Raw genomic sequence first — 281253 nt, forward strand, 5'->3', positions numbered from 1 at the left:
TTTTATTTCAGTTACTGAAAACAATTAGTTTTAGCTTTAGTTAACAGTAACAACACTATCCTGATGGCAACGCTGCCATTTTGAATTCTCCCTCTGTAATTTTCTACCCAGCTTATTTTATTTTATTTTATTTTATTTTATTTTTTATTATTTTATTTTATTTTATATTTTATTTTATTTTTTCTATATTTTATTTTTTTATATATATTTTATATATATATATATATATATATAATATTTTATTTTTTATTATTTTATTTTATTTTATTTTATGTTTTTTATTTTCATTTTATTTCAGTTACTGAAAACAATTAATTTTAGTTTTAGTTAACACTAACAACCCTGTCCTGATGGCAATTCTGCCATTTTGAATTCTCCCTCTGTGATTTTCTACCCAGCTGCTGTTCGGGTTGACGTCATTTTATAGATATTGTGATTCTCACTTCTATAAATGAACCGCTATGATTCCAAGGAAACAATCTGACGGCATGAACGGTATGTTAGGTGAATCCTCAATATTTTTAGGTGTTTTCCTATGATCAGTGTTAAGGGAAGCATCGTTAATGTACCATTTCTCATATTTAGTTTGATTTACTCTAAACCATATCTACAGATATAATTGTGCATTTTAGTGCACATTACTGCTCACTAAATAGTTTCACTATAGGTGTCTGTGTCATTTTAAGTGGTTCCTGGATATTTAGGCATTTTCTAAATGCCTCATCTGTCATTTCTTTCCACAGGAAACAGATGCTTAATTATGATCATCATAATTATTTAAAGTCAGTCAAAAGAGTAAAATTATGATGGTGTCTGCAGCTGCACAGTAAATTGGCATAATATAAAAGCATTTAAAATGCTCACAAATCAGCTGGTTATAACGTTTACAGTAAAAGTGTAAAGTAACAACTGTTTACAACCCACACATAAGCAAAGACTGAAGCTTGAAACTAACATTTTCAGCTTTTCTAACTGTTAGTGTGCAACAAGATCCACCCGTACAGCGACACACCCCTTATAAGCCCTTGAGTAAATAAACCTCAGCTTGCTGCAACAAGCATATTGGAACACTGCTAATTTTAGTGCCCAAAACTTTTAGTGTCATCCACTTTCCCTCTTTCCCCTCCCATATTTAATTTTTGTGCCCAAAACTGTTTGTGTAAAACTAAGGAGGGTTGAGAGAGAAATATTTTGATTTCTCTCAGTGCAAAAACAGACTCTGTGTGTATATTCTTGCTGTCACACACTAACCTGATTAGCTACAGCAACAGCCAATCAGAGAGCAAGTAGCCTTTGAAATGGCTGTTGAGGATATTAGCCCCATCCTATCGTGGAAGACGCTGATGTTATCTGAGCCCCTACGCTGGTTGTGAACAGTTACAGATCCAAACAAGTCCTCTTTGAGAAGTTGGTGGGCAGGACGGGGTGGGATTTGAGGAACAGAGGGAGGAGTGTTTGGGGTGAAAAACACACAAGACCTTTAAGTATGGAAAAGTACTGACTTTTTAGAGGTTTTTTTTTTTTTTTTTTTCCAGAGTAAATGCATGGGGATCATTGCAAAGTCTTGCACAATAGCATCTGTTGCTGCAGACTGCAGCTAAAGTCAATAATTTCATTCCAGCAAGGCTAAAGCCTTTTGGTGTTTTATCTGCAAGAAATTCACAAGATATCATATTAATTGCATGTTTATATAAAACATAATATCTAAAGCAGCTCAACGTATGAGTAAAACCTCTCAGTTTACACTTGCAGGCATGTGTGTCTGTGTGTCATTTGGGGGAAGGGTTGTTATTCTAGTCAGACGCAGGCTAGCCACGTGACTCTGTGTTTTTGAGCTGGCTAGCCCATTAGAAACGGGTAACCGTGGAAGTTATTCGCACTATGAGAGGAATTTACAAAGTAAAGTGTAAATATTTCAAACCATCGCGCATTCTGTTTCCTCCCCACTCAGAAAAAAGCCTCCCTTTGTCATAAAAACATCCTACATTCATTCATATCAGTCAAACAGCTTGCTAATCTTTTCTAACAGAAGTTAACTGGGGAAAAAACAATAGACTTGTGAAAATGAACTTGACTGTGCTGAATTAATGTTTAAATGGAGAATGAACAGGCTAACAGCTGTTGGTTTACCATCCCCCATTCACATATTAGCATTACAGTTGGTGTCCCAAAGTGCCTGGGACTATAAATGTGAGATCAGCTCTTAAAATAAAGACTGTAGGTAGAACCAAAAAGGATTTTTACAGCCTGATGTCATTGGAGAAGGATTTTAATGTACACAAAGGACTGTATTTGCTAACTTTTTAGAAAACCATCTATTACTGTTGCTTTAAAGGACACAGAAACCAAAATAATAATCTGAGGATCCTGTATGTGACATCAAGAACTTGACAGTCTCCACAGAATCATATAGAAACTCAAGAACCTTGTATATTTTTATACACACATGAATTGATTCTTAAAATCATGTATTTTGTTGAGGAGAGGTGTGCTACTTTATTTAACAATCAAACTTGCGATTTTAGCAAAGAGGTTAAAAAAAAAAATCCCACAAACATACTTTGAAGAATGAAATCAAGCGATAGCCTAACTAGAAACCAGAATATCAAAGACTTTTTTTGTGGGCTCTTTTGAAACTCACTGGCGACATGCCAACTACCACAATCAACATCTTAGCATTAGCAACATGCTAAAAAAAAATCACTCAAACATCAGTAACACTTTACAACAAGGTCTCATTCGCTAGCATTAACTAACAATGAGCAACATTTTTACAGCATTTATTAACCTTTGTTAATGTTAGGTATTAAACTCTGGATCTTAAAGTGTATTAGTAAATGTTGAGATTAATAAATGCTATATAAACATTGTTTATTCTTAGTTTATGTTAACTAATGTAGGTAACAAATAATATCAAATGAAACCTTATTGTAAAGTGTTACCAAAACTTCTTAGCATCATGACAGTACCTCTTTTTATGTTCTCTAGAAAGTCCCCAAGTTAATACGTATTATAAAGGTTGATTAGCAAAACAAAATGGCAGTTTTGGGGGGACTTATGTCACTGAAGAACAGCTGCTCCATTCCTTCATGAGCTATAGACACCAGCTGTGATGTCACAGTGAAATCGGAAACCGCAGCGTCCTGTTTATGCACAGAACACAGCGTTCATGACTAAGGTTCAGACCTACGGACGTGCTGCTTTGCCTATAGCGATCAAAACTAGTGTCAAACAAACACAAAGTCAATGGAACAATAATATTCTTGAATACTAGCTGGACAGAGCCAAACGGTTCCTTTAGATTTATTAAGGGTTTCATCAGCAGACGAAAATAACAGTGTGAGATTTTTGCAATTGAGCGTTTCATTCTTGGCCTTTGCACAGACTGACGTTAAACACCTTCCAGTGCCAACTCACCAGAACTTGTGAAACTACTTTGTGCAACTAAAGAAATTCACTAAAATTGCAATTTAAGAGTGTGACATGCTATAATACACGCACTATTCTAATTTAAACGAACTGCTATAAAGCAAAAAAGTGACTATTTACAACACCTAATATATATATATATATATATATATATATTTTATATATATATATATATATATATATATATATATTATACACACACACACACACACACATCTATTTGTGTGTAAAGAGACAAAATTACACAAATATTGTTAAAATAAAATATAGTTTAAAATATCCTTCAATATCCATTATCAAAACCTTCATAATTAACCTGAAATCCTTAATAAGCAGTTTTGGAAGTTTATACAGAAGTAAAGTAATGAGAAATTAGAAATCTTAAAGGCTCCTGTTACCTTTTTGCACTAGTTAGTGGAAACTGCTTGAGTCTGCAGATAAGGGCAAGAATAAACACTAGGGGTCAAATATCACTATCATTAACCAAAATGGTAACTAGGACAAGGCCGAAGAGTTTTCTCAGTCACCTTCACACACAAACATGACTTTTTCACACATGTAAAAAGCAGCTGATGAACTTCCTAATGAAACTAGATTTAGATTAGAGGTTTCTAATGAAACTAAATTTAGATTAGAGGTTCCTGGCATTTAATTAAACATTTGCATGATCTTCTGGGCAGAACGTACTAAATGGTCTTGCGGCACGTGCAAACATGTAAAGCACGAAGTTGGTTCTTGACAAAACAACTCTGTGTGGGTTGATTCTGTGGTTTGGAGAAAGTGAGTGAGGAATGAAAACAAACATTGAGGCCTGCTGTATTAGTCATGAAAGCATTATCACACCACCCTCTAGTGGTACAAACCAACATTTATTCACTCAAAAACATGTTTCAATCATACAAAAGGGAATATGCATTAGATACTGTTGTTTTGAAGAATAAATTACAGCTATTAAACAGAATATGAATGGGTGCAACAATGTTATTTTTTCTGTAAGAAATGTCTTTGTTTACTTTAAATTGTTCAGGTCTTCTTTAGCGACGGCCTCTGACGTCTTTTGGCGTCTTTGTGTTTCTTGCGACACTCCTGTTGGGGGAAAAACAAACAGCTGTAACTTCATGTCAGAAATAAAAACCGCTAAACAAATTTCAGTACTGTCAAATAACCATTTTAAAATATGGTAAACTAGGAGTCCACAATCTATTTTATAAGCCAAGATACTGAGCATTTTAATAATATGCACATATATTAATAATAATAATAATAATATGCATTCATGTCATATACACATGCATTTAAATTTTACTTAATATTTTTTAATGTGGGAGGGACACATTTAGCTTTGGTTGAAGTGAAATTAACAGTTTTTTTTTTTATTATTATCCATTTCTTCATATAAATCTCTTTGAAATCAAGTACATCTCTGAGTGACGTCCTCTTCTCTTCCCAGGCTTCCCTCTGGTCTCCTAGTTTTCCGCTTCTACAGAACATTCTCGGCCCCTCTGATGACAAAAAAAAAGAAAGTGTCATACACAGATCATTTTATAGGCACAAAAGGTACAAAGATAAAAAACAAAACATAACCCATTTTAATGTAACCGCACACACAAGCATGAATAATCAATCAAATATGCTGTTGGTATGGTTTGTTTGTAAAAATTTAATTGTTCACGAACATCTTAAGTTATCAAGATGATAAATGAACCCTTTAATGAAGGAACATGGTTTAAATCTCACCTTTTAACCGTTTGTCATCTTGAAAGAAAAAGAAAAAACTCTTTTTTGATGGTGTTGGTTCCCTGCACAAAATATAAATGAAAGTTCAACACTTCAATCAGAAATATCAATATTTTTATATAGATACACAGTATGTAAAACTTATGTTTGCTTATTTGAGTAGTGACCTTGAAAGAGAGCAAGATTTCTATATTTTTTGTCATTTGATTTTTAATATTTCTTTATTTTACATTTTTTAAATCATAATCCTAAACCTAGACTTTGCATCCCAGATTTTCCATCTGTAGTATTAATATTACAGATGATAATGTTCTATATAGAATCTTAAAAGGTTCCGTCGGGCACTTCATATAGAGAACCTTTTATTATGGGATCCTTTTATGGATTTAGTTTTAAATCATTTTTAGTTACATTTTATGAATTAAACAGTCGGATTACATGTGCTCCACTGACTTAACTCCTATTGGTTGTCATAAACATTGCTATGTCCAAAATCGAATACTTACCTCCTATATAGTATGCGAAAAACAGTACGGCAAAAGAGTAGCGTTTCCGAATACATAGTACTCGAAATACAGTAGGCGAGAAGTCCCCGGACTATACTACTTTCGACAAAATTCTAAAGTGCCATTCAATGGATTTGATGGATTTTACTATCCCATGAGGCCACAGGAGAAGATTTATGAATGGAAGTAAAGCAACGCAACTGACGCTGGTAGGTCACGTGACTAACAACATGGCGGATGTAGTACGTCCGAATTTCATTCATACTACCCATATCCATACTAAATAGAACATACTTTTTTTTTAACGGTCGCAAAGTAAATTCAAATATAGTGCCTACTCAGACAGTACGTGATTTCAGATGTAGCGCAATCTCAACTTTGTCATGTCGCTAAACACGTCTACATCCGGTCGCCAAGGGTCATTGTCACCAGAAATCGCCAGCTCTCAAATCTTGTCACTTTGTTGCTAGTGAAACTTAAGTGCTACAAGGCACAAATTTAAAAAGATTAATGAATAAATTATAATTTAAAATCATATTATAATTACTCTGTGATTTTGCTGGAAGCAGATTGGTCCTCCTCAACCTCGTCCACGCCTTCCTCGTCTGAACTGCTGTCCTGGAAGCGAGGGTCCATTTGCCAAGAGAACTTGGCTCCTTTTAATGTCTCTATTTTGTAGTCGTCTGATTGACCAAAAAATATAGTTGTTTTATACTTGTACATGAAACTGTTACATGTGGTATAATGTAAAAGTGATTTCAGAACTCAATAAAATAAAAAGCTGCTGCATAAATAAACATAAACAACAATCCTGAATGAAAACAACTGATAAACCAATGGCGAAAACCAATCTAGCTACAATGAAACTCGATAAATTTGATGTAAATGATCAATGCACCTGTCTTGGTGGTCGTCTCCGCAGAAGCAACCTCGCCAAAGAAGGAGAACTTGAATCCGCCCGATGTGTCTTCATGGGCTTCTACATTAGAAGTGAAGGAAACTTCCATGGGTGTCATTATATCTTCAGTCTCTTCTGCCTCTTTGTCCCATGAAACCTTCGGCTCCTCCTCGTCCTGGTTTTCTTTGGATGTCCCAAAGACCTCCTTCAAATCTGCCGACACCTCAAAGTAAATGTCCTTAGACACTTCAGGGAGTTTTTCAGCCTCCTCACGTTTCTTTCGTCTCGCCGCCTTACTGAACGACACCAAAAACCCAAATGTTAAATGACATCATGAGGAGCCAAGTTAACTAAAATTAGGAGACGAGTTCATGTAATACCTTTCTTTCTTCGGCATCTCTGTCTTGGACTCAAAAGCGGCATGTTCCTCTTGTGTTGGGTCGTAATGCAGGCCCGAAACATCTCTGGAAAGCCATACAAGGTACATAAACTCCTTTACAAACATATGAAGAGAAAAAGATGTGTGCAGAAAGAACATTTGAATAAGTCATACTTGAACATCTTGCTCTTTTTGGTGTTCTGGGGTTGTATGCTGGTTTTTAAAATGCTCTGGAGGATGTCTAGACTTTTCTTTTTCTCTTCAAGAAGTTGTTCTTCATCTTTTTCTGGAGCTGCTGCATCTGAAATTTAACAGATTGAAACCGGTGAATAATTCTTGCATCAACCACATTTAGGTCCAAGAACAGCCTCAAATAAATGCAAATCATAAATTACCTTGATCTTCAGTCTCATCATCACTTTCCAGAAATCTCGAATCGATCTGAAATCTCGAATCAGTTCCAAATCTAGCCTGCAGCTGCATAAGCTGAAAAAAAATGAAGAAAGATGAATGAGAATTCAAACGAACTAAAGAAAATCTCTCCATCCTGAAAGAGACTCAATCCAAACCTTCTGTCCAGCTTTGCCCTCAAACTGGGGTTTTATCTGGAAACGATCATCCTCAGCGCCATCATCCTCATCTTCACTGTCAAACAGCTTGTTGCCATCTGACTTTTTGTTCTCCTGTAGAATTATAATGGAAATAAACACAAAGAACATGAAGAACAACTGAAGAAGATAACATGAAGAACAACTGAAGAAGAGTTGAAGAAGATAAACTTCTAACTCCAATCTTGGCCCATATTTGCCTTTTCTTTTGATGTGGACGGTTGTTGATCATCGGATTCTGAATCGTCCTCAAAAAGACTTTTTTTCTTGCTTCTTGGTTGCTCTTCTGGTTTGTTTGTGGTTTTGTCCTCTTCTTCTTCATCAGAATCAAACACAATGTGTTTGCCTTTGTTCGCTTTCACCATGTCCTGATAAAGATCAAGTGATTGACACTAAAAACTCAAAACACTAAAAGACAAGTTCGATTTTCAACGAATAATGACTTTAAAATTAGGGATGCAATGATATTATAATTCAGGCCAGTAAAAAAAAAAAAAAAAAAAAAAAATTAATGAAATCAATGAACAAAAAAAGTACACAAGTTAAAGACAAAAAAAAAAAAAAAAAAAAATTATGCTTCCGTCACTTTTCAGTCAAACAATGTTAGTAAGCTGATGTCATGTGATCGTAAATCGTTTTATTTTATTATTAATTTTTCAAGCTTTAAAACTGCGCAGGAATTCTCTTTTTTTCTTCTGTATAATTTATGAATAATGATGTAAAATATTCGGAGAGCTGCCTACGAGGCTATCTGCTAAATTAAAATATTATGGACTAATTCTACTTACCACGCTAGAAAGAGCCCCCTGAATGAGTTTCTTCTGCTGTTCTGTCTCTTTCTGACGTTGCTCCAGCGCCGCAAGACGTTTCTGGTTGTCCTTCTGTTGTTTCTGAGCATCTATGGCAGTTGAGTGAAAAACTGTCGGATGCGAGTCAACTTTCTCCTGAACTTTCTTTGAATCGGCAGGTTTGGAATCTTTTGGCTGAGGTCTGGACTTCTCATCATCACTAGTCTCTGATTCCTCACTAGAAGAGTCACTACTGGAGGATCTGGAGATCTTCGTCTGCTTGGGTTTGATTGGGGTGTTTGCATTGTTAGAGCTAACAGTCTTCAGTTTGGTTTCAGTGTTGGTTCTCGTCAATTGTGTCGCTGAGGAGGTTTTAGAAGTGGAGACTTCGGCACTATCTTCACTATCTTCTTCCTCGCTGCTTTCTGAATCACTACTGGAGGATCTGGAGACCTTCGTCTGCTTGGGTTTGATTGGGGTGTTTGCAATGTTAGAACTAACGGTCTTCAGTTTGGTTTCAGTGTTGGTTCTTATCGATTGTGTTGCTGAGGATGTTTTTGAAGTGGAGACTTCGGCACTATCTTCACTATCTTCTTCCTCGCTGCTTTCTGAGTCACTACTGGAGGATCTGGAGACCTTCGTCTGCTTGTTTTTTTTGATTGGGTTGTTTGAGTTAGAGCTAACAGTCTTCAGTTCGGTTTTAGCGTCGGTTCTTATCGATTGTGTCGCTGAAGATGGTTTAAAAGCAGAGACATCAACACTATCTTCATTATCTTCCTCCTCGCTGCTTTCTGAGTCACTACTGGAGGATCTGGAGATCTTCGTCTGCTTGGGTTTGATTGGGGTGTTTGCATTGTTAGAGCTAACAGTCTTCAGTTTGGTTTCAGTGTTGGTTCTCATCAATTGTGTCGCTGAGGAGGTTTTAGAAGTGGAGACTTCGGCACTATCTTCACTATCTTCTTCCTCGCTGCTTTCTGAATCACTACTGGAGGATCTGGAGACCTTCGTCTGCTTGGGTTTGATTGGGGTGTTTGCAATGTTAGAACTAACGGTCTTCAGTTTGGTTTCAGTGTTGGTTCTTATCGATTGTGTTGCTGAGGATGTTTTTGAAGTGGAGACTTCGGCACTATCTTCACTATCTTCTTCCTCGCTGCTTTCTGAGTCACTACTGGAGGATCTGGAGACCTTCGTCTGCTTGTTTTTTTTGATTGGGGTGTTTGCATTGTTAGAGCTAACAGTCTTCAGTTCGGTTTTAGCGTCGGTTCTTATCGATTGTGTCGCTGAAGATGGTTTAAAAGCAGAGACATCAACACTATCTTCATTATCTTCCTCCTCGCTGCTTTCTGAGTCACTACTGGAGGATCTGGAGACCTTCGTCTGCTTGGGTTTGATTGGGGTGTTTGCAATGTTAGAACTAACGGTCTTCAGTTTGGTTTCAGTGTTGGTTCTTATCGATTGTGTTGCTGAGGATGTTTTTGAAGTGGAGACTTCGGCACTATCTTCACTATCTTCTTCCTCGCTGCTTTCTGAGTCACTACTGGAGGATCTGGAGACCTTCGTCTGCTTGGGTTTGATTGGGTTGTTTGAGTTAGAGCTAACAGTCTTCAGTTCGGTTTTAGCGTCGGTTCTTATCGATTGTGTCGCTGAAGATGGTTTAAAAGCAGAGACATCAACACTATCTTCATTATCTTCCTCCTCGCTGCTTTCTGAGTCACTACTGGAGGATCTGGAGATCTTCGTCTGCTTGGGTTTGATTGAGGTGTTTGCATTGTTAGAGCTAACAGTCTTCAGTTCGGTTTTAGGGTTGGTTCTTACTGGTTGTGTTGCTGAAGATTTTTTAAAGGTGACGACTTGAGCACTTTCGCCTGCTTCGCTGCTTTCTGACTCATCACTAGAAGAATCATTTTCTGATGATTGGTTCTCAAGTTTCTTTGAGGTTGATTGTTCCTTTAAACTGGACAGCTTCTGTTGAGATGGACGGTTTGAAGACTGCGGTTGACTTGTATCTTCTGAGATGCTTCGTTCTTTCACATTCAGGTCTTGTTTGAGTCTTTTAGGAGATTCACTGTCAATACTCTGGGTGACTCTTTTCAGGATGGGCTCTGGACCTTCAAAGAGATCCCTTGTTCCAATGAAAGCTGGAAGGGATACTGTGGTCACCCGATTCTTACGTTCTTTGTCAGGGGTGTCATCTCCAAGAAGCGAAGCTAAAATATCTTCAGGGTTGTTACCTCTTCTTTTGCATGCCGCTCTTGGGGTCTTGAGTTCTATTTTGGGTTCTTCCACACTTTCATCATCTGAAATCACCTCTGCGTTTTTAGCTAGCTGCTCCAAGTCTGCCAGGGAGAGATCTAAGCGGGTGCAGTTCCCCATCATGGCTTCATAATCAGAATCATTGCTACCACTGTCAGATTCAGATGAAGACTCATTTTTACTGGATTTTGTCGGGGAATCTTGGCTAACTTGTGTTTTTTGGGTCTTTCTCTGGGTGAGTATTTCATCCGTGTCTGCAGAATCGTAATCCTCATCCTCTTTTGAAGAAGTTAGTAGCGATTTTACGCCATCTTGTTCCGCTCCACCCCAGAAAGCATTAGATTTAACGACAAAATCATCTCCCACTACCTCCAGGTTGTCGTCCTCGTCCTCTGCAGAGGTTTGTTTTGTGTTCGTCGAAAGTTCTTGAGCAACCAACATCCTGATTTCATCTTCAGAGTCAGCATCATTGTCCAAAACACAAACTGATTTTTTAACAACAGGTATTTGTTTTTCTGTCTTTGTAGCAGGGAGTCCGTTTTGTTGGAACACCATTTTGTTCTTGTTTCCAATGTCAGCTGCATTAATACTATTGCTCTGAGCCAAATTGCTGAGAAATGAACTCAAGTCTACTTTAGATCTTTTGGGACACGGCTTATGCTGTGGAAACTCTCCTCTCCTTTTCTTACTGATTTCATCATCTCCACCTTCCATCTCCCATGTCAGCTTAGATACTGACATGATGTTGTCTGCAGTCTCCAGTCTCTTGATGTTGTGGCAGTGTTTGGATGGATCATATTTGAAGACCTACTCAAGAGTTAAGGATAGATAGATAGATAGATAGATAGATAGATAGATAATAAACTATTCTGAAACTATGACATTTTGTTCTTTATTATGATCTCAGATCTACAACTTTGAAAAAAGATGACACTGCACTACAAAAAAATATGAGCAGATAAGATGACAGATAAAAAAATTAAATGTAAAAATGTTTGGAAAATGCAACTGCTGGTTATAAATTATGGACTCATCTCAATGAGTGTTTTCCACCAAGCAAAAAAACACTTCTTCACATGCAAGAATATCTGCAGTTTTTAAATAAATCTTCCTTAAAACCACAAGAATAGTAGCACATAAAGGATATTTTGTTCTTTCCTTTACATTTGAGATTCAGGACAGGAAGGACCCTGCCAAATTTACTCACAACCCAGTCCTGGAAGAATGGAGAAATGTAAAATCAGCAACAGGTCATTTTAACAACTGGACGAAAATTTTTAGCTAAAGAAAATTACAGACAGACCTTATGTCCAGGAATTTCTGTTCCTGGAACAGCAGCTTTCATGTGAAAATTTTCAACACCAGCTGCTTTAAGTGAGTCCACTAATTTCTCCTGAGGGTCGATCTTTGGGGTGATGGTCTTTTCAGCCAGTTGCTGTCGTTCTTCAGCAAGTCTGACAAAAAACAAATCATAAAAGAATATATAACAATTTATAAATATATAATATAGCAATTCACACACACCTGTATATATGTTTTACGGGGACTCTCCATAGACGTAATGGTTTTTATACTGTACAAACTGTATATTCTATCCCCCTACACTACCCCTACCCCTACCCCTAAACCTACCCATCACAGAAAACTGTGCATTTTTTGAATTTCAAAAAAACACTGTTTATTATGTTTTTTAAGCCATTTGGTTTACGAAGACACAGGAAGTGTCCTCATAAACCATGTTTACATTGTAATACCCATGTCATTATACACATTTGTGTCCTCATAAACCATGTATACAAGAACACACACACAAACAACCACTTTAACCAATCTTTATTAGTTGAAAAAAGTTGTTACCTATGTAGAAAACTTTCCTTTGCCATCTGAATAAGCAAGGTTCCACCTTTCCATGTGGATTTATTTAATATGCCTATACCTGTATAAAAAAACAAAAAACAAATGCACAGATTAAATTACTGCATGACACAGGAACATCTTTTAAGAAAAACTGAATGTTAGATAAATGCATGTACATCTTTTGTATTCAGCATCTGTGATGTTTATGTTGATGTAGCCAAATGTCTTTAGAGGAGATCCTGCAAACAAATCACAAAGATATTGCACAAAACCTGAATAATATTCAATATATTGAACGGGTACCCACCCAGTGAATGTAAATAAATAAATTCAAATCAGTTAAACCATTTTGTTGAATTTAACAGACAAATTTAATTTGGTTTTCATCAGTTCCTACCGTGCTCATCTTTCCTCGTGATAATTTCTACATCTGACACATCCCCAAATTTTCCAAATCTGTCTTTGAGGTCCTTCTCAGACACTGTGTGGCCGAGACCGCCGATGTACAATCGCTTCATGGCCAGATGTCATGCAACCAACCCCTTCTGTGTACCATCAAAACACACATAACTAACCATACAGAAGTCCACATCTAGGCAGACTTTAAAAGATACATGCATACAGTTGTGTACAATCTACAAGACTTGACAGTGGCACAGCTGGATTCAATATCATATAACCACTGTGGGAAATAACTCAAATGTGCAGCTTGCAGAGCATGCTGGGAGGCAAAAGAACTACCTGGAGGAATTTTGTCAAGAACAATGGACAGCTTTACTGCACACAATTACAATTACCACAAAATGTTACAAACAATAACTGTTGCTCAGGGAGGCATTGCACGATATAGTTATTCCTCTTACTTTAAAGACTGTATAATAATTATTAAATATTATGAATAAGTTATTAAATATTATATATTTTTTTATAATAACCACCTATTCCTTTGTAAACTTTGGAATAGGACTATGTATATCAGTATAACAATTACTATTTGCCTTCTACACAAACATAAGTAGAAAAGACAAAAAAGAAAATGTTTAACTGCATTTCAAAAAATACAATTACAACAATTTTCAAATTATGCAAATTATGTTTTAAAACATGAGACACGTGAACATATGATTATTACAGAAGCACATACTGTATGATCTTAATTTCCCCAATGCCATACTTTAACATGTCATAGTTAAATAGTTCCTAAAATATTCCGCGAGGCAGAATATAGTATTAATATAAACTCAAAACACACTTACGATCATGCCAAAAGATTCACATGTACATACTGATGTTACACTATAACTGTTCCGCTGTGACACCATGGACGTGTTTTTGGTTCCGTTTGGGAATGTAACGCTACATTATGGAACGTTCCATTTGCAGATTAGCAATATTAGACAAATTTCCATTTTTTCCTATATAAAATGAATTATACGGAGTAATAAATAGGTTTATGAAACTTAACCTCATAATATTGCTATTTAGATGAACATGAAAATGTTTTAGGCTGTTTTTTGGACATGGTTCACCCCTGCAGTTCTCATTTGGTATGATCCGCGTTGACGCGGGATATAGTTGAATCCGTCAGAATCATAAAGTCGGAGTGTTTACTTTCAGGAATACATTAAAGTAAGTTTATTCCTTTAAACATTCGGTTTTAAGATTGATGTAGAGTTCTACATAAAGTATTAGTTCCATATAGTACATAACAAACAGATTTGTACCAGAAGTTTTGATTTCACTGTTTACTTCAGTGAAATCTCTTCTGGTTGATGGTTATGTTTGATCTGTCAAATCGAGCTCCTGTCATGATTTACAACAAAACATAGGTATGAAACTATATAAAGGTTTATAATTAACATATAGATAGCTGTTAGGATTATCTGTCGGTTTGTAATTAAATAAAAGCGTTTTTGGCACTGCCTCCTACATAGTGTAATGATGTTATATGCAATGAAATTACTTTCCGTATGTTATATTTTGTTGAAATATGTTAGATATATTAAAATTCAACGTGTGAGACTTGAGCTGATTAATTAGAACCTTTGCATCATATTAAAAATACTGACATGCTGTCGTTATTTAGGCTAATTAGTTTACATATGTGATTGGAAGGTTACTTTGGAAATGTAATAGATTACAAGTTACCCTATTTAAAATGTAATAAGTAGTGTAACTAAAGTAATGTAACTGATTACATTTGATTACTTTTCTAAATCTAAACTCTAAACTTTTCTAACGAATGTTTTCAACTGTTAATCATTTTTAAACCAGGCAGAATTAAACTTACAGTAGTACTCAACACTAATTACTGTCAGACTTTCAAAATCCTTCATCACTTGAATTATGATTATAATAATTTTATTTTAAAGCACAGCCACCACAAAATCAGACTTTAGCACCAATTTTTTACTTTGAGATCGTTCTGAGGTTAAAGGGATAGTTCACCTAGAAATGAAAATTTTGTCATCATTTACTCACCCTCAAGTTGTTCCAAACTTGTATGAATTTCTTTCTTCCGCTGAACACAAAAGAAGATATTTTGAAGAATATGGGTAACCAAACAGTTGTTGGACCCCATTTACTTCCATAGTATACTATAAAATATAATACTATGGAAGTCAATGGGGTCCCATCAACTGTTTGGTTACTGACATTCCTCAGAAAGTCTTCTTTTGTGTTCAGCAGAAGAAAGAAATGAATACAGGTTTGGAACAACTTGAGAACATTTTAAGATTCACAGATGCGTGCCGGTACAGATTTTAAGTTCATATTTTTGTGTATTATCGTTTAATAGCCATGAATGATAGTTTGATCATATACTGTAACATATCCTAGATTTTTACAGAAAATATTCAGATGTAACACCCTTTGTAATTGTTAACATTTTCATAAGTAACTGTAATTTAATTACATTTACATTTTTTCTCAGTTACTGTAACAAATTACAGTTACATATATTTTGTAATTAAATGACGTAACGCCGTTACATGTAAATAGTTGCTCCCCAACACTGCATAAAGCATGTTATTATGTAAATTATAGAGTTTAATATGTATATATCATGTAATTATTCTCTTTCTCTCTATGTATTTTCGTAAATTGCTTTTTAGTATATTGAGGAAGATCATGGAGCAGAAATATGAGGACGAGATCCAGATGCTCCATCAGGAAATTGAAATGCTGGAGGCTGAACGGGAGGAGATGTTACGGTCCATTTTCATACAGCACGGAGATCGACTACAAGAAGAACTGTTAGCACCCTTCCTTGGATTTTGTTTAGTGTCATATAGCAGCGTAAACTGTAAAATTGACAAAAAAACAAAAAAAAATCACCCTGTCTGCCTGTAGTGTGAAATCTTTGTAGGATAACCTCAATGAAAATGGTTCACTTGAGAATTGGACAAAATGAATTACAGAAAAGTTTCAACACTTTTTTTTTTTCGTTTTCAGAAAGTTAGTCTGTGAGGAAAAAGGAGGTGGAGGAGCACATAAACACGCTCTTTCAAAACTCAACATGGAAATCAGAGAGCTGGAAAAAGACCTCAGACGACAGACGGAAATCAACGAGATTGCTCTTAAAGAGTGTTTTGTGAAGACGCTACACAAAAGTGAGATTAACTTGTCAGTTGTGCAGGCATATTTGGAAATTTTGCTCAGAAATACAAAACAATTTTATAATTGAAAAAAAAAAAGTATTTAAGTGTTATTAACTTCTGTTGTCTCTTCAGGTGAAAGAAAACTTGTACAGCAGCTCAGACTTGCAGGTCACTGCAGTGTACTGTTGTTCCAGGTTGAATTTGCTGTGACTGAGATTCAGGTACAAAGAAGCCACTAATATTTATTTATGCACCTAATAGTATTAAGTATTATTTAATAAAATTAACCTACCCTTTCAAAATGCATGCAAAATGAATAACTCTTCGCAAAGCAGGGTATTTGAAATATTCCTCCTATCAGATGAGTGTATAAAGATTGCATACTTTAGAACTTGAGACATAAACAGCCCTGCATCCGTTTGAAAATCTTTAGTGATAATTTGTTTTATATTTTTGGGGGGTTTTGCAACCAGGCCCTGGCCTTAACATTTGCAAAGTAAATTTTAAGATGCTGTAGATCAGTTACTATTTGGTTTTATTCTCTAATTATTAGTGGTGCTTGCTAAAGCTCATAAACAAACCACTAATCATAAGTGTTACACTTTTCCTGCACTGTCAATATATGATGCCTCAAATCACATGTGGCTTGTTGAGGAGAAGTGAGGTAAGGGATCACCATCATGACATGATTTGCATTGTCACGCACTAGTTTTTATTCAGAAAATGTGGTTAGGTACTGAGATTCTCACATAACACCTAAAAACATTTAAACTCCATCCACTTCATGGTTAGATTATTACAACCAGTGATGAAGCCTCTAAATTTTTATTTTTATACTCAACACTAGAGGGCAGCTTGTCTCCATTTTGACCATGACATTGTTATTTAAACATCAGAGATTTGTGCAGTTCTTAAAAATATCACTTTAATGGATTAGACTCGGCATGTATAGTTTTACTAGTTCTTCTTGCTTTTCTGAAATCTTCATGACGAGCATAAATACATCTCTTTGAGGCACTTACTTAGCGCAAACATTTACACTGTTGTATTAAATCATTCAGAAGAGAATTGTTGTTTGGTGATTGATTGGGACTCTTAAAAATTTTATTTATTTTAAACTGGCAGCCTGTGGCAAGATCAACATGTGACTCTGAAGAAGGTGGTTTTATTTAGGTGTGAACATCTAAAGATATGTTTAAGAGTTAAAATTTAAGTTTAAATGCATAAATGCAGATCAATTGAAGGCTAAAGAGATTATTTTTGATCATGTTTAACTCTTAGTATCTTTTTACAGGAGGGTGATGCTCTCCTCAGGAGAGTTACAGATCTCAATATTGTTGTGGATGGTGTTGAATTTAAAGATTTCTCTGCATTTGTGTCCAGGTAAAGTGATGATTGGTAACAGCTTAATATCATTGGTGTGTTTGTATTTAATTCAATTTAATTTATTTTTAACTTTATTTTTAAAGGTAAGCGGATTCCATGGATAATTTGTACCCTTCACACAATGTTGGCTTGTTTGCATGATTGAATCAACAGAAATCCCATTTGGATAAAATCCAGGTTGCACAATAGGTTACACAACATAAAACCTACAGTGTAAGTAAACATCAGAAAAGTGAATTCCCAGACACCATAGAAGAACGTTCTGCTTTATGTTGGTCTTGTAAAAAGATACAAATCCAAACAAAATTCCATACAAGGGAAATAAATGGCTCATTAGCAGGATGCTGAGTGAACCCTGACCAGCTGTTGTTAACACAATGTGGGACAGTTACCGCAGAGATCTGATTTTCTCATTTAGACAAGTGTTGCGAGATCAGGTTAGATCCCACCTCTGGCATATTGACTGACGGCGATGTACTCTTGAGAATCTTTAATATGATGCAGCATTCAAGCAAAATTCCACATATCCACGAAAAATATTCCATCTTTAGACAAATAAGGGCATTGTTTATGTGTTTGAGGGGTTTCTGTTATACTTGCAGCTGAAGGATTTGTTTATTCATCATCCAGACCAAATGAACAAATAAACGTCTCTGATCATTAGGCATGTGGTCCGTATCTGTGGTAGCTGCATCTTTCTTCCCTTGTGGAAGATTCAGTCTTATCCTGTTCTGTTGAACTGTTTTCTACATTGTTCTGTTGTATTATATTCTGTTCTGTACTGTTGTATTCTGTTGATTCCTTTGTGTTCTATTTTATGTTCTATTCTGTTGTTTATTTTATTGAATTCTGTTTAACTGTTTTATGTTCTGTTTTGCTCCATTCTGTCCTATTGAATTTTATTCTGTTCTATTGTCATCTATTTTATTTTTTTCTGCTTTGTTCTATTCGGTTCTATTATATGTTTTCTATTCTGCACTCTAAAAAAAAATGCTGGGTTAAAAACAACCCAAGTTGGGTTGAAAATGGACAAACCCAGCAGTTGGGTTAAATGTTTGCTCAACATGCTGGGCTGTGTTTCCCAAAAGCATTGTAAGCCTAAGTCAATCATAGAAACAATTGCCGCCAATGGTCTCTACGATCAACTTAGGCTTACAATGCTTTTGGGAAACGCAGCCCTGGGTCGTTTTATTTAAATGAACTAGTGTTAAAAAATTACTGTATTGCTTGCTTAAAATGAACCCAAAATATGTTGGAAATTAACATTTATTAATATGTTTAATAAATGAACATTCATTTTTAAGTTTAATGAATACTAATTAAACAATAAACATCTATTAAATTACTTAATAAATGTTCACCTTTCAGTAATTATTGTTACCTCTAGTAATTATGTATCTGAGTTTTAATTTCCAACCTATTTTGGGTTCCTATAAAGGGTTAGTTCACCCAAAAATGAAAATTCTGTCATTAATTACTCGCCCTCATGTCGTTCCACGCCCGTAAGACCTCGTTCATCTTCGGAACACAAATTAAGATATTTTTCATAAAATCCGATGGCTCAGTGAGGCCTCTATTGCCAGCAAGATAATTAACACTTTCAGATGTCCAGAAAGGTACTAAAGACATATTTAAAACAGTTCATGTGACTACAGTGGTTCAACCTTAATGTTATGAAATGACGAGAATACTTTTTGTGTGTCAAAAAAACAAAATAACAACTTTATTCAACAATATCTAGTGATGGGTGATTTCAAAACACCGCTTCATGTTTCGAATCAGTGGTCCAGAGTGTGTATCAAACTGCCAAAGTCACGCCCCCCATTGGTGAACCATTGAAATTTTGAAACACGACGTAACAAAGCTTGAAATCACGTGACTTTGGCAGTTTGATGCGCGCTCAGAACCACTGATTCGAAACAAAAGATTCGTAAAGCTTCGAAGCTTCATGAAGCGGTGTTTTGAAATCGCCCATCTCTAGATATTGTTGAATAAAGTTGTTATTTTGTTTGTTTTTTTGGGCGCGCAGAAAGTATTCTCGTCGCTTCATAACATTAAGGTTGAACCACTGTAGTCACATGAACTGTTTTAAATAGGTCTTTAGTAGCTTTCTGGGCATTGAAAGTGTTAATTGTCTTGCTGTCAATGCAGGCCTCTCTAAGCCATCGGATTTTATGAAAAATATCTTAATTTGTGTTCAGAAGATGAATGAAAGTCTTACGGGTTTGGAACGACATGAGGGCGAGTAATTAATGACAGAATTTTCATTTTTGGGTGAACTAACCCTTTAAGCCAGTCACACATTATTTTTAAACAATAGTTGGGTTAAAAAAAACTACCCAGCATGCAAACATTTAACCCAACCACTGGGTTTGTCCATTTTCAACCCAACTTGGGTTGTTTTTAACCCAGTATTTTTTAGAGTGTGATGTGTTCTGGTATTTTCTGCTTTCTATTGCATTCTGTTGTGTTCTATTCTCTTTCTGCTTTGTTATGATCTTTTCTGCTCTTTTCAGTTCAACTGTATTTTATTTTTTCTGTCCTGCTTTTTTCTATTCTATTGTCTTATGTTGCTGTATTCTTTTATGTTCTTTTCTAATGCTCTGTTGAATTCCGTTCTGTATTCTATTTTCCATTCCCTTCTTTTCTGTTCTGTTCCATTCATTTTGTTCTGTTCTATTTTTGTGATAAAGCTCCTACAGAGCAGTATGAAAGCAGGATTAGTTTATGTTTGTGGAGTAATCACTCTTTCTAAACTATAGTCGGTTACTTTGCTGGTGCTGTAATGAGGTACAGTCATTTGAGTTCAGAAGAACGCTGCGCCCAACATAATGATGTGTGGATTTAATGTTTAAAAGTGCTGTGTTGACGGTCCGTAACATGTCCCGCTCATTAAACTGTCAACAAATGGCACCAGCAAGTCAATGACAGCCAACTGCACGTCACTGTGTGCACTGTAAAAAGTAAACATGTGGACCACCTGAAGGCCACTCTGAGCTGTATGAGGCAGGACGGTCTTCACAGGCAGCTCCACCAAAGACCTCAGGGATGAAAGCCATTGTTGTCCTAGGAAAATCTAGTTGGATTATCTGTTGTTAACATTACTGTGGTCTGAAGTACAGTTCTGTCTTCTATTATTACTTGGACGATTACAGTACAACACTTCCCATTAAAATAACACCTTTTGATGTTGATGTATCCAGCCTTTCACAGAGAACACAGCTGGGATAATTAGAACGTTAATTTATTTAGATTTTGTGTTGTACAGCATACTTACAATATACTTGAAAAGAGAGCTGAGGGTTGAACCTGCAGCTTCCAGTAGGGAAGATTCATGTTTGTGGTCAACATTTTATCCTGCTAAGTTTATCCTTTCATGTCTTGTCTGTTGCTTTATGCTACTTGGTGGTTGTTCATTCAACCCCTTTTTTAAACAGCCCTCTGGTTACAACTGTAGATCTCTTAATCTACATTATATTACTTGATAAAAATGCGTTACACTTAAACATTTGAATTACCAATGAATTTGATTCCATTTCAGAGTTTTGTTTTACAAAGACATGACTATAGTATCTCCTACAGTTGTTCCACTTGATCACGGGATTTTTTTTTTTTTTTTTTTTTTTTTTTTGAGATGACAAATTACAGTTTGAAGTAATGCTGCTGTTTTGGCGGCGGTTTGTTTGGGTCCTTTTCTAAAGCGCAGCCAGCATCCTGGTCGCTGAATGTACATCTGGATTATATTGTCTGGTCTAAGAGTCTGTCCTGGCATGAGAAAGTCGGAAAAATACTGGAGATAATGATTCTCGCATAAGTCTGAGTTGTCTCTGCGTCTCAGGAAGACGCATTTTATAACTATTATGGCCCATGTAAACTTAAGAAGAATTTTTTGAGCACTCTTGTGGTCAGGTACATAAGTGGATTCAGGCATGTCTGTGGATACTGTGGATAGTTTTAGAGTGATTAACCCTTAATTTTTTTGTACTATCATTACTGTATCCTCTATAGCTGTGTTTGCTATTGTTGTTTATTCCATTGTTGGATGTTTTGATTTTTAACAACTACATTAAGTGAGAAGTTTGAAATGAAGCATGACCACACCGATATACAACATAAATTTGCTCATTTGGAACCTATGCAACTAACATATTATGTATTCTTGTACTTAGTACAGGATTTCATGCCACAGGTCCTTGGCAGCATAAACAGGAAAATGAGAAAAACTAAAGGGACAACTTCAGTGAAATTATCCAAAGGAGCCAAACATTGATTTGCCGTTAATCGGTCTGTGGAGTGATTCTGGCATTCAATATGTTTAGTCTGTTGAACTTAAAAGGTTAGCATTCTAGGAAATCTTAAAAATTACTTTTTCAGATTCAAGGTCCCCAATCAACAAATCTGAAATCCCATACAGTGGACTGTAAAAAAAATGAGATCCGCTGGCGAGGGTGATTTGTCTGTGGTTTCATTTAAACAGTGTTAGATGTCAATCAAACCAGTTGCCTGATTAATGTTTGTAAACTTTCAGCTCACTCAGATCCAAAAAATGTAAGGCATACATTAATTGTCTGCTGTTTAGATATTCTCAGGGAGCTTTTTCTCCAACTCTTGCCATTAAGCTGCTGTCTTTTACTCTTGGAGTGGATCCATTTAGTTTTGAGAGACTTACCATTTTTCCATCACTCATTACAACGTTGGGTTTTCACAGACAAGACTCAAGAGTCATGGAAAGTTGTGTCCTGTGCCACAGTTTTTGGGCCCCTGGTAAATCTATGGAAAATCTCAAAATGTCTCGTAACGTCAGCCTGTGAAGGGGATTAAACACAAATACACAGTTTATCCTTCTATATTGTGTGCTGAATTTTACATCAAGGAGGACATTTTCCTGTCAAGTTTTTCAACAAATAGTTAAAGACAGTCAAAATCTTTAATTAGAATGTATAATTTAGCAAAGTGACCAATACAGTGTTGGGTGTTCTGGGGTATTAATGTTACAATACTGTCTTGTTTGCAGAGTGGAGGACACAAAAGATCTTCTCTTGTTCTTCAGGACCTTGAGGACATTCTCTGAGAGATGTGAGGAGAGGCGTCAAACGTTTCAGCACTTTCAGGTAACCAGCAATAGAAGCAGTGTATAAGTTGCTCAACCAACTAGGGATAGACACCAAATACTTGATTACTGAGAAATGACAGCAATGATTGATCATGAAAGTAATTGTGTGAGTAGCAGCTACACAATCTTGTCAAAAGGGGACTCAATTTAAATTTGTCTGATTGGTTGTGGCATAGTATTCAGACTTTTGTTGTTATACAGACAATATAATTTGCATTAAAAAAAGTTTGTATTAAATTTAAGCATTTTGACAAATGCTGTTTTGGACTACACTGTAATTGCAATGTGATAGGTAAACATGGTGCCTACACAGTTTGGAAAAGTATGGAATTTGATTTGAGTAATTTCCAGGTCCAATTTGCCATATGGAAAAAAGAATGGAAAAATATTTGTGTTTCCAGACTATTACCTCTAATCAGTTTTCTAAAATATAAAATTAAGAATTTCTAAGAATACATTTTTCCTACAAGCAGAGAGTTTTCATGGCAAAAGTTTGTCAAACACAAATGAATGAATTGAAGGCAAACACTTTCATTGCGCAAAACTGTTTGTCTTTAACAGGTCTCTTTTAAACTTCTCTAAAAGAATGTTTACTCAAATGCCACTCAAACCAACAACAGATAAAGAAGCAAACAATCATCTAAATCAGACTGTACTTTGCTATTTGGTGATTTTGCAACATCAAACCACATTTACAGCACAAAAAAAATTAGGTTTTCTTTTCATCATGTAAGCGCATATTATCACTTCGAGAAAACCAATGGAAAAACAAAAATATTTACAGATGGTTGTATACCAAATATAATGCTGAAAATAATGCTGTATTAATGATTTATGTAAAGTAATCTACAGAGAGGTTTGGAAATTTGAGTCTGGAAAAGTATGGAATTTGGAAATGGAAAATGTGTTGGAACCCTGGGTATAAATTCAAATAATATAATAAGTTATAGAAAGAATATGATTATTTGCATCAATATCTATCCAATACAAAGACACCTGATTTCTTAGATTTATTTACCTCATTTGAGGAAAAGATTATACGTGGAATAACAAAGTTCTATACTTTTATTTTTCTTCTTGTGAGGTTTTCTTTTGTAGTTGGACTTAATCTGCTGTCTCTAAAGAGTACTGGTATATATCATAAGACTTTCATAAGAATGAGAAAGATTGCTGAGATTGCTGAATGTCAGATTGGGAACAAATTCCAAGACTCAATGGCAGCGAAAGTTTGGGAATGAAGCCTCTGAGGCAGTATGAAAAACATTCCATTATTTGCTGGGACCATTGTGCTGTAATGGCTGCCAATTTGGCCAGTAAAATGGAACAATATTACCCCACTTTTTCCAGAACTTTCTTTGTGCACAATCTTTGGGTTTGATTGGTTTGAAATTTGCAGACAGTTGTTTTGGGTTTTTTTTTTCTTTAACTGCAGCCTGCTATAGCTGTTATAAAAGATTAAGGCAAAGTAGTCACACATTTTTAGAAAAAAGTGTATTTGAACAACTAAAGTGAACATATGATGTTTTCATACATTGTTTTACTGTACAGTCTATTCATGTTTAATTCACACATAGGTAGTAATTACAAATTTAGCATATAAATAATATTCAAACAATTATTGAAAAGGTCAGTTGGGAAAGACCAGCGTCTTGGAACTTGGAATGGGTTCCTCGCCCCCTAATTAACTTAGCAGGCATCTTAATTTCAACCAAAGTAAGACATTTTAACAGTACTAGAAAGTGTCAGAAATTCACAGAGTTCTGAGGAATACTAGAAGCTTGACTGCTGCTTTTCATGATCTCACATTTTACTAAGCAGTAGCCTCCAGTGGTTATTTACAAAGGATATAAAGATATTCTTGTGTTTCAGGTTCATCTACAAAGTCAGTATCAAGAGGAAATCTAAGTGTTTGGGCAGCTGTTACATAATTAGATATATAGTACAGATTCTCATGGTATTAACCTTTTGTGCACTCAATTGTGCACAGGCACCAGGAGATTGAATGACTTTTCCTTCTCGGTTTTAGTCATCATCATTGGCTATCCAAGGACTTCTCACTGCGTTGTACTTTTGATTCTGTTTTCATTGATATCGCCCAATTGGAAGAGACTGCAGGCATATGAAACTGTTGGGGTACTGGCCGAGGATGACGGGATTTCCATCCATACGGATCTCGTTCATGTTGGGACGGATGTAGTAAGTGTTGTTAGCTTTGCAGAAGGTGTCCACAGTCACGGACGAAATGTTATTGTTCTGTAAACAAAGCAACAGAAGAGGCTAGAGTTGTTTTAAGACGTTGTGTTTTTTTATATTTACGTTTTGTATTTTTTCTTGTATGATTTGTGCCCAGAAGACTTGTTCTACTTTATTACCTGAAGGTGAAGTGTCCGGACAGTCTCTGGAATGAAAGGAACGGCCTCCAGTTCATTGTGAGCAAGATACAGATGTGTCAGTTTGTTTAATTTCTGTAAGCAAAGAAGATCAAAAGTTTTTGGTCAGTAGTTGAGTGCAAAATGTTAAAACATTAACAAATATGGCTGTTTTTGTCTTGCTCAAAGTAATTTGGTTGGGTATTTTTTTTCTAGAAATGAGTTTAGCCCTTTAAAGGACACTTCAGAATATTTAGAAAAGCAGCAAACACAAAAACAGAAGATTGTATGTCGCTTTGTAGTTTTCAAACAGGTAGTTTACTAGGTAGTTTGGAACAATGTTGGACATGTATTTGAAATAGGCCTATGTAATTCTTGGCTCGTTACCTTGAAAGCATTTGCCTTGATTCCTTTGGTCCTGAGTTTGTTGTGATTAGCATTGAAGGAGATTAATTTTGTTGGTAGCATTGGTAGCTTGACCAGCTGGTTTTCGGCTAGCGAGAGTTCCTCTAACATGGTAAGCTTAGCAAACGCACCATCTTCAATCTCAGAAATGACGTTTCCAGTGAAGTCGATTCTCTTCAGAGTCACTACAGTAAATGAATGGAAATGTACAGAAGAGCATTCAATTGATAACTTGAGTGTTAAGCATCACGTTAGACACCTAGACGGTTTGACTCTGGTATTACACTCCTGCCACCCATGTGGTTAGTTTTTTCGTACTTACTGCAATTTTTTTTTTGTTTTTGTGCTGTCCAAAGTCACCCTATTAATGAGTGTTTCATTAGCATCCACTATGCATATCCTATATATTCAACAAATCATCTTGAAAACTTTAGGATTGCACAATTCTGTTTTTTAGCAAAGGTGGTTTTCTGGTGATTTTGGTTCGTGGGCTGATATTATAGTGTTTTGAAAGCCTTTGATGCGTGAGTCCCCCAAAAGCGCTTTAAACATTGACTGCTCCCTCTAGGTAACTTTTTTTTTTGTACCCATGTTGCACTGCTGCAAACAGAGTAGTTTACCACATGTCCAAATTTTTGTCAACACACATTCTTTGCAGGACATTGTGGTTCAGAAATGTGATCTATGTCTTTTATTCAACGGAAAAGCTTGCAATCTCTTGCGATCACATTGCAGTTCATATATCATATCATGTCCCTTAACATTTGGAAATCTTTTGGATGAAATGGACCTCTGGGTTATTTCTGAAAAGCAGCTGTTTGTCTCCTGCTTTCCTTGAGGGTAATCCTTTATCCTGTCCTGAAGACTTGTATTTGTTCTCCCATTAGTAAAGGGTGGACAACGAGAATGCCAGAGCAAGTCAAGTCAGGAAGAACTCACCAATATCTCCGAAATCTTTGGCTGTTATCTTTTTTATCTTGTTGTACCGAGCGTAGAGGTAGTTTGTCTCCTTGGGCAGAGCAGGCACTGACGTCATATCTGGGTCGACCTCCTCACAGTAGACAGATCCAGTTAGACACACGCAGAGTAGACAAGTTGGAAGGTCTGGAACACGTACAAGATTTTATTCAAAACAGGCAAGTTAATGAAACTTGGTGGATGGGCAAATACACATTGCTTCTTTTCTTTACCACTTCCTACTCACACAGACATGAACAAACAAAACCTACAGTAAGGGCTCTTGTGAGCGACATGTGGTCTTTTAAAAAGAGCCCATTACTCATTCCTTTCATACAGTTGACCAGGCGTCAGACATTCATTACCTGAAGGGTCTCCAACAGGCGGCATTAGACTGGAGTCAACTGGGGTGTCAGCAGGCAGAGGGGCGCTGTTGTCGTAGTCGCCATCTGTCGCTCTCTGTAAAATGGCTTTATTGGTTGGTACATTTGGTTGACAAAGATGCCACATTCTGGTTAAACAACAATAATTACTGTCTTTAGACAGTTAAAGTTTTTAGGAGCTTCCCGGTCTTTGCATTGAGTTAAAGGAAAAGTTCGCTCAAAAATTAGTGTTCTGTTGTCATGTCATTCCAAACCTGTATGACTTTCTTCGGTAAAACACAAAAGGAGAAAATGAAGGATAACTACAGACTTTAAGCTTAAAAAAAAACATAAAAGAATAAAATTGGGTCCATATGACTTCATTCCAAGTCTTCTGAAGCCCTTTCAATAGCTTTTGTAATTCACTGACAATATTCCCCTCAGTGAACAATTGTGTCCAGATTATTGAGTCAGTGAGTACTCGAAAACATGGCTTCTTTTCCATGTGCCAAGGACAGCTAGAACAAATGTCAGGATTTTCAGTGAATTATGACTTGAATTTGGTTCTTTCCATCACAGAAAGCTCTATAGGTTCAGAAAACTTTGTATATAGCACATGAATGGATTACTTTTACGTCCCTTTTAAGGCACATTTGCATCTTTTTTGAATCTTGAAAGCTTCAACCTCTGTTTGTTATAAATGCATGGAAAACGTATTTTTTTTCTTTCATAGGCTAAAGAAAGTTATATTAGTTCGTAATAACATGAGAGTATTCTGCACAATTCTGGATAAATTGAGAATCATGATTTTTTTGTTTGTTTGTTTAAAATAGAGATCACCATTCTCCCACCATTCTGAAAAGACAAATAAACAAAGTAACATGTAATTTGTTAATTGCTGCAGTCTATTTAAAAAAAAGTTATTTATTTTGAATTAATTATTTTAAAAAAAAATTGGTTTGATGAATGATTCAATGACTCAAAGACTTTTTTTTTAAACAAATCTCTTGAATGATTGACTCAATGACAAATTATTTTTTTAACAGTCACTTGTCGTCCCCTACTTATGTAACAATGTAATATTTACGCAATATTTAAAGCGTCAAGTTACTTTTAAAAGGTGATTTACTAAATTTTGATCGCTACCATAGACATCAGTGTTTATATCCAAACTATAAACATTTATCCCAGTACTTCCTGTTATAATTTGAATTATTATAACACAGAAATAATGATACTGTGTGATTGAAAAGGCTGTTTGTAAAGCTGTTTCATACCTAAAAACAGCAGAAACACAGATTTGAATGTTCTGCTGTGATCGTGCTTGTTAAAGGTTTAATAGACATAGCCGAATCATTGTCATTTAGTAATAAGAAAGCGTGGGTGTTTGAATTGAGATTTTTTTTTAACAATTAACTGTGCAGCTCTACATGAGAGTGAGTAAATGATGATAACTTCATTTTTGGGTAAACCTCTCCATTTACATTCTGTTCATGAAAATCTGTTATCTCCTTAAGCTTGTTTGGACAATGCTCATTGATACGAGTGTCTGTCTGGACCTGTTTGCCCTCAGGCATATGTTAAATCACCCTGACAGTGTCTGACCCCATGAGTTAGCGTGAAGCTGTGGGTGGGAGAATGTGAGCCTGAGGGAAATCCTCCAGAACAGATTGCTGACTAATCAGAGAGCTTCCACACAGTGCCGGGCAGCTGTTGAGTCCATCTCTGATTCAGAGCGGACTCTCAATTAGTTTTTTGTTTGTTTGTTTGTTTTTACAAATCTGACTGGTTTCAAAACCATCAGTGTATGGAAGTAATCTGACTTCATGGTGGAAATTTAACAGATGAAACCATGTTAATGTGTGCTGTTATTTTAAATCTTTAGTTACATAGTACAAAATTAATTGAAGCAAAAATTATCGCTAATCATTGATTTAAAAAAAAATCTGTTACAGTGCTGTAAATTCATTAATAATCTTAATCAGTGACCTGTTAATTAGTTGTATAAATATATTGGTTACTTTATATAAATACCATTTAAATAATTGTTTATTCATTTTTTATTTATATAATGTTATATTTATATTATGTTCTAATTTTTATATAGCTCAAGTATGTGTGTATACATACAGTGATCTATTAATCAGTTGTATAAATATTTTAGACAGTGTAATTAAAACTTTATTATATATAAAATTTATTATATGTGAAACATTTATTGTAGGTAATTTTTAATTATATTATTATTTTAAACTAGTTTATATTTAATATATTGTATTACATTTAATGTCTGCTATATGGTTTAAATATATAATGATTCAGTGGGAACAAGCAAACTCAAATAAACTAAACAAATAAAATACATTAAATAAATTGGACAAGCAGTAGACAAAAGCAGACCCATCTCTAAATATTCTGTTCTGTCTATGCGGAAGATAACAATTAATCATGGAATAAAAACAAAAAAGTTTACCTTATTCCTCTGTGCCCTTACATCGATTTCCCCAGTAAGTGCTACATCCTCCAGTCTCTGATGCCTGTGATTGTGGTAGTGTGCACCAGATGCTGAGAGCACCCATGATGCCAATATGACTGCTGAAATAAGCATTCTCAGCCTTGTCCCCATTGTATCTGAAGACTGGGATGTGTTCTGCCACGTTAAAGAGCAGAAGCGCAGTGCAGGCAGTGGTTGGCTATTTTCTTGGTGCCTGTGAGTAAAATGTGATCTGTCAAATCAGGATTTTAAGCCCCACCACAGGCTGCCAGAGGAGATCCTTAAGTGGGAGTTTATGGAACAGACCTTAACCCTTCGCATCCCCATCTGAGCTGATCAGACCACTGTGTCGCCTGCAGGTTTTGGCCATGTTTGTGGTCCTCTGGAAAAAAATACTTCGTAAAAGAGAGCAGAAGGCAATGAAAATGACTGTTAGTTTTGCTTTGGAGATTTGTAGCTCAGAATTTTATGTATGCTGATCTCTAGGAATATTGAGGCATGTTTGGCTCTTAGCTCTGTCCCTAATTAATCTTTACATTTCTCAGAGAAGCAAGACAATGGGAGGACAGTGGTAACCCTTTCTCTGATTATAGTTGTGCATTCTCTATAGCTTTGCTACATTGTCCATTTTACATTTTGCTTCATGTGGGATCCTAAGACTTTTCTAGTTTCGTTAACATTTTTGTCTATTTGTCAAAAAAAAAAAATGATCTTGGTTAGATTTGCAGGAATTTGTAACAAGACAATTGGAGGACAATGGTAATTGGGATATATGGTAGGACATTAGGATGGATAATGTCTGATTTTCCAAATTCGTTGATTATAGTTGTCCATTGCTATGCGTCTCAAACTGTGATTAAACATTTTCAGTCTGTTTTGTGTAATTTACAGGTTTGCCTAGATACATTTCATTAAAAACATAAAATGGATTATAAAGAGAAACAGAACTCCTCTATAAAGCAGACACTTGAAGATCAAGGTGAAGAAAAACATGTTTAATAGGAAACATGTGACTGTTTTACTCTCCTTTTTGTACCTTAAGACAAGACGAAAGGCGCCTCCGCCCTTTGAAATAAACATGGAAATTGAGAGAAAGGTTGGAAATTGAGAAGGAATAACATTACAGGTGTGTTAGCAATTATGCCAACCTGTAAAAATTTACTGTACTAGGAAAGGAACCAAATACTTAGAAATGTTTTTACAGTGCTGATCCTCTGTGGTACATTTCTCCGTCAGGGTGGTTTCTTCACCACATGACTTGATTTGGAGGATTCTAAATATTTAAACGTAACCCATCCACACTAAAGAACTGGAGTGTAAGAATGTGCACAACAACACATTTTCATTATTGATTGGTCGGTGGGTTGTGAACGGTAGTTGGTCACGGAAGCTCTAAATAATTGATTGACCGATAATTGATTTGAACAATTTATTTGACCAATGATTTTGATAAATAATAGTTGATTTTATATCAATAGTTTGATATTTACACTTTAAGTTATTGTTTTTAATATCTATCGTCTACCAATAAATGTTGTCATCTGGTGAGTCTTTAAAGTATAGCGGCCAAAAATGGCATTACAGCCGTGGCCAAAAGTATTGGCAGTGAGATAAATTTTGTTTCGCAAAGTTTGCTGCATCAGTATTTGTAGATTATTTTTTCACGTTTCTATATATTTACATAGACACTTTTTGTTTCGATCGGAATTAAATCATTCTGATTGATGAATCTGAACATAGTGTGAATGATTGCTAAATAAACTGATTGGGTTGATGTGCATGTTTATGGTACAAGCTTCAAATCGGAATTGATGTTTTGACATGCACACACTGCACGAATATACAGAGTTTCCCGCTGTTTCCACATACTAGCATCCTCCTACCATTGCCTCTTTTCTTTGTTTTAAAAAGCAGACTTAATATTTATCTATTTTGGGTCCTGACTAGGAGATGACAAGCACGTGAAGCTTTGTGCCATGCTTCTTATATTTATCAAGCAGTAAAAAGCCTGTTTTCACACCCAAAACAAGGCATCTGTCGATGAGAGTCTGAAGCAAGGACTGTTGGGACGTTGACTTCACAGACGATAAGTAGAAGGAGAATTTAAAATTTATATTGGATTTAGCCAATTTATTCCAATTGATGTGGTTGCATGTGACTATTTGTTCTGACTGTGCTACTAGTCCGATTACAAACTAGGGGTGTGCACGAATAGTCAAATATTCAAAAAATAAAATTACAATTAGAATTTTAATACATGATGCTTTGCTGGCCATAAATGCAGTGAATCAATGATAAATCCCAAGCACGCAAACTAAAACTCACAGTTATAACCAAATGCACTGGATGGCGCTGTGGAGCGTGTTAAAAAGTTGATTGTATTTGATCACCAAATGATCTTACAAAATGGAATTAATATTGATCAAATGAATTAATTAAACTGAGTTATCATAATATTGCAACCACAATGAGAAATCACATGAAATCCAAACACCAGTCAAATGAGGAAAGACAGCTCTCCATCACTGCATTCACGACTGCAGGTAAGCACAGCTGTACCCTCGAGTGAGCCGAGAAGATAACTTATCTGATAGGAAAATGATATCAGATGCTACCTTTAAGTTTTCGTTGAGGGAGACGCTGGTTTAAGAACAGAAAAGTGCTGTAAGAAACTTAGCTCTGTTATCTTTGTGTCCCTGCAACGTCTGTGTCAGTGGAACGCCTTTTCTCTGCAGCCGAACTTACCTGTTTTTATCAGACTGTGGAGCCAACCTTCACCCGAGCATATGGGGTATGGGTTATTGTTTTTCTCAACATGAACATGAGAAACAATATAAACAAGATAACCATGTGCCGACTCTTGAGTGTATCCGACATTCTGTACGATAAATAGGGCAGTCTGCTTTATTAGCCTTTTTTCCGAGCTTAAATGCTTTTGTTCTTTATATTTTTTGTTTAAAGAAAACCTCAATATATATAACGTAAGCTTGTTGTGTATATTGCTTTATGATAAGCTTGTTCAGAAAAGATGAAAAAAACTTGATGATTAAAAAATAATGGACCCTATTTTAACGATCTAAGCGCATAGTCTAAAGTGCACGACGCAAGTGCACTTAGGGCGTGTCCGAATCCACTTTTGCTAGTTCAAGGACGGGAAAAATGGTTGGCGCATGGTCTAAAAGGGTTGTCCCTATTCTCTTAATGAGTAATGGGTTTGTTTTGGGCGTAACGTGCAATAAACCAATCAGAGTCTCATCTCCAATTCCCTTTAAAAGCCAGTTGCGCTCCATGGCGAATTCACTATTTACATGGCGAAGTTTGCAAGCAGAAAAACTGAACGCGTCTATAGTGAGGAAACGGATCTGCTCATGCGTGAGGTTAAAGCTTGTGAGCAGACCATCTACGGGAAAAGCCGGATTCCACCAAAGCATTTTTATCTTTATGCACAAAATAATAATCTTTTACATTGTATTCCTTTTATTTTTAATATTTGGCATGTTTGTGTGCTGCTGCGCATCCCTGTGTGTGTAATAAGCAGAGTGTAGAGCACTTTGTGCACCCGCATAGGCTATAGGTGCATTACTAATGCGCTCTTTAAATAACAAAACAAATATTGCACCATTGACTTTAGACCAGGTTTCATTTGGTCAATTGCACAGTATTTCAGTTGCCTCAAAAATAGTAATGCGCCAACAATGCGCCTGAACACACTTCGCTTTGAGACCAGCACGCCCATGGGCACACAAATGTGCGCAAATGCATTTGCTATTTAAACAACGTGACGCAAGACGTGAAAATGATAACTGCGTCGGGCTGAAACTAGCAAAAAACACTTCACGCCTGGCACCGCATTGTGCCGGGTGTATGATAGGGCCCAAAGTCTTTCTCGTTAAACATCATTTAATTAAACTAATATTTAAATATTCATTTATTATGAGCCCAAATATTCGAATACAATAATTTAAAAAAAAAGCCCATTCCTATTACAAACAGATTATTAGGGTCCATATAGTTGCAGCTTATGGTATACTGAAAGACAGTGATAAGCTTTTCATAAATGTAAAGACTTGTATTGGCAAAAACATTAAATATATGCAAAACCTCTGCAATTCGCTCTGGCATGCTGGATATCAGCTTCAGGGCCAAATCCTGACTGATGGTGATCCAATCAGTCTGCTCTTATAATCCAGTCAGAATGATAGAGTGATTTACCTGACTAGTCCTTGTTCACACTTTCCCATGTGCTGATGATTTGATTTGTGAAATTATGTTAGCTGGTCATTTTGTGCCAGGGCCAAAAACGGTGAAATTTGGGTTTTTGTGATGAAGTTCATAGAAGCGTTTTGCAATTATTTAAAATGCATCTGATCACTCTGCACAATAATCTGGGAACAATGTGAATCAACACCACAAAAACTAAAGCAGCAGACTTTGCAAAACACGAAAATTTATGTCACTGCCAATACTTTTGGCCATGGCTGTACAGTGTTTAACAGAAAACAGCTGGATTTATTTGTGATTATAATGATGTATTGTATTGTGTTTCACTTTTCTTAGTGTGTTTATTCCAGTAAACTAATGGTCTATCATCATATTTGCATGCAATACCAATGCTGTATTGTTTTTTTTGTTTTTTTTTGCTTTATGCTGCATCCTACACTTTTAAGCTTCAGTAGCATTTTACACTCTCGATTTTTCTGATTTAATTTTGCAAAAAAAGAGTAGCTTTGTTATTTATTACATTTACATGCATTGCAGTGCAATGTACTAATGTAGATAAATGCTTTTTACTGTATTAATGGAGAGAAAAATGACATTGTACAAAACAAAGCAAACTGAATCAGAACTTTCCGTAAATAGCAATTAAATTTTGGGCACATCTTATGCTGATTGAGAGCCATCAAAGCATACACAAGCATGCAGAAAATCAAATAGAATGTTCAAGCAGCAAGAAATGGAATGTTCAAAGTTACTAACATATGTATGTTTAATAATATTTAAATCGTAAGTCCTGTTTTATTCCTATACTTTGAATAAAGTATAGTTTGGTTTGTTGACTATGTATGATGCATCTCAAAAATCTATGTTGATAGCCTTGTTGCCCCAGGCCTTTTTGGTCGGTCGGGTTTTTCATATTTTTTGGGTTCAGAGTCATCTTCATCATCCTTCCTTTGGTTGCCGTAAAATATCATTATCAGCCTTGGGAAACATCTGTAAGCGTAGTAGTCCACTGGTCCTCTCAGCTTATTGTTGTCGAGACGAATGTAGGTCAGCATGTTAGGGTTGCCGAAGTCCAGTGATGGACACATTAGAGAGATATTCAGATCTGCAAAGAGACAAGAAGTCATTTTAGCATATGTCGTTATTAGAATGATATTTGATAGAGCAGTTCAATCAGTTTCTAATGTGTTTTTAGAATAGCATTTTTTTTAGTTTGAGTTAAGTGAGGGTATGACTATCCTTTCTTGAATAGATTCTACATTTGTACCTTTAAAGTCATTGTGATTTAGATACAGATGTTCCAAGGTCCTGGGAACAAAAAACGGTTTGGAGAGCTGGTTATGGCCCAAATGGAGCTCCATCAGTTTGGACAAGTTGAAGGCAGTGTATGCAACGGATTTGAGTTTATTGTGTGACATGCGTAGGGACAACAGATTGGGAGTCTTCTTAAAGTAGTCCTCGGGTATGGAAGATATTGAGTTGTTTTCCAGTGATATCTGCTGGATCGATTCTGGAAGGTCTATTGGCATGGACTTGAGCTTATTGTTGCACATGTTGATTTGCATGAGGCTCTTTGTGCCAGATAGGATTTTTCCTTTAATACCGGCATCTGTTAGTCTGTTGTTGCACAAATCCAGCACTGTAAGTTTTGTAAGCTCTCGTGTAGCGTCAGCCGGTATCTTTGAAATTTTATTGAAGCTCAAATTAAGCCTTTTAAGGGTTTTTGGCAAAGGAGAAGGGATGTCTTCCAGATTATTATGCTCAAGGTGTAACTGAATGAGTTCTTTGAGTATATTGAAGACATCTTTATCCACCTTAGATGACTGCAGCTTATTGTAGCTGAAGTTGATTTCCCTCAGGGACGAGGCATTAATGAAAGGCTTTGTAGTTATCTCTTCTATGTCGTTATGCTGAATGTACAAGTGGCGGACGTGTCTTGGGATGTTGGGAACCACCTTGAGTTCTCGGTGGTCGCAATACATGGCAAATGGATAAGATGAGGGGCAGAAGCACTCGCTGGCACATTCGTATGAATACATTATTTGGGCATCGTAATCAGGTTGTTGAGTTACAGTAAGTCGAGGAACTTCAGGCAAAGAGTTGTCATCTATGTCGTAATCGAAGTAGTCCTTTTCAAACTCTTGAGAAAGTACCAGAGCTCCAGAGAGCAAATACAGAGATAGTATAGTCAAGATCTGTGATGGTTTCATGGTTTAGTTTGCTTTTCCCTGATATCTGTTTGGAACAGACACAAAAAAGAATTGTATAACAAGGTTATTAGGACTTTGATTGCCTTAATTGTACTGAAATAATCAATATAATGATGAAAAATACAATAATATTTGAGTGGGCTAGGTTCCACAAAAAAACAATGTGAATAGAAAGTGGTCACAGATAAAATAATGAGATTTTGAGACTGAATTAAACAAGAACTGGGTTTTATTCACTTTTTTTTGGTCTACTTGAAGCAGTTTGGTACTTTTACAAAAGAATAAACACCCCTAATTGCACATACTTTGGGCAGTATGACTTTTTTTTCTGTAAATGTTGATATTTGTTTAGTGTTCTCTTCTGTTGTAATGTCTGGGATGAATTATCTCAGCAGGGTTTTTACAGTGCCTGTTGAAAGAGAAGCGTATGACTCAGTTGTGACCTAGTATTAATAGGTATTTATGTTTTCTTTTTTCACTTCTAAACACAAACAACCATTTTGGTGAGGTGAACACTCCCTTGCAATATAAAAGAACTCTGTCTGGATTGTTTATATTTGATGTAATATTCTCCTACACTTAAAAAATTTAGTCTGGTCATAGTACTAATATGAGCTGGCAAAACAGCTAGATAAAGTGATCCAAAAAATACAGTGAGTTTAATTTTTTTTTAATCTAATTTAACTACTGTAACTGCTCAGTACGACAGTTTCTCTCTCAAGTAATTTTCTTGTCTTCTGCAGAACCTTGACATGTTGGTATGTTGGATATGATTTTAATGTTGCTCAGTAAAATAATGATTTATTTTTTTAAATTTGAAGCTCGTTTTCATTAATCAGTCATAGAAATATTTTTCATAGTTGGAAACCACACCTGGAGGAATGTTTAAATTTTAACTGGCCCTTTGACTTGCACATTTTTTAAAATTCAGAAAATATCTGTTTTTCTGTGTAATTCTTTAACAACTGCTATTAAATTTTAGATATAAAAAGGTTTTAGATGCATTGCCATTAAATCTTGTGACGTGACTTTAGCATGTGGGTTGCCAAAATGTAAGAGGAATATGAATATACCTCTTTTTATTGTCATGCTCAAAGCAGTTCTTTTTGGAAACATCAATGTGAATGATATATTTTTCTTGCAAAAATCTCACACAAATTAGTACAAAAGTGATTTCATTACTAAGCCATATATACTGTACTATCTTTAAAATCATGATATCATACCTGTGGGGTTGTTATTCTCTCTGTGGGAGGCCGAGTGAAATTGTGATGAAACCCAGCAGCAGGGGACCCCTTCAGCTTGAACGATGTTGCCTAAAGCGGGGAAAATGTTTTTTCTCCTGGGACGAGCGTGAAAGATTACATCTGTGGTTTCCCCCACAGCAGCATTAGACGTTTTGGGAGAGATTGTGATCTGCCTCTTTGCTGTGGAAATGATTCTGGAAGCGTTTGGTTGCATGTGTTCGGTGACCTCAGTAAAGCCTCGTGGTCTCATCTGATTCTTCTTTTCCCCTTTTGTTGAGTTGAGGTGAGGTTGAAGTTTCCAGACATAGTTCTGGAAGGAATGGCCTAGTATCCAGTCCACATTATTGCATGTGGACAGTAAAAAATGTAACCCACAAAATTAAGGCCAGACCCATAACAGGTGTTGCACTAGTGCAGCTAATGTTATGCAAGAAGATTTAAAGTTATATACTAATATAATACGAATTATATTTTGTTATAATTAAATGTATACTATTCTATACATGTGCTGTAAATTAAAACAAGAACTTCAGCCAGTGTTCATCCAAAGTTTTGTTTAGCGAGAAGGAAGATGACAGTTGGCAAATTTGGCCTAAAATGCATTGGCAATAATTTAATTGGTTTAGACATTTCTAGCTCATTTTATGGAGGCCTTCTGCAACATGACTACTTTTTCCAGTGCTTGTACTGTATCCGAGTTAAACCACAGACGGTCTCTCATGACCCGTCTACAGAGTGTCGTTTTTTTGTTTTTCAGTTTTTTTCAGAGTTGGCTAGACAGACCCCTCAGCACTCATTCTGTCAGCTGGAAGATTTGTTTTTGCTGTTGCCCACATGGCAGACGTTGAGAGGTCTCTGCAGCATGAACGCTACTGCGGGTTAAAAAAAAAAAACAGTCAAGATTGTGATCCCAAGAGGTTCTTTTGGGGCATTTTTTGTATGGAAGGGGGTGAAAACTAAGTGAAATAAAAGTGTTATTGTGTTGGAAAGCCATATTTTTTGGTTTTGATAAACTTCAGCTTGGCTTATTTGTGGCAGATATATGACTTTACAATAACATTTAGGCTTGGGAAGGATTAGCAATTGCATGCAATCTGCACAAGCACGAGCAACGCTCTTTAATAATGTGCCAATATTAAGCGGACTATCGCTTCTGGGGAATATGCAAATGCACATATGCTTTGCATTTTAATTCTCACACTATGTGCTTTCACAACTGGAAAACGCAAGTGTACGATTGCAGTCACATAGATGAGAATTTTGACTGCGATATGCTCTATACTCATTGATTATAATGACAGTTGTTAGTTTATTGTACAATGCTTCCTAAAGATCAATTAGATGTCTTAGGTTTGACATGTTGAATATGGAATAGTTTTTACTGTTAAATAAAAGTTTAACTGTTGACCAATACAAAGTCTTGGTGTAAGCACTATTGGTCTGAATGCAAGTACCATGAGTTTTATTTCATGAGTCATTTGAATCTTTTTTTTTTTTTTTTTAATAAAACTAATGAATCCACAAACGTGTGTCTGGACAAAACAGTGTTTTAGAGACTTAATGGAAAATGTTCCAGAGGAGGGAAGTGGTCTGGTGGCTCTCTTGAAATGAGCTGATAAAAACAAGCTGGGTGGTTGTTTTCTGTCTTAGTTCAAAGGTATTTACTCTGGAGGGAAATTGGATGGGGGTAAAAACATGAGGTGTGTGCAAGAAAGATTTAAACTAGACCTAGAATTAGTTCTTCATAGGCTCTGTTCTCAAATTTTACACAAGCTTACTTATTTGGATCCGTGAGAGTTAAAATTTATGTTCTGTTTGTGGTCCAAGAGACCCCAAGGCCATTTAATAGCTAAAAAACAACAACAACAACAAAAAAACGAAATTAACCAGAGGCATTAAACTACAATAATATCTGATAATTTCAGATATTTAATAATGATTGATTCGTCATACAAGTGGAAATAATATTGTGCAGGATTGTTCATATCCGAGGGTTTCCACTGATTGTGGGAATGAAACATATTGGTGTATCTTTAAACAATTTAAATTCTGTGTGTCCGAATCCCTCAGGTGTTTTCTGGGGCTCAGAGATCCTAAATGATCCAAACCTGTTGTGAGTTTTTTGGAGACGCCGGTATGCAAGACGTGGCAGCAGCAGATCAGGCCAACCTGAAGATTTGTTCCATATGTTTCCTGAGCAGAGCCTCTCTCTCTCGCCGCCACCCCTCTGTGTTGTTTTTTTTCCCCCCATCTTAACCCGTTCAAACCCAAATTTTATTAGGGACCCAAAAATGAGGTGATTGATCGAAATCTAGCTGTAGTTTTGCTGCACTATACAGTGTTCCTTTTCACAATGAGACCCACTATCCACTAATTTTACAATGCTTATTAAATTATATAAACATTGTAAAATGACTTTATCCTTCCACTTGTCTGTGTTTGTGCATTTGTACATCTGTGCATCAGAGGTGCATTGTTATGCCAGTAGGTGTCAGCAAGTGACTGTCTTTATGAGTGAGTTGTACAGTTATAATTGAGCTACAACAGATTTAGTCAAGTTTAGTCAAGTTACAGCTTTAATCTCTCTGAGTATGAACGACACAATGCGTAATTGAATGACTTATACGGAGTAGAAGGATAATACCGCTTGTGTTGCATTTGCTATGCATCCTCCCTGTCTTTTGGCACAACCCAGAGTCCAATTGTAGATTGATTAAAGTGTATACATGCTGTGCGAAGCCAAGCTGCAATCACATTATCCACTACTGATACGATTTCTGTGGGACTAAAGCATTTACAAGTTGCCATGCTTCAGTCCTAAGGATACCTCCAGTATGCAAGAATATGCTTTAGATTGGCTGGAAACTGTTTTTGACCAAGTTCAAATTTATTAGAATGTCAGTAATACTTATATAATGTATTAACCTGATTTCAACAAAATATCACTATTGCCTTGCTATATTAATCACAATATCCTGTCATGGATAGCTACTATTTTGCAGATTGGGGCTTCAGTTTTATTGAATTATCCAACTGCTAGATTTATGTCCTGAAGAACGGGTCCAATCCTACACTGAAGTCTCCATCTGGTGGTATTTTGTTTTATTGCTGGACAGATGCACACATTCTGAATCCAACAAGATTTACTCTTTCATTTTTCTTTATTTTTCTAAACAAACAACAATATCTGAATTTGAAACAAATAACACAGCACCGCTGGCTAAGAAAACACTGGTTTGCACTTACAATTAACTGTTGTGTCAACTGCAACCAACCAGGTGGTCCATACAGGTCAGTTTTTCACTATTTCTATGACCTGACAAGAATGTCCATGTCCAATATTTCAGAGAAAACACTGGCAGTGAATAAAATGTTATATAATGAAAATTTAGCATGCAGTATAATTTTTTTGTTATCACTAAAACTGTTAATAAGCACCAATGAGTAATGCCCATTCTCTAAAATACAAGAAGTAGAACAATAAACGAACTGGCCTTGCGAATTTTATTTATTTTTCTTTGAGTCTAGACAGCCGTTCCTTTTAAGCTAAAATGTATTTTTTGACCTTCAATACATAAGGGACAAATTTATTTAGCACCTGATCCCAGAAAAACTGTTCTCTGGCTTTTATAAAGTCGAAAAGATTTCAATGTAAACAATAACTATGAAAACCTATGTAACTATTGCACACAGTGTAGCTGATTCTGTCTTTACTGGAAATCGAAATCTTCGAAATCCTCACCAAATTCAAGTAATGAGTCTGTAGTCTCTGCGGATGCTCTTGGATTTTGGATAAATTATGTTCTGTACATCACCATGAGGACATGAAATGATAATTTATAAAATTAGAATGAAGTTCATGACTAGCTATAATTCTGCCCTCCCGTGGCAAGATGGTATGCGTTAGTACCATTTCGCTCACTTTCTGTGGTTACCCAGTTGCACCGAATTGTGGCTGGATACGCACCGAAAAGTCGGTGGCTGAATCTCCCAGTATTTCACTGGGTTTGCATATAAACTGATCCTAGTATAGAGGGATTTTTTAACCCGGGTTCTCGAAGGGCAAAAGTCATTTACTCCAACGTAAGCGATGCTGTTGGCATGTAAGTACATCACCTAAAAGAAGAAACGAAGTGGATTAGATCTCTGTACACATCATGTCTTATTCATGTTTCTGTTGCATGTGTATGTGTTTTACCTGCAAATATTTCAGGTTGTTCAAGCCTGGAGGAACTTTCTTCAGTTTATTGTTGTCCAAATGAATTTCTCTGACTTTGGGAATGCCAGCGAAACTTCCATTCTCCACATACTTGATTTGATTGAAGTCAAGCCACAACCTGTGAAAGGCAAGTTAATCTTGTGTTCTGTTTTTGTCCACAAGAGGGAGTAAGTTTACCTTACCTCTGTAGACTTTTTAATCTCAAAAAATCCTCAGACTCCACTTTGGCGATCTTGTTATAGTCCAAGTGAAGTTCGGTGAGGGAAGATGGGAGATCTGTGGGATTTAGATGAATAAAAATCTCTATTATTACTTAAGGTGCTTATTTGCGCAAATAGATTCTTGTTTGATCTACATTGTATCAACAAATTTGTAAGCACTTTGTCTTTCAAGACCCATGTCATCTTTCTGGGGTAATAGTTTCTTGACTTTCATAAAAAATGATAATTCTTACCTTTAGGAACAGCTGTAAGCTTTGCCTCAGCTATTCTCAAGTAGAGAGTTGCCATGTCGTCAAAAGCTCCTGCTTCAATCCCGCTGTTTGCGATTGGATTTGCACTCAGTTCTAGAGATGTGGGAAAAGGGAACCTCTTGTTTTTTCTAAATTCATTTACAAATATGCTTTAGGCAGAAAAGTGTGACTAATAAACTCTTGGATCACTCCTTGTTGGGTCTGAACCAGTGACCTTTTTTTAACTACACCAGTGACCTATTTTTAACTGCAACACCACAGTATCCCCTATTCCCAGCTGATTCTCAGTTGTTTCTGCCAAATTTTTAAAACTTCTGCCTGTAAATGCCGATCATAATTTAGACACTAGGGGGCAGAGTGTTTTCCAACTGTATATTACCTGAGATCCATGGAGGTCAGTTGATTGAAGTGAGCTTGTTGTGTGTAAGATCATGTATCTGATTATATAACCAGTTTTAATGAGGTCATGATGGAAAGAACAGAGGAATGGGATTGGAAAATGAAGCAAGTCATACAGCTCAATGTATTGAAGCAAGTGTAACTGATGAAACTGATTAAGCACGAATCTGACCATGTTTAAGATCATCACTTAGGAGACCTACCTAAAACATTTAAGTCTTGCATTCCCCTAAATGCTCCTTTTGGAAGTCTGCTGATCTTGTTGTCGTGCAGTCGCAATGCCTGAATATTCTTGGGAAGGTTCTCAGGGACTTGTGTCAGCAAGTTGTATGACAGGTGGAGAATCTTGAGTTTGTCCATGTTGCGAAAGGCCTTTGGGTGAATTTTTGATATCTGGTTGTTGAGCAGAAACAGGGCCTGCAAATACAGAAGGAGAAAAAATAAAGGTACAGTGTCCATGACTGTAGATATTCATAAACATTATTTCTGTATTGATCACAATTCACTTTTAAAAAATTACATTTTATAGCTTGCATACATTTTTATGGCTTGCGAACTTAAACGTTTATTTTGTGTGATGTATTTAATCTTGTTGCTTATTAAAATATATTTCCAAGGTAACTATCTATCTGGTTACAGAGTTCTTCTGGGAATTTCCAGGTGTTATTGCACATAAAATACCATGAATATCATTATGTAAATAATTTATTGTAGATGACATAACCATGCAAATACAAATATATTGTTCAGAGACATTTAAAATATGTTGATAAAAATGAATAAAAAGAATAAAAAGAAGAGCAAAAAAAAATAAATAAATAAATAAAAAATATATATATATTAAAGGGTTAGTTCAAAATTCTGTCATTAATTACTCACCCTCATGTCGTTCCACACCCGTAAGATCTTCGTTCATCTTCGGAACACAAATTAAGATATTTTTGATGAAATCCAATGACTCAGTGAGGCCTCTATTGCCAGCAAGATAATTAACACTTTTAGATACCCAGAAAGCTACTAAAGACGTATTTAAAACAATTTATGTGACTACAGTGGTTCAACCTTAATGTTATGAAACGACGAGAATACTTTTTGTGCACCAAAAAAAACAAAATAATGACTTTTCAACAATATCTAGTGATGGGCGATTTCAAAACACTGCTTCATGAAGTTTCGAAGCTTTACGAATCTTTTGTTTCGAATCAGTGGTTCGGCACGTGTATCAAACTGCCAAAGTCACGCCCCCCAGTGGTGAACCATTGAAATTTCGAAACACTTATCATGTAACGAAGCCTTGTTTACTGAAATCACGTGACTTTGGCAGTTTGATACACGCTCTGAACCACTGATTCGTAACAAAAGATTCGTAAAGCGTTGACGCTTTATGAAGCAGTGTTTTGAAATCGCCCATCACTAGATATTGTTGAATAAAGTCGTTATTTAATTTTTTTGGCGCACAAAAAGTATTCTTGTTGCTTCATAACATTAAGGTTGAACCACTGTAGTCACATGAACTGTTTTAAATACGTCTTTAGTAGCTTTCTGGGCATCTGAAAGTGTTAATTATCTTGCTGGCAATAGAGGCCTCACTGAGCCAACGGATTTTATGAAAAATATCTTAATGTGTGTTCCGAAGATGAATGAAGGTCTTACGGGTTTGGAACGACATAAGGGTGAGTAATTAATAACAGAATTTTCATTTTTAGGTGAACTAATCCTTTAAAACAACTATTGTTCTGACTGGGTCATTTGAGGCCATTATGAAATTTCTGAAAGCTTTGAATATCCTGGAATTTTCTGGAAATCTAAAAAGAACTTTGTGTTGTTTTTGTTTTCGAGATGTGGGCTGTGTGTTTTTTAATACCCTTGGTAGTTTATTCCCTTTCTGGCTTTCTTGCACAGCAAGAACTTTTAACCATTTTACCACTAATCATGAGCAAATATTTACCACAAGTATGAAACAGTCCTCAGTAGATGCAAATATCAATAACACTCAAATATGTGTCCAGAATTCCACATAATTCTGCTAACACTGCATGTCTCCAGATGTCCTTATGTAAACCCAGTACAAGAACACAACTCTTAACATGCCCTAAAAGCATTTAAGGGGAGTGTTTACTACTTACATAGAGATTATCCAAGCCTTTAAAATCATCTTCCTTGATTTCAGTGATGTCATTGTTTTGGAGATCGACGAGCAATGTGTTTGCAGGAATGTTCTTTGGCACCTTGGTCAGACCTGTAAGGACAATAGTCTTGCATTTTGAAAAAATGTGAGATTTTATAGACTAGAGTTTAGAGATGTTTAAAGCTGCACATTTTAGTGGGTTGCCTGAAAGACTAGTTGACAGATTAGAAAGAAACCCTATATAATTAATCATACGCATTCAAAATTCAGCTAGACGGAACACAATGGAACATAACAGAATTTTGCATTTGTAAAAAAAATTTTTTTTATTTTATTTTTTTTCACTTTGGCCACTGTCTTAATGCATCTTAAGACATCTGTCTATATTTGTATTGCTGCGAACAGTCTAACAGCTAAAGGACAATATGCCGTCAGCCCACTGAAAAAAGCATCAAAACTATATTGTAAATCATAGTAAATTTCAAATATTTAAAACTAGTCGACCTCCCAAAATGACTAGTCAGTGAAGTAGTTGTTTAATGTAATATTATGTAGTGCTTACCCTGATCTGAGCACTGGAGAACTTTCTTTGAGCACCGACACCCTTCGGGACAGTCCGAAACAAAGTTATCTTCATAATTGTCATAATCATCATCGTCATCGTCATCGTCGTCATCATAATCACCCGCGTCTTGTTGCATGATGTCATGATGCTTGATGAAATCCATGACGTTGATACGCGTGTATGGTTTTGCGTGACATAACGTCAGTAGGGCGAGTAGTAAAAGTACCTTCATGGTGCAGCTTTTGTTTGGATCTTTAGTCATGAATGGTTAGCCCTGCGAACATGAACACAAGCAGTTGTTTAACCTGCACTTTGTCAAATTGAACATGTTACATTGCTTTGTATTGTAACAGAATTGTTTCACAGAATGGAAAAGAAAACGTGAATTGGATCCCAAGGATTCTGATTGGTTCATTAGTTAGCATCACATCGAAATTGGCCAATGGGAACTGATCACAGCGTAAAGAGACATATTCTTAATGAATGGCTTATATGGCACTTTATGGTAAATACAGATGCTCCTGAAATATCACTACCCTCATAGTTGCGCAATATTTTTGTGGTGATTTGATTTATTTTTTGTTTTTTGCTTTTCTTTAGTTGCACAAATTTTGAACCAGATTCAATTCAGTAGCATTAATGAAATAATTGTGAGGGGAAAATGTTAATGATTGCTGTTTGAAAAAGAAGTTAAAATGAACCAGCTGTACTTAAACAATTGTTTATAGAGCAGTCTTGTTTATGGACGTCTTAGTCATCAGCGTATTGGAACGTGGCTCACAGTTTATAGACCTTTAAGAACTGTTAATGTTGCTCATTTTTTCTGACGCCACCCACATGACATTTAATGGTAAATCTAACTCATCATTTGGTATGATTGTATTTTTTTCCAAAAACTTAATTTAAATCAAAACCTGTTAAGAATTCACCTGCTCTAATAAATATTACAACTTTCATATTTATACTTTAAAACATTTAAATGCAAACTGCAAAGTTTAGAGAAATATGCACTTTTTGGACTGCTTAACATCACAAATGATGAAGAATTTATCTGTAAATGTTTCACCACAGCACTTTTAAATTAATTTATACTCTCCTGATTAATATAATGAAATATTGTCTGGTGTATTCAGCTGTTCCTTGTCTATTTTTCTAAGAAATAGAGCTTCATACAAACTTACTGTGTTGAAAGCAGTTATCTCTAGTCCAGAGTCAGATGAAGACAACATACCTGATGAATCTGTTTAATCCTTGTTCAAGTAAGCCTCCAGGGATGAGATCAGTTTTGCCGTCAGGATTTGTTGAGGCACAGGTCCTTAAATGCAGCATGCACGAAAGCAAGAAAGGTGGAGATCACGCTCGTCAAAGCATGAGATCCTTGAATGAATGGGGATGGAAAAGATGCTGCTGGTTCAAGGAGCAGATTCGGAATAAGGGGTAGGAACTGCACGCAGCTCTGCTGGATGCTTAACTAGCACTGAACACTCATTGTTACCAGCCGTATGTTTCTCATCAGCACTTGACACTTGGCCAATTTTGTGTGCCTAAATTTTCAATGGCCAGTCTGGGATACTCTCATTCTTTACATTGCCAATGGGTGGTCTCTTTTATCTGACTTTTGACGTATTGAAATATTTCAGAGTGCATAATATTGCATAATTTGTGGGGCTATTTCTGGGCTTCTTTTTTTAGATCAAACACTAATTTTTGTGATGTAATAACTGATAGTGATATGATATTTTCACTTTTTAACTTTATATTGGAATTCAAAATCAAACTCATATTGTTGGACATGCAAATCTTTCTGCTTGACCCAAATCAGACCATTTAGAATGGAGTTTAGATCATTTAGCCCTATATCACGCTGCATTTGACATCTGCCAGAAATCAATTTACTAATAAAATCATTGACTTTAGTAAAGTAAATGCATGTTTCGCGTTTTGTGACTAAATCATTCTTCGAATGAATGTTCATGGGACAAAATATGGTAATACCTAATCCATGGGGGACCTTTAATCTAAAACTAAATGTTGGATAATAACTTTTCCAGACTTCACTGTGCTGTTTGCTTACAGCAGCACAAAACGCGACCCCTCTCTATTCACGGGGCAGTACTGGTGGCGCCACATATGCTTGGTTTTGGCTGGGGGTTTTGAGATGATGGAAGTTCCTATGTCTCATGGTTTCTCCGTTCATTCTCCCGAGTCTCACTGGCCGGCATTCTTTCCGAAATGATAACCAACCTCAAACCAATAAATGTTTGTGGTATGTCGAGTTGGTGCCGTAAATTAAAATGATGTAGATACTATTACAGACGCAACATGTGAGGGTGAACCGGTTCGGGAAAGGTAGAAATGTGTGGATGTGCTTACATGTTTCAAAAGTACCAGTAATTTCCCTCAATCCCTCTCTAATACTTTTGTATTTCACACCCACAATCTTATTTGTTGTAATGTTATGACGTGCCGAACCATGTTGGAAATGTCTCGACCTTGCAAACACTTGCGCAGCCTCGAGGTATATTGGCGGTTTTCCACAGCTTTGCTTGTCCTCTAAATATAGAGTAAGATTTAACTCTACCCAGACACTTAGAGGTTATTTACCCCCCCCCCCATAAACAAAAGCCGTGTGACTAGCACTGAATCATGGATAACTTCATGGAAAGCTTCTGAGATGATCCCCTTTCAGGCTTTTTTGTTTATTCTTTCCTCTCATTTTAGTTGTAGTCTAAAATCAGTGAAAACCCCAATTCAACCTCAGAAGCATTTTTCAGTAATCGTCCACATTTCACTGGCTATGATGTAGTGAGAACTCGGAATCTAAGAAGAATCTTAGAAGGAGCGGAAGACTATGATGTCATAGTCAGATCATTTACTGGGGTCATTAATGTGCTTCAGTCTGCAGCGATTCCATTTGCACAGTACTTCTGTTAAACGTTTATAGATCGCAGATGTTACTGAAGTTTTAGGAAGTTTTAGGAAATCTGTTTATGTGATAGCCTAATTAACTCATACTTTTGGATAAAGTTAGTGAAAAATACATGGGAAATTGTGTTTTATTGAAGCTGTATTGATTTTCCGACTGAATTCTAAACTAAGCAAATACATATATAATTTGTGGTCACTTAAATGACTTGAACCATGTAGATATCTTGCAATTATTCATCACAGTTCAATCAGTAGTACACGTCCTTATTGGTCCTGTCTTAGTAGAAAAATCCATTATGTAAGCAGGTTGATTTTGGCTGCCTTCTTTTATAAACACTTAAGAAAAGCTATGCATCCTGTTTTTCTTCACTATGACAGACAAACTTAATACTGTTATGACAAGAATAAGATACATCTCAACATAGAATACAAAGTTATAGTCTGCAACTTTTTTCTTCTTTAAGTATTATACAGTTGATCCATGCATCCTACAAAAACACGTCTAGACAGGTACGAACAATGGCAGCATTCTGCCATGATCCTCAAGGCAGTGATCATGTTTCGTCCTATCTTGACTTTTAAGTGGAAGCTTATAAAATCTAATAAAACAAGACAGAAAGTAAACATGCCAAACAGAGATTCTGGTAGCAATTTTTTGGGACAAAAAAATTTTTCATGATAACTGCTCGTTTCACAGGAATCAAATTAGGTCTATGTTTATGGTCTTTAGTGGTTTGTAATAATAATAGTAGACAAGATTACAGTTACTTAATTCTCTGAGGCTTTAAAACAACACTAGAGTAGGAGCGGACGCAGGAGAAAGCCATGGGTGGGATTTTCCGTGGGTCAAGGAAATTGTTCTCGAGGCGAAGAGCAACTAGATGAGAGTCATCGTCATTCAAGGGGTCGCAAATGGCGTCTTCTGAAACATGCCTGTTGGACAAAAAATTTAACAATCTCAAAGTTCTCCTAATGTTGCAAAAATCACTTCTAAATTTCCTATATTAACTATCTATATTTTCAGGAAAAGTATCTTGGATTAACTTTCTTTTTTTTATTTGTATTAAGAATATACTAAAATTAAAACAGTTCTTTGCCAACTGAGAAGGAAAATGAACTTGTTTTGAGATAAATTGTCTGGAATCAATTTTTAATATTTTACACAAGTGAATTTATCTGGTTTTTGTTCTCTCTCTGTGTGTATATATATCAGGAAATGTATATATCCCAGGAAATTATGACAAACTAGACATGCCACTTTTTGCAGGAGGCTAGCAGTGTACCTTATTTTGTTGTTGTTAAGTCGTAGGAAATGTAATGTTGTCATCTCATTAATTCCCATGGGAATAGACGTAAGCTGGTTATGGTCTAGACAGAGTTCAGTCATAGTGTTGAAGGTGCCAAAAAATGACTCTGGCTCTACAGCGTCACCATCCAGCTTGTTGTAAGAGAGGTAGAGGTACTCAAGCCCAGGCTCCATGTGTGCGAACACGTATCCTGGAATGCGTTCAATCTGATTCCCGGCCAAAACCAAATGAACCAGTGACTTTGGCAGGAAGGATGGAACCAGGTAGAAGTTGTTGTGCGAGAGATCTATAGATTCCAGGTTCCTTTTAGATACAGTGGGATAAGTAGAATAAGAGATCATGTGTTTAAAAACCAGAAGAAAAAAAAATAGAAAAGGTTTTTCACTTCTAGAAACTTTTCTAGAAAGTTCTTCCAAAGGACTATTGTAAAAAAAACTGTTGCACCACTTTAGCATGTAATATTTCAGTGCAAAAATGTATTAACTAGCCACCCACAATCCAGTACAACCAGAGGCTAAAGATGCTAAAATGTCACCAGTCTTAATTTAGTCTTCAAATTAGTTATTAAAGGGTTAGTTCACCCAAAAAATGAAATTTACCCCATGATTTACTCACCCTCAAGCCATCCTCGGTGTATATGACATTCTTCTTTCAGATGAATATAATCAGAGTTATATTAAATAATGTCCAGGGTAATCCATGCTTTATAATGGGAGTGTATGGTGGGACAAATTCTAAAGACAGGAAAAATGCACTTATCCATTATAAAAGAAGTCCACACGGCTCTGGGGGGTTAATAAAGGCCTTCTGAAGCGAAGCGATGCGTTTGTGTAAGAAAAATATCTATATTTCAAACTTTATAAACTGTAATCTCTAACTTCTGCTAGCTGTCGTGCACAGCGTGAGCTCCGGTGAGAATGTGCTAGTCTCGCGAGAACCAAGTTGTGTACAGCAAAGGAAATCCACGTGAAGAAGTGAATTATTTGAGCTATACTCTACATTTTATTAGTGTTAAAATGCTGATTTCTTGTGAATATCCGGGTTGCTTCAACAAAGCTAAAGTCTTGAGACTACGTGCGCCGACATCAAAGGGAGATGCAGAGCACTGTGCGTGACTGGCTGCCGCTTCAAACCTGGATTGTTTGTTTGTATGTTTTGCTGCACTGATTGGATTACTGCTTTATTTGTATTTCTATATCACCATTGGATAACTGTGCTTTTCAGATTACTCCAGTTCTAACTGTTGGTGCTTTGGACTTGATTGTTGACTGCAATTTTTACTGCCTGCAAGTTTTGCCATCGGGCTGCTGCGAGCTCTCTACCCTGTTGCGTCTTCCACCACTTTCGGCTCATCAGATGGATGAGTTACCGCTCTCTCTATCAGTTGCGCGGTTTGTTTACTGCTTGCTATCTGGGTGTGTTGTCTCCCTCTTAGCCTTCTGTTTTTGGTGATGTGACTACGTCATAAGCTGGGACACCACTCTCTTGTGAACACACGTATGACAGTTAGCGGAAGCTAGAGATTACAGTTTATAAAGTTTGAAATATGGATATTTTTCTTGCAGATCTGTCTTTAGAATTTGGGGCACCATCCACTCCCATTATAAAGCATGGATTGGCCTGGACATTATTTAATATAACTCCGATTATATTTGTCTGAAAGAAGAATGTCATATACACCTAGGATGGCTTGAAGGTCAGTAAATCATGGAGTAATTTTCATTTTTGGGTGAACTATCCCTTTAATATGCAAATTGGGCTTATAATAGAACAAAAGTGGACAATATTTGCCCTAATATTGGTTTCATTGACCTTGTTGAGGACACGCACCTGTGATTGATCCAGGCTAAAGGCGCAATACTCGACTCATCTAATTTATTATGTCGTAACACAACGACGTTGATGTTTGTGGTGTGGTTGAATGCTGTTTCAGAGATTTCTTCAATCAGATTGTTTTCAAGGTACAACTCCTAAACGTCAAAGAGAATATGAAGTAAATTATACAGTTTGCTTCATTAAATACAGTTGCTACTTGACAAAGCAATTAAGTTAAGTTAAGTTAAATTACTTTGTGGTAAATTTGTGGTGTTGGTTTGCCGTAATTTTAGTGCCACTGGTTTCCCACAGGTACTGTAAAACCAATGCTGATTTGTAGCGAACAAGATTGTTTGACTAAGTCATGGGTTTCTCTATTTCTTGATGTTCCCTGACTCCAGAATAGTTCTCCATTTTCAAAACTTACCAGTAGAGATGCGGGTAGGCCCTGAGGAATGGTACGGAAATGGTTTCTGCTTAGCCGAAGGTAAGTCAGCCCTTTGAGGGGCTTAAAGGCCTGTGGATGGACGTTACCTTCACTGAGCAAGTTCCCCTCCATTTCCAAAGTAACCAGGCTGCTGAGACCTTCCAGGAATTATGAAGCAATTTGTGAAAATATTGTGTTTTCATAGTACAACATTAGGTAAGGAACATAATGCTAGTATTAGCTGATTAAAGGTCAGCATTTTTATAGATGTTCCACTTATGTAAACCTTTCTACATAGCAATTTTGTGTAACTGTTTTACCTTCAAAGCTGTTTTCCTCAATTTCTTTTAGATTGTTCTCATTTATCTTAAGTTCCTGGAGTGTTGATGGGAGCTCAGAGGGAATTTGTTCCAGAAGGTTTCCATCCATATACAGGCGAGACAGGAATTTAAGACCCTTAAAAGAAAGTTACATAAAAAGCACGTCATTAATCTTTAGGTGCGAAAAAATAAAGGTCATATACAATATGCTTTCGAAATCCTTCACTAAAAGTTTTCCACTTTGGTTTTCTCGCAATACTTTGGATACTTCGTTGTGCTGACGTGTATGTTTTTGTTTGTGACACATATGATTTCATGGTTATCAATCCCTAAGCTGACTAAACGAGCAGTTGTTTGGACTCCATATGCCATATTGCTATCGTATATATCTGATTGTAACTTCAAGCTGTCTGATGAATTGACACACAGTCTGGGTACTGTATATATACTATATATTTTTTCAAAAATTTCACTGTTTGTTTCAGATGATGGGCATATTTCTACTGGTTAAAACCCAGTGAAAATAGGAAAGACTAGCATAGCATACCCTGTTGTTTCTCTTGAACACATGCCATGGAATTTTGTTTTTATTTGAAAGGCTGTGCAAAAAAAGTGTCTAAAAGTGTCAAGTACAAGTGGCTTTAGTGTTTGTATTAGAGCAAGATTTGTGAAGCTTCTGTAAGAGCCATATGGCTATGAGCAGAACAGAGCAAAACACTTGAGAAAGCCGTGTAGTCTGTCAGGTTTGCAGATGGTACTGTTTTTGCACGGCTTCAAACCGTTTTGGAAGAAACATTTGCTTCTCTAATTTAACCTAAAGTTCAGCTGGAAGTCATGACGTAATGTTCATATGAATTTCTGAACAAGAGGCAGCAACGGAAAGGAGCGTTATCTCAATTGCACAACAGTGTCCGTGTCAGTCTAACTTTAGTCTAACAAATTTACACTCATAATGGGTCTGTTTTCATGTCAACAGGCAGATTTTACAGTTTTTATTTTCTGTCTGTCTCTACATTAAGCAGACATTTCCAACAACATTATGTGATATTAGCCATTTCTTTGCAGCCTTGGTCAAATGTCTTGCAGATTGTCAAGATCACATTATTGGCAACATTCAAGGCTTTTTTTTTTTTTGGCACTTTAAGGTCAGTTTGCATCAAGTATGATGCAACTAAATGGCATGAACATGCACAATATTTGCACCATTTTTTGCACCACAGCTGTTCAGTCTACCAAATGTGTGGTGCTAATGTGCGAAACATGAATATTTTGTCATCGAAGCAATTGCAAATTTGACTAGGCAAGAAAATTGCAGTTGGATTATTTCAGAGGTCAAAATGTTTTTCTCTCCAAAAGAAAAAGATTGTGTTTATTACTGATGTAAGTATGCAGTAAACTTGTATTTTCACTTACTTTAAATGCTTGTGGGTCTATGCCAGAGGACAAGATCTTGTTTTTCCCAAAGTCAATCCATTCTAGGTTGGGAATGCCATTGAATGCCCCAGCAGGGATGGTTTTGATTTCATTGCCTGTAATTTCATAATGCATGACAAGTTATCAAAATCAACCTCACTGAGATCTGTATACATGGACATGGACTGTGTATACTCTGGCATTTGTACTGATTTAGGCTTAATTTCTTGCATGTGTCTTAGGTAAGTGATCTAAGTTCTGTTGCAGTGCCTGTATCTCTTTATGACCTGTAAAAGGGTTATCTGGGGATGCGGCCTTCCTCACCCTGTAGGCTGAGTGATTTGAGCTCAGGGATGGACAGTGGAGGAATACCCATCAGTTTAGCATTTTCACAGGTGACAGTGACATCAGAGATCGAACAACCTGGAGGCAGCAATGTGGTTACCATCTCAGACTCCTCCTCAATTACTTCTGGTTCCTCTTCACCTGGTTCAGTGTCCTCCTCGTCTGGTTCAGTTGGCTCTTGGAGAGCTAAGAGAGGAGGACCTGCTGCTCTCGTTGGTGGCACTGGTGGCATTTGAAAAACGTCTCCCCTCAACCAAACCAGGTCCTCATCTTCAGTGGCCTCGTCCTCATGGAGTCCTTCCTGGGCATGTTCGGCTGCTTCCTCTAGAGCTCTCATCATCTCTTTTTGCTCCATCTCTAGCCTACGAGCCCTTTCCTCTTCAGCCTTCCTGTGTTCTTCCATCCTTCTCTTCCTCTCTTCTGCTGCCGCTCTCTCCTCTTCCTCCTCTCGTAGCCTCCTTTGCTCATCCTCTTTTTCTCTAGCATCTTTGGCCTCTTTTAACTTTCTCTGTCTCTTGGCTTCGTCTTTCTTCTGCTTCTTTCTCTGCTTGCGTTCAACGTCTTTTTTGCGAATTCGTTCCTCTTCATCCATTTTTTGTCTGTCTTTCTGGCTTTGTGATATTTTGGTATAGTGCTCGGAGAGATCATTGGGAAGAGGAGAGTCACCAGAGTACTCAGGGACATCGACAACTGAGACTGTGGAAGTGTATTTACAAGACAAGGAGAGAACAAACATAACAATTAATATATAAAAAATGCTGGCGGGCAGTGCTAATGCCATGATTTGTCCAAACCTGGGTCGATGCAAATTGGGCAGCACTCTCCGATTCGTTGAAATTTGAGTTGGCACTGTAGGGCGGGACACAGTATTTGGTCGCACACCACCTCACCGCTGGAACACAGGCAATTCACGCATGGCTTCGGTGACCACACTGTTTTATCATACATGGTGATGCCTCGAAATACACAGTGCTCTGTTTTTCCTGGAATAGTTATACAAACAATAAAGAAACTCAGAAATGTAATTGATTTCTGCTTACTAATGCAAATCAGTACAAAGTTAAATTGAAGTGAAGTTTGCGAAATGTTGCAATGTAGTCTTTGCAAAGAATCGGTTCTAAACCACGAATCTCTTATGAATCAGTCTGATTCATTTTAATTTTGGTTTTCCCAGGATACCTTGAAAATGTTCAAGGCTGTCACTTTTAATGTTGATCATGTTCAACATTAAAAGTGACGAGGGTGAGTAATTAATAACAGAATTTTCATTTTGGGGTGAACTAACCCTTTAATTTGATTAATTATTTATTTAAAATGTGAGTCATAAAAAGAAAAATTAAAAATGCATTGATTGGCAACAGAAGCCACATTATGCATGTACAGGGCTGATTTTGTAAGCTAACATGCCTGTTAAGGCCCATCTGGCCCAATGTTTTCATCCAATGCGTATAATCTGGCTGTAAAATGGCTATATAATGTTAGCCTATCACAACACTGTTTTCCACATGGCAAATATGTATGTGCTTCTATCTACATTCTCAAGTACAGAGATCTTAGCAGTTTAAAATGGTGTACACATGCTAGCAATAGAGTAGTAAAATGTGTCTACTGGGAAGTAGTGTTTTTTTCTGTCGTTTTAATAGGGTCTTACTGACCACATTTGTGCTGTTTTTCTGTTTTTTACAGATCTGTTATTGACATTAATGCTAAAGACACTTACACTGTGTGTTGGTGGTATCATCCACGCTTTTGCTGTGGCACAACTGACTGTTTGTGTTTTGCGAATTGCAGGGTCACACTGTCACATGTTGCCAGTGTATAATCATGTGGTCAGTGTTCAGTCCTGACCATTACCACCCTGGGCAGAATGGTCATGTACTAAACCATGTCAACTAACCACTCTGTTCCAAAACCCTGTAGGGCAATTTGAAGACTCTCAATGTATACTTGATTTTTTTTAATGGCTTTTTTGAGTAACTTTCATTGCGTAATGACAGCGAAACACACACACACACTGGATCTATATATTACAAAAAAATGTGTTTATGAAAACAGTAAAAGTTGGCATCAGCTATTTATTGTCAAATTATGTTATATTCACTTGTATATGAAGAACACAACTGGCTTAATTACCTAATTTAAATTACGAATAGTTCATAGCTTGACAAACTACAGTTTCAAAGTAGCTTTTCCAACACTGACCTGCAGTCACTTCGTAGTTTAGCTTTGGCTCTTTTGTGTTTTTGTAAGATTCAATGAAAATAGATCCATCTTGTCCATTGCTTTCTGGCGATCTTCCCTGCTGCAAGGCGATAATAGACGTCTGTTTTCTTGCTCGTTTTGGTCCAACACCTCGTCTTCTACCTCGTGCCAAGAGACGTCTCTGATCTTTTGCGAGGCTGAAGGTCAGACAGGCGAAGAGTGACAGTGCCAGTATCAGGTTTAGTCTCATGGCTGAAACCTGTGGGATAAAACACAGAGGCATCTCAGCCCTACCTGATCCTCATATAACTCTGTTAATGTATACTGTCTGCGTACACATTTCCATAATGATAAGTTACGGCATCACAGGTGATCCAGCCTCTAACAGCTTGACCCTGGAAAGCCAGACAGCTTTGAAGGAATAGCAGCCTTTAACACCTTTACTGTAAAAGAGTAAAACTGTTATTTAGGTATGTGATGAGTGGTGTTTAGAGGACTGCAGGAGGCTCTAAGTATTATGTTCAAATGTATCAATCATAGCACAGATTTTTGTAAAAACAGACTTGGTCTTGATGACACTCATGCTCTCAGGTTGTTTCATTTACACAAATTGGTTCGAAAAGTTTGTATAAATGATGTCATCACATCAGTGGCTCCAGATATTCCAGTGTGCCATATTAAATGATATAAAACGTTCCAGTAAAGCCATATGTGCGCACATATTGCTATTTATTATGGTTTTATTAATAGTTTTTATGGTCAATTCGATCAGTTCAGTTTGTTGCAGTCACAATTCAGCTTATTAGAACCTAAATATAATTTACATAAGATATGTATATATATATATATATATCATGCAAGAGAGAGAGAGATCTTTTCCAAAAGATCTTTGTGGAAATCATTTTGTGGAATGGTAACGGAAACATTACGCTGTGTTGAAAATTTTAAAAGATTACTTTAAAATGAAAATTAGCCCAAGCTTTACTCACCCTCAAGTCATCCTAGGTGTATATGACTTTCTTCTTTCTGATGAACACAATTGGAGATATATTAATAAATATCCTGACGCATCCGAGCTTTATAATGGCAGTGAGTGTTGCCAAACGAGTATGAGCTGAAGAAAATGTCTCCATCCACATCCATCCATCATAAACGTACTCCACACGACTCCGGGGGGGGTTAATAAAGGCCTTCTGAAGCAAAGCGATGCGTTTGTGTAAAAAAAAAATCCATATTTAACAAGTTATGAAGTAAAATATCTAGCTTCCGCCAGACCACCTTCCGTATTCAAGTTACGAAGAAAGTGTAAAACTCTCGCAGTTCAAAAAGATTACGCTACGCCTTCCCTATCCAACCTACGGAAAAAACTTAACTGATGTGACGCCAGTTTACACTTTCTTCGTAAGCTGAATATGGAAGGCGGCACTGATTGTGGATGGAGACACTTTCTTCAGCTCATACTCGTTGGTATCGCTTACTGCCATTATAAAGCTCGGATGCATCAGGATATTTATTAATATTTCTCTGATTGTATTCATCAGAAAGAAGAAAGTCATATACACCTAGGATGGCTTGAGGGTGAGTAAAGCTTGGGTTGATTTTCATTTGAAAGTGAACTAATTCTTTAAATCTGGTAGCAATTTCCTAATGGTGAACAAATTATTACCTTTAAATTATTAGCAGAATGGAAATTAAATGGTTATTAGATTAAATTTACATTTGATTTATTAGAGGAATGGAAACTCTTTACACTTTGAACTTGGTAGCAATTTCAGAATGGTGAACAAATTAGTTACGAAGAAAAATTAAAATTAAAGTCTAAAATATATTATTTCAGTGAATTGGCTAAAACTGCTGTTTAATTAATAGTGATTATAGTCAATTCAGTCACCTTTTTTTAACTGTTTTTTTTTTGTACAAATCTGCCACTTGCATGTCACAAAATTCGAAATGCTTGCAGACGAAAAGCCAAGCCAGAAGAGGAAAAGATGACAACACAGATTACCCCGACTTACAGTAATGGGAAACAAGAATAAAATCAACAGCTGAGCAATGCTGATATGTGTGCAGAGCGCGTCTACAAACGTCAGTCCGACCCTCAGGCAAAGTCATATGGTTAGCATTAAATCAGAGCTGCGGTGAGATGGAGAAAAAAAAGAAAAGAAATGTACACGAGGGGGTAAAGCGTTTTAATTAATCTCTTTAGGATGACCAGGCTCAGATGGAAAGAATCTATAAAACCTACAGCTTAGACAGAGAACGAGAGGGGTGAAATATATTGCCATGAGTAAAAACATCCCGGAGGGGCGTGCATGATACGGGGTCCCCCTCTCTCAACGCTGTAATGAAAACCAGGTACAGTAGAGCAATAAGTTTTTTTTTACAGTCCTGCAGCTGTGTCTTTGTGCTTCAGCGATGACACAGACCTATTTCAGAAGACGTTTGTCGTCACTCCAGATGCAAACGTCTCAATGTTTAGTGGAGATGTTCCAAACTGCATGCAAAGAAAAGTTTTCATCTATAAACCCGTATAAATGTGACATGCACCCCGCAGACGGAAGAAGAAAACAATTAGTGTTGTACAAAAAGTGTTTTACGACATTACTGAGGGTGAGAGCTGAAAGAGAGGAGAGAGTCGTTTGTACGTTACCACTGGTTTCGGGCGGTTTTGTGAGGCCAAATATTTCCGCTCTTTCCCCAAAAGCTGTGGGATTTGCCAGCAACGCAAGAAGTGTGTGTGTCTGCTCCGCAGCAAGAAGGCTGATAAATGTCAAAAACAGACAGGGGCTGCTCTAGCGTTTAGTCGGGACTCGCTCGGGCAGAACTTCTCCAGTTCTGTCTCTGAAAGATTCAGGCAAATGAGGGTCGTGACAAGATACTGCCTCTCTCAGGCGAAAGAACTTGGTGATTTTGTGTGTCCTAATTACTAGGCTACTATAGGTACTGTACTCAAACAGAGAGGTGGCATCTGGCTTGTCATTACCACCTCTGTAAAAGCATTGTGTGAATGCAGAAAATAGGCTAAACATTTTAGCTTGAATGAGCTGATCAGAGGGTGTCTAAACTGGTTTTCAGGCGTTTCTGAACGGGTTTTCAAGCTGTATTGGTCGACCCCCTACTGCCCAATGAGACGGTCCCATCTCGTGTTTCAGAGGGTGGGTGCATTGAGCTGAAAAAGATTTCAACTATCTTGCCTTACACTTTTGTACACGAATTGGTCGTAGTCAAGCAGTTGTGTGCTATATTTAGATTGGTAAGCTCAAACGTTTCCCTGTAAATCACATCTAATGTCCATTATTTTATTTATATGCCTCAAAAGAAGGATAAATTAAGACAATTAGTGTCTTGGTATGATATATAAGATTAATGTGGCTGTGTAGTATGGCTGTGATTCACACAAGAAGCTGATATCAAACATTTTAGACAAAATTTGGCCAGTTAGTTTGTATATCTTTTGTCTGCCAATGAAAATATTTCCAAGGGAAGCTAATCAAGCTTTGCGTGTCACTAACTAACTGTTGTATAATAAGATTAATGAATATAAAATGTATTTGGCAGACTGTGTTCTGGACTACTTAGTGTAGTTGCACTGTTATAAATATTAAACTCTCACAACAGTTACACCATTGTACTTCATAAATCATTTTAGTCATTTTATCACAACATTTTATATTCAAGATCTTTTGACATTAAACAAATACAAATGTAGGCAGTAAAAACAGTTTGTTTTGACTAGAAGGTTTTTATTCATTCTCTGTAGGCGAATCGATATATATCTAAATACGTCTTAAGAAATTATTTTAGTCATTAGGGGCTTTCGCATCGAATAGTTCTAGGAACTCAGTTATAGGAACTAGCCACTAGGATAGTTCCCCGAGAACTAATTTCTCCCCGGGCCATGTTCCTGGTTGCATTCACACCGGCAATAGGAACTCTGAAGCGGCTGACAACGCCGTCTTTAAGCGCTGCATTTACAAGCGCTAAAAAACGGTGGATGGAGGATGCCGTGATCGGAGCTGTGTTTGTTGTGTGTCGTGGGTTTCGTGATAATGGAGATGGAATGCAAACGCATAATCTACATGACTGAAAGAGCAAAAAGTGGGGCTAAGAGATGATATCTCCTATGACAACTTTTAGTATCGAGGCAGAGAAAAGAACACAACCCTACAGACAACAGATGTTATCGCTGTTTTCCATGTTCGTGAAGTAAATATGTTTACTCGGCTTTGTGCCGGTGTTTGACATGCGTTTCACCACTCAACGTACATTTACCTCACTGATAGTTCCTATAGTGCTGGTTTAGACCCTACTCTGAAGTAGGAGCTAATTTAGTTACCCCAAAAGGATTTCCTAGAACTAAAATCGTTCCTAGTTCCTGTGGTGCGAACACGGCAAAATCCGGGTACTTCAGCCAGTAGCTCAAGGAACTATGAAATGGTGCGAAAGCCCCTATTATTTTACTCATCACAATAACATTTTATGTTTAAGATCTTTCGACATTAAACAAAGATAATGCAATTTTAGGCAGTAAAAACACTTTGTTTTGACTAAAATGTTTTTATTCATTCTTTGTAGGCAAATAGATATATCTAAATATATCTTAAGAAATTATTTCAGTCATTATTTTACTCGTTTATCACAATAACATTTTATATTTAATATCTTTCGACATTAAACAAAGATTATGAAATTTTATATGGTAAAAAATGGTGTTTGTTTGCTGTGACTAAAAGGTTTGGTTCATCTGTAGACTAATAAATAACATCTTTTTCAAGCATGTCTTGTGTAGTTTAATAGCGATTCATTGTGAAGATGATGCCTGAAGATTTGGAAAATCAGACAGCTGATTAAATTTAAATTGATGTTTATGTATTAAAGAGTTGACATGAAAAAGGTAGTGCAAATACTCTTTATGCTCTCAAAGGTTTGACATTTTTGTAAAGAACTTTAAAGAAAATCTATTTAGCCTTTAATGAGTGGAAATTACACTGTACTTTCTTCAGGCAGATGGACTTTAACGGAGAGCAGAGTTTGAGACATTAAGCCAGGGCTTTCAGAATAAAACAATCTCCAGAAATTCATTGCATTTAGTTTTTTTATTTTTTATGTTTCTTTTTGGATCTCATGAGAATCTAAATTGCAAACATATCCAACCATGGATTGAAGCTGATATCACTCTTACACGATCAAAAGCTTTGTCATTCCTTTCAACATCTCATCCAAAAGATTAGTAGTGTAAGGGATCTAAGAGTTGTAATGTGTATGTGGGATCATTTTGAACAATATACAAATGTTTTTAGCAGCAGAACTATACGTACATGAGTTTTACGAGGTGTAGATCAAAAGAGTGTTTAACTGAAGTGTGAAATTAATGGTGTAAGATATTTCAGCACCGTAGGATGTTTTGACTTGCCATCAGGTAATGACCGGTGCTTTGTGACTCAACCAACTGGAATGAACATCTGTGACTGTTCACTGTTCATAACGGCTCTGCGTGTACTTTCTTTATACATGTTCCTGGTCTTAATTGTGAATTATTCATTGGTGTACATGATTCCATAGGAAAACAGAAGGAAAAGGGAAATGAAAGGAGGAAGGAAAAGGTCATCTTCATTGCTTTTTAATCAAAATAAAGTCACTTGCTCCGCCTCTGAAATGACTTTTGTTGTCAGCTGACGTCAACAAGTACTCTTATTTTTCAGTCCCATGCCTTGAAACTACCTGTCCTACAGAAACCACTCTTCAGCATGAAGTCCCTCCCTACATTTTATTTCAATATCCTGTTTCATCATCGAAGCAAAATGTTTTGTGAATACTACTACATGTTGGATTCTTCATGCATTGCCGCACTTACTGTTCACATCCTGTTATGAGGGTTGGACGTTCTTCTAGTTCTGTTTGGATGTTAACTCGACCAACATGGTGCTCTTTTCTTGAAGCAGCTCACTAGAGGATGTTGAATTTAGGATGTCTTTTAAAAAATCCTTCTTTCCACAGGAGAATTCCATTGGTTAGAATGGTCTGTATAATATCACGGACCATTTGAGATGTACTTTGAGACCCAGAAGACTCTTTCACACACATGCCTAGCACCATGATAATGTCTGTCAAAAGGTTGGACTGTATTTTTTGCATTCAGACGTCTTTTTCCACTGCGGTAATGTCGGTTTGCTTCAGCATCTGGTTCAGTATATTTCCTTATGGAACTTTTAACATAATGGAATATTTTATGTTGTGCCAGAGAGCTTAAGTACTCAGCAGTGGCATGTGTGTAGTCAGCGGTTTTATGTTTCTTTCCCTTTAGCTGGGTACCTCAAAATCGCCCTTGAGGCACTCAGATTAACATTTCAGTTTTGGGTCATCCACTCTTAACAAACCAAATGCTTTGTGTTTCTGAAACTAAACCTGCTGAAAATTCACTTGCAAGAATCTCACAATGAAGTTCCCAAAAGTAATCCCAAAATTTCAGATTTTCTGATTTCTCAGCTTCATTTTTTTAAACATTTCATGGGTAGACGATCCCAAATATCCAGACAGTATTGGCTTCCGAACAAGCCCAGAGACTCTGGTTGTTCTGTCTGGTGTTTTAATAACTGTTGACAGGGATCCGTGGGGAGTATAACATGTCGTTCCAGGATCAGACAATAGAGGTATAGAGTTCAAATAATGGTTGGGTTGTTTAAAGGATTCTAAATTAATGGCTTGGTTCAAGGAAGCCTTGAAGCCTTTGGTCAGACCTGTGTCACATTTACCGAAAACAGTGATGTCTTTTTAAATAATTGTTAAATGCAAATGCTACTTTACCAAATAGATTAAAAAACTTTAATGTTAGAAATAAAATTTATAAGCAAAACATTTGCGTATGCGGAGTATGATTTGTAAAAGCATAAGTTTAAAAAAAATGCATAATTTTAATGTTTTCCATAAGTGCTGTTAAATCTTTAACTCATAACATCATATTTTAATGGAATAAATTTGATATATTCTTCCAAGTTTGATTTTTGTACAAATTTGGCACAGTTGATTTTTCTTTTTTGTCGATTTGCAAAGAAAGGGTGAAGTGAATTACATAACTCATTGACTGAACAAATGTGTACCTGTAAAAATAAACATTTGCAAAAATGTAAATGACTCACTCTGAGAATGTAACAGTGTTTAGTCTCTTCACAAGGCCATAAGGAACATCATAATCACGAATTCAGACAGGCTTCAAGATTCTTGTTAGAGAAAGTCTTAGTGTTTACCAGAGGAAACATCAAGTTAATGGTGTAACTGACAGCATTTCCCAGCTGTGTAATGTGGGAATTGAGAAAAAATTCTGGAAAGTTTTGATGTCTAATGGGAAAGTCTGATGGATTTATTTGTGACGCTCATGTTGGTTGGTGCGCTAGGCTGGTTGTGGGAACATGTTGTGAATTATCATGTGTTTTTAATTAGCTAGTTGAAATGCAGACAAATGAGGGGTTAAATTTAAGAGTAGTTTAATTAGATGTCTTAATTACTTACTGGACAGTTTCTCTATGTGTTTTAATACATAATTAAGTGAAAGTAAGGCTATAATTTCTAACTGTATTTAGTGGTTTCTGCAAAAGACAGAGAGATGGAAACATTTTTCTTCCTTTATTTTATTATTTACTGTCAGCATTAAATGGTTCTGTGTATTCGATTTTCTCTTCTGTGGTTCAAAGCCTTGAAGGCATAACTATTAAATGTCTTCAACTCACTCTAATTATTAAAAAACACTTGGAATATTAAAGTAATGGTTCACCTAAAAAAAAAATTGTTACCCTCATTTCATTCCAAACCTCTGTGTGTGTGTGTGTGTGTGTGTGTGTGTATGTGTATATATATATATATATATATATATATATATTCTTTGATATATTCTAGACTCTTTTTCAACATAATTGAGTATGATCTTTTCAATGCATCAGTTGATCCAGTTTGCAAAACTGGTCTGTAGGATTCATTAATGAATTAGACTGATCTGGTTCTCAAGTTACTGTCTCAATGATTCAGTCACAACAGTTAACAGCTCCCTGCAATGATATCACCCTGTAGCCCAAGACTGGTTTCCCACTGAAGCTTAGCAGGGCTGAGCCTGGTTATTACCTGGATGGGAAACCTCCTGGGAAAACTAGGTTGCTGCTAGAAGAGGTGTTTGTGAGGCCAGTAGGGGGTGCCCACCCTGTGGTCTGTGTGGGTCCTAATACCCCAGTATAGTGATGGGGACACTATACTGTTAAAAAAAAAAAGACTCTCTGTGGTCATTTAAAATCCCAGGATTTCTTTCTAACAGAGTAGGGGTGTAACCCCAGCATCCTGGCCAAATTTGCCCATTGGCCTCTGTCCATCATGGCCCTTCTAATCATCCCCATATACTGATTGGCTTCATCAGTCTGGTATGTGGCATTCTGGTGTAATATGGCTGCCGTCGCATCATCCAGGTGGATGCTGCACATTGGTGGTGGTTGAGGAGATTCCCCCTTCCATATGTAAAAACGCTTTGAGTACCCAGAAAAGCGCTATATAAATGTAAGGAATTATTATTATTATTATTATTATTATTAAAAATTATCAATGAATAATGGTTTTTGGGGTCTTTTTCTAATTCACAAGACTTTGAATTTAGCACTCAAATTGTATGGAGCAATTTTGTGGTGCTTTTTGGTCATTGTGGTCACTATATTTGAATTTTTAATTATATAGTTGTCAGGATATTCTTGAAAATTCACAGTTTGTGTTGAAAGTAAGCAAGCAAGAAGGCCAAACTGGTTTGGGGAGTAAATAACGACATTTTTGGCCGATAAGACATCAACATTTTGTCCTTAGTGCAGAAAGTCTCAGACTGTTACTTAGATGTAATCTTGCAGTAATTCCTCTTTCAATTACGTAATCCTCTAATATGTAAATTTCTCCATATTTTGTTTGTATCCTGTTTGTTATCGGCCATTGTTTTGGAACCAGGTTGCTGTGGGTCAGATGGAATCTGTCAGGACTTTTAATTCCTTTAACACACGAGTGGTTTGTTTGGCAGGAGAAGTACCCAGACGTGGTCAGCCTTCCAGAGGGATCCAGATCGGAGCTCATGATTATACGAAGTCCTCAACTTCCTGGGTAAGTTGCATCAGCTGAGAAAATTAAATGGAAACTGCAGTCCATAACTTTTGCTGTTTGCTTTCCGTTAGCGGCACATGTGGCATCAAGCAACTACAAGATTCCTGTACCTTTATATGGTTACCATGACTGATATCTCGATATTACATGCTTGAAATATGGTAAGAGTCAATGGCTATATGTTTTTCAGGATCTCCATGACCATATTCTGGAAGATCGATGTGTCTAAGGAAGGAGTGGTAAAACCATTGCTTGAGCTCTTGCTGAAAATGCCAGATCAGGGTAAGACGAGTGAAATATAGATTATGTAAGAGATAATGATGCAATTGTCTACATTTATATTATCCTGCTTGTTAAACGGATTATAAGTCTTCAAAGGCCATTTTAGTACACTCAAAAACTAGCCATTATGATTATCAAGATTCTAACTTGTATTGGTGGAATAAAAGAGAAACTTGAAAATAGTCATGGACAGTGGTCAAATATACATTTTTGCAGTTGTTATACAAAAACATTTGACTGCTAAAGGGTGCAGTTGGCCTATCAGAGTCAAGTATTTTTTTATTTCATACTTAGAACGTGGTATAATAAACTAAAATGTTTTATTTTGTTTTCATCTGAACAGCTCGAGAGTTAGACACCAAAAAAGTGATGGAAAACGGCTCGGATTACTTTCAGAGCCTGCTGCGGATTCTCGGGGTGGAAGCGTCAGTCGAGGCCTTGATAAGAACCGTGTGTTTGTGAGAAGTCATAAAACACAAGCCAACATTCATGTCATCAGAACTTCATATCTAATCATTTTATTTCATATAAACACCTGTACAATCACTCGTTAGGAACTACATATTGATGCCATCTGTAAGTGTCAATCATTTTTACACATGATATGCCCAAACTGTATGGAAATATACATCATTAGACAAGAGCTAGAAAAATAAATAATTTTAAATACAAAATGTCTGACAGCAAAATCCACTATGTATTTTCAAATAGTTAACATTAGATTCCATCACAGAAACTGCGATCTTACTTTCTGTTCTTGCTTAATAGAATTAATTTCCATTCCTACCTTACATAGGGATTACAGATCTTTATTTCATTAGAATAACACAATGTCACCACCTCAGACTCGTAATATCTCTGGTTCATTGGTTCAAAAAGGGAAGATGATGTTAAACCTAAGGCGAATACAGCAATGTCTGGTGTGGAGAAACTGCACTTAATCAGATACATCATAACACATCGAAACTGAGCAACATGACAGTCAAACAAACGCCATTGGTTGGACAACGAAAGCGCGTTCACTCACAGATAAGGCGTATAATACTTCTGTTGACACCAGTTCACATTAAGACAAAAGGGAGTGTGAACACAGTTTGGCATTGTTGAATGTTCATCCATGTAAAACTCAAACACTATTCACCTGACGAGAACTGCACTGACGGCTTTGAGTTGAGCAAGCCGACGCAGTAAACATCATGGTAAAAGAGGTAAACAGAAGCATGAGTATCACTCACGCCACAGTATTTTGTAACAGTGATATTCCCCATGACGAGAAAATGGCAAACATGAGGTGCCATCTTTAGTGTTGAAGTCGCACAGTAAAATTTGCATCAACAGTCTCACTGTGGTTGGTTTTTCGATAAAAGGCGGCAAACTTGCACACAACGTTAAATCAACACCGCCATTTCTGTGGCACAGCAATATACTGCCTTTCTGAAAAACTGCTGGATCAACTTGTGTATTGTGCTAACAATAACTGCCATGCTGTCCATCTTTGGCCGTCTTATGAAATACGTCTGGCTCTGCAAACAATTACGGCCTTTAAAACTCAGGCCAAACATAGCCGTAGTAGTGTTTAAGCTGCTGGGATTGAATTCTTCTGGTTGTTTTCTAGTCTGCGATTTCAAAACAGATGACAACTAAGCATATTAATGTCAAACTCAAAGACAGAGCAGTTGTAGATGGACAGGCACAGCTGATTTTGCATTTTACAGTTTTTCCGGGAAAAAAAATAGTGGTGTTTGAGATGATAGACTAGCTTTAAAGAAGTAGTTCATCCAAAAATGAAAATTCAATCATTATTTACACACCTTCATGTCAGTAAACTGAGGTTTTTCCACATATTTGAAGTTCCAATGAAAAGCACCATAAATGTAGTCCATACAACTTGTGCACTATATTTCAAGTCTTCTACAAGTCTTCTATAGTGATACAACAGTATTGAGTGAAGAACGCACTTAAAATTTGAAATTTGCGTTCGAAAATGTTCATTCAGTTACTACATGCTCAACACCCAACAGCGTTTTGTCCAATTCAGACAAAATACCTAGTTAGAATGAACTGCCGAGCTGCATAAAGTTTCTTCAGCCATTTTGATTAGATTTGCAGTTACATGAGGGTGAGTAAACAACGGCCAAATGTTTATTTAGTGCAAACTATTCTTTAATAAGACACTTCGATTTGTATATGGTGGTAGACTGTTACGCAAGGCAAGCGTGCGTTATAAAAATACACTTTTATTAGCGAGTAATATCATTAGTTTTGTCTTCTAATTCATAAAATCTAATCTTAAGGGTAGTGACAGTGTTAGCGCAACCGCATTCGCTAGCATGCAACAGGTCTGTGCTTGTCAGTATAACTTCTGCTACTGTAGCTCACCATGGGTCAGTGGTTTGAGGAGCTCTATTGATGTAGTTTTGCTAAAAACTCAAGTACTTGTCTGTGTTTGAACTGCCTGTACAGCGACTGCCGACACGGCCAAGCTGATGCACGGTAAAACGTTCATTAGGGAAAATCGCTGTAAGCCACTTTTGGCACTTGGAAACCAGAGTAGCGCTGCTGCGTGAGAGAACGCTCAACAGCACTGCACAAAAACACGCACACACACCAACCTCCTTGTCCTCCCTTTTTACAGCCAATGACTGACTCATTCAGGTATTCTGTGCTTTAGGAGACCAGCCCCAGTGAGAACATCACCCTCTAAAAAGAAAAACAAAAGGTCGTCCCAGCAACAGCCTGCAAATGCCGCCGTCGCTGCCAACTTCACGTCGCAGTACATAGTGGGAGGGCAAACAGCTAGACAGACTAGCAAACAAAAAGAACAAAACTATTCACTTTTTCAACTTCACTTCTACGCATTTCTCAAGCAGCACTCATGGAGGTGTCTCATACAGCATGGAAGAGCAGCGTGCACTCCTGCCTTTCCTTATATAGGCTGGAGGGGGGCGGGGCTTGCGTGCTCCGCAGGTAGTAGTTGACGATTTTGGTGTCCAGCTTGAACTGGTGAGGGATGCCTTCATATGGTTTGGGGTCCAGATCCAGGATGGAGACGGAATACGTAAAACGAGGCTTCTCCAAATTCAACTGGTGTCTGTAAACACAAAGCAAATAGAAGGTAAAACGACCGCAAACGTCAAGGTGAATCTTTAATTAATGAGTGAAAACAAACTTACTCTTCGTCTTCTTCACATGGTGCAAACGTGATCATGATTGAGCAGTCTTTGGCGGTCATTGCAACTCTATACTGATGAACCTGGAAAGTGAGATGATGTTAGGAGAAATTAAAATGTGTATTGTAGCTCTAAGAGTGAATCTCACTTAGGCTTGTTCAGACTGTCAGTCCAAATCTGATTTTTGTGCATATCCAATTGATTGATATCAGATTTAGAAAGTGTGAACGGCAAAAAAAACAAAAAACAAAAAAAAGACACGTAATGCGATTTCTACATTCGAGCTACATTCATATGTGGTTTGAAATCCTATTCAAATCGCATTCTGGAAATTCAGTTTCCGTCTGACCGCTCGGATTGGATTTTGCGTGGTTTATGTGACTTTCTCACACTGTGTAAAATGGAAACGTCAGACGTTGTTCTAGGAAACATGCTGGAAGTCAAGGCAGAAACAAGGCTGTGTTGTTGCAAAGTGCCGGACAAGCAGAAAATGACAATTTAGCGGAGACATGTTTTGAAACTGGGAAGGAATAAAGCCACTCAAACCAGCCTCCTATGGTCTTGCCGTTGCCTCCGAAGACGCAGTAGCCCAGTGCGGCGGCTACACATTGTCATATTGTAAATAAGGTGACATCTGTATTGCAAACCCCTTCCATGTTGCGGTTGTTGTTGTTTTTGGTGTATACTACCAAGGCAATGTCATTGCCATATAAACCAATGCAGATTATTCTGGAAAACAAAAGAGCGGCATGGACACACAAATCGGATCTGGACAGTTGCGATACCCAGTGTGGACAGTCAATGAATTTAGATCAGATTCGAATCGGATACACAAATAATCAGATTTGGACTGACAGTGTGAACATAGCCTTTGAAACAAGTCTCATTTTGTCCCAAAATATTATTTACTAGGGGTTAAACGGATCGTTGTTGATCCGCGATCCGTACGGACCAGGACCCACGTTTCGGCAGGCATGTGATTTTCGTGGATTAATTTCAATGTGTTTTCACATGTGTTGTCTTGCTAGTTTACACATTCAGTAGATTTCAGATAGCGAGCGAACTCCGAATTGATTCTTCTTTCGCGCCTCCTTGCACTTGGATGGACACATACACAAAAAATTCGTTCAAAATACCAGTCTCGGCACAGTTGGTTATGTCTCAAAAGAAAGAGAACAAGAGAAGGATGTATATCATTATTTTGGGTCCGTGCATTCAGTCTTAAAGTGACAGCGGCCTATAAATACCTGCTGTTGTCTACATGTCATTAATGTTAATCAAACTACAAAATAGCTTTAACAAAGATCTATATTAAATTTATACAGTGAACATAGTGTTATTTTATATTTAATTATTAATGAATACTACAGATAGACCTCATTTTATTTGTAACTTTGTTGGGCTATATTGTACATACCTATGCTTGTAATGTCTGTATTTCTTCTTATTTTTTACTGATTGTTCACTTGCCTTTATTAATGTTTGAACTTTATTAGATAGGCTAGTAGTTTTTGCTGTGGTACTTAATGTGAGCTTTAAGTATTAATGGAAAGCAAAGTTACCCCCACCCCCAAAATATTTTTTTTCTTGCTGATCCGAAAAATGATCCGATCTGTGACTCAAAAACCGTAATACAATCCGAACCACTATTATTTACAATACTATTAGTTTTATATAAAAATAAACTTGTATTTTATCGAATACCAAAAACTATACATTAAAAAAAAATCTATATATTACACTTTTTATAATTAACCAATAACTGGTATGATAATCGATTTTTTTATTTATATATATATATATATATTTTAGGCTTTAATTTATTATTTTTTAAATGCCCAATTTTGGGGTGAAATACAACTTATTTTGAGATTCACACCTAAACTTAGCAGCTTCACATGTTCAGTCTTACCTTCCCAACTGCATATTCTACAGAGCCATCATCCTCAGTAGGACAGTTTTTAACTGTGTCCATGAAACTCTCATTATAAGGCCCATCTATCTGCAGTCGGTTTCTGGGGATACAAACAAGTGTTGATTAGATGTTTAAGTGCTTTTAAGCATGTTTATTCACAAATATGTTGTGGCTTTGCATGGAAATCACCAAATACCATATTGCACAGGACCACCATGTGGCCACAGTGCCTCATTACTAGATCAAGTACCACACGCACAGACAAATGAGTCTTTTGCGCCACCTAGTGTTTGTATCGTACAGTCTTTCAGGGGACTTAAATTCTTTTAAAAAAAACAAAGTATATTATTACTTCTATAGTAAAATTTATATAATATCAAATAAGTTGCGATTCAGCAACTGTACTGCATTTTTACATAAAATTATTCCAATACAGGTGAACACTGCATAGATCTGGTTTGGGCTGAAATATCCGCCCAATATAAAGTTTGCTCAGCAAGAACAAACCGTTCTTACATTAGAATATCGATCTGATAGATCAGTAACGAAGCGCTCAATATCCCAGCTTAAAAATTCACCTTTCTTTCGGGAACTCTTCTAGATACTGCTCCACACGTTTGTACAGAGGGTAGATTCCTTCAATATCCAGGTTATCCAGCATCTGAACTTGGAGGATTTTTGAAAGGACACTATCTTTAGGGAGGCCATGGTTACCTGTGAAGATATGCAAATGAGCTCAACGTGTACTCCTGGTCTTGCATAACAGATTTACGATTACAGATATATAGCACAATAATCTGGCCTTTTACACGCCCTTTAATGCGTCTTTGAAATGCATGACATGTTTCATTCCAACTTACTCCTACGCATATATTGTGACTCAACAGTAAAATGATTTCCATTGGAACTAATATGAGAGTTTGGCTGGTAGGTGCCAAACAAACCATCATCCAAATATTCATTAGTTAGCAGTCGCTGGTAAAGGCCTCACCGTTGCGGAGCAGATCTCTTGGGAAGGGACTGGCTTCACAGTGCGGCCTGCTTTCGGACAGGTGCATCTTCCTGGGCTCTCCCGAGCGATTCGAGTCCCCGCCGCTTAGCAGGGAGGAGCAGATCACCTGAATGAAATCATTGAGGACGGCTTTGCCAGGCTGGTGGCCATTATAGAGGCCATTACTATGGGGGAAATAAGGCCGAAGGTGCTGAATGAGATCATTCAGTTCGGGTTGCTGTTTGGCGTCATCTTTACAGCTAAATATCAACTCTCCGCCCTGAAAAAAGATGGGAGAAACAATTAATGCAACTTTCTAAATAATCAAACCAATATACAAACAGTAGCTAGATTTTAATGATATTCTTTTGTTCAAAGTTGAAAAACAAAAAAAACACCTAAGCTGGTTTTAGGTCATTTAAGCTAGTCACATCCAGACCAATATGGTGATCAGCAAGCTAGTTTTTCAGTTAAAAAGTGTCTAAAATCCCTCTAAAAACAGCCTGATTTGGCTGGGAGACTAGTTCCAGTAAACCAGTTTAAGCTGGTTTTAGTAGTATGACTACCAAGTTCCAGGATAAATATAACTTAAGATTTACTCAGTATTAATCATCATCGCTGTCTGTTACTTTAAATGCTGAACATTCAGTGGAAGTTGAGGGAAAGTTTTAAAACTTTACTCTTGAAGTGTAAAGTTCAGAAAATAGACCTTATTCAGAGCAGCATGGCGCAGGTATGAAAGCGAGGCTGTGAGGGATAGACTTACCGTGTTTTCAGTGGCATCCGCTGAAAAAGCTGTATAAAGCTCCTAGATCACTTATAATTTTCCACTTTTTTCCAAGTTTTTTTGTCTACTGAAATCTCTTGGGAAGACATTTTTGCAGTGTTGCATCAGCAGGACAATCCAAAAACACATTACATAAAAGTACAACCTACTAAGGAGATGTAAGTCTATCCCTCGCATTCATTACCGTTAAAGGGATAGTTCACCCAAAAATGAAAATTTGATGTTTATCTGCTTACCCCCAGGGCATCCAAGATGTAGCTGTTTCTTCAGTAGAACACAAATGATGATTTTTAACTCCAACCGTTGCGGTCTGTCAGTCATATAATGCTTGTCAATGGTAACTTCATCTATAAGAGTCAAAAAAACAAGCACAGACAAATCCAAATTAAACCCTGCGGCTCGTGACGACACATTGATGTCCTAAGACACGAAATGATCGGTTTGTGCGGGAAACCGAACAGTATTTATATAATTTTTCACCTCTAAAACACGCGTTTTGATGACTGAAGTGATCTCTCGCACTTATACTTCAATGAGTGCGAGACATCATTTCCGTTGTCAGAGCGCGTTCAGACCTCACCATCCGGATGCGCAACGCAGTTGGACATGGTGGTGTTTTAGAGGTGAAAAATGATATAAATACTGTTTGGTTTCTCGCACAAACCGATCGTTTCGTGTCTTAGGACATCAATGTGTCATCACGAGCAGCAGGGTTTAATTTGGATTTGTCTGTGCTTGTTTTTTTGACTTTTTATAGATGAAGTTACCATTGACAAGCATTATACGACTGACAGACCGCAACGGTTGGAGTTAAAAATCATCATTTGTGTTCTACTGAAGAAACAAAGTCACCTACATCTTGGATGCCCTGGGGGTAAGCAGATAAACATCAAATTTTCATTTTTGGGTGAACTATCCCTTTAAAAATCAAAGATGGTGCTGCTATGAATAAGGTCTATAGACAGCAGGCTGAAATGAACTACGAAATAAAGTTTGCTTGGAGACCTTAAACAGTTCGGGACTGAATTAATTACAGAAGTTTGTATTTACCTTAAAGATTTTCAAGTTGTTTTGTGGTTCCTCTAACAGATTCTTCAAAGCAACGTACATTCGCTGTTTGCTCCTGGAATACAAGTTATTCAATAATATTCAAGTTTGTAAAATAAGATGCATTTTTGCAAACAATGAAGGAAAGTTTAGGGAGAAAGAATTAACATGTTAAGAGATTATATGGATAATCTGACTCTGAGCTTTCTGTTTCTTTAGTGTTCCTGTGACTCGAGCAGCAGTATAAATGCTTCATGCTGCATTAGAGATTATAGGGCTGGTTTCACAGTGGAAAGGTGAGTCACAGCTTTTGCCAAAATGGTAAATGTGGCCCTTTTTCTCAGTGGAAAATACTTTGTTTTAACAAAGGTCAGTGACGCAACTGGCTTGGTGAATCCCTTTGCCGCAGTGAGTTGGATTTGTTAACAATGCTGGCTAAAGGTCGTACCATCAGCGAAAGATATAAATCCAGCTCTGAATTCCTGCACTGAGTGACTGAAGCAGTGACTCACCCTGAGAAGAGATCCAGGGGGCAATATCTGCTCAATCGCTTCCACTTCCCATTGGCTAACTGTAAGATAATAAAATAATGTTAGGAATTTAACTGTGAAGTTTACTAGTAGTGTTTCGGTCAAGTACACAAACTACAGGGACAGCCACGTAATGATGATACACTCTCCAGTTTCCGTTTCACCTCTACTTTGGGACTGAAACTGATTTTCGTATTTGCGCAACATTTTCTGCAGCCAAATCTCCAAAGGACTGATTGTATGATAGCACACAGTACAAACAGACAGCAGGATGTTTACACTACACTGCACCATCCTCTTTTTCTTTTTTTTATTAAAGCAGAAGCTCACTTTTAGAAATCTGGCTTCGCTTCTATAAACCATGTGTTACTTTGGTGACAACGAGTCTTTTGTTAGATTCTCAGTAGGTACTTGCCTTGTAATGCTGATGCATGCAGAATCTGCAAACTTTGCGTTTGCATTCCTTGGTTATGTGTCTTGAAAAGGGTAGAAATCCACATTTTGGCTAGAGGGGGAAAAAAGGAGAAATATGTAGTTTTATCTCTGCATCTCAAGTTACACAATGAAGTTTTGTGAACAAGCTTAATGCGAAGAAGTTTCGTTGTTTTTTATGAACACACAAACAAGCCTTTCAGATTGGATTCACGCCACCTTCTCCTGTTTGTTTGAATGACCATGTGATTAAATTCCACATAAATAGATTCAATGAGTCATTCAGCTACTGTGGTTTACTTCCCCAAAAATGGACATTTTTAATAAACTGATCCCTAAAAAAAAACTAGTTCTTGTTTTATATGACATTCAAAGCTTCCAATTTAACAACACAGAGTGTGAAGATATAGAAAACCCCATTAACAACTGTCAGCAAGTTCAATGACCGGACGTGATAAGACAAGCGACACTAAAGTCAACACATTCAAGGCGAAGTTTTTGGCACACTTGCATACAGTCTCGATATGTGATTATTTTCAAAATGTGTATAAAATTACAACACTGTCACTTTTTAAAGTGCAATTTTTTCCTTGAAATAAACAACAACTCAGTCATAATGGTAGTGACGTGTTGTGGCTGTATCAAGCTGAAAGTGGAGTTCACCTTTATTTCGACGCATATTGGCGGTCTGTGGTCTCTGAGGTGGTGGAGGGGGAGTTGGGTCAGGTTGGGAAGGCATAAACCACACCCACTGAATGTGTCCATGACCTTGTCACAGCGCAGTTCTGCATGAAGGAAAGGTCACAACACCGTTCCGCAACATCAAATCCAGTCTACAAAAGTGACTGCATCTCACATGCATAAGTTTACATGAAGAACAAACTTAATTTTTTGGTGGGTGAAACTCAGGAAAACATATTCAAGTCAGAATTTACACTAAAAGTCATGCAATAAAAAGATATTTTTGTTTAAAGAAAATTGTGCTTATTTTAGGACATTATCTGCATAGCAATTAAGCATATTTTCCTCTAAATTGTCATTACTGTAACGGACCAGAATGTTTTATTTTGAGTAATTCCCATTAATCTCAAGGATTTTGCTGTTAAAATACAACAAATACTACAATAAAGTATAAATGGGTCAATGACGTGACAGGGTCATTTTTTTTTTGTCCAAAGGCCTTAATAATAATAATAATAATAAAAAACAAAGATATGACATCTAAAGTTTGTAAGGTAGTACAACTAGATCTCTTTTATTGAATCCAAAAGGTTTTAATTATATTTTGCTACATATAAATGTATTTTAAAGATTTTGAAGTGTCAAAAAAGTCATTCGGTTTAACCGTCCAAAGATCAATACAGCCATTTCATTTGTGATTAAAATATCTTAAAATGTAATAAATGTATATATTTTTTATTCTGGCATGATTTTATAACATCATATATCAACATAATGCAAAATGATATTAAAATTATGTGTAGAAGTCATTGCTTTGTTATGAGAAAGAATGTCCAGAAAAATAAATTTCATTGATGTCATTTGGAGTAACCAATATAAAGGGGCCATTTTGGATCAAGTCATGGGGTCAATATCATGTAACAGGATGTGACATCATTCAGACACCTGCAAAGGACCACATGGTCGTGAACCAAAGTAGCTAACTCTCTTTTAACTATTTGAAAAATTCATGTTTTCACTCGCTTATACGCATGTCCCAAAACATCAGGTCATTCGGTACAACCGCTATAAAACATGGAAAATGTTATTTTAAAAACTTGTACTAAATATAAAATGTTTGATTGTCCTTTTACTAGCTAGCTATCTAGATATCAGCCTGTTAGCATTGTTTGAAAATATTGTCATATGGTATAACCAAAATTTTGGTTAAACCAAACGACTTTTTTGGTGACAAATTTTGTCCATCTTGTAAAAAATGACAAAAACAGTGTTAATTGATTATAAAAACCACATAACCTTATTGTTAACACTTAATAAAACTTTTAACAAATTTAATTATATCTTCTTCATTTTTTTTTTTACACTTTTAAAAACCTTATTAGTCAATGACCCAAATACTTCACTTTTATTTAATAATACACTAATACACTTTTTATACACTATTTAATAATACACTTGTTTGGGTTTTTTTGCATTACGGTAATGACAATTGGAGTAAATATGTGTAATTGTTATAAGAATGCAAAAAAAAAATCTTGAATTGTCTTCAGTTTATTTAGCAAAAAAAAATTATTTACTTATTTTTGTGGAAATGTGATATGAACATGTTCTTGACCAATTTTATGAGATTCACCAAATGTTTAAAAGGAACAAAATGAAAGTTTGGTCATTCGTACCAGGTCGTTCTTGTTGGACCTTCAGCGATAGCTGTCTCACAAAGTCCAGCGGTAGTTTGACAACCTCCTGTGAACAATCAAACCATTATTTTCATCTTATTTGCGTGGCTTGTGTTAAATGGCTTGTATTAATGTACACAAACTTCTTAAACTGTAACTTACTCCACTGTGAACATATTCCTCCCCCAACAAAGGCTTCATGACATATTTACTATAATCCACAATGTTGAGGATGTGTCGAAAAGCTTGTTCTGCAGTCTAGTAGGAATGAAGTAGGAAAATGAGCTGATACTAGGGTGTATGACAATGTAAACAGACCAGGACTGAACATTTGATGCATATTTACATTGTTGCAGATGCCCTTTGTACCAAAAGAGACAGTTTACTTACAATACAGTGAAAGAAAAGCACACAAATCTTATGTTTACTTAAAAAACTATTCTAAAATCACTATTTAGGAGTTTTATGAACAATTCACCATCACATTTATATTGTACGAAAAGGCAATACTGCTTTATAGTGCATATTTAGGAAGTTTTGGGAAGTACTATTGTTCAGTAATATCAATTTGGGGAAGTTTTACCTGTCGTGTATGTGCGGAGTCTTCAGAGGGAAACTTTAACAGACGAAGAACTCGACAGTGCTGTAAAGAGAAGTAACGTGTTTGAAAACAGAATTTGCAAAACTTATTTCACACAGACTTTGACCGCTGTAAGTATCCTAGTGATACTTTAGTCAAAAAAGGGAATCCTCTGAAACAGGTTTGCTTGTGACTGTACTTGTGTGGACAATAAATACTCCATCCACTCAACTGTGAACTGAATACACATTACGTGTTTACCACAATGCCCTTGTACATAAAAAGGTTCCTCAAAGGTAAAGGTGAAATCGTCGCATTGACGATAAACTCACTGCCTGGCTGTTTGTTTTATGGACTGATGTAACCGATGGGCACTTAAATGCAAATGCAGTTTCTAAACCACACTTGCTCAACAATTACAAAACGTACTTCTGCCTCACATTACGTCAAACATAAAAGGATGATGCTGATGAAGAAATTATGTATAATTCACCTCAAAATTAACAGAAAAAATAAATGATATTGTACATTTTCATAACAGTCCAGTACAATTTCTTAAATTGTCATTAATGCAATGAAAAACTTAATTCTGACATTACTGTAATACAACAATGAATTTAATAATATCCAGACAATTATTTTTTGCAATAATAATTATTATTAAAATAAGCATGCATTAAAATCAGTATAACAAATACTACCATGATGTAGAAATACAAATGTATTACATATATACAATTTAAAAAAAAAAAAAAAAAATCACATTACAGCAATGAGAATTTCTTCTATTCCAATGAGAATTTGTGAGGGGAAACATGATTAATTGTCACGAAATTAATGTCATAGTAAAAAAAAATTTTTTTTTCTTCTATGTGTGAAATATACCCCGAAAATTTGTTTAAACCACTCATCTCATTTCAATGTGCGACTCAGATGCCTTTAAAAATTGTTTTTAACATAATCTCACTTAATTTTTCATTGATCACGATGTTGTGGTTCAGCTCGTATTCCAAGAATTTAAAACGGGCCAACCAACGTGACAAAAAAAAACACACAAGAGTGTGGGAGCGTGAAAGAATGTCTGTAAACAGCAAATAGAAACGGACAAGCCCTTGCAGGACTCCAGAACTAGTTGGAAAACTGCATATAAAGTGTCACCCGTTTTCTCCACACCCAGTCTGGCATGATTACATAAACATATTGGCCAATGTTGTTTCGGGCAGCTGCCTGTGATTGGATACACACTCGTGTTGTAATCTGTAATACAAATCCAACCAGTTTATGGCTCCAAACACTTGATCCAGTGGTTTATTCAGTTTATTTATTGTATGATGGTACAGACACACAAATGAGCTGGAAAATCAGGCAAAGGTTAAGCTGTTCCCGTTTTACAGGATCATATCCTTGATCTTAACAAAACAGGGCCTTGATATTGCAATCCAAGTGAAAAAAAGGAGTCAACTACATGCTAAATGGAACTGATATATGAATCATTCACATAAAGTTTCCATTACTCACAGTAACTTTTTCATTAATCATATAAATACGAATCTCAAACAGTTGATTTTCAGAACAATTTCTATCCATTGTCCAAAAATAAAGAGGGTTCTGGCGTATGTGTTTTACATGGGATTTTACATGCAATAACCCAAGTAAAATACCCCCCTCCCCTCCAAAATACAAAAACAGCCTTTGGCCAATGCCAAAATACATATAAGTGATCAACATCCACGGTACCACCCATACTAATCAATATTCATACCCATCATCCTGGTTTATATTGGTCTAATACCACCCTCACACTATAAGATCACCACTAACCATTCATTCAACCGATCGCAGCATTATATAGCCAACATTATATGTGCCACTAAAATGTTTTTAAGAAACTTTAGATCTTATAAAGTGGGTGTGGCGTGGATAACACACATGTTGTACATTCACTTTATCAATGAATCCTGGTTTAGCCTGCTAAGTGGCTATTAGCTTTAAAGCCCTGCCAACACCCTTTTAAGACAAAGAAAGAGTTGATTTTCGTCTAATGGTGGTATAAAGTTACCAAACATAAAGTTTAGGTCCTTTCCAAACAGTTTGAATTGATTTTCTATTGGCTGAATCAGATTTGGTTGAGTTTATATGAATCTTGGCTAAGCTAAAAGCTAGTAACTATTGAACACCAACCTGCAAATGAGACACGACCAGGCTCTTGTTCCCCTCCCCGTGATATTTCCAGTCGTTTTCGTCCATTTTATCCAGTTCCATAACCCAGAAGAACCGTAAACTTATCGGGTTTTGGCGCAGATTTGATACTCTGGGCGAGATGATCGGGGTCGGGCGTAAAACTTCTGGTGAATCCGTGTCTGACACACCGACGGGTGTAGCGCTACTACCGCTTTTGCGAGGACACGCCCTCCTCTGCGCTCTCATTGGTCAGACACAGAGGTTGCGGGTTTTTCATTGGCTAAAAGTGTTTGACATTGTTAAATGCATCCGCTAATTGGATGCTAAAAATGTCAATCAAATGTTCGCACTCTTCTGAGCGCAGTTTATAGACTGTATCTATAAAATGATGTCATGAACGCATGACTTTTTTCTGTCCCTTTTCTGTTTGCTTTTACATGATTTGCTCAGAGAAAACGAAAAACGAGGGAAAAAAGCAGTTGGACATTCAGGGGGTTTCTGTATTGTAAAGAATTAGAAAATATCTAATTGATTAAAAAAAACAAAAAAAAAACAAAACTAAAACAACGATATGTGAGGGACACTTTTAAAGGCAGAGGTTTGTTGTATTTGGTCTAATCATACCATTATAACATTTTTAAATAATTAAGCGGCCACACTGTAAAAAAAATTGTTGGTTTAATTTAAAAAAGCAAGTTACCTGGGTGTCTTAAAAGTTTGAGTTAATACAATGAGGGCGATTGGTTTAATCAACAGAAATTCAAAATATTATGTTATCTGAACCACATTAATTATTTAAGTTGATTTGACAAAAGAAAAAGTGTGATAAATTATGAATATATATATATATATAAATTTAGAGAAAAATTGAAAATACTCTGGCCTTATGAATAAAATTTTGGAATTTATCTTTCCTATCTTATTTTAAAATACACACAAAATTAATTAAACATCCTTTAAGATCACCCATAAAAAGCTTTACCACAGAAAAATTTATATCAATAATAATATTAATGCCATTTTTTTTAATTTTGTGACTCACATAGACATTCCTTAATCTGGAACTGTATTTATCCAGAATAATTTTCTTAAGAATTCTTTTCATTAATTGAAGAACATATTTTTTCAACTTTTCTTTTAAGATGTAATGGAATGGCTTTTATTATATTTAAATGTAATGAATATCAGTTGTTTAATTTTATACTTCCTATTAGGCAAATTCCAAATAAACAAATGTAAGTTTAGGAAGAATAAATCATTGTTTTTAAGACAGATGCAAAATTTGTAGCTTTGCATAACTATAAAGTGCTTATTTTATCGAGAAACAAACATTAAGCATTAAATATGATTAGAAGAAATGATTGCTTTATGTATAGTTACATGGAATAAACACAAAAGACATTTTTATAGAAATTCATAGAAAACCTTTTAATAGAAATTTAAAAAAAAAAAAAAAACATATTAAACATGACTGTACAGGGAGCTTAAAACTTACATTTAATCAAAATACATCTGTTTTCACCATGAGGTCAATAGGATGAAGATTTCACCATTGATTTAAAAAAAAAATCTGTCTAAAAAAAACAACAAGATTTAAAAAGAAATCAAATGTGAGCAATGTCTGATTTACTCAAAGCAGCTCATTAGACAGCATCATTCTTCAGCTGGAGCAAGTCATCATGCCGAAGGATTTGGACGGACTCGGCTGTCCGATTCTCAGTTCGTCTTTGCAGCTGTCCGTCTGATTTGTGTCAGACGGAGGTGTGGACTCATAGAGGACGCATATGGACCCATCCTCTCCAATCCGGTAGGACACTTCATATGGGTCGACCCACATGGTGAGTTCACTAGGTAGCAGTGAAAAGAGTCGCTCTTTTGTGAGTCCAATCGTACAGGCTGCTTTGCCTATCAGAGGGTCCATCTTGTGGTTGATCCGGATGCACCTGTAACCCGAACCTCGGCAAGGTGCGTTTGGGAACCAATGGTGCCGATAATGATCTACAATGAAAGAGCAAAGTTAGGCCTTGGCACAATCAAACATGGCCTTGTTAAGCCTTACTTGCCAAAGTTTTTGGCCTTGGTGCTTTGTTAAGGCAGATTGGGGTTAAAATGGTGCAAGTTTCAATGAATGGACTTTGGTGTTGCAATAAACTTATCTTTAGCTGCTTTATTTGCAACAATAAACGATGTTCATTTTCAATACAAGCTATATAATTTGGACTATGATATGTTACTTGAGTTTCCTTTAAACAATGGAAAGATCATGTCTGATCCCGTCTTACCCCCTAAAGCTTCTTCCAAAGAGAATCTGAATTGTTGCAGCTGTTCTTCTGAAAGCAGTCCCGTTCCCCTCAACAGACGTGTGACAAAGTTAGCAGCAGTAGAGACCTCAGTTTTCATCATGAAGTTTTTGCATGAGCTGAAACGGAAAAGGCAGTAAAACTGTGAAACACAATCAAATGTGAGCACGAACGAGTTTTTGAGATCAATTAGCTCAAGTACATCTGAACTCAACAGGCCTGACCAATGTCTATGGCATGTTCCTTTGTTCAAAACAACACGAAAAATCGCGCCTTAAACGCCACTAACCTGCTCCTGGGAATCGGAATAGGGATACAGAGAGTTTCTACAGCTGTTGCGAACGCTTTTATTAACGTAATCGTAAAAACGGGCAAATAAATTTCTGTTTTCTACCGCGAACTTCCTCCTTCGGCTGTGGTTCGAGTACGTGCAGCTCTAGTTCTGAGCTCAGATGGTAAACACTCTGCAGCCACGCGCCTCCGCCAATCAGAGAGCGAGTTCGAGGTGACGTCACAAACGATCCATTTCCATAAACAGACGGTGTATCACGTATCAAACAAGTAAATTGTAGTTGTTAAAATGAGTACTTTTATGTTCTTATTTATAATGTATGGTGCATGTAATTTATTGTGTGAGTAATTTATTTATTTAAATCTTTCCTGTGTCCAGTGAATTGTTTTGTATTAAACAATTTCATGTAGACAACTTGAATGCATGTATTGTGAAAGTGTTATGATAAAAAAAGGTATCACACAGATAAATTGTTTCTTGGTCATTTTTAGTAGCTTCGCTTTTGTTGCAGTCCATAACTTTAAAACAACAAAAACGATTTGTGTCCATGTTAATGTTTTTATATGTTTATTATCTGTAACAGTGTTTTGTTGTGTACCCATAGCATTTTTGCATGTAATATGAACGAGTGCGTGCGTCATAACCTTATAAGATTACTTGTTTAGTATATTTAGTACAACTATTACGTTTATATACAGTAGGCTAAGTAAAACATGCTACATGCTGAAACAACTTTTATGAGAACTTGATTAACGTTTCATGTGTGCAAACATTAAAAAAGCAAACAAAACGTTTTCAAACGCACCGTCAAACACGTTTAGATAACTTTTAATTTACTTTTTGTGTGTTTTCTAAATGAAAACCAACTGGAATCGTCCATAACGCGTTTGGGCATGACATTTGTCTCACGAATGTCTCCGTAGTACGTGCGATGCGCTGGACAATGGACCAATCATAGCGCACCGTAACACACTGGGGCTGCGCTTTAGCCAATCATGTGAGGTTTTACTACCGTATGCGGTTTCGTCTGGCCGCATGAGTCCTCCTCCACACCGAATGAGAGAGCTCAGAAATGCTTCCAGCTTCACAATTTTTCTGTTATTTTGTTTATTTAGTCATTTAGGTTTATGTTAATAGCTTAAAGTAGCACTTTATTATTGTTTTGTCCAGCATGTTGTTTGTTTGACGAGTCGTAGCTGGTTAATGCAGGAGTCTGAGAGGGACACTGAAGCTGGTAACTGATAAACCTGAGCACTTTACTACAGTTTTACTATAATAAACCTAGTATGTGACTCTACAAGACCATTGTATGTAACTTAGGCATTTTTTTCCGCCTTTGGCTGGAAAATAACTGGATTATTTACTCTGACCAGTAGTATTTTCAGATTGTCAGTTACATTCAACGGTTTTTTAGTTTGCACTACTGACATTAATGACATTTTACAGCTTGCACGAACTGTATTATATATCGGAAAAGGCTACTTTGCTGAACACAGTGAATAATTGATATATATATATATATATATATATATGTGTGTGTGTGTGTGTGTGTCCTGTCAAAAGTTTGGACACACCTACAGATTTTTTATTTTCTTCACTAATAGTCCATAAATATTAATAATGTTTTATCGATTTTTCAAAAGCATCTCATTGACATGGACTTCCCGCCAAGCAAGAGACTGAAAGGTCATCAGGTGTCAGCTGGACCCGACCCATTTGACGATGACATCGATTTCACCCAGGATGACCTGGACCAGATCGACATCATCGCATCCCAGGCCATCACAGGGGACGTCCAAAACAGTGGGTCAAAGAGAACATTTGGTTCTGTGTTCGCTTGCACTGATGAGCAAAGCAAAGCACCTGTGAGATCCGGCCGAAAAACATTTGCCATCGGAGACGGCTGCAGCAGTAGCACATATAACAGTAAAGAACCTCAAAGAAAAGATGTGTTTGGTTAGTATAAGATGTTTTGGACACATTCCACAAGTCTTTTGTTTCCCAAACAGTCCCTCAGTCTGCTTTTGAGACAAGCATTTTGTTTTATCCCCCACAGTTCTTTGCATAGCTCATTTTTGCATTATTTGGACTCTGGATAGGTTAAACTAGAAATGGATGTTTTTATATGTTATTTTGTATTTCACAGAGCAGATTTATAGTAATAACAACAACAACAGCTAATTAGAATTTATTATTATTAATTATTTCATATTTAATTTAATTCCAACAATATAATACTATAACATAATAATATTTAGTTTATTAAATTTCATGTGTATTATTAAATCTAATTATCATGAATAATAATAATTATTATTGAAATATATTATGTCTTAACAGTTTTTTGCATAGTTAATTTTTGCCTTGTATAAAATGCAATATAACATAATGATTTAATTTGTTATTAAATTAAATAAGAATTGTTGACATTTATTATTATGAATAATAATAATTATTATTATTATATTATTGAAGTATTTTAAAAGTATTTTTTGTTATTATCATTCTTTTGCATAGTTAATTCTTGCCTTGTATAAAAATCCAATATAACATAACATAATGAGATTTTTTGGTTATTAAATTAAATAAGTATTATTAGATTTTTTTTAATTACATTTATTATTGTTATATTATTATTATTATTATTATTATTGAAATATTTTAAGTCTTATTCCTATAGTATTTTGCATAGTTAATTTTTGCATTATAAAAATCCAGTATAACACAATAATTCAATTTTTTTATTAAATTGAATAAATATTAATATACTAATTCTTATTCAGTTAAATTTATTGTTATTATATTATTATTTTTGTGATTGATTTTGTGAATTTTTATTATATATATATATATATATATATATATATATATATAAGAGAAAAAAGAAATATAGAAAGAGAAAGACCATGCTATTTTTATACATATATATAATTTTTTTAGAAATGTAACCAGTTTGTGTCTCCCACAGCAGATGGTCATTCCAGTAAAGATGGAGACGATCTGTACTACAAGCAATTGGAGGAACAGCAAGCAGACCTGAAGAAAAAGGTGTGTTCTTCTGCACAACATGCGGTTCATTTGTTTGGTTCATTGTAGTTTATAGAAAATCATTTGATTTGCTTTTAAAGAGACCCCTTTTTCCTAAAATTCCACTTTTTAGACAAGGTTTCTTACACCAAAACAGTCATCATTTAGTTTTTCATGATTTAGGATTTAAAAACCAGTTCTCATATGTCTGCATTCCTGTTCACACTCAGCTGAAGGAGGTAGAGGAGGAGATCCTGATGAAGAACGGAGAGATCCGAGTCTTGCGGGACTCCCTGAAACTGGCCAATCAGGAGAAGGAACAGCAGCGGCAGACTCAGCTCGCCCTGGAGAAAGAGAAAGCTCATGCTCAGAGCGAACGGGAGAAGGAGCTGTCCAGGAAGGTACGGCACACGAGTTTGACTGACATCCTCACAGAGCTGGATGTAATTGGGCCGATGAAATGGTTCATGTGAACTCCTCGAAATGCTTGATTTACCGCAGGTGCAGTCGCTGCAGTCAGAGTTGCACTTTAAAGAAGCCGAGATGAATGAAATGAGAGGGAAACTTCAGAGCGCAGAGCGTGGAGGAAAGCAGCCCGGCACACCTGCACGAAACATGTAAATGCAACATTGATTTTTGTGTGTCTTCCAGAGAAATTGGTTTTGAGTAGGGATGCACCGATACCGATACCGCTTTTTCCAAAACAAGTCCGATACCGATACCTTCATTTTTAGTACTTGCTGATACCGAGTACTGATACCTGTATTTTCATAGCCTTTTTAATTTTTTAAAATATTGGGCAGAGAAACCAAAAGAATATGAATCAAATTAGTTGGCTTAGCAAATAGATATTTCCTTCAGTTATTTTCATGCCTAATTATTCCTTTTAAAATGTATTGCAAGAGCTACTGTTGCTTTCACTGTTTATATTATTGCTCTATCATATTTTATCTTTAATTTAATAACAAAGTGAATATTTAGAGCTGCTCAATGATTAGTTGTTTGTTTTTAGATGTTTGTTTTTTTCTACTAGCCCAGCTGGGCCAGTGGTTCAAATTTTTAGATACCAGTGAAACATCACAATTTTCAGTTACAGAAATTGAATGAAGTAATCAAATGTAAAATAACACTGCATAGTCTTCACTGCATAAAACAAATCTAGATTAATCATTATTAAAGTTACAAAAGTCATTCAGTCTTTCTCAATCATTTATGTTCACTTAAAGGTGCAGTGTGTCAATTTTTGGAGGATCTATTGACAGAAATGCAATATAATATACATAACTATGTTTTCAGGGGTGTATTAAGACCTTACATAATGAAGCGTTATGTTTTATTACCTTATAATGAGCCACTTCTATCTACATACACCGCAGGTCCCCTTACATGTTAAGTCGCCATTTTGCGCCGGCATGTTTCTACAGCAGCCCTAAACAGACACTCTACAGAGCGTGTTTCATCACTATGCTGTTCTTGTTCTTCTTCGCTGGTGTTTTTAGAGGCAGCGTGCATCGTCACTACGTTGAATACACACAGAAAAAGAAGTAGTTGTAGTAGTCATCTGGTTTATTAGAAGCAGAGACTGTTCTTTGTTAGAAGTAAGAAGAAAACCTCATTGCTTGACTGGCTACTCTGGCTACTCTGTAGTATCTATGTGCTGCGAAAGGGAGGGGTGAGTGGTGGAGTGAGCCGTTGGTTTCAGTTTGCAACCTCAACGCTAGATGCCACTAAAATTTGCACACTGCACCTTTAATACATAACAGACTATGTTTCACAAGGATACTTGCCTATACGGGCATTTTGACATCATCTTGTGCAAATTTGTTTATTCAAGCGCAAGAAGACATGAAAGAGAATTCGATTTAATAGGCTATTCATGAGCTGTCGGAAAGGCAGCTTTCTGGGCGCTCGCTTCGGATGTTTACACACAAAAAATTCATGTGATTACCGTACCGCCTTCCTGTAACAGTGTAGGGAAACACTTGTTATACATACACCATGTAACAGTTCATGTTTGCACATATGATTTAGTTTTAGTTCAATTTGCTATTGCCATATCCGACTGAATTACAAACTTTCCAGCAATGTCTGTGAAAAATGGATGCGATTGACAAGCTCGTGTGCCAAGTGTTTATCTTGTCTGCTTGTGCACAGCAGCTATAGCATGAATATTTAATTAGTTTATTATTTTGTTAAGTAGATACATTTACTTCATAGACACCCTTCTCTGAAATCTCCATTGTGCTGTATGTTTGCTCTGTTGTCTGTGTTTCTTTGTCACAAGCACTGTACTGTACGCACTGTGTGGTATCGGCTGTTGGTATCTGAGCATTTTAATGAGTACGAGTACACAAGCACAGTATTGGGCCCGATACCGATACTGGTATCTGTGCATCCCTAGTAATGAGAGACAATTGTTCTGTTTTCTGCACTGTTACAGCACTTACATTTACAGCATTTTTTTGCAAGCATGTCTCTTTGCATGCACTCCACTCCAGTGTATCATGTTATTCTGGATTTGTTTATTAAATTAAATTGGTAGCACTTCACAATAAGGTTGTGACTATTGTTACTATTATAATTAATATGAATTATAAATAATAACATTTGTTATTTATTAAAAGGTTAGAATGTTACCTGAAAACTACTGTTGACAAATATGAGTTGATTTGTGTTTTGTTATTTGTCATGTTAACACAGTATTCACTCTCCTGCGAGTCGAGCGTTCATGACTAAGAAAACTTCTCAGCCGAACTCTGCAAAAAAACATCTCCTATCAAAAAAGGCCATTTATTTGAGGGTATGGATTATTTCCTTTTGTTTTTATGCTCATTTCCTGTCCTGAGATCTTTCCTTTGTTGCTCTATCCTCAATATTTACATTTTTACAACTCTTATCAGATGGGAAACCAGCGCAGTCCAAACGTCTCCTAACAGAAGAGCCACAATCAGACCGAACCCTCAGATCTGACCATCAACAGGAAGGTAACGGCTGATCAAATCTCTTGCATTTATCTTCAGTCTGTTCTCTCAGTGTGTTGCTGTGAGTTTGTGTTTGTACTGTAGGCTGTGTGTTATTGAACCTGCTGCTGCAACAGCCCTTGGATCCAAGCACTTTGGGCCTGTGTCACCTGCTGTCCATCAGTCCTGCCGCTCTACCAAACATCCTGTCACAGCACGGCTACGTCAGCCCGTAAGTATCAACAAGCCCTGCCCACTGGGAGGGGCATCCCATTGTGTCCTAAATGTCTGAAACATGAGAAATATACTGTAAACATTGGTTTTCGCTACATACAACTGTTTGTTTTAAGAAATCATGGCATTAATCATAAAGAATGGAAATTTCCATTGCAACATTTGTAAATATTGGTATTTTCCAATGGAGTGTTTGTACAATGTCAACATTGGAATTGCTGATCAAATATACTTTAAGTCCCATGATAAGAGATATTTTTGGTTCATAAACCACACTATACACCTCACATTCATTCCAGAAAAAAAAAATTAAACATTTTTAAAACTTCTAAAATATTATTTGTTGTATTTTGTTGTTGTATTTGTATTATTGTTGTTGATAATAGTATTCATTTTTACATATTGACATGCTTTTTTATTTTAAAACATTATTATTAAAACAGTATTATTTGTTGTATATTATTATTTTTATTATTATTTATTATGAAATAAAATATTATAGATTAATGTATTAATAATTATATATTGAATAAGGAATATTGTGTAATGTTCCTTCTTATCATTAATAATGATAATTTTTACTTTGCACTTTTAAAACATGTAATTATTAAAATTGTATTTTATTATTAAATTAAATATAATAAATTATAATAAGTATCATTGCTAGTAGTAGTAGTATTCAGTTTTGCATCATGACATTTTAAAAACAATTATTATAATGTATTTTATTCATTATTAAACTAAACATTATGGAATATTGTATTAATAACAACAATAACAATTATTGTTGTTGCTAGTAGTAGTATTCCTTTTTACATTGTGACATTTGCCTTTTTATTTTAAAACATTAAAATATTATTTGTTGTAATTTATTATTAAATTTAATATTATGGATTAATGTATTAATACTAATATATAGAATAAAGAATATTGTGTTAATATTTCTTCTCATTATTATTATTATTATTATTATAAATTGATAATTTTTACATCATGACATTTGCTGTTTTCATTTTTAAAACAATTGTTAAAATATTATTTGTTGTATTTTTATTATTTAATATTACAGAATAATGTATTATTAATAATAATGAATTATTCATTTTTTAAAGTAGAAAAAAACAAAAATGGAAAATATGGGGAAAACCTGAATTTTAAAATTGATTTTGAGGAGTGGAAAACTTGTGGAAATTTGATAGTTATTTGTGGAAATATTATATATGTATGATCAAATAACTATTAGCATTATGCCTATTAGTATTAGTATGTTTACTTTTATTGCATCTTTAAATATCCGTGTGAAAAGTTTGGACTGTTGTGAATAGTTTTTCTCCTTTTACTTCAGGGGATCGTTGGCAACTTCCAGCTCGTCCTCCACAGAATTCCGATGGATTCATCGTCCTCAAGCTCGATTCCACCAGCTGCAGAGTCTTGCTATGTCCGCTCTGACCGCATTAACTCTCCAGCCTCCCACGAGTGTCCCCCATAACCCAGATGCTGCTCTCCAAACCTGCCTGGCCTGCGGTGCACTTCCTCCCCCTGCTCGCCTTCCACATCAGCACATACTGTCAGTCGCTGGAGTCCGTCGAGAGCTCTGCGAAAGCCTCGCTCCACGGAAGCTCCCTATCGGGATCTTCCGACTCCAGCCTGGCCTCGAGTCTGGAGGAATCTCTCAGCAGTCAGGAGGAGTTCGCCCTGGCGGCCATGAAAGCTCTCTATCACATAGTGTGCTACAGCAGTGAGGCTTTGCAGATGGTTTTGTGCAATCAGGATGGAGAGATTTGTTCGAAGAATCTCCTCAGCGTCTCTGAGCATCTCACCGGGGAGCCGCAAACCCAGCTGCCTCTTCTCAGGAGGCTCCTACAGCTGGCCGATCCGGCGTTCATTACCGCCGCTGGCCAGAGGGAGGCACTAGTGAGCAGTAGTTTGAAGACTCTCAGCATGCTGGCCGAGAGAGCGCAGGAGAACCAGCTCTTGAGGTTTAGTATATGTGTCTACATGAGTGTCATGTGTATATATATTCCCACTGTATAGTCTGATTCTGGCTCTTAATTTACATTTAAATGACTGAAAGTAGGTAGAAATACTCTGGCAACATCTTGACCCTGTAAAGCCTGACATAAGAAATCAGTCAGAACAAACTGCTTTTTTGAAATGGAACTGTTTATTGAACCTTTAGACGGTCTAAAAAAAGTTTGCATATATGAGCAGTTGCTGATATTTATATGGCCAGAAAGTAAGATGAGATTCTGATAGCTTGTAATGTAAATACATATATTAATATCATCATTGACTTTTATTTACCGATTAAACTGCCATCTGATTTCTCAAATGTAGACTCCAGGTTGTCATGTCGAGTCAAGTGTTGTCCAAATGCCTGACTCTGGAGACGTCCTACAGAATAGTCCATCTGTCTGTGAGATTTCTGTCGTTTATCATCTATAATGAAGAGATCGCCACTAAACTCTGCTCACATGAATGTAAGTGTCTCTTATCATTTCATAAAGTGTATTTTTGTTGGCATGAGTTAAAACAAACCCTCCCTCTTCCCTCAGATCCATGTCCTTTTCTCAAAATATTCCAGTACGTCACTTCTAGACCGGATAAATCTGCCTCAGAGGATATGTGGAATCGTTTTGAGCTTGAGGTGATTTATCTTGCAGTCTTTTGTTTTGAAATGTATTATGTAAAAATGGCGTTAAAGTATCTGGTTCCTGTCAACAGGTCATCCGGTTATTAACCAAACTGTTCACACAGAAGGCCGAAACATGGACAGCATTTTGTGAATCATCATGCCAGTGTATTAATGAGGTTTGATTCAGACATAAATACTAAAACTTTTCACCTTCCATATCTGTTAGTTTGGAAGCAAAACCAACAAAGAATATAATTTATTTTTTTGCAAACAACTGGACAAAATGACCACAGAAGCACAATGGAAATGATAATTGTTCTTGAGTCTTTCATAACATTAGACAAAAAATGTCTGGTACTGACCATACTACATTTTTTTATCTTCAGGTGGTACGGACGATCGTTGTGGTTTTACACAGGCAGTGGCTGAAAACAAAAGGCAGAGGAAGTCAAACACTGACAAATTGGACCGGGACGAGTCCCGGATTACAGGTACTACGAGAAGCTCTGATGTTACTGCACTGGCTGCTGTTGAAGGACTCGTCCTTTTCCGAACACTGTCTGGACGTCCTGCACATGTACGATCAGGTCATTCCCGCCATCAGAGACACGTTCCGTCTGGTCCCAGATCTGTCTGAGAGCGAAGGTGGGTTCGCATCTCTACATTCAGTTAGAATAATTGATGCCAATATCATTTTGATTAGGTAACTGACTTCTGAGTAACATCTGATGTAGAACATTTACCATGCTTAAAGAAATTTGTCTTTAAATGAGTTCATTGTGATGTATTAAATGGTATTATATTGTTGTTTCACTTCAGAACTGGCTCTGGAGGAGATCTGCAGATCTGAAACGGAGTACGTTGAAGACATGGATATGGAAACGGGGTCTTAATGATCAAATGTAAAGTCAAGTTTTGTAATGAAAAATGTTTAGTGTGTATCTCGCAGTTGTCCCCTCAGAAACATTCTGTGTTTGTCTCGTGTCCTCAGATTTTGTCATTATTTTTAAGACTGAGCACTAATGACCCGAATTAAAGAATTAATTCTATATCACCTGAGGTATTTTAATTCTTTATGTATTACAGTTTTTATAAACCGAGGGATGAGTCAAAATAATTTTTTGTGATAATAAACAACAAGCGACAAATACTATGGAGTAATATTTTGGGGTTCAGCTGTTGGGACCGTCACATGAACAAACAGGAAAACGGGTCTCATCGCATCCACTTGTTGGAGAACATGTTAACAGCAGTGTGAACTGAGGTTGATATATGGACTTTTTTTAGGTAATAAGCTAACTTATCTAATTATTTTTTTTCAAAAGCATACGGAGCCGTCTGCTCTCCAATACAGCTCTCGCGGTACTTTGATGTCATACACCCATCGGTTTCACTGGGGTCAAACCAGCCGCCACCGCGAAATGCACGGTCAATCTAGCCGCCACTATATTTTGCGTTTCGCACATACACTGGCTATTATGGTAAGGCCGTCAGAGAAATGATCTGAAAACAAGTAATCTTCTGTCAAAGCGATTTCACATTCATTTATTCAGTCTGTCTGAATAAATGAAAATAACTAAAATACATATTTTACAGCCCAATTTCACCTGAAAATGATAGTACACCTCACAGCCTGTCACTGTATATGATATGCTGAAATCCAAAATAAATGTCTGCCTGAATAATAATAATAATAAAACAGGCCTAAATAAATAAATATAAATGAAAAAATATATATATTTCACAGCCCAATTTCACCTGAAAATGATAGTACACCTTGGACCCTGTCACTGTATGATATGCTGAATTCCAAAACCAAAAGTCTCCCCGAGTAAATGGAAAAAAGGCCTAAATAAATAAATATAAATAAAAATTTAACAGGCCAAAGTCACCTGAAAATGATAGTACACCTCCACAGTCTGACACTGTCTGCTGCTAAATTCCAAAATAAAAGCCCTCCAACACTCATATACAGGTGCTGGTCATATAATTAGAATATCATCAAAAAGTTGATTTATTTCACTAATTCCATTCAAAAAGTGAAACTTGTATATTATATTCATTCATTACACACAGACTGATATATTTCAAATGTTTATTTCTTTTAATTTTGATGATTATAACTGACAACTAAGGAAAATCCCAAATTCAGTATCTCAGAAAATTAGAATATTACTTAAGACCAATACAAAGAAAGGATTTTTAGAAATCTTGGTCAACTGAAAAGTATGAACATGAAAAGTATGAGCATGTACAGCACTCAATACTTAGTTGGGGCTCCTTTTGCCTGAATTACTGCAGCAATGCGGCGTGGCATGGAGTCGATCAGTCTGTGGCACTGCTCAGGTGTTATAAGAGCCCAGGTTGCTCTGATAGTGGCCTTCAGCTCTTCTGCATTGTTGGGTCTGGCATATCGCCTCTTCCTCTTCACAATACCCCATAGATTTTCTATGGGGTTAAGGTCAGGCGGGTTTGCTGGCCAATTAAGAACAGGGATACCATGGTCCTTAAACCAGGTACTGGTAGCTTTGGCACTGTGTGCAGGTGCAAAGTCCTGTTGGAAAATGAAATCTGCATCCCCATAAAGTTGGTCAGCAGCAGGAAGCATGAAGTTCTCTAAAACTTCCTGGTATACGGCTGCGTTGATCTTGGACCTCAGAAAACACAGTGGATCAACACCAGCAGATGACATGGCACCCCAAACCATCACTGACTGTGGAAACTTTACACTGGACCTCAAGCAACGTGGATTGTGTGCCTCTCCTCTCTTCCTCCAGACTCTGGGACCCTGATTTCCAAAGGAAATGCAAAATTTACTTTCATCAGAGAACATAACTTTGGACCACTCAGCAGCAGTCCAGTCCTTTTTGTCTTTAGCCCAGGCGAGACGCTTCTGACGTTGTCTGTTGCTCAAGAGTGGCTTGACACAAGGAATGCGACAGCTGAAACCCATGTCTTGCATACGTCTGTGCGTAGTGGTTCTTGAAGCACTGACTCCAGCTGCAGTCCACTCTTTGTGAATCTCCCCCACATTTTTGAATGGGTTTTGATTCACAATCCTCTCCAGGGTGCGGTTATCCCTATTGCTTGTACACTTTTTTTCTACCACATCTTTTCCTTCCCTTCGCCTCTCTATTAATGTGCTTGGACACAGCTCTGTGAACAGCCAGCCTCTTTTGCAATGACCTTTTGTGTCTTGCCCTCCTTGTGCAAGGTGTCAATGGTCGTCTTTTGGACAACTGTCAAGTCAGCAGTCTTCCCCATGATTGTGTAGCCTACAGAACTAGACTGAGAGACCATTTAAAGGCCTTTGCAGGTGTTTTGAGTTAATTAGCTGATTAGAGTGTGGCACCAGGTGTCTTCAATATTGAACCTTTTCACAATATTCTAATTTTCTGAGATACTGAATTTGGGATTTTCCTTAGTTGTCAGTTATAATCATCAAAATTAAAATAAATAAACATTTGAAATATATCAGTCTGTGTGTAATGAATGAATATAATATACAAGTTTCACTTTTTGAATGGAATTAGTGAAATAAATCAACTTTTTGATGATATTCTAATTATATGACCAGCACCTGTATACGATGTTTTGTCCATATATCCCAAAACTAAGAGTCCTAGTTTCCACAGACCAAATTCACCTCAGATGGACAGTACACCTTCTTACGGTGTCGACTACACTGTTTCAGAACATTGTGATGTTGTATTCCAAAATAAGAGCTCCCCAAAACTCATGTTTCGGCTGTTTTGTCTATACATTCAGAAAATCATAAAAAAAGTCCTAGTTTCCACAGACCAATTTCACCTCAGATGGAGAGTACACCTTCTCATAGTGTCAACTACATCGATTTAGGACATTCTGATGTTGTATTCCAAAAGAGAGCAGTGACGTATGAACTGAATTTGGTGATAATACAGTGTGTTACAGTGAAGTTGAGTATTTTTCATAATAAAATGAGCAAAAGGGTTTTGGGTTTTGCACTTTTCAGACGGTCCATTCAGACTTGTCTCTCTGCCGCCTGCTCATAGAGACCAATTTATATATTATAAAGCACATTTGAGGAAAATTGGGTTGTTGTAGCTCGTTGTCTAGGTTACTATGATTGGAAGTAGCTGCATTTGTGTTTTAACAATGTTTAGCTCACGAGTTATTGATCCGGGAAGCTCGAATCTGTGAATATATTGCCAACTTTACTGAACTGCTTGACATAAGCACTGACTGCATTTCTTTATATTTGAGTAAAACAAGTTCAAACTCTGAGTCATGCATTATTTGTGTGCTTTATTAACGTATGGAGCTGACTGAAACACTACTGCCAGCCAGCGGGACATTAAAGAGGAATGCCTTTAATTGGCATTAGTCAACAACACATGAGTGAACTCACTTTCTGTACACCATTTAACTTCCCCTGTGTAGGTCAATTGTTTTTCCAAAAATGGAAAATCTGACTAAAACGAGAGAAATAATGTTTGTAGGCAGAGAATTTGACTTTAACAAAGTGATTCCAGCACAATTTCTTTTTATTTGCAGTTGCAAACATGGAGATGCTTGAGTAAACATAAAACACTGATTAGTTGAACATTTAATACAGTTACAAACATCCAAAAATATGACCCGACACACCCAACAGGAATCTGTGGAAGATTGTACAGAGAGGAACGATAAAATGTGAGCTTACTTCATAACTCGGAAGAGCGTGTCGACTTTCCACAGAACTAAACATAGCAGTCAAACAACATCTTAGAATTTCACCCTCTTTCTGACCTCGAGTGACTTTTATTGTTTAAATTGATGAAGTCATTTGTCTTCCAGTCAGAACAGATTATGGACATTCTTCCTCACACAGTGACATTCAAATGCTTTTCCAAAAACTCAAGGAAAGTGAGAGGGAAATTTATAAAATGTGTTGACGCCTCCTTCACAAACGCAGAATTTCTGCAACAAACAGATCCCAAATTCCATATAATTATCCAAACACACAGTGATAATGTTGTAGTTATTGTCCACGTGTAATTTGCTGCATAAATAAGGCATATTCTGGATCTGTGCATGAGAACAATGTTACAAACATTCACAGATGCATAAACCTGAATGGTACCATAAATTGTGAAAACATCTAAACAACATGCTGCTGTGGTTCATATTCACCAACCGATAGTGTCAGTATTTTGTGCAAATTCCCAAGATAAAATTAAGCTGACGATCTTTTAGACGTCTTAACGGCATTTCAAGATGAAAAACCAAAGATATTCCCTTTTGCACACGCAAACAAAACGAAAAACTAATATGGCTTAGAGTCACAGAAGATAAAATATATATTTATATAAAATGAAGTGTAAAAGGCAAGTGTAAGCAAAAAGATGCTGGCACGCAAGAAGACTTTACAGCGATCATGACAACAAACACCGATCATTTTATTCCTGACCCAATTAGAATATGCTGTCCACAGTAGCTGTACAATGCACAATTGTAAGAGATCTGATCATGGAGAACTGCATTACCATCAACAACCCAGCTTGTGGTTTAGTAACCGGTCTTTGGTGGCTCCACATAGGCGGGGTTGTATGCTGGTTGAGTCGAGCTGTAGTTTGTTGGTGGGGGAGGGTGAGTGAAACCAGGCTGAGCTGGTGGTTGCATGGGGTAGGCGGCCTGCCCACCGTCATACGCAGCCTGGCTGTAGGGAGCAGGATATCCTGGGCCTCCTGCAAACACACGCAGAATGACAGCTCCACTTTGAGTCAATGAAACCTCTATCCAGCACTTTGTTTTCCCTTTTTTCGATTTCAATGTAGAGCGAAACTTACTAAAACTACAAATGATGCAAATTCCAACAAGCAAATTTAACCCTAACTCACTCGGGCTGAGTAAATACATACCGTTCAAAAGTTTGAAGTCAGTACAACAGCAAATCAGCATATTAGAATGATTTCTGAAGGATCATGTGACACTAAAGACTGGAGTAATGATGCTGAAAATTCAGCTTTGCATCACAGGAATAAATTACATTTTAAAAATATATTAAAATGGAAAATAGTTCCTTTTAAATTGTAAAAAATATTACCGTTTTTACTGTATTATTGATTAAATAAATGAAGCCTTGGTGAGCAAAAGAGACTCCTTTTAAAAACATCTAAAAATCTTACAGACAACAAACTTATAAACGGTAGTGTAGCTTAAAAACTCTCAACATTTTTCTTCCTTTTGGCGATGAGAAATCTCAAATATGTATGTGCTCTGAAATGGTTTAAAAATACATTTTCTTCATTTCAACCAGCCACTGTAGCCAAATAGATTAAAAAAAAATCTTTAATGCAAGAACTTAAACAGTTTTTTAAAGTTATGAATCTAAAACTAATCTGTTTTAACAGCAGTAATTACCAACATATATTTTTCCTAAAACACTTTAATGACATTTTTGAATGAAAATGCAAACAAATCATTTTGAATCGATCCACTGAAACAATCTGAACTGATGCAAAGAAATCATTTTTGCTACTGACGCTTTTAAACACTTCTCTTAATGCTGTCATACTCATGACTCAGACCAGTCATGAGACAAGAAAGGATTGCAAAACTACGTAATGATACATAATTGCATTAAAATTTTGAAATTCACAACATTTACCAGCAAAATCATTATGTTCATACTTATTGCCCAGCCCTGCAATTTAGGCTGACTGGACTTTTTGCTGTGCAAGGTCATTATCTTACCAGCCTCCTGATATGGGGGTGGGGGTCCCGCTACGTATGGCTGTCCCTGATATGGTCCAGTCGGCATGGGCTTCCCTCCATATCCTGGTGCCCCGCCGAACCCAGACTGGGGTGGTATTATGGGCTGGTACGGAGGGTACTGACTTCCGTGGACAACCGGCTGCTGAGGGTATTGTGTGGATATGACTGTAGTTGTAGTTGTTGCCCCCATAACAGCTGTTGAACAAATCAAAGGAAAAAGATGATGAATAATGTTGATGGAGGACTTACCATAAAAGATGTATATACATTGCTGCAAGTAAAATTATATATATATATATATTTTTTTTTAATCACCCTGGCTGTAGGTCAGTTAAAATGCTGTTTAAAACTAGCAATACATATTTGTACATATTAACAAGGATGATTATATTATGTAAAATACATATTTCTCCAATTTGACATGCAAATAATTTAATATCATTCAATTGTGTTGCGTAAATATCAGTAATATATTGGCAACACTGCTCTACTGATATCAGCATCGACCATATTGGCTAACATTGTTAAAAAATGGTAAATCATATCTAGATTATAAACAAATAACTTTACAACAACCCTGAATAATATGCTTACAGACAATAAAACGATCCACCCCGTAAAGAAATGCTGTTCCGCAACCTCACATACACCCAACAACACACTTCCAGCCAGGGATATTATAGCTAACTAAAACCATAAAATCAACTTTAACTGAAATAAAATAACATTTATACAACTTTTTTTACAACGTTTATTTACTTCAACTTGATGTACTAAAATAACTCAATTTAAAAACTAAAAGACATTTAAAAATAAACTAATAATAACAAAAACAAAATTACTAAAACTTTCAAATGAAAACAGAAAATAAAAGAAAGTTTCATTCATTGCCACATTTTGGTTACACCTGTTCTTAGTTCTGTTGATTACTCTCTGTATTTAAGCCCTTAGGGGCTGTTTACACGACACCATTTTCAACTAAAAACGTAAAACTTTTTATGCGTTTTAGCCGTTCATTTACATGACAACTGCGTTTTAGGGGCCTGAACGCAAACTTTTAAAAACAGGTTTCAAAATGCACGTTTTTGAAAATAGCGTCATCATTTGTAGCAGACTGCAAAAATGCCAATTTGTGAAACGATGATGTCATGCGCATCATGTGTATCACGTGTTCAGTCTATAGGCGCGTAGTGTTTCTTTACAAAGAGACATCGCCAACTACTGGCCTGGCATGAATAATACAGTGTTTTTACTTGTTTACGAGGATCCGTGTGAGCGAGATTGTTTTGTAAATGTAAATTTGTCGTGTAAATGTACCCTTAGTATCCTCAGTTCTTTGTTCGGTGTCATCTGTAGTTTATGTGGTTGTGTTATATTATTATTCCTATTTATCTCCTGCATGGCTCTGGTTTATTAAAGACTGTTTGTTATTCCTTGCCTTTGGGCAATCATTACAACCACTCCCTGACAGTCTCTCAATGATACTAAAAAAAACAGCAGAAAACGAATAAACAGGTTGACAATTTCAGTAGGTCAGTAAATTTGATGAACACACTTTTAAGTTCTTCTTAAAGGGATAGTGGTGCACTCAAAACTGAAAACTCTATCAGGAAAGAATGCTATAAAGTTGAGACTCCAGCTGTCTTGTGACGATCATTAATCTCTTTCTGTAGCACATGGGCGCTCACTCTTCCTGTTTGTGGTTGCTGTGGACACAGTGAGTCAGACTGGGTGGGGAATCCCAGAATGCTCCAGTATTCAGTTTTTCCACTTGCAAAAGTCACATTCCAGCATTTGTGGAATCATAGGCTACAAGGTCAGAGAAAGTCTAAACTTGTGGAAAAAGTTTTAAAACATTTCTGCCCTGTTTTACACACAGGTCAGTAAGATGAAAACATCTAGGGCATATTTTGGCCCAAATTTAAATGAAAAACTCTGAGAAATTAATATACTCTGCATAAAACCAAATTCTCATTATTATAATACATCTAGACTTTGACATTTATTTTGTAATTCCCATTATTCTCTATTATATTCATTTTTTTCTATATTATTATATTTATACATTATAACAGACTTACTGTTTTTTATAACAGACTATATTATTATAGTCTAACTAGTACAGCATACTACACTATTATAGTATAACATGCTAGTTTTTTATTTATATTATTTACATTTCTTTATTTAAATTGGCATAAAAAAAACAACAACTGCCATAATGTATAAACTTTCATGGAAATAATTGTCACAATGAATATATCTGTGATGAGTTTTATGAGATTTAGTTTAAGAAACTGCCAAATTTATTTTATTGGCTACACATTTGAATGTGGAATATGACAACCTGGAAACATGAACAAGAATAGATACAATTAAAAAAATATATTCAAGTGTAGACACTTACGTCTGGGTTTTCTGCACATTTTGTAGAGGCAGCAGCAGGGGCAGACGCAGCAGACGATGAACATAATGATGAGGATCACAAGCCCCGATATTGTCACACCAATAGCGACATACTTATTATCGTTGCTTTAGGACAGATTATGAAAAAATAATCACATTAGAAACACACTCAAATATGACCAGTTGAAGTTAGATTTCCCTGAAAAAATTTAAATACTACAAATCTGTGGCAACAATATAGACTCAGTCGATGGCATGACTATCCAACTATCTTTATCTGACCAAACAAAATTAGGGATTGTTTGGGAAGTAATTATTTTCAAAACCTTGTTTGGTGAAGCTAGCGGCACAGAAAGGGTTGTAAATATGCAGCTGGTGATGTCAGTATAAAACTACGAAAGCCATTATTTTTCATGAGACAAATAAAACTGCTCACAAAAAACAGTCGTCTTGTTCATCCTCGGATAACTTCTTCAGTGGATTGGAGCAGCAGTATCGGTCATCACACGTCCCACAGCAGAATGATAAAAAGCTGCAATCAATGGACGGCTTAAGAACACCATTGCTGGTGAAGTAGCTCTTGCAGTCATCATCAGCTAAACAAAGCAAAAAAAGATGAGAGAAATAAGACACATTGGCCAAATAGTTGAAAACCACCCACAAATGAAAACCTTGCTATCTTTTACTCCACCTCAGGTCGCTCAAACCCAAGTAGTTCTGCGCAGATTTGAGAGCTACGGCAGAGGCAACTGAAGCTATTGTATTCCTTCAGAAGACTTGGAATATGACTATTTTATGTCTTTTTAGAGTTTGACTGAGCTTGATGTGATCGATTTCTGAAGGCAGCATAGATGTATCCTTCGCTGCCTTTGATATCCCACAATCCTGTGCTTTCCATTCTGTGACAGTTGAGCTAGAAAAAGAAAGATGGCGTCTCAAAGTTGCGGTTTCTGGTCAGTTTGTGTCTAAATGTACGTTTTTGACCAATGTTTTCCACATCTGATGTCATATCTTGTGAGAAATTACTGTAGTAATTAAATATTTGCTTAGTTTTCACCAAAGCTTTCTCTATTTTTTTGCGGATCATTAAACTGTTATGCTGCCTTAGAAGTCTGTCCGAAATCGGTTTCGTGAGGTGCCTTCGTTCATAAATGCTGCCTGCAGAGTCAACAAGTCAGCTGCCTAAGTTTTCAGATGCAGCCATTTATTAACGGTTTATTTTTATCTGCCATCAGACTGTCTTAGACGTTGTTACCCTAATGCGTTGCTATGGGTTGCGTCTTACTTCGCACTTGACTGACAGATTGGCATTCTGACACCCTGAGCTTCATGCTTTATAACCTTAAAGGGTTAGTTCACCCAAAAATGAAAATTCTGTCATTTATTACTCACACTCATGCCGTTCCACACCCATAAGACCTTCATTCATCTTCGGAACGTAAATTGAGATATTTTTGTTTAAATCAGCGTGTCGAATCCGCAGTTCGGAGCGCCAAAGTCACGTGATTTCAGCAGTTTGGCGGTTTGACACGCGATCCGAATCATGATTCGACACGCTGATTCATTACGCTCCGAATCTTCCTGAAGCAGTGTTTTGAAATCGGCCATCACTAAATAATTCGTTATTTTTTTTTTTTTTTTTTGGCGCACCAAAAATATTCTCGTCGCTTTATAATATTAATATTGAACCACTGTACTCACATGAACTGATTTAAATATGTTTTTAGTACCTTTATGGATCTTGAGAGAGGAAATGTCATTGCTCCCTATGTAGGCCTCACTGAGCCATCGGATTTAAACAAAAATATCTTAATTTGTGTTCCGAAGATCAACGAAGGTCTTACGGGTATAAAACGGCACGAGGGTGAGTAATTAATGACAGAATTTTCATTTTTTGGGTGAACTAACCCTTTAAATCCACATTTTTCTATTTGCTGCAATTGCTTATTGTAAAAAATAAACTGCAAGTTTATATCAGTAGTCCCATATTCATAATTGTGACCACACAGTCGGTTTACAATGTCTTCCATTGTAACAGATGTTTACATCTACCAATTTCCTTGTACAGTGTGTGTGTGTGTATATAATACACACACACACACACACAGTCAAACCAAAAATTATTCAGACACCAGATATAATTTTTGATATATTTGTACTAGTGGGTGCAGGACACTATAGTTCATTTATGTAAGTGAGGATAGCAAAATAAAGTAAACTGTGACATATTATACCCAAAAATTATTCATACAGTGGACTACCAGTAAAACTAATAAAAATTTGGTACCAAAAATTATTCAGACACTTTGACCCGACCATGTTTTGCTTAAGTGTTTTTCTTTATTTGCTAATTCGAACTTTTTACACCATAGACTGAACAAAAATAAACATTGCTTGGTAATTGGTTGACCTAAACTAGAACGAATAAACTATGATAATGTTTGAAATGTTGAAGGTGTCCGAATAAATTTTGGACTGTATATACACATTTGAGCCCCAGCCCCTGAAAAACTATCTGTATATAGGCTACATTTTAATATAGGCTGATTTTAATAACTTTAATGTACTTGAAGTGTGCAGCAAGCACTAGGAAAACAAGTATCGGATCGGGACTCGGTACAACAGAAACTTTCTGCCTAACCTCTCCTTTAGTGTTTCATGGAAGAAAACAATATGCATTGGAACAACATGAGAGTCAATAAATTATGACTTTTTTTTTTTTAGTAACTAATTTACCTGTAAGCTGTGTTGCATCACTTGTTGTGACCAGCTTTTAGACCCAAAGTATAGGGAAATACATCACTGTTTAGATGTTTTCAAATCTCTGGAAACATGTTTAGTTTCATAATGATCAAACATTCAACAAACACAAAACTTAAACAGAATCTGCACTAGATAATTAAACAGATTACAAATAATATCTTTATTTACTAGACGATGGTTGCGAAGACAACAATGGAAAACAACTACCACTAAACTACCCCTTGAAATCATAAAAAATGACGGGGAAAGTAACACGTGACAAATAAAATTATACATGAGTCAGTTGACAGATACATCGCGATAATTTATAGAATTAAACTTCTAAAATCACGAACGTTCATGACATGCAACCGCATACCATGTCGTGTGTTTTTCTGTCAAGGCAGACCAGCTTGACAGACATCGATTTACCCGTACAAACCGTCGAAAAGAATAAGTTTAAACGCTAGGTATTTTCGTTAGGTATTTTATATACTCACCGACTGTCGCCGTGAATATTCCCGCAAACAGGATCAGAAGAACCGGGACAGTGGACGCCATTCCCCTTGAAGAGAGCGTTTAATGCGGATGTTGTAATTTGAGAAGACGACTACAGCCCTGGAATGAAATCCTGCCTTGGGTAAAGGAAGGAAAAAAGCCCAGTTCCGGATAACTTTATGGTTTAAACTCTAAACCACGAGACTGCTAGGCCTGTGACGTCTAGACCATAAACACGGAACAAAAGATGAACGTTTTCATGTGTAAAACCATGAACAACACGCATAGACGATGTTGGACCAACAACAATGGGAATCTCTGGCTAAATAACGGACCGGAATTGTGTCACAAAATCTCATCCATAAAATGCCCCTCCCATGTGCGAGCCTTTTTATGTGAAACGAAAACGAAACAAGTCCACAGGTGTAGGGATAGTAGGTCAACTGGAAACCAGCTACCATTTTTCAAAGCTAGTTGGGGCCGTCTCAATCTCTTAATTTTTATTTTATTTTATTTTACCTCACTATGTTTATGTTCTATATGGTATATTTCAGGACACACAATTATTGTTTGCTGACACTCAGGCCTAAACTTTAAACTTTAAAAGATACAGTAGAAAAGATGTCACTATTTCCTTTGCAGTGTGAGTTTAATTCTCTAAGTCTTTTGCTGTTTATATGCATCTTTTCTTCTCAACCCTGCTGACCCAATGAGCATTTCATTGTCCGATGATCATGCCTTAATTTCAAAATGTCCATAGTGTTGCATCATGGACATTTCATAATTTTGGACTTTCAGGGCCATTTAAATCTTATTTTTGGCCAATTTTACATGTCGAATAAACTACCCAATAATCTGAATATAATGCGTTTTTCCTCTCATCAAAAAATACAATCTTAATAATAACTATTAAGATTGATGTGGTTTGGAATTGGTAAAATGTGCTTGGAAAAACAAATATCAGAATATGAACTATAACAATTGTGCACTCACTGTACAGAATATACATTTTAACAATGTTCTCAAAATGGTGTACCCAAACAGTCAATGTTTATAACGATTTTCTTAATTCATATTTTCTTATACATATAATTCATTTATGATTTTTCCTATCTTTTAAATCATGTAATCATATATCACATTCTGTTTGATTTATATCCACTTGTATCCACATGCATATAGGCCAGTGTTGTTATTTTTCACTATGTACTTACATGTTCACATATGTTAGGGTTATATATCTTAGTTACTTGTGTTTTTGGACGCATTTCAATGATTAATGTTTCTTAGAATTGGTACTATTGAATGACTTAGAATTGGTTTCTTAGAACTGGCATAATTGTACTTTTCCAGAAACAGTTTGCTGTCTTTGTTCAGAAGGTGTCGAAACCACACCTCGTCTATCTATTTTTGTCTATCTTTTCATTTGACCCGTCACACTGACCTAGCTGTGTATATATTTCTTGCTCTTGTTCTGTTATTCTTCTTGCTCTCTGCTACAAAAGCCCTTTTGTTCTCTTCACAAACATTATTATACTCAGATCCCAGATTATAAATTTCAGATTTAGACTCTGAATTTTATACTTAAATTTTCTTTGTTTAATTTCAACATTTTACTTAATTATTAATGTTTGATTATTATTTACTTACTCAGCTTTTCTTCATTTGTTATTCATTTATTCTTCATTAAGAAAATAAAAACATCAACTATTCATCTACGTACCTGGATCTCACTGCATCAAGCTATAAGTCAGAATACACTAAGAGTATAAGTTTGTGTTAATCTGACCACAGCCACAGTTTTTGATTAATCAGTCACAGTTCGCGAAGGCGTGCACAGGGACAGGTTCATGAGCGAATCATTCTTTCGACCTAAATCTTTTTAATGAACCTATCCACAAATAGTATTGAATAGGCTCGTTTAAAATGGCAAACACCTCGCATTGAAAGTAGGCGAATGCAGTCAGGGGAGGAGGGAAAGTTCAGTCAAGACAGACATTTTCACTTCTCGTAGTGAATCAACCACCTACGAGACCAGACAGCAGATATCACATGATTCACGCTGGCAAATAAATTAGATGTAATTTAAATTCTGTTGCTATTAAAATAAAAAGTGAAACATATGCACGGATGAACTGTTCACAGTAAGATCTATGACATTTAGAAAACAGACTAAATTGACGCACAAATAGACCTTTGTGCGTCAATTTAAAAAAATTACTCTGACGCCCTTAGACGTCCCTAGAGTCATTTGTCAAAGACTGCCAAAGTCATGTGATTTCAGTAAATGAGGCTTCGTTACGTCATAAGTGTTTCGAAACGTTCCGAAATTTCAATGGTTCACGTGACTTTGGCAGTTTGATACACGCTCCGAACCACTGATTCAAAACAAAAGATTCGTAAAGCTTCGAAGCTTCATGAAGCAGTGTTTTGAAATCACCCATCACTAGATATAAAGAATTTGCAAGATAGCACTTTGACTTGCATTGATTTTGTTTCTCTTCTTACTGCTGTACGTTTTTTTTTTTTTTTTGTCATGTCGCATCATTATACCTGTGCTAAAACTGTGAAAACTGAGAAACTAACGAAATTTTCTTTTTCTTTTTTGTTACAGGATCCTACCCAGCCCCAACCTTTCATCAGAAGGACTGTGAAAGCGGGAACTGTTTAAAGCACCAGCAGTGGTTCCCAACGGATAGTAGTGGATGAGGGGGGTACTGACATTAACATGTTGTATTCACTATATACTATAGTGTATATCCTTATAAGGATGGGCATTTTTGTCAATTTTTGATTTCAAGTACTGATAGGTCCGTATTTTGACGGTCTGGACGACATGCTGTCCTAACACTAACCAGTCAGAGCTCAGGTACCACCCAAAATGCTGCAATAACTAATCAGAAAATGAGAAGTATATATATTTTTTAAATTCACTTTGACCATTAAGTACTCAGACTTGACATTGATGATCATCCATTAAAAAGATGATTGCAGTGATCGAGTCTCAGACAGGGTCAAGTCTGAATACTCCAGTACTTGTGCACATCCCTATTAAACGCACATACACCGTATCAAGGTATGATGTATACTGCAATGATGTATATTGTAAATGCAATAAATATTTTGATCATATACTGTATTTTGTCAAGTCTTGTTACTTTTGAATTTTCTTCTAATGTTTGAAATTATTTTATGAACTATTATATGAACTATTAAAGAAAATGTATAGTATGATAAATGTGAGGATATTGATCTGGAAGAAATGGGGCCATAAAGAACCTTTTCATCAGTGGTTCTTTGTAGAACCTTTAAAAAGAGTTCTTTGTAGTACCAGAAAAGGGTCTTTATGGCAACAAGAAAAAAATGGTTCTTTAAAGAACCTTTCACAAAACGGTTCTTTAGGGAACCAAAAAAGGTTCTTCTATGGCATCGCCGTGAAACCCCCTTTTTGGTTCTTCCTGGCACCTTTAAGGATGCACAAGGGTTTAGATATTACAAATAATTTAGTAGTAAAACGTAAGGTGTTGCACATTTTATTGGTGCAGAAATGAATGTGTATATTTTGTAAAATGTTTGCAACTGCTTTTAATCTCTTAATTAGAAGCACAACATTTAAATTGTGTTCTGTTACAAATTGGGACTACTGAAAAGACATATAAAAGTTACTATAAATCAAAAGGTGTAAATGAAGCTCTTTACTTGTACTTTTAGAACACTAGAAGTGCGTCCCATCAGATAATCAAAAGTTCGACTTCATGCCCACTTGAACACTTAGGGCAAACACGGGAAATACTTCATGGGAGCAGGCAAGTGGTCAAATGCAAACACTGCAAGTGTGGTTGGCACACTACACTTCAGACTTACAATGACCGCCACGTGCCACAATTATCAAGTGCTCCTGAAGATCTCAGTTAGCTGGTTCAGTTGTGTTTAATCAGAGGTGGATCTGAACTTTACAGAAAAGTAGATCTCCAGGAGCAGGATTGGCACCCCTGCAGTAGGATGTCCCATTTGTCATTTTAGGTTTCAGAAGGGTGCCTCCTTTGTAGCCAATATGCGCCCTTGATGTGCACTTTTTTAATGACGTAATAGCGCTTTGACTGTTGGATAGATGTCTGCTGCGGAGCTCGCTTCAGTGCTGGCTTGGCAAAAGTGCGCTTCAAGGGTGCATATCAGCCACGAGGGGGCACTCACAAGCTCCCTTCTGAAACCTAAAATGACAAATGGGACACACTACTGTCTTGTGTACACACTACACTACCGTAAGTGCATATGAAGTGTGCCATTTGGGACAGGGCCACTGTGGCGTTACATCACAAATGTATTGACTAGTAGGAAGACTGCAAGTGTTTAGGGTGCCATTTGGGACAGGGCTGTTATTGGACCCTTTGATGGCAGTGAATTGACAATTCACTCGCTCGTTTTCATTCACTTCTTCAATCGGACTATATTAGTGGAGTAATGTAGAGAAGAGTGAATGAGGGTATAGGGGGCGATTTTGAACACAGTTCAACTTAAAGCGATGCTGCACTGACCGATCGGTGTATGACATTAATGTACCTTGAAACCAATTCGAAAGGAGCTCTCTAATCGGTCTTGTGTTGCTTTAATGTCATACACTGATCGATCTGCCCAGCGGCGCTTTAAGTCGAACACACCTAGTGGTAGGTCACATGACAATGCTACACAGATTTATATATTCAAAGATGTACCTGCCCAGACAGTATGCGATTCCAGACGCAGTATGCTAAAGGTTTGACTGCTCTCTCAGTCGACGACAACTTTGTTCTGTGTTTGCTACTGTAGCTTCTCTATATTGCAATTCGTAACCTCACCACTAGATGCCGCTAAAAATTACAGAATGCTCCTTTACGTAAGGAAAAAACTAGTCAGGTTGTGGAGAAGTTTATGGAGACCTAAAGCGTTTTCTTCACAGTAACATCTAGTGGATGCAAGGAGGTTGATGTCTGTGTCTATTGTTTTGGACTACACTGGAGTATGTCATTACAAGGGTAAATTAATATTGTACTCATTCAGTAGTACCAAGCTATCAAAATAGCATTAGACTAAAACATGATTTCTGAGATGAATGAACAATTAGATGAATCATAAACAACACAAGCACTAGATTTCTTTCTTATTTATTTTTTAATTCATCTGTAGGGGGTCCCATAAACATTCAAGTGTTGTAATTCACCAAACATTACATAAAAAACAGTCTAAAATCTTTAGGTGTATTTTCCTCCAGCAGGTTTGCTGTTAGTTGTCGAATTTGTTGAGTTTGACGTTTTTGATGTCCTCCTTTAACTTCCCTTTTTTCCCTCTTTTTTTAAGAGACAGTAAAAAAATATTCTAACATCAAGCTTTTCACATTTCGCACACATATAGACATTAAATACAAAACAGCAGTTAAACATTTACAAAATCTCAAGTAAAAAAAAAAAAAAAAAAAAACACAATGTAACATGAAACAATAAAATCTGAAAAGGAACTGTGAATGACTGTACAAAAAAAACATGTGGTTTCCTAATGCTTTAACAAAGGTTGCTTTAATAAAATGTAACCCTTTTCTTACCCTGACAGCACAAGCCCACTTTTAAACTGCTCGGTACAGAAAGTCAGTGTGAGTCATGACAGAATTAGGGAAATTCTGCATCACTCATTGTTGTTCAGATGCAACTGCATTTAGACCTTCAAAGGAAAGAACTCAAAATAGAAAAATTGTTGACACTTTCTTTAAATAGAATCACAGATCCTGCTAGCTGAAATGTAAAACTCTAAGACATTTATGTTTCTGTGAGCGTTGTGCTGTTAACGAAAACTAATACAAAAGCAAAATTGCAAAAACTGAAACTTTTAGTTTTATTTAGTTATTTAGTTTTATAAAGTTTTAGGTAACACTTTACAATAAGGTTCATTAGTTAAACATTAGTTAATGTATTAACAACATGAACTAACCATGAGTAATACATTTGTTACTGTATTTGTTAATCTTTGTTAACGTTAGTTAATAAAAATACAGCTGTTCGTAGTTGATTTTAATAATGTGTTAGTAAATGCTGAAATTACCTTAAAAAAAAGATTAACAAATGCTGTAGTGCAGTTCATTATTAGTTCATGTTAACTAATGTAGTTATAACTAATGAACCTTATTGTAAAGTGTTACCAAGTAGATTTTACTCTTTTTAGTATATCAAATTCTATCAAAGATATTATACAGTTCAATATTAGTATACTAATACTAGAATAATTAATACTGAACGTAGAAAACACTGAATAAACTAAAAAAAAAATGAGTAGAGACAATTTTCACGCGTAAAAATGTCACAATTAGTTACAAAGAAATAGCAAATAACAGAGTGAAAACTAAACTGAAAGGACGGACTGAAAATAAAACAGAAATAACTCTGACTAAAACACATCCACTAGTCTTGTACAATGTGTGAAACTGCATCAGCTTCCACAATCTAACGGTGACTGATGTGACAGACGCTTGTGGTTTAGTAAACAGTCTTCGGTGGCTGCATGTAGGCGGGGTTATAGGCCGGCTGACTGAATGCCTCTGAGGGCAGATGAGAGGTACCGGGCTGCACAGGCGGCTGCATGCTGAACATGGCCTGACTTCCGTCATATGCAGTCTGACTGCTGGGATATCCAGGGCTCGCTGGAAATGGAAAAAGACACAAATTAATAATTTCCAAGGAAAATATCAGTACATGGTCTCACTCTGCCCAGTACTAGGTAACATGTGGGTTACTTGTACAAACCCGATTCCAAAAAAGTTGGGACACTGTACAAATTGTGAATAAAAAAGGAATGCAATGATGTGGAAGTTTCAAATTTCAATATTTTATTCAGAATACAACATAGATGACATATCAAATGTTTAAACTGAGAAAATGTATCATTTTAAGGGAAAAATAAGTTGATTTTAAATTTCATGGCATCAACACATCTCAAAAAAGTTGGGACAAGGCCATGTTTACCATTGTGTGGCATCCCCTCTTCTTTTTATAACAGTCTGCAAACGTCTGGGGACTGAGGAGACAAGTTGCTCAAGTTTAGGAATAGGAATGTTGTCCCATTCTTGTCTAATACAGGCTTCTAGTTGCTCAACTGTCTTAGGTCTTCTTTGTCACATCTTCCTCTTGATGATGCGCCACATGTTTTCTATGGGTGAAAGATCTGGACTGCAGGCTGGCCATTTCAGTACCCGGATCCTTCTTCTACGCAGCCATGATGTTGTAATTGATGCAGTATGTGGTCTGGCATTGTCATGTTGGAAAATGCAAGGTCTTCCCTGAAAGAGACGAAGTCTGGATGGGAGCATATGTTGTTCTAGAACTTGGATATACCTATATATCAGCATTGATGGTGCCTTTCCAGATATGTAAGCTGCCCATGCCACACGCACTCATGCAACCCCATACCATCAGAGATGCAGGCTTCTGAACTGAGCGCTGATAACAACTTGGGTTGTCCTTGTCCTCTTTAGTCCGGATGACATGGCGTCCCAGTTTTCCAAAAAGAACTTCAAATTTTGATTCGTCTGACCACAGAACAGTTTTCCACTTTGCCACAGTCCATTTTAAATGAGCCTTGGTCCAGAGAAAACGCCTGCGCTTCTGGATCATGTTTAGATATGGCTTCTTTTTTGACCTATAGAGTTTTAGCCGGCAACGGCGAATGGCACGGTGGATTGTGTTCACCGACAATGTTTTCTGGAAGTATTCCTGAGCCCATGTTGTGTTTTCCATTACAGTAGCATTCCTGTATGTGCTGCAGTGCCGTCTAAGGGCCCGAAGATCACGGGCATCCAGTATGGTTTTCCGGCCTTGACCCTTACGCACAGAGATTGTTCCAGATTCTCTGAATCTTTGGATGATATTATGCACTGTAGATGATGATAACTTCAAACTCTTTGCAATTTTTCTCTGAGAAACTCCTTTCTGATATTGCTCCACTATTTTTCGCCGCAGCATTGGGGGAATTGGTGATCCTCTGCCCATCTTGACTTCTGAGAGACACTGCCACTCTGAGAGGCTCTTTTTATACCCAATCATGTTGCCAATTGACCTAATAAGTTGCAAATTGGTCCTCCAGCTGTTCCTTATATGTACATTTAACTTTTCCGGCCTCTTATTGCTACCTGTCCCAACTTTTTTCGAATGTGTAGCTCTCATGAAATCCAAAATGAGCCAATATTTGGCATGACATTTCAAAATGTCTCACTTTCAACATTTGATATGTTATCTATATTCTATTGTGAATAAAATATAAGTTTATGAGATTTGTAAATTATTGCATTCATTTTTTATTCACAATTTGTACAGTGTCCCAACTTTTTTGGAATCGGGTTTGTAAAAACAATAGTTACTTGAATATTCGTGGTTCATGTTACCCTTTAAAAAAAAGACAAAAAATAGTGTCAACTTTATTAACTGACAGATTCGATTCACAAGCTTGCGATTCAATTAGATTCTGATTCAGTCTGATTCAATATCGATTAATTTGGACAAATATCAGGCTCGGTACATGGCAAATTTTCTGTAAACTATAACTAAACTAATGCTGTAAACAATTCAGGGAGTCAGCTGGTAGTACATTAGTATATAGAAGGTTAATATTAGCTAATTTGTATACAAACACTTAAATTACAAACAAGGAAGTTTTTACTAATAATAAAATTATAATACTAACTTTATAATTACATAACTATGTTTCTACTCCAATTCATTTTTTTTTTTTTTAAATATAAACATTTAAATGGAGTCTGTCATAAAAACTGAAGAACGGTAAAAATCAGGGCTGTCAAACAATTAATCGCATACAAAATAAAAGTTTGAGTTTGCTGTGTGTAATTATTATGTATATATAAATACAAACACATTCATGTATATATTTGAGAAATATTTACAAGTATATGTATTTATTTATATTTTTAAATAATTTATATATAGATAAAAATATTTTGTACATAAATAACATATTTCTCTTAAATATATACATGAATTTGTGTGTATTTATATATACATATTAATTACACACAGTACTCACACATATATTATGCAAACTCAAACTTTTATTTTATATGCAATTAATTTACTATTAAAATAAATTATATATATATATATATACATATAATGAATATGTAATATGGTGCATATATTTAGCAAAATGCTCCTCTCTAGAGTTCATTTTTTACCTTACTAATGAGTGACATAAGCTGTTTACAAGCTGTTTTATTGATGCCTTTCTACGGTTGAAACACTGACTGAGCGATAACATGAGACATGATACAGATTTCGGTAAGTTGTACTGTATCTTTTAACATACATTCTGATGTTCATTCATGTTTAGTTCACGCTGTAACTCGTAAAAAAGAGGAAGAGATGATCCATTCACATAGGCGACTACCCAACAGGGATGCAAAACCCAGTTCCTGGAGGGCCACAGCCTAAATGCACCATAAATGCACCTTATGTCCTTCAGGCTTATTTGAAAAACTACAGGTTTTGCACCCCTGCTCTAATACTCAGTCTTCTTACCGACTGTGTGATATGGGAGTGGGGGTCCTGGTACGTATGGCTGTCCCTGATATGGTCCCGTCTGCATGGGCTGACCGCCGTAGCCCGGTTGAGTCGGCACAGGCTGGTATGCTGGATACTGAGCTCCCTGCATGACAGGCTGCTGCTGAATGCATTGTGTATTCATGACTGTCGTTACATGGGTTCCTACCACAGCTGTGGGAAAAAACAAGACAGAAAAATTATAATTCTTATCACTTTATTACCAGTCTAAATAATGTAACATTGTAACGTTTTGTTGACACTAAAACACTTACGTATGGGTTTTTTTGCACATTTTATAGATACAGCAGCAGGGGCAGCAGCAGCAGACGATCAACACAGTGCTGATGACCACAGTCCCCACTACTACTGAACCAATGGCGGCAAGAGCACTGCCTTTGCTGTGGGAGAGATTATAATAAAAATATGAAGCAACAAGCATTATAAACACTGTTTATCATGTTCTAGTACATTTCATCTATAAAATGTTATTTATATATTATCATTTTATTAATTATTTTTATTTATTTAAATGTTATTTATTTATTATTTATTTTCCCATGTATCTGCAGTTAGTTTGGAGACTGGACATTACAATTCACTTCTACACACTACATACAGGTTCTCTCTCCATCAACATGCGCTTGCACCACCTGCTGGTGAGGTCGACTAACAGCAGATGGAGATTATGCTCAGTACTCTACTGGTATTCCTGCAGTTCCTGGATGTGAAATGTTGAATTTTCTGTCGAATTTGAACCACTGCATTTGTGGAAGCGAATTTGCAAAGCGAAATAAAATGGACCGAAAAATTGCCTGTTGAATATTATAGGTTGTATTTTTAAATGGAATGAATATTTTGGAAGTGAAATCTGAAAGGTGAATATGGATTATTGAATTTTTAATAATGAAAATGTTTTGAATTGAAATATTCACAGCTTAAATATTCAACCATGTTGAAATTCAGCCCATAAAAATGCAAGCCCTAAAAATACAATGTATTAAAATACAAGCACGGTTAATGCAATTTATGTTTTTTTACAATTAGTGAAATTCAACAAGCTTTTTGTTTCAAACACATTTGTCATTATTTTACTTCCATAGAAAATCCTCATTTGGAACCGTTATTATCTAGATTGTGGAGCAGATTTTGAGTACCCTGTTTTTGATTGTATCTTCCAAACTAAAACATTTGTAGCATTAATAATTTAGTTTCTTGCATATTGTAGGTAGTAAATAAAAAGCATCTGTCAATTCACTCTCATGTTGCTTGAAATGCGTATGACTTTTATCTGTCAATTATCTGCAGTAAAATATCCAAAAACCACTAGGCCAGTGTTATATATTTTGTTCACTTGAGTACTTACAATATCCCAAATGTTTCCAACTATTTGTTAATTGCAATTTTAACCAAGGCTCCGGGACATGCGAGGAGTCGCCTGTCAATTGCGTCATACCCGCGTTAACCATCGGTCTGCCTCGGTTTCCGGTTTTATTTTGTAGAAACCATGGAAACACCAAAGACGCTTTGATATATTACACGTTTTAATAGTAAATTGGATTCACTGGTCCCACCCAGCCTCCCTCTCCCACCGGTCGCCGTCACATTCAGTTTGTTTTGGTTTACATCTGTCACATGTGCTACTTTGTTCCCTTTTTCCCACCACAATCAGTCACCATGGACATTAACCATATCATCACAGCTGTCTGTCATTTTAGTTAATTGTCTGTGTATTTAAGTTCCTGTCTTCCCTCAGTTCATTGTCGGGTCTCGTATGTTCATTGTGTTGTGTTGCGTTCCTGCCTGTATCTGTATCTTTCCTGTTGGATTCAAGTAAAGACTTTATTGAGAATTATCTTCTTCGTCGTGTGTTTCCTCTCAACCAGCATGTTACAATGTCAGTTAAGACAGCTCAAACATGCGGTTTTGCCTGGGACTAGACTTTGTCTGTAGAACCAGACTTTAAAACCTAAAAACATTTGTTTATATAACAAAGTTTTCTTTGGTCCCACCCTGTCATGCCTTGGACACCATGCTAAACCTCTCAACAAAAAAGGTGGATGTTGCATCATGCTCCTTCTCTCTTGCCTCATATGTCTTTAAATTGACTTTATAAATGTGAACGCAACAGCTTTCACAACCAAAAACTTGGAACTGTTCATTCTTTGTTCTTTAAATATCAAGCAAAGCATTGGCCCACCTTGCAGTACATGGTTGTTGTAGCGTGTAGTAACGTCAATCTGGGGGATGCATTTTGCTAACTGCAGTTTAGTAAAACGACCACAACCTGTGTGGGAAATGATGGTTGGAGCAGCAGAGGGGAAGACAAAACCTCAAGTAACAGGAGAAAACATTACAAAAGTCAATTTGATAATAAGATTTCAGGTTTGAGTTTAACCTCAATAATTAGATTAAAATTTAAAAAACATATTAACTTACTACTTATTTCAGAAGAAATCACTATTTTACAGTTCACTGATTTATCATGTAGCCTGGTTTTTAAACACTTATTAGACTTCAAAATTTATCCCCTTTTGTGCCCAGCAGGCACAAGATAAACATAGGCCTACGAGTGTGGAATGACGTGAAGTTGTGTAAAAAGGACTTTAGGGTCTTAAAGGTGCAATATGTAAGATTTTTGCAGTAAAATATCCAAAAACCACTAGGCCAGTGTTATATATTTTGTTCACTTGAGTACTTACAATATCCCAAATGTTTCCAACTATTTGTAAATCGTGAGAAAATTGCAATTGTAACCAAGGCTCCGGGACGTGTGAGGAGTCGCCTTACAATTGTGTCATATCCACGTTAACCCTCGTTCTGCCTTGGTTTCCGGTTTTATTTTGTAGAAACCATAGAAACACCAAAGACGCTTTAATATATTACACGTTTTAATAGACAAGGGAACAACTGTTTTGATATATTTATAGACCGAAAACTAATTATTGTTATATAGCTCAACACGTTTAGTCTTATTGTTTAAATCTAATTTTCTTGATTTTTTGTGAGTACCACTGTACTCACATGAACTGATTTAAATACGTTTTTAGTACCTTTATGGATCTTGAGAGAGGAAATGTCATTGCTCCCTATGTAGGCCTCACGGAGCCATGGGATTTCAATAAAAATATCTCAATTTGTGTTCCGAAGATTAACGAAGGTCTTACAGGTGTGGAACGGCATGAGGGTGAGTAATAAATGACATTATTTTCATTTTTGGGTGAACTAACCCTTTAACTTTTTTGGTCTGGTTCTCAAGGGAGCACCTGGAGATTTTGCTTGGTACTCACACTTTACGTGACACACTTATCCTAAAAGCTGTCCTCATCACTTTCCTCCTGACTGCTCTACTCACTATCTTCTTTTCGCTCGAACATGGTAGATGATGATAATGATTTTTTTTAAATTTTATTTTACTAACATTAATAGGGCTGCACAATTAATCGCAATTAAAGGGTTAGTTCACCCAAAAATGAAGTTAATGTCATTTATTACTCACCCTCATGTCGCTCTATACCCGTAAGTCCTTCGTTCATCTTCAGAACACAAATTAAGACATTTTTGATTAAATCCGATGGCTCAGCGAGGCCTGCATAGACAGCAATGGTACTTCCTCTCTCAAGATCCATAAAGGTACTAAAAACATATTTAAATCAGTTCATGTGAGTATAGTGGTTCTACCTTAATATTATAAAGCGACGAGAATACTTTTTGTGCACCAAAAAAAACCAAAATAACGACTTTTTAACAATATCTACTGATGGCCAATTTCAAAACACTACTTCGGAGCGTTATGAATCTTTTGAGTCGAATCAGTGATTCAGATCGCGTATCAAACCACAAAAACTGCTGAAATCACGTGACTTTTGCGCTCCGAATCACTGATTTGATTCGTAAAGCTCCGAAGCTTCATGAAGCAGGTTCTACGCTGCGCTTTTTTAAAAACCATTCCTGAGCGCTGCGTCTCGCGTTTTTAGACGCAAATACGCGTTGTGTGTAAATGGCCCCTAACTTGTCAGAGCTGTACGGCTCTGTAATCAGTAGTAAATGCTTCTCCATCTGAAAGCCAGAGAGCGCTCTCGCGCAAAAACTGCAAATATGCCCTGCCGTAGATGTAGATAACACACTTCATTCCAGGAAATCCCTATGGGCATCATACTATCACTGTAACTGAATAAACAGAAGATTAAAACGTTTTGATTGAACATGACTAATAAACACACGACTGCCTTATTCTGTGTAAGAAGCCACATCACAGAAGGATGCCCAACTGTTGTTATGAATTGAGTTTGGAGTAAAAACATGTTATTAAATGTTGTATTTTGTTGGAAAAGATGTTAATAAATGCTTCTCATGTCTGGAAAGATGTCTGATGCGTGTTGCTTTTTCAAATGTACATTATAAGCGACTCAAAGTCGCAGTGCTTTCAGATGGATTAGCATTTGGAGCCATACTTCATTAACAAGCCCCGCATAAAATCGCACTTTTAAATCGCACTAAGCCAAATCGTTCAAGCGCGATTTCAATGTTATTTTTCTAATCGTCCGATTAATCTTGCAGCCCTAAACATTAATGACACAGACAACAGCAAGAATATTAGGCTGCTGTCACTTTAAGAAGGAAAGCACAGACCGAATAACTTACACACATCCGGTTTCTTTCTCAACTGTTCACTTATGACATAACCGAGAGAATACTTACCGAGACAGATATTTTGACATAATTTTGTGTGTATGTGTCCGTTCAAGCGCAAGTAAATGCGAAAGAGGAATTAATTCGGTGTTCGAGCGCTGACTCTCTCTCTGCGTTTCGTGTGCGCACAGAGAACAGTTCGCAAGTCCCGATTTTCGCCTCCTTTCAGCTTTTGAAATCGTTTGAATGTGTTAATTGGCGAGACAAAACACGTCCAAAATGATAAACTTTCACTCTATGATGGTTAAATTTAGCAGTTAATCCGCGAATCACATGCGTGTCGATGGACCTTATCCGTAGGGATCACGGATTAAATGCGATCAGTTGCACACCTAATAATTAAAGAACACACTTATCATCATGATTGCCATCTTACCAGAGATGGAGAAAAATCCTAATCCAGTAAGTAAACACGTCCCTGTGAACCAGTCCTCAAAAATGTTGGTACTCAAAAGCGCTTCCCTCCATCTTTTCTGGTGCGCACCGTTTATTTTTACCGCGCATGCGCACCTGCATATTAGGGTTTTTTTTTTACCACCCACTGGAATAAAATGGAACATTAATTTCAGATGTATCACTTTTCACAATGAATATAATTGCAAAGCAACATGTTTAAATAATAGTCATACTGTAATGCAGTAAAAAAAAATCTTTTAGAATTTTAGAACAATTTTAGAATGCACTGTATTTATTTGTTTTTAATGAAACAAATGTTAGTAGTGAATTTTATACTGTCGTTTTTTTTTTTTGGGGGGGGGGGGGGGGGGGGGGGGGGCATGACCGGCTTGTTTCTACAGTAGCCCTAAATAGACAAACTGCTCTACAGAGCGCGTTTGCTTGACTAGCTACTCTCTTCTGTCTCAGACGACGACATCTTTGTCCTGTTTGCCACTGTAGCTGAGAAACTGCAATTCGCAACCTCGCCACTAGATGCCGCTAAAATTTACACGCTTCACCTTTAAGTAGGGAAAAACTACAACTTTTCTAGTAATGTTTCAATGAACATGAATCGACCTTAACTTTGATTTTGTGGGAGCATGAGGTAAAAAAAACGCTTTATGACTCCATATACTTCTCCACAACCTGACTAGTTTTCCTCACAGTAACATCTAGTGGATGCAAGAAGGTTGATGTTTGTGTCTATTGTTTTGGACTACATTGGAGTATGTCAATACCACGGTAAATTAATAATGTAAAAATAAAAAGAGTTAAATACATAAAATACTCTATTACAATTAGATGAATTATAAACAATACAAGCAATAGATTTCTTTCTTATTTCTTTTTTATTTCACCAGTAGGGGTGCCATAAACATTCAAGTGGTGTAACTTCACCAAACATTGCAGTAAAAATCTTTAGTTGTATTTTTCTCCAGCAGGTTTGCTGTTAGTTGTCGACTTTGTTGAGTCTGACGTTTTTGATGTCCTCCTTTAACTTCCCTTTTTTCCCTCTTTTTTTAAGAGACAGTAAAAAAATATTCTAACATCAAGCTTTTCACATTTCGCACACATATAGACATTAAATATAAAACAACAGTTAAACATTTACAAAATCTAAAGTTAATCATCTCAAAAAAAACAAAAAAAAAACAATGTAACAATATAATCTGAAAAGGAACTGTAAATGACTGTACAAGAAAAAAAAAACAAAAAAAAAAACATGTGGTTTCCTAATGCTTTAACAAAGGTTGCTTTAATAAAATGTAACCCTTTTCTTACCCTGACAGCACAAGCCCACTTTTAAACTGCTCGGTACAGAAAGTCAGTGTGAGTCATGACAGAATTAGGGAAATTCTGCATCACTCGTTGTTCAGATGCAACTGCATTTAGACCTTCAAAGGAAAGAACTCAAAATAGAAAAATTGTTGACACTTTCTTTAAACAGAATCACAGATCCTGCTAGTTGAAATGTAAAACTCTAAGACATTTATGTTTCTGTGAGCGTTGTGCTGTTAACGAAAACTAATACAAAAGCAAAATTGCAAAATTGCAAAAACTGAAACTTTTAGTTTTATTTAGTTATTTAGTTTTATAAAGTTTTAGGTAACACTTTACAATAAGGTTCATTAGTTAAACATTAGTTAATGTATTAACAACATGAACTAACCATGAGCAATACATTTGTTACTGTATTTGTTAATCTTTGTTAACGTTAGTTAATAAAAATACAGCTGTTCGTAGTTGATTTTAATAATGTGTTAGTAAATGCTGAAATTACCTTAAAAAAAAAGATTAACAAATGCTGTAGTGCAGTTCATTATTAGTTCATGTTAACTAATGTAGTTATAACTAATGAACCTTATTGTAAAGTGTTACCAAGTAGATTTTACTCTTTTTAGTATATCAAATTCTATCAAAGATATTATACAGTTCAATATTAGTATACTAATACTAGAATAATTAATACTGAAAGTAGAAAACACTGAATAAACTAAAAAAAAATGTGTAGAAACAATTTTCACTCGTAAAAACGCTAGTAAAAATGTCACAATTAATTACAAAGAAATGGCAAATAACAGAGTGAAAACTAAACTGAAAGGACAGACTGAAATTAAAACAGAAATAACTCTGACTAAAACACATCCACTAGTCTTGTACAATGTGTGAAACTGCATCAGCTTCCACAATCTAATGGTGACTGATGTGACAGACGCTTGTGGTTTAGTAAACAGTCTTCGGTGGCTGCATGTAGGCGGGGTTATAGGCCGGCTGACTGAATGCCTCTGAGGGCAGATGAGAGGTACCGGGCTGCGCAGGCGGCTGCATGGGGTACATGGCCTGACTTCCGTCATATGCAGGCTGACTGCCGGGATATCCAGGGCTCGCTGGAAATGGAAAAAGACACAAATTAATAATTTCCAAGGAAAATATCAGTACATGGTCTCACTCTGCCCAGTACTAGGTAACATGTGGGTTACTTCGATTCGATTTTGATTCAGTTTGATTCTATATTGATTAGTTTGGATAGATATCAGGCTCAGTACATGGCAAATTAGGAAAAACTAATGCTGTAAACAATTCAGGGAGTCAGCTGGTAGTACATTAGTATATAGAAGGTTAATATTAGCTGATTTGTATACAAACACTTAAATTACAAACAAGGAAGTTTTTACTAATAATACAATTTATAATACTAACTTTATAATTACATAACATTGTTTCTACTCCAATTCATTTTTTGAAATATTTAAATGGTGGCTGTCGTAAAAACAATGGAGTGTCTTTAAAACCCTCTTTTGTGCAGCACTACTTCCTTCCGCCACGGATTCAAATCTCAAGTTGAGTTTGACCAACGCTTATTAATTCTAAAACATCACTTTAGAAATAGTAACATAGAAATGTTGAATCCCTCCATTGAAACTCATTGTGTTATGTACAGTATTATTGAGAGAGAGAGAGAGAGACAGAGATCGCCTGTGCGAGCATTACCTGTCTGATATAACATTCATTCTTCAGGTCGATATCCATAATATTATATTTATAATAAAAATCTGTTTATACATATATATGAATATGTCCGCTGAGGAAAGCAATCTTTGTATTTGTCCTTTTTACAGTTAAAGGAATTTTCCATAACAGCGCTAAAACAACGTCCTTTGTTTACTAAAGTCCCTTTCAATTTAAAAGTCTCTTGCTACTGACTCATTCACTCGTAAAGTTTGCCGCCATCTAATGGCGTATTAATGTAATCCATATTACGCACTAATGGGCGCTTTCTCAATATCAAATACAACATATTATTTATATAAAATTATATTTATTGAACAACAATATTTAAATTATCAACAATAGCCATTATAAATGGCAATAGGAAATAAACACTACAGTTCAGTCAAACGTACAAAAGCAGCGCTCTACACAGTTAAGTATCCTTATTATTAAATTATTAAATTTAACATAGCCCAATTCGATTTGCTCAGGAACAAGTAATGTAATTAATAAGACCAAAGATTGCCCATTTTATGTAGCCAAAATGAATTATATTTCACGTTTAACAATTATAAGAGCCAGCAGCAAATCCCCAAAGCACTGGCCGAGATGAAGCTGTTCTCGGTGGGTACACGAGCACTGAACGGCTGCTGACGGCCTGGAGCTCGCATCTACGAAAACGTCTAAACAAACTGTAAAATATGCGCTATGATTAAATATGAGTCACATATTTCAGGTCTAAACAACTATATTCTCACCTAAAAACTCACTCTTAAAACTACAGTTTGTGGTACAACAAGTGTAGTATTTGTAAAAAATACAGTGGATTTGTTTGGCCGCCATGACAGTCGCTTCAAGCGGAGTGATACAAACAGTGAAAAGGTAGGAGTGCTGTTATCACTAGAATATCGCATGGCTCTCAGCTAATATATATATAATGAATATGTAATATGGTGCATATATTTAGCAAAATGCTCCTCTCTAGAGTTCATTTTTTACCTGACTAATGAGTTTAGGTCACTAAATGGCTTTTCTGAAGTAAATATAACATCACGTGACATAAGCTGTTTACAAGCTGTTTTATTGATGGCTTTCTGCGGTTGAAACACTGATTGAGCGATAACATGAGACATGGTATGGATTTCGGTAAGTTGTGCTGTATCTTTTAACATACATTCTGATGTTCGTTCATGTTTAGTTCGTGCTGTAACTAGAGGAAGAGATGATCCATTCACATAGGTGACTACCCAACTAGTGTACGCAATCTCTAGTACAGGGATGCAAAACTACAGTAAATTAGTTTTGCACCCCTGCTCTAATACTCAGTCTTCTTACCGACTGTGTGATATGGGGGTGGGGGTCCTGGTGCGTATGGCTGTCCCTGATATGGTCCCATCTGCATGGGCTGACCGCCGTAGCCCGGTTGAGTCGGCACAGGCTGGTATACTGGATACTGAGCTCCCTGCATGACAGGCTGCTGCTGAATGCATTGTGTATTCATGACTGTCGTTACATGGGTTCCTACCACAGCTGTGGGAAAAAGACAGAAAAAAATATATATATAATTTTTATCCTTTTACTACCAGCCTTAATAATGTAACATTGTAACGTTTTGTTGACACTAAAACACTTACGTCTGGGTTTTCTGCACATTTTATAGATACAGCAGCAGGGGCAGCAGCAGCAGACGATGAACATAATGATGAGGATCACAAGCCCCACTATTGCTGAAACAATGACGCCAATACTGCTGTTTTTGCTATAATATAAAGCAACAAGCATTAAACACTCTTTATCATGTTCTAGTATATTTATCTATAATATCTTATTTGGGTCAGTAACATGACGGGTCATTTTTTTTGTCCAAAGGCCTTAATAATAATAAAAAACAAAGATATGACATACAAAGTATGTAAGGTAGTACAACTAGATCTCTTTTATTGAATCCAAAAGGTTTTAATTATATTTTGCTACATATAAAGGTATTTTAAAGATTTTGAAGTGTCAAAAGCTCATTCGGTTTAACCGTCCAAAGGCCAATACAGCCATTTCATTTGTGATTAAAATATCTTAAAATGTAAAATTAAAATTTTATTCTGGCATGATTTTATAACATCATATATCAACATAGTGCAAAATGATATTAAAATTATGTGTAGAAGTCGTTGCTTTGTTATGAGAAAGAATGTCCGGACGAATGAATTTCATTGATGTCATTTGGAGTAACCAATATAAAGGGCCCATTTTGGATCAATCATGTGGTCAATATCATGTGACAGGATGTTCCATCATTCAGACACCTGCAAAGGACCACATGGTCTTGAAGCAAAGTGATTAACTCTCTCTTAACTATTTGAAAAATTCATGTTTTCACTTGCTCATACGCATGTCCTGAAACATCAGGTCATTCGGTACAAACGATATAACATTGGAAAAATATAACATGGAAAATGTTGTAAAATTTTAAAAACTTGTACTAAATATAAGATGTTTGATTGTTCTTTTGTTAGCTAGCTAACTAGATATCAGCCTGTTAGCATTGTTTGAAAATATCGTCATTCGGTATAACCAAAAGTGTCATTCGGTAAAACCGAAGTTTTGGTTAAAACGAATGACTTTTTTGGTGACAAATTTTGTCCATCTTGTAAAAAATGACAAAAGCAGTGTTAATTGATTATAAAAATTACATGATCTCTTTTTAACACTTAATAAAACTTAATTATATCTCCATTATGTTTTTTTACACTTTTAAAAAACGTATTCGTCAATGACCCATTTATATTATTACAATTCTTAATTATCATATTATTAATTCATTTTAGGTATTTATTTATTATTTATGTTCCCGTGTATCTGAAGTTAATTTGGAGAGTAGACATTAAAATTCACTTTTTACTCTTAAAAATAAAGGTTCTTTATTGGCATCAAATGTTTCATGAAGAACCTTTACATTAATGGAAACTTTTCATTGCACAAACGGTTCTTTAGATTATTAAAATATTCTTCACACTAAGAAAAAAAAAAACCATTCAGAACTGTTCACTGAAAGATTCTTTGGGGAACCGAAAACACGGTTCTTCTATGGCATGGTTGCGAAAAATCTTCTTTTGGAACCGTTATTATCTAGATTGTGGAACAAATTTTGAGTACCCTAAGATTTTGATTGGAACTTCCAAAATAAAACATTTATAAGCATTAATAATTAAGTTGCTTACATATTTTAAGTAGTAAATAAAAAGCATCTGTCAGTTCACTCTGATGTTGCTTGAAATGTGTTTGACCTTTATCTTGTGGAACACAAAAGGAGTTATTGTTAAAATATAAAAGCTGCCCTCTTCCGTATAATGAAAACACATGGTGTGTTGCATTGTGCTTGTATTAAAAATGTACATTATCAAATCAGGATTCAAACCCAGGGCCTTAATTGCAAACTTGCACACCAGTAATGTTTTTTTCTAGGGTATGTTTATAAAAGCTACTTAAATACTCTAATTGAACTACGGCCTAATCCTGGTTTAGGCTAAGCCCTGTAAAACAGCTCAAACATGCATTTTAGTCTAGGACTAGCTTAAGCCTTTAGACTTTAAAAAAAACCTAAAAACATTTTTTTCCTTTGGTCCTTACCTGTCTTGCCTATGACGCCATGTTAATCCCCTTGACAAAAAAAACAAAACAAAAACGGTTGATGTTGCATCATGCTCCTTCTCTCTTGCCTCATATGTCTATAAATTGACTTGATAAATGTGAACGCTACAGCTTTCACAACCAAAAACTTTAACTATTCATTCTTTGCTCTTTAAATATCAAGCAAAGCACTGGCCCACATTGAACTACACAAAGTGGCTGTTAAAATTGTAACGTGTCAATCTGGGGGATGCATTTTGCAAACTGCAGTTTAGTAAAACGACCACAACCTCTCTGTAGGAAACAGTGGGAGGAGCGATAGAGGAATAGGCAAACCTCAAGTAACACAAATCGCAAAAAACAAAACAAAAAAAAAATACAGAAGTAAATTTGATAACAGGGTTTCAGGACTGAGATTAACCTCAACAATTAGAATACGATTTAAAAAACATTTATTAACTACTAGCCTACACACCACACATTTCAGTAGAAATCACTATGGATTTTACAGTTTGCAGAATTGTCAGTAGTTAGTTACAGATTATGAGGGGGAAATTAAAGCAATAATTGACCGCAAAATGAAAATTATACGAGTTTGGAACGACATAAGGATGTGTAAAACGACTTTTGGGTGTAAAAGACATATATTAAGAAATAAATTACTTAAAAATTCTTACATAGTGCACATGTTTTGATCATGACTGGATAACTTCGAATATTCACTGGAGCAGCAGTATCTGTGATCGCAGTTCCCACAGCAGTGCTGGTTCCAAACACGGCTGCTGCAGCTAATCGAGGGCTTGTACTCGTTACTGCTGGTGAAGTAGCTGTGACAGTCATCATCAAAACCTTTAAAGAACAGTGTGACACATTTTATTTAAAAAACAACCGATATATTCTAAAGAATCAGAAAACTGAATTTTAAAGTAAAATTATAAGTGCTGTGTAAAATATTTATTTTGACAGCAATCGGTAAACCGCCCAAACAAATGTTAAAGTGGTTTTTTAGTTTTTTGTAACAGGCCGTCTAACTTACCGAATGTGACCGTGAATAAACACGCAGACAGAAGCACAAGAACCACGACGGTGGAGGCCATCGCGCTGCTCTTCCTCTTCAATACCTCACTACCTTATTCTGATGATGCCTACAGCATTACCAAATCCGACTGAAGACTCGTAAATATGAATTAGGTAGGTAGGCGTATAAGGAACCGACTGGACTTTTTTTTCTGTTCTTGATCATCAACTGCACGCAAACATTTGGTTGAAACGAAAGCGAAAGTAGAAAAAAAAACTTGTAAAACATCTGAATGTGTAAATCTGAAAATAAGCCAATACAGTCAGGGTTATGAATCTTTTTTTGTTGTTCACCTTTAAGAACACACACACACACACACACACACACACACACACACACACAAACAACAACAACAACAAAAAAATAATATATATGCAGTGGCAAGAAAAAGTATGTGAACCACTTGCAGAATATGTGAAAATGCGCAAAATTTTAACGAAATAAGGGAGATAATACAAAATGCATGTTATTTTTTATTTAGTACTGTCCTGAGTAAGATATTTTACATAAAAGATGTTTACATATAATCAGTTCAAAAGTTTGTGAACCATTGATTCTTAATACTGTGTGTGGTTACCTGGATGATCTACGACTGTTTTTTTGTTTTGTGATGGTTGTTCATGAGTCTCTTGTTTATTCTGAGCAGTTAAACTGAGCTCTGTTCTTCAGAAAAAATCTCCAGGTCCCAAAAATTCTTCAGTTTTCCACCATCTTTTGCATTTTTGAACCCTTTACAGCAGTGACTGTATGATTTTGAGATCCATCTTTTCACATGGAGGACAACTGAGGGACTCAAACACATCTATTAAAAAAGGTTCAAACATTCACTGATGCTCCAGAAGGAAACATGATGCATTAAGAGACGGGGGGTGAAAACGTTTGAACAGGATGAAGAGGTCCAAATTTTTCTTATTTCGCTTGAATATCATTTTTTTTTTTTTTTTTTTAGTACTGCCCTTCGGAAGCAACAGAAAATACTTTCATGTTTCCCGGAAGACAAATTAAATACAATTTACCTTGATCTTCAAATTCCAAATGTTTTCACCCCCCATCTATTAATGCATCATGTTTTTTTCTGGAGCATCAGTGAATGTTTGAAACTTTTTTAATAGTTGTGTTTGAGTCCCTCAGTTGTCCTCAGTGTGAAACGACGGATCTCAAAATCATTCAGTCACTGCTGTAATGGGTTCAAATATGCAAAAAATGCTGGAAAACTGAAGAATCTGCAGGACCTGGAGGATTTTTCTGAAGAACAGAGCTCAGTTTAACTGTTCAGAATAAACAAGGGACTCATGAACAACCATCACACAACAAACAAACAGTCGTAGATCATCCAGGTAACCACACACCGTATTAAGAATCAGTGGTTCACATACTCATGAATGGGGTTATTTTAATAAATTCAGCTATTTTTTTTGTCTTGTGGATTATATGTGAACATCTTTTATGTAAAATATCTTACTCAGGACAGTACTAAATAAAAAATAACATGCATTTTGTATTATCTCCCTTATTTTTTTAAAATTATTAACATTTTCAGAGATTCTGGTTCACATACTTTTTCTTGCCACTGTGTGTATATATATATATATATATATATATATATATATATATATGAAAAGAGATTCGAACTAATAAAGTGTAATTTGGTGCACTTCATGTCGATCCAGTGACTGGTGGTTGATTTGTTTGATTGTAGGCTAGATCATTTTGCCATTTTGATCATAGTTTTCCCACACGTGGAGATGTTATATTAACTTCTGAACATAAATCAGTTTAGTTTAAGATGTATGCAATTTATTGACCATTAAACAAAAGGCCATAAAATGTCAAAACAGTGCAAATTCTTTGGTTAAAATAAAGAGAAACAAACAAACAGCGGGTTGTGACTGGAGAAAATATTAAAAAAAAAAAAAACAGCTAACAAAAATATGTTCTAAGAATGTTCTGCTAATTAGCATTTGTTCCTATTAAGTTATTAAAAAGTTGTTTTTGAATGTTCTTTGAACTTTCAGAATGTTCAAATTTCAACGTTTTGAATTGACTTTTGAATGTTCTTTGAACTGCTTTTTAATGTTTTAAAAACATCTATGTACGAATGTTAAGGCAACATTCCATTTTATCATTTTGGAAACATACTTCAGAATGTTCAGAGAACATTCAAAAGTAACAAGTATAACATTTAAAAAAAAACAAAAAAAAAAACAGATGAGGATCCAACTTCACAAAGAAAATGTTCCATTAACGATATATAAATATTTTTTTGTGCTAATGTTTTGAGAACATTATAAAATAATAGATCACTTTGAAAGAACTTCCTGTTAATATTACTGGAAGAATGTTCTGTGGTAGTTGCACAATTCACAAAGGCAGAAAAGCGTGGAAAAGTGTTGATAACAGCCGGTTTTGATTTAGTAACCGGTCTATGGTGATTCCACGTAAGCAGGGTTGTACGCAGGCTGAGGTGAGGTGTAGTCTGCGGGCAGCGGTGCTTGAGCTGGTTGTATAGGGTACATGTCCTGACCACCATATGCAGCCTGGCTGAAGGGAACAGGATACCCTAGACCTGCTGGAAGAAGAAAGACAGCAAATAGGCCTAACTTTTTTGATTGTTTGATAATTAATGATAGGATTAATCTATTTTATCTATTTATTTTTCAAATGTAACATTTCTTGTTTTCCGTCGTCAGCGTTCACCTCCATTCTCCTGGCGAACCATTGCCACATCCCATTTCTCAAAAACTCACACACATAGTTACACAAATAGTTCATTCTTGGCATGCCCAGACAGCTTTGCGGGCGTTTCTGCACAAAACAGAAAAAAATTAAATTTGGGTGGGGTTTTTTTTTGGCTCCCACTGTCTTGCACTAATTCCGCTCAAATTGTCATAGCTCATTTGATGCATTTACTGATTTGACTGCACTGACACTACTGGATTAGAACAAACTTGAGTTGAGCTGGATGATGTTTTTCACTGTTCTCTGCAGAGCTGCTTTATAGCCGTTTCGACTTTGTTTCATAATTGACGAATTCTGCAACATCGACATTGTTATTGAACTGAACTGAATCAACACTGAACTGACTCCGGGTATGTGTACATGACAACGATGTACTAATAACGGAAAAGGTTTTCCTTAACATTTTTTTGCATACAAACGACAATGACTAAAACGCTGTATTGTTAATGCCAGGCCAGTAGTTGGCGATGTCACTTTGTAAAGAAACATTACACGCCTATAGACCTTGTGCGCTGGAGAAGCAAGTGCGCAGCTATCTATAGAATTTGGCATTTGAAACGAGCGGTTCATTTCACAAATCCGTAAGGTCTTACCTTCATGCTGTGGAAATACAAACCGAAAGACAGAACATAACGAGTGCGGTGCTGAAAAAGGGCGGGGCTAAATAGCATAGACTGTAAAAAAAGATGGACGACGCACCTTCACTCTCTTCCATCGTAGTAATGGTGCATTCAAGACACATCGGAAAGATCGTATTTACGAGCTGAACGCAGATGAACGCCACCACAATGTCGTAAATATGAGTGGGAAGTTCGGGATTTTCTTTTAGCCCCGATCTGTATGAGTTGGGGGCGTGTCAGTGAGAAACATGGTGGAATACCACAATATTATAGGTATTTAGCAGTGACATTGTGCAAGCTTTTTCTATTTACAACAAAGTAAGCTAACTGCCTGCACAAAATATGGAAGCATTATAATATAACAATATAATATGTAACGATAAAGTTTACAGTGGCTTCATAAATTAATTAAAAACATAAAAAAGCTAAACACGCCTGATGCACATTCTGTGTTCTTCATTTTCTATAAGTAGAAGTGCTGTATTTTTGTGTAGTTAATTAAGAGAAGGCACACCGCCATCCTACTCCGACGAAAGTGACTTGAACACACCTGCCGTTGTAAACACGACCTCTCACCTCGTACATACGACCTTCCTAGGAGGACTTGAACGCACCATAAGTGAAGCTGCCAATATGGCGCTGGTATCTTGAGTCTCGAGTCTGCGCATAGTGAACTTGAAGCCCGAGTCTGAGCAGTAGTGATCACGAAGTGGAGCCGCGATATCAAGGTCCCTGCCCACACTCCTGCAGAATCGGTTAATACTGTAGAAAAACTCATTATGTCGGTGTGAAATAAGCAGTTCTGGAAATGTAGAAATTAAAGTTAAAGCTCCAATCTCCTCCTAAAGATCCAGAAAAAAGTCTGTTGGTGCTTCAGTGACTACTTCGCTCAGAGAAGCTGTCAATCTCAGCTGTCAATCATGACGTCAAAACCTGCATTTTTATAGCATCAACTAACTAAAAACTTATTTAAAGAACGAACACTTTAACATCAGCATGATAAAACTGCCTAAAATGACAGAAACCGTCTTTGGAAAAAATATTTTGGTGTGTAATTTGACTGTTTAGTTTGTCTCACATCCCATTACATTTCATGGAGAGGGCAGGGCTTATGACCTATACTGCATCCAGCCACCTGGGGGCGATCGAGACACTTCAATTTTCAGGACTCGTGTGGCACGCTTGGTCTATATACTTCTTTTTCCCCCCACTTGGTCTATATACTGAACGTGTAATACACATGCACATGACGTCACTGTTTTCAAAAATCCACGTTTTTGTAGTTTATGTGGAGACGAAAACGCTATCATTTTCAAAAAGTGTCCCCAAAACGCTGTTGTCATGTAAATGAAAGGCCAAAATGCATAAAAAGTTTTCTGTTTTCAGTTGAAAAAGTGTTGTGTAAACTGCCCCTTAAAGTAAATAATGACACTATTGTCTTCTGTAGAGCTGCTTAGCTGAGTTTTCATTTCATGATTGATGAATTTTACAGTTATTGAACTGAATCAGCATTGAAATTACTTCAACTGAATAATGAAACTATTGATTTTTAGAGCTGCTTTACAGCAGAATTGAAATCTGTTTGCATAATTGATTGTTATTTTCCTGTTTATCACTGTAAAGCTGCTTTGAAACAATCTGCATTGAATAAAGCACTTTAGAAATAAAGCTGACTTGACTTGTTGCTTTCTTGCGGGTCTGAGATGTAGTACATTTGAAGACAGATTTTGTAATTAAATTAAAATAAATAAAATTCAACTCAGTGCCTGCATTTATTTTATTAATGATGTAAAGCAGGGGTGTCCAATCCTGCTCCTGGAGGGCCACTGTCCTGAGTTTAGTTCCAACCCCAGTTAAAAAAAAACCTGAACCAGCTAATCAAGGTCTCACTGGGCATACTAGAATCTTTGGAGCAGGTGTGTTGAGGGAGTTGGACCTAAACTCTGCAGGACACTGCCCCTCCAGGAGCAGGATTGGACACCCCTGATGTAAAGCTGTAAGGCATGTTTGCCTATCATACCAGCCTCCTGATATGTGGGTGGTGGTCCCTGAGATGGTTCAACTGGCATGGGTTGCCCTCCGTAAGCTGGCTGTGGGTTATTAGGCACAGATTGGTAAGCGTAGTACTGACTCCCCTGTGGATGGTATTGTGTAGTCGTGACTGTAGTTGTTGACATCACATCTGTTTGAAGAATCAAAAGGTAAAACAACATTTATTATGAATAAAATCAAAATCCAGCTCTTTGTACACAGGTAGCCTATTGACACTTACGCGGATGATTTCTGATGAGACTTTCTTCGAGGCAGTAGCAGAAAATGAACAAAATGATGGCAATCAGGAACATCACTATGGGCACAGCATAAAAACCCGTATGGTCCACGATTTGATGGGTAGAATCACTTGAAAATTTTAAGGTTTTGCTTTGGACAGATTAGGGAAAACAAATATCAGACATTGAGTGTTTCAGCTTTTGAACAACTGGGGTCCGTTCTTCGTACCTTGCTTAATACATCTGAGATGATTTGACAGATGCCAGATACTTTAATTGTGTTAAAGGTTTAGTTCACCCAAAAATGAAATTTCTGTCATTAATTACTCGCCCTCATTTCGTTCCAAATTGGTAAGACCTTTGTTCATTTTCGGAACACAAATTAAGATATTTTTTATAAAATCCAAGAGGTTTTTTTTATCCTCAGTAGAAAGCAACGAAATTACCACATTCAAGATCCAGAAAAGTAGTAAAAACATTGTTAAAATAGTCAACATGACTACAATGGTTCAACCTTAATGTTATGAAGTGACGAGAATACTTTTTGTGCACAAAAACAAAACAAAATAATGACTTTATTCAACAAATTCATCTCTGTCCTGTCATTCTCCTACACTATTTTCGTTGCAGCGCTTCCAGGTTCTACGTCAAAACGCCGGCTCAGTACCCTTCAATCATTTGGTTTTTCACTACTGTGTATTTACTGAATTGATGTGTAAGGTTTTTTTGGTTTAATTGGCTAATTAATGATTTTTCTTGATTGTAGGATCATTTGTTATCTTGCTTGGTGTGGGATTGTGCTTTGCATTTTGAATTTCATGTGTTTTGTGTCTCGTGTTGCATGTAAATTGTTAGTGGATGCATTGCATTCGTATTGTGTGAGGATAATTGTTGTTTAATACAATTGTTAAGTGAGTGATTTGTAACATTCTTCAATTTTAATGAGATTGATAATTAATTAATTGTTTAAATAGTGGGTGGAGGGATTAGCGCGTTTGACACACTGAGGACGGCCTGTGAGCCGAAAAATCTGTGTTTTATTCCCTTGTGAATAATGTGATAAAATATTAAATAAAGTGCCTAAAAGTTTTTTAGTGCGGATCACAGCTGTATTCTTGGAACATGTGATAGACTACACAATATTATAATATTATTTGCAAATTTATTTTTAAATTATTATTATTTTCCCTGGTTCAACGGGGTACTCTTGTGAGAAAGTAGCAGTGGCTGGGACAGACTTTAAGCATCACCGCCACTTAAAAAGATGCAATCTAATCCTGTTTACATGAAATAAGCTGCTCCCGAGCAGGTTTGAGCTTACGGACCTGTTGCTATGACAGCAACTCTGGAACGAGCTTCTAAGAACCGAACAATCCTGGATCAGGTCAAATCGTCAACGATGAAATCCTGCTAAGTAGTCCACGTACAAAGATCGGGCCCCTAATTCAGTCTGTAAATACCAAGCAAAGTGACAGCGCCAACTACTGGCCTGGCAGCATAATGCAGCTTTTTTAATAGTTTTCACAGATCTGTGTGAACAAGGATCATTTTGACAATGCGTCATTGCATAAAAATGCAAAGAAAAAACATTTCAGTTTTTAGTACATTGTTGTCATGCAAACGTACCCCTAGTCTTAATGTTTCTTAAAAAAAAAAAATCGCTACTTACTACTTTTTTCACATGATTCAGAGAACATTCAAAAGTAATGTTTTCCCTAACGTTCACCAAGAACCAAGAAAAAAAGTTTTTAAAACATTTAAAAACTGGACGTTTTGAATGTTCTGAGAACATTACGAAATATCTTTATGGGAACGTTAGTAAAACATTCCTAGAACATATTTTTGTTAACTGGGTACTTAGTGAGGTTTGTCCTTAGTTTTGATTAAATAAAGAAAGAAAATAATATCATTTCTTACAAAAGACAGTCATTTTGTGCATCCGTGGTTAATTTTTCCTGCGGATCGTCGCAGCAGTATATTTCATCACACGTCCCACAGCAGAACTGGCGTGTAGACTGGGCAGTCCACAAACTGCACAACACAAGCTCACCTCTGCTGTCATTGTAGGATGTGCAATCCTCAAGGGCTAAAACATAACAAAACAAAGGAACAGTGTTTGAAAAGGAAAAATAATTAAAGTATTTCATCTGTGTTGTTAATCTCCTGTTTATAGCACATTTAAACTTTGGAGTTCGCTGTAGTCCAGAGTAAATGGTTAAGAAACATGTTTAGATCACATTTAAAGGCACAATATGTAACATTTTTGCAGTAAAATATCCAAAAAACCACTAGGCCAGTGTTATATATTTTGTTCAGTTGAGTACTTACAATATCCCAAATGTTTCCAACTATTTGTAAATCGTGAGAAAAATCGCGATTTTAACCAAAGATATGGGACGTGTCCGTGAGTCGCCTGTCAATGGCGTCATATCTGCGTTACCCTCCATTTCCGGTTTTATTTTGTAGAAACCATGGAAACACTAAAGACGCTTTAATATATTACATGTTTTAGCATTTTCTCCATCATACAATATGTTTTAAAATTAATTGCATGCCATTTATCAACACAAGCCATCCAGCATTTATTAATGATATTCTAATATCGATCTATCTTACTGCAGTGTGTAACAAGTGTCTCACATCAGCCGCGAGCGAACACACATAGTAACGTCATAACATCATTTTCAACACAGTCAAATGTCTCTAATATGATAAACAGCGCTATGATACCTCATACGTTTGACTGGAAAAGCGGAAGCGGAGACTGCGGCATAATAAAAGCTCCACTGCTCGCGAGGCGTGTCGCATTCGTCTCTCATTAGCAATCGCTCCAGCGGCCTCGTTCAGCTCCAACATCACTCGCCCTGCTCTGCTTCATACTACAGTAACGTTAATAACCTCATCCATGAATATGATTTCTGACTGAGTCTCGTCCAGATTCTTTTCCACCAGCTGTGAGGTGAAGACGACATCTCCCAAGAATCCGCGCTCAAACTTGGCGTCATGAAGCTACGTTTTTGTTTTGAATAGGCGGCGAAAAATGTACATATTGTAGCTTTAATGTCTATAAATAGAAATTTTTAAACTGATATTCACGCTCTACTGTTTAATCAGTTGATTCTTCAATATTTTCCACAGATTAGCATAGTGTCAATGCTAAACTGTGTTTGCATAAATTACTCAGTGTTTTATGCAACAATTCATTATTTTATATGAACGGAAACAAAGAAAGTAAAGTCACTCTTGCAAACAATATATAGGCCTAATATTATTTTGATAACGAAAGAATATTATTTTATAGCAAAAAATACATTAAAAAAAACAAAAATAAAAAAAACAAACACCTCGGAAAAGTCCCACTCACTTTCGTCAATCAGTTTTTATGTAGTTTAAATGAAGTAATTGATTGATGATTGAGTGATGATTGACAATTAGTGGTGACACCTGATGTTAACAAGCAGAATCATTGAAGGAAAGAGAGAAAAAAGGTGTTAATTAATGTTTTATGGAATGTTTCATTTCAAGTCACCATGAAAGAGGTCAGCGTTTGCTTTAGTTGGGCTCTTGACTCTTTACCTTTTATTATTAGTTTTTCTCTGGCTGCTCCAACTTTGTGTTTATAAAGCACATTTGTTATGACCAGAGAAAATATGAGCTGGTCACAATATGTTTTGGTGATATTGTCATCATGCAATGGCCTGACGTCATTTAGAGTCTAAACCTCTGACCGTATGCTTGATGTGTAGCTTTAGTATTAATGATCGTAGTCCTGTGATTTTACAGCTTGAGATCCAACAGCAGTACGAACAATATTTTTTTTTTTTTTTTTAAGAAAAATTTACATTATGCACAGAAACTTCTGTGTTTAGACACACACAGACATCAAGAATCAGCATATGATTCTCAAGAACGGTGACAATAACTAAATACAAAATACTGACAAACATCAACTCTGAACATCACAAAACAAGCTACTGTCACAACAAAACAACAGCAAAATAAAAGCAAACATGGACAATCTACGAAAATTACAGGACAATTCAGCTGCATAATTTATTCATGCAGCAATGCATGATGGGAGCCATGGATGAGTTTTGATTGGTGGCTCCTATCATGCACTGCAACATGAAGCACTTTGTTTGATTGTCACCATTGTTGAGGGTCATATGCTGATTCTTGATGTCTGTGTGTGTTTCAACAAAAGCTTTAGATTATAAAAGCTCTACTGGATCTCAAGTGGTAACTGATTTAGTGTGAAGAAATAATAGAACATCTATGTGACCAGTTAACAATACAGGATGTCACCAACAAAACAGGCCATTTCACAATGAAAATGTCATCATGAAAACACAACTGTTATAACTGTGCTTCCCAAAGCATCGTAAACATAAGTTGATCAACTTTGGCTTACAACACTTTTGGGAAATGCAGCCCAGATCATAGTTTTCTCTGGCCATAACAAATGTGCTCTACAAACACAAAGTTGAGAAAAATTAATGTTAATAAATAAAGAGTCAAGAGCCCAACTAAAGGAAATGCTTTTCACCATCATGGTGACTTCAAACTAAACTTTCATTAAAACATTAACATCTAAACATCTGTTAATTCTCAATAAGAACTTTTGTTGATGTATTACAGAAATAAAATCAAGCTGGTTAATAATAAGTGTAATAATGTTTAATGCAGTGGTCTCAAACTCAATTCCTGGAGGGCCACAGCTCTGCACAGTTTAGCTCCAACCAGCTCCAACTCACACCTGCTTGGACGTTTCTAGTAATCCTGAAGACCTTGATTAACTGGATCAGGTGTGTTTGATTAGGGTTGGAGCAAAACTGTGCAGAGCTGTGGCCCTCCAGGAATTGAGTTTGAGACCACTGGTTTAATGGCTGGAAGTCAGTTGTAGTTGTCGTGTCTCTCTCTTTTTCTCTTGTTGTTTCTTCAGTGATTCTGCTTATTAACATCAGGTGTCACCACTAATTGTCAATCATAACTCAATCATCAATCAATTATCTCATTAACTTTAACACTGCTTCAGTGTTACTTTTTAACACCCGGCAAGATGGACTCATATGTACACTTTGGGTGTTAATTTAATACTGGGGATTTTGCTGTGGTTAAAGTTTGGAAATATATAGCCTACTGTGTTTAATTCAAACTTTACCCTATTATGTCTTTATGAAGCTCTTGCACACAATATTTAAGGAATATTGGGGATAATTAGCTAAATATATCCAAAATGTGTGACATTCACATTGAATTGTAGGGCTGGGTATTGACACAATTTTCACAATTTTCTATTCGCATGCTTGTTATTCGATTCGATTCAATATCGATTATTTTGGATGTAGTATATCAGTATATCTCTCAACTAATGCTGTAAACTACACATGGGAGTCAGTTGGTACTACTTTACTATAATATTGAAGGTTAAAATTAACTTACTAGGTACAAATATGAATGCTGCTTTCTAGAGTTCACTTTTCTAGCTGACTAATGAGTTTATGGTCACTGAATATGTTTTTCTGAGGTAAATGTGACGTTACGTGACATTGTTTACAAGCTGTTTTATTGACATCTTTCCAAGGTTGAAACACTGATTGAGCTATTACAAGAGACATGATATGGATTTCGGTAAGTTGTACTGTATATTTTAACATACCTTCAGATGTTTAGTCATGTTTATTTCGCGCTGTAACTGGTATTAAAGCGGAGAGGATGTTCACATGCGTTCCGTGCTGCCGCTTCTCTTTAACTGAGGCGCTAAAGCGATCTGTCACGTCACATTAAACAGCGCCAAAACAATATTTATTTTTTTAATCTCATAATAAGATGGACGTCATTTGAAATCTGAGACTTTGCTTCATATCAAAAGTAACAAAGCACAAAGATTATTGCGATTTATTGGATGGGAGGCGCGCTACATGCTCTGTTCATTCATCAACTGAAAACGGACTAGACTAATCGATTCTTGGGATTTAAGAATCGATATCGGTTCGTAAAAATGAGAATCGATTAAAATCGAATATTTTACCCAGCCCTACTGAATTGTGTTGAGATGTAGGGTTAAAAGAAATGTCCGCATAAACGGATCATGTCCTTGCAGAAAAGTACCAGTACCTTTTCAGGTTTTCTATGATTTGATCTAGCCACTTACCTACTGTCCCAGTGAATAAAACCGCAAAAAGGATCAGTAAAACCGACATATTGCAGCTCCTCTTTAACCGCACGTTTCGTGGGGATGGTGCATTTCCAGAGACTGAAGATCCAATTAAACCCAGTTAATTTTTTCTTGCTGGTGTAACATAAACAATCCTGATAAGTGCCTGTTTGTACTCCTCCCATGCAACAGAATTTAAGAAGAAGCAAAGACCACCACTGTAGTGTGAAACATATTCATTTGAATGTTTTCTTTAATGAAAAATGAGAAAAAACACAAATATACAAACCAACAGACAGAACATGTTTGAGACAAAACCCACTGCTCGATTACATACAAACAAAAACAATCTTCAAGGCAATTGTGAAAGATTATGTAACCTAGGCGCAAAACTCTGGACTAGTCAACTTGACTCTGTTCATTTTTGCCATAAAATGAACCAATACACATTCACAAAAGTCTCAAAATATCTATACTAATTTAGGGTCACAAATTATGGGACAATGGATAGTTAATCCACTTCAGCACATTATCAGGTTACAATAGAGAGAAACAAAGTGCACAAAGCAAGTGTAACTTAACGGTGAACAAGAGAGCATTAATGTGACAGCAATAAACTTGTATTCTCAACACCATTGTTAGTGCCTGCAGTAGCTGCACAATTCACAAGCGCAGAGCAGCGTGGAAATCCCTACCCAGTGGTTTTGGTTTAGTAATCAGTCTTGACTGACTGAACTGCTGTAGCCAAAGTTGTACCCGGTAAATCCACATAAGCGGGGTTGTACGCAGGTTGAGGTGAGGTGTAGTCTGTGGGCAGTAGTGGTTGAGCTGGTTGTATAGGGAACATGGCCTGACCACCGTCATTTGGAGCCTGGCTGAAGGGAACAGGATACGCTGGACCTGCTAGAAAACAAAGAAAGCAATCATCTTCATTGTTCGCCATCTTGCTCAAATAGCCTTGGTCATCTTGATGCAGATATTACCAGCCTCCTGATATGGTTGTCCCTTAAAAGGTCCGACTGGCATGGGTTGGCCTCCGTAAGGTGGGTTATTTGGCAAAGGCTGGTAAGGAAGGTACCGACTGCCCTGAACGTCCGGCTGCGGAAGGAATTGTGTCGTCACGACTGTAGTTGTCGCAGTCACAGCTGCATGAAGAATCAAAGGTGGAACAATGTTGCAATAACGTTCTAAAAGCATTCGGCTCTTTCGACGTATACATATATCGACACTTACGTCTAGGACTTCTGAACCTTTTATGGAGACAGCAGGAGGGACAGACCCAGCAGATGATGAGCACAATGATGGAGGTCACAAATAAGATGGCTAGTATGGGACCAATGAGTTCAACATCCACAGTTTTTCTTTGAGGAGGTTTACCCAATTCCTTCATGCCTTTTCTTTTGGACAGATTATGGGGTAAAAATTAGAAATGTTTGCCATCCATTAGTGTGTAAACAAGAGATTCAGTTATATTGTATTCATCGTGTTCACTAGACAAATCTTTTGTCGTCTTAGGTTTGCTTGTAGCAAAACGGGAAATGATGGCAAGAAGGTATTTCCTCTTTGAGTTCCTGTTCTGAAAGCTCTCTGTTTCCCACAGAAAAAGGCAACTGTGTCCAGAGCGTATTGTTGTTGGCACTCTTTTATATTCAATTACTTGCTTATACCAAAAACAAAACAAAACATTTATATATAAATTCGTTACGGGTTCACTTTGGAATTTCCAGTACATTTTTAGAATGGTGTTTTAGATTTATAATATTTATGATCTGAACAGTTCTGTTCATTCTAACAAAATAATAGAGAGAGGTCTGAAATGATTATGACAAAATTATCATAATAAACAGCTGTTGAGGGAGAAATATGCAACACATAGTGACTTATTTTATGAAAGAAAAAAGCAATTCCTCACAACAAACAGTCAAGTTGTCCATTCAATCTTCTTTGCATGTCGGAGCAGCAATACGACTGACCACAGATCCCACAGCAGAACTCCCAAGACTCACACAATTCATATGTACCCCCATAAATGCTACAATCCTCATCATGGCCTAAACAAAACAACAGAAGAAATGTAAACCATTTTGAAAAGGCAAAATAATTGTGAATATATGCTGTGAATCACTTGTTTGAAGCAGATTTGGAATTATTGTATTTATCTGTTGTAGCCTATTGTATTTAACGAGAAAGACAACAAAAGTAAGTTCTTCAACACAATATTTACTTGTCTGGAGTAATGCATTACTAATCAGATTACAGTTTAAGCAACATTAAAATTGTGATCAATTTTAAGTGTTTATAACGAGAGAAAAACATAATTTCAACAAGTGTACTTGCACCACAAACAACTAACGCGTGAAAGACACGTGCTGCCACTGGCGTGTTAAACGCGCGAAAATAGTGTTGGAAAAAAAGACAAATAAACCAAAAGTGGCTCTTGAAAAACGCAGATGAGGGGATTATTAAGAAAATTAGCTAAATAAATCTTAAAGACGTGCACAGCATCGTACTATACTTCTAATCAAACATGACATCCGTCCTATATTCATACTCGTCAAAAAACATCTATATACTAAAAACACTTACCGACTATAGTCGTGAATAAACACACGAACATGAGTAGAATCGGGACACTGGAAGGCATAGCTGCTTTCACCCTTTCACCTGTGTTATGAGAAAGACAGCCAGCTTTCAGGTGTTTTTCTCCTCCCCCCGGCTGACTAGACCTGTTAAGACTAGCTACTTCCATGCAAGAGACTTCTCAAACTAAAACAGACAGACCACCAGTGTAATTCAAAACATTTATTTTAATGTCTAGATCTGTCTTGTTTAGACATAAAATAACACAAATACATATGTACAAACAAACAGAACATATCTGTTACAAAACCCACTGGTCTACTGCTTACCAACAAAAAGAATCTTAAAGAAATTTGCAAAGAACAATTATATATAATCAAAACAATTTCTTCTTTAACTCTTACAGTGATGGTTTCTATGAAATGAACAAATACACATTCACAAACCAACTCAAGTTTACAATCTTAAAATATCCCAAAGTGACAGTGCCAATATTGGATCCTTTTTGTCTAGTATTCTTATCAACACAATTACTGAATATTGAATATTTGATCCCAGAACGGTGGATGACGCACATCTAGAATCCCATCCAGATTGGCGATTGGTCCATTTGGTAACAAGAGACATACCCAGCACTGTTTGAGTGAATCTGGAGCACTGTTATCTTTGGTAGCACTCTGACTGGATATTTGGGATGTCTGGGGATCAGATTCCTTGGAATCTTTGGATTTTAAAGCCTGAATCACTCCAGCCCCGATACTCAATCTCAAAATATTACCCTAATAATGGCACTAACAGCTGTTTTCCCAATATGTTGCTGCAATGATTGTTGGTTTTATGATTAGCTTGGTACAGTACTAAGTAAGGATTCCATATGGCAACATGACAAAAGGTTCAGTATCTCTAAACATATTCTGAGCATCACAAGTTTTGCTTTGGAAGTCGTTGTGTACTATGGATGTGGGCAGTTTACAATGTGAAACAATTCATGAGGTTAAAAAACAATATTTGAATTGATATCATCACTAACACTGTCAATGAGGTGTTTGTTATTGTTGTTTGTCTTTAGCAATGTGTCTGGACAATGTCTCAGAAAGATTGAGTTGTCGAGTTGCTGCCATTCTGTACTTTATTGGCGCTTGGCTTTATACGGCCGTGAGCGTTTCCGCCGGTCGGGTTTGCGTTGTTTGTGGAGCCGGCCAATGCTTACACCCTGTCGGCGACGCACAGAGATGTTCTGCTCCACCAGACTCGCTAACATACCTACAAATCACCAAAGGGACATTTGATTAAAAGAATCGTTTCCAGGCAAATTATTTACTTTCATTCTTTCATTGAACGCAAAAGACAATGTATAGCAGAACATTCACGCTGCTATTTCATGAACATATGAAGATTCTCGACAATGTTTTTTACCTTCTTGTGCCAGCATTGATATGAAGGTGCAGATGAACTCGTCGTAGTTATGAGTCCTCCTCTGGTCATCGATCTGAGGAAGGACAAAAAGCATCACTATAAGCTCTCTGGCAATCATATTTCTTTGTTTACTGGACCATTAAAAGAGGATATCAAACACTCACCTTGTACTTTTTCCTTTTCTCCACTTCTTCTTTCAGACACGCTTCATAGTTGGTGATGTCTGCTTCTACGTACTTCAACAAGGCCAGCATCTCCTGTATAACAGAAACCCTTAAGTTCATGTACCACTGCATAACAAACCCATAGCAAACATGACTAATGAGAAATTAAGTGACTGCAGAAAGAAAATGGTTGCCGTCTCACTTTAGGAGTGTATTTCTCTCCAGGAGGTTTGGTGCTGGTCTCAGTGGTGGCGTCAGTGGATGGCAGTTTCTCCTTGTCGGATTTGATGTCCACTGACTCTTTGACATCCTCCTGTTTCATCTCCACCGATGGTCCCTCCTTGACCTCCTCCTCTCCTCCTGGACAGGTCGCCTCTTCCTTCTCTTTCTTCTCCACACTACCTGATTTCTTCAACCCCTCCAACATTTCTGTCAAATGAGATCAAGGTTAGCCGAACAACTTCAATACGGGAAAAACTGATGAATTGTGTCCAATAAGATCAATCGAGAAAGTCTATTACGAAAGATAACTTGATTTTAAAATGCTATAATCTCATTGTTACCTATAGGTGGCAGGGCAAACAAGACGCCATCTTCTTGCAGTTGCAGCAGCGTGGAGCTCACTAATGCCCCCAAGTCTCGGACGGCTCGATTGTGTCGGGCATCTAACCGGAGCAGCCCCTCCTCTTCTCCGAACAGCACACGGCTTAAGTGGGCCGCCACGGGGCTGGAGGGACGCGTAGCTGTTTGTGACCGCGCGGGTGAGCGCAGCGGTGAGTTGAACGCGCTGCCGATCTCTGAGGCCGTGTCTGTGCTTTCGTTACTGGGTGTGGGTGAAGGCTGGCAGGCTGAGGTGATGCTGATCCCGCCCGTGCGACCCTCGGTACGTACATTCAGTGGTGTGGATCCTGTTGTGGCCATGGCGTCCTTCCTCTGGACCTCCTTCTTGAGTTTCTCAGCTAAAACGCTGAGTGCTAGCTGACCCTCCATTGCCGCAACCCCGGCCACTCCACTGCGTCCCATGGTACGTGCACGTAGACCCACCTTTCTTCGGACCCTGCTAATCACACACACAAGCAATGAATGTCACAGGGGTGTAACTACACAAAAATTGTGGTTTGGTATGTACTTTGGATTTTGAAGTCATGGTTCGGTATGTTTGTGGTATAGCAGGGAGAGAAACAAAACAAAAACTGCTTTTTTTCCCTTTATTAATTCTTTAAACCCGAAGTGTATAGCTGGCAGTACACCCCTTCCACCCCCTAGAAAAAAAAACAAAATAGGTATCATTTTAAGCTTAGAAACTCAGCTTTTTAATGCATCTAACCATTTTGATCATCTCTTAATAAAAGCTGAGTCATCCTTCTAAACCCGAGTGTACCAAACGCCACCTAGCTATGAAAAAATTAACGATCATATTTTTCAAAACTACTGCCTTGATCAACACAAAATAGGTGTCAAAATAAGCATAGAGTCTGAACTTTACAATGAACGTAGCCAATCTGATTAACTCCTAAGTAGTGCTGAGTTATTTGTTGATAAATAATAATTTATGAAATACTTTTTTGTACTGCAACATGTCAAAAACATCATACAGCTCAGATAATCATGTGTTATATGTCATGTGAAAGATCTCACGGAGTAGAATACAACAAGCATAATTGTTTTGGGCTTTGACTAAACTTGAGCGAGTTTTTGTACGTGAAGCCCCGCAAGACCCATATGTAAATAATATACGGATGCGGCATTCATGTCATGTTTTGGCTCGTAGCTTCATGAAACATGCTCCGACTGTGGAAAATGGCACGATTAAAATGAGTCCAACCTTACCATTAAGTCAATCACGAGATATTTCTCATAAAACCCCACAGATACACAGACGCTAACTAAAATCAAATGTAGCTCACATGTGGCGTTTTCGCTAATAACTTCATGAAACATGCATAGATCATAGAAAATGGCACATCATTACCGACAGTGGATGCTGCCATTTGAAAGAGTCCAAAATCAACATAATTCATTGCGTCGATCACGAGATATTCCTCGTGGAGGAACGATTTTAAAAATGCCCATTAGAGGGCGTCAAGGGCTAAACAAAGAGGCTACCTTGGTTCCAAATGCTGCAACTTTTGATTACTTTATGCTATCACCACAAAATTTGATCCAAATACAGCTCACATATAAGGAAACTTCACCAAAAAAAAAAAAAAAAAATTGTCCTCCTACCTTATTTCCTTCCTGAGTTATTGCATGTCAAATAAGAAATATATGTAAGATTATAATAAAAAATTATATATTTTTGCCTTTTATCAGCAATTTCTCAGCATGAGAATATCCAAATCTAATCATTTTTCTCTAAAAAATTAAAAAGTTTTCTATCAAACGATACGTACATTTTGACTCTCCTTGCTATAGTTTTGGAGTTATGAGTCTTTACTTTTGTGTATGTCACTCAGAAAAACAACTCCAAAAATGCCTTCGGGGCTTAAAGGGTTAAACAGTGGAATAATGAACTATTAAAAAGTCGTCAGTACTGCGGCAACACTCTTCCAAGTTTATGGTGCTGTTGGCGCCATTAGCCTCGTGGGCAGCACGCTAACATATAGCGCTGTTGCGCTTCGGGCGACCCGAGTACGAGTCCCGGATCGCAGACCTTTCACAATCCAGTCCCCCTCTCTCTCTCTCCCACTTCGCTTCCAGACAATAATAAATCTTTAAAAAAATAAAAAGTTTATGGTGCTGTTGTAAATGGATCCAAAGAAGGAAAAACTCAAGAGTTTTAAATTATGTTATTGTACACAAAGAAGTTGAACACTGAAAATATTCGGTTTGAATACGTGTATCTTTACACCCCTAGAAGATCAAGCTCAAAACATACTATATGCAAGTACATGGACGCAAATGTACCACAGCATTGCCGCAAGGTGCGGATGTTTACGTAATCGTTCAGTAAGTTTTTAACTGCTTACTAATATCATGTTCCTAAGCATGTTAGGTAACTGTTGTTAAGCATGTTGCTATGTTTATAGTTAGCTGAATAACATCACCTGCAGACATTTGAAGGAACTCTATCGCCCTCTTGAGTTCTGGAGGTTTGTTACCGCTACAAGAACATATTTTAATTTAATTTAGAAATGTAACACTTTCTCAAAAATCTTATACCTGCTTGTGGCATCTGTAGTACTGCACTCCTCCTCTTCGTCATCATAGTCATCCTCGTCGTCAGAATAAGGGGGCTGAGGGGGGCCAGGTAAGCGTGGGCGTCCCACACCCGCAGCGAGATCCTCCTCTTCCTGTCAATCCACCAGCAAACTGAATCAAAGCACATATCATGCCAACTACTCCAGATATTCTGCAACTTAACCCGATCTTACCTGCATGGGAGACTTGGCATAGTTGTGGTTGTCCAGGAATGCTGGCAGACGCTGGACGATGGGGTTGGGGCTGGGAACAGGTAGAGGGGCTGGTGGCGGAGCGCCCACTGTTGGCACGGTGGCAGGTTTAGCCATGGGTCTGACTTTTCCAGCGGGACTTGGTAGAGCGACAGCACCTTCTTGAGTTTCTGAAATTACATATTCTTATTCACACAGACCACAATGGAAACTTGTATCAATAGTTTTGAGGCAAAAATTCTCCCACTGATGTCATTCCTAGCAAGAGTAGACCTTAAATCAAAAGGTTCTACATTTAAATACATTTGAAACATTCAAACTAAATATATTATATTCAAATCAAATTGTGTGGGGTACCTGTGGGTGTGGCCTGCTCTGCACCCAAAGGTATTGGTGTGTCTTGCCCCTCCTCCTTTTTAACAGCAGGGGGCGTGTCTTCTGAAGAGGAGGTGTCTTGTTGCTTACGATCCTGACCTGATTCTTGTTGGGTTATCCGAATGACCTGTAGCATGTACAGTGGCGTACAAAGGCATTTACAACTGACTCCGACTGTACCATACACAGAGATATCATTCACAGAAAACTTGATTCTCAAAAAAAAAGAGATTTTATTAAAACAAAGAAGAGTTTGTACTCACTTTTTTCTCTCTAACCTGCTGGAGCCCTTCTAGAATAATCTGCCTGTTCCTCTTCAGGACGTCAAGCCTGGACTCGTATTTTATCCTGCGATCTGGAACCACCGCCATGAGATTGAAGCGTATGTCATGGTAGGGCTCTCTGAGGGGAAAGAAGACAAATTAGATATGCTAGAAAGAAAGAAAATAAAATAATAAAATTTAACAAAAAAAAAATATATAATATACATAAAAACATTTTAACATATTACTATTACTATATACATTTTTAAAAAGTAGAATAGTACAGGTGCTGGTCATATAATTAGAATATCATCAAAAAGTTGATTTATTTCACTAATTCCATTCAAAAAGTGAAACTTGTATATTATATTTATTCATTACACACAGACTGATATATTTCAAATGTTTATGTCTTTTAATTTTGATGATTATATCTGACAACTAAGGAAAATCCCAAATTCAGTATCTCAGAAAATTAGAACATTGTGAAAAGGTTCAATATTGAAGACACCTGGTACCACACTCTAATCAGCTAATTAACTCAAAACACCTGCAAAGGCCTTTAAATGGTCTAGTCTAGTTCTGTAGGCTACACAATCATGGGGAAGACTGCTGACTTGACAGTTGTCCAAAAGACGACCATTGACACCTTGCACAAGGCGGGCAAGACACAAAAGGTCATTGCAAAAGAGGCTGGCTGTTCACAGAGCTCTGTGTCCAAGCACATTAATAGAGAGGCAAAGGGAAGGAAAAGATGTGGTAGAAAAAAGTGTACAAGCAATAGGGATAACCGCACCCTGGAGAGGATTGTGAAACAAAACCCATTCAAAAATGTGGGGGAGATTCACAAAGAGTGGACTGCAGCTGGAGTCAGTGCTTCAAGAACCACTACGCACAGACGTATGTAAGACATGGGTTTCAGCTGTCGCATTCCTTGTGTCAAGCCACTCTTGAACAACAGACAGCGTCAGAAGCGTCTCGCCTGGGCTAAAGACAAAAAGGACTGGACTGCTGCTGAGTGGTCCAAAGTTATGTTCTCTGATGAAAGTAAATTTTGCATTTCCTTTGGAAATCAGGGTCCCAGAGTCTGGAGGAAGAGAGGAGAGGCACACAATCCACATTGCTTAAGGTCCGGTGTAAAGTTTCCACAGTCAGTGATGGTTTGGGGTGCCATGTCATCTTCTGGTGTTGGTCCACTGTGTTTTCTGAGGTCCAAGGTCAATGCAGCCGTATACCAGGAAGTTTTAGAGCACTTCATGCTTCCTGCTGCTGACCAACTTTATGGAGATGCAGATTTCATTTTCCAACAGGACTTGGCACCTGCACACAGTGCCAAAGCTACCAGTACCTGGTTTAAGGACCATGGTATCCCTGTTCTTAATTGGCCAGCAAACTCGCCTGACCTGTGAAGAGGAACATGCGATATGCCAGACCCAACAATGCAGTGCATTACAAAGCAGTGCCACAGACTGATCGACTCCATGCCACGCCGCATTGCTGCAGTAATTCAGGCAAAAGGAGCCCCAACTAAGTATTGAGTGCTATACATGCTCATACTTTTCATGTTCATACTTTTCAGTTGGCCAAGATTTCTAAAAATCCTTTCTTTGTATTGGTCTTAAGTAATTATTCTAATTTTCTGAGATACTGAATTTGGGATTTTCCTTAGTTGTCAGTTATAATCATCAAAATTAAAAGAAATAAACATTTGAAATATATCAGTCTGTGTGTAATGAATGAATATAATATACAAGTTTCACTTTTTGAATGGAATTAGTGAAATAAATCAACTTTTTGATAATATTCTAATTATATGACCAGCACCTGTATATAAGAACACATTATCTTAATCTAAATATTGTTAAAACGATTAATTTGAAACAATTAATTTTAATATATGGATATATGAACTAATTTAACTTGTTTTTTACTATATATTTAGGATATTTACTATATATTAACTATTTAAAAAAATATTAATTGTGAAATGGTGGAATACATATATATTTTTTATATGTTATATATATATGTATGAATTGGTTTAAAGGGATTTTTTAAATCAGAGAAACCAACTGCTGCCATGTAGAAGATTCAAAATGTTTTAATGTAAAATACAGTGTGTCCAAAAATGACATGTACAGAAAGAGCCAAATAAAAAGTGCATTAAAATATTGCAATATTCTTGATGTTATTTATATTATTTATATGTTATTTATATATGATATATTATTAATATTAAATACTATATATTATTTCCTCATCCTGTTGGCCACAGATGTGAATATTGATCAGTCTGGCTCTTACCCAGCAGTGGCCAGTCCTATTCGCTCCATTATGACCCGTCTGGCTTTATCGGTCCACTCTTCGTCTTCACCCCACGGCCCTGAGAGAGACAGACAGATTATTATTACCTAGTCCTTTGTCAAAATGTCAGTAAAACTGTCTTTTGTGGATTTAAGTCCTCACCGTGGTCGATGGGATACGCCTTCAGCCCATCCAGTTCAAACAGCCGGTCTTTGATTGGCACGTAACTGACGAAGTGAAACGCCTCCATCGTTCGCACGGCGCTGATGCCATTCTGTTTCTCCGGCAGGTGCCGCGGCTCCGGTCTCCATGGAAACAACACAAAAACAATAACTACAAAACAACAGATTGAGACCACAACTACGATTGTTTGTGCAAAATCTACTTATATATGTTGGCGGGAAAGAGTAATATTAAAGCTGACCCTACCTGGCATGGCTGTTGTGTGCTTTCGCCAGCTCAGGGGCATTTCCAATGGCGTAACCTTTGCTCTAAGAAAACCAAAAAAATACAGATATGCTTTAAAACACAGGCATTGAGAACATGCAAATGTGTGCTTATGCTATTTTGTTAGAGTGCATTCAGACATTTTTAAGCATGACTTAAGACGAGTCCAAACATTATCTTTATGTGTGTAACTGACCTCAGGATTGAAGCCCTTGGTGAAAGCTTTCATGCGGCTCAGAGTGTTTCCCAGCTCCACGCCGCTGCAGTTCAGAAGCACACTCAGAAGAGCGTGAGTAGCACAGGAGTTCGGTATCAACTGCACACAACAATCCACAAACAGACAATAGAATGCGGGGATAATAACAGCAGATTTTATGGACAGAAACAATGAACTAAATCAATACGGACTCACTTGGTGAGCAAAAAACATGTCATTAACAATCTCGTCATCGATAACGGAGGTTTCGTCCACCAGCGTAGAGACTTTACGCCGAGATCTTCGCTCCTCGATCCACTTAAAGAGGAAGATGAAGCCATACACAGGACTGAGGAGAAGAAAAAGAAACAGAACAGCTTCAGAACAATAAAAAAAAAAATGTATTTTATATATATATATATATATATACTATTTACATACATAAATATATATATATATATATATATATATATATATTCCTGTTCAACTGCTCGTTAACGCAAATATCTAATCAGCCAATCACATGGCAGCAACTCAATGCATTTAAGCATGTAGACATGGTCAAGACGATCTGCTGAAGTTCAAACTGAGCATCAGAATGGGGAAGGAAGTTGATTTAAGTGACTTTGAATGTGTCATGGTTGTTGACTGAGTATTTCAGAAACTGCTGATCTACTGGGATTTCCACGCAAAACCATCTCTAGGGTTTACAGAGAATAGTCCAAAAAAGAGAAAATATCCAGTGAGAGGCAGTTTTGTGGGCAAAAATGCCTTGTTGATGCCAGGGGTCAGAGGAGAATGACCAGACTGGTTCAAGCTGATAGAAAGGTAACAGTAACTCAAATAATCACTCGATACAACCGAGGTCTCCAGAAGAGCCTCTCTGAACACACAACACATACAACCTTGAAGCAGATGATCTACAGCAGCAGAAGATCACACCGGTGACACTCCTGTCGGCTGAGAACAGCAAACTGAGGCTACAATTCACACGGACTCACCAAAACTGGACAATAGAAGACTGGAAAAACATTGCCTGGTCTGATGAGTCTCGATTTCTGCTGTGACAGTCAGAATTTGGCATAAACAACATAAACACATGGATCCATCCTGCCTAGTATCAATGGTTCAGGCTTGGCACACTTTAGGCCCCTTAGTTCCAATTGAGCATCATTTAAATGCTACAGCCGACCTGAGTATTGTTGCTGACCATGTCTATCCCTTTATGACCACAGTGTATCCATCTTCTGATGACTACATCCAGCAGGATAACGCTCCAAGTCAGAAAGCTCAAATCTTCTCAAACTGGTTTCTTGAACATAAAAATTAGTTCACTATACTCATATAACCTCCACAGTCACCAGATTACAGTTACATTTTAGGACTAGATGGTAATATCCCTTACTTTTGCTCTTACTTTTTCTTCCAGACAAACACAATCGGAGTTATATTAATAATCACCCTAATGCTCCCAAGCTTTATAATGGCAGTGCACAGAAACCACCTGTTTGAAGCTCAAAAAATGTGGCGTGTGGAAGACCAAAGCACAAGCACAAGAACTACAATTTCGGGTAAGAAGCCTCTGTTTAGATCCAATCCAATAGAGCTCCTTTGGATATGTGGTGGAACGGGAAATTTGCATCATGGATGAGCTAACAAATCAGCAGCAACTGTGTGATGCGATCATGTCAGTATAGTCCAAAATCTCTGAGGAATGTTTCCAGCACCTTGTTGAATCTATGCCATGAAGAATTAAGACTCGGTACTAGCAAGGTGTAACAAATTGGCCGGTGAGCGTATACAGTATATATGTATACAAAAATATTATCATGAATATTATTTAAATTATTAATATTATTGCTAAATCAGTATTATTTTAAAATTATAAATATACAGATTTAATCATAATAAAAAAAGTAAAATTGTTTGATAAACCCACCTTTGACATTTGCTCTGAAGATCATAGATCTCCTCCACCTGAACGCCCTTCACACCTGTCCAAACACAAGACATTTACATCACTCTTCCCACATTAATTCATATTTATCCAAAGCGTCTAAATGCATTTAATATTAACAACACTCCATATTTTATCAATATTTGTTTTAATCACATTCAAACACCATTACTCATATTTAGACTGTAATTGACACCATAAAAGCAATAAATCTTGTTTGCATGTGGGTGCCATACAGATCAACTCACCAAAGTCCTCCACCAAGAGTGTGAACAACCCTGAAAGAGCACAAGACAAAACAGCCAGTATAATAATGTTAATATGAGATAATATGAGTGTTATGAATTTCCATATGCATTGAATTCACTACTGTTCTACTATATAGCGAGATGACATGTTAACTTACAGCACATTTTATAAATAATAAAATAATGATTGCTAAATAATTAATAACATAACTCCGATATATTATATGGATACATGTTGATTTAGAGACTCACCCGGGTCACTTTCTAACTCCAGCCAACCTTTGTTCATTTTTGCAGAAATCAGAGTCACCAAAACTCCGCTAAATCATCAACCAGTCCATAATATTATAAAGAACTACATCAATCATCTGCTAGTACATATTTAATCCATCTTTAGACGATCTCGACGGCTAGTAAACACAATAAAGAGCAGCGCCGTCGACTGTAATTGACGTCATTCCGCTGCGTCGTGAGTCAGTGGTGTAATGCAGTGAAGAAGCGCTGTATGGCGCTGTGCTGTGAAGTTACACTTACATTAATGACATAAAAGTGGTTCTAGTTTCGTAACAGCTTATTTACTCATAAAAAAGGCTTATTTACTCGTTTATTGTTTTTTCCCCAGTGTACTTGTATGTGAATTTGCTATATCTCAATATAAACAGTTAATGTGCGATATATTCCTTAACCATTACATAATTATTAGTTTAAATACCTTTCAGCAAAGATATTTCGATAAGTGATTTGTAGTATAGACAGTATGTATTATGGTCAAGGAAAATTCCATGCATTAATAATATTATGTAATATGTATGTATATGTATATAGTTTAGTATAGCCTAATAATATTTACAAAAAAAAAAAAAATGTAATATTATAAAGGTTTGAAACTGATTGAAACTGATACCGTATTTTTGACTTAAACTTCATTTTAAAAGTCATTTAGCTGGATTATTTCTTGGGATTTACACAATAAGAAACCTTTGTGAAAGTATTGCTGTTTCATAACGTGCCATAAATGCTTCCTAATTACATAATAAGTTACATAAAATACACTTTAAAAATATATCATGAAATATAACTTAATTTTTAAACAAAAATATTATACATTTACTATATGTCATAAACAATAACATTTTAGATTATATAAGAATATTTTTTACAATATTTAAAATATAAAAACATTATAAAGATATGTGCTAAAATGCAAAAAATACAATAAGTAAAAAAAGAATGATACCATTAATGAAGGTATATTATTACAATAATTACAAAATAATATAATATTTATAGTAGGTAATAGAGGCTAAAATGCAAATGAAAATATGGTTATAATGAAAGGCTTTGTATCCATAAATATGATCCATTAATCAAATCATATTATTACATGATTAATTATATTATTTTATAATTATATAATATAATATTTATAATGATACAGGCTTAAGTAAAAAGCCATCGTATTTTAAGTATTTACACAACCTTTTACTAAACATTGCTGTTTTATAACATACTTTTAAATATTTCCTAATTATATAATAAATTATATAACATGCACATAAAATATATAATGATATATAGCTTATTTTACCACAATAAAATATTTTACGTCTTATGTATCATAAACAATTATATTTTAAATTATATAAGAATGTTTTAATGCATTATTTAAAATATAATAATACAAAAATGTAACTTTACAAATACATTACAAATAATATATTTTAATTTATAATGATACAGGCTTGGATATGTTTGGCATCTACACAACCTTTCCAGAAACATTGCTGTTTTATAACATATAACAGCCTATCATGAAATGCTTGCTTATTATATAATAAGTTATATAATAAGTATCACCTAATTACATATAAAAGGTCAAGATATATAACCTATAGGCTTACTGTTTTATATGTATGCAATAATTGAATATACTATTTAAAACATCAAAAATGTGTGCATGTACTATGAAAAGATACATGCCAAAATGACAAATAAATGAAAGTATAGGTTTCCCACTGAAAGGCTTCCCTTGTTTCCCTGAAAGTACTGTGACACTGTCTGTGACTGACAGTCTTGTCTTAAACATCCTTTTGTAAGTCATCCAGATGGATTATTCTAGGCATTTACACAACACACCACCTTGTTGTATTTACTTTTATGCAACCCTCTAAGTGATTATGAAACACTCAATGACATTCAGCCCCCCGGACCGTATGAAGAGCGGAACTATTAGACTCAGTCTGTGCGCCTCGGCGGGCGTTTGAGGTCGGTGCTCGTGCACAATTGATAGTTAAAATAAAAGAATCAGTGAGTATTACAAAAATTAATGTTAATAATTTAATGAATCACAGCACAACCGCGGGATCCTAAAACGGGAGTAAAAAGGTAAGACACTCATTTAACACCGCACACGCTTGTTTAGGAGGCTATAATGTGTTTTAGTAGTTATATTTGAGCAGAGTTAGCGCGGATGCTAACGTCAACAAAAGAGAGCATCGCGCGCTCGTGCTAATGCGCTAACAGCTAGCGCGCTCGTTAGGCTTGGAATAATGTTGTGTTTTACACAGAAAGCATGTAATACAATACAAAACATCTAGATATTTTAGCCTAACGTGGTTCTGCGCTCATAATGTGGATGTTAGGTGAGTTTTCAGGCTGGTTGTTCATCTGTTATCGGCGCTGCTGGTCACCAGGTACAGTTATGTAAATGTGTCTCATTCACTTCAGTCCACGAAAGCGCTTTAAAACATATTTGTATGACATGTAATATCAAAATGGGTTAATATACTCCAAGTGTAATGAAATGTGATGCGGGTTTGTGGTTTTATATGATGACAGCGGTTTGTGTCAAGCGCAGGTGCAGAATAATCTTCACGAGCTTCGAGCGGTTTCCTTTTACACACAGTCACTCTCATGATGGAAAAGATGGATTTAAGGGCTTTTTAATGAAACATGGTTGATTTGGTTTCTGTGCTCGTTTTCTATGTAAATTACACTGTTAGAGTCGAGGTCAGTGGGTTTGTAATGGTGGGCTTTGTGTGTAATTAGGTGTGAATTCAACATCTGGTTTGATTTAAACTCATTGTATTTCTGCCTTAAAGAAAAAGTTTAGTTCACCCAAAAATGACATCTCAGATAATTTACTCTTCCTCATGACATTTCCAAACCGTATGACTGTCTGCCTTTTGTGGGGCACAAATAGAGATGTTTTGCAGAATGTCAAAGCTGCTCTTTATATATATATATATATATATATATATATATATATATATATATATATATATAATTTAGACATTGACAGCTTTTTGCATTTTATATATATATATATATATATATATATATATATATATATATATATATTATTGTATAATAGAGTATGACTTGAAAACCGACTGAACACATGAGCAGCATATATATTTAAAAATATATAAATACTTATATTTTATTGTATAATAAAGTTTTATAAATGTAAATTATATTACAATAAAATACTTTATTGTATTGTAAAGTGTATAATTAAGCGTTATATGTCACACATATACATAAAAGACGGCATAAAAATAGTGTGTGTGAGTGTTGTGCGTGTGCAGGTGGAGCGGTTGTTGTGGAACAGGCTGTGCTGTACTGTGTGAATGTGTCAGTGTGTCATGGGCAGCGTGGCCTACATTCACACCGCGCACTGGCTGGGAAACGCAGCCTTCTCTTATATAACCCTTCTTATGTAAGCAGGCCTGAATCTCTCGCTCCCTTCTGTTTTTTTTACTTCTAGTTCTTTCTGTTTCTTCTCTCAACACATTTTTCGATTGGAGTTCTTTGGTTGCTCTTTGTTCTCCTGTTCCTGAATTGCGCTTTTTGTGAGTCGCGATTTTGCTCTGATGTTTGATTGTAGCTGAGAATCGGCCAGTTTAAAGTGACTTGCACAACCCTGAGTTCTGTGTTAACTTTATGTAGTTTAATTTTGGCTTTCATTCACTAGTTTAGCTGAAAACGAACCATCAAGTGTAGTGTGTGACCATCTTGTTGTTTTTTTCCTCCCTTAGTGGTTAATACTGATAGAAATCCACAAGTTTGGGACCAGTTCTGCTTACTGACATTTTTTACATTCATTGATCTTGTTTGTCGGTTTTTTTACGCCTAAACGTTTCTGACATATTCTATGTTGTTCTTGTTGCAAACTTTGTTGATTTTATAATGTCGTGTGGAAGAACAAGAATGACTTGTAATAGTCTTGAAAGCATCAGTAGGAATGTGTTCTTTCACTTTGTTTTCCAGTACGTTTATGATTTTTTTTTTTTAGAATGACTTCACAGCTGTATAATTTCTAGCTTGTTGCAAATTTTCTTTATTAAAGAAATAAATACTTTTGCTGAACAACAAAAAATGTGAATAAAACAGATAATTACAAATACATAGCTAAAAATTAAAACTGATCATTGATTTGTACCCAGCAACATTTATTTACTCTTGTCCATTTAAATACACAGTATTTTCTTAATTCAATCAGAAACAAATTGAAATTACAAATTGTAAGTTACTATCAAAGTGTATTTTTTTATGACAAGCAGTTAATAAATGGAAAACATACACAAAAGTAATGTTTCTGTTAGCAGATGGTGATATCAAAATGTTGAAATATACACTACCATTCAAAAGTTTGAATGTCTGTTCTGCTCACCAAGTCTTATTTGATAAAAAAAGTGAAAACTGTAATATTGTAAAATATTATTACCATTTAAAGTAACTGTTTTCTATGTAAATATATTTTAAAATGTAATTTATTCCTGTGACGTAAAGCTGAATTTTCAGCATCATTACTCCAGTCTTCATTGTCACATGATCCTTCAGAAATCATTCTGATATGCTGATTTGATGCTCAAGAAACATTTCTGATTATTATCAATGTTGAAAACAGTTTTGCTGCTTAATATTTTTTTGTGGAAATCAAGATGCTTTTTTCCCCCAGGATATTTTGATGAATGGAAAGTTTTAAAAAATGGCATTTAAAATCTTTTGTAATGTTATAAATGTCTTTACTGTCACTATTAATAAATTTAATGCTTCCTTGCTGAATATAAACATGTTAATTTCTTTTTAAAAATTGTACATTCCCCAGACTTTTGAAGGGTAGTGTCTAATAATATCACGTGTTTGTTGTTCAGGTGGTCTGAATGAAGATGTGTAAGTAATGCTCTTGGAGACCCAGGGGACGTCATGTCAGAAGAGGCGATCTCAGGGAGCGACCTGGAGCCCAGCCTTAACAGCGAGGAGGAAGAGGAGATGGAGGAGGAAGAGGATGGAGAGAATGATGGGGATGATGAGGAAGATGCAGGCGGTGAGCGTCTTTTCAGTTCATACCGGCTTTTTTAACCATAATTTTATAAAGCAAATACCTTTTTGAGTTTGAGCTTGCATTAATTAAAGCCGGGAGTTTTAGGCCGATTTATCCCTAATTTACCCCTCCCGACAATCTGAGGAAAAATTGTCCAGAACCTTGCGTGGTTAAAATTTTTTGCCCAGATCAAATCTTCCCAATCTGCGCACAGAAACACTGGGGCTGCCCCGATAATATCAAACATGTTTGATATTTAGGATTTTATATTGGGATGATTATGACTATTATTACGTCTGTACTTTCACAATAGCCAATGAGAGACTAGTCTACAAGGAGACGGAGGCAAAAGAGAAGTTTTGAAGCTGCGACTGTGAAAATAAGCAGCTGTACGGGTCCATTGGACAGTGGATTTAGAGGAACGGCTTGTGGAAGTGTGGCAACAACATGACTGCCTGTGTAGCGTGTCTTTGAAAACATACCACAACCGTACAGATAAAGAGAAGAGCTGGGAAGAAATCGCCTCATTTTGTATAGATTAAAAGATCGATTCTTGGGATTTAAGAATCTATATTGGTTGCTAAAACTGATAATCGATTAAAATTCAAGAAATCTATATTTTTACCCAGCCCTAATATCTTGTAGTGTGTGCATGTTTGAGATTTGAGAGAAGAAAATCTGTAATGATTCTCCTTATGTGCGTAAAGCAACCAGATTTCATAATCCGTTCGGATTTAAAAACTCTTGTAGACATTTACATGCGGTTAAAAGCTTCTGTCTGGCATCATCATCACTAATGTGTGCGCTTGGCCTTCTGGCTGTAAATTAATTATTGATCGCTTGGTATTTCCTCTCAACAGACCAGCTGGAGAGCCTGGAGGCTGAGGATCAAAGAGATCAGACCAGCCCGGCACCTACCTCACCTATGTCTAGAGACTCCAGCCCTGACCGCTCGTCCCGGCCACCCTCCCAGCCCTCGTCCACCTCACGGACGTCATCACGGCCCGGCTCTCAACCCGCTTCCAGTCCGGACAGCCGCAGCAACACGTCTGCCAACAGCAACACCAAGAAGAAGTCCAAAACCTCTAAACCTGCTCACTTGAGGAGGAACATCCGGTATTGAGCTTGATTTAGTAATAGAGTGCATTAGATCTCGCCTACTTTTTTTAGCGTTGTTGGTTCCAGAAGTATTTCTTTCCCATGCATTTCTCTCATATACTTTTAAAGATTCCAAAAATGGGTTTTCACATAGATGTCAGAAGAAGAACCATTTTTGGTTCCCCAAAGAACCTTTCAGTGAACAGTTCTTAAAAGAACCGTTTTTTCCTATGTGTGAAGAACATTTTAATAATGTAAAGAACCGTTTCCCACTATAAAGAACCTTATGTGCAATTAAAAGGTTCTGTGGATGTTCATGTAACCATCAATGCCAAAAAGAACCTTTATTTTTTTGTTAAAAACCAGCTACGAGGTGAATCACAACATTACAAGCTTTTTATTTGAAGCAAAAAAGTGTTTGGACAAAAAGAAAAAGGTTAAAACCTGCCAAGAAGTACAAGACTATGTACTTGACGGTTTAAGTGAGGGAAAGAACTACAATCCCATGAAGCATTGAGAATGACATAATCAAATAAAACAATAGTGAATTATAAAATTATTCATTAAAAGTTGTTGATTATGTTTATAAGAACAATATATTTTAAGTGTATAGCAAAATATGTATAAATATCTAAAAATATTTAAGTATTTTGACAGCAGTGCGAGACCAACTCGCAGCTTAATGGGAGTGGGTGGAGCTAAAGAGCTCTTTTGGTGCAATTTGCTCCCCGCAACTCTCTGATTGGTGGAATTCTTACAGCATCATGGGTAGTTTTTCATCGCAAATTCCGCTGTTAAATACAATTATTTTAAAAATAAGTTGAAATGATGCTAAATGATGGCCTCAACAAAACCATATACCATCGATTAACAACCTCGTAGCTCACCGTAGGGCTGTCTTTAAAGGTTTATAAGTTATCATCAAAAATTTTTTTTAGTGCCAACCAGACACAATAGGCATCACACAACAGGAATTCGCCCACACTGAAATCTCATTGGTCCAAAACCTGCCCTGCATGTTTGTTGATCACTGTCACACTTATAATTACAATCATTTATCTTCCTGCTAATTTCATCTCTCCCCTCCGGCTTGCAGGAAGCTCCTTACAGAGCACCAGCTGGAAGCGGGAACCAAAGCCGCCCAGCAGGAGGAGCTTGAGAGACGGCGACGTCTCGAACAGCAGCGGAAAGACTTCCCGCTTCATGCAGGTGAGACTCACCTATGCCGCCCACTCCTCCTCCTCAACTGTTTGTAATGTAATTAGTTAAAGGGTTAGTTCACCCAAAAATGACAATTCTGTCTTTAATGACTCACCCTCAGGTCGTTCTACATCCATAAGACCTTCGTTTGTCTTTGGAACACAAATTAAGATATTTTTAAAATCCGAGAGCTTTCTGACTCATCAATAGACAGCAATATAATCACCACTTTCAAGGTCCAGAAAGGTACTAAAGACATCATTAAAACAGTCAACATGACTGCAGTGGTTCAACCTTAATTTTAGAAAGCTACAAGAATACTTTTGCGTTCAGCGCTTCCAGGTTCTACCTTAGAATGCCGACTCGGTATTGGCCAAAGCTGATCACGTTAGCAGCACGACGCATGCGTGTGATGCTGATGCAGGAGCCGGCCAATAATGAGTCGGCGTTCTGACGTAGAACCTGGAAGCGCTGGATGTAAACGGCGAAAGAGAATGACACAGAAGAGAAGGTATTGTTGAATAAAGTCGTTATTTTTGTTTTGTTTTTGCGCACAAAAAGTATTCTTGACGCTTTATAAAATTAAGGTTAAACCACTGCAGTCACGTCAAATTTTTTAATGACGTCTTTAGTACCTTTGTGTTCTGAAGCTGAACGAAGGTTTTACGGGTGTGGAACGACATGAGAGAGTAATTAATGACAGAATTTTCTTTTTTGGGTGAACTAACCCTTTAATTAGTTGTTGTGTCGCTGTTGTTAGATCTATCCACTGCAGTGCCGGGTCCCAAACAGGAAGTGATCTGTCTGGACAGCAGCGGAGATGAGGGCGAGGCTAAAGAAGCCCCACCCCCTCAGCTGCCTGCCCTTAGAGATGGTAAACTCAACATAAACACACTGTAATATAAAACAATATTATTATTTATATTAATTACATTATTTTTTTTTGTTATATTTAAATGATAAATATGCTAAATATTTTTAAAGAAAATCTTGAATTTTTATTATTCCATTTTATTATTAAACATGTTTTTAATATTATTATTATTATTATATATTGCTAATGCTTGCATTATTTATTTATCTATTTATTTATTTTTATATATATGTATATATATGTGTGTATGTATGTATGTATGTGTGTGTGTGTATGTATGTATATATGTGTGTATATATACAATTTACAATCAATTTTATAATAAATGTTTAATAATTAATACTGATAATAGCAATATGCATGTGAATAATAAATGTTATATAGAACATTTATTGTATGGAATTATGAATAAAAAATAACAATATATATGTAAATAAATATTTTATAATTATACATGTAAATGATAAAATAAATATTTAATATAATATTTGAAAAAATATATATAATTTATAGTATAAATTATTTATTGTCTAATGTATTGCTTACATTATATATACAGCATTTTATTTATTATAATTTTTATAATATGTTTAATAATTTATAATAATAGCAAAAATATATATAAATAACAGCGGTTTTATATTTAAAATATATTATGTAATAAATGTTTAATAATAATTATGTAAATAAAATAAATATTTAATAATATAGTATTTTAAAAAGCCATTTATAACTGTATATATTCAGTATATATAGAAGAGGTTTAGGTGTCTTAATGTTCATTTCTGTTCCTCTGCTCCAGATGTGATTGAGTTGAGTTCAGGTGATGAAGATGCCATGCGGATAAGCAGTGAGGAGGACAACAACGAAGATCGCTCGGTCACTCCCGGGGTGGAGGAGAGTAGTGGGTCTCATGTGAATGATGCCCTCAATCAACCAGACGCCCAGGGAAGGGTGCTGGTCAATATCAACCACCCTGGAGAAGAGGAGGACCTGTTCCTCGCCCCGCAGCTCGCCAGTGCTGTTAAACCACACCAGGTATATTTATTTGCCATGAAATTAAATTTTTTTCCAGTAACTTTTCATTTTAGTCGGACATGGAACCCATTTGCGATGTCTCTTGCTTTCTTTGTCAGATCGGTGGTATTCGTTTTCTGTATGATAACCTGGTGGAGTCTCTTGAGCGCTATAAGAGCAGCAGTGGCTTCGGCTGTATTCTGGCTCACAGTATGGGCCTGGGCAAAACCCTACAGGTCATCTCCTTTATTGACGTCCTGCTGCGGCACACTGGAGCCAAAACTGTCCTCGCCATTGTACCTGTGAGTGTCCGAGAATCAAAGCTTGCCTGGCATTTTCATTGAGGGATTAGATTAAATACTACGGAGAGGACTGTGTCTCATGTCTCCTCTCTTCTCCAGGTGAATACACTACAGAACTGGCTGGCTGAGTTTAATCTCTGGCTACCTGCTGCTGAGTCCCTTCCCCCCGACACAGATCCAGCCCAGGTTTTACCTCGAACCTTTAAGGTTCACATCCTCAATGATGAGCACAAGTATGAACGCCACTCCAGCCACTCACTATACGTTTGGGGTCTTTGTCAATGATTTTAAGTTTTATGATGATTTGAGTGTTAATTATTTTCTGTAGTTCTGCTAGCAACGTCAAGGAACACACATACTGATTAAATGTATTGTTGAATGCACTGCAATTCTGCCAAAATGTTCATGCATTTCTTTCATCTGGACCAGAACCACAGTGGCCCGGGCCAAGGTGGTGGAGGACTGGACTCGTGACGGTGGGGTGCTGCTAATGGGGTATGAGATGTACCGCCTGCTGTCGCTCAAAAAGAGCTTTGTGACCGGCCGCAAGAGGAAGACCAAGAAACCCGCGGGTCCTGTGATTATTGACCTGGACGAGGAGGACCGTCAGCAAGAGCTCATGAAAGGTCTGTCGGGGTTTCGCGGGTGGAAAACGCATGGCATCTACTCTGGCTGTGGTCTATAATGAAATTTCATGTCTCGTCTGTGATCTTCAGGGATTGAAAGAGCGCTGTCGCGGCCCGGTCCAGATGTCGTCATTTGTGATGAGGGCCACCGTATTAAAAACTGCCACGCCAGCACCTCCCAGGCCCTGAAGAACATCCGGTCACGGCGACGGGTGGTTCTGACCGGATACCCACTGCAAAACAACCTGATCGAGTACTGGTGCATGGTGGACTTTGTCCGGCCTGATTTCCTCGGTACACGGCAGGAGTTTAGTAACATGTTCGAGCGGCCCATTCTGAACGGTCAGTGTATAGACAGCACGCCACAGGACGTCCAGCTCATGAGATACAGGAGTCACGTCCTGCACAGTCTGCTGGAGGGCTTCGTGCAGAGGTGAGTTATTTAATATTTATCATTGTTTATATTTATTGTGAAAATGTATTATTAATAATGGTTACTTATTTTTTTTATTACTATTAGTAATAGTAGTATGGAAAATTACATTACATTATTGTTTAATATTATGTACTTATATTTGTATTATAATTTTTAATAAATATTGAAAATTGTTTACATATTTATTATTATTCAATAAGTATTGTTTACTTTTATATATTATTAAATATTGTTTACATATTATTATTATTATTATTATTACTATTATTATTATTGAATAGTAATGTTTGTTTAAAATATGTATTGTTTACTTCTATTTATTATGAATAATAATAATAATGGATGTACAATATTGTTTACATATTAAATATTTGTTGTTTTTATTATTTAATATTTATTGGTTACATTTTATTATTAAATTTATTATCATTTACATTATTATTCTTATTAAGGATTTATTATTGTTTACATATGTATATTTATTATTCAATATGCAGTCTTGTTTACATTTATTTATTGTTAAATATTAATTGTTTACATATTATAATTATTATTGAATATTAATGTTAGTTTATTTTAAAATATTTATTGTTGTTTACATTTATTTCTTATTTTTGTAATATAATTCGACTCGAACTCTGGTTGCCCAAAGTGGTGTTGCGCTATATATCGGAGAACTGCCCACAAGGCTACAGCTCTGACTCAAACTATTTTTGTTGGACATTTCGCGTTGGACCAAAAATTAGGCTAAACTGTTTTCTACCTTCCCAGACGAGGCCATGATGTTCTCCGGATGCAGCTGCCGCCGAAAGAGGAGCATGTGATTCTGGTACGACTGTCTCGCCTGCAGAGGGCGCTGTACACGGAGTTCATGAACCGCTTCAGGGAGGCGGGAAACAGTGGATGGCTCGGACTCAACCCGCTTAAAGCTTTCTGTGTTTGCTGCAAGGTACGGAGACCCCAAACACACCAACTGTTGTTATATAGTGGTCGATGTGCTTACAACTCCTTTTTGTGCGCCCTTTAGATCTGGAATCATCCAGACGTTTTGTACGAAGCTCTGCAGAAGGAAAATCTGGCCAATGAGCAGGATCTTGACCTGGATGACCTCAACTCCACCAGCGGGACGCGCTGCTCCGCACCAGGAATAAAGGGCAAGTCATCCGACCCTGCCAACAGCAAGATGGCTGCTATGGGACCCCTGAACCCCCTACAGGAGAAGGCCAACCAAGTCATCACCTATGAATGGGTAAAACCTTCAACTTAGAATGTGTTTATTTTTGTGGGAACACAATTAATCGAAATAAAAGCCATGGTTTATGGCTTGATATTATCAAATTGTAGAAAAGAAAGAAAATAAGACAGCCATAAATATTAGTGTCTTATGATATATATAATATAATGTATTGCTAAAATTAACAGTGCTGCTGTGCTGTGCAAAGCTGCTGAACTTTGAATAGATTTTAATTAGAGTAGAACATCTGATATGTAAATGTTGGTGGTTATATGTTAATTAGCTCATGAATGTGATGTCATTTCGGAATCTATTTGTTTTAGGCAAAAGACATCATGACCAACTACCAGACTGGTGTTCTGGAGAACTCGGCCAAGATGGTTCTGCTTTTCCACCTGATTGATGAGAGTGTCAGCCGAAGAGATAAAATACTTGTGTTCAGGTGGGAAATCTATGTTTGCGTTTTCCATGTGTGACAGTATACAGATGTTTGCCTTTTTGTCTGGAATCTCTTCAGCATCCTGAACTGTCAGTCATGCTGTTATTTTATGGTTATGTCAACGCTTACACTGGCTCGTGTATCTGTGTGTGATTCTTGCAGTCAGAGTTTATCCACGCTCACGGTTATCGAAGATTTCCTGAGTCGGAGGCCCATGCCTATCCAAACAGAAACTGGGGCGCACAACTGGGTCCGGAACATCAATTACTACAGTGAGTGTTCAAACGTTTTGATGCTAGGGTTACCGTAAAAAAAAAAAAACATTTTCGTTACTTAAAATAAAATAAACTTTTAGCTAGTTGCCAAGGCAACATTTTTCATTTTTTATTTAGTCTGAAGTACTAAGTATAACTAAAACTAAAAATAAAAACAAAAAAACTTTAAAAAACAAACTAATAAAAATGACAAACTCACCACAAAATTACTAAAACTTTAATTAAAATTATAGTGAAAACAGAAAATATAAAAATAAAATCTAATTCAAAATATTAACAAAAAACTTTGATAATGATACTAAAATAACACTGCCAAGGACCCCCAAATACAATGATCCCCTGCAAAGGACCCTACATTTTTTTAAAGCCTCATTTGTACTGTGTGAAAGAAATAAGTGTGCTATAATTTAAAATAATAATTACAATTTATTTAAGATAATATACATTTTTAGTAATTATAATTTAAGAATTTTATATTATATATTTAAGGTGTGAATTATTATTATTATTATTATTATTATTATTTTATTATTATTATATAATAAAATAATTAACAATTTAAATGTGTTAGCAATACATTTCAAAATCATTTTTATAATAAATATCGGTCCTATTTTATTTTATTTATTTTTTTCAACTTTTTGTCATGATATTTTCTACAGACCCATATTCTCAGCTTTGTTTTAATTTCTGCGTCTTGTAGATCAACTCTGCCTAAGGTTTGTCATGGTTTAGGGTGTGTATTCTTCGTAAATTCACCTCGTTTATGTCTCCTGTTCAGGGTTGGATGGGAGCACATCAGCTTCAGAGAGAGAAAGACTCATCAACCAGTTTAACGACCCTGCGAACAACCAAGCCTGGGTCTTCCTGCTATCCACCAGGTGAAGAACCTGCACGTTTGTCTGCATGTTACAATATGCCACAAATAATGATGAGGTCTGGACTAACAGGCTGCTGTATTTACAGGGCTGGCTGTTTGGGGGTGAATCTGATCGGTGCGAATCGCGTGGTGGTTTTCGATGCCTCTTGGAACCCATGTCACGATGCTCAGGCCGTCTGCCGCGTGTATCGTTACGGGCAGCACAAGCCTTGCCACATCTACAGGCTGGTGTGTGACTTCACACTGGAGAAGAAGATCTACGACCGTCAGGTGTCCAAGCAGGGCATGTCTGGTAAGAGAGGGTGGGAAGGTGTTTTGTATCTCGCTGTTTTGAACAGTTTTGACATTATGATTGTCTGTTGGACAGATCGAGTCGTGGACGATTTGAACCCTGTCCTCACCTTCACGCGGAAGGAAGTAGAGTCGCTGTTGCACTTTGTAGAGGAGGAGCCTGATGCCAGCCAGTCAGAGCTGGTCCCTAGTGAGGACATGGAAATCGTCATTAAACAAGCCTGTCTGTTTTACCCACACCTCTTAACCAAGGTAAATACTCTGTCCGCTTTCCACACCAGCAACTAGTTTTACAGAATATATATTTATATATGTTTATATAATATATAATATATATGTTTTATATAGAATATATTCTGCGGAATTCCGAATCAAACTGTGTGAAAATTTAGCTCATGAATTTTAATTGATTTACAACCGTTTTTCGATTCCAAAGATACTGGCAAAAGTCTGAATCATAATAAGGTGTAGACTTGGCTTATGAATATTAATTAGGTTGTACCGGCGTGGCTCCATAGAACATTTAATCAGATAAGATAGTTTTTGTCTGAATTCCATGCCATAAAACATTTATCAATTGAAGTATGCTAGACTAATTATAAATCTTACAATGGTGAAGGCTTAGATCATGAATACTAATTAGAATGTGCTGAAGTTGTCCAGTCATGCGAGTCGATTTCTATCTGAATTTTACACTAGCTAGTTTAACCCGGCAATATTCTGAATCCTACAATGCTGAGGGCAGCCGTCCAGTCACATATGCTTATTTTAAATTTGCAAACATTTATAAATTGAAATATTTTAGATCCTACTATGGTCTAAGTTTTGCTCATGAATTTTAATTGACTTGTGCTTTTGCTTCTTCATAACCTTCCTGGAGGGTCCAGTCACATAAGCTTATTTTTATAAGGAAACATTTATTTTATTTATTGCCATAACAACCTAGTTGTCTGGCAATGTTTTTGGTGAACTTGTCCACAGTTATGACAAAAACAAGCACATACATGCATGCATACATACATACATGGATACATATATATATCCCATGTGTTACAAAGAAAGAAATACATTAAGAGCATGAACCATCCTACAGTAAGTGCTTTTCAAGAAACGTGCAGACTTAGTTTTAATTGATCTAAGTCGTTTGCCTGAAGGAAATGTCTAGCCGGGTTTATGGGATCGCTAAGATATTTTCTCTGCAGACATGAGACATAAATGTTGTCAATGATAGAAAGATCACAATCTATGATCTTTCAGGCAGACTGCACTATATTACGAATCTGACTTTTCTTCTGGACTGTGGAGCTGCCAAACCACACTATTACTGAGAAAGTCAGAACGCTTTTATCAAAGCTCTATAAAACCTTGACATACCAGCTTTAGATACTCTAAACCTTTTCAGCCATCTTAAAAAATACAGTTTCTGATGGGATTTCTTAGTAATGCCTCTTAAGTTATCATGCCACTTCAAAAATGCAGAAATGGTTGTACCAAGAAACTTAGAACTATGAACATTTACAATGACCTGATCATTAATAGTTAACAGTGTAACAGCATTTTTTTTTCCGCCGAAAATCAAACACCATTTCCTTTGTTTTTTGAACATTCAATTTCAAACTATGGGTGTAACTCCATTCAATCAATGTCGATACCTCCTTCCTATAGTCAGATTAATTACTGTCTGTTATCAAACCAATTATTGTAGTGTTATCTGAAAACTTTTAACTGATTCACTGTGTGAGACACAATCATTAGTGTACATGGAATATAATACTGGTGACAATACACAGTCTTGTGGAGCTCCCACACTTATTGTTCTAGGGCTCGACAGGCTTGTTATTAATTTTGACTACTTGTGATCTATTGCTCTAATTTAACAAAGAGTTTCGTTGGTACAGTTGTATTAAATGCAGATTTATAGTCAACAAAAAGAGCCCTTGCATAAGTGCCAGGAGTTTCAAGGTGTTGTAAAATTGAGTGTAGATGCAGAGCAACAGCATCATCAATTGACCTATTAGCCTATAGGTGAATAGATAAGTCCAGAGTCCAGACAAATGGTTGAAATTAGATTAGAGGCCACTGGTCTGTAATCATCTAAGCATCTAATATTTGGCTTTTTTGGCACTGGAATTATAACAGCTGCTTTAAAACATGCTGGAACTCTTAGCGACCAACTGAATATATTGTAAATACTGGGGCAAGGATGTAGGCACCCCATTTTAAATCACTTTTGAATCACTTTTTTATAAAGCTCTGTATCCCCACTCTTAAATGCCTTGTGCTTTAAGAGCACCTATACAAACCGTGATAGATTGAAATATTTTAGACAAATTATAAATCCTACAATGTTAGAGGCTTAGCTCATGAATATTAATTAAATTGTGCTGATGTTCCTTCCTATGTCATTCAGTCACATATACTAAAATCTCTCTATTTTCCACACCAGCAACCGTTCCATCATGAGTCTCTCCTGATGGACCGCAAGGATTTGAAACTGACCAAAGCAGAAAAGAGAGCAGCCAAGAAAAGCTATGAAGATGAGAAGCGGGCATCCGTGCCGTATCAACGGCCCTCTTACGCACATTACTACCCAGCTAGTGACCAGAGACTCACCAATATCCCTGCCTTCAGCCAGAGGAACTGGTGGGTCCAAAACAGGAAAACCTCAATGTAGTGCTGTGCTGTTTTGTTTGGGTCTTAGATGTATTTGCTTATCCAAACCTTTTTTTTTTTTTTTTTTTTTTTTTTAGGCGGCCCCCCTCTCATTTAGAAGAGAAACCAGTTGCAAGCGTGAGGCCAGTTCAGTCCACGCCCATTCCCATGATGCCCCGACAGGTACCCATGGGTGTCCCCAGTTCAAGCGCAGGATTCCCCGTCAACTACCTGCAAAAGGCCGGCGTTTACGTACAGCGCGTCGTCACCACCACTGGTACAGATCTTTCACTTGTAGTGCATGCTACTTCTTGCTGCGTTTGAGGTCTCTAGGTTTGTTTCTTCATGGTTTTTATCGCTTTGCTTTTCAGATATTGTGATCCCCGGGTCCAACAGCAGCACAGATGTCCAAGCCCGAATCGGTGCAGGGGAGAGTATTCACGTTATCCGAGGATCCAAAGGTACCTCCATTTTAGAAAACTATTGAGAGCGTCTACTGTACTGTACTGTTGGTAAGGTTTATTCACTTCATATTCTGTCATTTGCACTGCAGGCACGTACATTAGGACCAATGATGGGAGGATATTTGCCATCCGCTCTGGAAAGCCAAGACCACCTGAAGGAGGAGCCACAGCTTCAAGAGGTGTGCTACTAATTTGTCATTTAGCAATTCTTCTTGCGTAACCTTGAGGCTGGAGACCCCATTTTATAGTCTTTTATAGTGTAACTTTCAAAGTCAGATGTGAGAAATTCCAACTTTTACATCTCTTACTTCAAACTTTTGCATTCCTTTGCTTGATACTCACAAGATGGTGAAACATAAGAAACAAAATAACAGATTAAAAATTAACAACTATATGCAATACTCTTTCTATTGCACTTTTGCACCAACGCCGTGGTACAACGAGCACACTCGGGCCCTTAAGAGAGAAGTCAGAAAATGGAGCGCAGCTGGAATAAAACAAAACTAGAGTTTTTTTTGCATTTCGTGGAAAGAAATTTTTACATACAGAAAAGCCTTAAAAACTGCTAGATCTACTTATTTTTCAAATCTTGTAAAAAGCGCTATATAAATAAAGGTGACTTGACTTGAGTTGACCTGGTATTAAGATGCGTTTTGGCCGATCGGATCACAAGTGTACAAGGGGAAGACATACACATTTCTACCTCTTTTGTTCACTTTCAACCACTTCTGTCCTGATTTCTTCGAGGGGAGGGTCTATGGGCGGATAAATGTATAGGCTTTTTCAGATCTTTCGAGCTAATAGACAAAATAAGCTCGCGCAATTTACATATGAACATGCCCGGAGACGACGGAAAAACATACGGAGAGCATCAGCTTTCGTTTCTGCCCTGATAGCCGCAATACCACGCCGAATGCCGTAAAGAAATCAGGAAAGGTGAGAGAACATTGTGCTTGGTTCGTTTTTCGTCTTCAACCCAAACTTGGGTCTTCAGCTGACAAAGTTTAAATCCTGTCTGACTAGCGCGCTTCCCATAATGTTTACAGGCAGAGAGTAGGCGGTCTTTAGTGGCTGTTTGAACACATTCAACCACATGAGCGTTTACACTACGAAAGCATTCCGGTTGAATGCGTTTTCAACTGCCTCTGGAAGTGGTCAAAAGTGGAGAAGCTCAAAAATTTTTACACCTGTAATTAGTGGCGTCCACTTGTGATCTGATCATCCAAAACGCATCTTAATGCAAGGTGGAAACAGGGCCTAAGTAATTATAAACTTGTCCCGTGCCCCACTTCATTGCGTGGGGCTTCTGCGGGTGTACAGACCTCTACCTTGATCAAAGTCACAGAGTTGATTGTTGATGGATCAACCCTTTACTGGGGATTGAACCTACGATCTTTTGTTGACCATCCCAGATCTTTACCCATTAGTCTGCATCAACGTACACTAACAAAATCTCTTTCTTTCTCACAGAGGATTCCGGCCCTCCCCTGCATTCTGTCAGTAATGGTTGTGCATCTCCTCAAGAGCCGAAACGTTTAACCCCTGAGGCTCCACCTCGCCCTTCGCCCCAAGACAGCCCCGAGCTCCTCCGAGAATTCCATAGCAACAAAGAACCAGTTCCTGCAGTAGAGAACTTACCGTCTTCAGGAACACTCGAACCGTCGGGAGCGGACAGACCCATCCAGCACCCAGTTCGCATCCCCGACCAGCACCGGCAGCTCAGCAATGACATTGCATCATCTATGGACGTTCAAAGTTTGAAGCGGAAGCTTTTGGAAAGTCGGACATCCAAACAGCCTGGTGGCAAACGGACCTCAACGTCAGTCGGTGCACCCGGGAGTTACCCGGGATTTCCTCTAAGCAGCGGGTTCGGGTTCACGCCCATGGGGCTGAACCCTGCCTTGCTGGGTGCCCTGGGTCACATGACTCCACCTTCACTTGGAAGCAGGTCGCACCTTCTACAGCAAGCTGGTCAGGCTCTGGGTGACCTACATGCAATGTTCCCCACTGAACCGCTCGGACTTGGCCCGTCCAACAGCACTCTTTCCTCAACTTGTTCGACCAACACCACATCCTCCACCCACGCTGGAATGCTGGCCTCTTCTTCATCCTCTGTGCCCTGTTCGTCATCGTCCTCCACTTCCTCCTCGCTCCCACCCTTCATGATGAACCCCAGCATGGCAAGCATGCTCTCTAGCTTCCCGGTACCATTTTCCCAGCCACTCTTCCCAGGATCCCTACACCCTAGAGGCCTGTCCTCTACGCCAGCCTCTGCCTCCAACTCCTCCAATTTCCTCTCTTCCTCTGGCTTGCTGGGGGCAGCATTCAGCCGCCCTGACACGCACCCCTCGCTCACGGAAAACGGCGGGAGCAGCTCGGATGACGATGTCATAGAGGTGATGGGCCAGTGATCGCTGTGATCGGCTGCTTCAGATTCCGTAGTTCCGAATGGAAGAATCCTATTGGATGGAGCTGAAATTATATAAATCCAAATGCTGAATATGCATGGAGTTAAGAAAGGCGATTCTATATTTTTCTTTACCGTAAGGGACCAGAGCACAGGCCTAACTTGAAGAGCCCTAGTCATATCTCTTGTGAGGGCCTAGACAAGGACCTGACAGACTTCCCTCAGAGAGATTGCCGAATCAAACTTAAATGTGATTGTCTTTACAGACTGTTTGCATTCGTAAGACAAGACTTTAGAGATACTTAGCCGTTTGCTAGACCTTGTAGCATCACCTGGAATGAAAAACAAGAAAAAAAAACATGTGAATTTTTTTTTTATTATAACTGTAAGTACTACTATTACTTTTGTAAACGGTGGTCCTACATGAATATTCATAGTTGTTTCGACCATTGAAAATCGCAGACTGGGCAACGGGGGGAATTCGTAACAGTCGAATCGTAGAACGACAGAAGCCATGCCTAGCATTAGCACCGCCGAGACCTTTTTGCTTTCCTTTGAGAAAAAAAAAAAACGACAAGGAAAACCTTAAACTCGAATGTATTTTCATGTTAGCCTTTAAAATTTGGTGGAGGGGACGTAAGTTTAGTGCTTTTAGTTTGATATTAGCCTTAAAGCAGACAAATGGATCTGTGTTCTCGTTCAATTGCGTAGCAAACGAAATCATTCGTCGTTATCCATGGGGATCATTTTACGAATGTGTAGACTGTTAAGCGACCCTACTAGCCGTCATTTTCTAAATTTGCGCTTCGCATCATCTGCGCAGTCATTCAGTTTCATCCGTGTTGGGGCCACAGTCATGACCAAAGTGTTCTTTCGGCCGTTTTGAAAAATCTCAATGTGTTTGTGTTAATGTTGAATTGTACGCGCGCTGGTTGACCTGTGACTGAAAAATCCCTCAGCCAATAACACTGTTCATTCTCTGTGCCTATTAGAGCTCTTTATTTTGACTCCTCCCACAGTCTGCTTTCTAATTGGCAGATACTCATGTCATGATCTTTGGTCTGCAGACGCTGTTATATATACACAATGATGTGCATTTGACATGTGATATCTTTTTTTGTTGTTATTTGAAACTTTGTTTTGTAACATCATATGTATTTTGTTTTTTCTTTCAACTATGTAAAAAATTACCTGAAATATTTATTTATAATGCTAAAGAGTAATTCATTTTCATTCTTTTTTTTTATTTTTTATACATTTTCAACCTTTTTTTAAGGACAAAAAAATCCCTCTATCAGAGAGATGCAGGGTCCCCCCCCCCCCCCCCATAAGCGAGTTTAAGACCACGATCTGTGAGCGATTCTGCAGTCGGGACCCACAAACACATGTGATCCCATACAGACGCTGTCCCGGGAGGTGTCCACATGTCATCTCATGTTCCCAGCATGGGGAGGAGTAGATTCAAATGACATTGTATTTATTAAACATTGTTTTAACATAAATAAACTTGACTCCTCCTGCATTCAGAATAATGGTTCTCGCAGCCTCTGGCAATTTCAGCTTCAGGCTCATGAAAAAAAAAAAAAAAAAGTATGTATTTAAGCATGTATGTATATGTGTGTGTGTGTGTGTATATTAGGGGTGTAACGATACCCTCATGTCACGATTCGATACATATCACGATACTGAACTCACAATACGATATTATTTACAAATGGTAAAAGGTTAACAAAAAATGTACTTTTGATTAAAATGCTACATTTGGTATTACATTGGGGGTGGAAATGAATAGGCTTGGACTTGGTGCTGGTAACCCAATACACAGGACAATGGTGACACCAGAATAAAAATATTCATGATTCTGAAGCTGAAAATACAGAATTATTTTAGATGAATATGTTTGCACTTTGTCACTAACTAGATATATTTAAGATAATGTAGGCCACTTTTTACTGGTAACATAAGACATTTGGCATTATCAGGATCAACAAATATTCCCCCATTGCATTATTATACTTTATATTCAACGTTATTTAGTAGTTTAATGTAGTACTGACACTGAAACTCTGTAAACTTGAATTTTTTCTCTCACAGTAAGTTTCAGTTTGGGTGAACTACACAATACATGTTGTATTGTGATATACTGTTACACCCCTAATAAATATATATATATATATATATACATATACTTGTATATATACACAAATATATATATTTATATATAATTAATAGAAATTAAGACATTCATTTTTATCATTTTTCATATTTAATGGTTTCATTTAAAGAAAAAATAGGCATTATAAATGTCTTTAAATGTGATCTGCAAAAATGTTTTAGCACAGGAAAATAATTTGTACATTGACACACAAAAACTGATATTTGCCATTAAGAAACATGTACAAAATTCATATTTAATTTATGTATGATACTAATAATGTAAATGTAAGTTTCCATACATGATCTGAAATTTATTTGAACAAATGATTTTGTACATTTTAATAAACAAAAAAATATACATGATTCCTGCCATTAAGAAAAAAAATGTTGCTTTTAATGTAATATATTAATATATTTTAATCATTTATATATAATATTAATCACAAATATATGTTTTCATTTACAGTACAAAGGCATGAATGTTTTCCTTCATGATCTGCATGAACAGAAAGGGCAGACTGGCACTAGTAAATGCAAAAACATTTTGTTCACAAGCATCAAAAGAATAACAAATAATTGAATAAACCACTTAGGCCTATTTTATCCTTGCGATTAAGAAAAATCAGTTGCCTTCAGTCATTTCAAAAAATATTTGCACAAAAAAAATATGCCATCAATACAGCTGAAAGGTATTCAAGAATATAAAACTGTTATACAAAAATACATTTGTTTTGGTCAATCTATATAGCAATAATAAAAATTACAAGTAGTTGGAAAGCAATCAGTATCATTATCTCCGTCATGCAGCTGAGCCACACTTTACAATATTTTCATTAGCTGTCAACGTTAGCCGGTAACATGAAATTCTGGTTCACAATGTCTGTGCATCATTTCAGATGAACCTGTTTAGAAAGCTTGAATGTTTGTTTCAGTACTGCACTCGTTTCCGGGCCATGTAAGTGTTCGTCACCTGACTCATAACGACCAGAGCGCACAGAACCGGGCAGAGGACGGCCAGGTACCACACGTACCCGCTCACGCTGGTGCTGAACCACGACGAACACAGTCCGAGGAACAAGCTGAAGCTGCCCAGCAGGTACGTGAGTAACCCTGAGGTGGCGTGGTAGCGCTTCAGTTTGGCCAGCGACCAGCCTTTGGCCAGTTTGGGATAGAGGAGCGGAAGTCCTCCGAGCGACTGCAGCCCGACGACAGCCACCGTTATCACACCGATCAAGCCATGCCACGACGTGAAGTGTGGCTTGTCGTTGAGGTTTTTGTTGTAAACGATGGCGCACAGACCCGCGGCCGCGCAGCAGACGCACAGACACTGCAGGATCCAGTGCAGGCGGCCTTTAGTTTTGTGCTTCAGCTTCCTGACGGGAGACGAGTACGGGTTGAACAGCAGGACGGCTTCAGTCATGAGAAAGGAAAACTGGATGGGGGCAAGAAAGTCTTGTCAAGTGAGAGGATAGTATTGTGTGACACAAAAAGCAAACTTAATTCAATTACATGCTAAACTATAAACTATCTGTATGCAGTTTTGCGTCATACTCACACCAAGAGTCATCAGGAACGGATGCCATGAGAACAGACCTGTGAGCAAACAGTAGTGTTTATTAATAATTGTATGTGCTTTTTGATTTTTATTAGATATTTTTATATTTCAATTGTATTTCAGTTTGTTGCCAAGGCAACCTTTCTAATTTACCTTTACTCTAATATTTATATTTTATCTCAGCTTTGTTTCAGTTACCAAGAAAAAAATAGTTTAATGGTTTTAGGTAACAATAAAGCACAGATCAAGACGTGAGCCAGAAACAAGGCATTTATTTATTTATTTAGATTCCTTTGACATTATAGTAAAGTTTGGTGTTTATTATTTTTATATATTTAAAATGATCATTAGAGGTCGGGTTAGAATGTGTCAATATTGTAACATTTCATAATATTACAAAACAAAATTGTTTTGTATTTATAGCCGATACCGAGATATATTTAGAAATACATATAGAGAAATGTGCACTGAATTTGAGCTTTGTGTAAAGAAAACGCTTAGAAACCAAGTTGATGTTCAATATTTATAGTAATTATATGAATTAATAACATTCAGAAAGTTAAGAAATATTAATTTAATCTTCAGAATTCAGGTAATATGTGTTAATATTAATTTGAGTAATGCGTTTGTTTATAAATTGATACCAGTTACTTTGAAACAAGTTGATAAGATGGAAAGAATAAAGTGTTTATTTGCATTTCTTTCAAAATATAATAATTAAAATTATAATGATTAATTATTAATTATAATGAAATCATCATTCATTTAAAAGAAGGTATAAAAGGCAGAACCCCCAAATTATCGGTATCGTTATCTGTATCGGCAGATATCGCTCTGAATAATCGGCTATCGGTATCGGTGGAGAAATGTAATATCTCTAAAAACAAAAAAATAATTTATTGTTTTATTAATAATTATTTGTTCATATATATATATATATATATATATATGAAAAAATAATTGTGTAATATAAAATATATTGTAATTCTCTATTAGTAATAATAAAAATAAATATATGTGTGTGTTGTCAAATCGATTAGTCGCAATTAATTGATTTGACAGTACTATATATATATATATATATATATATATATATATATATATATATATACACACACAAGCAATTGAAATATTGGTCTGAAATATAGAAACTATATTTTTATTATTAATAAAAGTGTACTATTATGATGATGTGATAATTTCATTATACTTTAAAAAAGAATAACATATACATAGATAATAAACATCAATCATTTGCGCATACAAACAACATTCATATAATCTATTTTTACAATTAATAGGATATTTGCACGATGTTATTGATATTTTGTCATTATTTTAAATGAATATAACTTATGTATATTATTATAATATCATATTCCTGTCAGAAATATATTAGGAAGTATTTTAAAATATCAATATTTTGATCAATAGTATCATCATACAAAAACAAATTCACTACAGTAAACACGGTGATCGTTTTCTCACATCGGTCTACCGACAGCACAGATCAGAGAGTATGACTGATCGGTATGATCTTCACTGGATGCGAGGAAGGTGTTTTATTGTACTCACTGGATCCAGGTTTGGCCAGTACCGTCATGAAGCCGGTGAACACAGCGCACAGTACATGAGTGGAGACGCCGCACAATATCCTGCTGTAGCGGTACAGTTTCGGCTCCGACTCGTGATGGACAGTCATATTATATTCTACTGAGTCTCTCTCAAATCTATTCCATACAGCTAATTTACATACATACACAATCACAACAGTGAGACAAAACTAACTCAAACCCATTTGAAATGCTCAGTCCCAACTAAGAACTCTGAATCATTGAAGGTTTCCGGTTACACACCAACATGTCATAATAAAAGTGCGTTTCGTTTTGAAGCAAAATCTGCTCTGATTATATCAGATTTGTCACAAAATATAAATATGATTTATTTATTTTGAAAGCCCACTACGATAAATTGAAATTAATCTTGTTTGCGCCAAAGTCTGTTTTCTTCTCTAAATGATAGAAGTGGCTTTTATTTTGGCGATAATTGTAAATAATTTCTTCCAGATTGCCTCTGTTCTAGAAATTCCTCTGCTCGTGCTGACGTGGGATTTTGTTTACATGCTTGTCTTTCCATCTTTTGACCTGCAGGGATCACACTGGATTTTTTTTCTCTCTCTCTTTCAGATTCCACAAATAATTAAATGCTTCAGTTTACTGTTATCTGTGTCTTTGCAGATGATATCAGAACTGTATCCCATTTTTTCTTAACAAATAAAATGTGCAATATACTTTTTTTTTATTTGAGAGTATACATTTATTTATTTATTATTTATTTAGTTTATTTTTTTATTTATTTGTAGATATATATTTTTTGTATTTTTGTTTATATTATTTTTTTTCCTTTTCACAAATACAGAAATCAATGACGTTTTTATCTTTAAAAGTAGGTTGTATTTTTTTGTATTTATATAGGTTTTGTTCAGGGAAATGTCATGAAATGACTCAGTTAATTGGGGAATCCGATGACCGTAAGAAAATCAGACATTCACCACCAATTACTGTTGATTGTCCTCTACGGAGCAGGATTCCTGCGTGTCCTGTGACCTGCTGGCCCTCATCCAGACTGAATGGACGACAGAAACTTTCTTATCTCCTCTGGGTCTCCCCAGACCTCCTTCCTGATGATACAAGACATCCGCTATCAGACCAAAGAGAGAGAGAGTTCAATGTTAAATCAAGCCTATGGACCTCTGCCAAGCAAGTAAGTTGCCAACACTAGATTTCTAAGTAGTACTGGTCATTGCACTGAAAGTTTTACATGGGAAAATGGGAACTGATCTTCATGTTGATTCTTTCACTTTCTAAGCACGTTAAAGGTTATTTATAACACTTCTGCATGATTCTGTAGAAATATTCGGAAGAATTAACAAATAAAGACACATTTCAGTTTGTTTCCCACACCAAACTATAATATATAACTTTAGAAAACGGTAAATGTATATCGTACAAGTTGTATGGACCACCTATTCTTTGGAAGAGCTATGTTAAGATTCTTGTTTTTGTTCCACATGCAAAAAAAAAGAATGACATGAATAATTTTGAGGGCGCTATCTCTTTAAGAATGAGTTTAATTTTAAATAAGGTCATTGTAAATAGACTCTCAGGCGGGGGTTCAGAATATAAGACCCGAGGGTCCACCAAATGCTTCAGGAAATGATGTCTGCTCTCTGCGTTCGCTCTAAGTAGGACAGATCGCGCTGGATTAAGCGTTAATCTGAGTCTGCGGCGCATGCGCACAAAGGCGCGCTAGCGGTCGCGCTGGACAAGGTGCGCGTTGTGGAGAAACTAATCGACCCGGTTTCGAGCTGCGACCACGAATGACGCCCACGGTGAACCTAAAATCTGAGGAGACATCTCGCTGCCAGTGGAGGGTCATTTTCACTTTAGTTTTGAGTGTAATGGAAGATGTTTTCTCAGTTTTATGCAATCACTTGCTCTATCTCCTCTCAAACACGCGATGCGCGCAGATTACGCGCTATTTGAGACTTCAAGAGCGGATTTGAGGAAACTGACGCGTTTACTGAGGTTCTGGCGAAAAAACGTCTTGGTTTAAGGTAGGTTGGGTCTTCTTAAGCAGTTACTACAAGTGTTTCAAATACTAGTAAAACTTTAATCTGACTTTAACCATCAAATGTAGGCTATACTTTCTGACGTTTGTAGGGTTTTTATACTTCACGTCCAAGCCAATGACGTCGAATTGCTAATCTAATCTGTAAGAGATTATTTTATTCTCTGTGACATTTGTTGGCAATGAATACTACAGATTTTCACAAGTAATTTATGTATTTCTTATTCTGTTTGTTATTCGTTTTCTTTTGGCCTATTGTTTTTATGCATTTCCTATTTTGTGTACGTCCTTTAATTGCATTTGAAGTCAGTTTAAAGACATTTTGACATCTAATCTCTTTCTATTAATTAATTTATTAATTTTAATTAAATGAATTCAATTGAACGCAAACTTAATTTATTCATTTCATTATTTATTTCTATGCTTTTATTTGTACATTTACATTAATGTATGTTTTTATGTTTACATTAATTATTGCGATTTATTTGCTTATTCTCTTAGCTAAATATTTGCATTATTTGCCAAAAGCAGTTGCACTATTCTATTCTATTCTATTCTATGTGTGCATTCTTTATTTGTCCATATGATGTGCTATTTATTTGCCATGCTTTTGTGACCCAGTTTTACGCCTCTTTCTATTCTGGTTGGTTGTTCGGGCCTTTGGGCTTCTCAGGATTAGGACAGAAGCCAAAAGAGGTGTCCTACAACAAAAATGGTCCAAAAACACCCTTGAGTGAATTTTCCTCCTCACGCATACTGATCAGCCTCCATATAGATGTTGTCAAGTGCTTTTGTAAAGGACAGATTCGTTTGCACAAACCCGCTGGAATGTTAAATCCACATATTTTCCTGTAGACTTTCTGTCCGATGTTTAAAGAAGCTTTTACCCCATACAGACTAAATATTTAATTCTGTTCAACAAATATCAAGGGACTCTATTTTAATATATATATATATATATATATATATATATACACACACACACATATATATATATATATATATATATATATATATAATGATAGTAAAACACATTAATGGAGTCTTTTGAAAATCAGAGAGATTACAACTGTCCACATTTGCTGTAATCATACAGAACCACAATATATTGTAATCTAATTTAATCTCTGTTGTTCTTCCTCAGATTGAGCCAGATGCTGCTGAAAACTGTGAATCTGGAGGACATCTCGCTGAAAACATCATCATCTCTTTTGTATTAATATTGACAAAGTGATCCATGTTTGTTCTCAGCCTGGATATGCAGACGCATCAGAACCAGACCCGAAGTGTGTCGGCCTGGTCTGGAGTAAACAGGGTCGTTCTGAAGTGATCTACTGAGCCATGCTTTGTAGCCCCCTACATTCCCAAGATGGCAAAATGTGAACTCATTGAATTACAGGACTTGACTCCTGACGACCGCATCGAGTTAGCGCCCCCTAGCGGCCCTCCGCCCACTCTGGAAAGGTGGAGCAAAGAGAAGGTGGTGCGGATGGTGGGGGAGCGCGTGCGTCTGGAGGACCCCGACTGGCTGACATGTAAACCCGGACGGGGTCACGACTTCCAGCCCTGCAGCCAGACGCAGCTCAGCTGGTGCGACCTCTGCGGGGAGTTTATATGGGGCCTGTACAGACAGAGCCTCCGCTGCACACGTGAGTCTTTCACCGAGGACATTTCCACAGGGATATTTGTCTTCTGCTGTGTAAATGTTACTGTCAAGACAATCTGGCCCTCAGAGATCTCAGAGCCAATAGGAAAAGGATGTTTAGGTTGAGAAGATGACAGTTTAGACAGAGTCTTATGTTGGATAGAGATTGTGTGGGGGTGTGTTTGTTACGAAATTTAAGAATTCAAACAGCAAAAGTACAGCAAATAAATAACACAAAAGAATAGAATAGAATAGATTAACCTTATACAGATTAGATGTAAAATTTGTGGAATTGATTTTAATTTGGCAAATAATGCAAATGGAATAAACAAATAAATAAATGTTCTTATAAATGTATGAATACTTACATGCTTAAATGTAAAACTTTGAGTAAAGAAATAAACAAACAATTTCATTAATACATTAATTATGTGTTTGATTGATTTAATTTAGGTCAAATTAATTAGTTAGGTAATAGCATATAGATTAGATGTTAAAATGTGCAACTGATTTCAAATGCAATTAAATAACAGAATAAATAACAAACTGCATAAACAAACCATCAGAATACAGTATAATATAGAAAACGAAGAGCATGAATATCAGAGTATAGAATATTAAATGCATAATTGCATAATTACATAAAGAAATGCCTTAACCACCCAGAACACCCTAGAAATTCCCTGACAACCTTCCAGAATATCTTGTAACCCACATTTTCTTCATAAAATGTAAAGTATAATTTTCTCTTTTTTCTTTCTCTATTTGCCAAAAACATCACATTAAAACTTTCATTAACAGCATGTTTTTACACTTCATAAAACTGTGATTTAAAATGGCTGAGTCAAACAGACCACAGATGAATGACTTATTCATCAAATGACCCAGAACATACATTCACATTACCACCAGGTGGCGCTGTAGATTCATTCATGAGCAAAGCTTGACCCCTCTGTCATATGTTCAGCTTTTTCCTTGCTCTGACTGTAGTGCTGAGAACTGTATTTAACTCTAGAAACAAATACTGGATGTGTGGTTTTGGTTTCTGATTGAATGTTTGTGTCTCTTCAGACTGTAATTACACTTGTCACTACCGCTGTCAACCCTTCATTCAACTGGACTGCAGCTCCCACTGCGACACTGTCAGCGAACAATTGAACTACTGCGAGGACACGATTGAGACGGACACAGATGTGGTGAGAGAACAACTGCTAGAGAGGACAGGTCACCTGTAAATGACACGTAAATCAGAGAGGAAGTTGTTTATGCTTGTGCTAGTGATGGATGCTTCCGTATGGAAGCCCATTTCTGACACATAAGAAAATAATCATGCTCTGGGAAGTCATTATGACAAAAAGTCAAAATTATGACTTAAAATGTCAAAATTATGACAGAAAGTCATAATTATGATATAAAAAGTCGAAATTATGATTTTAAAAAGTCATAATTATGACAAAAAAAAGCATTCTAAAATAGAAACTTGAAATTATGACAGAAAGTCATAATTATGAGATAAAAAGTCGAAATTATGACATACTAAATCATAATTATGAGATAAAAATTATGACAAAATTGACAAAAAGTTAAAATTTTGAGAATATAGTCATAATTATGAGATAAAAAAAGTCAAAACTGACAGTCAAAATTATGACAGAAAGTCATAATTATGAGATAAAAATCGAAATTCTGACTTTGAAAGTTGACATTTTGAAATAGAAAGTCATGATTATGAGATAAATCTCAAAATGATGACAAAACCATTGTAAGATAAAAAGTTGCAATTATGACAGAAAGTCATAATTATAAATTAAAGTTGAAATTTTGACATACTAAATCATAATTATGAGATAAAACGCCAAAATTATGACTCAAGAAGTCGAAATTATGATATAGAAAGTAATAATTATGAGATAAAAAGTCGAAATTATGATTTTAAAAAGTCGTAATTATAACAAAAAGTCAAAATTATGACAGTCATAATTATAACAAAAAAAAATCAACATTATGACATAAAAAGTCAAAATTTTGACAAAATGTCGAAATTATGACAGTCATAATTATGCAATAAAAAGTCAAAATTATACCTGTCATAATTATGACAAAAAGTCATAAAAAGAAGAAATTATGACTGTCACAATTATGACAAATTATAACCTCACAATTTTGACTTTTTATATTGTCATAATTTTGACATTTTAAGTCATTTATTTACTTTTTATCTTATAATTATGAAGAAACTTCACATTTACAAATTTCAATAACACATTGCAATTGTTTTGTAAAAGGTTTTTTATGAACGTTTCAGCTGAGTTTTTGCTGTATTTACACTGTTCTGACCAGCAGAGGTCACCAGCGTGTGGCGTTTCGAGCACTTCGAAACAGTGAATCATTTTGTGTGGCAATTGATTCAAAGTTTCAAAAAGCTTTGTTTCTCTCATCACTAGCATCTTTGCATGCATTCAACTTAAAACATAACTGAAGTAGTTCTGAGGCTGTGTTCAAAATCGCCCCCTATACCCTCATTCACTATTACCTACATTACTCCACTAATATAGTTCTAGAAGGAGTGAATGAAAACGAGTGAGTGAATTCAGGACACTGAGTGTGCCAGAAGAGCTGCCACTTTTGCATAGTTTATGCTTGCTGTTTTATCTTGAACACTGTCATGGAAACTAATGAAACAATTTAATAATCAATTAAAAAGGAATATTACACTGTACCCACATTGGACCAGTGGTTTGGAAAATGGATGGATGGATGATTCAGCTGCGGGCGCCATCTTCTGGTCAGACACGGGAATTCGTTCAGCGCACGACTCTCACAGTGCATTATGGGTATTCTCTAGCAATACATCAGTTGTACACTCGTTATTGCGGTGCATTGTGGGATTGAATGAGTGCACTCGATAACATCCATTATGGTTTTGGACACCACTACAAATGTCTGTCCCCTCAAATAGTGCCCTATGTGCATGGGCATAGGGTGCGATTTCGGACACAGCCTGAGTCTCAGCACGCCATATGCCACCAGTGCTGATTTTATTACCTGTCTTACACATGCAGTACCACACGCAATTTATGACAGCGCCGTGGAGGAGAGGTAGCTTAGCAACCGCACAATAAAGCAGCTGCTCGCTTTTTAACATTTCAAATGTCATGAATAAATACATGACTTTAAAAATATGGAAATTTATTGACCAAATGCGTCTATTTAGAGTAGTATGGATGTTTTTAGTTGATAATTTAAGCTTCTAATCACTGTGATGATCTGTGAAGGACAGATCTGACATTGATTTTCCATGTGTGTGAGTCTTTCTTGAGTAATGATGTGAAAGTGTTATGGGGGAGGGTGGAAGAGCTGACAGCTGGGGAAATGAACCAACGGCGCAGCAGAAGTCAATGGCGCTTCACAATGAACCTTTTACCTAATTACAAATGTGCAAATCATCTTAACCTCTCATTTGGACGTGCAACATTTGCGCAAAGGCCATTATTATACTTTTAATTCTTTTAAATACACACAAGACTTTTCCTAGCATCACATTTAATGCAGACGCACAGACCATATGAAACATTCATATACATGTATATTCTCCTGTGACCCAGCAATTCTTTTCTGTCCACTGTCGTGATATATATTTGCTGCACTTCTTTTCTTTAATTCCAAATTATTTTGTTACTTGGTAATATTGGATATAATTATGATAATAATAGTCATAATAATAATTATTATTATTAATAATATACAATTAATATACAATAATTAATACACAATCTTTTAAATACATTTGAACTATAAATTACTATTATAAATGTACTATTTAAAATATATGTTGTTTTATGTATAACAAACATTACATATTACTGTCATTTTTTGAATAATTATTATATAATTACATGTAGATGTAATTATATTTTCATCTGTCAACTGTAGTGATTTTTATATCGTTTGTTTGTTGCAGTTTTCTGTCATACCAAATGCTTGCATTTTAATCGGTAATACTTCATATATTAATAATAATAATAATAATTATTATTATTATTATTAAATATATATTGTGTATACATAATAGTATAAATATATTTGAAATATATTTATAAAATTACTTACTATTATAAATGTACTATTTAAAAATATATATTTGTATATATATATATCAAATATTACATATTATACTATATGTAATTTTTACAATTATTGTATATGTAGATGTAGATTTGTTTATATTTGTCAACTGTAATGATTTATATAGTTTGTTGCACAGCTTTTCTGTCATACCAAATGCTTATATGTGAATTGGTAACATTTAATATAATAATTATGATTTTTAACATTATTATTAAATATGCATTTTATATACATAATAGTATAAACGTATTTAAATAAATATACTATTTAAAATACATATTTTTACAATTATTATTAGATTTGTTATACCATGAAATGTATATTTATTTATAATTTTATTTGTTAGAAAATATTTAGAAAATAAACGTTTTTAAAAAGCGTATTGTTCTGAAGGATCTCAGGGGAGGAGTCAGGATTGAATGGAGGGAGGAGTCTGCGTGCAGTAAATTCAATCCGAGGGGCGGAGCAAAGCGGAAGGGTGGGGTTTCAAATCACGCCTAACGGTTGCATCCTGGTTGCACGAGGTCAGTCAGACAGCCACATCATCCTCCTCAGACACAGCGGAAACTCTTATACAGTCCCGGTTCGGTTGAGTTCGGTGTGATAATGACGGATTGTGAGTGGTTCGACATGACATGGGGCAGCAGCGCGAGCAGCGGATACTGCAGCCAGAGCGACTCCGAGCACGAGTTCGAGCAGTTCTACACCGCGCGCACGTCACTCAGAAAGACCAAAAAACGCAAAGAAAAAGTAAGACAGTGATAAATGATCATACAAAATACTTTATTAACCTTAAATGTCTTAAAAGGCTTTGTGATTTTTACAGTCCAAGACTGAACTTACCGATCTCTTTCGGTTCGGTCACTTCGGTGTGCCAACAATGCATGTGCGCGTGCGTGCTTATTTTAAATGATGCTTACATGTACTTACAAACTACAATAACTTTTCAGTAATTTATATAATTATTGAAAATCGTAACAAATTATTTAATTTAAGTATTCATTTTTAAATATTTATTGTATTTGTTATATTTTAGATTTAGTTAGTTGTGTTGTGTGTGTGTGTGTGTGTGTGTGGTGTGTGTGTGTGGGTGTGTGTGTGGGGGGGTTTCCTCTTAAGACGATGTCATGCTGAGTAGCACATAACGTCATACAAGTCAAAGCATCCGCAGTCTGTCTCATTATAGCCCATGATCAGTGTAAAAACTTAATTAAAACTTCGTTCCTATTCATGAAGTCATTATTCAAAGATAAAAGTGGACCAGGTTTTTTTTTTTTTAATTATTATTTATTTGCACACAAAAGGGAGCTATAACGCCCCAAATTATACATTATTGGTGTAGTGTGTGTAATATTGTAAATTAAATTTTAAAATATGCATTAATATTTAGATAAAAACAATAATTGTTTATTATTCATTATCTTAAATATTTAATAACTACTTAAATTAACCAGTTAATAAATATTTCATGTTTTTAAATTAAATTTGTATGGTCTTTTAACAATACAAAAAAGTAGAAAACTTAAGATGAAGCCATCTCAAATGATTTAGAAAACTTTTTGTTTTTCCCTACAGATTTGGGAAGAAATCATACTTGTAAAGTATTATAGTTAATGGGGCAGACTGAAAATCTGTTCATTCCTCAGAAACATTCAGAAGCATTTGAAGTGTGAGTGTGTGTGTGTGTGTGTGTGTGTGTGTGTGTGTGTGTGTGTGTGTGTTCCCACTTCCTGTCGGCTATTTCTGGATGAGGGAGGGTTGTTTTCCTGTGGCCCGTGTCTGTGTGGGAAAAGCCATCCAGCTGGATCTGACAGAGTATTTGAAACCCACTTTATGTCTCAGACTGTGATTGTTCTGTTGTACAAACACAATCAGCTGTTGATGTTAAATATAGTTACTCAGTCACATAAAGTCAGGCTGTTTTTGCCAAAGTGCTTCTAAATCTGATTCTTATTGGTTTGAATCTCAGAAAAACCCATAAATATCAGTGTTTAGGACGAATTAGAAAGTTCTTATAAACCTAGGGATACTTCAGCCAGTCTCTCAAGGTTTTTTTGCCTCCCCCTTGTGGTCACGTGATGCATTACACACTGTCCTGTCGTCTGTCCTACAGGATGAGCCGGTCGACTGCAGGAAACCGGAGCTGTCTGTCACTGAAATACAGCAGAAAGTGAAAGAATACAATGCTCAGGTCAACAGTAACCTCTTCATGGTTCTGGTAAGGACACCTATCAGTCTTGAATATGTAAATCTATCAAATAGTTTTGTTTTTTACATTTTAAAATTTGATATATTATCAATAATGCATAATATACATAATATTGTATTTATTTATATATTATTATATTTATTTGTGGTACTTGCATTTGGATAAATCCCTAACCAGAAGAATCATATTTCAGCGTGTCACTCGGTCATGTTTTGCTGAATGTTTTCTTGTCCTCCCCGTCAGAACCGTGATGGATCTTACACTGGCTTCATAAAGGTCCAGTTTAAGCTGGCCCGGCCCGTGTCTCTCCCTCCTTCACGGAGCACGTCCTCCTCCTCGGGATGGGATGGCAGTTGTCGAGAAGACAAAGCACTGAAGCATCGCACCTCATTCTACCTGCCCAGAGACACGGTCAAACACCTGCACATCAGCTCCAACACACGGGCCAGAGAGGTCATTGAAGCACTGCTGAAGAAGTTCACCGTGGTGGACAATCCGGCCAAGTTCTCGCTGTTCGAACGCAGTGAACGGCAGAATCAAGGTGGGGAGACTATCTATACTTGATCTTGACACCTTACCTACGTTGATTCTTATAATAAACAATATATAAATTGTAAACAAGTAATACAATTCATATTGTCTTTCTCGTTTCAGTGTACTTAAGGAAGATGGCGGATGACGAACGTCCACTTTTCCTGCGTCTGTGTGCTGGACCCAATGAGAAAGTCCTCAGTTTAGTACTTAAAGAGAATGAAACGGGGGAAGTCAATGTGAGTAAACGTCCTTCTGACAGGAAGTCACCGTCTTTACGTGGTCATCAAAGAAATCTTTGTCATCAATAATACAATATGTTTTTAACACATTTGAGGTATAAGTATTCACAATATTTTTGGTTTCTTCTTGCAGTGGGATGCATTCAGTTTTCCCGAACTTCAGAACTTCCTGCGCATTCTGCAGCGGGAAGAGGAGGATTATGTCCGGCAGATCGTGCGGCGATACGCCTTGGCACGAGACAAGATGAAAGAAGCTATGAAGAACTTCAGTACGCCTGGCTGAAACAAGCTGCTTTTTATACCTCACAAACAAAAGATAAGGAGAAGGAAACGTACTAAGGACGCTTGTACGCAGCTTATTACTGTTTGAATCCAAAGAGTGTGTGGAAGAACCCTTTGTCCTACTGTGGTAGAGTACATGAGAGGGTTGTAAATGAAAGGGAAATGCAGTGAGAGAGAGAGGAATAGCGTGTGTTAAAGAGTGACTGATGAGCGTGAGAGGAGTGTGACGTTATACTGGAAGAAATGCTGCGGTCGTAGCTGTAGATCCAGTTGTGGAGCGATGTCTTTCCAGTGTGACCGACAGATTATTTGCCTGTGGTGAATGCATATATCAGTGCAGATTAAAGAGTACTTGGAGCACCATTTCAACTTTTAATAGGAATAAAAGGATTATTTTAATGTCTATATTGATATACCACCATGTAGCGATGCAATACTTGTCAGATATTGAAGGACCCATGTATATATTGGATATTTGTTCTAAATTTCTTTGAATAAAAGTAAAATATTTTCCCCCTTTAAAATGACTGTTTTTGTTGTGTGCAAGAAACATTAAATGACAAAAAAACATTTCATTGTTTGAAATGTGTAACATGCATTATTTTGCATTATTCTTATTTTTAATATTATAAACTTTAAGCATTTAAAGGATTAGTTCACCCAAAAAAGAAAATTCTGTCATTAATTACTCAGCCTCATGTCGTTCCAAATCTGTAAGACCTGTGTTCATCTTTGGAACACAAATTAAGATATTTTTGATGAAATCCAAGAGGTATCTGACTCCTCCACAGCAATTTAAAAGGATAGTTCACCCAAAAATTAAAATTCTGTCATCATTTACTTACCCTCAGGTTGTATCAAACCTGTATACATTTTCTTTGTTCTGTTGAACACGAAGATATTTTAAAGAATGTGGGAAACTGAGCAGTTCTGGGGCACCATTGACTTCTATAGTATTTTTATTTTTTTTGTCCTACTAGCGGCCTGGTTACAAACTTTCTTCAAAATATCTTCTTTTGTGTTCAACAGAATAAAGAAATTTTTACAGGTATGGAACAACCTGAGGTTGAGCAAATGATGACATTTATTTTTGGGTGAACTATCCCTTTAACCACCATTTTCAAGATCCAGGAAAGTACTAAAGACAGTTAAAATAGTCCACGTGACTCTTAAGGGTGTGGAACGACATGAGGGTGAGTAATTAATGACAGAATTTTCTTTTTTGGGTGAACTAACCCTTTAAGTAGCTCTTAAAGGAAAGCATTTAGTTTAGATTTTTTAAATAATGTCCTATTTGATAGTTTACAATATGACCAACATGTAATTAAGAGAATACAGATTTTTCATTAGAGGTCAAATTTTTTTATGCTTACTTGTCTATTAAATTATGCAAACCATAAATTAAATTTGTAGCATCTGTATGATATATTGTTTTGAAATGCCATTGTTGGGTGCTATTCATATGGTAAAATATATTATTTGTCTAAAAATCCTTAATAATGACTTTAATCAAATAAAAAGACAAGCTACAAAAATATGAAATAAAATAATATGGCAATAAAAATTTGACTGGAAAAAAATAAATTAAAGACTTTTATTCTATAATAAAACTTTTATTCTATCCATTCTTTTCACCGAAGAGTGTCCATGTATTTCCGTCTTTACAGGAGCGGCTGAGAGTGTCTTGATTCACTGTTTGATCTGCTGCGGTTCGTTTCTGACTTTACACACTCAATAAATCTGTTCAAAGCCGCTGTAATTCGCATTATATCATCTGATCTGCTTCATTTAACATCAAGAGACTGTATTCAAGTAAGTGTCAGCATTATAAATATGAATAATATTGTGTTATAGACACAAACGTTGTAAGACATTATGATGATGTTAGCTGTATTAGCATGAAAGCTACATCAATTTAGACAATTGGAAAATAAAATAATTAAACTGAATGTTATTAAATAATAACAATACTTATGTAAAATCTTTTTAGTAATAAAATATAATAAAATGGACTCTTGTCACACAATCTGTATTGTTTTAAGATGCTACATGCTATTGCTGAAGTTAAAATCTCTGTTACATAAATTATTGTTCAAAATGTCAATTTTTAAAGAACGTAAAACAGAATTTATGATGGATTTGGTGTTTGACTTGGTGGGAAAGCACAGATCACAAATTTCCCATGTCATAAAAAGTAGCCATATTTTATTATGACTGACATTATCAGATTCATGATACCAATATGTAAATATTTAACAGTATGAGTCAAATAACCGGTTGTTCTTTTGTCCTTCGAAGCTGTACGTCTGTCCCAAGTGTGACCCGACCAGGAGGAGAATGTTCTGCGGCCCATGATGGGCGGCAGCGGGTCTAAAGGTAAAGGGTACTGGCCGTTCTCTGGTTCGGGTAGCGGGGATGAACCTGCCAAAGACGGCCAAGAGCAGAGCCTGGCCAGGGTACGGAGCATTCGAAATGCGACGCCTTTCGTGTTTACCAGGAGGAGGTAAATATAGCCACAGCCCCTGGCATGCAACTTGATTTCAGACAGCATAACTCAACCGCTGTGCCAGTTACACTAAGAGAAGGAACAGATGCTCTGAAAAACACACATTCTTGTGTTTCTTAGCAGATTTCGAAAGTACTGTTTTCAAAGTATTTGAGTCATTGAGGTAATTTCACCTTTAGTGTTAACTAAAGGATAAAGTCCAGTCCGTACGGTACATAATAGCAAAATAGACTGTAACAGGTCTTGTGTTTTGCAATAATGAATGGCTGACTGTATGTTATTCCTCTTATTACCAAATAATATACACACATATTACATTTTAATGACAATATATAAACACATTTGTTCACAGAATGCCAAAAGGGACCAATTACAATCAAGTGTTCTATTCACACACCTGTCCAGTCCAGTCCATCCCATCCAGTATTCCACCAGGAGAAATCTGGTCACCCTAACGATAACTATAAATTTTTAATAATCATCCTAATTTTGAGAATAGGGAAGTCGACACCACAACTTTAAATTGTTAGTTCACCCAAAAATGAAAATAATGTCATTAATTACTCACCCTCATGTCGTTCTACACCCGTAAGACCTTCGTTCATCTTCAGAACACAAATTAAGATATTTTTGATAAAATCCGATGGCTCAGTGAGGCCTCTGTTGCCAGCAAGTTAATTTACACTTTTAATGCCTCGAAAGGTACTCAAAACATATTTAAAACAGTTCATGTGATGAGAGTGGTTCTACCTTAATATAATAAAGCGACAAGAATACTTTTTGTGTGCCAAAACCCCCCCAAAATAACGACTTTTCAACAATATCTAGTGATGGGCGATTTTAAAACTGCTTCATGAAGCTTCGAATCTTTACTAATCTTTTGTTTCCAATCAGTGGTTCGGATCACGTATCAAACTGCTGAAATCACGTGACTTTGGTTCTCGGAACCACTGATTCGAAACAAAAGATTCGAAGCAGTGTTTTATAATCGCCCATCACTAGATATTGTTGAATAAAGTTATTTTGTTTTGTTTTTTTGGCGCACAAAAAGTATTCTTGTCGTTTTATAATATTAAGGTTGAACCACTGTACTCACGTGAACTGATTTAAATATGTCTTTAGTAGCTTTCTGGGCATTGAAAGTGTAAATTAACTTGCTAGCAATGAAGGCCTCACTGAGCCATTGGATTTCATCAAAAATATCTTAATTTGTGTTCTGAAGAGGTCTTACGGGTGTGGAACGACATGAGGGTGAGGAATTAATGACAGAATTTTAATTTTTGGGTGAATTAACCCTTTAACGATAATGACACACATGAATGATATTGTTGGAATCACTTTCAAAACTTTTTTTTTTTTTCCAACTAATGAATAATAAAAACGTTTACAGCCAATCAGAAGCCATCCTGGTTTAATGAGCATTTAATCCTGCAGACAACAAAACTGCACTGCGCGCTTATAAGCAGAACTTATTGTGCGTTGATGTTGACTTTAAAATAGTTATCTTTAGGGTTCTCGTTCTTGGTGTGAATGGGCATTTAGACTTGTGTAAAAAGGTATTGAATTTTGCATATGTATGTGTTTTGTTTTTTTTTGTTTTTTTAAGCTCTTTGTACTTCGATGAGGACGGTGACCTGGCCCATGAGTTTTATGAAGAAACGGTAGTAACGAAAAACGGCCGTAAGAAAGCCAAACTAAAACGAATCCACAAGAATCTCATACCTCAGGTTAGTCAGCATGGGAATGTTTTGATAACATTTTCTACATGTTTTCATTAGACTGAATTTTAATGATGAGTCTTTGAATATTCATGATTACTAGAATGTTATTATTGGGAATTTTTCCATAGGGAATCATCAAGTTGGATCACCCTTGTATCCACGTTGATTTTCCGGTCGTCATCTGTGAAGCTTGATGCCGTCGGTGACCTCCTGTGAAGATTCCGTCCTCCCTCATTTTCCTCCCGACCGCTGGATCCTGGACACGCTTGCTGTGAAGCGCCCCCGTGAGTTTGGGAGGGCTCGACGCGTGTATGTGGAATCCCGGCAAACAGGCCGCGAGATGTTCTGGCTGTCTGCCTGAGAAGAGGCTGTGGCCTGGCAATGATGTCCTGACTCTTTTCGTTTTCTTGTAATCCTCCACATGTGCGTCTTGAAGACTATTATGGGCTGTATGGCCAAGACACTAAGTGTGGTTTGTATATGACTGTATGGCTGTTTGTTTGTTAGTATATGACCATAGAAATAGAGAATATTTAGCGATGTTTGACTTTTATCTGGAGCACATCATGAAGGACTTTGGAGGACCTTCTAGAACGTTCTGTTTAGAATTCCGAAGAAGTTCTAGAAGCCCTCAGAAAGATCAGGTTGCATTTGAACGCTTTAATCAGCGGACATTGTATAACAAGCAGAGCTTCGCAGATCGTCAGGATGCGATGTTCGTAGAGGTAACGCAGTTAGGGTTAGTACAAAATAAGTAAAACTACAGCCTGAATTTTGCATGTAGTTCCTATAGACCTGATTCTGCTTTATTTTCAGCCAGTAGGAGATAATCAATGGCTGTTTACTATGCTGTGATTTGTTTGTATGCTGATTGGATGATGGAATTGCTGCCGCTCCTTGATTGGACAGTTGAGGCACTGACTGACACAGTTATGACAGTCACTGTGAGAAGCCCCGCCCCCCCCTCACTGTTGTGGCAGTCTTTATTTATTACAGTTGAAATGACCAGTTGGCATTAAAGAAAATACCACAATATACATGCATATCAAACCGTGTTTGTCTGTTAATTTGATATTAAAACTGAATATTAAGTGGGAATTAACTGATTTTACTCATGTGGATTTGATTGGAAAATGAGGGCTAAATCTTTTTTTGTTGTTGTTCAACACAATCTTTTAAATTGATATATTATTAATATATTAATTGTCTAAAAAAATATTTTTATGGTTTATTTTTTACTGTTTAATCCATAAAATGAAGTGACGTCATTTGGCATGACGTAATTGTAAGTAAACCTTCTCAATCCGTTTTCTTTTCTTCTTTTTTTTTCTTTCTTTTTTTTTATCACAAATAACATATTTGATTGTATCAGTGTTGGGGAAAGTTACTTTTAAAAGTAATGCATTACAATATTGCATTACTCCTTAAAGTAACTAATTGCATTACTTATTTAGATTTTTATGGAGAGTAATGTTACGTTACTTTTTGCATTACTTTTTCTCACCTGGGATTGCTTGTTTGTTTTTTTTATAACAAAAAAGGCCTATACATTTGCCGAAAAATAGAGCCTTTCACGCCAAAACTGATATGAATAACCTCCAGGCTGAAGGAAATGCAAATTCACTCCTGTACAGTAGAGGGCGCAACTCAAACAAACCTTTCAGCTGTGCTGCCATACTGGATTAAGAAGAATAGAGTACCTCAAGGATGACGTGTTTTTGTAGGCAAAACCCAGAAGCGAGTTTGCATTTTAGGACTTCCGGTTCCATCGCCCCGAAGTCAATGGGTTTTCTGAATGGGATTTTGCTAAATCGCCTGAAATAAGGCCTGTGGTTAACAAAGCCTCTAAATATTTTCACATTTTGATCTATAACATAAAACACACCAGTTAGAACCCACTTGTGATTTTTTTTAAACCTTTATTGTGTCTTAAAAACGGCGGTTGCTAACAAATTGCTAAAAGGGACTACTTCCTTTGGCGGGGACTTTAGACGTCATCATGACAAACAGGACATTTGGACAGCATTTCTCATGAAAAAGTGGATAAGTATTCATACCCAGCGCAGATCATAATCAGTGAGCATGTTTTTAAATAAAGTTGTTTTTTAAATAAAGTTTGAGGAAGCTTGGTGGTGGTGACGTTGATCCGCGACCATGGTGTGCTGTAGTCCGTTTATAGCCTACTGTTAGCTTTTTATATCTGACGACTTTATTTAGGCTTCAAAATGTATAAATGTTGTGTTAACTTGTAAAGATTATCTTGATAGACAAAACGTGTAAGTGTCATAACCCTTTGTTAAACACAGAGCTTATTTTTTGAGATTTTCCAAAAGTCTATGGGAAAAATGCATAGGCTTTCGATCGAGGGAACCCGTGCGCCGCTAACTTCCGGGTTGGCCTACAAAAACACGTCATCCCTGAGGTACTCTATAGGAAAGAGGAGAAGAAAGTTCAATGCTCTTGCTTCAGCCATAAAATAAAAAATAAAACACAAATGTGATGTTTATCTAAAGTCGTTTTTGTTTATTAGTATGGTTGAATATTGTCATCGAATGTCAGCAGCAAAGACATTATAAATGAGATTAAATACATAAAGTATATTTGTTTAATTATTGCAGGTTTGTGCTGTATTCTGAGATTGCATTTCGCTGTTTTTATTCATTTACCCTCAACACTGGATTGTATTTGTTGAGACTGACTATTCAACTCTGTTACAGAAGTCATTGCAAAAACTTTTTTCCCCTCATAACCACAAACCAACATTTGTTTTCAAACAAGCTAGTCTGTTCCCCATTTTATCACAAGAGGAGCACTGCCAGAGCCCTACAAAATGACCTCAAGCAAGCTACTGGTGTGCATGTTTCTGACCAAACTGTCAGAAACAGATTTCATTAGGGTGGCATGAGGGCCCGACGTCCTCTAGTGGGACCTTTGCTCACAGCTCAGCACCGCGAAACTCAATTAGCATTTGCCACAGAATTGGCAAGTCCACCACTGGCACCCCGTTGTCTTCACGGATGGGAGCAGGTTCACACTGAGCACTTGTGATCCAGCCCTCAGATAGCAATATGAATAGAGGAAGTGGCTCGTGACCAAGATTGTGTTATATGGCCGCGGTAGAAACCACCCAGGGGGTGACGCGACACATTTTGGTGCCCAACGTCTAGTGTTGAATTTAGGTGGCTAAGGGAAACGGTCTACCTTTTGTGTGTGGATAGTTGTTTCAAATAGGATTGCTAAGGAAACGAAGTAGAGGGCCCCTCGGACAGAGCGCAACTAGAACTCTGCTGATCGAGACTACTTAGGGCGTTTGACGCAAGTCTATTATTTGAAAGCCTCATTAGTGTGACTATAAAGGTAAAACTATCTATTGTGCTGGTGGGACCTGGATGGCAAAGGTAAAGACCAGAGGGTCAGAAGGCTGTTACAGGAAGGCAGCCTGGAGGATAGGCAAATACAGAAGGCTCTTGAGACCAGAGCAGGTACCTTGGTTAATGGTCTGTGTGGTATTTGTCTGGCCAGGGCCCCTGAGGCAAAGGGGATCCTGATGTGTGCATGTTACTTAAAAGACTCAAGAGGGTCTACACTCAGTGTGGCATCACCTCCTTGTTGAATGGAATAGATAATGTCATATGTAATTGATGCAAAAACTTGAGATAAATGAGATCCAGGCAGTCCAGAAATGATTATGTCAGAGATCAAATTTGAATAAGGAATAACAAATTTATTAATTAAAAATTATAGGGACAAATTAATTAAGTAATTAATAGTTAATAATAAAATCTAGAGTATTGTATCTGATAGATGAAAATGAAGATCAGAATATAGAGAAAGAAGGAACAAAATTAAGACATTTGCAGAATGAAATGAGAGGCAGAAGAGATGCGAGAAGCAAAAAGAGCAAAGAAAAAGCAAAGAAAAGCTAAACTATCAAAGACCCAGTCCGTTTTATACCATAAGCACAGGAAAATAAAAAAAGGTCAGATTTATCCATTATGTCATAGTTGGTGTAACAGCTAGGTCAGAGTGACTCATCAAATGTTAAAGATAGATGAAAATAGATACAAAACATGTTGTTTTGACAATTTTGCAGATCTTGCATTATCACATGTCTCCATATTTTGATACAAAGGTACATCAAGTTTAAATGAGCAACTAATTCTGAAATCATCGCTTCTGCAGTACTTGGCAGGCGTCCAATATCTAACCACAAACGTGTCAACATGACCTGTCGCATTGGAACACTTTGAAGAGCAATTGAATATAGCAAGCATACATACTGTTAAATATAAAAGAATAATAACCATAAAGGAGTACAATAAAGAGTAAATACTTGAAAATATGATGAGGATTAATATATGGAGTAGGAGTGCATGAATATATGAAATCAAAGATAATGTTGAGAAATCATAAGCCATAAATGATTAACATGAAATATGAATAAAATGCATGAATATGAATATTGACCATTTTGGATCCACCAGTAATGTAATTTAATGTAGGACTTAAAGATGAGAAATGAAACTGAAAACTAAGAAAGGCCGAGTAGAGGGGAGTGTGCAGAAAGCGGAGGTGCAAGCACTGTTGGAGGGTATGGTCCTATGTGAGCAGCTTAAGATCAGAAGCTATAAGGTAATCCTGGATAGTTATTATTGCTACCAGGCCTTGACGGATGACTTAAGTATATGGATTGAGAATGGATTCAGGACAGCAAAAGGTAAAGCCGTGAGTCATGAAGGGGAATGGCTGAAAATAAATGAGCTAAGACAAAAAGCGAGTATAGAAGTGCATCATCAAAAAAGTCATGTAAAAAAGGGAGATTATTGGAAAGGAAACAGCGAGGTAGATAAGTTGGTACAAAGTAGGAGGTTAGTGGTGATAGGGGCTAAAGATTGGGAAATGAATGAGTCAGGAAAGGTTGTGTTACCGGAAGCATTAAAAGAAGAATTGGTTATTAGAATACATGAAGAGATAGGACATGCATCAAGGGATCAAGTAAAAAAAAAGGTGATAGACACAAGTAACATAGCAATTGTAATATGTAAAAATGCAAGTAATATGTTAACGCAAGTAGAAGCCACATGTGCGTGAATGAAGAGATAAAGTGCGTCAAAAGAGAATATAAATACAGGGGCCTTTATAGCTCTCTGTGCAGTGGTGTAGTTTTGCTGAAGAAAGAAAGAGCATACAAGCAAGCAGCAAGCGGAAGCCAGCGCAAGACCACAACCCTCAGAAGATCAAAGAAGACACCTGATTTTCTTAGAGAGAACAGTAGAGAAGAGGGTAAGCTTTAAAATGTAATTATTTACCTGGCCCATGGAACTTCCAGCTTAGCTGGCATAGAGTGGCGTATTTAGCTTTTGCCTTTGCAAGAAATAATAAAATGAGAATGAGGACTGCCCTCAGACTCTGATAGTATTGTCTCAGTCTGTTTATTGTTGTAGAGTGAAATCCATTTGGAGTATCAAAAGTTGACTGTCTGGAAAAGATAGATTTTTATAAAGATATCCCGACGGACTTTACAAAGTCAGTCATGGTTGCCAACCAGTCGCAACAGAGTGGGCCGTGGGAGTGCATTAGCGGGCATAGCTGTCCTCTGAGGGTGAAGAGCCAGCTGTGGTGCACTGAACGGAAGGCTAACCCACCCCACCCAGGTAGGCTTGGTTGATATCTGGACCGTAGGCCTAGGAGGTACGGTAGTGATCAGAAGTAGACCCTGAGATAATATAATCTAAGAAGAAAATATTATACGCCTACCTGACTCCTCCTGAATCTATAAAGGTAAACCTTTTACAGGAGTTGAGTAATATGAATAGAGGAAGTGGCTCGTGACCAAGATAGTGTTACGTAATTTTGTTCTTAACAAATTATAGAATTTATATAAAGATTTTCAAATTGAATATTTCATTCATTGAGATCCAATATGTGATTTAAGTTTTCCCTTCATTTTTTGAGCAGTGTAGTTTGTAAATTTAGTGGTCTAGAAAGTAGATTTAATGTGGTCTAGAGTCTAGATTTTGACATGATCCTGCTGAATATTTTACCCTGTTTAACCACAAGGGGAGTAAAACCAATGTGTGTGTGTGTGTGTGTGTGTGTGTGTGTGTGTGTGTGTGTGTGTGTGTGTGTGTTTCCCTCGTCTGTTTAGTTTAATTAACTTCCATCCACAACACGACAAAATTGAATACTTTAAGCTATTTTATCTCTCTGCCAGTCGACTGTCTTTCCCTCCTGCAGTCTGTTTTCCCCCCACTGTCCTCTAATTGAACTCTTGTTCTTTCCACAACTCTTTGTTCTTTCAACTCCACCATGGCTTTGTTTCCTTCATCTTCCACACAAAAACAAAGGAGCAGACAATGTTATCTTCTACTGTGGGAATCATTTATCATCACGAGGAACGTGTTCCAGTATTGCTAATCTCTTAACTGGACAAAGGCGCTTGCGGAAACACAGGACAATCTTTTTGACCTGAGCAAAGCTGAATTATAAGGATGTTTACCAAGTCATCACTATTATTATTGTTCATTCTTTGGGTTAGTGATTTGAACAAACTGTTAACATTAAGTATTATACTTTGCGGTGCAAGTTGTCCACCAACATTTGTGCTATTATGAGCTTGTTCTATGTGGTCTAACTTACAGATAATAAAATGAGCAAATAAATCCCGTCATATAGACTCATGGGTGGGATTTATTGAGTCGGGCCAGAAAACAACCACCTAGCATCCTCTCAGGACCAGCTAGTAACCGCACAGCGTTGTGCTGATAACCTTTCAACACTTTAGCAACCAAATAGCATCTTTAGCATTTCTTTAAGAAAGTGTGAAGATCCTAATTTTGTATGACAGTGATGTTGTCATGATTATCACTGCTGTAGAAGTCTGCATTCCATATCCGTGATTCCATCTTTAAAGAACCACGGTCTCACACCCACCCATAATCCTAATTGTGACTTTTATTCCCGCTTGGTTTTCTGAAGACTAGCTGTGATTTCCTTGGAGAGACCAAAATGAGCTGTGATAGCTTTTAGCTGGTGTGCCTGCAGACTTGTAATCTTTATCATATGAGTTACTCAAACTGCTTCAGTGCATATGAAACAATTTTATATCCCAAATCTGCAATCAAAACTCCCACGTTAAAATCGGCTCTTCATTCATTTCAGCTGTGCAGCTGCATTTAGCATTAGCAGAAAGTTCCAGTGGCTTCCAGCTTAGATTTGTGTTAAATTCCAGACCAGTGTTAATGTGCGCACAACTGATATGTACACTGTGGGTATGTTTGTAATTGAATACTAACATACTACTCATGCTATTTTGTAGTTTTAGTATTTTGTAGTACACTCTAAAAAATATTAGTTCTATTTACTTAAAAAAAAAAATATATATGGTAACAATATTAGGCTACACATGATATTTTTTGAGTAGTGTTTAAAGCTTGATTTCTTTAATGGAATCTACTTGAATAAATCATGTAAAATCCCCAAAATAATTTAGTCTGACACAACTAATTTAATATTTTTAGTTAAATATTTTAGATATTTTAAGTTGACTCTCAAACGGATGTGATTTAGAGTAAGAAAAGAAGAAAATGTAATGAAGCATGTAGCTGGCACCCCTAAACTCAACCGTGAAATGGAGCGTGAGCTTATTGTACTAATTTGTAACCAATTTGCCAAAATATAAAACAGTCATGAGACTGTGTTGAGTGTGCAGTATACTAGTATTTTTTGGTATGCAGTGTGCTTTATCTATTCCATTTACTGTATCCCACAATGCGATGTGTTCGATTTGACCTTTGATGGGATATCAACCTTTTTGACTTTCTATTGTTAAAGTAGATTACTATAAGTGAATACTTTTCACACAAAATTGGATTTAAGATGCAAATTATATTAAAACTTATTTCAGAAATGAATGATACATGGACATCGCTCACTGAATTAGCCATTTTGGAAGAGCATACTACATACTATTTCTGTATTATATATAATGTCAAGTGTTACTACAGTTTGAAGCATTTATTATTGCATACTGCACACTATTTTACATATTATTTAGAAAAATAGTAGGCAGTTTGCAAGTATTCTATTTCATTAAACAAGCAATGTTTGAAATACACACTGCACACAGTTTCAGATACTATTTTTAATAGTATGTAGTATGCAGTACTCCAGTATAATATTTCCGAACATATAGCCATTGCAAGTGTGTGCAGGGCTGATCCATCAATGCGGGCTGGTCCTCTACTTAATTGCTTTCAGATGATTCTCAATAATTGAAACCTCAGGCAACAGCGTTCATGTATTTCAAATATTTAGCCATTCGAACAGGAATGTTCTAAACTCTCAGTTGTGCCATAAATGTTCCTTTAGCCTATAAATTTTGCTTTATGGTGAGTTCGTAACATAGAAAATAAACATCCCCAAATGCCTCTTTTTTCGTAATGGGTTTGTTTAAATTTCATGCAACCCTAATCAATGACGTGTCCTTGGGCACCATGATGGTTCTCCCGTTATTGACGCACGGCAGCGTTGGAATCTTGCTGTGCCAGGAGTCCCTGTCCTGCTGGTGCCCATGACCTTCCTTCCCTTCCGAACAGTTCCGTGTCCTAACCAACAGAGTCATGGGGCCCGGGAGAGGAATAGGCTGATAAAGAGGAAATACTCATCCTGTACCCATCCCGTTCCCATCCCGTTCACTGACACAGGAAACACAGGTCAGCGAAAGTGTGTGTGACTTTAATTAAAGAGATCACTCAAAACTCTTACTCAATTTTAGGCCAGAAATGTTTGGCCAGTGCATTATAATCATGCATATCTAGAAGTATTTGTGTTCACATACTTGCATTGGGTTTATTGTAGGATTAACTCATGCTAGTTGACTGAAATGTTTCCCTTTTTTCATGGAGCACAAGACTGTCCAGGCTGCTTTTCTCCATACTAAAACAAGATGACAAATAATAGGAATAAATAAATCTTAATTGTAATATTTAATTATTAATAATAATTGTTGGGTGTACTTTTACTTTAAGAAACAAAAAATGACCAGTGGTTCTTATATGTCAGTTTCTGTCAGAACAGCATGAGTGCTTATAATCAGATTTCAATGTTTTCTTATCCATTTTTCAATAAAGCTTCATGTTATTGCTGAGCTTTAGGGTTTTATGGATTCAACCTCTCTCTTGTTTTTACTTACATGTCTCTGTTCTTTGCTTTCTCTGCAAAATACCCAGAAAGCAGCTCCTGAGTCAGCAGAGAAGAGGAAACAAGAGAAAGGCAGTTCAGCTGTGTTTACTGGCTTCGTCAAACACGACAATCGCTTCGCTCAGACATTGGAGGTCAGTTATCGATCTTCTGATTAGCGAAGACAGAGCTGATTGATTTGTACTCAGGGATTCATCACTCTAAACAAGCCTTTCAGACTCCACTGATGTCATTGTTTAAATGGCGAGCTAAAATTTGTTTTGGAGCTTTTGTGCTATGGACATGAATGATACTTCACATTGTGTGGCTTGTTAGTTTTCTTCTTGGCTTTTAATTTTCAGTCCAGCAACTGATAAAATGAGTATTTTTACCACCCCAAGCACACTAGCAGCTACATTGCAACACACTAATAACCTCTCAGAACAGCCTAGCTACTCCATAGCAATGAGCTAAATTCACCCAGAGCCCCTTAGAAATACACAGCAACACCCTGGCATTGTGGTGGTGAGTTTAGCAAATCAAATATTTAGAAAACATAAGCCAATTGTTAGAAGCCATTCAAACAGAATGTGAGAAAAACACAAGATGAGGGCAGTGGAATGGGAAAAACGCAAAGTCTCGAGCTTCTTTTAACTTGATTTCCACATTTAGTGTTGCCAAATCTGCAGTTTTCCTTCGGAATTCCTGCGGAATACTTTTAAGTTGTTGCCACTGGTTCAAATTGGTTTCCGCAGGTTGATTTTGTACGATTTCGGTGCTCTAACACCCCCAAAACACCCCCCAGCCCTGACATACAAATTCAGTGGAGAATTCAGCTGCCCAACGGAGAAAATCGCACTGGGATATTTTTTCGCTACTTAAAAGACACAAATGCAGTGGTCAGAGATGTGTCTAGCGCATGTTTACATAAACAATAGAAAAGCAGCTTCTACAGTTTTAACAATCTGTATTTTATGGTATGTTTTAAAAAGTAAAAGTGTAGTCACGTTAGTGAAATTTCTGTGAATTTTTGTGCGCAAAGAAAGTCTTTATTGTCACTATATTGTCAGTATAGTGTAGCAATTGTATGAAGCACAAACCAAGCAGCTTTCTGTTGGCAGAACCGTGTGACAAACTTCAACCCATTGCGAAATCTACATGGGAAAATCTTTCGCACTCTCGCAAAAATTCCCGTTCCCGTTGATTCCTTGAATTTGCAGAAAATCTGCAGAACAACGGTAAATGTGACTGCACCTTAAGGCCTTACTTTTGCTGGCTCTTTTTCCTCTTCCTAAGTAGTTTTGGACTTATTATATACTGACACCTAATGGTGTGGATGCATTAAGTTTTTGCTTTTATATTTTGTTATATGATCTCGATGAGGTACCCCCCCCCCTCCCCCCTTTATTAGACATTTTTATCTAAAGTGACCTAAAATGTATTGAATATACATATTTTTAATCAGCATTTGTCCCCCCGGGAATGATACCCATGACTTTGCTTATGCCGTATTCAACTATATTTAAGTACTATTCATTTCTTTAGTTATAAATCTTTTTAATTAGCATTCTCACCTCTATCTCTACCACCATTTCCCATTTCATCACTTTTACAGAGATTTATTCATCTTATAATGTAAATTCTGCTTGGATTCTTCTAGATCACCTTGGCAACCAGAACCAGGGGCTGCCTGGGGTCTCCTGCAGGGGCTGATCTGAGATCAATCTAAACCACTCAGATCCAATCCTTAATCACGGTAATATCAAAAGACTGGCCAGGCGCCTGGGGCTGGTGACGAGTGGGAGAGACGGGCAGGAATGTAGGAGGTACAGGGGTGTGGTCTCTCCAAGATCAAAACTGACTGCACAGCTGCTTTAAGAGAGACTCACAGTGACAGGCGAGCTGAAGCAGGTGTACATCTACATATAGAGAGACAACTGAGGACATCTGTCTGCTGGGAGAGAGACAAGCAGTACGGTGAGTAGGAGCTTTTATTTGAAGTAACATAAGACAGAAAGTGTTCATTTAATCTTTTCTAAAGAAAAATTAATCTAAGTTGTGTTTTTGGAGTAAGCTACATTTAAAATATATATCAATGCAGTGCAGTATAGTATTATGGATATGGGGGGAAAAAAGCATGGTATATGTACAAATATCCAAATTCTGTCATTTTTTACTCACCCTCTTGTCGTTCCATATGATTGTCCTTTTTTCCTGGAACGCAAAAGGAGATGTTTGGCAAAATGTCCAGGCTGCTTACAATAGCCGCGTTCCCACTGAAATGACCCGGAACAATTTGTCCCAGGAACTTTTTTTTCCTTCAGACCTGTTGCAGTCTGTGTTTCCATCACGGTCTGAAGTACTGTGAAGATTAGGCAAATTAGTCCGGTGACGTAGCACTGCGCGTAACTTTCCAGTTACCGCTGGATTTCGTCCTCTGCATATAAGCTTAATAACACCTGAACCTAGTCGTCGGTCCATCGGTCATATCTTACTTCATGCACAGCAACAGACTTTTAAAAATGGTGGTTAAAATAAAATGCTGCGTGGAGTCAACCAATCAGCATGTTCAGCACCCAAATCCCAACCCCGAAAGTTCCTAAACTTTGAAAAAGTATACCTCGCGAGCAGGGACTTTCTGAGGGGGATTTTTTTTACCCGGAACTTAATTTAGACCATGGTTGTGTTTCGACCGCAGCTTAAATTTAAGTAATTCTGAATGACAACATTTTACGTCATCATAGTTGTGAAGTCTTCAAAAGTGCACATGTTATATGGATTACTTTTATGGTGATTTTATGTAGTTTTTAGACTTTAACTCCAGTCCCCATCCACTTTCATTGTATACTATAGAACAATTTGTCAACTGTTCCTTTAAGCCATGATCAGTGTTATTTTGTGAAATTTTGCCTTTATAATTGTAATTAATTAATTGTAATGAAATTGTGTTTGTTTTTTATATTCAGTTTATTTCTGTTAATTTATTTAAATTAATGTAAATACATTTTTAGTATTTTTAGTTAATGCTAACAGCAGTGGCCATGACACAAGATGCGAAAGAATTTAAACATTAAGGAACAAACACCTGTCAAAGTTAGAAGAATTTTTTTTTTTTTTTTACCTCACGTAATTAGACATTAGCAGTGAAAATCGCTCACAGCTGTAAGATCTGCCCTCTGTTTATAAGAGGCTGTAAGGGTCTGTATTGGCTCTTACAGTCCTTTATTAGTACAAGATGTGTTTTAGGATTGAGGTATTCCGCCCGGAGCGGGGACACGGAATGTCCGCCTCCTGCTGCGGACAGAAGCAAACATACACACGGCATTCGTCAATTGAGGGACAAATGAACTCAAACTACTCTCCAATGCCTGTACATGAATATTTTTAATTCTCAATTAAGTACTGAAACTGTCTTAATACCAGTTGTTATGTTTTCGTGACATCTGCCCTTCAGAGGCGACATCAAAGGTGACCCCTTTGGTCTGCAGCTGTGGGTGGTTTTCCTTCTATCCGCCCCCTCCAGTTTTCCTGTTAATGCAGACCTCAGAACTCCTATAGCAGTGACCGCAACTTGTCATTACGCCCATCTTCACTGTAACACATGGAAACGAGGTCTTTCTGGGAGGCCTTTATATTCTGTAGGCGTCCTATAGGGATTCATAGTTTGAGGCTGAATAAGCTTTTGTTCTCGCCATTTACCCCAGATTACTACCAACATTAGCATCTGTAAAGAGCAAGTGGGATACTCATGGCAAAATGTGTGTGAGTGCAGAGTACTGTGGGATATTACGAGGTCCGAAGGTTGTTGCATCCATCCGTTCAGAGGGTTCATTCGTGTGTACACAGGATGCTCCCCAATGCCACAGGAAACAGCTCTTCCTTGCAGTCAGCTGACTTCCTGCCTATTAAAGGTTAATGCCAGTTCCGCCAACACTACTGTGTTGTGCAATGTCATTTGGCTTATTTTACAGTTTTAATTTCCTGTTTAAAAAGTTGATGTTTTCAATCTAAGCTCTAAAAGTTTCTAGTTCTTTCACAAAGCTGTTTGACTGTATTTAAACTTTGCCAATGTAGTGTATTAAAATCTATTGGAATTTAACAGCGTTTATTGTAATGGAATTCGAAAAAGTACCATGGTATTACCATGATACATGATCAAAAACATGGTATTAACATGATAAATGTCTAAAACCATGGTACTATCATGGTACCGTGTTCAAAAACAACGTAGTAATATTACCTCAGGTCTTTTTGCTAGTCAGTCATTCACTCTTTTTTCATACAGTAGTTACGCCATGTCATAAAGGGGCGAATAATAAGTAGAGCAAGGGAAATAAAAAGCAAAAAAGAGAAAATCTCATTCTTCGCAATGATTATGGAGTGAAATGTGATCTGTGTGTAATGGCTCTGAACTCCTGCAGGTCTCTCAGCTCGGTTCAGTAGAAACGCTTCTTCATCCCAAGCGGAGAAATCCGGACGAAACCAACTCGCCATGTACCACAGGGCACATTGTCGAGAACTCCTCTGGTTTTACACCCAAAATAACGACTCCGGCACTTTATAACAAATTATCTATAATAATATGTCGTATTATATTAAGTGGTCTCGAAACTTAACGTTAAAAAAATAGCAATTTTTGCGTCGTTTACGAACTCGCACCCCTCTACCCACAACTATATTCATCAGTCTGAGGGCCGAAATCCGCACACATTCAACTACTGATCCAGATGAGCCAGCTGGGTTTGAGCGATACTCTCTAAACGCGTACGAGGCGTTTTAAAACATTGAAACAATGATAATAGACTGTTTTGTTTTGAAATAGCGATTGGGAGTTTATAGTTATGAAGTGTTGGCATCCGCTGGATGGATGGATGGACGCTGCGTGGTAGTTTATGAGTGATCGGACCGGTGTGTTGAGCGGGTTCAGTCCGATCTATACAGGTCAGTGTTTCCTCATTCTAATAGATTACAGTTAGTTTAACTGTGTTACTCTTCTTAAAAATAAAAGAGGAAGTGGTTTTGTAACGTACAACACTGTAACAATGTTTGAAACAAAGTTTGAACGTTCAAAATATGAGTATTTATTATTTCTTTTCTTCTAGTTGGAATGCACGAGCGGCTTACTAACAATGACAATGTCATGGGTTCGATTCCGATGGTACACATAATAGGTTAAAATGTATATTTTAGCGTATTATATGCATCATGCATCATGAATGTGAATGAGAATAATGCAACAGTGACTTAAACGTGACTATTTTAATGGTTGTAGTGGATGTGATTTGGTTGTTGTTTTTTTGTATTAATAGAAAATCTTATTTCCTTCCTTTGAAAGTCCCTTCTAAACTTTCTTGTAAACTGTTACTGTTGCTCAGCTGGTAGAGCATGGCACTAACAAAACCAAGATTATGGATTCGATTCCCAGGGAACATGTGTTGTGATAAAATGTGTATATAAGTTGCGTTGTGATAAGTGTGCAAAATTCACAACTATTAATGTGCTCAATTATTTGCGTAATTACATGTATAATGTTACAATGAAACAAACATCATGTGAAACAGTGCAAAAATATTGGAACATACATCAGTATTTTAATAATTTTAGTGTTTTTTTTGTGTGTGTGTATTTTTAGGTCTGAAATGAGGAACATCACGCGTCTCTTTGGGACCACCCGACCTGAATGGGTCTCCTGGCTGCAACTATTATTTTTGATGCTCTTTTGGACCTGTTTAAAAGCACAGCAGTTAAAAAACACTAGATGGCCACTGTATTCTGGTAAGCCTTTGCTGTTGGCCTGGAACGCTCCTACGGAGGATTGTAGACCTCGACATGAAGTCAACTTCCAGCTGGATCGGTTCCAAATTGTGGCGTCACCAAATGAGGGTTTCACCAAGCAAAATCTCACCATCTTCTACAAGGACCGTTTGGGATTGTACCCGTACTTTGAGGCAGACAGCACTGCAGTCCACGATGGCCTTCCGCAAAACGCTAGTCTCATAAAACACCTAGAACGGATGCCGGAGGGGCTCAATAAGTACATCAAGGACCCGACAGCCAAAGGTCTTGCTGTTATTGACTGGGAAGAGTGGCGGCCCCTCTGGATACGCAACTGGGGCACTAAAGACATTTACCGCAAGCATTCACAACGGTTAGTCGCAGAGAAAAACCCAACTTGGCCTCAGGATCAGGTGGCCAAAGTGGCCCAGCAAGAGTTCGAGCTCTCTGCGAAGAAGTTCATGTTGGAGACTCTCCGATTGGCCAAGAGCTTACGGCCCCAGCAGCTTTGGGGGTTCTACCTCTTTCCTGACTGTTACAACCACAATTACCAAAATAACCAGAACTACACAGGACGCTGTCCGGATGTGGAGGTGACCAGGAACGACCAACTGAAGTGGCTGTGGACGGAGAGTACAGCTTTGTTTCCTTCCATATACATGGGGAAAACGCTGAAGGACAAACCGTCTGGACGGCAGTTCGTACGGAACCGGGTCAAGGAGGGCATGAGGTTGGCGTCTGTTGGGAACGGGTCAGCCAGACCTGTGTTTGTCTACACGCGGCCCACTTACCTAAGCAATACTCCAACTTCTAACGGCAACTCTCCTGATCTCCTGCTGCTGACGGAGGTGAGATTCCTGTGAGGGTAATGCTTACGTTTGTTTTGGTGTAGAAGAGTTTGATTTCCTTAAAAAGGAGTGTTCATACTGGACCACTGTGGATGCTGTGGTTTGTTGAAGTTGACCTGCACCATAAGTAGGCCTGCACAACATTTTGGTATCATTCTAGTTTTTTTATTTTATTTTATTGGTGTTGGCTGAAATTGGATTTTAAAATGTTGCTCATGTTCATTTTCTCTTTTTTTACATTTAGATTACCTCATCATATGCTCACTGAAAGTTGTACAGTGTTATTAATTTTAAGTATTTTAAGTGTATAAGTAAGTATATATGTGACCCTTGACCACAAATCCAGTCGTAAGTCGCACGGGTATATTTGTAGCGATAGCCAACAATACATTGTATGGGTCAAAATTATCGATTTTTCTTTTATGCCAAAAATCATTAGTATATTAAGTAAAGATCATGTTCCATGAAGATATTTTGTAAATTTCCTACTGAAATATATCACAAATGTATTTTTGTGAGTGGATATGCATTTCTAAGGACTTAGCTTGGACAACTTTTTAAAGGTGATTTTTTTCTCATTATTTTGATATTTTTCTCAGATTCCAGATATTCAAACAGTTGTATCCCTGCCAAATATTGTCCTATCCTAAACAAACCATACATCAATGGAAAGCTTTCAGATGATGTATAAACCTTAATTTAAAAAAATTGACCTTTATGACTGGTTTTGTGGTCCAAGGTCACATATTTAAGTATATTAACTTTATGTGTGAGTGTTAGATGATGGCAAATGTAATATAAATGTGAAAATAGAGGACGAACAATTAAATATCCCATGAAAGAATTTCTGATATTGGCTGATATGGTACCAATATATTGTGCATCCCTACTAAAATTCCTCATGCAATCTAGTGAATAGACATTTAGTTGACGTTTTAATCCAAAAGGAAATGAGTTAATTATTCTAGGTTCCTCCCCTGAAGTAGCCTGAGGTCAATTTTTGTAGAACTGCACCAAAATATTTGAGGCAGTTCCTGCAGAAGCAACCCATTTAATGCCAAAACTTGAGCTACATGTGACCAGCTGAGCAGATCCTTGTGATGGTCTGTTGGCCTCTGAGACCATTTGAAGTTAGTTCAGGTGTTGAGATGTTCATATTTCAGGACTGCAATGTCATGGTGTGTTTTTCTTGACGTTGTGAGAGGCTCCCAACGGGATGTAGGTGCAGAGAATTTAAGAATACTGATATATGTCACAGCTTGTCCTAAATTTAGCATGCACACATGCAGAATCTTCTCAGCTTTCTGGAGACAAAGACTCATCTGTGTTCCTCATCGAGTCTTTTTGGCTCTAGAACAAATACCACAATGCCATCAGCAGCTCGGATGACACGTGAGGCCCTGAGGTTTACTGAATCTGCTGTATGATGATGTTTAAATTAAATATTTCAAACAACAAAAAATATTGAAACTTATTTTAGTGATTTAGCAGTCTTAGTGTGAATGGCTCATAGCATCGACTTCTTCAATGCTTGATTAATCATATAATGCCTTGTTAGCAGAACTGGCTGTTCATACAGACAGCTCAGCAGGTCACATGATACATCTGGTCCGCCACACTGAGACATCAGTAAAACTGTCCTTGAAATCTAGAGTAATTCTGGTCTGTCTGGAGACTGAAGATCACATGGTGTTTCAGTGTGGTTTTGTGTTATTTGTATTTTGTCTACAGATTGGCTGTATGAGCGTGTGTTTGTGTTTGTAAGGGAATGACTGGGGTTTGGCCTCTGGTAACGTTTAGGGATCGTCAGACGTGTGTGAAGAGAGTCTGAGCGCTGCCAGGTATAAAAATACAAGCCAAGCCACTTTTACAGCATGTCTCTGAGAGAAACGCCACGGTTTAGCTATAACAAACTCTTTGTGGAAAACGTTACTTGAGACATTTGAGTGTTAACTCGTCACATGACTTGGTGAATTAACAGCCTTATATAAGACAGGAATTTTTCATGTGAATAAACTGCGCTGTTAAAACTTCACACTAATTATACAACGCAAATGAAACCGAATATGTTTTACGGCGCTGCAAGTTCAACAAATCGCCTCAACACAAGGACATATTTTGTTTAATTACTTGAAAATGAAAACTCTGGCAGTGTAATTGTAAACAGAATCAGCAAAACTGCAGCAGTGAAAAATGTTAATTATATACTGAACACTTTATTTGAAGAATAAGACCAATGTTTTGACTTGTGTAATTTTTCTGTTTTTAAGTTTTATGATCTCTCTGTCTCAATTGATATGTTGATATCTTCCATTATAGTTAATAATTAGCATTTTATTTTATTATTATTATCATTATTTTTAGTTTATAATAAATACTTCCATTATAATTAATTAGAATTTTATATTCATTAATAATATATAATACTACCAATATTTAATATCCTTGTTAGAACTTGATTTGTTTTTAAATAAATATTTTATATTGATTAATAATTATATTTTTTATAATAAGTATTAATTATTATTATTATTATTATTATTAATTTAATTATTTATTTAATAAATAATACTTCTATTATAGTTAATTGGCATTATTTTAATTAATAATCATCATCATAATACTATTAATATTATCATTTTTATATTTATTTTAATTGATTCAAAATTTATTATAATTATTATATTAATTTGTATTATCATTATTATAATTTGATTTATTTTTAAATATAATAATTTTATTCTAAATAATTATCATTTTATAAGTATTAATTAATAATTAATCATAATCATTAAATATTAATATTTTAAATTTGTACGATCCTTGTTATGAATGTTATAATTGTAAAACCTTTCTTAAAATAAAACTACTTTTTGTGACACATTATGTCTGTCTCACAGAAGTCATTCATTTTTATCAAGAGTTTGGATCATCACAGGCAATGGCGTCAGTGTTCGTGGAACGAGAGCTGAAGTATTTCAACAAAAGCCAATAAGTGAACGAGTGATTGTCAGTGATGTAATGAAAGGATCAAGACGAAGTGTGTGGTCAAGAAAGAGAAGAATAAAGGCTTTGTCATTCATCATCGATGTCACTTGTCACAAATATACAAATGGTAGAACGATGAACAAATACGCACACAGACAAACTATTCACAAACACTCACAAGAGCCTCAGTGTTTGGAGTTTAGTTTGCTGATGCGATTATTTGTAAGACCGTGAAGTCTTTTCCCATTTCTGAAAACCACACGTTCAGTGACGCATGAAGGGTTATCTAAAACATGTGTTTTGTTTCCTGATCAGATCATAATATTTGCAGATGAACTGATTTTTTTTTCTGTCTTCTCTTCTGGCAGATGGATCTGGTGTCGACTATCGGCGAGAGCGTGGCGTTGGGTGTAGCGGGCGTGATCCTCTGGGGTGACTCCAACTATGCTAGCAGTCATGTAAGTTTGGTCATGTAACTCACCATTATCACATAAATTGGCTTTAGCGATTGAATGATGAAGATAATTAAAAGCAGGGTGAAATATATAAGTAAGGGATCATGTACAATGAGTCGGTTATCACAAAATATACCTTGACAGGTGGACAGGTCTTGTATGATTTAGTGGGGTTTATTTAGGAATGTGTAATATATAGGATTGTAAGTGATTTCTCCTCTCGCACCTTCCAGGCGACTTGTTCCAATCTTAATGAATACCTGCGAGGGCCGTTGGGTCATTACCTGCTTAACGTGACGTCAGCCGCCGAACAGTGCAGCCGAAACCTCTGTGGATTCCGCGGTCGCTGCCTTCGCAAAAACCCTGACACGGACACGTACCTGCATCTCAGTCTGAACACCCACAGCATAGAGCGCCAAGGAAACACGCTGAAGGTTTCGGGCAAGATGGGAGAAGAAGAACTGAGCCGCTTACGGGACGAGTTCCAGTGTCAGTGCTACAGCGGGTACATCGGTGACGACTGTAGTCGAAGTGAGGCTGGGAACAGTGCGACGGTGGTCTGGACCACCTTTTTGCAAGTTCTGCTGTTACCGCTCTTCTTGATGGGGTTCCTACACTGAGGAGTTAGAACCGATTTGAGGATGATACGCTGGACCTTCTCTTCAAAAGATGCGTGACGTCGATGGCAGGAAGGCCCTTTGTTTGCTAGAATTCAAAAGAGGACACAAATGGAGCAGTTCAAAACACAAGCTTACTCTGTGGACTAAAAGTGCAGCACAGTGGCGGCTCAGTGTGGTTCTGTTCGAGTAGATCGCCCCCTGCTGCATGGGAGGCTGAACTGTGGCAGGTGGAATTAAGTGTTTTTTTTTGTTTTTTTAGCTAGACATGATGATTGTGTGTGTGAAAGTCTTATATTGTTTTTATTAAAAAAAAAAAAAAATTGATGTGGTGTTTTCAGTTGTATGGAGCCCTGCACATGATATGCGAGGAAAAAAAATTGTATATAGTGGCCACAAATTAACAATTAACTTACTAATATGTTAGCACGTTTTACTAATTTGTTCCCTCGTTTTAAGTAAATCATGCGCACAATATAATAATTTGCTCCTTTGTTTGACTAAATCGTGGCCATGTTGAAATAATTTGTTCCCTTGTTTGTCCACATGTCACATGCTGGGCTCTGTACAACTGTCATTCAAGACATTTTACTTCTTTGCCTTCTTTATACCTGCACAAAACCAGTTGTGACCTTATTTCTGTTGTGCGTCACATGACCAGCTCCTTAAAAGGGACAAATGTTGTTACTTGCAACACTGCTGCCTCATTAAAACCTCTTTTGGACTTAATGTCATGAAACCTGTCACATTTCACTCCAAAATTAAAAGAAACTAGAGAAGTTACATTTGCCTAGGGGAAATTAAACCTATTTGAGTAAAATTATGCATTTTACTCCCAGAAAATCTTGTGTTCAGATGTTTTTTTTTTTTTTTTTTATTCTCATTATTCTCAATGTGATTCTCATTATAGTATTGCAGTTTTATTACAGTAAATAGAAAATCATGTTTTTTAAATTCAACCATAATAGAATAAAGGCAATACAACAAATACTAACATGAGGTATAAAATTACAATTTATTATGTTATTCTATAAATTATTAATATTAAATTTACAATATAAATTAATTTTTACAGTAATAAAAAGATTAGAATTTTTTTTTTTTTGCATAACAGTAATGCGAATGTGCTTAATTGTCATGAAAATAATGTCACAAAACATCTTGGTCCTACAAAATAGGTTTACTTTATGCAAAATAGAAGTTTTTGTCATTTATTTTATTTTGATTTGGGGTGAAATATGACCTCGGACATGTTCTTAACAGGTTTTTCTTAGACCACTGCTGGATAGTGAGGGATTTTTTTAAAAATCTGCCAAAAACATGAATGTAAATGACAAATACAGCATATTGTGGTTCACAGAAGCATTAGATGCCTTTTATTTTTCTGCCTAGGTTGCACAAAACTATTTTGAGACCAGATTTTCCCCCTTAATTGCTGAACTTTGCATTTCTGTTCTTTATTTGTGTGGGATAAATCGGAAAGGTTTTATTTGTGTATGTTTAGCATGAATTTGTGTCCTCACAGCAAAACAACCATAAAACTGTAGATCTGTGTTTTGTTTTTTCTGTATTTTTGTTTGTTTGTTATAGTGCCTTTAAAGGCATAGTTCATCCCAAAAATTTAAATTCTGACATTATTCACTGTTGTGTTATTTCCAAAACTTGACTGACTTGCTTTTTTTGTAAATATTGACAGAATTTAAATTTTTGAGTAAACAATCCCTTTAATTGATTGTGTTAATTGAAAAGAACCTCACTGAAACAAGTGCAGAATTAAACTTAAAAAGTTCTATTTATATTCATCTTTATTTTTCATACCAAAATTACCAAATTTTGATACCAAATTCTGCTTGTGCTGTCTAGATTGTTTGGTGACTGAGTCAAGTGAAATGCCCTAAAAGTGTTCATTTTATATTTTTACAATAAATCTTATATTTAAAAGCTTGAATTTGTCATTTACTTTTGGAAAGTAACTCCAGAGAGTCTGAAACCATGTTGAAAATAAGGGATTTGTTTCATTTTAAACTAAAGTTTTAGATTTTGGAAATTGGGAACAATGGAAAGTCATGAGATGTTTAGGAATCTATTTGCAAATGCCATTTCCAGTGTTGGGGCTAACGCAATATGAGAGTTATGTAATCAGATTACTTTTTTCAAGTAACTAGTAAAGTAACATTACTTTTAAATTGACAAAATATCCAAGTTACTTTTTCAAATTAGTAACGCAATATACTTTGATTTGCTGTTTATTGAGTTGCACCTCTCCTGTTCCCATGTTGAGAGAAATCATGAGTCAATCGCAGAGGCGTTGTGTGCGCTGTTTAAATATGAGGCTTGTTGTAGTTCTAGATTAAATATAAGCCTGCATTTACTCATCTCACTTGCACAATAACAGATTCAGTATTTCTCAATGAATAAAACCAGAATATTTCACAAGCCTGCAATAATTAAATATTAAATTACACAAATATTGTAAAACTTGTCTTTGTCAGTGTCTTTGCTGCTGACCTTCAATGATCCAATTCAACCATACTAATAAGCAAAAATTACTTTATATAAACATCACATTTGTGTTTCATTTTTTGTTTTGTTTTTATTGCTGAAATAAGAGTGTTGAACTTTCTTCTCCTCTTTCCTATTCTTCTGCAATCCAGAATGGCAGCACAGCTGAAAGGTTTGTCTGAGCTATGCACTGTACTGTACAGGCGTGAATTTGCATTTCCTTCAGCCAGAGGCTTATTCATTTCACTTTTTTGTTATTAAAAAACAAGCAAGCACAGCCCAGGTGAGAAAAAGTAATGTAACGTAACACATTACTTTACATAAAAAGTAATCATGTAACGCAATTAGTTACTTTTTTAGGGAGTAACGCAATATTGTTATGTATTACTTTTAAAAGTAACTTTGCCCTCATCCTTACTAGCTAGTTCACTTTTACTTTAGTTTCTTTCCACCCTTTGGTTTCTTGTTTTCTAGGTCCTGTTCCACTTCTAAGGGGGCTGTAGGACGGTGCCAGAGGGAACATTATGGGCTGGCAGCACAGAGAATGCCTTGTGTTATAACTCGAACCAGACATCCAGTCTCCTTTTTATTCTCTCTCTCTCTCCCCCCCCCCCCCCCCCTTCTCGGACCCCCAGTGGAGCCTTCCGTTAGGATCTTCTGTGTGTTTTCTGGTATGTGTGAATAATACTGGAATCTGTTGCTCAGACTGCTGGGAATCACATTGCAATATGGAACCCACATGTCTTAGTGAATACGTAATCGGTGCGATATTACATAAGACTCAGTTTGAACAATGGCACATAGAATAGAAATGAAAACAGTTACTATACCATTGCTTTGTTTTCTATTCTAGTCAAATTATTGTTGAAATTTTACCAAAGTTGTACAGTAATAGCTTATCAGATATTAATAGGTCTACTGTTTTCAATATAGTATTAGATAGGCCTACTGTATATCCTGGTAGATTTCCAAAAACATGGTATTACTGTTCAAAACACCTCGGTACTTTTTTAAACAAAAGGTGGTAGGCCTACTATGTTATAACATAGTATAGAAATATGAATACATTTAGACGCTAAAAATACAATATTTGTAATAAGCAGATTTCTTCACTTTTCTTAGGCCTATTGATTAGTATAATTTACTGAATTTAGCGTTCTTATAGTAAAATTATGTTGTCTCATACACGCAGATTTGTACTGAGCCCCTAAGGGGACATGGTTATATAAAAAATATGAGATGCTTAATTTGCGTTCGCTCGCAAAAACATCAAAACATAGTTTTCCCTCCTATCTCATATTATTTCCATCAAAAAAGTTTTGCGAGTGTACGCAAATATCTTGAGGGAACGCAAAAGGACCGAAACAGTCACCGTGATTTTGCCAAGTAAGACATGTTCCTGGATCTTTGTTGATCCTGGAACAACATTCCAATCAGATTTGAGGGACAAGTTTACCATTTATGTCCAGTTTAGGCTTGCAACCAGTGTTAGGTACTTCTACATCAATGTTATTCACTATCTTTCCCCTCTGATTTTAGGGATAAGTTATGGGTAAGATTAGGTTTAGGGGTAGGAATAAGGTTAAGACTAAATTTTCACACTGGAATGTTGTTCCAGGATCAACAAAATATGTTGATCCAGGAACACGTCTTACTTGGCAAAATCACGGTGACGTCCTGGTCGGCTCTGGGAAATGTGTAGTAACATGCCATAATATCATGAGATATAATTTCGCAACACATCAGAAATAAGACAGGAATGAACACGACAAACAATCGGAACCGTTGTCCAAAACTTTTTTAAACAAAGGTGGTAGGCCTATGTTATAACATAGTAACATTAATATATTTAGACACTTAAAAGACAATATTTGTAATAAAAAGTAGATTTTTTCACTTTTCTTATTAATTAGTAGGCTATAATTTACTGAATTTAGCGTTATTATAGAAAAATTATGTTTTCTTATTCAAGATTTCTACTGAGCTCCTAAGGGGACATGGTTATAAAAAAATAGGAGATGCGAGGAAAATTTATAATTTTAAATGCTTTTTCGTTCGCTTACATATATAATGCTAATACTATACTAAATATAGTTTCCCCTCCTATCTCATATTATTTCCATCAAAAAAGTTTTGCGAGCGAACTCAAAATATCTTGAGGGAGCGCAAAAGTATTGAAATATAAATGTTCCTCCTTTTTCATTTTCCCCCATCATCATGTGTCCTTAGTGGCTCTGTGAATTTCCAAATGTGTAGTAACATGCCATAATATTATGAGATATAATTTCGCAACACATCAGAAAGAAGAGATTAATTTACAGCCACAGGAATGAACACGACAAAAATCGGAACCGTTGCACACGTTCGCGTGTTTCCACACGGAACTGTTATTGTGTGTGACGCATTAACGCTGTTCTACTGTCACTACATGCGAATTATGATCTATCTCAAACTTTCAGGCAGTCATCGATTATTGGATATTTACATTATTTCTTATACTTTTTAGGTACGTACTAAACGCGCGACATAGCTCTTATGTGTTGTATATATCGGCAGGTTGGATGTAGCTTCAGCACGTCTGCGCACTTTAATTGATTGACGTTATTTAGATGTAGACTTTTATACATTAACTACAAATTCTAAATATGAATACTTTGTTTTAATATGCAGGTATTTTATATATTCGATCATGTATTTAAGATATTTTCTTGTTTTTATTTTAATGTCCTCCGGTTAAAATGGAGTCTGGGGGTTTAATCTGCTGTGATTAATGAGATTAATGGGTCTTCATCGTGTCATCTTGTTAAAATGAGTGTGAACGTTCAAGCTGCTGTAATTAAATGGGTTTCCATGCAGATGATGAATTTCTTCCGCAACCGTCTGGTGGTTTTGGGGCTGGTGTTACTGGCTACAGTGCTGCTGTATCTGCTGCTGCCCTCCATACGGCAGGGGAGCATGGAACCATCTCTGGAGGTGCAGCAGCGGATGGGACTCATCGCCGCCTCTCCTCCGCCGCCGCCATCCAGCATCAACATCACGGTCAGGACCGGACAGCTGCCCGGGGACCCGCCGCTCTTCTTCAGGGAGGCTCTACCTGTGGACAGCGCCGGACGACAGATACTGCCCAGGCGAGATTACTTTATAATTCAAATTTAATTCCATAGTTTATATAGCTGCAGTGAACTGCCTAGATAAACAAAACAGAAGTTTTGGCACGTAACGTGTACAAGTTGACGTAATAGGCCTAATTGAAAGGCTTTATTGAATAGAATATTAAGTCTGACTCGTTCTTCAGTTTGTAACGAATAAAAATCTAATTTACGTCTATGGGGCAAGGCATTGTACCAGAATATAAACATTATAGCCTGTACTTGTGATATATCGCTTACTGTATAATGTATAATCAGGGTTGGGAGGGTTACTTTTCAAATGTATTCCGTTACAGTTACAAATTACTTAGTAAAGTGATTCAAGCACCACAATATGAAAGTAATGTAATCTGATTGCTTTTGGATTCTTGGATGGTCACATATGTAAATAAAGTCAAGTAAAATAATCAAAGTACATTTATTTAATATGAATTTAAAATTAAAACTAATAAAAACTAGGCTATTAAACTAATAGTATAAAACTAGTATAAAAACTAAGCATATACTAGTATAAAAACTAAGCAGTCGTGTCTTGTTTCACAAGACTGTCTATGATACCCCTGGTTTAAGTCTAGTCCCAGACTAAAATGCATGTTTGAGCTGTTTTAACTGAAAGCAACTTGTACTGACGTATCGTAAAATATATCAGTGTCATTGTTTTGTCTCAAGATGCACACCAGTGATGTTTTTTTCTAAGGCACATTTATAGAAGCTACTTAAATGTCCTAATTGATCTAAGGCCTAATCCTGGCTTAATCTAAGCTCTGTCTGTGAAATCAGGCCATTATGTCAGAATTGTGAGCTGACTTTTTTGTCAGAATTGCAAGTTTATATCTCGCAATTCAGACTTTATTACTAACATTCACAAGTTTATATACATTTTTCGCACAATTCTGAGAAAAAAAGTCAGAATTGCGAGATTGTAAGAAAAAAAGTCAATTGCGACTTTGTCATGCAATTCAGACATTATAACTCACAATTTTGCCTTTATATCTCAAAATTCACATAAAGTCAGAATTGCAACTTGCAATTGTGAAAAAAAGTTGCAATTAGCTTTTTAATTTTTTTTTTTATTCTTTGCCGGAAACAAACTTCCATACCTTGCTCCATAGACTTCTATTGTAAAGCTGTGATCACAAAAGCAAAATTTCGCATGCAAAAAAGGTTTATTATTCATTGCCAATAGAGTAGAGATGTAGAAAGCACAACTTCAAACAGTGCAGTACTAACATGAGCATGAAATGGAAATTCACCATATTTATTTTCTTATTGTGAATGATTCATCCATGCATGTTAATTTTGTTGGGAATTTTTCATCAAAATGTTACATGTTCTGGTGAAGCGTCACACTTCTCTCTGGTGACGAATGCCAGACTTCTTCAATCATTTAGTCCACATAAACCCTGCCCCTTTCTTACAATCAACTGCAAGCTCGCATTCAGATCCATCCAATCAACCAATGGATAGAATCAAGTCCCCGTCCTACTTTTTTTTTTTTTTTTCAGATAATTTTTGGTAATCCGTTTATGTCACAATACGGAAGAAAAGATCTGTCATTATTGACTTTAACAGTAATGAACTGTGGTCATTTTCAAACTTGTTCAAGTCTGCAAAAAATACTTTGATTCCATATGACCTGTTTTTAGGCTGAGTTTAAGTAACTGTATCTTCTCTCCATTAGGCTGCAGATGGTGCTGCTTCATGGTCAGGCCTTCACCTCTAAGACCTGGGAGGAGTTGGGCACCCTCAGCCTACTGGCCTCCAACGGGTACCAGGCCCTCGCGCTCGACCTGCCTGGTATGAGCTCTGTAAACTAATAATAATTCACTTTATTAATGTTCTTGATATGTTGCATATTGCTCATTTATTGAATACATATAAATAGAGCTGCACGATTAATCATTAAAAGATCGAAATCTCGATTCAAACACCCACTTGATCTTATTCCTAAACGTCAACAGCTTCATAAACAGCCTTTCAACCGCACAGTATTATTATTTCTCTTTTACAATAATTCATATTATCACAGAAGTACTGGAATAGAGTTTATAGTTTGAATGTCTACAGTAGCGATCTAAATAGAGTAAATCACCTTTTGATGCTTCAAATAAAGATTGTGTCAATTACATCGATACACCAGTAGGTGGCGACAAGTGACTGTTAAAAAATGTATTTGTCATTGAATCATTCATTCAAAATATTCGTTCAAAAATGCTGATTCATCCAGTAATGAAACAAGTGAAGTCTTTATGAGTGAGTCATTGAATCATTCACTCTGATTTTTAAAAAAAATAGTTAATTCAGTTTAATTAAATATTTTTAAAAAAACATATTGTATTGTTTAGTTCTCTGATCTCTATTTTAAACAAAAGAAATCGTGATTCTCAATTTATCCATAATCGTGCAGATCACTAAACCGACTCGCTCCTCCTCAGGTTTTGGGAACTCTCCAGATTCAGAGTCGGTAAAGTCGGATCAGAGCCGCGTGGACCTGCTAAAGCGGTTTCTGGAAGCTCTGGGCGTGCGAGCGCCGGTGTTACTGAGCCCGTCTATGAGCGGCCATTACGCCTTGCCGTTCCTCCAGAGACACAGCGCCCAGCTGCACGGCTTTGTGCCCATCGCCCCTGTGGGCACCCGCGGCATCACCCCACAGCAGTACCGCGACATCCAGGTGCCGTATTTCTTTCTAATCATCTCACACTTAGGAATTCCTTGACTTGTTTTAATTCTCACTTCCTGTATGTGTGACAGACTCCAACACTGATCATATATGGGGAGTTAGACACTAACCTGGGCGCCCAATCACATAAGAACCTGATTCAGCTGCCCCATCACAGCGTGGTGAAGCTGGCGGGAGCACGACACGCCTGTTACATGGACAAACCCCGCGAGTTCCACCGCGCTCTGCTCGACTTCCTCAGCAAGCTCGACTGAGGGACGGAAAGAGTGAGAACGAGTCAAACCATCGTGTGGAAAGAGACTACTAGAAGAAGAGAGACGCGAGAAAAGAAAATGATGAACAGGACTGCTGTGTAGCTGTAAAACCAGTCCTGAAACCTAACACCACACCGGAACGTTCTATCATGTATCTATCCATCCACATCAACTCACTCCTTATAATTTCCCTGCCCAATCATCAAGAGATGAGATGTTAATATATCAAACAAATCTTCTGCAGTATTACTATAGCTTTTTTTGTAGATTGTAAGCATCTCCTTTTATCAGTTTGCCATGGATTCTTCTTGTTATTACTGTTCTTACCGTAATTGCCTGACTGTAGGTTGTTATGGTTTCCAGTCTGAGCGATGTTCCTGAAACACAATTTTCATGATTTCCAGTTTGAGGTTTATTCCATAACACTGTCGCCATGGTTTCTGGTCTGACGGGTGTTCATGTAACACAGTTGACATGGTTTCCTTTCTGAGGGTTGTTCTGTAAACCTGTTGCCATGGTTTCCAGTCTGAGAAATGTTCCTGTAGCTCAGTTGCCATGGTTTCTGGTCTGACGGGTGTTCATGTAACTCAGTTGCCATGGTTTCTGATCTGAGGGATGTTCCTGTAACACAGTTGACATGGTTTCCTTTCTGAGGGTTGTTCTGTAACCTGGTTGCCATGGTTTCCAGTCTGAGAAATGTTTCTGTAACTCAGTTGCCATGGTTTCTGGTCTGACGGGTGTTCATGTAACACAGTTGGCATGGTTTCCTTTCTGAGGGTTGTTCTGTAAACCTGTTGCCATGGTTTCCAGTCTGAGAAATGTTCCTGTAACTCAGTTGCCATGGTTTCTGGTCTGACGGGTGTTCCTGTAACACAGCTGACATGGTTTCCTTTCTGAGGGTTGTTCTGTAACCTGGTTGCCATGGTTTCCAGTCTGAGAAATGTTCCTGTAACTCAGTTGCCATGGTTACTGATCTGAGTGATGTTTCTGTAACACAGTTGCCCTGGTTACTGATCTGAGGGATGTTTCTGTAACACAGTTGCCATGGTTACTGATCTGAGGGATGTTTCTGTAACACAGTTGCCATGATTTCCAGTCTGACAGTTGTTCCGATAACACAGTTGCCGTGGCTCCCTTTCTGAGGGATGTTACTGAAACACAATTGTCATCACGGTTTCCAGTCTGAGATTTATTCTGTAATGCTGTTGCCATGGTTTCTGGTCTGACGGATGTTCTTGTAACACAGTTACCATTGTTTCCTATCTGAGGAATGTTCTGTAACACAGTTGCCATGGTTTCCAGTCTGAGGAATGTTCTTGTAACTCATTTGCCATGGTTACTGATCTGATCTTTTTTTTTACCCAGTGTAACACAGTTGCCATGGTTTCCAGTCTGATAGTTATTCTGTAATGCTTTTGTCATGATAATCTTAGGGTTTTTCCTGTAACATATGGTTGCCATTGTATCCGGTCTGAGAAATGTTCCTGTAAATCAGTTGCCATGGTTTCCATTCTGACAGTTGCTCCAAAATCATGGTTGCCATGGTTTCCAGGCTGAGAAATGTTCCTGTAAACCAGTTGGCATGGTTTTTAGTCTGACAGTTGTTCCGATAACACAGTTGCCATGGCTCCCTTTCTGAGGGATGTTACTGAAACACAATTGTCATCACGGTTTCCAGTCTGAGATTTATTCTGTAATGCTGTTGCCATGGTTTCTGGTCTGACGGATGTTCTTGTAACACAGTTACCATTGTTTCCTATCTGAGGAATGTTCTGTAACTCATTTGCCATGGTTTCCAGTCTGACAGTTGCTTCAATAACATGGTTCCCATGGCTTCCACCCTGAGGATTGTTCCTGTAACTGTTTTCCGGTCTTGGGCTGTTCCTATAATAAGGTTGCCATGGTTTCCTGTCTGAGGGTTGTTCTTATAATACGGTTTCTTGTAACAGCAAGAGTCACATAATGCCAAAATCATTGTCATTACAGTCATAACCCTCCATCTCAAATGCGCTTGACAGGAAACTGGAGTCTTTAATCCCACAAGAACATCTCAGAGAAGAAAATGGTATTTCTCGCTTTCGGTTCGTATATGTTTGTTTTATCGTTGAGTGAAGAGTGTTCACACCAGCAGTTGGCACATACGTACCACTGAATGTAGCATGTGAATGACTCGCCATATGGTTTTAGATGCTCAAAAATAGAGAGAAAGGTTTCAGTATTTGATGCCTGTCATGCCTGTAAATTTAGTTTTTTATTATTAGTGGTTGTCAGATTTGTACTGGCAGTAGTTAAAGTGCTCACAATAAAAGAGAATTTACTGAGACTGCAGAGAAAAAAAAACGTGTTCATTAAATGATAGCGGTACTACAGTACTAGACCTAAAAAAAGTAGGTGTTCATTTCATATTTATTATTTATTGTTTCTTCTACATGACACAAACTGTAATATGTGTGGTATTTATGTGCTGTGGTCTGATTTTTTTTTTTTTTTATAGCTTGTAAATATGAATATGTTGTAGAGGACAGTGAGGCACCTCTGACCTGTGAACATTTCTGACATCCCAAATCTTCAACCTGAAGGGATTCGTCATTGGGACTGAATTCAGATTCCTGTGTGCATGGTACTGCAGAACCATCAAACATGCTTTTGTTCAATGCAAAATAAAATTCATTAACATTCATGTTTTGCTTTTGTGATTTAATGGACACCAGATAAATCCAAAAGTTGTTTGTCATCTGTAATGTAGTTAAAACCACTCCATTTTAACAGGCTTATTCATGGAAACCCTATAGGGCTTCAATGTTCAAGTGCACTAAATCAAGTCAAACCCTTGCTGAATTGCATACTAGCATACTACTCTTACTATTTCTGCCATTGAAAGATATGGTAAAAGTAGTACGAGTAGTATACTAGTATGCGGTTCAATCAAATACTTCCCTACTATATAGTATGCAAAAAAACAGTATGTCAACAGAGTAATATATCCGAATTCATAGTATTTGAAAAACAGGAGGGCGAAAAGTACTACCGGCGAGATTCTGAAGTGCGCATCCACTGGACACTTCACTATCCCATGAGGCCGCAGGAGAGGATTTATGAATGGCAGTGAAGCGACGCAACTGCTGGTAGGTCACATGACCGTAACAACATGGCGGATAGTACGTCTGAACATATTACCCATATCCATACTATATAGAAAGTAATTTTTTTTAATGGTCGCAAAGTATGTTCAAATTCAAATGTAGTACCTACTCAGAATGTGTTTTGGATGCAGGGAATGTTTATCAAATGCAAATAAATAAATAAGAAGTGCAGTAGTGATTTCTGGTTAGACATGATAAATATAATAAATATAGTATTAATATTTCAGTGAACTTCAAGAAAATAAATGATAAAATTTAAGCTAAAATTAAAGGGAAAATAGTAAAATAGCGTATATAACAAATATAGGGCATAATAAAATATAATTTAGTGGCTTTTTACTCGTGTTTTGTTTTTACTCGTGTTTCGTATATTCCTGTTTTGACCACGTGTCCGCCTTGTGTGCGGGCGTGACCAGGCGGAATCGAATGATGCCGACGTCATCACGCCACCATGCGTCTTTCTTCGGGAAAATGGCTGCTATGTACATGATGCGAAACTGAATGGACGGAAAACAGACCAAAATTCCTAAAATTCCCCCCTTTTCCCTCCTCTACATCCCGCTCCGCATTCATGCACATGCGTTTACGTTAAAACGAACCCGATTTTAACCTAGTGTGAAGAACTAGGATGATAATATGACCCAGAAAAAGAAGAAGCGAGTGAATCGCAGTTTGTTACTGGCGAAGAAAATCATCATCAAGGATGGAGGAACGGTGAGTGTCTGCTGGATTTAACCACAACAAGCACGTAGACACGAAGGTTTAAATCTTAAGTAGACATATACATAATTATTTCGTTAATCTTTGAAAGAATAATGTTTTGAGTATATACTGGAGGAGTGTAACTTCAAATCTGTCATTCACCATGGCTGTAAACATTAGCGTTTACTTCCTGTAATTACCAATAAATAAAATCTGCAGGCATAGGCCTAAATCTTAAGATTAACGTTTTAAATCACTACATACGTGATTAATTCAGTGTTCAGATGGTTAGATGACACATTAGGGGTGTTTAAAGATATCCAGCTCATGTCATTACTCATGACTGCAAATAAAATAATTTCTTTGGTTTTTATCACAAAACACATATATATAGGAAAAGGATTAATTTGTTATATGCTTCACTATTATGATAAAAAAAAAAGTAGCATAAAAATTTAGTATTGCTAGCCTTAGATTTACCTTTTTTTTTTGCGTGGTACCATCCCATGGTAATTTTATGCTATTCTTTGAGGTAAATAACATGGTAAGTTAGGTGAATATGGTAGTCAATCAGTATCATGATATAAATCAAAGCACAATATACTTGTCATGGTACCGCCACAGTATTATTTGTAAGGGCGGAAATGTGAAACTTCATATTTGTCATTTCATTTTAGTCTGTCAGATATCTGAATGTATTTGTCATGAAATGTATCTCTTGAAAGTGTTATTTTTAATATTTATTTTTATACTATTAAAATATTTATTGTTATTTTGAATTAGCTTTTACATTTTCAGTTTTCATTTTAATTTTAGTTTCAGTTTTAGTAATTTTGCTATGCCCTTTTGTTATTTTTATTTCACTTTGATTTAATAGTTTTAGTACTTCAACTTGAAGGTGCTGTAATTTTTTTGACTGTACTAAAGCATAAAAATACCATAATATGTTTGCAGAGATAAAGAAAACAAGTTAAATTCACTTACACATTTCTCTGAAATGCTACAGCCAGTTACTCTACTTTGAAATGTGCGTTCCATGTCGGAATATCTGTTTTTGTTTTGGACTCTGTGATCCCGCCCGCTGCCAGTTTACCCAATAGTATTTCGACACCCCGGGTTGCCAGTTGGCGGAAAACACAGTGTATTGTAGCCATGGAAGCCAGCAAATGAACTAGGTCAGAGATTGCAGATTATACCTGACTAAAAAAGCCTCGCCATCCATCTAAAAATGTCTGCGAACAGGAGCGTATTAAAAATGTGGATAAATCAACTCATCAACTTCTCGTTTTACATTGTCAATTGCGCTTGCTCATGTTGCGTGCCTTTAATCTGGCAATGCGCATGTGCGTCGAGTCTGAGGAGGAGGGGGCGGGAGAAATAACCCTCTCCAAATATTTTGAATTTGGACTGCAGAATTTCAAGCACTAGCTGTCAATATTACATACTGCACCTTCAAGCTTGTTTTGTTTCAGTTAGTTGCCAAAGCAGCATTTCTATTTTTCGTGCAAGTTTTTCCAATCTAATATTTATATATTTTTTATTTCCACTTTATTTCAATTACTGAAAACAGTTTTAGATTTAGGGGCCATTTACATGACACTGTTTTCAACTAAAAATGGCCTGAAAATGCAAACTTTTGAAAGCGGATTTCACAGTGCAAGTTTTATAATACGATACTAGGCCTGCACGATAAATTGAAATTAAACCGCACGTGATTTGGCAAAGGCTGCGATTATTTTATGCGCAGCTTGTCAGAGTTGTACGGCTGTGATCAGTAGTAAATGCTTCTCCATCTGAAAGCCAGAGGGCGCTCTTGTGCAGAAACTCCAAATATGCCCTGCCACAGAAGTAGATAACACGCGTCATTCCAGGAAATCCCATATTATCGCTGTAGCGGAATAAACAGAAGATTGAAACGTTTTGATTGATTAAACATAACTAATAAACACACGACTGCCTTATTCTGTGTAAGAAGCCACATCATCTCACAGAAGGATGCTTAACTGTCGTTATGAAGTGAGTTTGGAGTAAAAACATATTAAATGTTGTCTTTTGTTGGACAAGATGTTAATAAATGCTTCTCATGTCTGGAAAGATGTTTGACGTTTGTTGCTTTTTCAAATGCACATTATAAGTGACTCAAACTCGCAGTGCTTTCAGATGGAGCAGCATTGTGAGCCATACTTCATTGACAAGCTGCACATAAAAAAAAAAATCGCTGTCTTTGCGATTTCATAATTGCACTGAGCCAAATCATTTAAGTGCGATTTCAGTGTAATTTTTTTTTAATCGTGCAGCCTTATATGATACCATTATCATCTGTAAACTACAAAAATGCGATCTTGTGAAAACGGTTACATCATGCGCATGCGTGTTACACGTTCAGTCTATAGGCACGTAGTGTTTCTTTACAGAGTAACATCGCCAACTACTGGCCTGGCATGAATAATGCAGCGTTTTTAGTCGTTTTCGCTGATCTGTGTGAATGGGGATCGTTTTGCCAATGTTGCTGTCTGTATGCGAAAAATGCAAAGGAAAAACTTTTCAGTTTTTAGTACGTCATTGTTGTGTAAATGTACCCTTACAATACTGCCTGAAAAAAGCCTCTAGTTCCTGTTTATTCTTTTTTTAAATCCTTTTTGGATAAGTTTTATCTTGCCTACAGCAGCCAGAATCGGCACTGGTTGGCACCTTAAAAATATTGCATAAACGTCTTACTCTGGTTTGAGGGATTGGGCCACAAACAGCACTTATCTGTTGTCAAAACCAAACCGCAGCTATAAGGATGTGTAATAATGCTGTTAGATTTGTTCACATGTTCTTCACCATCTCTGGTTCTTCTCTCTCCAGCCTCAGGGCTTTGGCTCCCCCAGCGTTTATCATGCCGTTATCGTCATATTTCTGGAGTTCTTCGCTTGGGGTTTGCTGACAGCACCTACTTTGGGAGTAAGTTGTGGTTGTTTTAAACAGAAATTAGCTTGTTTTTGTATGAAGAAAAACATCTTAATGGAAGCAAGATTTTATTTTCATATCAAGTGACTTTGTGTCGCGTTTAGAAACCCTTTGTATGCCCCTGTTATTATATTGTGTAATATGATCATGTACAAAAGTTCAAAATACACTTGCATGGGTGTCATAACTGATGTTGTTTTGTGTCATGTGACTGCAGGCTCTTCATGAAACATTCCCGAAACACACGTTTCTCATGAATGGCTTGATTCAGGGAGTTAAGGTATCATCTTTAACGTCTTCCTGTATGAGACCTATTAATGAGTCGAGTTCATAATTCATCAACTGCATGCTTTTGTTGGCAGGGTCTGCTGTCGTTTCTAAGCGCTCCTCTGATTGGTGCTCTGTCAGACGTATGGGGAAGGAAGTCCTTTCTCTTACTCACGGTGTTCTTCACGTGTGCTCCAATTCCTTTAATGAAGATCAGCCCATGGTTCGTTACGTTTCTTTTGAACACAAAACAAAATATTTTGTGTACTTTACAATAAGGTCTCATTTGTTAATGATAGTTAATGCATTAGCTAATATGATCTAACAATTAGTAATAAATGTTTGTTAAAATACAGCTGTTCATAGTTTGTTCATGTTAGTTTACAGTGCATTAACTAATGTTAACAAATACAGCATTTGATTTAAAAAATGTATGAGTAAATTTTGAAATTTTAACTAACTATATTAATGTTAATGTATAACTATTTATAAATAACAGTTAATTATTTGTTCATGTTAATTAATGTAGTTAACTGATGAACTAATGGACCTTATTGTAAAGTGTTACAATTTATTTTTGTGTATACATAATAAAATATGACATTTATATATCTAATTTTAATTTAAAATAATTGTTTTAAAATAACATTGAAATAAAAAAAAAAACATTGTTTAATTTAATTTTTAATTTAATGTATGTACTCTGCTAATATTTATTTATATTTTTAATTAGATTAAATTTTTATATTTTCAATTTCAAGATGTTATTAGTTTGGTTACATGCTTTTGTCATTTTTATTAGTTTTTTAATATTTCAGTTTAGCTTTAATGTATTTTATTTCAGTTTTACTTTTAGTTATTTAAGTATTTAAAATTAATTTAATATTTAACTTATTTGAACTAATCTTATTTTTTAATTTAATTTTAATTTAATTTTTAATTTAATTTAAAAAGAAGCAAATTAGATGTACACAAAATCACAAAATCAATGAAATAAAATGAACATTTATCTGCATACATTTTTTATTTTTCATATACTGTCTAAAATGTACAGTTTGTATTGTAATTTACAACATATTGATTGTAATATAATATTGATAAGGTTAATATTGTAAAAACCTGATAAGCCTCAAAAAGCCCAAATATCAGTCTCATTGATATATCAGTCTGTTTTGTATTTTTTTTTTTAATACATGTCGTGCACATCTTAAATCACATGCTTACAACAATTTTAAAGCATTCCTCTTGTTTCAGGTGGTACTTTGCCGTTATCTCTGTATCTGGAGTGTTTGCCGTTACCTTCTCTGTTATATTCGCCTATGTGGCCGACATCACTCAAGAGCATGAGCGCAGTATGGCTTACGGCATGGTGCGTATAACCCATCAACACGTCATCATCTCTCTTCACGCCCCTCTATTTTTGCACTAAACCTGTCTGTGCCTTTTTCAAAAGGTCTCTGCCACGTTTGCGGCGAGTCTCGTGATCAGCCCAGCTATCGGCGCGTATCTGAGTCAGGTTTATGGAGACACTCTGGTGGTGGTTCTGGCTTCTGCCATCGCTATGCTGGACATCTGCTTTATCCTGGTGGCCGTGCCCGAGTCACTTCCAGAAAAGATGAGGCCGGCGTCTTGGGGCGCCCCCATCTCTTGGGAACAAGCTGACCCCTTTGCTGTGAGTAGATTTTAACTCTTTGAACTTGCTTGGTACAATAATATCACAGTCCTCTTCACAGTCCAGTCAATTCCCAATCTGTTTGTTTCACAATGTTAAATGCACTGCAAATGCAGTAACTTCAGCATTAATGTTGCTGGAAAAGTGTATGTGTTTATTTTAAAAAGAGAGACTGGCACAACACCGCTCATATCCTGTGTGGTTTTCAATAGAGAAGTTTTTTTTTTTACACCCATTTCGTCCCCCACAGTTTGAGGTGTTGACATAATGGATTTTTTAAAGCTGCAATCACATCTGTACGCTGCTTACGCATGTCATATATGGTAGTTTCACACGTGGTGTGTTCTGAAGAGTTCCTGCGAAGGCTGTTAAAGTTTCCACCACATTATTCTTGGTTTTGACTGGTTAATGTGTTCCTGTCAATTTTAGAAGAGACACATGAGAGGCTGACCTGTTAAACGAGGTCTCAAAGCACATGGATGAATGCAAATCGAACAATCTCAAGCTGTATTAGTACAGCACGTGTCAATACATGGTTGCAATACCTTTACAAAAAGAAATGCATCGATATTAAAATCCTACCTGATGCTGATTTTCATAATTATTTTTTATATTACCTAGGCCAATAAACTGATAAATGGCTGATATTACACTAAAACACTAAAAACTAAAATCAGTCATTTAAAATGCGTTATAATAGTATTTTAAAGGAATACATTTGCAGTGTTAAATAATTTTTATATTAATAATTAAAATATAATTTTTAAATATTAATTGTAAATGGGCATTAGATTTAAAAATAGAAGTAATGAGCATGTACAATAAAAAAAAAAAATTGACAATAGTGTTTAAAACTGATCAATTCACACACAGTTTGGTTGTAAACAGGAATCTGTTTCTCTCTCCAGTCTCTAAGGAAGGTGGGTCAAGACTCGACGGTTCTGCTCATCTGTATAACAGTGTTCCTGTCGTATCTGCCTGAAGCTGGACAATACTCTAGCTTCTTCCTGTATCTGCAACAGGTTCGTCAACAGAGAGATTTCATTTATCTCTGTGGTTAATCTTTAACTCGGTTACTAATTAGTTGTGTTTAGTGAGTCAAGTCTGTTTTATTGAAATCCTGATAACAAACAGGGCCATAAAGTTTTATCCTCTTATCCAGATAATGGGATTTTCACCTGAAAGTGTTGCAGCTTTCATCGCTGTTCTAGGATTGCTGTCTATTGTTGCACAGGTCAGTAAGATACATGCTAATAAAGCAATTTAAAGGATTTTTCCTTCTTCATTTTAGAATAGGGATGATGTTGAATGTGACTTTTTTTTTTTTCCTCCTGTAGACTGTAGTGTTAAGTTTACTCATGCGTTCCATCGGGAACAAGAATACAATTTTGCTGGGCCTGGGATTTCAGATTCTGCAACTCGCCTGGTATGGGTTCGGATCTGAGCCATGGTAAGACCAAAAGCCTCAGTGTTAAATTACAAAATTGAAAGAGTAAAATAAGTCATATTTTTTTTAGTGAATGTTGGCATTAATGGTGGACTTTTTCATTTTTAGTTAAACTGTTGCTTTAAGAATAATGTAAACCATTAATGATTCTTTACTAATGAATGTCCAATCTATCGTTCCTAACTTCCAGGATGATGTGGGCAGCTGGAGCCGTTGCCGCCATGTCTAGTATCACTTTCCCTGCTGTAAGTGCCCTGATTTCCCGCACAGCCGATCCAGATCAGCAAGGTAGGTTTTCTTGAATTGAAGTTACATATGCAGGTTTATTCTTTAGGGCCGACTGCTAAAGCTCTTGTTTCTGTAGGCGTGGGTCAGGGTATGGTTACGGGAATCCGTGGGCTGTGTAATGGTTTGGGTCCGGCCCTCTACGGTTTCATCTTCTACATATTTCATGTCGAGTTGGACCAAGTTCCAGAGAAAGACCCGGATATACAGCATCACCATGATCACCACCAACAGGTAAATTACTGCACGTCATTGCATTTAACTGAACTATGTTGAATGATGTTTATGATGTTTTCAGGTTTGTTTTATAGGTGCAATGTCTAAATTTTAGGAGGATCTGTTGACAGAAATGCAATATAATATACATAACTATGTTTTCAGTGGTGTATAAAGACCTTACATAATGAACTGTTATGTTTCTATTTCCTTAAGTTAGAATGAGCAATTTCTATCTACATACACTGCAGGTCCCCTTACATGTTAAGCCGACATGTTTCTACAGTAGCCCTAAATGGACAAACTGCTCTACAGAGTGCGTTTAATTGACTGGCTTCTCTCTGCTGTCTCGGACGATGACATTTTTGTCCTGTGTTGGCCACCATAGCTTCTCTATATTGCAATTCGCAACCTCACTGCTAGATGCCGCTAAAATTTACACACTGCACCTTTAAAAGTTAAACTGTTTTTTTTATAATAGATGCTATAGTTAAAATGCCGAAGTCCAATGCAGCTCAACAACACTCAAGTATAAAATACTTGAACAATTTTTCTTGGCATTGCATAATTTTGATAATTCCTGAATGAATTGACATTAAACAAAACCTAACCTCCACAAGTCAAACAGAATACATTTGTTTTAAGTCATTCTTAAAACATTTGCAAGAATTCAAGCAGAATGAGTTTGTTGTTAATTGTTGTTCATAGAGCTATTCATAAGAATTTAAACATAACCAATTTGTGTAAATTCTTCGTAACTATGCAGAATATTTGTTATTCTTTGAGTTAAATACAGTTAAATACCTGAAAAAAACTGTCGAATACATGAAGGAATTATTTGGTACTAGTTTGTGTAAATTGCTTGTAAAACCATTCTTAAGAAGTCAAAAAAGTTTAAACGAGTTTGCTAATTGTTCATAGAACCGTTCATAAGAATTTAAGCAGAAACAATTTGTGTAAATTGTTTCTAAAAATTGCATATTTTTCATTCTCTAAAAAATGTTTGGATACTTGAAGGAATTGTGGAGTACCAATTTGTGTAAATTGCTTGAAAATCCATTCTTAAGAAGTAAATAGGTCATAAATCTATTTGCAATAATTTAAGAAGAACAAATATGTGTAAATCATTAGTAAAATTGCTAAATATTTGGTATCCAAGCAATTCAAAACTCATTCTAGCCTCAACATGTGAAAATGAGTGAATCGTCACAGTACGGTATTTTATACACCGTGTGAAATAGTTCGTAGAGATGCATTTTAAAAAGTCATTGCTCATATTCACGTTACAAACATTTGTGTGTAAATGGGCATGTTTAGGGAAAAGGTCTCGACTTTGTATTAACTGCGTTCCCGTCTCGTGTGTTCCTCTCACAGAGTGCAATAATCCCAGGGCCGCCGTTCCTCTTTGGCGCATGTTCTGTGCTGCTGGCGCTCCTGGTGGCTCTTTTCATTCCCGAACATCCCCATATGGGCACTCGTGCGGGCAGCTGGAAGAAGCCCACATCACCCCACGGGCACCCACACAGTCCCCACCCACCCGGAGAGGCCAAAGAGCCCCTCCTACAGGACACTAACGTGTGATTGGGAGTTTTGATGTGGCCGTATTGGCCACGCCCCTTACTATTGACAAACGAACTGCGCATGGAGGCTGTTGTCATTTATTGAAACGTAAAGCTATATCGGAGGCACGTTCAGTCTTGCACCTGGAGCTCTACCTTCCTGCAGAGTTTTGAACTCAGACGGGTGTGTGAACTCTGCTGGAAGGAAAGTCTCAATGATTAAGACTGGCCGTCCCTGCTGTATCATGAATAGAGCACCACTTTTTAAAAGAAATGTATATATAAGAAGATATATTTAACGATGGTTCTGTCCAAAGGCACTATTGCAATGGCTTGTATTTATTCTTTTTATTATTTGTTTTTGCCTTTTTCTTTTCTTTTTACATTGCTCTTTTTTTTGACTGTCTAGTTCTTCATTACCATAGCTCACTCAGGGACATTAACCCGGTCAGGAATGTTTCCGAACACAGCGTGTTCCCCTTATCAGAAGGGCCTAGCGAGAACATACTTGCATACATACAAACAACAGGCTTCATTCATGAAACTCAAGCAGATCGAATTTGTACAAATCACTTGTAAAACTACTTGCAAGAATTCACAAACTTATGTTACTCATTTGTAAAAACATTCATAAAAATTTGAAATGGAAAAACAATGGTGTATATCGTTTCCTAAATCTATTTGCAAGAATTTGCGTAGAAAGTCATTCGTAAAACCATTCGTAAGAATTTCAGCTTTTTAGAGTTTGTGTAAATCGTTCGTAAGATTTTGAGTGGAACAGATTGGTAAATCATTCATAAATCTAGTTACAGAATTTGAGTAAATCAGTCGTAAAATCATTTGTAAGAATTTATGCTGAACAAATCGTTGGTATAACCATTCATACAAATTCGAGTTGAATGATTCATGTAAACTCTTTACAAGACCATTTTGTTTGTATAAGAATTTAAGCAGCACGAATTTCCGTAAAACTTTCGTTGGAATTCATGAAATTCGCTTGTCGTTCTTGAGGCCCAGTGACCTTTTTTTAGGGAACATAACACATAATTGTACGGATTTCCAAGTGAATGGCCTTAACCGAGTTCAGTTTCAGACTTTGAGAAACAAACGTTGCATTGGAATGATTGTGGTACGGCTTCAAAGTTCCTTTTTTGTTTGTTGCTTATGTTTAAGCTGATGCCTGTTTTCTTTATACCACTTAGAATCAATGGTGCCTTCCCCAGCTTAAATTGTGTTGTTGACGGAAACTGGTGAATTTAAGTGATGCTTGAAACTTCCAATTGTGAGATCTGATCAGCATCAGCCTTTCTTATACAATTGAGCGAGTTGAGTTTCGTAAAACAATGGTAGAGCTGACTCTAAACCAATAGTGAAACTGAAATACATGGCGTGTCATTTGTCTGGATTCGCTTTGGCCTTGTGTAGAAACATTATTTTACAGAAGTATGTACGTTTACGCAAAACACTTCGTAAATGCCAACTGACAAAGTAACATTTGAGAAAAAAGGTGAAATTTGCCAGTGGCCTTTCTATATTTTTGGTTTTCATAGAGACAGATGAATGGCTTGTTTTAAGATACATCTGACCAAATTTATATTTTATTGATGTAAGACAGATGAGTTCATCTGTAATATTAGTTGTGTGCTTTGGATATTTATGAGATGATTTCCTGTAATATATTCTCTTCGTCTCAGAATACAGTGTGCTTTTTTTATGTTCTGTGGTTTTGTCGTCATTATAAATTTTAACATGGTGTATCGTTTTTTTGACCGACCAATGTAAATATGTCACAAAGTATCTAAACATGCTTTACAATAAAAGTTGAATATTTTGCTGTATGTGCAATTGTTTTGTCTGTTTTTAATACTTTAGTTCCATAGTAAAAAGATAAACAATTTTTCTGCAAATTATATTTTATTCACTTGTGTCCTAAAATTTTGCTACTGATGAACAAGCAGCCAAACTGCAATCCATGATAAACAGATTACAAAGTTTACTATATTAAACCATAAATACAATATAAATGTACACACAATATATATACAGTTTTACACAGCAAACCAGTCACAGTTTGTCATCAACCATGTCAACCAATCAAACACTTTAATTCTTTTACCTTCAATAAAAAAAAGCCAATTGATTGAATAGCACTATTAGAGAATACGAAACCGCAGCTCTCCGACTGTTTGGCAAAAGGTGAGTTAATTCAGAGACAGTTCATGTATGGCACAAACAAGTTTAAGACACTGAAGAGGTTTTTAGGCACCATAGACTTAAAGGACCAAAAACAGCACCATTATAATTGGACAAATTGGTCCCATAGTTAGGGGTAGCAATCAAGGCATCTCTTTGTAAACAGATTGAGTAATAGGTTTAAAAATAATTGTTTTTAATAAATTATTGAAAACATTTTAAACAAGACTATCATCTGCATGGACACTTTGCAATGCATTAGCATCTTAGTAGTGGCGTTCACACACAAAACGTAGTGATGAATAGAGGTGCATATAAACTGTTCGTCATCCTGGGAAATACGCAGAAGCTGCAGCTGGTGTCGGTTTTGCTCCGGCTGTGTTCAAAGGCTTAGGAACTTCTGCAGGTAGAAGGCATTTGTATTAAATGTAACATTTATTAAATGTCCATTAAAAGTATTGCAATTAGGAATAACTGGGTAAAAAATTTTTTTGTCGTTTGCCTCTATTTAGATGCATGCTGGGTAGGAGACCACGTAGAGGAATGCTGTCGTCTCGTCTCTCAAAGTACTTGGAGTCCAGGCCAACAGATTCTCCACTGTTCAGATCAGAGATACAGCTCAGACCGAAGGTTTTATAACAGATCAGGAAGTAAATGGCTTTAAAGAGGAACTCACTTCTCTTTATTGGAAGGTTGGGCGAGTGTAGAGGGACTCACTTCTGCTGCTGAAGGTTTGGCACTCATAGGGTTAAACTGGACCTAAAATGTAGTTTAGAACATTATATAATTGCAAAAAGAATTCAGCATGATTCTGTCAGATATTCATAGGCAGTGACTGTCACTGAGTTCACACTGACAGCTACAATCTGATTTTTAGGCAGTCAAATTTTTTTACAATTTTATAAAAATATACTTATATTTTTATTATGTTTTGTAATATTTAATACTAATTTTTATAACATTTTTTACCAATTATATAATTATAAAAATAATTTTATTATATATTTATTATATTTTGTATTATTAAAAATGTACTATTTTGTAAATGTATTATATTGTATATTTATATTTTTAAATATAATATATATATATATATATAACACTGAACAAAATTATAAATGCAACACTTTTGTTTTTGCCCCCATTTTTCATGAGCTGAACTCAAAGATCTACGACTTTTTCTGTGTACACAAAAGGCCTATTTCACTCAAATATTGTTCACAAATCTGTCTTAATCTGTGTTAGTGAGCACTTCTCCTTTGCCGAGATAATCCATCCACCTCACAGGTGTGGCATATCAAGATGCTGATTAGACAGCATGATTATTGCACAGGTGTGCCTTAGGGTGGCCGCAATAAAAGGCCACTCTAAAATGTGCAGTTTTACTGTATTGGGGGGGGTCCGAAAACCAGTCAGTATCTGGTGTGACCACCATTTGCAACACATCTCCTTCGTATAGAGTTGATCAGGTTGTTGATTGTGGCCTGTGGAATGTTGGTCCACTCCTCTTCAATGGCTGTGCAAAGTTGCTGGATATTGGCAGGAACTGGAACATGCTGTCGTATACGCCGATCCAGAGCATCCCAAACATGCTCAATGGGTGATATGTATGCTGGCCATGCAAGAACTGGGATGTTTTCAGCTTCCAGGAATTGTGTACAGATCCTTGCAACATGGGGCTGTGCATTATCATGCTGCAACATGAGATGATGGTCGTGGATGAATGGCACAACAATGGGCCTCAGGATCTCGTCACGGTATCTCGGTGCATTCAATATGCCATCAATAAAATGCACCTGTGTTCGTTGTCCATAACATACGCCTGCCCATACCATAACCCCACCGCCACCATGGGCCACTCGATCCACAACGTTGACATCAGAAAAAAAAATGCTTACCCACACAACGCTATACACGCTGTCTGCCATCTGCCCTGTACAGTGAAACCCGGGATTCATCCGTGAAGAGAACACCTCTCCAAAGTGCCAGATGCCATCGAATGTGAGCATTTGCCCACTCAAGTCGGTTACGACGACGAACTGCAGTCAGGTCGAGACCCCGATGAGGACGGCGAGCATGCAGATGAGCTTCCCTGAGGCGGTTTCTAACAGTTTGTGCAGAAATTCTTTGGTTATGCAAACCGATTGTTGCAGCAGCTGTCCGGGTGGCTGGTCTCAGACGATCTTGGAGGTGAAGATGCTGGATGTGGAGGTCCTGGGCTGGTGTGGTTACACGTGGTCTGCGGTTGTGAGGCCGGTTGGATGTACTGCTAAATTCTCTGAAACGCCTTTGGAGACGGCTTATGGTAGAGAAATGAACATTTAATTCAACGGCAACAGCTCTGGTGGACATTCCTGCAGTCAGCATGCCAATTGCACGCTCCCTCAAAACTTGCGACATCTGTGGCATTGTGCTGTGTGATAAAACTGCACATTTTAGAGTGGCCTTTTAATGTGACCAGCCTAAGGCACACCTGTGCAATAATCATTTGAGGTGGATGGATTATCTCGGCAAAGGAGAAGTGCTCACTAACACAGATTTAGACAGATTTTTGAACAATATTTGAGAGAAATAGGCTTGTGTGTACATAGAAAAGTCTTAGAAGTCTGAAATATTTGCCCAATTATTCATCAAGATTTTGTCATCATTTTGGAAAGCTACATGCATTAAACATCGTACACACCAAAACGTCAGTTTTCCATCTGCTCTGTTGCTATAGTAAATATGTTACTTGCTAACATCATTATTATAGCAACCCATGCAGATAAAACACTATATTGACTACAACAAACAGATCCAATTAGAGCATTTGCAATAAATAAAAAAATGGGGACACAGTCCTAAAGGTTTTTAAAAAAAACAATCCGAATTGTGTGCAGTGTGAACAGGGACTATATAATTGGCGCTTTTCCACTGCATGGTACGGCTCGGAACCAAATGGTACCGATACTAAATGTGACGTGTGAACACTGCAGATCACTGATTGGTCAGAGAGAATCGTCACTATCAGCGTCATTAAATTTGAAACACAAGACACCAAACCCGCTAGATTTAAATAGTCAGTAACAGCCATTGCAGTATCATTTGTTCGCGTGACTTTTTTAAATGACTTGCTTTAAATGACCGCGGCACGCAACTTAAGAAACAGAAATGGCTGTGTCATGGTCAGTAGAGGAGGTGCAGACATAGCCAAGGAGCGGATCCACGGCAGTAGAGGTGGGGCAACTATAACGATCAGTCTATAATCCCACCCACTTTGAAGCGGTACTAAACTGCAGTTGAAAAAAACAAAACAAAAGTAAAGCAAGCCGAGCCGTATTACGTAGTGGAAACGCGCCATATAATAGAGACATGCAAACCACAGAAGAAAAAAAACAAAACACGAGATGTACAAAGGAAAGGATGGTATGAGAGAGAAAAGGAGACGAGGCCTGCCTTTGGTCCAGATGTCTGATTGTGCAGTGTCAGGACAGAGCGAGTTCCTGAGCTCACACAGGAAAGAGGAAGAAGATATTTGGAGTTTATCGTAGAGGTGATGGGGTAACCCTGTCCCAAAGATGATTTGCTATCAAGCTAGAGAAGAGAAGAATGGCTACATAATTTTAAAAACAAGTCCAATCTGACATGCGAACAATCAAACTGATGGTTACTGTACGATTTCTAGCCACACCAAGCAGACAGAGACCTGTTTGGTGGAATTTATGCTACAATTTCAGTGATGTGTGTTTAATTACCATATTATGAGAGACACTTCCTGTTCTCATCCCTGCGGCAGGCGTTTCGAACATTCCCAAAGTTTCTTGCTTCCGAGAGAGCTGGTTCTCATTCAGCTGCTTGTTCAGCCAAGTTATTACTATATGAAAGCAGAAAAATAGGATGAAAAATATATAATAAATGATATTCTATTAAAATATATATTTTAGAATGAAATTAAATAAAAATATTTTATACTTAATAAAATATACATTTAAAATACATATTTATAAAAAAAATAAAAGAACACACACACATTATTTAAACATAAAAAAAATAAGATAGATACATTTATAAAAATAAATACATATACATTTAAACTTATTAATAAACACATATCAAACTCACCGTTCTCATTGGTTTTTAACACTTCCCTGCTCTCGTCCAATTTCTGAATTGTGGCTTCTAATTGCTCCTTTAATTTTGTTGCCTAAAAATAACAAAAATGGTTGGTAAAAAGAAATGTTCAACATGTGTTGGCAGCATCATGTGGGGTTGATACTGTACCTCTTCCTCTTTCTGTCGGAGCCGTTGTTGGGTGTCCTGCAGTTCTCGCTGCTCCCGCTGGAGTTTCTCTGTAGTTTCCTGCAGGATCTTTTCTTGAGACACAGTCACGGTGTTCTTCACCTTGATCTTCCCCACCAGAGCCTTCAGATCCCCCTGGAGCTTCTTGATGATGCCGTTCGCCTGCAGTGGGAATTTGTGTCTGTGAGGGCATGATCAAGTGAACTGTATACAGGGTTTCTGGAGGTTTTATGGACGTAAATTTAAGACCTTTTTCAGATCAAGTAAAGAAAATTTAAGTAATAAATTATTTAAAACACAATACGTCAACAGGTTCTCTCAAATGTAAATGTCTAAATGTCTGCAAAAAATGCTTTTCTTACTTAGTATTTTGGTCTTGTTTCCAGTCCAAATGTCTAAAGATTCTTAAATCAAGATGCATTTACTGGAGATACAAAATGAAGTCTTGCTTTCTGTGAAATTGATCAAAATGAAGTGAGAGAACAAATATCTGCCAGTGGACTCAGAAAAATCATCTTAATTCAAAGGGAAGTCGATAACTCATTGACAGATATTTGTTCTTGTTTTAAACTCACTTGATTTAGCACAGTTTTTCCAAGACTTCATTTTACATTTGCATCTTATGTAAATGTATCTTGATTTAAAGTTGTTTAGATATTTGTATTGGAAAACAGGACAAATATACTGAGAAAGATAATCATTTTTGCAATGCATGCAACATTTAATGTCATGGCTTTATGAATTTAAGACTTTCTCCTCTGATTTAAGATCTTTTTAAGGCTGTAATTTGTGTAAGGGCGAATTAAAACTTTTTAAGACCTGCAGAATCCCTGGTATAAATGATTCACTGTTAAAATCAGACAAACCTTGATGAGCTCCTCTGACAGGGATTTTACTGTGGCCTCCAGCTTACCGATTTGAAGTTGCTTACTTTCTGCATTTCCTTCAAAAGAGTTCTAGCAAACCCCCCCAAAAAATAAAAAATAATGTTATTTATAAATAAATAAATAAATAAATACATTAAAAAAAAAAAAAAAAAAAAAAAAAAAAAAAAATGTACGTCCAGAAATGTCCTGACCTTCTGCTGCTGGGTGGCTTCCAGCACCTCTTTGGTCCGCAGCACGAGCTGGTCTTTATCTTTGATCTCCTGCTCTAAGACGGCCACTCGCGTCTGCAGCTGGTTGACGAGACGCTCTTTCTCGTGGCATTCGGTGTCGAGGCTGCTGTTCTCTCTCCTTAGTGACAGAACCTGCTGCTTTGACCTCTGACACTCCTGGACAAACACAAAGTTATACCATTAGATTTTCTTGTGATTCCCAGACCTTATCCTTCTAAATAAATATCCCACCTCTTCCAGACTGGCCAGTTTGGCTTTAAGGTCTCGAATGGTGGAGTCGCTCTTGTATTTCTTGTCGATGAGCTCCCTGTTGGCCGTTTCCAGCTCAGAGACTTTGGTTTGGAGCTGCTGGGTGCTTCTGTGATGAGACGATTCAAGTTCCTGTCGCAGCTGTTCGTTCTGTTGCTGCAGACGCGATTGTGTCTAATAATACAATTAAAAAATAACATCAGTGCAGCCAGATATAATCTTTTTTGAAGAGATAAAATTTTAAATAAAATACAAAATCTTTTAGCTTTCTGACAGAAACTGGACTTTATATTAATAGATCTATACTTATATATTTTTCATTTTGTTCACACCCAATTTTACTCCATGTTCAAGCATTTTATATACATATATGCATTTTTTTTTTTAATATATTTAAACTTATTTAAATGTTTTCCCCCCATAAACGAATGAATCTATGCCATGTCATCAAGTTCCATGTCAGCTTATGGATGTCAGATCACCTCCAGAGCTTTTTCACGCTCAGCTGTGAGATCCTGCATGTGTCTGCTGGACAGAGATGTTGTTTGGGATGTCCATTCAGACCTGAGTTTGTCCAACTCTCGACTTTTCTCAGACAGGGTCTGGACGATGAATAGAAAAAAAAGTTCATAATTATGTAAGAATTAATTATCATAAGATCAAAATGGTTAATACGCAATATTATTGTTATAATCAGGGATGCAAACAGGTAAGGGGGAAAAAAAGCTGAGAACATCGCGAGGGGCAGAGGCATGCTCCGCACTGACTTTTTTTTCCAATACAAAGTTGAACGGCAAACTCTTTGCCCTCTCTCTCTTCACCGTTCCCACACCTCAGACCTCAAATACATAAAATATTACCCTTTATAGACATAGTTTTTAAAGTAAAGAGTAAAGGAAACACTGTACAATACTTACTGAAACAACCAGTTCTTTATTTACCCTTGTAAGTTCACAAGTACAGGTGAGGAGTTTGCATCTATATATAATACACTGTATATAGCAGCTATACAGAAAATCAAAATGGTCTTTATAGTATCTTAATATCTTCACGCTTATCTTCGCCTTTAGCAGATTAGAGTTGGGCAATAATATAGTTACATTTTGCCACAAAATAAAGGTCAAGCATTTGAGATTTGCTATATTTATGTGAGTATACTGTATATATGCAGGTAAAGTAGGATGTACTATATATCCAAATTTGAATATATTGCTGGATGATAATATAGTTTTTTGACGAAATATAACAATCAAACTGTATGATAATATAGTTCAGGTTTTTGACTAAATATAACAAGCTGGGCGATAATATAGCTTATGTTTTTGATAAAAAAAAGGGCAATAATATGGTTTCCATTTTTGATGAAAAGTGCAATAATATAGTTTACGTTTTTTGACAAAAAGGGTAATGATACAGTTTGCGTTTTTTGACGAAATATTACAATCAAGCAGGGCGACAATATAGTTTACTTTTTTGGACGAAATATAAGAGTCAAGCTAGGTGATAACAGTTTATGTTTTTTGGCAATATAACAATCAAGCAGTGGAGATTTGATATAGTACACATCGCTTAACGTGAGGGAACTGTATTTATCTGGGTAAGGTTGGATATACTTATAGTAGCTGTATAAATTATTAATTTGTTATTTGGTGATACTGACAATTATCAAGCATGTGAGGGTTTTGTTCAGTTTTTAATAATTTGGTGGTTATATTCTAAATAATACATATATAAGTTAACTTTGGAAAAACCATCTCGAATATAACTTACTTGCTGTGCATAATTTAGCTGTCTTGTCAGATCTTCTTCAGTCTTTCTCAACTTCTGTTCCAACTGCTGCTTTTCCTCCTGAAAACAGAAATATTAAAGATGCATTCATTAAAGCAAGCAGGATAAAAACATATTATACATTCCCTTTATAATCAAAGTTCATGATGATGAGTTGCACCTTTATAGTAGACAGACAGGTGGCCAGATACTTCTTAATATCTGTATCAGATCCCGGGAGCAGTTTCAGAGAGAGATGTGTGAGGTGTTTAAAAGCGTTTGTCTCCACAATATTAAGGTTTGAAGGACTGTGGTCGAACGCTGATGAAGCTGACGTGAGCTGCAACAGGAACCTGAACAGAAACAGACAGAAACAGTTCTCACAACCAATATGCATTAACAAAAGATATACAAGAGATAATATTCATATCATCTCTTACCGTGGGCTTTCTCTGTCCTGTTCAGAGATGCACTGCTCAAGCAAGTCAATAAATTTCTGTGGGAATGATGTGAAGTCTATTAAAAGCCCTTGTTGTACTTTTAAGCTGTGAAGGAAAGCGAATAATGATTATTACACTGAAAATCTCACATTGAGTCAGATATTAATGTGCTGACGATAAATATAGATCATTATTTTACAAAAAAATGACATGATCATATCACTACACCTCTGAAAATCCTCCTCTGATATGACAAGATTGTATAAAAAGTAAAGATCAGTATCATCTGTCAGCCGTACAACCAAATCCTGTTGATAAAACAAAAAGAAAGTCATAAGACCAACAAAATGCTTTACATTTATAAATAATGATGTATAAAATATAATTTCTCACCTTCCTATGGACAGGATTTGATGATAGCTGCAATTCAATACTGATGCGAATGACTGAACGTCTGTAATTTAAAACGGCATCATATATAAACACATTTAGACCCTTGATAGTCTCCAGAAACAAAATATTATAACATACATGACATTTAAAGAAAATAACCCCAAACACTCTTTTAGGTCTTACGTTCAAATATATACATAAACAATCAGTATTACCTCTCATCGGTCTCTCTATTCTTCACCTGTACTTGTAACCTCTTGTTAAAAAGTAATTCCGTCATTTTGACTTCATATAATAACATAAAAAGCGATAATTATCATAAAAAAATCGCAGTTTATTCGTGTTTTTAGGTTGTTAAACGAATCATTTGTTTTTTCGCGCTTCGCTCCCGCGTTTGTCCGTTTCTCACCGGATGTGCTGAGCGCCTCAACCTAATCACGCGTATTATCGTATTTCAGCATATTTATGTTTTTAACAATCGTAAAAAATAAATATAAACCAGTGAAGGTGTGTTTAATATATATTTGTGGGTGTTTAAGGCTGATAAAATTAAAAATATTTACTGTCGGAGTTCACCAACGCGTGTTGTGATTGGTCGAGAGGCAGGCGTCAAACGTCAACGCTGAGTGGGCGGGGCGTATAGGAGTTTTGAACATGGCGGTGAGTAGCTCAAACGTTTCCACACCGTTTACTTTATAAACGCTTCTATGGGCACATGGGGTTTATAAACAAACATGTAAACACATTAATGTCTTGTGGACTGTAAAAGTTCAAACTGTACACACTAGATTCTGCTGGTTATTTTAAATTTGATGTGGTGTGTATTATTGAGGAGCTAAGCTACATTATAACATACTGGTCTGATATATATTACACAGGCCTCTTATATATTAAAATGTGGTTTTGATTTTCAGGATAAAGATAAGAAAAAGAAGGAGAGTATTTTTGATTTGTCGAAATACATCGACAAACATATAAGAGTAAAGTTCCAAGGAGGTCGTGAAGGTGAGACAGTTGCTTTATAAGATGAATTAGGGGTTTAAATAATTCACGTGCTATGCTTAACTAACTAAATTACATTGAATTTAACATTAATTGTTTGCTATTTTCAGCAAGTGGTGTCTTGAAAGGCTTCGACCCGCTGTTGAATCTTGTGTTGGATGGCACTATTGAATACATGCGAGGTAAAATCTCTTCATTCATTTCGTCCTCTTTCTCAAGGGTTTTCATACTGGGATCAGTGTAAAAAATTTAGTGAATAAACAATAAAAAAATGAGATTAACATAAATAAATAATGCATTAAAATAAATAAAAAAAAACAAAGATTTCAATAAATAAATAATGTAACATAATAGAAACTAAATATTTCCCAAATAATATTTTACACAAATTTTTTTCATAGTATAAATTGGGTCTTTATACATTAAATTATATTGCTGCATTTTAGATTACGAGGCACATATTCATAGGAGGGTCATATTTGGGGGTCCATGGCATCTAAAGCTACGTTCACACTGTCAGTCCAAATCTGATTATTTGTGTATCCGATTGGAATCTGATATAAAATTATTGACATCTACACACTGGCTATCGCAACTTTTCAGATCCGATCTTGTGTGTTTCGGTCTTTCGGTTTCTGGTATAATCTGCATTGGTTTCTGTTGCAATGATGTTGCGTTGGTAGGCACACGTTAAAAACAACAACAACCACAACATGGAGGGGTTTGCAATACAGATTTTGTCTTATATGCAACATGACAATGTGTAGTAGTGTTGTCAAAAGTACCGACTTCAATACCAAGTCGATACTGAAATTTTAAAAATGTGACGATACCAGCTTTTCTCTCTAGAAATTTCCCTCCCTTTGAGCGCTGTTGAACGGATTCTTAAATACTTCTGATTGGCCATTGTGTTCACGCGCTCAACATACATGTCTGTGATTAGTGATCAACGCTTTAAAAACATGTTGCAAATAGACATCTTTGACACACTTCTCCGAGCAGTTACACAGATACACACGGGAGTGTTTGAAATCAGGTGTCTATCAGTGTATATTTCCTATAATAGCGTCTGATGTTTATGTTTTACATGGCATGAAAAAGTCACATAAACTGCGCAAAATCCGATCAGGGCGGTCAGACTCAAAGGGATTTCCAAAAATGCGATTTGAATAGGATTTCAAAAAACATATGAATGTAGCTTGAAACAGATTTGCAAAAATTGCATTTCATGTGATTTTTTTTTTTTTGCTTTTCACTCTTGCTAAATCTGATCTGGTTTCAATCTGATAAGCAAAAAAATCGGATTTGGACTGAATATAGCCTAAAAGATTGAAAACCCTTGCTCTATCTGAACGTATTATTATTATTATTATTATTATTTTAAAGCATTTTTATTCAGGATCGTTGTTTATGATTACTGATAACATCCTGATGATTCTGAACAGATCCTGATGATCAGTACAAGCTGACCGAAGACACCAGGCAGCTCGGTCTGGTGGTTTGTCGAGGGACGTCCGTCGTGCTTATCTGTCCACAGGACGGGATGGAGGCCATTCCAAACCCTTTCATTCAACAGCAGGATGGATAATATTCAGCCTTGTGTTTTTTTTTTTCTTGCATTGTATAGATGTCTGGTGAAGAAAACATGTTTTTTGTTAGGTCTGAAATCATGAAAAATGTAACATTTTGTATTTAGACTCAGGATAAATGTGTTTTGGTTGGGTTTTGTTTCTGTTTATGAAACATGTTTTGTGTGCGTGTTGATTATGGTTTTGAATTATAAGGTGTGTTTTATGTTCATGAAAATAGGTGCGTAAAGTTGCCCTGGTTCAGTGTTGTTTTCCTACTGACGTTCATTTGGACAATAATAAACATCTGGGATTTAACCATTTCTAATTCAAGCAAAAACAGAGATTATGCCTGTACCTCAAAGGGTGGATCCCACAGCTTTACCCATCCAGAAAGCTTTTGTACACACACAAACAGTCAGACATTGTCACAGAACATAATTTGTATAATCTATTTTAAACTGTATTTTGAAGGGCTTCAGTTTAAAGACGCCTTGAGAAAACATTCTTGTTTACTTTTGTGGTGTCCTCTACTCTGTTATACATTTACAAAACTAATTGCTAAGATTAAAGTCATGGACCCTTCCCTATTTGGGAGATTTGTTTTCCCCTACTTTTGTCAAATGAATACAAAATTATGCATACATACACTTTGTTAACATGTATAACAGCAGAACTACTTTCACACAGGTGATTTTGTTTTACTTTTCTAAAATCTTGCAATGAAACAAGGGTTTTTCCACCAAGAGGAGAGCTTTTTTGATGGCTATCAGATTGAGATTAGCTATTCATGCTTCTTAGCACAGCCACAAAGACCTGCTTGTAACCTTTCTGGATTTACTTTAGGTGGGAAACAGTATGTACATCAATATACTCACTAGTTCAAGTATAGTTTTCACTCTGATATTTAACGCAATACGTGTCAGGCTAATCGAGTTTTGTTGGTCCCTCCATTTGTAATAGCGGTTTTCTAGCAGTTATGAATGAAAGGCTCAGTCTGTCTTGCCTTGCTGGTGCTCTTTTGAACAGCAGGACTTTCCCGATTTTATCAGTGCGCACTGGCACCCAAGTCTGGGCTTTATTGGGTAACACAGTTATAGTGGTTCAGGGTCTGTTAACTGATGGTTAACTTTAGAGGGGTCTGTAAGAGGAGCTGCTTTCTGAAGCCGTGCCAACTCTTAATACTATTCCAGGTCAGTAGAAGTCTGAGGAGAGGTGGTCTAGTATGGCAAGTTGCATTTCATTTTGCACAGCAGATTAAACCTACGAGGTAAAAAAAGAAGAAGAAAAGAATAGGGAACTATATATTCGAAACATAAAATCTTAAATATATAAATGAACAGATATAAATGTAAAAAATGAGATAAATTTGGTCAGCTATAAACTAAAATACATATATGGGAAAGTATATAATAAAATAGAATAAGTAATATAAAAAAAACTCGCTCTGCTTTTAGCTATCAAATTTGCAGCATTTTTCGCTGGGTAGGCTTTTAGTTCGGACCTAAGAAATTTGAAACTATTGTCAATATAAGTTGTTGGTTTTCTTTTGGATAGTTTTTATTTATTTATTTAACCCCTCCCAAAAACAACAGTCTGTTGTTTCTTCAAATCCTTAAATAATTTTGTGAGAAATAATTGAGGATTTTGTTTGAAAAAAAAAAAAAAAGTTTGCAGCATCGGCCAATGAAAAACCCCGCCCTCACCTGCGTAAAGCCACGCCCACATGTGCCCTACCGCATAACAGCGCTGCTGAATTCTATACAGTCTCCAAACGTGTCGTGCGGTTTATTCGGACGTCAATGTAAAGATCAGATGCCTCAGTGACCAAATGCTGTCTGAAACGGTGAGTAACCATATATTCTATTCTGTTCGTCCTAGAATTGTGCCAGAAGTTATTACACAGTTTTATTACACATCTGTCTCGTCAGAAAAGTATTTGAACTGTTTGAATTGATTTTTTAATGTGTCAAAAACGAAAATAATATTTTATTGCATTATTTAATAGTATTATTTGTTTTATTATATTATTTTGTTATAGCCATTTTATATTTGATACTGTTGCAGTGCATTAATAAACCATAATAATTTAGCAAAATAAGTTTTAATTGGCATATATAGTAAGTATACTCCAACTGTTTTAGCATGGATGTTTGTGACATGAAATAACATTATATATTATAAACTGCTTGTTATTTTATACATTTTATTTTATTATATGTGAGTTATAATAGGAATATATTGTTTTGTTGTGCCACATAGTATTCCCAAAACTGCCATTTTATTTGATACCTTTGCATTGTTGTTGGCAAGACTGTAAATAATAGTTTTGCACTTCAAGTTTTAATTGCCATTTATCGTCTGTACTCCAAGTACATTGTTTGTTTGTATTTTTTTGATGAGCATATTTGTAATCAGAGAGTTGTTGTGGCATTTAAAAGCCTTAAGTGAAAAGTAACTATATCCATACTCTCTGGAACATCAGGCTTCATATTTCCGTCATATAACATCTCAGAATTGACAGAGGTTTGTTTGGGTTTCTCTGAACCACTCCTAGTATTGTCCCATTCTATGGCCTGTGAAATAATACTTTGTCATCCCACGAGATGATTTTCACTCTTGATACCCAAGGGAAACGCTAATACTTTTGATATCTTAAAAACCCAATCCTGTTTTTACCTGGTCATCTGTCTGTATTTCTTACCTCCATGTGTTCTTGTGTTTTACAGTTTGAATGTCCAGGTTGTGTTGCAGGTCTTTGTATAGACTGAAATGGAGAAGAAAGACTTGAATAAGTGGCCCGAGGGTGATTCACGGCCAGCTTACCTCTCCACTTGCAAATGTATGACATTAGCTGCAATACTGATTCTTCTCATCATTGGGGCTGCTGTGGGTTTTATGACAGGTAAATTATCTCCATCTGAGTAATTTGTCCACAGAATCAAAATATTGTGATATTGCTGGACACTTAAACCAAGCTTTTTTCCCCTGTTTAGCCTACTTAATACAAGAGGAACATTATTTCATGGAGACAGTGGAATTGCAAGGGCTCAGTTATGATTCAGACCTGCAAGATAAAACATCAGGATTCTCTGTAGTTCTGACCGCGACTCTGAAAGCAAACGTATGACCAATAAATTGCATGGAAATACTTCACATTGCAGATGTAAAGTGGGTTTTAACAAACTGATGTCTACTGCTGTCCTCACTCTTTTATAGATCAGGAATATCTTTGCCGCCTCTGCAGTGGCAAATCATTTTATTGACTGCCAGATAGTTGCATATGGGTAGGTACACTGCTTACATGCCATATTTTTACTGTATCCACCTTATTTTTACCATAAGAGTGGATGTGGCCATTTGTAACTTGAATGTATGAGGCATTCAGTGTCTTATTTTTAGCTGTACAAAATAATTTGTTGTGCTGCTTGATATTGCAAACTGGTATTTCTTACCATATTATTTTAATGTATTGTCGTAATTATAAACCCCCTGGTTTGTAGTGCAAATAGTTCTACTGCACTTTGTTATTCTTCTAGTTATTTACCTATAGTGGCTAACGAATCGGAAGTCTCACACATTTTTAGAAAATCGCTTACTTCCATGTTGCAAAATAAGGTGGATAAAACATTATGGAGACTGGGGAATTATGTCTACATAAATTTTAATGTTTGATTAAGAGTTTGTGATATCTTTCAGGAATATCAACACAAATGTGATGACCACTCTTCGTTTGGTCTTCCGGGTTTCTCAAGTCCAGGGGTACACGGAGAACTTTGTCCAAGACCTCCTTCGCACTGGATTGAAGGCCATGTTGAACGGGAAACCCATCATTGTCCCAGAATACGGAGAGATCAGTAGCATCATCCTTCTTGGTACACCAGTTTCCTATTAAAAAAAATAAAGTTGATAAGAGTGTCATTTTGACTATTTTTTGTTTTCTTATTCCAGGGGCAAGTGGAAAGTCATTCTATGAGATTGGGAATGACATAAGTAAGACGAATGTGATTACATTGTTGATCATATCAAGGTTCATTGAAAACTCAGGGTGCTCAGATGTCGTTGTCTTTTACGACAGGTAAATGTCCTGAGAACACGTTCACTTGTGACAATGGCGAGTGCATCACAAAGCCAAATCCAGAATGCGACTTTATAACCGATTGTGCTGATGGCTCAGATGAAGCCTTTTGCTGTAAGTGTCACCATCTTGCTATTATGCTTTAGCTAGCTGTTAGTTTCCTTTTTTGTAAGTTTAAGAACTCATTTTGGTCTAAAGTAAAAGATTATTGATTACATTTGACATAGTAGTATCAAAATAGTTTACATGTTTTAAAGGGTTAGTTCACCCAAAAATGAAAATTCTGTCATTAATTGCTCACCCTCATGTCGTTCCAAGTCATATTTTCTTCAGAAAAAACAGGCTTAATTTCTGTTCTTTGATTGTTAACCATTGTTTCTCCTATAGCCTGTGGAACACGTCCTGCCATGGCTAACCGTGTTGTGGGTGGTGAAAACACCCGTCACGGGGAGCTACCCTGGCAGGTCAGTCTCAGACTACGTGGCCGTCATACCTGTGGCGCATCCATTGTCAACAATCGCTGGCTTGTCAGTGCCGCTCATTGTTTTGAAACGTGAGGAAGCATTTCTGTAAAATCTTCATCAGTCCCTATAGACGCCAATGTATATCTAAATATGTCTTCCTTATATACTAAAGAGAAAACAACCCAAAAGACTGGACGGCTCTTGTGGGAGCCAATCTAGTCAGTGGGGAGGAGGGAGAAGCCACCATAATAAACATCAAGTCCCTGGTTGTCTCTCCGGTCTATGATCCCATGACCACTGACAGTGATGTGACCGTACTGGAGTTGGAAACGCCCTTGACATTTAGCCCTTATGTTCAGCCAGTCTGTATCCCATCATCCTCTCACATTTTCAGTCCTGGGCAGAACTGCATCGTCTCTGGTTGGGGAGCTCTTAATCAGTACACCAGTGAGTATGTTTGATGTTATGTAAATATTCTCTATAAATTGAATTTGTTGAGTTTAACCTCACCCCTAAACGGCAACCAAACAGTGGTTGGTCACTTTAAATGTCATTTAGGTGCTCTTTTCCTGCTTAAGTTGGTGGTTCTTGATCATAAAAAGATTCCATGAAGAAGACCTGCCTTATTGCCACAAGTCAAAAGTCTGACTACTCGAGACTACCTCTTTTAAGACCACGCCTCTTTGTGTCCGAGCAGGTGATGTGCCTTCTACACTACAGAAGGCAATCGTGAAGATTATTGACTCGAAAGTGTGCAACAAGTCATCTGTATACAGAGGTGCCCTCACCCAAAATATGATGTGTGCTGGTTTCCTTCAAGGGAAGGTGGACTCTTGTCAGGTAAGGCTTATAGCAATAATGCCTGATTAAAAAGTGTTTTCACAATTGAATGCCTTAAATGTGGTTTTGGCTTTCAGGGAGACTCTGGGGGCCCTCTGGTATGTGAGGTGGCTCCTGGGCGCTTTTTCCTAGCGGGCGTGGTGAGCTGGGGTGTGGGATGCGCACAGATCAACAAGCCTGGGGTCTATTCCCGCGTCACCAAACTCCGCAACTGGATTCTGGGCTACACCAATACGGCACCAACAATCCAAGTCGCCCCCACTGTCCCTAGTGTCACGACCACTGCGGCTCATCTTGTTAAAGCTATGAGCTCGTCCTCTGAGCTCGCCAATGATGAATATAATCCTGCTCCTGGGAACTGCAGTGGTAATTATAACTGTGGCGGAAACAAGTGCATCAGCAAGATAAACCCAGAATGTGACAGAGTCGTTGACTGCCCTAATGAGACTGATGAGAAAAACTGTGGTAAATAATCTATCTAATAATTTCAATCTCTACAACAGGGGTGCCCAATCCTGTTCCTGGAGATCTACCTTCCCAGACAATTTAGCTCCAAACCTAACCAAATACAAAGCAACCAGATAATTAATATCTTCAGAAACACATAATAATTATAAAGAGGTGTGTTGGAGCAGGGTTGGAACTGAACTCTGCAGGAAGGCACAAGGGTTGATTCTAGGATTGGACACCCCTGCACTACAACAATCCCTTTGGTCTGCACCCACATTAATGAAGCGTGGTTAACTAGCTAGTGTAGACCTTAGTCAGGGTAGGTGCCATATTTAAAGGGTTAGTTCACCCAAAAAAGAAAATAATGTCATTTATTACTCACCCTCATGTCGTTCCACACATATAAGACCTTCGTTCATCTTCGGAACACAAATTAAGATATTTTTGATGAAATACGATGGCTCAGTGAGGCCTCTATTGTCTCTCTTGTCATTGCCAGCAATGTCTCTGAACCTCTCAAGATCCAAAAAGGTACTAAAGACATATTTAAAGCAGTTCATGTGACTACAGTGGTTCTACTTTAATATTATAAAGCGACAAGAATACTTTTTGTGTGCCAAAAAAAACCAAAATAAAGACTTTTCAACAATTGTCTAGTGATGGCCGATTTCAAAACACTGCTTTATGAAGCTTCGAAGCTTTACAAATCTTTTGTTTCGAATCAGTTGTTCGGATCACGTTTCAAACTGCTGAAAGCACGTGACTTTGGCACTCCAAACCACTGATTCGAAACAAAAGATTCGTAAAGCTTCGAAGCTTCATGAAGCAGTGTTATGAAATCGCCCATCACTAGATATTGTTGAAAAGTTGTGTTTTTTGTTTTTTTGGCACACAAAAAGTATTCTCCTCGCTTTATAATATTAAGGTAGAACCACTGTACTCACATGAACTGATTTAAATATGTTTTGAGTCCCTTTCTGGATCTTGAGAGGTTCGGTGACATTGCTGGCAATAGAGGCCTCACTGAGCCATCGTATTTCATCAAAAATATCTTAATTTGTGTTCCGAAGATGAACGAAGGTCTTATGGGTGTGGAACGACATGAGGGTGAGTAATTAATGTCATTATTTTCATTTTTGGGTGAACTAACTTTACAAAAAAGAAACAAGGGTAGACGAGCCGTGAATGGTAAATGTACAGTCCATTCAATAGTTTGCACTGTCGCCAATTTTCACAACCCATTTCTTTTGTCCACTGGAACTTTTTTGGAAAAGTATATTTTCAATGTTGCATTGACTAATAGACACCAAGGTGCAAAACTGCGCAACCTATTGAACAGACCGTGCATGTATCACTCACAGCCTCATCTTTAAAATTAGCCTAAGGAACAAGATTATAATGGTCACCTGTTTGCCTTGTAGACTGTGGGAATCGTCCAGCCGTGGGACAGGAGAGGATTATCGGTGGTGTCTCTGCCCGGAGAGGTGAATGGCCATGGGTGGGCAGTCTGCAGTACCAGCGCACTCACCGCTGTGGAGCTACGCTCATCCACTGCAAATGGCTCCTGACTGCTGCTCACTGCTTCAGAGGGTAGTATAGCACTGACTGGTGACTTCCTAACATCTTCTACTTTCAAAGAGTTGAACAGGAATCTTAGTTAGAGTTTATTGTGTGTTTTCGTTAATAGTGAGCTGAACCCTGCCAGTTGGACAGTAAGTCTTGGGTCAGTCATTTGGTCTGGACTGGGTGCTCTGGTTATTCCAGTGCAAAGGATCATCCCTCATCCTGCTTTCAATAGCAGCACCATGGATTTTGATGTGGCCTTGGTGGAGCTCTCCATCCCCGCCCCCAAGTCCTACACCATCCAGACTGTGTGTTTGCCTTCTCCCTGGCATAGCTTCATCAAAACTATGGAATGCTACATCATTGGATGGGGTGCTGTGAAGGAGGACGGTGAGTTTGGGGTTGGTCAAGGTGACAAGGCAAAAGATATGGACATAATTGTGGACTGCTTTTGATTTATAGATCCATTATGATGTATGGTCTGTTTATCCCACATAGGTATGATAACTAATTTGCTGCAAAAAGCACAGGTTAGTGTCATCGATCAGTGGGACTGCCAGCGAGCTTATGGTGCTGAACTTACTGACAACATGATGTGTGCTGGCTCGATGGAAGGGGACAGGGACACATGTTTGGTGAGTTTGTGGTCAGAAGATCAAATCATGAACTTGTTTCCAATATTAAAGGGATAGTTCACCCAAAAATGAAAATTATCCCATGATTTACTCACCCTCAAGTCATCCTAGGTGTATATGACTATCTTCTTTCAGACGAACATAATCTGAGTAATATTATGAAATATCCTGGCTCTTCCAAGCTTTATAAGCTTTATGAATGGCTCTCCTAATTTTGAAGTCTGAAAAAGTGCATCCATCTATCATATAAGATATCCATGCAACTCCAGGGGGTTAATAAAGGCCTTCTGAAGCAAAGAGATGGATTTTGTGAGACAAACATCCATATTTTAATCTTTATAAACTAAAATAAGTAACTTCCAGCATCAACCTACACCAAAAGAGTAATCTCTGACCTGACGCATGAAGCGTTGACGAACGCAGAAGCTCAGATGATAGAGCAAAACAAAACACCGGTCACGAATTAGAAGTCTAAAATGAGAATTTCTAAAGAGAAATATCAGAGGATTTCAATAAAAGAGAAGAGGGGCTTGAGTTTGTTGCCCAGTCCTGTTTGTTTGAACCGCAAGAGGTGTCTAAGCTTATGCTACTCTTACATCCTACATCATACATAACGTCAGAAGTTACTCTTTTGGCATAAGTCGACTTGCGTAGGCTGTCTGCCAGAAGCTAGTTATTTTATAAAGTTTTAAACATGGATATTTTTCTTACAAAAACCCATCGCTTCACTTCAGAAGGCCTTTATTAACCCCCTGGAGTGGTATGGATTACTTTCATGATGGATGGATGCACTTTTTTGGACTTCAAAATCAGGAGCACCATTCACTACCATTATAAAGCTTGGAAGAGCCAGGATATTTTTTAATATAACTCTGATTGTGTTCGTCTGAAAGAAGATAGTCATATACACCTAGAATGGCTTGAGGGTGAGTAAATCATGGGATAATTTTCATTTTTGGGTGAACTATCCCTTTAAGGGTTTGTAAATGCTACTGTCCAAAAAAAAATCAGCAGTTGCACAGGAGTAGGAGAAATCTGAATGACTTCTTCTGAAGCACTGCTGCACTTACCCAATGATACTTAATGCTCTAAAAGTCCTTTTTTTTTTTACCTTAAAACATCCACCCTGCCTCTTAAGCTGATTACGTAAGCCCAGCCCAATGTAATTCAACCATATCCTTGAGTTTTCAGCAGACTTCTTTAAATGTCACACCTTCCATAAAAACACCAATGAAGGCAGTGGTCTTCTCTTCTTCTGCAGGGAGACTCAGGGGGCCCTGTGACGTGCCGTGAACCCCAGGGCCGTTGGTTCCTGGCCGGGGTGACCAGCTGGGGTCACGGCTGTGGGCGAATTGGCTTCCCGGGAGTTTACACGCGGGTCACAGCTGTCAGAGAGTGGATATCTATATACCTCCCTTTTTAAATATAAGATCCAGAAATGTCCTTCACCATCTCACAACTGATGTGCAGTCGTGTCTCTCAACTGAAGATGCATGAAACTCAAATGGATGACTTTACCAGCATGTTCAAACTGTACTGTCAAAATATTTATTTTTGGTATTTATTAACAATGCATTCTGGTGTACGACACACTAGCCCTTGATGTGCTATTTGCCATTTAGGAGAATAAACCATAACAAGGCCTCCACAAAAACTGCAGATTTTTGTGCAATTTCTGCGCTGATTTTGAGGGGGAAATGCTCCAATTCGGCAGGTTGCAGATCTCTTGTGGGCCTAAGCATAACCAGTATGGCTTAGAAATATGTACAAATAATGATCAGATGGAAGATAATTAAATATGGTGACATTTGCTTGCCTAAAGTTTTCTTGATAAATTCTGATTTCAAGAGATAAAGGTATTTCACCAGCAGAATTTATATTCCTGTAACAGAATATCACAAAATGGAGGCAATTTGCTTAGACTTGGTTGATGCATTGTTAAAGGGTTAGTTCACCCAAAAATGAAAATAATGTCATTTATTACTCACCCTCATGTCGTTCTATAACTGTAAGACCTTCGTTCATCTTCAGAACACAAATATAGATATTTTTGATGAAATCTGATGGCTCAGTGAGGCCTCTATTGAGAGCAAAAGCCATTCAAACTCTCAAGGTCCATAAAGGTACTAAAATATATTTGAAACAGTTCATGTGAGTTCAGTGGTTCTATCTTAATATTATAAAGCGAAGAATACTTTTTGTGTGTCAAAAAAAACAAAATAAAGACTTTTCAAGAATTTCTATATAGGCTGATTTTAAAACACTGCTTCATGAAGCTTCTGAGCTTTATGAATCTTTTGTTTCGAATTAGTGATTCGGATCTCCTATCAAACGGCTAAACTGCTGAAATCACGTGACTTTGGCGCTCCGATTTACTGATTCGATTCGTAAGGCTTGGAAGCAGTGTTTTAAAATCGACCCATATAGATATTTGTTTTTTTTTGGCGCACAAAGTATTCTTGATGCTTTATAATATTAAGATAGAACCAACTCACATGAACTTTTTCAAATATGTTTTTAGTACCTTTATGGACCTTGAGAGTTTGAATGGCTTTTGCTCTCAATAGAGGCCTCACTGAGCCATCGGATTTCATCAACAATATCTTAATTTGTGTTCTGAAGATGAACGAAGGTCTTACGGCTGTAGAACGACATGAGGGTGAGTAATTAATGACATTATTGAACTAACCCTTTAAGGCCAGAAACATTTTATGCAAGTACGCAAACCACATTTTACAAGTACATGATCCCTTTGAACATACACACTTTCTTTGGTACTAAGACGGAACCAAACCTCAGTATAAATGCCGGTGCCAGTAAACAAGATTCTCTTCAAACTGTTGCTCTGCCATGACAGTTCCTGACCAGGCTGTAGAATAAGACAGTTTGTGGAAATGCATGCTATAGCGCCGCTTGTGGCAATGCTGAAAAAACAAAATGTAAGTTTGATGTACTTGGTTAGTGTGTTTCAGGCCTGATTTGTACAAATGGTGCTACATCTGTTAACCTGATATTTTGTCAATGCAACAAAAACATCAATAAAAATGGACTGACTTGATGGTATTTATTTGCATTCCATAAAAACAGCCTGATGACAATTATACAACATCTGTCTGGACATGTCTTGGTGGAGTTTGCATCTCTGTCCAAAACTTTACAAAACTCAGTGAAGCAAAGGAAATTGGGAACTTTGACATGCTTGTACACAAAGGGAACTGCTTTTACAAGGGTTTGTAGTTCATGAGTGTCTAAACAACCCTACTACTGTACTGAAGAGACAATGAGACAAAAGACACTCCAGAGTCGACAATTGCAGTTTGTTCCTCAGAGGTAAGTTAGAAGCACTATTCGGCCAATCCTGGTGAAGAAGCGACAATTATTGCAACAAAGACGCCCCTGAATTCTCCCCCTCTGGGAGAAGAGCTAGCTTTGTGGAACAGAGGTGGTAAAGTGAGCCATTCCCTCAGGGAATGGAGTAACATCCACCTAATGACAAAAGGCAGACAGATGGCATCTTGAATTTTGATTGGCTGCTTGATGAATGGATAACTGCATAAGGGGAGGGGTCTGATTTTTAGCATTGTTTTTAAACATAGCGAGACCTGAACTGGATAGGGTGGAGCTAAAATCCTGACCCATCCTCTTGTTATCCCAATTCTGGCCATTACTTGAAGCATACGAACTGCTACCACAATTATCAATCCTTTAATTTGAATTTGAAAATTATTAAACAGCTATTTTATGTTGTGTATAATCATTTTAACATGGTTTGAAAACAAAACGTAATGAAAAATGTCCATGTAGAGTCTAAATCCAACCACCCGGTTCCTTCTGTAGCCATCAGCTGTTGTTGTGTGGTAAGAGTGCCGAGTCTATACACTTGTCGTGCATCTGGAGACCAGACATCTCTACCTGAGGACTCAGGTGATACCGAGGTAGTACAGGACGTCATCTGCACATCAAATACGTGCCCTTTCCCTCTGTAATCTGGAATTATATGCGCGGGAGACCGTGTTCCAGGCATCCATGTAGCGGTCCATGCACATGGCAATGCATTTCTGCAAAAAACAAAAAGGTTATGCAGGAGTTTAGATGTTATTTTCTCAAAGTAACATGGAAAACGGTCTAGGAAGTAATGCTCCTACCTGTTCAGAGTTGTCCAGTGTGCTTCCTGGCTTGCCAATGCATTTCTTGAAGCATTTATCAGTCATTCTCTGCAATGCATGACAAATGGCATAAGGAATGCATGAAATCTAGTATGCTATGGTACTATGGTACCTTTTGGTACTTTCTGTGTTTGGATACCTTGATGACCCTTATAAAAAGGTACTGTGGCAGTATCATATTCTGAAAAGTAATTATTTTGAAACAATTCATTGCTAGGAAATTTGACAAATAATTACAAAGAAACGCATTGCAGAATCAAGACATTGTAACACATTCCATTCAAGCAATACAATTAATTAAACGTGACATTTTAAAGTAAGAAAGACTGAAATAGTATATTCTGATAAAAAGCACTGCAATAAACATGTTATTTCTAAACTTATTTACAATTTTGAAAAAACATTTTTACAGTGTAGTACTGTAATGGTATGGACGGTAATCTTGGAAGTCCTTTACCATGTAAATAACACAATACGTGAATTCATGTATCACTGTACGGTGGTACTACCACAGTATACTTTCTGAAAGGGTACCGTGTTCATATACCACGGTATTTCATGGTACATGTTCAGAATTACAGTTTTACCATAGTACAGCCACAAAGCCTTACAAAAAACGATTGTGGAGGTACCATGGTAATACTACTACAACGTATACTTTTTGATAAGTGTATACGGTGATGATAACAGACAATATTACTGTACTTTGCTATAAAACTGTGCTAAATCATCACCACCTTGACATTTACATGGTACTACAAAGTATACCAAGGTAACACACATTTTTATTAGAGTAATTCATTTATTCAGCAACATGTAATGACAAAATCTATCCAACACAAGCCTATTAAATATTAAATACTTATTCATTTTAAGAAGCACAATGAAATTAATTTGTAGGGTTTCATTAAAACAGTATCAAGAGGTTAAAGTCACCAACCTGCAGCAGCTCTTGCGCGTTTGCAACAGCAATCTGAACTTTGACCTGCTCCATTATAGTGCCAGTGTCCATTTTACCAGACGATGAGCCCGAAGAGAAATCAGAACCGAAACTGTCCATTTTAAACACTTATAGATCTAATAACAGTGACACACTGGATTAATCTCTGTCGCTTCTGTACATGTGATAATTTTGCCCTTGAGATGAGCCGGAAGCGCTCTGGAAAGCATCCTGACTGTGGACTTCTGGGAAATGTAGTTTATAATAACAGAAAAACTAAATAAGATCATAACGTGATGATTTTTAAAACAACTACAACAAAAACGAGTTTAAGGGAAGGTGTTATTAGCATAAGTTCTGATTTTATAAGGATTTATCGCTTTTGATTTAACACAAGATTTTGCAATTTCAAACAGCCAACAAAATTACATTCATTTGATACGTGTTAAAATATATATATATATATATATATATATATATATATATATATATATATATATATATATATATATAGATTAAGTTTGCAATCTCGGCATCTGGTATAAATCTCTTTTTAAAAAATAAACAAATAAGGATTTGTGTTTTGTAGTTTTGTAACGGTTCAGCTTTATTGCAATACAGGTTCTGTCCAGTAGGTGCCGCTACATTCCAACAGATATTGCTGAAAAGAAATTTGCACTTCGATTTTTTATAAATAAATAAACAAAATTTCAAAATATGTGTAAAAGCCAAAACATGACCATAGTGGAAGTTAAAAGTGTCAAGCCAGCCAGAAGGATTTTGTTTTGAAAGTCAGATATAATTGGTATTGAGGACTGTGTAAACAGGACATCGAGACAGTAACGGCTGTTTAAGCTCTAATAATTCTATTAGATATAAACTGAGTGTTGGCAGGGGGTCTGACAGTAATTAACAGTCACACAGTACAGTGAGTGTTCACTCACAGCTCAGTACACTGGTGATGTTTGTACAACAACAGCACTGAGGATGAATGAAAGATGCAAAGAATAACATGCTCGCCCTGTGTTGGAAAGAAAACACTGTGGATTGATACTAAATACCTAAATGAAAGAGGCTCAATACCCATACTGTGTGTTTAGCGGCACTCTACTTTACTTTCTATTCTCTTTAATTACGTGGAATTAGCTCTCTTTAAACACATGGAAATGTAAGAACGTGTGTCTTTTCTAAAAATATTTTTCTGTCAAACATAACACCAAAATAGACAGAAATTTGTGATTTTAAATTCAGTACAGTATGATACAGCAATTGTATAAAATGGTAAAACCACTACACTAGGCCTACTGATTTTTTTATTTTATTTTTTAATCGAGTAAACATTGTTATTGTTGTTGTCTTACTTTGTAATTTAGTTGCTGTATTTAAAATCTCAAATTTCTGTCTATTTTTGGTGTTTTGTTAAAAAAGACACGTTCTTACATTTTCACGTCAGAGACACGTAATTGAAGAGAGTAGAATTTCTTTCCTTAAACTGAACTGAGTGCCGCTAAACAGTTCATGCATACCTGGAATACGACCTTCCTAAGAAGAAAGAGATATGTTTGGTGTTGCTATCTGTGGAGGACCTTACACAGTCTTACATGATACTATCATTCACAATCACAAACATGAAAAACATGCATTATGTCTCAATACCAGTGCATAGTCACATTCATACACACATGTACGCTCACTAATTATCCGAAACACTTCTGATTACTAATAAAACGTGTCCTAAAATCACCTCCTCCGCCAGGATTGGACATTTAACATGCGGAAAGAGGAGGAGCGACTGAAATCCATACTACACTACACACTCACTCACAGTAGTAATGTTCCCCAGTGTGTAACAGGCGGATCTCGCAGACTGATCTCATCACGAGAAATGTTACTACTGAAATCTTTCAAGACGTCCTAAAGTAACACCCGTCTTTAAAAGTCTAATGCATACTGTGCAAGTCCGCGCGACGAAAGGAAATAAGGTAAATTCATATTACTTTTTTCATACTTGGTTATACCTCACAATGTTTCAATGTAAAAACGTGAGGTATACATGGACCGCTCCGTAGATTTGTCTGGGGAAAACTTGTCTCTTTAACGTTAAATCTCTGAATACGTTGCGAAATACTTTAAACATCATGTTCATTTCTTCATGTCAAGAAAAATATATAGAATATATTTGTATTAAAGTTATTTAAACGCCACAATGAACGTTGCCATAGATGACCATAGTTACTGCCGTTAGCGTTATGATACATTCATACTGAATTTTAATGTATTAATATTTTCTCATGACAGTATTTCTAGTAACAATAAATGTAGTGACTATGGTATTTTATGATTAACATTGTAAATTCAAGTCATTGCTACCTTGGCTGATTTATCTTTGAAGAAATAACATTTTGGTGTCCATTTAAAGATTTGGTTTGCTGGCTTTATTATGTGACCAGTATTAAACACTTGGAAATGTTATTTTTTTAACAGTGGTACTGTTGTACATTTATGTTTCATACTCCTGTGCAGTTTTCTTTGTTTTATGCATAACCAAAATTATGAAATGAGAGCTAAGAGCAGTAACTTTATCAGAGATCAAAGAGGAAGGAGATGATTTATTTCCCATAAATCATTAACCCTTGTACTGAAAGGCAGGACAATCTCAAGGTAAACGAAAAGCTGTAATGTTTTATTGCTGTTTAACAAACGATTATGGGTTTACTGTCGTCCAAGGATATGGTTGGTTCCAAGTGTAATTGCTCTAACTGTGATGTATCCGCTGTCTAATTATATGTTAAGGATTTTTAAACACTGCTGAACAATAGGCCTTCTGAGTAATATCAAATGAATGTTCACGGATGAGTTGAATGCTTTATCCAAAGGGATCTGAAAGGAAATAGTTTTAATTCTTTCTCTTTTTTCTCTTTTATCTAGTTCAAAGATGTCTGTCAGTAATCACGAGAACCGAAAGTCGAGGTCAAGCTCTGGATCCATGAACATCCAGCTGTTCCACAAGACGTCACATGCAGACAGCTTGCTTACCCACCTCAACCTCCTCCGCAAGCGACGTGTTTTCACGGATGTAGTCCTGCGTGCTGGACATCGAGCATTCCCATGCCACCGGGCGGTTCTGGCATCATGTAGCCGCTATTTTGAGGCCATGTTCAGCGGTGGCCTGAAGGAGAGCCGAGACGCCGAGGTCAACTTCCACGACTCTTTGCACCCGGAGGTTCTGGAGCTTCTGCTAGACTACGCCTACTCTGCCCGGGTGATCATCAACGAGGAAAATGCAGAGTCTTTGCTGGAGGCTAGCGACATGCTCCAGTTCCACGACATCCGTGACGCCGCCGCAGAATTCCTGGAGAAGAACCTGCATCCGTCCAACTGTCTTGGGATGATGCTTTTGTCTGATGCTCATCAGTGCCAGAAGTTGTATGAACTTTCTTGGAGGATGTGCCTGGCAAATTTTGCTAATCTCTACCACACCGAGGACTTCCTAAGCCTGCCCAAAGATAAAGTTCAGGAGCTCGTTTTTAGTGAGGAGTTGGAGGTTGAGGATGAAAGCATTGTGTACGAGGCTGTTATTGACTGGGTTAGAGCAGACATTGGGAGAAGACATCTGGATCTTCCCGACCTTCTTCGCTGCGTTCGCCTCGCCCTGCTCCCAGAGAGCTACCTGCTAAAGAATGTTGCGTCCGAGGAGCTCGTCATGGGACACAAGGTGGGCCGTGAGATTGTGGAAGACGCTGTCCGTTGCAAAATGAAGATCCTGCAGAACGATGGAGTCGTCACAGGCTTCTGCGCCCGACCCCGGAAGGTCAGCCAAGCCCTCCTGCTTCTAGGAGGCCAAACGTTCATGTGTGACAAAGTATACATGATTGATCACAAGGCCAAAGAGATCACTCCCAAAACGGACCTTCCTAGCCCTCGCAAAGAGTGTAGTGCTTGCGCTATTGGCTGTAAAGTATATGTCACAGGTGGTCGAGGGTCTGAAAATGGGTCTTCAAAAGACGTTTGGGTCTATGACACCTTGCACGACGAATGGTCCAAAGCTGCACCAATGCTCGTTGCTAGATTTGGACATGGTTCAGCAGAACTTGACCATATCCTGTATGTAGTAGGTGGACACACATCCCTTGCGGGGTCATTCCCTGCATCCCCATCTGTGTCTCTCAAACAAGTGGAGCAGTACAACCCCCAATCCAACAAGTGGACACTGGTAGCTCCTCTTCGAGAGGGTGTGAGCAATGCTGCTGTCGTAGGGGCCAAAAACAAACTCTTTGCTTTTGGAGGGACTAGTGTAAATAGGGACAAATATCCTAAGGTTCAGTGCTTTGACCCCTGTGAGAACAGGTGGACTGTCCCGGCCACTTGTCCTCAGCTTTGGCGTTACACAGCGGCAGCAGTTGTTGGGAACCATGTTGTGGTCATTGGCGGAGATACTGAGTTCTCGGCGAGCTCCGCGTACCGCTTCAATAGCGAGACGTTCCAGTGGACCAAGTTTGGTGACGTGACTTCCAGGAGAATAAGCTGTCATGCAGTGGCATCGGGGAATCGCCTGTACGTGGTCGGGGGATACTTTGGGGCACAGAGGTGTAAAACCTTGGACTGCTATGACCCCTCAACGGACTCATGGGATAGCATAACAAGTGTACCATATTCGCTTATCCCGACAGCATTTGTCAGCACCTGGAAGTACCTCCCATCTTGAAGAAAATACATCTGTTATTTGGTGAGTATTGTCCAACTGACAGCATTTGCTTTGAATACTTATGCCCTCTCCGATGTATAAAACAGTAATTTTGTTTGTTGATGAAAATGTCTAACCGTAATTAGTGCTGTTGGGTGTCAAATAAAGACGAAATGTTTCTTAATAGTTTGAACAGGAATGTGGCAACACAAATTAGAGAGTAAAACGCGTCTCTTTGGGACATACAGGCTTTTCCAAATGCTTCCAGCAAGAACAGGATCAGGTTCATTCTTGTAGGTTCTGCCTGTGGTGAGGCCTGTACCATTTTTTGCACATTGCTCCATTGAAATGGGTTTTGCTTCCCTGGGTTGTTTACAAATCCTCTGTCTTCTTTTAAATAAATGTCAGGGCTTATTGTTCTCACAAGTGTACACAGTAGCCAGACAGATAACAATCTCAAATAATGGTTTCCCACAGATCACCGATGTTTAGAGAAGGTGTGTTTATTTGAGATTGATGTGTAATGTTTGGCAGGAAGATTCAAGGATGGAAACTGGAACATTTCATCTTGTCAGGTGACGTCTGTACAGGTCCCTGCGCTTTATTTGTTGTAAAACATCAAGGATTTTTATAATGCTAAACTCTCGCTAGTTCAGCTTCTAAAACAGCTCGTCTTGTTTAGCACACTCGCAGCTTGTTACCATAAGCTCAGCGCTCACTTAATGGAAGGACGCCTAGAGGAACTGCTGTTTGCCCTTCCTCAATAATAAACAGATGGTTTGGGTGGAGACGGGCAGAAGAGAGTCTGTGAGGCCCCAGATCTGCACGGCTGCAGTTGACAAGTCTCTTTTATCCACTTTGAGAGTTCAGCTCTTTTGAATATCACTAATTCGCCATTGATTTTTGCACTGAATAGCCTTGTCAGAAACAGTGGAGTGAGGCATGTGTAATAGGGTGCAGCTATATTTTGCACCATTTGGCAGCCAGCAGCTTAAAACTAAAAATACACGTTGCTTCAGAAGCTGTCATCTTGTAACACGGGCAAGGAAATGAAATAGAGAAAATGTTCTTTTCTTTGATGTTCATTTTTGCCACAAACCAACATGCATTAGAGTACATCGAAGATACATCAGGCTAAAGGTAGACTCTCACATAATTTCTCACCAGCCAGTCACGCCCATTTAAACATAGATAAGTTTCTTTCCTATTGTCATTGCATATCAGCACAGTGAGTCACTGTTAGACTTTGAGTTGGTACAGAGATATTCAGAATACACTGGAAAGCAGTTCACCCAACATACTTTTTATTACTTTTTCTCTATGCATTGTCTTTATTTACTCGAACAACCCCATGAAATGACGTGACAAGCACAGATCTATTTCCTATGTTGACGTAAGGCGAATAACAGCCACAAAACTCTGCCTAGATTGTGGTTTAACTTGGGTTATGTTTGAAATGGCATGCTAGCATACTTTTCATGCAGTAGTATGTGTACTGTGCACAGTATGCAGACTTTCTATATGACCTACTACATTTATCAGAAACAGATCCTACTGTACTGAATACTATACTGTGCTTGATTATACCTCCTTTTCCAGTATTGGCAATGATCTGGATGTAAAATCAGATATTTAAAGGGTTAGTTCACCCAAAAATGAAAATTGTCATTTATTACTCACCCTCATGTAGTTCCACACCTGTAAGACCTTCGTTCATCTCCGGAACACAAATTAAGATATTTTTGATAAAATCCGATGGCTCAGTGAGGCCTCTATTGCCAGCAAGATAATTAACACTTTCAGTGCCCAGAAAGCTACTAAAGACGTATTTAAAACAGTTCATGTGACGTCAGTGGTTCAACCTTAATGTTATGAAGCAACGAGAATACTTTTTGTGTGCCAAAAAAACGACTTTATTCAACAATATCTCATGATGGGCGATTTCAAAACACTGCTTCATGAATCTTCAAAGCTTTACGAATCTTTTGTTCAAATCAGTGGTTCAGAGCTTGTATTAAACTGCCAAAGTCACGCCCCCCAGTGGTGATCCATTGAAATTTTGAAACACTTATGACGTAACGAAGCCTCGTTTACTGAAATCATGTGACTTTGGCAGTTTGATACATGCTCTGAACCACTGAAACAAAAAACGAAACAAAAGATTCGTAAAGCTTTGAAGCTTCATGAAGCAGTGTTTTGAAATCGGCCATCACTAAATATTGTTGAATAAAGTCGTTATTTTGTTTTTTTGGCGCACAAAAAGTATTCTTGTCGCTTTATAACATTAAGGTTGAACCACTGTAGTCACATGAACTGTTTTAAATAGGTCTTTAGTAGCTTTCTGGGCATTTGAAAGTGTTAATTATCTTGCTGTCAATAGAGGCCTTACTGAGCCATTGGATTTATCAAAAATATCTTAATTTGTGTTCCGAAGATGAACAAAAGTCTTACGGGTTTGGAAAGACATGAGGGTGAGTAATTGACAATTTTCATTTTTGGGTGAACTAAATCTTTAATCTCTTTTTGACCCTTTTATGACTACCAAAACAAGACATGTTTACACACACGTGAATTTAAAATGCAAAATAACCATTTTATTACTGTAAAGTAATGATATGTGATGAGGTTATTTGCATGCTACAGTTTAAAACGTTTATCGTTGCATAATCCCTAACGTTTCACTTACTAGGCTATATATAAAAATGTTGTATAGCCTGTGTGTATACCATGCAGTATTCAGAGAGTAGCAAGGTATAATGTAGCTGAACATCACCCTGGTTACAGATGAATTATATTTCCTGTCTTCAGGCAATTTTAATGCTGTCTAGTTGGCAAGCCTAGTAATCCAAACTGTAACATGAGCACCATGGAGGAAGTTATCAAGATCCTCTCATTCTTTGGTCTTGCAGAGCAGGCTGTAGTAACTGGCACTTACCCAACACAAACCATATGTGTCCTCTGTTTGTTGTATGACACACCTGATCTAGGTCAAGGGTCAGTTCCTGGCACTCAGGACGGTTTTATTATTCACGGAGGCGGACCGGAGTGACCGTCACGGTCAATACTAATGTTTTATTAATGCTAACCAGAGTGCTAACAGAAAGATCCTTTATTTTGGCAGCTGCGGCCAGCCATCTTTTACCGACACACGCGCGGAGTCACCGTGTCTCTCGAGCCCCGCGGCGCGGCTGGATCTGCATAAAGTTAATGGAATTTTTTTCACTTCTTTGTCCGTGGAAGCGGGACCTGCGGAAAGAAATTGAATAATACAAAGGCCTCAAATTGGTTACCAGCCGTAAATAGATCAAACTGGTCATTCAGCCGCGAACTCGCTTGACGTAATTAATCAGAATTGCATAATATCATACACCAGAAGAGGTGAAAAGGGTGCGATTAGCATACAAACTGCCTTTGTTTTTCAAGCCGGGGCGCATAGACTAAAAAGAGCCGGTATTCCTGTTAATTTATAGACCAATTAGAACTAATAACATAATAAAATATGCGAAAGAAAATGCCAGTAAGATTTTAAGCTGCCGTCCTGTCACCATATGATTTATTAGCTAACTCTTGCTCATTAGTAAACATTGCCAGAATATTGAGGGGCGGCTCATAATGCAAAGGGCGTTTCCTAATAAATAAGGTGCCGACTAGGGATTGATCCGAGCACAGATCAATTCACACAGTAGTTTACACAGCTGTCATTAATTCAGCCCTGTGACCCTCATTACAGCTACTGAAGCCATCAGGAAAGAGCAGGAGCCAAACCACTACTTTAGAAATGACTTAAATATTTTTATCTATTTAAAAATCATGAAATTTGTTTTCACCATATATATAATACATTTATATAAGTGATTAAATCATTTATTTAGAATTTAAATAAACAAATAACATTATATATTATTATATATTTTCTAAAACATTAACTTCCAAAACAAAACTGAACAAATTAGTTGTGTTCAATAAATATTTTATTTATTTCTTGGGATTGTTGAAGTTTTATTTAGGGTTGTCATTACTTAAATACATAAATTTGAGTGATAAATATATATATATATATATATATATATATATATATATATATATATATATATATATATATATATTATATTTTTTTTTAGATTTATTTATTTAATATAAAAAATGATAAAAATAATGAAAAATAAAGAAACACATTTGATTATTAAATATTACCCAAATAAATGTTTTTTAAAAAAAATTTATTTAAAGTCTTACTAATGAAAAATTCCTGTTTCACCATTTATAAAATAAATTTGAGTGATAATTTTAGTACTCGTATAAATAAAAATTTTATAATAAGTTGCAAACACAAGTGATTTACAAACTAAAAAGTAAGATTAATGCAATAAACAATACTTTGAATACAAAGACCGTAAGTCCTTAAAGACCATAAGGGTGTTTTTTTTATTTTTTTATTCATTTTAAAGCATATAGTTGACTGCCTAATAAAACATCGTAGTGAATTCCAGAGTTTGGAAGAAAACAAGAAGGATTTGCAGTGCTAGGTGTTGAAAACAAGACTATAAAATCTATTAAACACAAGCTGATTGATTCCCAGGCATGCGTTCGGGTCTTTAGACTTGCTTTAATGGAATTTCCAAGGGCTGCAAACTGGGTCAAAGGTCACTTGCCCTGCTGCTGGTTTGGGAAGGGTGAGACAACTGACGCTGATGGATAAGCGCTGCTCGAGCGTTAGTTATGCAACGCTGAAGAGCTGTTCACTTTACAGAGCATTTGTGTAGCATCGCTTCTCACGTCTTAAATTAAAGTGTCTGCCATGTCCCAGAAATAACACAAAGGTATGAAATACGGGCCGCTGATGTTTAAATATAACTGACTCTAAAGCTGCTGTACTTGTGAAACGCTGACAGCTCTCAGGTAGTATTTTTAATGCTGCTGGAGTGTTGATTGTCTCAACAACGGAAAAATAGGCATCAGAGAGGATGCAATATTGTGAGAAACGTCCATGCGTGACTTTTCACATACGAATAGCATTTTAATTTAGTGTTTTTTCTGTCCACAACTGAACTTTGACCCTCATGCATCATGTCCAGAACATTATTTATTAGAAAAAGATAATTATGCCTGCCGGTAAAGGGGTTCAAGCCTTTAATTACACCAGCAGACACATGGTGACACGTGTTGAGGTGTCAAGAGACACGGCGGGGTGCGAAAGGATCAGCTGGCTAGTTTTAGCAGTTAGTTCACAGTATTATCTAGACTTTACAGCGCTGTTAACCTTGTTAAACCCTAAATCAGTTTTAGCGGTGTCAATCTGGCCTCAGCATTATTCCTTGAGTGAGCTGGAACCAGCCTAGCTGGAAATCACACATTTACAACACTGTGTAAAAAAATAAAATAAAAATAAATAAATAAATAATAATAATAATAATAAAAAAAAAAAAAAAAATAAAAAAAAAAATATATATATATATATATATATTATATATATATACATACATATATAATTCTGCCACATCTGTTTTTGGTTATTTTTAATATGTAATTAATGTATTTTTTCAGCATCTTTTCTGTATATATTTAATTTGCTAGCATTAAATGATTTGTATAAAAATATTTTAAAATGTTTAAAAAATAATTAAATAATATTTTTTATCACTATTAATAATAATATTTTTTTTCTCCATTAAATTATTGTATTTTATATTGGCATTTTATATGCCACTTTTCTCTCTAGATATTTGTTAAGCTTTAGTCAAAACAGTTCACACATTCCTAATGCAACCGCAAAGATAAAATACAATCTTAAAAGGTAAATTGTTCAAAAACAACAGCTTGGAACAGCTTGTTTTATAGGTTGTGTAAAAACATGTTGTGAAAGTGGAAATTAGGCACAAGTGTACTTCATGATCTCATTACTTACATGTTTCAGGGGATGAAACACATTTAACAGGGCAAGAACAATTTTATAGTACAAGTTTTAAAGCTCTTTTGAAATTAAAAGCAGCTTAACATACCAAATGTGATCTCATTAGTAGGTGTTTGTGGATAATTTAGTTATATCGTACGATATACATACCTTGAAACAGATACACATACTATAAAGCAAATGATATTTTTGTCACGCACTCAGTTTTTCAAACTAATGTGAAGGATTGTAGGTGAACCATGTCGAGTTCAACATGTGTAACTCATTCCCTGTTTTTCCGTCCTCAGATCTTTCAGCGTTCTCTGGAATGCGGCCGAGTTTCCCCCCCACGGGGCTTGGGAATGCCGGGGGGAGGGGGAGGCGCTTTTCCTCCTTCACATTCACATGGACCTTTCACTGGAAGCCAAGCCTTAGGTCAGTCGGGATGGTAACCGTGGCAACCGGAGCCCATCCCAGGTCGCTGCAGTTCTGATGGCGAGACTCGACCCAAAAGAGAGATACAGACAGCATTGTGAACGCATGTGTACATAAACTTACTAGACTTATCTCTTTAAACTGGGCTGTTTTTAGCCTGAGGTTCCACACTTCGAAGTCTCGCTCACTCACACGGATCCTGTGCGTTCATTAATTAAGTAATTATTAACTCTTGCCTCTGGTCACTCACCTTAGTGCATGAAACAGGGCTCATTGTGTTCTTAGTAAACTCGGGTGACCTTTGAAAGAGGAAATGAACCCAAAACTGTTGAAAAAAGTTAGGCTGTGCTGCCTTTTTATATCAAATGTTTTTGAATATGGAATATATTACACATATTCTAAACACTTTTCTGATCAGCACTGTATTCTTGTTATAATTGTACTAGACGAATAGCCAGGCTGGGCTAATAGACAAGTTTGGGTCATTTTTCACACCTAAATAATAAGAGTATATTTTGCATAAAGAAAAAAAAAGCCTGTTTTTAGGTTGTTTGCATTGCAGTATTATATGCAAGGCAAATAAAACTCATGTTCCCTCCAAATTCTCATTACCGTAATGCAAAAAAGTCATTACCATAATGGAACAGAACAAAGGGTGTAAAGTAGTTAGGGTAAAGTAGTTACACATATGCAGATTCAAATATAAAAAAACTAAAAATAATGCTTAAAAATCCTGAACAAATTACAATAAAGTGTAAATATGATCTTAATTGTCATGAAAATAATGTTACAATGCAAAATAAGAACCAAATAAGAAGTTATATTTTGCTTGTAGACAGTTTTGAAGCCTGTTTTTAGATAGTTTGCATTGTGATATTTTCAAGGCAATTAATTCTCCAAATTCTCATTACTGTAATGCAAAAAAAAGTGGTTACCATAAATAAAAAGAACAAGAATACATTATTTAAATGATTAAAGTTATAATATATATGTGCATGCTTAAAAAAACTGGACAAATTGCGGTAATGACGAAAAATGTTCTTAATTGTCATGGAAATAACGTCACTATGCTAAAACACTCTTAATGGTCCTAAAATAGGCTTTCTTTTCTTTATTTAAAATACTAGTTTTCGTTCAACTGTAGAATGTGTAGTTTACAATGTGAATAACGGGTGGTTAAACTACTAAAGCAGTGGATTCCTTCCCTAATGTTTTTGTGCCAATGGTTCAATAAATTGAACAACCTAGCAAATGTCTTACATGTTGTTGCTGTACATGTAGCCTTAATTATGTTCTTTTGTGAAGTATATTGTATTTTTTTAGTAGATTTTGCACTTGTATTGAGATGCTGTCCTTCTCACTGTTGAACGGTCATCTACACTCATAAGGGTGTTTTTCTTAAACGTAAGACATTAGAATGTGTTGCCTGAGGCCAAAGAAAGCAGCACAGATAGAGACATGTTACCAGCTAAATGTTGCATTTGCGAACTGTTTTGCATTGAAATATGTTGTCTTAATTTGTGTACAACTTTTTGATATCACTGATTCTTGTTGTTTGTTTTGGACATTTAATGCCAAATATAGTTTCTAACATCTGTCTGTGTGTGTTAAAGACTTTTTTTTTAATAAAATGTCTGTGAAAATGCTAAGCAAGTGTTCTTTTTGTAGCGCGAGGATTGGATTTGTGGATTAGCATGACTATGATCCGCTGAGTGACAAGGAATGTGTTGTACCTTGTATAACTTGCTAGATAAACTGGAATTTTGAAATTGTCAGTCACACCCAGTTGATTTCAACCACAGCGATTTCCAGCCGCTCCAGAAACCTGGAGTGTAAAGTCTGATTTCTGTGCACAAACTTTATGACTTCACATTGCTATTTTTGCTCAGAGATGGTTGTCTTCAGACACGACTCTTGTAAGGGTGTGTGGGTACATGTCATGGCACCAGCCTCATTCCACTCATTCCCAGGCAGGTGTGATTAGTGGAAATGCCAACGAATGGCACAGAGACTCCAGACTGCATTCCTTTGCCCAGACTGTAGGGAAGAGATCTGAGTGTTGAAAGAAAGAAACTTTTCTGTTGAAAGAAAGAGACAAATAAATTAAGCCAATCTGCTGTTTATCTTAATAGGGAAAATGTATTACAAATTCTAACATTTCTTTTAAACAAACTTTTGAGAAACTAACCAGATGTTCTTACGATTCATCCAGAAGCAAAAAAGTCACTTCACAGGGTTGTAGGACCACTAATCAAATATCAACACATTGTTCTCAAGGCAGATAATTAAATTGCCTCTATTATCATGTAGTGTGTAATATAGCTGTTTGTGAATGTTGTCAGTAATTCCAGTCTTCCTGCTCAAACCTACATAGGTTTGTAACAAATTTGCATCATGCCCGCCTATGATCTTCATTGGCTGCCCACTAACAATGTCTACTTTGACCCACAAACAATGTAGTTGTAGCTGAGGCCTGGAAGAGTTTGGTTCATGTTGTCTACATGTCGAGAAGACGCTGTTTTCTGTGCTGTGAAAGCCAATCCACATTGCATCACTTATAAAAGATGAGGACTCGTGCTGGAACTGATACAGTAAAACCAACATCATCGTTACTGTTCGTATCACTGTGTATCAAGTGCTGAAGAAGATCTGGAGCTGAAATCCAGATATTGTAATGGGTGCTTTGTTTCGGACATGAGCTGTAATCGGCAGGCCAATCACAACAGACTGGGCCATCTGACCAATCAGAGCAGAGTAAGCTCTCAGAAAGTAGGAGTTTAGGGAGACCGAACACTTTATCAAACCATTTCAGACACTGTGAAAAGGATGATGCTTCTACGTATATTATAAGAAAAATGAAGTGTCTTTTGACCTTGGATGCATGTACAACCCGAATTCTGGAAAAGTTGGGACGTTTTTTAAATTTGAATAAAATGAAAACTAAAAGACTTTCAAATCACATGAGACAATATTTTATTCACAATAGAACATAGATAACATAACAATGTTTAAACGAAGACATTTTATGCACAAAATGAGCTCATTTCAAATTCGATGCCTGCTACAGGTCTCAAAATAGTTGGGACAGGGGCATGTTTACCATGGTGTAGCAACTCCTCTTCCTTTCAAAACAGTTTGAAGATGTCTGGGCATTGAGTTTCTGGAGTTTTGGTGGTGGAATTTGGTCCCTTTCTTGCCTGATATAGGTTTCCAGCTGCTGAAGAGTTTGTGGTCGTCTTTGACGTATTTTTCATTTAATGATGCACCAAATGTTCTCTATAAGTGAAAGATCTGGACTGCAGAAAGGCCAATTCAGCACCCGGACTCTTCTACGATGAAGCCATGCTGTTGTAATAGCTGCAGTATGTGGTTTTGCATTGTCCTGCTGAAATACACAAGGCCTTCCCCGAAATAGACGTTATCTGGAAACCTTTATATACCTTTCAGCATTCATAGTGCCTTCTAAAACATGCAAGCTGCCCATACCGTATGCACTTATGCGCCCCCATGCCATCAGAGATGCTGGCTTTTGAACTGAACGCTGATAACACGCTGGAAGGTCTCCTTCCTCTTTAGCCCGGAGAACACAGCGTCCGTGATTTCCAAGAAGAATGTCAAATTTGGACTCATCTGACCATAGAACACTTTTCCACTTTGAAACAGTACATTTTAAATGAGCCTAGGCCCACAGGACATGATGGCGCTTCTGGACCATGTTGACATATGGCTTCCTTTTTGCATGATAGAGCTTTAGTTGGTATCTGCAGATGGCACGGCGGTTTGTTTACACCGACAGTGGTTTCTGGAAGTATTCCTGGGCCTATTTAGTAATGTCATTGACACAATCATGCCGATGAGTGATGCAGTGTCGTCTGAGGGCCCGAAGACCACGGGCATCCAATAAAGATCTTTGGCCTCGTCCCTTACGCAGAGATTTCTCCAGTTTCTCTGAATCTTTTGATGATGTTATGCACTGTAGATGAGATTTGCAAAGCCTTTGAAATTTGACGTTGAGGAACATTGTTTTTAAAGTATTCCACAATCTTTTTACGCACTCTTTTACAGCTCTGCCCATCTTTACTTTTGAGAGACTCTGCCTCTCTAAGACATCCCTTTTATAGCTAATCATGTTACAGACCTGATATCAGTTAACTTAATTAGTTGCTAGATGTTCTCCCAGCTGAATCTTTTCAAAATTTCTTGCTTTTTCAGCCATTTGTTGCCCCTGTGCCAACTTTTTTGAGACCTGTAACAGGCATCAAATTTGAAATGAGCTCATTTAGTGGATAAGAGTGTAAAATTTCTCAGTTTAAACATTTGTTATGTTATCTATGTTCTATTGTGAATAAAATATTGGCTCATGTGATTTGAAAGTCTATTAGTCTTCATTTTATTCAAATTTAAAAAATGTCCCAACTTTTCCGGAATTCGGGTTGTAAACCAATTGAAGGGGACCTCCAAAACAAAATGAGGAATTTTTATAATAGCATAATAGGATGACTTTAGTACATCAACACAGTAATGAAATCAAACATTCCTCTATTACATCTTAACCAATTCAGTCTTTTCCAAACCAAATCCATGGCTGAGCTCCAGGAGACTGATTGAAAAAGACATTGATACAGAAAGTAAGAGCTGGCCTGATGCCCGCCAGACACTCTTGAATAAGTTATGCATGTGGAGGTCAAAAGCCACGGGTCCGTGCACTAATAGAGCCGATCAGAGATGCCAGATGGGAGAAATCCCTAAAAGCAGCTGGGTGCACTCCCATGGGGAAGAAAACTGGGTTTTCCAGACAGATGTCTTTGTAAAAATGATATTGCAACCATTGAAGCCTTTGCAATAAATATGATGACAGTTTGATCTAGCACAGGAAAGTTTGACAAATTTTGATGTTCCTTTGAAGTTTGAAGGTTTGAGGCTTTAGGTAATTTTAACACTTTAAGATCTACTAATATTGGCGCACTTGGTAAATATGAACAAAATGGGTCTTTGCTGTTTATCCTCTTAGTTTTAGTTGGCAAAGATACGTTATATAAAGTATTAAATATGGGTGTTTCCACACACTTTTCATGTAACTTTTCATGTAATCCCAAATAACATGAACAAGCAGCACAAATATATATATATTTTTGAGTGTATTAAAACTATAGATTATTGACATTATACAAGGTACATGATTAAGAAATGGTCTTGCATTGCTGACAGAGTAGCTTTTGTAAGACTGGAAAAAAGGCGGCAAAAAACAACCTCCATTCATCACAAGCGACGTACTCCAGCTGAGCATGTTGACCCGCTAAGTGCTTCAGGTGTGAGCGCAGATGGGGAATAGCATCTGAATGAATGCGGCGAAACACAAAAAAAGGCACGGGATACGAGACATCTTCCTTTCAAAGGGATCTTGGCATGGTGTGTGTGTGCGCTAGCCTGTTTTTGTCAGACTGCTCAAAAGCACCATTGTCATGCAAAATGAAAAACCGACAAACTCAAAAAGATTCTGCCGCCAATGCAATTAATGCAGCGCATATAAATAGACGTTTGAAACTTGGCAGAACACAAAAGGACTAGCCAATGGGGTCTGGAAAGGAAGGACTGCCACAGCATGGACTGAAAGAAGGGGCGGTTGGCGTAGGCGGTTTCAGTGAGGGTAGTTGGTTAATGCTTGTCATAACCCTGAGCAGAAAGAGCGCAATGGGGTGGAACGGACACTGGGGGGAGGACAGGGGTCGGTTGCCCCCCTTCACCTAAATACTGGCGTGTGTCTGCCAGGCGGATGCGTGCAGCTGGGGGGCCTCCAGGAACACAAAGATCCCGCATTAGTGGAGAATCAGCTTCCAATGGTTGCCCCCCATGGGGATTTTACCTCCAGGGTCCGGGCCAGAAGCGTCCTTTCCAACCGTCCACCTCCTGTAATCGCAACTAAATCAATGTACTAACGAAAATGTTATTTTGCCCTGCAGGAGCCTCCAGCAAAGCACATCTTTTTTATTATGCACAGAAAAAAATTTGTATCCTCAGGCACTGTTCAAGCTGAGGTTTATTGCCCAACCAACACAGCAACTCCCATTCCTTAAGAAATGCAAGAAATGTTGTGTAGTCAACACTTCCAGACAAGTCAAAGCAACGTCTAGGTGAAAAGTGGCCACAAAATGACACAATTCAGGCCGTCTTTGACCACAGGCAGCTCAAAGTGCTGATGTGTAGATGCGTCTGTGGCGTCTGGGCACAGGTACTTTCCTTCAGTTGAGTCAAGATGTGATCTGTCAGGAACGTTAATGGTTCTAGTGGTTCCTCAAAGTCCTGTGGTTTAACTGGAGGGAGCCACCACACTATGGCATAAACAGCATTTACACAGACCTCAAGGTGTGTTAAGCAACACTGAAAAGCTTAGTGGGATGATATGAAATGAAGTGGGATGAAATGATCACCTTGACAAAAATGTGTTGTATAACTTAATTTGAAATGTTGGTCAATACAAACCTAGATTTTGGCTTGACAGCCTCAAGATAGATATATATACTGTATGTATATATACACCGATCAGGCATAGCATTATGAGCACTGACAGGTGAAGTGAATAACACTGATTATTTCTTCATCACAGCACCTGTTAGTGGGTGGGATATATTAGGCAGCAAGTGAACATTTTGTCCTCAAAGTTGATGTGTTAGAAGCAGGAAAAATGGGCAAGCCTAAGGTTTTGAGCGAGTTTGACAAGGGCCAAATTGTGATGGCTAGACGACTGGGTCAGAGCATCTTCAAAACTGCAGCTCTAGTGGGGTGTTCCCGGTCTGCAGTGGTCAGTATCTATCAAAAGTGGTCCAAGGAAGGAAAAGTGGTGAACCGGTGACAGGGTCATGGGCGGCCAAGGCTCATTGATGCACGTGGGGAGCGAAGGCTGGCCCGTGTGGTCCGATCCAACAGACGAGCTACTGTAGCTCAAATTGCTCAAGAAGTTAATGCTGGTTCTGATAGAAAGATGTCAGAATACACAGTGCATCGCAGTTTGTTGCGTATGGGGCTGCATAGCCGCAGACCAGTCAGGGTGCCCATGCTGACCCCTGTCCACCACCGAAAGCGCCAACAGTGGACACGAGAGCATCAGAACTAGACCACGGAGCAATGGAAGAAGGTGGCCTGGTCTGATGAATCACGTTTTCTTTTACATCACGTGGATGGCCGTGTGAGTCGCTTACCTGGGGAACACATGGCACCAGGATGCACTATAGGAAAAAGGCAAGCCGGCGGAAGCAGTGTGATGCTTTGGGCAATGTTCTGCTGGGAAACCTTGGGTCCTGCCATCCATGTGGATGTTACTTTGACACGTACCACCTACCTAAGCATTGTTGCAGACCATGTACACCCTTTCATGGAAACGGTATTCCCTGGTGGCTGTGGCTTCTTTCAGCAGGATAATGTGCCCTGATAGATAGTCTGTCATCTTATCTGTATCTCTGTGGCCATAAACCTTGATGAAAGTAACTCAGAATGTTCAAAAATGCTTAAATGTGTTCTTGCCAAAGTTAATGGATGATGAGAACACGGGACAGGAAGCATAACTGACACGCTTTAACACGAGTCGCAGGTTCTCCTGCAAGCGCACATAAATCTTCCCTCAGTAAAATGCACATCACTCGGCATTCAACACAAAGAGGTGGGCGCCTCCATCCGCCTTGCCAAAACATCTCTTTGTCTAGACGCCATAAAAGAAGCCGGTTATTTGTGAAAACAATTGCGCACAGAAATCTGAGTCTCTAAAATTGAGACGAGAGACTTCTGAGAGCGTTCCGACAGAAATGGGCAGCAGAGAGGAACAGCGTTTTGGGGAGGGGGGGGTTCAGTAATCACTGTTTACACAATGGAGTAATTACGCTGAACAGTAGGGGGGCGGCTGGGAGGGGCGGCGTGGACAGAAGCTTCGCTGACAGATCTAGCAGCGCTCTGATTAACAGTGAATGTTATTATGCGATGCCGAGCTTTGATGCTCTGCCTTGTGCGGTCGATGGCCTCAGGTTGAGGCGTAGCATCAAATTCAAAACATTTCTCGACTCGCAGGAGGTGAACAAAGGGAAAAAAATGAAAATTGTTCCTCTAAGCTCAGCGAAGAAGAATGTTGATATTTGCAATATTTTGCACAGATTTAATTGTCTTCCAATGTGGGAAGTGGATTCTTTTCCCCTTAGATAAAATGGTGACAAAGATAGCAGCCAGACATGCCACAGAACTTATTCACAAGCATTCCACGGACGCTTCACATGTTTGGATGCTTGAAATAGTTCCTCATCACCATAATGCCCCTTGTTTGTTTGGGATGAGTGGGATTCGGTGCTATTTCCTGGAGAAAAAACGAGAAGGAATGAGAGTGAATCGTATCTCTAGGACGGGACAGAGCCGTAATTGGACCTTTGTGTCATTCAGACGGGGTGGGGCAGATGGTCTCTTTTTGAGCCTGCCCATCCCGATATGGGCCCGGTTGATAATAATGGGCCACTCAACTGAAAAGGCACTCGAAAAGTGACATCAGGATGAATAATACAACAAAAGGAAGTGAGGCGTCTGTCTGCACCCGTCTCTAGGGTGTTGGGGTGTCAGCCTCTTGCAAGGTTAATGAAGCAGCTGCGGGCAAGGACGAACCTTGGCTTGCTGTGTGTAGCACCATATTATGTACATCTAATATCATGCGGATTGTATTTCTGTTAAAAGCTCAATCATTTTCTATATATTAAGTTTGTTGAAATTGAAGCAAAATTCTTTGGTAAGCCAAAGATTTGATGGTGATTTTGAAATCCAAGTCACTTTTTAGAAAAAAATTAGAATAAATGGTCAGATTATCAAGTTTGATCAGTTCTGCATAATGTCCCAATGTCCTCTTTCCAGTCTACACTCTACTGTCTATCAATAAAATTTGCTAAGAACAAGTTTAAAAAAAAAAAAAGCATAACACAAACTCCTTTCATTTTTTTCATTTTTTTCATTTTCAATGATGAAAATATATTGCATGACAGTGAACATCATGATTATAACATTTATATTTTAATGTCATGCGCAAAACTGTATCTCATTTGATAATTCTTCGTAAATTATTCCTGAAACCATTCTTGTGTAAATTGTTGCATTATAGTTACAATTTAAGAATGGTTTTACCAAAAATTTACACGAAAATTGGAGCTCATATGGGTGATTCCCTATTCTCTAAATGCTCAACAAAATGCTTCTTCTTAATAGTTTATGTAAGAATGTTTTTACAAAAGGCTGTTCTTCCACCAGACCATCTTCCGTATTCGACTTACGAAGAAAGTGTAATGCCTCTTCCAGTTCAAAACGCTTACGCTACGTCCTACGCCTTCCGTATTCAACTTACGGAAAAAGCTTTGATTGTGTTCATCAGAAAGAAGAAAGTCATATACCTAGGATGGCTTGAGGGTGAGTAAAGCTTGGGGTAATTTTTTATTTTAAAGTGAACTAACTCTTTAATTTGCAAATGAGAAATAATTTGCAAATATTAGACAAAATGTTGAATAACATACTTTTCAATAAAATACTGTAAATTATATTGCGCACCTTTATCCAAATAATCTATTCAAACAGATTTATCAGTTATCAAACTATGCAGCAGTAAAAGCCCTTCATGAAACCAAACCGGTTGGATGAAAAATAAACAGCTAACAGCATTCAGTCACACAGGCCATTGACATTTATACATCATTCGGCTTGGCAAGAATCTTACACTACAGCTATTTGGCACAAGACCTACAGAGTACGAGCGTTTTTATCACAGATTGCCATCCACACACACACACACACACACACACACACACACACACTCCCAAATAAAGACTTTCTGGCCTGTAACTAAATACGCAAAGATTTTACTATGGCAGCAGATTCTTCACAGGCCACTTTATTGGATTACACCTCTACAAACTTATGAATAAACACAGTGTGTGTTGTGGCATACTATCAGATAGCAGTAACCTTATCTTCCTGGTCATATTTCGTTTTTCATGATGATAAACAAAGAACAATAACTTAATTCATCACCATTGTACATTTATAATAGTCACTTTACAACAGGTGGTCTTTAGTAGTACTTTCACTACAAAGTATTACTGAAAAAGCAATAAAGACAGTCAGTAAAATTGTTTCCATGGACACAGAAAAAAAAAAAAAAAAACACACAAAACATTTATTTTTATGAGGCCAGGACAGGAAGTTATATGGCCTGCATGAGGCATGATCACTGGTCTAGACCTTGCAGAGCTGTTATGCAGCTCTCTCTCTCTCTGTGTGTGTGTGTGTGTGTGTGTGTGTGTGTGAGTGAGAGTGAGAGAGAGAGAGAGAGAGAGAGATTTTAGACAATATCATGCTTGTAAAAAGATTGCAGGAAGTTCTTATGAGGGAAAATAAACAGCACTAGAATCCTAGTCAAATGCAGGGCTCCACACTGTGACTACATTGCTTGCAAATGCTACAAACAAATAAAAATTGCAACAATAATTTAAAATCGAAACAAATACTTTGTATACGTGCTTTAGTCAAATATTATCTTGAAAGTGTTTCCTGCACGCTATAGCAAAAAAAGGGCGATAGCCTGAGTTGTCCGATTTGGGAACAAAATTCTATTATGAATCGGTTCTTTTTAACGAGACAATCAAAATGATTCACTTTATGCCCTCAAGCTTGTTCGTGTGTTAGCAGTTTGAATCAGATTCAGAGAGCCATTACTTAGTTCACTAGGTGCGTCCCAATTCACATACTTGTGCACTATTCTATGCCGTTTTGTAGTATAAATAGTGTAAGTAGAGTTTCACATGGGAAATTCCAAAAAGAAAAATTGCACTTTAAATACCTGGATGATAATTAACCGAAAAAAAAAAAGAAGTGTGGATTGTTGGACACTTCATGCACTCAACTGTGCATCTTTAAAGGTAGGGTAGGTAATTTCGGAGAGGCTAGCATTAGCAAGCTAGCTTTGAAAGCATGAGATCCCACCCACCCTTCAGAGCGTCTCCAAAGCCACGCCTCCTTCAAAACACACGAACGCACACAACAGAGTCTGCATAGCATCACGAGATGAAAGACGCCGTTAAATTACCTTGTCTCAAAGCACATAACATTAAAATAATAATGAACGTAAACAACTTACAGAGCTCTACTTGTACCACCTGACAGCTGCAGATTCACGGATTGGACATTTTTTTGTTCCTGAGACTTCCACAGATGTACATTTTTTAATATTTAGACCACTTCTATTATTGATTGATATCAGGATGTGAAGGGAGTTTTAACCAGAATAACAAAAGTGTTTATGAAAAAATTGCCTACCCTACCCTTAATTACCTTTAATTAAATAAATAAAAAGTACATTAAAAAAAGGAAAGAAAAGGTTTGTGAAACTTACCGGGTGTTCATATGACAAAATGTTAATAACAATAAAAATATATTCAGAGTTTTGTAATAATAATGATTCAGTTGGTTACTCAGTCCATAACTAACACAACATGTGTTATTAAACTAGTAAAATATTCTTCAGTATGGCACAAATACAGTTAAATAATCAATCTGGAACTAATTTATACTAAACAATATATATTAGCATATTAGGCTACATTACATATCATTAAATACTACCTAGTAATTTGTCTGGGGCACTACCAAGCATATTGCTAGTGAAATACTGACTACTTTTACAGCCGAGACGACAAAGCAGCAGCATGAGGTTTGTTTTCGTTTGCGGACAGAGGTCTTTGCACAAAATAACTACAATTAAAAAGAGAGACGTGACTACAGACACTTGTGAACCAGACATTTGTCTCGCAGCACAGCGTCTAAAATGAGCAAAGCACAAGGCACAGACGGACAGAAAACCATTACAAAAGCAAGAGACATCATCTGGTAAAGAACTACTCAAGAACTGGACACGCGGCTGTAAGATCCGGCTTGGATAAAAGGAAAACCACAACACCTGAAAATAGCTTTGTTCCGCCACAGCTCTACAATTAGCATGGCCTGAGACACGGCCACCAGGTCCTGTTAAGTTGGGCTCCGTCTCTTTTCCTGTGAGAACCGGGCCAGAATCAACAGACGCGCAGCCAGTAGGGTCACGCGCTCACATGAGCGTAGAGTGACGGAAATAAAATCATATTGTCCGTACACAGCACGGAGGATACTGCATAACATAAGCACCGATTACTAGTGTTTTACTTACTTTTGAGGTCTTTTGCGGTCAAGTTCAATTGTAAATGGGCCTAACGCCTGTCAAGAGTGGCCTAGCCTGTGTTCGAACGTAGTTGAGTACTACGCATACTGCATACTATGTACTGTTTTTAATTTTTAAATATACGTACCGAATTTTCCGGAAAATAATTGGCACAGGGCAGAAAATTGCATTTTACGCATCAGTATAAGTCACATTTTATTATTCCAATTAGAAATAATGTAAAATATTGGTAAATAAAATGAAACGTTTACAAACATTTAATACTATAAACGTGTATTTTACTTCCCATCACTCCACAACAAAACCTTTAAATTTATCGATATTCATAACAGGAGTGAAAACTAGAATTATGAAACAAACGAATTAGAGGCATTTATCTTAAACACCAGGCCTAAATTAATTAATTTTAAGCGGTGTGTGGGAAATGCGCTAAACACTTCTGATTGCGTACCTCTCTTATTCGGCACAAATCCGGTTATGTTCGCTTTGTTCATGTTTTGATGTTGTATTATATAAGACACTTTATCATCTAAAACAGGCAGAGGCTTATAATTATATTTCGTGAAAAATATTTAAAAATATTATATTTTTATATAATTTTTTTTTTTTTTTTGCAAATAATGAGTCAAAAAGATTGCACCTGATTACTTACCGTTCATTCATCGCACAGGAAGTGGAAGTTCAAATTGAGCGCAATGCATTGTGGGATACAGTATTCTATAAAGTGTGCTCCACAAATTTTAGCTATGTACTCAGTCATTCTAGAGCCTTTTCAAGTCCTGAAAAGTGAAGCCAAAATGTTTTGATCGCCCCCAGGTGGCTGGTCCCAGTATAGCTGATAAACCCCACCCTCTCCATGTAATTTTATGGGACGTGAGACAAACTAAACAATCAAATTACACTTCAAATACATTTTTTCCAAAGATGTTTTATGTCATTTTAGGCAGTTTTTAATCACGCT

The 281253-nt window shown here is 36.9% G+C and overlaps 23 protein-coding genes and 1 long non-coding RNA gene across 38 annotated transcripts; 11 read left to right on the forward strand and 13 right to left on the reverse strand.

Moving 5' to 3' along the window:
* Positions 1-4279: 4279 nt before the first annotated feature.
* Positions 4280-13802, reverse strand: nol8 (nucleolar protein 8). Of its 8 annotated transcripts, none has more exons than XM_051907964.1 (18): positions 13712-13802; positions 12853-13000; positions 12632-12694; positions 12456-12534; positions 11902-12052; positions 11746-11814; positions 9717-11405; positions 8346-8615; positions 7758-7925; positions 7519-7632; positions 7345-7435; positions 7124-7250; positions 6951-7034; positions 6571-6866; positions 6220-6355; positions 5167-5228; positions 4849-4931; positions 4280-4515 (listed from the first exon to the last, which is right to left on the reverse strand). In XM_051907964.1, the coding sequence occupies exons 2-18, from the start codon at positions 12971-12973 to the stop codon at positions 4453-4455; spliced, it is 3666 nt and encodes a 1221-aa protein (XP_051763924.1). In that variant the 5' UTR covers positions 12974-13000; positions 13712-13802; the 3' UTR covers positions 4280-4452. The 8 variants fall into 8 exon arrangements, with proteins under 8 accessions (XP_051763924.1, XP_051763922.1, XP_051763920.1 ...); XM_051907962.1 differs by having other exon boundaries at positions 8346-8981; XM_051907960.1 differs by having other exon boundaries at positions 8346-9164.
* Positions 13803-13961: 159 nt separating this feature from the next.
* cenpp (centromere protein P) lies at positions 13962-65446 on the forward strand. Its single transcript, XM_051907970.1, has 9 exons — positions 13962-14084; positions 15569-15709; positions 15909-16066; positions 16187-16275; positions 17349-17437; positions 22455-22551; positions 64396-64475; positions 64666-64757; positions 65101-65446. The coding sequence occupies exons 2-9, from the start codon at positions 15585-15587 to the stop codon at positions 65217-65219; spliced, it is 849 nt and encodes a 282-aa protein (XP_051763930.1). The 5' UTR covers positions 13962-14084; positions 15569-15584; the 3' UTR covers positions 65220-65446.
* Positions 24029-29368, reverse strand: ogna (osteoglycin, paralog a). Its single transcript, XM_051907969.1, has 6 exons — positions 29120-29368; positions 26650-26743; positions 26267-26431; positions 25310-25512; positions 24926-25018; positions 24029-24806 (listed from the first exon to the last, which is right to left on the reverse strand). Exons 1-6 carry the CDS (start codon positions 29270-29272, stop codon positions 24636-24638), a joined length of 879 nt encoding a protein of 292 aa, XP_051763929.1. The 5' UTR covers positions 29273-29368; the 3' UTR covers positions 24029-24635.
* Positions 33440-37074, reverse strand: omd (osteomodulin). Its single transcript, XM_051907967.1, has 3 exons — positions 36798-37074; positions 34629-35596; positions 33440-34466 (listed from the first exon to the last, which is right to left on the reverse strand). The coding sequence occupies exons 2-3, from the start codon at positions 35569-35571 to the stop codon at positions 34222-34224; spliced, it is 1188 nt and encodes a 395-aa protein (XP_051763927.1). The 5' UTR covers positions 35572-35596; positions 36798-37074; the 3' UTR covers positions 33440-34221.
* Positions 39961-46255, reverse strand: aspn (asporin (LRR class 1)). The gene is made up of 8 exons (XM_051907968.1): positions 45833-46255; positions 44599-44875; positions 44035-44147; positions 42112-42325; positions 41492-41602; positions 41220-41313; positions 41017-41155; positions 39961-40934 (listed from the first exon to the last, which is right to left on the reverse strand). The coding sequence occupies exons 2-8, from the start codon at positions 44861-44863 to the stop codon at positions 40737-40739; spliced, it is 1134 nt and encodes a 377-aa protein (XP_051763928.1). The 5' UTR covers positions 44864-44875; positions 45833-46255; the 3' UTR covers positions 39961-40736.
* On the reverse strand, positions 47629-58378 carry ecm2 (extracellular matrix protein 2, female organ and adipocyte specific). The gene is made up of 10 exons (XM_051907965.1): positions 58009-58378; positions 55359-55617; positions 53951-54139; positions 53136-53852; positions 52812-52927; positions 51399-51534; positions 51079-51236; positions 50667-50806; positions 48813-49139; positions 47629-48462 (listed from the first exon to the last, which is right to left on the reverse strand). Exons 2-10 carry the CDS (start codon positions 55606-55608, stop codon positions 48294-48296), a joined length of 2202 nt encoding a protein of 733 aa, XP_051763925.1. The 5' UTR covers positions 55609-55617; positions 58009-58378; the 3' UTR covers positions 47629-48293.
* Positions 65250-78968, reverse strand: ippk (inositol 1,3,4,5,6-pentakisphosphate 2-kinase). The gene is made up of 13 exons (XM_051907966.1): positions 78748-78968; positions 76570-76629; positions 76149-76244; positions 75987-76053; positions 74293-74414; positions 73613-73702; positions 73180-73238; positions 72671-72743; positions 70834-71113; positions 70421-70556; positions 69840-69942; positions 67931-68010; positions 65250-67848 (listed from the first exon to the last, which is right to left on the reverse strand). Exons 1-13 carry the CDS (start codon positions 78826-78828, stop codon positions 67644-67646), a joined length of 1452 nt encoding a protein of 483 aa, XP_051763926.1. The 5' UTR covers positions 78829-78968; the 3' UTR covers positions 65250-67643.
* A 1180-nt stretch (positions 78969-80148) lies between these two features.
* Positions 80149-81518, reverse strand: si:dkey-42i9.4 (uncharacterized protein LOC492503 homolog). The gene is made up of 3 exons (XM_051907779.1): positions 81337-81518; positions 81030-81166; positions 80149-80745 (listed from the first exon to the last, which is right to left on the reverse strand). Exons 2-3 carry the CDS (start codon positions 81148-81150, stop codon positions 80408-80410), a joined length of 459 nt encoding a protein of 152 aa, XP_051763739.1. The 5' UTR covers positions 81151-81166; positions 81337-81518; the 3' UTR covers positions 80149-80407.
* Positions 81519-82322: 804 nt separating this feature from the next.
* atrip (ATR interacting protein) lies at positions 82323-91244 on the forward strand. Its single transcript, XM_051907775.1, is given in 16 exon segments — positions 82323-82573; positions 82983-83295; positions 84308-84387; positions 84597-84767; positions 84868-84983; positions 87067-87098; positions 87101-87166; positions 87267-87350; positions 87432-87558; positions 88906-89080; positions 89082-89539; positions 89898-90040; positions 90116-90207; positions 90285-90371; positions 90582-90840; positions 91015-91244. Coding segments are annotated over 15 exon segments (2265 nt in total). The 5' UTR covers positions 82323-82573; positions 82983-82994; the 3' UTR covers positions 91089-91244.
* A 3459-nt stretch (positions 91245-94703) lies between these two features.
* Positions 94704-125186, reverse strand: LOC127520031 (protein shisa-5-like). Of its 3 annotated transcripts, XM_051907776.1 has the most exons (6): positions 124930-125186; positions 124571-124742; positions 123894-123923; positions 121904-122028; positions 96913-97128; positions 94704-95903 (listed from the first exon to the last, which is right to left on the reverse strand). In XM_051907776.1, exons 1-6 carry the CDS (start codon positions 124988-124990, stop codon positions 95725-95727), a joined length of 783 nt encoding a protein of 260 aa, XP_051763736.1. In that variant the 5' UTR covers positions 124991-125186; the 3' UTR covers positions 94704-95724. The 3 variants fall into 3 exon arrangements, with proteins under 3 accessions (XP_051763736.1, XP_051763737.1, XP_051763738.1); XM_051907777.1 differs by lacking the exon at positions 123894-123923; XM_051907778.1 differs by lacking the exons at positions 121904-122028; positions 123894-123923; positions 124571-124742; positions 124930-125186 and adding exons at positions 99341-99465; positions 99776-99935; positions 102582-102920.
* A 5276-nt stretch (positions 125187-130462) lies between these two features.
* On the reverse strand, positions 130463-132136 carry LOC127521938 (uncharacterized). The gene is made up of 3 exons (XR_007932487.1): positions 131926-132136; positions 130603-130677; positions 130463-130512 (listed from the first exon to the last, which is right to left on the reverse strand). It is a non-coding gene; the product is annotated as an uncharacterized LOC127521938 (long non-coding RNA).
* A 7408-nt stretch (positions 132137-139544) lies between these two features.
* On the reverse strand, positions 139545-150578 carry bap1 (BRCA1 associated protein-1 (ubiquitin carboxy-terminal hydrolase)). Of its 2 annotated transcripts, none has more exons than XM_051910445.1 (17): positions 150352-150578; positions 150100-150129; positions 149834-149888; positions 148111-148243; positions 147895-148014; positions 147681-147742; positions 147414-147556; positions 147252-147330; positions 144948-145086; positions 144667-144811; positions 144292-144479; positions 144080-144210; positions 141481-141974; positions 141120-141346; positions 140918-141010; positions 140754-140826; positions 139545-140600 (listed from the first exon to the last, which is right to left on the reverse strand). In XM_051910445.1, the coding sequence occupies exons 1-17, from the start codon at positions 150386-150388 to the stop codon at positions 140467-140469; spliced, it is 2283 nt and encodes a 760-aa protein (XP_051766405.1). In that variant the 5' UTR covers positions 150389-150578; the 3' UTR covers positions 139545-140466. The 2 variants fall into 2 exon arrangements, with proteins under 2 accessions (XP_051766405.1, XP_051766404.1); XM_051910444.1 differs by having other exon boundaries at positions 141481-141977; positions 150352-150576.
* A 1740-nt stretch (positions 150579-152318) lies between these two features.
* On the forward strand, positions 152319-171155 carry rad54l2 (RAD54 like 2). Of its 2 annotated transcripts, none has more exons than XM_051908354.1 (22): positions 152319-152484; positions 155259-155431; positions 156289-156544; positions 157623-157735; positions 158487-158600; positions 159403-159638; positions 159737-159919; positions 160019-160152; positions 160349-160545; positions 160636-160978; positions 161753-161930; positions 162009-162230; positions 162539-162657; positions 162817-162926; positions 163711-163810; positions 163896-164101; positions 164177-164352; positions 166547-166743; positions 166851-167029; positions 167124-167213; positions 167306-167395; positions 168687-171155. In XM_051908354.1, exons 2-22 carry the CDS (start codon positions 155311-155313, stop codon positions 169625-169627), a joined length of 4305 nt encoding a protein of 1434 aa, XP_051764314.1. In that variant the 5' UTR covers positions 152319-152484; positions 155259-155310; the 3' UTR covers positions 169628-171155. The 2 variants fall into 2 exon arrangements, with proteins under 2 accessions (XP_051764314.1, XP_051764315.1); XM_051908355.1 differs by lacking the exon at positions 152319-152484 and adding an exon at positions 152605-152792.
* LOC127520373 (transmembrane reductase CYB561D2) lies at positions 170177-175199 on the reverse strand. The gene is made up of 3 exons (XM_051908359.1): positions 174911-175199; positions 173336-173373; positions 170177-173212 (listed from the first exon to the last, which is right to left on the reverse strand). The coding sequence occupies exons 1-3, from the start codon at positions 175035-175037 to the stop codon at positions 172709-172711; spliced, it is 669 nt and encodes a 222-aa protein (XP_051764319.1). The 5' UTR covers positions 175038-175199; the 3' UTR covers positions 170177-172708.
* A 1446-nt stretch (positions 175200-176645) lies between these two features.
* Positions 176646-186526, forward strand: rassf1 (Ras association domain family member 1). Of its 2 annotated transcripts, XM_051908356.1 has the most exons (7): positions 176646-176951; positions 178110-178614; positions 179682-179806; positions 184852-184956; positions 185191-185488; positions 185602-185717; positions 185854-186526. In XM_051908356.1, the coding sequence occupies exons 2-7, from the start codon at positions 178335-178337 to the stop codon at positions 186001-186003; spliced, it is 1074 nt and encodes a 357-aa protein (XP_051764316.1). In that variant the 5' UTR covers positions 176646-176951; positions 178110-178334; the 3' UTR covers positions 186004-186526. The 2 variants fall into 2 exon arrangements, with proteins under 2 accessions (XP_051764316.1, XP_051764318.1); XM_051908358.1 differs by lacking the exons at positions 176646-176951; positions 178110-178614; positions 179682-179806 and adding an exon at positions 183213-183488.
* A 1091-nt stretch (positions 186527-187617) lies between these two features.
* tusc2b (tumor suppressor 2, mitochondrial calcium regulator b) lies at positions 187618-191279 on the forward strand. The gene is made up of 4 exons (XM_051910905.1): positions 187618-187814; positions 188301-188505; positions 190115-190235; positions 190358-191279. The coding sequence occupies exons 2-4, from the start codon at positions 188354-188356 to the stop codon at positions 190421-190423; spliced, it is 339 nt and encodes a 112-aa protein (XP_051766865.1). The 5' UTR covers positions 187618-187814; positions 188301-188353; the 3' UTR covers positions 190424-191279.
* A 9943-nt stretch (positions 191280-201222) lies between these two features.
* Positions 201223-212040, forward strand: hyal2b (hyaluronidase 2b). Of its 2 annotated transcripts, none has more exons than XM_051909902.1 (4): positions 201223-201386; positions 205042-206032; positions 209389-209478; positions 209709-212040. In XM_051909902.1, the coding sequence occupies exons 2-4, from the start codon at positions 205049-205051 to the stop codon at positions 210093-210095; spliced, it is 1461 nt and encodes a 486-aa protein (XP_051765862.1). In that variant the 5' UTR covers positions 201223-201386; positions 205042-205048; the 3' UTR covers positions 210096-212040. The 2 variants fall into 2 exon arrangements, with proteins under 2 accessions (XP_051765862.1, XP_051765861.1); XM_051909901.1 differs by lacking the exon at positions 201223-201386 and adding an exon at positions 203134-204350.
* A 2893-nt stretch (positions 212041-214933) lies between these two features.
* abhd14a (abhydrolase domain containing 14A) lies at positions 214934-221357 on the forward strand. Its single transcript, XM_051907903.1, has 5 exons — positions 214934-215100; positions 215451-215722; positions 217425-217540; positions 218179-218414; positions 218495-221357. Exons 2-5 carry the CDS (start codon positions 215451-215453, stop codon positions 218675-218677), a joined length of 807 nt encoding a protein of 268 aa, XP_051763863.1. The 5' UTR covers positions 214934-215100; the 3' UTR covers positions 218678-221357.
* A 913-nt stretch (positions 221358-222270) lies between these two features.
* Positions 222271-232758, forward strand: mfsd14a1 (major facilitator superfamily domain containing 14A 1). Its single transcript, XM_051907902.1, has 12 exons — positions 222271-222534; positions 225373-225468; positions 225692-225754; positions 225837-225964; positions 226996-227110; positions 227195-227413; positions 228322-228435; positions 228576-228647; positions 228751-228863; positions 229051-229148; positions 229225-229379; positions 230736-232758. The coding sequence occupies exons 1-12, from the start codon at positions 222457-222459 to the stop codon at positions 230940-230942; spliced, it is 1458 nt and encodes a 485-aa protein (XP_051763862.1). The 5' UTR covers positions 222271-222456; the 3' UTR covers positions 230943-232758.
* A 530-nt stretch (positions 232759-233288) lies between these two features.
* sass6 (SAS-6 centriolar assembly protein) lies at positions 233289-241869 on the reverse strand. 2 transcript variants are annotated; one of them, XM_051907900.1, is made up of 17 exons: positions 241573-241869; positions 241358-241418; positions 241193-241272; positions 240965-241069; positions 240706-240877; positions 240528-240605; positions 239240-239359; positions 238740-238931; positions 238470-238664; positions 238258-238347; positions 237374-237553; positions 237215-237296; positions 236848-236966; positions 236549-236686; positions 233790-233872; positions 233616-233710; positions 233289-233513 (listed from the first exon to the last, which is right to left on the reverse strand). In XM_051907900.1, the coding sequence occupies exons 1-17, from the start codon at positions 241656-241658 to the stop codon at positions 233440-233442; spliced, it is 1950 nt and encodes a 649-aa protein (XP_051763860.1). In that variant the 5' UTR covers positions 241659-241869; the 3' UTR covers positions 233289-233439. The 2 variants fall into 2 exon arrangements, with proteins under 2 accessions (XP_051763860.1, XP_051763861.1); XM_051907901.1 differs by lacking the exon at positions 236549-236686.
* Positions 241870-241942: 73 nt separating this feature from the next.
* On the forward strand, positions 241943-244517 carry lsm7 (LSM7 homolog, U6 small nuclear RNA and mRNA degradation associated). Its single transcript, XM_051907905.1, has 4 exons — positions 241943-242017; positions 242272-242362; positions 242470-242541; positions 243805-244517. Exons 1-4 carry the CDS (start codon positions 242012-242014, stop codon positions 243945-243947), a joined length of 312 nt encoding a protein of 103 aa, XP_051763865.1. The 5' UTR covers positions 241943-242011; the 3' UTR covers positions 243948-244517.
* A 154-nt stretch (positions 244518-244671) lies between these two features.
* On the forward strand, positions 244672-253987 carry tmprss9 (transmembrane serine protease 9). Its single transcript, XM_051907899.1, has 14 exons — positions 244672-246832; positions 246924-247051; positions 247147-247214; positions 247627-247802; positions 247879-247920; positions 248006-248119; positions 248393-248558; positions 248642-248916; positions 249167-249309; positions 249387-249774; positions 251181-251349; positions 251447-251712; positions 251821-251957; positions 253219-253987. Exons 1-14 carry the CDS (start codon positions 246700-246702, stop codon positions 253378-253380), a joined length of 2367 nt encoding a protein of 788 aa, XP_051763859.1. The 5' UTR covers positions 244672-246699; the 3' UTR covers positions 253381-253987.
* A 1020-nt stretch (positions 253988-255007) lies between these two features.
* Positions 255008-257290, reverse strand: timm13 (translocase of inner mitochondrial membrane 13 homolog (yeast)). Its single transcript, XM_051910969.1, has 3 exons — positions 257064-257290; positions 256103-256171; positions 255008-256015 (listed from the first exon to the last, which is right to left on the reverse strand). Exons 1-3 carry the CDS (start codon positions 257181-257183, stop codon positions 255917-255919), a joined length of 288 nt encoding a protein of 95 aa, XP_051766929.1. The 5' UTR covers positions 257184-257290; the 3' UTR covers positions 255008-255916.
* A 1588-nt stretch (positions 257291-258878) lies between these two features.
* On the forward strand, positions 258879-269721 carry enc3 (ectodermal-neural cortex 3). Its single transcript, XM_051910790.1, has 3 exons — positions 258879-259045; positions 259992-261789; positions 267946-269721. The coding sequence occupies exon 2, from the start codon at positions 259999-260001 to the stop codon at positions 261766-261768; it is 1770 nt and encodes a 589-aa protein (XP_051766750.1). The 5' UTR covers positions 258879-259045; positions 259992-259998; the 3' UTR covers positions 261769-261789; positions 267946-269721.
* Positions 269722-281253: the final 11532 nt, after the last annotated feature.

The sequence above is a fragment of the Ctenopharyngodon idella genome, chromosome 10 (assembly GCF_019924925.1).
Source record: "Ctenopharyngodon idella isolate HZGC_01 chromosome 10, HZGC01, whole genome shotgun sequence".
NCBI lineage: Eukaryota > Metazoa > Chordata > Actinopteri > Cypriniformes > Xenocyprididae > Ctenopharyngodon > Ctenopharyngodon idella.

Bases quoted from the DNA above. Each gene is read 5' to 3' on its own strand.
- LOC127520373 (XM_051908359.1), bottom strand. From the start codon at position 175,037: ATGACTGTCCATCACGAGTCGGAGCCGAAACTGTACCGCTACAGCAGG. The intron at 173,374-174,910 runs GTGAGTACAATA...GTTTGCTCACAG, and splicing joins ACTGGCCAAACCTGGATCCA to GTCTGTTCTCATGGCATCCG. The intron at 173,213-173,335 runs GTGAGTATGACG...GCCCCCATCCAG, and splicing joins CGTTCCTGATGACTCTTGGT to TTTTCCTTTCTCATGACTGA.
- ecm2 (XM_051907965.1), bottom strand. From the start codon at position 55,608: ATGAGACTAAACCTGATACTGGCACTGTCACTCTTCGCCTGTCTGACC. The intron at 51,535-52,811 runs GTAAGTGAAAAT...CTTTCTTTTAAG, and splicing joins TAGACCCACAAGCATTTAAA to GGTCTTAAATTCCTGTCTCG. The intron at 48,463-48,812 runs GTACACTGCTAG...TTTGTCCAACAG, and splicing joins CTTAACAACAACAAAATAAG to GCATGTTTCAGAAGACGCCA.
- ippk (XM_051907966.1), bottom strand. From the start codon at position 78,828: ATGGAACTGGATAAAATGGACGAAAACGACTGGAAATATCACGGGGAG. The intron at 76,245-76,569 runs GTAAAACTTCCC...CATTCCTACTAG, and splicing joins ACTCCGCACATACACGACAG to ACTGCAGAACAAGCTTTTCG. The intron at 73,703-74,292 runs GTGAACTCCACT...TTCCCCCTCTAG, and splicing joins CAATATGCGTCGAAATAAAG to CCAAAATGTGGATTTCTACC.
- abhd14a (XM_051907903.1), top strand. From the start codon at position 215,451: ATGATGAATTTCTTCCGCAACCGTCTGGTGGTTTTGGGGCTGGTGTTA. The intron at 215,723-217,424 runs GCGAGATTACTT...TCTCTCCATTAG, and splicing joins GGACGACAGATACTGCCCAG to GCTGCAGATGGTGCTGCTTC. The intron at 217,541-218,178 runs GTATGAGCTCTG...GCTCCTCCTCAG, and splicing joins CCTCGCGCTCGACCTGCCTG to GTTTTGGGAACTCTCCAGAT.
- LOC127520031 (XM_051907776.1), bottom strand. From the start codon at position 124,990: ATGGCCTCCACCGTCGTGGTTCTTGTGCTTCTGTCTGCGTGTTTATTC. The intron at 123,924-124,570 runs GTAAGAATTTTT...TTTTTTGTCAAG, and splicing joins GATCAAAACATGTGCACTAT to GGGATTAACATGGCGTCATA. The intron at 122,029-123,893 runs GTAAGGACCAAA...TTTATATTATAG, and splicing joins TGGCGTCATAGGCAAGACAG to CAAAAACAGCAGTATTGGCG.
- si:dkey-42i9.4 (XM_051907779.1), bottom strand. From the start codon at position 81,150: ATGATGAAAACTGAGGTCTCTACTGCTGCTAACTTTGTCACACGTCTG. The intron at 80,746-81,029 runs GTAAGACGGGAT...CTTTCATTGTAG, and splicing joins TTTGGAAGAAGCTTTAGGGG to ATCATTATCGGCACCATTGG.
- rad54l2 (XM_051908354.1), top strand. From the start codon at position 155,311: ATGTCAGAAGAGGCGATCTCAGGGAGCGACCTGGAGCCCAGCCTTAAC. The intron at 159,639-159,736 runs GTATATTTATTT...TTTCTTTGTCAG, and splicing joins GTGCTGTTAAACCACACCAG to ATCGGTGGTATTCGTTTTCT. The intron at 162,231-162,538 runs GTAAAACCTTCA...TATTTGTTTTAG, and splicing joins AAGTCATCACCTATGAATGG to GCAAAAGACATCATGACCAA.
- nol8 (XM_051907956.1), bottom strand. From the start codon at position 12,973: ATGAAGCGATTGTACATCGGCGGTCTCGGCCACACAGTGTCTGAGAAG. The intron at 12,535-12,631 runs GTACATGCATTT...TTTTTTATACAG, and splicing joins AGATGCTGAATACAAAAGAT to GTATAGGCATATTAAATAAA. The intron at 12,053-12,455 runs GTAACAACTTTT...GTTTTTTGTCAG, and splicing joins AAGGAAAGTTTTCTACATAG to ACTTGCTGAAGAACGACAGC.
- hyal2b (XM_051909902.1), top strand. From the start codon at position 205,049: ATGAGGAACATCACGCGTCTCTTTGGGACCACCCGACCTGAATGGGTC. The intron at 206,033-209,388 runs GTGAGATTCCTG...CTCTTCTGGCAG, and splicing joins ATCTCCTGCTGCTGACGGAG to ATGGATCTGGTGTCGACTAT. The intron at 209,479-209,708 runs GTAAGTTTGGTC...CGCACCTTCCAG, and splicing joins CCAACTATGCTAGCAGTCAT to GCGACTTGTTCCAATCTTAA.
- ogna (XM_051907969.1), bottom strand. From the start codon at position 29,272: ATGGGGACAAGGCTGAGAATGCTTATTTCAGCAGTCATATTGGCATCA. The intron at 26,432-26,649 runs GTAATGAATGTC...TACGTGTTCCAG, and splicing joins GCCTGTTGGAGACCCTTCAG to ACCTTCCAACTTGTCTACTC. The intron at 25,513-26,266 runs GTGAGTTCTTCC...CATTTACTGTAG, and splicing joins CAAAGATTTCGGAGATATTG to TGACTCTGAAGAGAATCGAC.
- tmprss9 (XM_051907899.1), top strand. From the start codon at position 246,700: ATGGAGAAGAAAGACTTGAATAAGTGGCCCGAGGGTGATTCACGGCCA. The intron at 251,350-251,446 runs GTAGTATAGCAC...TTTCGTTAATAG, and splicing joins GCTGCTCACTGCTTCAGAGG to TGAGCTGAACCCTGCCAGTT. The intron at 251,958-253,218 runs GTGAGTTTGTGG...CTTCTTCTGCAG, and splicing joins GGGACAGGGACACATGTTTG to GGAGACTCAGGGGGCCCTGT.
- aspn (XM_051907968.1), bottom strand. From the start codon at position 44,863: ATGACTAAAGATCCAAACAAAAGCTGCACCATGAAGGTACTTTTACTA. The intron at 42,326-44,034 runs GTAAGTAGTAAA...CTGTATTTGCAG, and splicing joins AAGGCTTGGATAATCTCTAT to GCCCTGTTTCTGCTCAACAA. The intron at 41,603-42,111 runs GTAGGTCTCCTA...CCACATCTCTAG, and splicing joins GCAAGACTTAAATGTTTTAG to AACTGAGTGCAAATCCAATC.
- rassf1 (XM_051908356.1), top strand. From the start codon at position 178,335: ATGGCAAAATGTGAACTCATTGAATTACAGGACTTGACTCCTGACGAC. The intron at 185,489-185,601 runs GTGGGGAGACTA...TTCTCGTTTCAG, and splicing joins CAGTGAACGGCAGAATCAAG to TGTACTTAAGGAAGATGGCG. The intron at 185,718-185,853 runs GTGAGTAAACGT...TTCTTCTTGCAG, and splicing joins ATGAAACGGGGGAAGTCAAT to TGGGATGCATTCAGTTTTCC.
- bap1 (XM_051910444.1), bottom strand. From the start codon at position 150,388: ATGAACAAAGGTTGGCTGGAGTTAGAAAGTGACCCGG. The intron at 149,889-150,099 runs GTGAGTTGATCT...GTGTTTGGACAG, and splicing joins ACTCTTGGTGGAGGACTTTG to GTGTGAAGGGCGTTCAGGTG. The intron at 147,743-147,894 runs GTCAGTTACACA...TGGTTTTCTTAG, and splicing joins CCAAGGGCTTCAATCCTGAG to AGCAAAGGTTACGCCATTGG.
- mfsd14a1 (XM_051907902.1), top strand. From the start codon at position 222,457: ATGACCCAGAAAAAGAAGAAGCGAGTGAATCGCAGTTTGTTACTGGCG. The intron at 225,469-225,691 runs GTAAGTTGTGGT...ATGTGACTGCAG, and splicing joins TGACAGCACCTACTTTGGGA to GCTCTTCATGAAACATTCCC. The intron at 225,755-225,836 runs GTATCATCTTTA...TTTTGTTGGCAG, and splicing joins GCTTGATTCAGGGAGTTAAG to GGTCTGCTGTCGTTTCTAAG.
- enc3 (XM_051910790.1), top strand. From the start codon at position 259,999: ATGTCTGTCAGTAATCACGAGAACCGAAAGTCGAGGTCAAGCTCTGGA.
- sass6 (XM_051907900.1), bottom strand. From the start codon at position 241,658: ATGTTATTATATGAAGTCAAAATGACGGAATTACTTTTTAACAAGAGG. The intron at 238,932-239,239 runs GTGATCTGACAT...TTGTATTATTAG, and splicing joins AGCGTGAAAAAGCTCTGGAG to ACACAATCGCGTCTGCAGCA. The intron at 238,348-238,469 runs GTCAGGACATTT...GGGGTTTGCTAG, and splicing joins AAGCCACCCAGCAGCAGAAG to AACTCTTTTGAAGGAAATGC.
- omd (XM_051907967.1), bottom strand. From the start codon at position 35,571: ATGAAACCATCACAGATCTTGACTATACTATCTCTGTATTTGCTCTCT. The intron at 34,467-34,628 runs GTACAAATGTAG...GTCTCTTTGCAG, and splicing joins AAATCACAATGACTTTAAAG to ATCTGAATATCTCTCTAATG.
- lsm7 (XM_051907905.1), top strand. The intron at 242,363-242,469 runs GTGAGACAGTTG...TGCTATTTTCAG, and splicing joins GTTCCAAGGAGGTCGTGAAG to CAAGTGGTGTCTTGAAAGGC. The intron at 242,542-243,804 runs GTAAAATCTCTT...GATTCTGAACAG, and splicing joins CACTATTGAATACATGCGAG to ATCCTGATGATCAGTACAAG.
- timm13 (XM_051910969.1), bottom strand. From the start codon at position 257,183: ATGGACAGTTTCGGTTCTGATTTCTCTTCGGGCTCATCGTCTGGTAAA. The intron at 256,172-257,063 runs GTTGGTGACTTT...CATGCATTGCAG, and splicing joins ACGCGCAAGAGCTGCTGCAG to AGAATGACTGATAAATGCTT. The intron at 256,016-256,102 runs GTAGGAGCATTA...TGTTTTTTGCAG, and splicing joins CACTGGACAACTCTGAACAG to AAATGCATTGCCATGTGCAT.
- cenpp (XM_051907970.1), top strand. From the start codon at position 15,585: ATGGAGCAGAAATATGAGGACGAGATCCAGATGCTCCATCAGGAAATT. The intron at 64,476-64,665 runs GTAAGTTGCATC...TATGTTTTTCAG, and splicing joins CGAAGTCCTCAACTTCCTGG to GATCTCCATGACCATATTCT. The intron at 64,758-65,100 runs GTAAGACGAGTG...TCATCTGAACAG, and splicing joins GCTGAAAATGCCAGATCAGG to CTCGAGAGTTAGACACCAAA.
- tusc2b (XM_051910905.1), top strand. From the start codon at position 188,354: ATGATGGGCGGCAGCGGGTCTAAAGGTAAAGGGTACTGGCCGTTCTCT. The intron at 188,506-190,114 runs GTAAATATAGCC...TGTTTTTTTAAG, and splicing joins TTCGTGTTTACCAGGAGGAG to CTCTTTGTACTTCGATGAGG. The intron at 190,236-190,357 runs GTTAGTCAGCAT...ATTTTTCCATAG, and splicing joins ACAAGAATCTCATACCTCAG to GGAATCATCAAGTTGGATCA.